Source organism: Microtus oregoni, unplaced genomic scaffold, assembly GCF_018167655.1.
Source record: "Microtus oregoni isolate MIOR12 unplaced genomic scaffold, Mior012 000006F_ref0000085, whole genome shotgun sequence".
NCBI lineage: Eukaryota > Metazoa > Chordata > Mammalia > Rodentia > Cricetidae > Microtus > Microtus oregoni.
The window spans coordinates 899,313-1,187,670 of NW_024543065.1; the positions used below are offsets into that span (position 1 = coordinate 899,313).

Sequence of the window (288,358 nt, forward strand, 5' to 3'; positions counted from 1 at the left end):
CCCATTGTTTGGACCTGGTAGTTGAAGCTACTTTCTTTCTTTGTCCTTCCCTGCCCCAGCTGTGCAAAGACCTCAGGCCACACAGTGTTGTCTAGCTGTTACATGGAATCTATTATTATTCAGAGCTAAACTTCAATTATTTAGTGCAAACTCAATAATGAATTTTGACGTTTTAAAAAAATTGCCTGTTACACTTACAGAATACACAATTCATAGAGATGTCAGCAGGTGACCAGGCTACTTTTCTATTTTTGAAATTGGTGATTAGGAACATACAAGAGCAGAAGAAAGGCAGGGTTTATTCCAAATTAGTGGGATCGTATTTTAGGACACGTTGAATAAAATCTAGAACTGTCAAGTGTTGTAGCTATATTGAAAATCATTAAGTTTCCTACTGATGAGTTCTGGTTAAATTGTTCTATTAGCTCAAACTTAACCAAAATTTGATGTGACACCATGAAATGTTTATTTACTTAAATAAAATTACAGTGGGGTAGCTTTATAGCAAGGGCTCTGTACTGTTAATCCCAACTGGAAAAGAGAGTGCCATATACTTTTCAACTATAACTGTAGCTGCATCTTCATGTCTGTGGACTCCTATTTTACACAGTCCCCATGAGTGCTGAGATCAATGTATCCTGAACCTTTACCACAGGGCAATACAGAGTAGGTTCCTGTGAGCTTTTAGCTATAACATTTTTGCCAACCAATCGGTACCTGACTTGTTTTATAAAGATGCCCTACTAAATATATATATATATATATATATATATATATATATATATATATATATATAATATACATGCAAATGTATATATATTGTTGATTCATAAACAGTGAACTTATGACCAATATTTTACTTTATGACTGAATGAAGCTTTTCTAGCACATGAATTTCTCCCCAAGGCTTTTTAACAACCTTCTCTTCCAATGAGGAGCAGTAGGCAGTACCTGGAGGCCATTGCACACAGAGACTCACCAGCCAAGAGTGCACGAAGAAGAAACCATGGTGGTGAGTGGACTGCAAACAGGTCATTGTTAGGATGTGACATCTGTAACAAGAAGGCAGAGCAGCCTCCCTGAGCTTAGTGGGGGTGGTGTGCACTGGGCAATCCAGAGGTGTCCTCACTCTGTGCATGTCCAGGAGAGACTGGAAAGCTCATGAGTACAGACCTCTGCTGTCTCTAAAGTCTCCTGCATTCCTCCGGCAGAGTGATCCTAAAGGCCCATGAACTGCCTGCCAGGCTCATACCCCTATTAGCTCCACGATGGTGCTGATTTTCTGCATTGCCTACTTTCATTGAGGCTGTTTAGAAAAACACTGATAAGAAAGATAAGAAACAGCTTCTTAGAGTTTGTGGAGCTACTGCCCACCATGGTAGAGAGGGCGTGCGAACAGGAGAGCGAGGTGGTTTGTGGCATCATAGTCTGCAGTCAGAAAACAGAAAAGATGAGAAGTGAGGCCAAGCTCTAAACTTCAAGCCCACCCGCACTTCAGTGACCCACCCCATAATGGTTCTACAATCTTCCAGAATAATGTCATTGGATGGAGACCAAGTGATCAAACTCACATGCCCATATGGGATATGTTACATTCAAGTGACAGTAACAAGTATTTGGATAATTCCAGCTCCGTCCAATGAGTTACTTGCAGATACCCTGAAGTCTTAGTTGAGACAGACCCTAGAGGTCCTGGAGAAGATGTCGGCTGTCCCTTTGGTACCCACAGAATCTATGAGGATAGGATGGAGAGATAGCTCAACACTGGCTGCTCTTCCAGAGGTCTTGGGTTCAATTCCAAGAACCCACATGGCAGTTTCCAACTGTCTGTAACCCCAGCTCCAAGTGATTTGACACTCTCACACATACAAATGTGTAGGCAAAACACCAGTGCACACAAAATAAAAATAAATCATTAAAAATAACATTTTTCTGACACTGTGGAGAGATAGGATTTTTAGAAATTATAGTTTGATGAGAATTTGCTCTGACTAGGACTGATAGGTAATGAAGCATTTTATCTATAAATAAAGTTTTCTTTCTAGCCTTCACATGTCTTAATGTGAAGTTGTCTCTTACTGTGGGATTGTGTCTTTGCCCCCACATTGTAATTACATGTTTGTTTTTAAACATTGTTTCTGCCATCTCAAATGTGCTAACTGTAAAATGGATAACTCCGTGCTATACTAGCAATAAGCACTATGCTGGCGACTTAGTTTTGATGAGAACTATGATACTCTTCTATTATTTAGACTCCAGACAACCTATGCAGAACAATTTTTACTGAGCACCTGCTCAGCAGAAGATAAATAATTGCTTGATAAATGTTGAATGAATGCCAAGAAGAGGCTTTATTAAATACATAAATAGCCATTGAATATTTTTAGGAGTACCTGTGAGCAAACCACCTTTTTTTGCACCGCAGGAAATGGAGAGAAATGTGTTGAATTGTGGGGTGAAGGGGTGAGGGAACTAAAATCTATGGTGCAAATGTGTTTACAAGCAAAAACATGGATTTCAGTGGGAGTAAGGTGTGTATGGCTTCTGGGACTTAGAGGCCCACCATATTTGTCTTAAAGAGCTCGTGTCCCGGGGACCGGGGACATGGCTCAGTGGTAAAGTATGACTACTCAAGCATGAGGCCTGGAGGATGCAACCCCAGCATCAAATAAAGTTGGTGTACATCCATAATCCCAGCACTGTAGGGCAAGCTAAGCAGATTGTCTAGCTAAAACTGGAACTTGAAACACCGAGAGACTTTGCCTCGAAACATACAGTGGAGAGTAACAGAGGAAGACACTGACCTCTGACCTCCACAGACACATGAGCATTCATGGACATGCACACATGCCTATACACACGACGTACAATGTTTAAAAGGGTTCATGCTTCCGAGTAAAACTAGACCACTAAGTATTTCACAACCAGATAGCGTATGGTTTCCAAAACATTTAGAAGAGTCCTAGTCCTTGACCATCTAGGAGAAAATGGTTCTAATAATAACGTGATTGAGATCAGTTGCTAAAGCCTTCAGGCAGCTAAATGAACCTTCCAGTTTTCAGTGTGGAGCTTTCAAAGTAGCTATAGAATCATCACACTGTGTCTTCACTGGGACACATTAAAGAACTGGCTCTTATTCCCATGTTTCTAGACAGCGTCTTTTTTATAAAACAATACATTTATTCATATGGATATTTTTTCCTGCTCAGTTTACTTTGATAAAAAAAAGTATCTCAAAAAAAAAAAAGTATCTCCAGAGAATGAGTAGATCTCAATAAGAAGAACAAACAGGAATCAGGTTGACCTCTTGATGACCTTTATAAAACTGAAGTGTTACAAGTGTTACAGTGGCTCACTGTCTCTGTTTCCTTTCAGCGTTCTAAGACAGTCGATTCTAAGCCTGTTTATGGGTGCTGCATGGTGGTCTCTCAGGTCATCCCATGCCTGATTATTTGGGGGTTTGCTTGTAGGAGCTCTGATCCAGACAGACATAAAGAAGTGACTGGTAATTAAGAATTGAAGGGCTCCTTTCCAGCTTGGGCCCGGCAGAATGGCTCCCGCAAAGAAGGGTGGCGAGAAGAAGAAGGGCCGTTCTGCCATCAACGAGGTGGTGACCCAAGAATACACCATCAACATTCACAAGCGCATTCATGGCGTGGGCTTTAAGAAGCGTGCTCCTAGGGCACTTAAAGAAATCCGGAAATTTGCCATGAAGGAGATGGGGACTCCAGATGTGCGGATTGATATCAGGCTCAATAAAGCCGTCTGGGCCAAAGGAATAAGGAATGTTCCATATCGTATCCGGGTACGTTTGTCCAGAAAACGTAATGAGGATGAGGACTCACCAAACAAACTCTACACATTGGTAACTTACGTGCCTGTTACCACATTCAAAAATCTACAGACAGTCAATGTGGATGAGAACTAACCTACTGAATCTCAAATAAAGTTGGAGAACAGCCAAAAAAAAAAAAAGAATTGAAGGGGGGGGGGCTGGAGAGATGGCTCAGAGATTAAGAGCACTTGCTGCTCTTTCAGAGGTCCTGAGCTCAATTCCCGGCAACCATATGGTGACTCACGGCCATCTGGAATGGGATCAGGTGCTCTCTTCTGTCATGCAGACATGCATGCAGGTGGAACACTATGTATATAATAAATAAATAAAGTAAAAGAAAAAAGAATGGAAAAGTTTTATCAGTCCCACCTAGGACACTAATACTTCTCAAGCTGCCTTCTAGGAAAGACTATTACTTCTAAAGAGTATTTCTAAGTCAGTGATTAAGAGTGTTGGCCTCTCTTTCAAACAACTGAACCATCCATGTCAGGTGACTTACAACTCCAGCTCGAGGGGACCCCAGATGCTTCTGCAAGCTTTTCAGTGAATGTGTGTGTGCGCGCGCACACACACACACACACAATGTAATACAATAAATATTATAAAATACCTAGTTCATCAACAACCAATACATGATTCTATTTGCAATGATCACTAGCAGTCCATGCTGTGTGACTCTTATTCCACAAATGAAATCATTAATTCTATATTAATTCAATTGGTATCAGTCGGGTAAACCAATGTCATGTGTGGGTGTTTCGTAAGAGTTAACTTGCTGTAAGTGTCTCTACTCTCCGCTGCTCTAATTAACTTAGATTATTCACACACGATTTATGAGCCAGAATCTGTTTGTAGATCATGGTTTGAGGAATTCTGGGTTAGGTGACTGTCCCACTTGGATCTGATACAGAGTCTCATACATTATTACCAATGGCTCTCATACCATTGAGCCACCCATTTTGTGTGTGTGTTTGTGTGTGTGTGTGGCATGTAGTCAGGCATAGTGCTAGAGCAGTAACTGAGAACTACATCCTGGTTCATAGGCAGCAGCCAGAGAAAACATGACACTGGGGCTGATGAGGATTTATGAAACCTCAAAACCTATCCCCAGTGACACACTTCCCCCAATAAGGTCACACCTCCTAATCCTTCTAATCCTTTCAAACAATTCCATTCCCTGGTGACTAAGCATTCAAATCTATGAGCCCATGGGGGACCCGTCTTTTTCAAGCCACAAGAGCTTGAAAAAGTCACTTTTCCACCAACTCAGAAGAAGGTGTTTCCTTCTTGACTAAAATTTGCATTTAAGAATCTGTTTTCGCCGGGTGGTGGTGGCGCACACCTTTAATCCCAGCACTCAGGAGGCAGAGGCAGGTGGATCTCTGTGAGTTCAAGACCAGCCTGGTCTACAAAAACTAGTTCCAGAACAGGCTCCAAAGCAACAAAGAGAAACCTTGTCTCAAAAAACAAAACAAAGAATCTGTTTTCAGTCAGGTCCCAATACTTCCTGTCTGTGTGGTCTTGGGCACATGTTTCAGTTCAGGGAATCATTTCTACAAATAGACACTGCTGTGAATTGTAACCCCCACGCCCACCGATACTATGTGACAGTACAGTACTACTCCTGAATTGCGGTGCCTGCACTGCAGGACCATTGGTGAGTCTCAGGCAAGGGCCTGGAGATTTAAAACACACAAAGCCACACAGGCAGAGACATGGGTCATCCTTGAAACAGGAATTCCCCCTTTATTGTGTCCAGGGGCAGCTTATTTAGGGATCCTTAACTGATAGCCATGCCCCGGCCAAACCCACCAGAAACTACTTCCCTGCCATCAGGAATTCATGCTCAGAGCAGTTGCAAGCATACCATGTTGTTTATAAGAAATTTAGGATCTGAGGGTTGACAGCTCCCAACATGGATTAGTTGTGAAATGTCTCTATAAACTCACAAATACGTGCTCCCTAGATGGTTGCACTATTCTGAAAGGTTGTCCAAACTTTAGGGGGCGGAGCCTCAGAAATGACAGTTATCACTTAGCCTAGTGATGGAGGAAGGTCATGGTTAATTAATAAAGAAACTGCTTGGCCCTGATAGGTTAGAACATAGGTGGCTGGAGTAAACAGAATAGAATGCTCGGAGGAAGAGGAAGTGAGGTAAGACGGGACAGACGTGATGAAGCAAGCCACCAGGTCAGACATGCTGAATTTTTCCCGGTAAGACTGGTGCTACACAGATTACTAAATATGGACTAGGCAAGTTGTCAGAATTAGCCATTAAGAGGCTAGAACTAATGGGCCAAGTAGTGTTTTAAATTAATACAATTTGTGTGTTGTTATTTCGGGGCATAAGCTAGCCACGCAGCCGGGAGCCAGGTGGCAGGAATGCAGCCCACAGCTCCTTCAACAGCCTAGTACTTTGCATGTTCTGTCCTGATACATGGTAATTATTCAGACAGCCTTTTGTGGATAAAAGCTATGAATTTTTCCTGATTTAATGTCTTAAAGATGCTTTCTAGTCCACTGGAGACTTTAGTTAAGATGTGCACATTCTCCTCTGTGCCTTGATTATACCCCCTCATTCTTAATCTTTTCTGGCTAGAATTATTTCCCCCTCAAATACTATTTAGCTGTTAAAAATCTAATTCTTCTGGATGTGATTTTTTTTTTCAATTCTGCTATTTCTCGGAGTAAGAGCAATTAGTATTACCAGGGTTTGCTAGTTATGCCAACATTTAAATAAGAATATGCTGTATAGGGGCTGGAGAGATGGCTCAGTAGTTAAGAGCACTGCTTGCTCTTCCAGAGGTCCTGAGTTCAATTCCCAGCACCCACATGGTGGTGGCTCACAACCATCTGTAATGAGATCTGGCGCCCTCTTCTGGGGTGCTGTCATACACGGAGGCAGAATGTTGTATACATAATAAAAAAGAATATGCTGTATCTATTTGCTCCTAATACCGTTCTGAGACATCCTGGGAGGACCCACTTCTACTTGGTCTACAGGTCTTGGTCACCACAAAAGGTTCCAGAGAACTGTCTAGTCTTCAGAGTCAAGGGACTCAGACTCTAGGCTTAACGTTGTAGCATCTGTCCACTGCTAAGAGCCAGAAGCTCCAACATCCCAGGCCCATAGAGAGACCGCAACACTGGCGAGACTGAGCCCACCATATCTAAGCTGTATAACATTAGAAGATCCCCTTACCCTTGCTTCTCTCTGGCTGCTGCTGACACTCCCTGCTGTCAAACACGGAAGGAAGAGAAAGCTGTTAGACACCGGCATTTGCAGGGCTTCCTGTCCACCCACAATTTCTATCTAGGAAGAGCACAAGGACCTTCACCCAGTCAGTGGGTGGCTCTGCCTGCTGCTAACCTTGCCTTGCAAACTGAGTTGGCTTAGTGTGCAATAGACATTTGTAAAGAATGCTGGGTAATGTGTGAGGGCTTACAGCTCCATTTGAAAATCTTTACCCTACTTGTGTCCATGGTGAAACTCGCCTGTATTTTGTGGTCTGCTTGTGTTATCTGGCATAATAACCTTTCAGCCTTAATTTCCTATTGCAACTCTGGCTTTATTTCTATTTGGCTAGTCTGGGTGAGTCCTAGTTTCTGTTTCTTAAAGTTCATCGAGTATGTTGGGGACTATTATTTTCAGGTGTGTGACTTTTGTTTACGATGCATTTGATTAACTGTGAAGCTGTGATTCTTTGCCTGTCTAAAACACCTGATGGGCTAATAAAAAGATGAATGGCCAATAGTGAGGCAGAAGCGAGGATAGGCGGGGCTGACAGGCAGAGAATATAAAAGGAGAAATGAAGAGGAGGAGCAGCAGCAGGAGGAGGAGGAGCAGCGGGAGCAAGAGAACAAGGAGAGGAGGACCTCAGGGGCCAGCCACAGAGTAAGAAAGAAAGATATACAGAAGTAAGATAAAAGCCTAGAGGGAAAAGGTAGACGGGGTAACAGAAGTGAAGAAAAGCTGGCAAGAAACAAGCCAAGGTAAGACAAGGCATTCATAAGTAATAATAAGCCCCCGTGTGTGATTTATTTGGGAGCTGAGTGACAGGCCCCTCAAAAAGCCAAAAGAATGAAACATTACACAGCACAAGATATTTTGCTATGTAATCAGGCTTGCCATTCCTTGGTTTGGTCGTTTGAATGAGAAATTTCCACCATGCCAGTATTTGAATAATTGGTCCCCTGCTGATGGCACTATTTGGGGGTGGTTTAGGAGTTGAGGCCTTGCTGGAAGAGGTATATCACTGGGGGTGGGCTTCGAGGTTAGATAGTTGTTGGGACTAATGAGTCCTGGCCTTCAGGTGCTCTTCCCTCCTAGAACCTTCTAATTGAAGTTACTAGAAGCTGTGCCTAGCTTAGAGGATCAGAGGATGGGATTTTCACCCGTTGGCCATTGACTGCAGTATATTTAAGCCTGCATGTTGCTAATAAAGAGGGGCTTTTGGTACCAGTGTTGGAAGGTCTGTGTCGGTCTGTCTCTGCATGTGTATCTTCAACCTCTAGCTCCTTGCTGGAAGCTCCTGAACTGGATTCTAGGGCATAGAGCGCAGACGGGGGCCGTGGTGTGCGGCAGATAGTCACACCCCATTTCCAGGATGTGAGTGCTTAGCCTCCTGTCACCAGGTCTGCTGGTTGCTATGTTTCCCTATTGTGATGGACTCCTTGCTCTGAAACCATAACCTCAAATGAGCTCGCTCTTGTACAAGTTGCCTTGGTCATAGTATGTATCAGAGCAACAAGAAAGGAACTAAAACACTGAGTGTGTTACCGGGGCCAGTGAATATTTTCCGAGAGAAACCAGACAGTAAATGTAGGATCTGAAGGTTATACGCAGCTAATTGGACTTTGAGTGTTGGGGATACAGGGCCTTGAGCCACAGATCTCTAGAGAAACCAGGAATTTTAAGCATGCAGGATTCTCTTCCCAATGAGAAAGATGTAAAAAAAAAAAAAAAAACAAAACCAAAAACCAAAACCAAAACAAACAAAAAACTGTTCTTTCATCTAGAAAGCTGGGAATTGGAGGTGGTTAATAACCCTTTGCTCTGTGTTATCTGTTGGGATAGGGCATACCCAGATCCTAATACCAGGACCCGATGTGGCTAGTAATCTAAATGGCCCTTACAGCTCTCCCACAATGAGGACCAGAGATTCCTAATAGTCTAAATGATTCTTGTAGTCAGAGGCCACCCTGAGCTCCCACAACCAGGACCAGAGGTGGCTAATAGTTCAAGTGATCTCTATGCTATCTATATGACCGACACAGGACCAGACCCTTCCTTAGGCCTGTAAGCTAGTATAGGCAACCTGTCAGTAGAATCCATCTTGGAAGAAATGACATATGCCCTGAGTTAAGGGTCAATGTAATTACTCTTTCTTGTGCACTGGGGATCATATTACACCAGGAACATTTTCCCCAGATTGCACTGAGTTTTAAGTATGCCGAAAATGACACACCTGGTTTTACACTCTTTAGAAGTCTTGTTCCAGGTGGATGAAGTCAATCTGGGCTGAGTTTTCATTCTCATCTCTTCACGCCATTCACTTCCCTGCCTGACACCTGTGGGCACCCCCTCCTTGGGAGAAAAAGGTAGCCATAGTTGGGAGGAAGAGTGTCTGTGAGCCAATAACACTCCACTTTTAGACTCTGAAATGTGGTGTGCCCGAAAATGTCCTCATGTTTTTCAACTATTCAAAAAAACACCCTTGTGTTGTTGGAGGTACAGAAACAAGTGGCATGTAGGATCTGGCAAGTCCAGCCTTATAGTTTGTATCTGTGTTCCTGCTTTAGTTTGGTGGCATAAAGTATTTCATTCCCTAGATTGCAAGAGCATTTAAAACAAGTCTTAATCGTTTTTTAAATTATTTTCTGTGTATGGATGCTTTTCCTGCATGCATGTCGGTGTATCATCTGTGTGCCTAGTGCTCGCAGAAGTCAGAAGAGGGCATTGAGTCGCCTGTTGTGAGCCATTAGGGCTGGGAATTGAACTCTCGTCCTCTGGAAAAGCTCTTACCTGCTGAGCCATCTCTTCAGGGACTAACAGTGAATGTCATCAAAACACTTTAAAACATGGTAATGTTGGGGCTGGAGGGATGGCTCAGTGGTTAAGAGCATTGCCTGCTCTTCCAAAGGTCCTGAGTTCAATTCCCGGCAACCACATGGTGGCTCACAACCATCTGGAATGAGGTCTGGTGCTTTCTTCTGGACTGCAGACATACACACAGACAGAATATTGTATACATAATAAATAAATAAATATTTTTAAAAAAACATGGTAATGGCCGGGCGGTGGTGGCGCACGCCTTTAATCCCAGCACTTGGGAGGCAGAGGCAGGCGGATCTCTGTGAGTTCGAGACCAGCTTGGTCTACAAGAGCTAGTTCCAGGACAGGCTCCAAAACCACAGAGAAACCCTGTCTCGAAAAACAAAAAAAAAAAAAAAAAAAAAAAAAAAAAAAAAAAACCAAACATGGTAATGCCTGTCTTTAGCCGTCTTTAGAAACTGTAGCTGTTGGGATTATTTGGTCTATGTGTAGCAAGCCCAGTCTAAATGATTGACAATTGTATGGAACGGTGAAATACAGGCTTAGTTACAAACATTGCTGCTCTACTCACTCAGCCGTCAGTGCGCGTTTCTTATTTTCCTGTTCTGTTACTCTCATTTTCAGTAAGGAATGATGCTTGACTCATGGTTACAAGACAGCGGTAGTAGCCCCAGACATCACATGCAGATATGTGACATCCAACAAAGACTTAAGAATGCTTCATGTGCTTTGTGCATTTGTATTGGATTTTATGTGTGCATGCATGTGTGGGGGGGGTGCTTGTATATTTACATGCATTTCAAGGCTGAAGTTTAACATTGGGTGACTTCTTTAATTACTCTGTATATTATTACTATTATTAGAAGTATTAGTATTATTGAGACAGTCTCTTACTGAAACCAGACTTCACCAATTAGAGTAAACTATCTGGCTAACAAGCCCAAGAGAGCCCCTGCTTTCTGCCTCTCCATTGCTGGCAGACTACTGATTACCTGGCTTTTTAATGTGTGTTCTTGGCAATCAAACTGAGGCCCGTATGCTTGCCTGGCAAACATGTTACTGACTGAGGCTTCTCCTCAACTGGGTGGTAAGATCCCTACTGTACTTGTTTATTTCCTTCATTAGAATTTTTTTTTTTTTTTTTTTTTTGGTTTTTCGAGACAGGGTTTCTCTGTGGCTTTGGAGTCTGTCCTGGAACTAGCTCTGTAGACCAGGCTGGTCTTGAACTCACAGAGATCCGCCTGCCTCTGCCTCCCGAGTGCTGGGATTAAAGGCGTGCGCCACCATCACCCGGAGAATTTTTATTACAAGAAATTTCCCAGCTGGGCGTTGGTGGAGCTCACCTTTAATCTCATTACTTGGGAGGCAGAGGCAGGTGGATCTCTAGGAGCTTGAGACCTGCCTGGTCATCAGAGCCAGTTCCAGGACAGGCTTCGATGCTACAGAGAAACCTTGTCTTGAAAAACAAACAAACAAACAAACAAACACAAAACAAAAACAAAAATCCCTAAAAGAAATTCTATTGATTTTCCACCTTTGTAGGTTATATTTGCTTTAGTTTTCTGAGCTAAAACCATTCTTATCAGATTACATTTTAAAAGAAAAGTACCCTATTTTTGCTTACTTTGTTTTCCTACAATCTACAACATTGGCAAATATGGCATAAAAATGTCAAAAAGATAAAAGCTGCACTGTTTTAATCATCTGTGCTCATCAAAGCATTGTCTAGTTTATATTGTAAAAACAGCAAAAGTTGTTTTTAAGAAAGTATATTAGTAAGATTTGAAGAATTATGTAATACACACACACACACACACACACACACACACACCAACACCAAAGCCTACTTTGTTATCTCCATGGCTGTTGGCGATCCACCTCCCAGTTGGGAACACTTACCTCTACTTCTCCATTTGAAAACCATCAAGGCAGATTGCTATGAACCCCAAACTAGCCTACAGTGAGAGCCCCAAACCCATGAGGAGTGTGGGCTGAAGTCCCACCTGAATGAGATCTGGGGGTAAACATCTCCGGCTGCAGAAGCACTCCTTGTCAGGACACAGAGGCCACGCTTCTGGTCACAGTTCTGCCTTTACAGGGCTATTACATCGGACAGTGGCTTAGCTCTAGCTTCAATGTCTGTAAAGCTAGGGTTGTGATTTTGTGGTTTATGAGGTTTCTGTTAGGGGCAAACCTGTTCTATTTAAGTATGTGACCCCAAGTTTTTGAGCTTTATTTTCAATGACGAAAACTACAACAGAGTCAATTATGGTATTCTAGTGCAATACAGTAGCACTACAGGATATGAAAACGACGTAGCATAAAAATAGTAAGACAATGCAAGACTATAGTAACTGTCACTTCTCCATAGCATTGGTGTCCTGGGAGACATTCTGATGGAACCCAGACAAATTCCATTCCTACTCCAGAAACTGAACCAGAGGGCAGATATGAGTGCTATATAGAAAGGAAATAATGCTAGAAAGGGTTATTTTTTAACTAAAATATTTGCAAACCTATATTTCCATTTATATTGAAACACAGACCATGACTCTTTACAATTTACTCTAAAGCTCTAGAGATGTCTTCTGTTGCTTCTAGAACTCTTTCTTGAAATGATCAGAGAAGTAAAGCTAGAAGACTCTGCAAAACTGGTTTAGGAGAACAAATTTCATGTGGCAGCAAAAGCAGTGGCCGTTAGCTGGCCTGGCCTTTTCCCCCTGGCTGCTCAGAACCATCCTTAGTTTAGGAACTCACCTAGTCATTCAGCTGTTCATTTCCCTCTCAACACTGAACTTTTCCACTTCTCTAAGGGGTGTTGTTGACTTAGGGGGTTCAGTTATGTCTAAGAACCTGGGGGTCTCTTGCCTAAGGAACTGGGATGTAGTTCTGTTTCATACTCAGAAAACAGCCTAAGGGTAGGGCGGCAACGAGTCGCAGCTTCTTGGGTCTGGACGGCCTTTTCTCCTGCACGTCTGTAAAGATTGGCAGCGTGTTTTAGAGGGTTTCCGGAAGATTTAACTTTTGCTCCTCCGGTCAGGGTGACTCTTCTTTATTCTGAGGCAGTGTGTCCAGGACCTCTTTCCCAGGCGGGTTCCCCATGGCTTCTTCGTAGGAGGGTGGCAGGCAGGTCACGTGCAGAGTCCCAGAGACTGGCAGTGGGGAGTAGGGGACACTCTGCTCGCTGCCCCAAGGCAGACTGGGCAAGAAGTCGGTCACCTCTCCGGAAGTGGGCTCTGGGAGGTCGATGCTGAACACCTGGCCTTGGACCTGTCGGGCCTGGCAGCGTCGGTACAGGAAGAGCAGCAGGAAGGCCAGGAAAAGCATGATGGTGGCCGGAAGCAGGATGCACAGGAAAGGCTCCACATCCGCCTGGGCGGAACTCACCTGCTGGGTGCCCTGCAGTTAGCAATGAGATGAGACAGAAGAGGAGGGAAGGTGGGTCTCGTGAGTATACCCAGGGACCCCTAGGTGAAATAAAGTGAATGACACACCAAAGTGTATATTCAGAATATCCAAGCACACATTGACATCGAAGTTAAAAATGTTAGAATATCTTTATTTTGGTAAGTCCCACCTATTATTTTCATTGGGAACCCTTATCACTTAAATGCTTACTTTGTTTAAAATTAGGCCAACAGTGTTTTATTGGCACAGATGACTTACATAACGGTTCATCTTTAATTCTGGAACAAAAATCTCACATGGTTATAAGTTCGTACCACATGTAAATAATTAATGAGTTTGGGTTTCATAGCTGCACTTAGAGTTATAATTAATCCCGATTATGTAATATTGGTATGACCAACAGAATTGAAAGTTTATTGATCTATATATTTTTATTTTTGTAGGAGATGTTGAGACAGTCTTGCTATGGTTGGCTTTGAACTTGTAGAGATTCTCTTTGCCTCTGACCCCTGGCTGCTGGGATCATAGGTATACACCACTACCTGTGACTTGAAAGTTTCTGAAATTTTTAAGAAAAAAAGAACTTACACATAATCCAATATGGTGATTCAAATCTGTAATCCCAGCATTGGGGAGGGAAGGGGTGAAGGGAGAGGAGTCCGATGAGCCTACCCTTTGCTGCACAGTGAGTTTGAGATCAGCCCAGGGTACATGAGTGAAAACAAGCAAATCACATGAAAATTCTCATACAACCCAAAGGGTTTTAATTTTACAGTGTTAGCTCACAAGAATAATAATGGTTCCTGATGGGGTAAATAATGTCACGAACTGATGCTTCAATAGCAGAGTTGAAATACAAGCTAAAAATGCTGTTGTAATTGCATGTATACTGTTTTAAGATCAGTTACTAAGGGGCTGGAGAGATGGCTCAGTGGTTAAGAGCACTGCCTGCTCTTCCAATGGTTCTGAGTTCAATTCCCAGCAACCACATGGTGGCTCATAACCATCTGTAGTGAGGTGCCCTCTTCTGGCCTTCAGGCATACACGCAGAGAAAATATTATATACATAATAAATAATTGTTTTAAAAAAAGATCAGTTACTAAGGATGCATTTCAAAGTCTGTGTATTATATAAATAAAACACAATGTAAAAATGCAAATATCTGTGACCATGGGAAAGGAAATATTTTAGAGGTGAAAAGAATGTGATGATGATAAATAATAATAATAATAATAGAGGCTAAAGAGATGGCTCAGAGATTATGAGCACTCACTGCTCTTCCCGAGGTTCCGAGTTCAATTCCCAGTAACCACTTAGAGGCTCACAACCATCTATAATTAGATCTGATGCCCTCTTCTGGTATGCAGGCAAAATGTGCAGACAGAACACTGTACACATAATAAATAAGCAAATCTTTAAGAATAAATAAAGGAAGAAAAAGATAGGAGGAACGAAAGTAAAATGAAAACAAAATAAGGCAATGAGATAGCAAGTTCACTGCATAGGAATAGTGAGCATAGACGCTGCCTCGAGAGTTGTTGCCCTCCTCCTCACTCTTACTGTTGGACTTCTGTATGATTTTGATGGAATTGACAGGACAACTGACTCATCTTGCTTTGTGTGGATAATCTTTCCTTATTCCCTAAAGGCTTTACAATGTGTGTTTTCTGGCTCAGAGTTAGATGTTGGTTCTGTGCTTACACTGCCATATTTTTTTATTCTTGGTAATACATGAATTCGGAACTTTTACCTCAAGGAAACTAGAAAGCCAAACCCTTCATAAGAAACAGAGCAGCTGTGGTCTTTGAGTTTTGACAGCTATCATTTTTGAAATCCCTCTCCTCTGTGACCATGGAGAACACTTACCCTCTCTGGATGTGAGTTTTCTCCTCTTGGTAATGGAAATAATGGTGTCTGATTTTGAGGATTACCAAAAGAACAAAGTGAATTAATGTGTTTAAAGATCTCAGAGAATGGTGAGTCTTTATCTTCATGTTTCAACGGTCTCAAATTTTCTAACAGTAAAATACTAAAGACAGCTGGGTAGTGGTAGCACACACCTTTAATCCTAGTGCTTGGGACACAGATGCGTGAGGATCTCTGTGAATTCAAGGCCAGCCTGGTCTACAAAGTCAGTTCCAGGACAACCAGGGCTACACAGAGAAACTCTGTTTCAAAAAAAATAAATCCTAAGATTAAAAAGAAAACAGAAAAAAACCCTAGAAATTGTGTTAATAAGGCTAGAAAGTAAGGTGAGCATAAAACATAGTACTACTAAATTCATATTTAATGTGTATATGTATATATTCAATAGAAATTAGTAATATATTTTGTGGTTGATTGATATTTTTAAACTAGAGAAGTTTTTGTTTTCTCACATGTAATCTAGTTTAATATCGGAATAATGTACTTAATATCTATTGAGACATTTTATGGACCTTTTGGTTGTAAAAGCATAAAAAGTCATAAAACAATAAAGAATCCATTGACATAACAAATCAAATTTGAGTAAAGAAGAAATTTAACTATAATTTGTTTTCTCTTTCTAGTTTAATCATTAATATGTTAAAGCTACCATCCTTTTTAAAATAATAATCACCCTAAAAAACACAGATCTTTTTTTGCAAAGTATTTTTAAATTTATTTTATATTAATAACAGATGATAATGCTTTCTGGTCTACTATGGTCATCAAATTTTAAATTCTCTATAATACTTGATAAATTTAATATGCACTGGATACAAAGATACTTAACATTCTATTTAAAAGGTTTGTCATAGATGCTGCTGCTTACAATGATGATACCTTTAGTATTATCACTATTAGTTGCAAAAAATGAGAAAGAAAAAATAATACAGCCCTAAATGAAATCATTATTACTGTTAGTTACTTTTGTGCAAATGCTAAATAGTATTAGAAGTGTTCTTGTTTTGCTCTATTATTTATCATTCAGAGTACTGCAACCTCTTGAGACAAAGTACTTTATTTTTCCAGTTAAGAAAAATTTCAGAGCTATAGGTCAAATGCATTATAGCACTTTTAATTTCCTTATTTGATTATTCATGCTGTGATGGCTGAAATTATTATTAATATAGAAAAGTTATTATTCCTTAATATAGAAAAGTTATTATTCCTGCTCAAAGCCTCTAAAATTATTTCCTGTGCTCAAAGTTGTTAATTTCTAATAATTTTCTGATGTCTGTGCTTACTCAAGGGACATTTTAGGAAAATTCTGAGTTCAAGCTATAGCATGGGAAGGATCTATCTTTTTATTCACTAGTATGTATTTTCTATGAATACAGGTTTAGGAGATTTTAAACACCAATCTCTCCAGTTTTCTAGAAAATGAGAAAATAAGTTCATTTCCATTTCTTGTGTGGTCAACCTGCTATCATTTACCCTCTAATTTTATAGCATCTTTGTTCTTAGATTTCTATATTTCTTTTCTTTAATGCTGCTCAAGATTGATACTCCTTGGTGGTTTGCCAGACAACTCGAAGCAGCTGCTGTATTTCTTAGTGAAAGAGAAAACTTCCTCAATCCCCTGCTCTCCTTCCTGAAGATGCTCGGTTTCTGTGAACTGTTAGGCACGGCACTCACTAGGCAACTGGGAAGAACAGCCTAAACCTCTTAGTCTTGTATTTAGCATCTAGACATTGCATGCTGAACAAAGAACACAGCTACAACACATTAATAAAAAGCTCTTGGTTTCTAGCCTCAGGTGTTCTTTGATCTATAATTGATAGAACAAATATTCCGATACATTCATTGTTGCCAACCCCGTCCCCCAGCTCTCACGTATTTCCTACAGATTGCTAATCACAGAACTCAAATTCTTATTATATCAGTTTAATACTCTGCGTGTCCACTAAGTTTTAAAATACAGGCATTGTTGGGTTAAAGAGCTAAGTAACATACTTCAGGGGGAAAAATGGCTGAATCCAGAGATACAGACCTGCAGTTGGGTCTCCAGAAGTGGCAGGCTGGGTTCGCTGGTTAGCCACTCGTACGTCCCCCTGCCAGCATGGCCAAACTTTCTCCAGCTGCTGCCCAGCAGTCCCCTCATGTTCCTTCCACCCGGCTGCCCAGATACCACAATGCTGCTTGCTCTTGGCTTGGATTCAGGGTGGGTGTGTTGGTAAACCTGCCTTCTGATGAGTGGCAAGAGGAAAAATAATCCAAGCCGAGGGACTTCTCTGGACTGGGTTAAAACTCAGTGCTTTTCGGTGGGTTTTGTGGCCTTTCTCACCAGAAGGGTCGCAAAATGTTCTTAGAAATGGCAAAGATTCCAGGTGAGTTCCGTGCATTGCGCCCTTAGAAAGTGTGGATTCATGCTCTCTGTGTATAAAGAGCTGTTCATATTTAGACGTGACTAAGACCCACCTCCTTCCCTGACCATTTTCTTCTCAGAGCCACATCTGATCAAACAAAACCACACAGGCTGAATTATCCTCAATGGTTCCTGGATTCCATCGTACGAAACAGCAAAGAGGTATTTGGTAGAGAATCAAGGACCATTAATAATTCTTTACTGAATTATTTATATGAAAGATGCCTAATGATAAAATTGTACAGAAGCCAGACGGACAATAGCTTAGATTGTTTGGATACGATGTTTGCTGATTTCATTTTTTTAAAATTGAATTACCAGTATCTAAATAGTCTTCCTTCTGGTTTTCTTGTAAACTTTATACAAACACTGATAGCAAGCTTCAGATAAGAGGCTTTCAGATTGATGTTTTCTAGGCTAACTTGGGGATATTTAATCACAAATGTGTGCTAATTAACATTTAAAACATTGTCTTAGCCTGCTTATGCTACTATAACAGAATAAGAGTGGGTAACTCATGATGAATAGAAGGTCAAATGTTATGGATCTGAAGTCAGGAGAGTCCAGTATCAAGGTGCTAGCATTTAGTATGTGGTGAGGAGATGCTTCACGTGTCCTCACATGCTGGATAATAAAAGGTCTGGTTAGTCATGTGATAACCCCTTCATAAGGATGTCAATCCTACTCATGAAGGAAACAGTATCACAGCCTGAAGACCTCTGAGGCCCCCCTCTCGATTCTATCACATTGGTAATACCTAAATTTGGAAGGGGGTACATTCAAGCCACAGCAGATGTGTTTGGGATGAAGTGACCGTCATAGATTGAAATATTTCTTAACTTGGATTTTTTTCTCCTTAATTAGAATTGTCATCTATTGGCCCATGGTGGGCTAAGGCTATGTTTCAGGGAGTTACATACTTAGAAATAGGTACAATTTGGCAGGGAGGACCCATAGTTACTACCAATATCTTTCTAAGACCACTGTCCTGCCTGACAGAACTCAGTCCTTGCCTAACTTCTGTGTGTTGTGAGTGTTTGCTAGGTTTTCCAGTGTTCTGTCAGTATCCTCGGATACAAGTCTTTCCTGCCTTATCCTTTTATTTTATTGTGCAATTAGCTTACTTTGTACCTTTAGTTAAGATGCTGCCTTGTTTGTTAACACATTATACCAGAAGCATCCAGCAACCTGTATCTTGTGTGACACTGTCCCTGGGGAGATGGGAACAAATGAGTACTCACCCCAGATAGGGAACTGATCACAAAGCAAAGTGGCTCTACCACCAAAGTCCAGCATGTGAACCAGTCCATTCCATTGGGTTAGGTACAAGAATAAGAGGGAAGGGTGAGTCATGGGAGCAGAGATGACAATGGTATCACCAGAGTCTACCTCAACATAGGTGACAGATCCTGAAACCTGGCCATCTGAACTGTACTGAACAACCTGTAGGCGACTTAATGGGTTAGAAAGTGTCCTTTGCAGCCAACTTTGGTTGTTCTTTGTCTAAACTTGTTCCAGGCAGGTTAGCTTGTCTGAAAGTGTCTATTAGCGGTCCTTCTTGTTTCTCTATTTTTGCCCCCAAGGGTCTATTGAATCTGGTCAGTTTTAGGGACTTCCTGAAGTCATTGAGTTGTCTACTTCCAGAGCTTGCCTGAAGAATGGAATGTTTTCCATCCCCCTTCGAGCAGTCTCTCTCACCATCCTGTAAACATCCTGTGTCGGAAAGAGCTTCCCTCTTCATCTCCCCTCTAACATCCTGTCTTAACCTAAGGAAGGAGCCAAGACAGAGAACAAAGATCACATGCTTGTGAAGGTGGCGGGTGTGTGTGTGTGTGAGAGAGAGTGTGTGTGATGGTTCTGTGGTGTTGTCTCAGGTCAAGAGGCAGACAATTAGCCAACCTGTGAAAGCCTATTGTGAAGCACAGGGTTTGTCTGCGAGGCAGATCAGATTTCAGTTTGAAGGGCGACCAATCAGTGAGACAGACACACCTGCACAGCCGGAAGTAGATGATGCAGGTATGACAGCCGGGTTCCAGTGACAGACAGGAAGTGTCCCCAAACAGAGAGCCTACTACTCTACTCCAGAATTTTGTTACAGATCATGGATGCATTCTCAATTAGAAAGCTGCAGTTTGATTTCTGACCCTTTATTGGATGTAAAGCAGCTGGTGAATTGCAAAATCCCTAATTGGCCAGAGTTCTGTTTTGGTTGACATCGAATGGAGCTGGTCTGGGAAGGCCCTGTTCTGTGAAATACCCGTCTCCCTTAGTGACATGCTCACTGGGCTCTTATCTTTATAGTCCAGTGAGTCTCTTTTTCTGTCATTGTTTCAGCTGAAGCACCCAACACCACAAAGCTCCTTGCGTACTTTGTTCGATTGGAGAATTCTTATGTTTTTTATCTGTGTAAAACCTAGGATGAGTTTATAAATGTTTTTGTATGTAGCTGTTACATTGCAGGGCAATCTCTGTTTTAAGAAGGGGCAAGTTATTCTTGAAAAGAAAACGAATCCAACTTTCTCCTTCAGGTCAATGTCTTGTTAAAATAAATTCTTGTTTAAAATGAAAAAAAAAATCCTTCTGTCTTAATCTCCCCTTAAAATTGTGTGTCTTAACAAGATTTTGCCAAGATGGAGGTTTTTCTCTTAGAGAAAACCGAAGGAGAACCCTGTATAGCAGGAAACGCTGTGTTAGCATGAGGTATATAATTTTAATTGGGCATGTTAACTAGGTGAGCCAAAGAGGACTTTTGATTGCTAGACTTCAATATTTTGATAGTTGGGCCTTGGTAGTGAATGGAGGTGAAGGGGAGAAACCCAGATGCCCTGGTGCTGAAAATAAAGGCTGGTTGAGGACCCAGCTCTAAGGCTGACATTTATAGCCCTGCCTTTAGGGCTCAGAGAACATGGTGGAAGAGGGGCCAAAAGAGGGTGAGAGTTGGTAGATGGGAAGAAGGGCTGTGGATGTCATCTTCTAAACACTTTAAAGCTTTGTCAAGTATGAACTCGCAGTAGCTGCGCCTACTGACACCAGCCCAACAGAAGTCAGGTCCATCCAACTGTCAGCTGTGGATGGAAAAGGGGGCTCAGGAGACCCCACCACTTACTGCTGAACTATCAGTAGCTGACAGATTCTGGGAGATGGAGTGGTGTAGTATCCAGGTGTGAACCACCAGGCTCTAAGGAATAGTTCCAAACCCACAGTCACACAGATGGCTTAGGTAAGTTCTGTGGGGCCCCAAACAAAGAGTCATGGATATGAGAAAGAGATTCATAGTGTAGAAGGGAGGCTGGCGGTGGTGGGAGGGAAATCAGGTAGGGCAGGGGACAGAGAGGAGCCAGTGGCATTATATACATGTATAAAATTGTCAAGGAGCAAAATTTATTTTTTTATAAAGCAACTTATAAATTTAATTTATAATTTTATAAATGTAATTAAATTAATAAATTTAAAACAATAAAATACATTTCTGCAAAATCAGAACAAGTTGACACATTATTAAGAAAACTCTCAGCAATTCACTCCTAAGGACTGAGGAAATATTTGGTAGGGCATTTAAACACATTTAAAGTAGTCGTAATAACAAAAACTTGAAATACTCAAATGTTTGTAAAATAGCTGGTGAATCAGATGTAAACATGAAGAGATATTTTTTCCTGAAAGCAAAGTCCAGAAAGGTGTAACATACTCATAGCACATCTGAGGGACCTTTGCGGGAATTACATATTTCATATAAAGTCGCTTGTCTCTGCATGCAGGACAAGTAATTGTTGGCAGGGGTGTAACTTAATTAGGAGAGCATGTGCTTAGCATTCAAAAGGCTCTGAGCTCAGTTTTAATCATAGAAAAGAAGGAAGAGGAGAAGAAAACGTAACATTTTCTTTTTGCTAATCGATAGAATTACAGGCATTTTATGAGACTGTGTATGGCTCTTTGTTTGCTGGTCTACATTTTATAATATTTGTATGGCTATGCAAAATACAAATAAGAGAATGATTCCAGCATTGCAGTTCCATATAAAAGCCACTCTGAGGTAATGTTCCATAATTTCCTGCCTATCATTTCTACCCAAATTAGAAGAAGGGGCTATTTCCTCTTCATTCTCGTAGCAGGATGCTTAATCTAATACCGGCATTTGAGTTATTTGAGTCAGCTTCATATTCTTTCTACAATAAATCACAGGATTGTTAGTTGATTTACACAAGGACTCATTGAGGAGACGCATACAACCCTGACCTCTGTTTCGATTCATGATTTGGTGAGCTGTGCTTAGCTGACAGAGCCAAGGGTCTGGATTTGCTGCAGCCTTTTATATGGTTGGATTTCAACTCTGAAATCTATGTGGATTTTAGTTATAAACAGGGTGGTGGTGGGTTTCTATTTTGTTTTCTTAATCTTCATAGCATATGCTTATTGTTAAATTTTTTACACCAAAAGGCAAAACATTTCCTTGTTTTTAAGTATATTTAAAATTTTAATTTTTACAGCTTCATACATGTATATAATTTATTTTGATCAGATCATACACACTTTCCCATTACCTTCTCATCCCTCCCACTCCTACTGAGCCCTCTTCTTCCCAGAAATCCCCCTACTTCAATCTTGGTGTGTATGACCAACTGAGTTTAATTAGTGTTGTTTTCATGAGCATGGGTGGCTAGTTATTTATTGAAGCATGAGCAATTCACTAGTGGCTACATCACTGAAGAAAATGATTCCCCTTCTAAAGCCAGTTGCTTCTCAGGGAACGGTGGGATGAATGAGTTCATTCTCCATCCATTATGGAATGGTAAAGGGCCCAGTCTCATATAGGAAATCAGTGGTTTCATCAGTGCCAGGACCATGTCATGTCTAGGAGATAGTATTGTAGCACCATAAACCTTTTAACCAGCTCACATTTCGCTGCCCAGAATGACGGTGTGTGTGTGTGTGTGTGTGTGTGTGTGTGTGTGTGTGTGTGTCAGTCAGTCAGTGTGTCAGGGTCAGGGTGGAGGGTTTGCTGGACTGAATCCATGATCCACAGCCTAGGCCAGTACTTTACTACTGAACTATCCTGGGCTCAGCTCAGGACATTTATGGCTTGATGTTAATTACAATACTAAGGTTACTATCACATCGGCTCCTTCTTTTATTCTTAGAAAGCATGGAAAGAAAATTATATTTTCCATTTAATTATTTGTCTTCTCAGACTGACATATCTTCCCCACTTTGTTTTTCTTTATTTTTTTTGTGCTCACTATATTTAATTTGCTACAATATTTTACGAACAGCTGAAATTCCAAGATTTCTCTTGTTTTATTAGTTGTGAATCAGTTGGACATAGAGTGTGCTTTCTATATTTCATATAATGCTTTTTGGGCTAACGATGAAGAAAATTTCCTAAGACACTAACAAAGACTATTGAAATGAACCAAACAGAGTGTAAAATGGTAGACATTTCCCCCTATATTAAATTTCTGAGCTAGAAAATACATTTGAATCTTAGTAAACAGATCAACACACTGTCTTAAAATGTGGTTATAGGAATTAAGTACGTTTATATCTGATTAGGGTGACAGAAAAACTAATCAGCAGGCTGCAGGCATTGTTGGAACAGATCACCCTGTCCGAATCAGACCTCCATGGGGATCCAGGAGGTCACCCAGAGGTCACATATCTGGTGTGTTATTGCTGAAGGCTTGCCTTGACAACCTGGAAGGAAACGACAGGTGGACTAAATCCACTGGTGACGTGGACTGAAAGAAGACTAAACCCGATGTTTGTTATTGCCTACAATGGCAATGATGGAAACTACTGATCTGAAGTTTTCTCTGGAAAAGCGTAAGTACTTGTGAGATTGGAGGTTTTCATAGAAAAAGTTCTAGAGGAATGATTAACATACAAGGAAAAATACTCCCACTGTTGGGTAAGAAAAAGTTAATAGTTTAAAGAAACTACCATACTCACAATAGCCAAGATAAGAAATCAGTCTAAGTATCAATTAGTGATAAGTGGATAGAAAAATGGAACACTATATACCGTGAACGAACAGGCAGCCTTAAAAAGAGAGATCATGTCATATGCAACAATATGTGTGAACCAGGAAGCTCTATGTTAAATAAACCAGGTGCTGAATGTCAAATATCACATAATCTCACTTACATGTGACATCTAGAAATGTTGAATCTCCAAAGCAAACCAGAAGGGTGGTGACTAGGTGCTGGAAACCAGGGAGATCAGGAAGTCACCGGTCAGAGGGTACAAATAGACACAAGCCCAAGAACTGTGAGGGACATCATGAAACAGCCCATGATGCAGCTGTACATGCTTGAACATTGCTTGAGTAGATTTCCTGTGTGCACATGACAAACATGTGGGAAGGGCAGATGGAAGTGACCTCACGATTCAGTTCAACCAGCTTTGATGATTCTGTTCACTCTTAATAGTAACCATTTCAAAGATGTAAAACATTCAGAAGTTTCCTTCCAGATTTGATTTTTTTCAGTCTTTCCACTGTTTTTTTTTTATTTATTAAAAATTTCTATCCCTTCTCCTCCTCCCATTTCCCTCCCCCTCCCTCTCCAGTCCTAAGAGAAGTCAGGGTGCCCTGCCCTGTAGGAAGTCCAAGGCCCTACGTCCCCTTCATACAGGTCTAGGAAGGTGAGCATCCAAACAGGCTAGGCTCCCACAAAGCCAGTACATGCAGCAGAATCAAAACCCAGTGCCATTATCCTTGGCTTCTCAGTCAGCCCTCATTGTCAACCACATTCAGAGAGTCCAGTTTGATCACGTGCTCCATCAGTCCCAGTCCAGCTGGCCTTGGTGATCTCCCATTAGATCGGCCCCACCGTCACAGTGGATGGCCACACCCCTCACGGCCCTGACTTCCTTGCTCATGTTCTCCCTTCTTCTGCTCCTCATCTGGACCTTGGGAGCTCAGTCCAGTGCTCCAGTGTGGGTCTCTATCTCCATCCATCGCCAGATGAAGGTTCTAAGGTGATATGCAAGATATTCATCAGTGTGGCTATAGGATAAAGCCAGTTCAGATGCCCTCTCCTCAGCTGCCCAAGGAACAACTGGGTACATCCCCTTGGACACCTGGGAACCCCTCTAGAGCCAAGTCTCTTGCTAACCCTAAAATAGCTCTCTTAATTAAGATATGTGCTTCCCTGCTCCCATATCCACCTTCCTCCATCTCAACCATCCCATTCCTCCAAGCTCTCCCCAGTCCTCCCCTTCTCCCTTCTCTCCCCCTATCTCCCCTTATCCCCACCCCACCCCACCCCCACTCCCATGCTCCCAACTTTTGCTCAGCGATCTTGTCTACTTCCAATATCCAGGAGGATAAATATGTTTTTCTTTGGGTTCATCTTCTTATTTAGCTTCTCTAGGATCACAAGAGATTCTTTCCACTGTTTTATCAGCTTCCTATTTTTTGAGTTTTTATTCCTATGAAGGATTTGAGATTTTATTTTCCTTTTAGAAAAATTAAGGAATAGGATATGAAATATATACATTTATGGTATTCTACAGTATGTGTTTCCAAACATTTGGCATTTATATATTTACAACTGAAACCAAGGAAAATATAGTCTTAAATTAGAATAAAAATCATAAATGTTTCAAATTAAATTAATATTTTAAAAGATTATTTTATTGTATATGTGAGTGTGAGTGTTTTGTTTGCATGTATGTATGTATGTACATCATGTGTAATTAGTCCCATCAGATTCAGAAGAGGGTGATCCCCTATAACTGGAGTTACAGATAATTGTAAGCTACTACGCAGGTGAAACAAAATTCTCTAAACCACTAAGCCATCTCTCCAGCCCCTACATTAAAATTCTTCAATTTAAAACACTGGTGGGCAGATACATTTTTATTAAAAATCTTTGTCTCATTTGTGTATGCATGTTTTCTTTTGAAAAAAAAACTGTTGACATAATATTTGTACATATTTATGAGACATAATGTGATACTTTTGATTCCTGTTACATTGGTCATTTGTCGAGTGCAATAAGCTTAACTGTCACCTTAAATTTCATCATTTCTTCATGATAAGCACATCCTAATTCTTCTATTTTATTTTTGGATATATAATGCATTATAACTAAATGTACTCAGTGTTATACTATAGAACACTAAAGCAGAATGAACACTGTAGCTTTGGATTGACATCCCTACCCTTTATTTCTTTTACTCATGCATATGACTCAGTGGGTTGGATGGAGTGGGGAACATCATTACTTACTTAACATCTAAATTGTCTCATAATACTATCTACTTCCATTATAAAAGAAACTCTGTCAGGCGGTGGTGGAGCACACCTTTAATTCCAGTACTTGGGAGGCAGAGGCAAACGAATCTCTGTGAGTTCGAGGCCAGCCTGGTCTGCAAGAGCTAGTTCCAGGAAGCTAGGACCATTACACAGAGAAACCCTGTCTTGAAACAAAACAAAACAAAACAAAAAAACAAAACTGTAGTGTGAAAGAATTATTCTTATTTTGCAGATTAGGAAATAAAGTCCTGGGAAGGAAATTTCCAAGGTTCTCAGAAGATTATATTACTCAAAAGAGTCAGGTTGGAATGTAACTATACTCTACAGATGATGAAGCCAAGGTGATGGAGACACATCAGATGAATTATGTAATCTTGCCTCTAACTGGTTTCTGATATTGTCATGCAGCATCTTGGGTGGTCCTGAGAAGGCAGAGAGCATGAGAGAAGAGCTACACATAAAGCTTCCTCTACACAACGGGTGGAGATTAATATCTTGTAATTTGTATCATTTAAACACATTAGTAAGAAAGGTAGAGTCACAATGTGTGTGTGAACGTCATTAAAGAAATCAGACTTCATTCTGGAGTCATTTGACCAAGAATGAGAATGAGCCCAAATTTCATTCTCTGGTGTCTTCCATCTTTCTGTAGCTTTTGGTTTCCTGCCTGTCTGTAATCTGTCTGCTGTGTGAGACTGCATCTGGCTGTTGATGTGGGATTCCCCTCTATATGCTGTGAATATCATTGATTAATAAAGTTGCTTTGGGCCTATAGTAGAGCTATAGGGGAATAGAGCTAGGCTGGGAAAACTAAACTGAAAGCTGGGAGGAAGAAAGCAGAGTAAGAGACAAACAATGTAGCCCCGCCTGAGACAGATGCTGCCAGTAGGCCACAAACCTCATGGTGAAATATAAAATAATGGAGATGGGTTAATTCTAGATGTAAGGGCTACCTAGCAATACACTTAAGCAATTGGCCAAACAGTATTGCAAATAATATAGTTTCTGTGTGATTATTTTGGGGCTGAGCAGTCAGGAACCAACAAACGGCCTCCCTCCAACAGTGTGTGTCTTGCCTGTCTGTCTGTGTCTCTAAAACAAGGCTTTCACTGTTTTATTAACAGCACAGAAAGTATATCATGGGGAAGTGTAGCAGGATTAATAAAAACCCAGAGTCAGATATTGGGGTTCAACCTGAAGGTCAGAAAAGCAAAGCAGCCAGCCACTCTTACCCCTACTTCAGCAGGGAGGAATGCTTTATAGAAATCTTTGAGTCTTACAAAGGATTAATTCAATGGTTCCAGTTGACCAAGACTGATCCAAATAGCAAACAGTACTATTAACATTGTTTATCAAGCAATAGCTGTATGCTGTTTTCAGCATCTATGGTGAATAATTATAATATAAGCTCACTTTCAACTTGTTTATTATAAAACCACTCATATAAATATACATGCATTGCTCTTTGGGTCAGAGGTATGGAAAATACATAATATTAAAGCTATTCGTTAACTTAGGTTTTAAATAAGATTATTACATAGGAACTCAAAGGCAAGTAAGTTAAATTGTTATATTGTTTCCCTAAAGGCAGGTTAAACAAACAGGTTCATTACACAGTACGATAGTAGTCTCAAGTAATCTCAAGGAATATTATTAAGTCAGCTCCGAGGTTCAGCAAAAACTTCTTGTTTCTTAGAATGTGTATACTGGCTGGTTTTGTGTGTCAACTTGACACAAGCTAGACTCGTCAGAGAGGAAGGATCCTCAGTTGAGGAAATGCTTCCCTGAGATTCAGCTGTAAGGCATTTTCTTATTTAGTGATCAATGGTAGAGGTCCCAGTTCATAATGGGTAGTGCCATCCCTGGGCTGTTTGTTGGTCCTGGGTTCTATAAGAAGGTGGGTTGAACATGCCATAGGAAGCAAAGCAGTAAGCAGCACCTTTCCATGGCCTCTGTGGTGTAGGAGTTCCTTTTGTTTGTGTGTTGCTTTCATTGGTTAATGAATAAATTTCCTTGGCCTAGTTGATAGGGCAGAACTTCGGTAGGCGGGGAAGACAGAACTGAATGCTGGGAGGAAGAAAGGCAGAGATAGAGACACCACGGAGCTCCCAGAATCAGACATGCTGGATCTTTCCTGGTAAGCCACTGCCAGATGGCGATATGTAGATTAATAGAAATACACTAAATCAAGATGTAAGAGTTAGCCAATAAGATATTAGAGCTAATAGGCCAAGCAGTGATTTAATGAACACAGTTTCTGTGTGGTTATTTTGGGGCTAAGCTAGTTGGGTGGCCAGGATAAACAAGCGGCCCTCTCCCTTGCAGCACCCTGCATCAGTTCCTGCATCCAGATTCCTGCTCTGTTTGAGTTCCTGTCCTGACTTCCTTCAGTGATGAACAGCAATGCAGAAATATAAGCTAAATAAACCCTTTCCTCCCCAACTTGCTTTTTGGGCGTAGTGTTTTATTGCAGCAATAGTAACCCTAAGACTGAATATAAAAGACATTTTCATAATTGTATCACTACAATAATTAAGGCTTAATTAATTAATTAATTAATAATTAAGTAGATATAACATGAATGAAATAAACAAGTAGTGTTACTAAGTGTGGGAAGAACTGGCCATCATTGCACCCCCGGGAATTATAACTAGGTCAGTTCTGGGGGTTCTAAACCTAAAATTAAGGTTTCTGAGGAGGAATTATTCCTTACCTCTGCCTAGTCTCTGACACACCTAGTTAAGTCTGTTTTTGCTTTTTTTTTTCCTGTTTGTTTTTTTAGAGCAGTTTCTGCACTTCCCTTGCATGCTTAACCCTGATCTTTGGGAAATTGAAGAGATTAAATGAGAGAAATGAGAGATTCTTTCTTTGTGTTTAGTAATGCTGGAAATTACCCACCAGAAAGCACTACAGCCACATTTAAAAACTGGGACAGAGAGCGAATGATTCAGAGATGTTAGCTCTGTCTCCAGCCCCAGGGTGACAGTGGCACCTTCAATGCTGCTGCTTTCTGCCCAAGTTTCAGATTGGCTTCCCAGGTCTTGAGAAAGTAGTTCTATTCCTGGTGAGTTCTGCAAGCATCAAAATAAAACAAAGCACCAAGATAAAGAAGACCCTCTTGAGCAAACATTTAAAAAGTAAACAAACAAAAAAACCAAACAATTGAGCAGTATCTCAGGCTGAGCTAAATGGAACCTGGACATTCTGACGAGTATTGGCTGCTGAACAATCTTGTGGGTGATGTGAGCTTTTATGTGTGTCTGAAATATTTACAGCCTTTTCATCTTTTCCAGAAAGGGATTTGTCTGATTTGAAGCTCATTTATGTATCTCGTGTGCTTTCATTCATTTCGCTTTTAAAAGTTTGTCCTTAAATAAGCCCACAAAAGTTGGGAGGAAACAGACAGAAAACTCTGGAGTAATGCTATTCCCTTCAAACACCTTCATTTTAAAGTTTAAGAAACGAAGCTCCAGGGCTTTGCAGGGAGCTGATTTTAAAGACACAGGACTCTTTATTTGAGCAAGCTCCAGTGTGCTTTCCAACAGCTGGACATTCTGTAAGTGAAACATCTGTTGCGGATATCAGGAAATGTGCCTATATGTAATAATCTGTCACAGATATTAGAAAATGTGCCTGTATGTAATATCTTTCACATTTTTAACAATTAACTATTGGAGGCAAATTTATGATTTTTTTAAATGGAACCAAATTTTAGATTTGAGATAGAGGACAATGGCAGTGAGAATATCAAAGGTATAGGGCATTAGCATTATTCCTGGCTAGAAGAGTATGCTGTGTGGTTTCCCAGTGGTCAGGCAGGTGCTTTAGCAATATATTTATGCACCTGGAGTATCACTATTGAAATACTGAGAAGCGTGGCATTCACACTAAGTTCATGGTCCAAATTATCCAGATGAAAGGCTTTGAATTGAAATGTGCATTATTTAACAGTCCTATTTTGAGCTATGCAATTGGGATATTGGTGATTTAATTTGGGGACACTGGATTTAAAATGCTGACTTCAGTCTGTGTTCTTATTTTAAACCTTATTCCTTATAAAAAAAGAAAAAAATCAATGTTTAATATAAAACACAGTATTTTTTTATCCAAAATAACTTTTTCATACAATTTATTTGGATTACAGTTTCCCGTCCCTCATATCCTCTAAGATCCTCCCCTCCCATCCAACTCCACACCAACAAAAACACGGAAATAAACAAGTCAGAATAAAATAAAACAGGAAAAAAATAACAAATGAAAAAAAGCAATGAGAAACACATACGTGCAATCCATAAAAACATGAAATAGAAAATGGTGATAAATAATCAAACTAGTATGGTAAAAAAAAAAGACCAAACAAAGCATTATGAGATAAAAAGAAAAAGTCTCCAAAATACTGTTGAGTTTGCCTTGTGCTGGCATCTGCTTCTGAGTATGGGACCTGCTCTTAAGTGAGGTTGTATACCCAGTGAGACTCCATTGGAGAAAACAAATTCTTCATTTGTGAACTGTTGTCGATTAGAGGTAGCTTCTGGGTTAGGGATGGGAGCTTGTGTTCACTTCCTCTCTCAGTGCTAGAACCCAGTCTGGCTTGGATCTGTGCAGGTCCTGTGCGTGCTGACAGTCTCTGTGAGTTCATATGGGTGTCAGTCCTGTTGTGTCTGGAAGACACAGTTTTCTTGGTATCAGCCATTCCCTCTGGCCCAGACAATCTTTTCACCCTCTTTTCCACATAACCTCCTGAGCCCTGATAGGAGGAGTTGATGAAGAAATCCCATTTAGGACTGAGCGTTCCAAGGTCTCTCACTCTCTGAACATTGTTTAGTTGTGGGTATCTGTATTAGTTCCAGTATCCTCCAGGAAGAAACTTCTCTGATGATGGCTGAGCAAGACACGGATTTATTGGAATAGCCGAATGTCATTAGGAGTCAATTTATCGCTACATCCCTTCAGCAGAATGACAGTATTTGATCCCCCCCCCCCAGGTCTGTGGGTTTATATAGTTGCAGGTTGTTGGCCACCCTAAATTTCAAGCATGGGTTTCATTTCATAGCGCAGGCCTCAAATCCAGTCAGATAGAGGTAGGTGTCTGCCATGACTTTCATGCCACTATTGCATCAGCATCTCATGCAGGGACACCACCATTGTAGACCGAAGGGTTTGCAGCTGGGTTGGTGTGTTGCTTTCTCCTCTGGGAGCATGCAGTACCTCCCAAATCCATGAACACTAATCAGCAGAGGTGAAGGAGGCTCTAGGGAGGCACCCACATGATGTCTCCATGTCAGTGAGATATGTAGGTGTTCTCTTCAGAAATAGGGCTTTACTGTTAGTTTGTGGAGAGAGACAAAGAGCCTCGGCAGTTGCCTGAGTTATCTGGGTGTTTCCATGGATTCCCTTTGGCCAACAACTCAATTAGATATAACTCATTCAATTAAATATAATTAAAAAGTAATTTTTGGTGAATTGATATTAGCATAAGAAATGTTAACAGAGATAAATGTTTCACAATAATAGGAGGTTCAGATTGTAATAGGGAGTGTTACAATGTAATATAGATACTACCTTAATCTTGAAAAATCAAAAAAGAAAAAAAAAAGAAAAAAAGGTAAAAGAAACTTGAGGTAAATTAAACACAAAGTAAGTAGCAGGAAGGAAACTACACAGTATAATAACAAACTCCCAAAAGATAGCAGATGTGGAAGTGTGTCTGTCATCCAGAAATACATTTGGAGCCTGTCCTGGCACTTGCTTTGTAGACCAGGCTAACCTTGAACTCACAGAGATCCGCCTGCCTCTGCCTCCCAAGTGCTAGGATTAAAGGCGTGCGCCACCAATGCCCAGTAAGAACTCCTTTTCTACTATCAAAATTTTCATGATTCCTACCACGTTCAGTTACCCAACCCATATTGACTTGTGATCCACTGATAAGATAAAAAGATAGATTATTGAATCTACTTTTAAAAAGCAACTACTAGTTTTAAATGTTTTATATTTGATTGGACTTTTGTATATTGTATACAAATTTTATATATTGATACAACTTTGAAATTAATTTGTTAGAACATACTATACATATATTTTACTGTACAACTCATTTAACAATGCAGTGCAAATTTCTAGTCCTTGAAAATTATTATTAACAACTGTTTAGGATAATAAGGAAATATGGGTTAGTAATTAGTCACCTATTATAATCAAACTTGTAATCACATTAGGTATGTTTTCAAAGTCAAACAAGTTATCTTCAAACATTTCTATGGCATTTAAGGCTTTTTTTTTTTAAATAACATAGGCCTTTTTTATGATAATGAAGCATGTCTACTCCTTGCAGCACCATTTTACTTCAGAGAAGATAATGAGCATCAAAGAAACTCCATATAAAGTTTACTTTCTTTGTGGCAAAAGTAAGCTAATGGGCAAGAAAATGCCCTTACCTCAACTGATGATGGTATGCAGTCCTATTGGACAAGCAGGGCAAAAAAGAGTCTGTCAAACATTGGTAAGAAAAGAAGGGACAGCCCTTTACAATATTGTGCTTCACAGAAAAGTCTGTTGGACATGCTAGGTCTTCAGGCCAAAGATGGATGCCCCAGCATTGCAGAGGAATGTTGGATGACTGTCCATGTAGCCAGCTGTTTCTGTCATGTCTCACATTTTTGGGGAATCACTTATTTGCTGTGGGACAATGGTCTTGTACCCTGTAAAGATTTGGCACTTGTATTGGTGTAATAAAATGCTGATTGGCCAGTAGCCAGGCAGGAAGTATAGGTGTGGTGGCCATAACAGGAGAATTCTGGGAAGAGGAAAGGCTCAGTCTGCAGTTGTCACCCAGACACAAGATGGAAACAAGATGAGCATGCCTCACTGATAAAAGGTGGGTTGTTTAGTTAATAGTATTTCCTTCTTGGGTCTCTGAGGGAGTTGAAAACCAGACTGTTATAGTTTTCCTTGTTTACCTGATACAGAAAGCAAGTTATGATAGAAAGTAAATTAGGTACAAGTATTTGGACTCACAAAATACAATAGATATGGAGTATTTTCTTTGAATTTTTCAAATGCAAATGGACTAGACATTGTTGATGTATATATTATCTGTACATATTGCATATATATCATTATAGTTATTATATATATAGTTTCTTATATGAGTTATAACTTTCTTTTTTTATTTTAGCCAAAAAGGGGAAATGTAATGGTACTTCATTGTATTTTAATAAAGTTTGCCAAAAGATCAGAGAGTAAAACAGCCCCACTGGTCAGCCTTACAGACCAGGTAGTAGTGGCACACCGTTTTAACCCCAGTAGCCACACTAGTTTGCCCTAGGAACCAGGCAGTAGTGGTGCATGTCTTTAATCCCAGCCCTAGAGAGGAATATAAGATGGGAAAAGACAACTCTCACACACAGTCTCATTCTGAGATTCCTGGGGGCAGGATCACCATTTTGAACTGAAGTAGAGGCCAGTGGTTGGTTGTTTTGACCTTTTCTGACCTTTAGATTGAACACCAATATCTATCTCTGGATTTTTATTAATCGTGCTACAACCCACAATTTATGAAATTATCGCTTTCTTAGTTTGGGTTTCTGTTGCTGGAAAGAAGCACTGGCAAAAGCAACTTGGGGAGGAAAGGATGTATTTCACTTAAACTTTCACACCACTGTTCATCATTGAGTAGAAAGGTATTGACTCAGGGCCCCAAAGACAAAGTGCTCAGCACAAAGGAGATTTATTTGCCCCAGTAGGAGGACAGAGGGCAGGAATAAGGGAAAAAGACAGGAGATAGAAGAAGGAGGAGAAGGGAAAGGAAACCAGAGAAAGGGGATAGGAGTATTTATCCAGGCAGGACAAAGACGTGCTGCCTCTGGATAGAGAGGAGACCGGTGTGGCACACAACAAAATGGCAGTTTATAGAGGTACAATGGGAATTAGGTGAGTCAAAGGGGGATTTTGATTGCTGTATTTCAACACTTTGATAGGTAGACCTTGGTAATCAGCCTTAGGAGGAGTGATTGGCTAAATAAGGGAATAGACCTTGGGAGTTAGCTTCAGAAATGTAATCTAAAAGGCTTTACCAAGGCAGAGGGAATTGGGGAGGAGAGCAAGGCCAGCCAGAGGCACATGTTCACGTGGGCTAGTATCCCTTCATTCCTACCTTTTTGGTTTTTTATTGGGTGACTGACTGTTGGGTAAATGGTCATAGTCCTCTCTAGCTGCTTCCTGCTGACACTAGGGCATTGTTGTTAGGGAACCCGAGGAATGTAGGTTGTTGGTCAATGCCAGGAAGTTGAGGTTGTGTCAGTTGATGTCCAGGTTCTGTGGGACCACCTGAGGCTAGGGATGTGTAAGTCTGTGAGGCTCTGGTAACCTCAGAGTGTCGATTCTGAGGAGACAGCTGGGGCTGACACTGCAGTTGCTGGAACAGTCTGTAGTTGATCTGAGGTTTGTTAGGGCAGATAGAATAGGGACAGAAGTGAAGTTAAGGAGTTTAGATTTTTTTTTTTTATCTGGGATGTCCATTTGAAACTGTTAGGTTCATGGTTGGGACGAGGAGTCCCAAGACCAGGGAAAGGAGGAAAGGATTAGGGAAATGGAGAGAGATCCCGGACATAAGAATAGGTAATAGGCAGAAAAACTGAGGCTGTTAGTTGGCAGAAGTATTTTTCTGGAGTCTGAGAGTTTTGAGAGGAGCTAGGAAAACTTAGATTGACTATATAAGGTTAATTTGGGGTACAACTGTCATCTGAAAGGAGGGTTTGGTTGTGTTGGGAAGAATACAATTTGAGAAGCTTCTTTTACATCAGAATAGTTTTTCCTGGGATATTTAGGTGGGTTCTGAAATTGAGATGTTTTAGGAACATGAATGATTGGGGTGGCTCTTGGCAGTGAGAGGGATGGTCTGTAACAGGTTTTGGGAGTTAATGTGGAAAGATTGAGAGAACTTGGGTTGGTTCCCAAAAGAGGACTTAGAAAGTGAAGAGGATAAGCAGTCAGTAGTGGGGGTGAATGTAAATGGAGACTACTCTTTTGTTCCCAGTTGCCCAGACCCAAATAATCACACAGAAACTATATTAAGTACAACACTGCTTGGCCAACAACCTGGGCATATTTCTAGACAGTGAGGATGAATATTGATAATGGCGTGCTCAGTCTGGTGTGGCTGCCTGACAGGAAGGAGATGGCATCCTATAAAAAGTGTAGACAGAAGTAGCTAAAGGATTCTTGTGTAGGAGAGTGATGGCGGAGGAGACCTTGGAGAGTCTGGAACAGGAGTGTAGAGGATCTGGGGGATGCTGAGGCAAAGAGATGAGTGTGGAGGGACTGGGGGAGGACAGGTAAGGAATGTGATGAGTTTTGGAGAAGAAAAGTTTGGAGGGATGAAACCTGAGATGGCGGGAGAAGTTTATGAGTTGAGGGAGAGACTGGTGGGGGTGAATTGTGAGCGGGATCCCGGAATTATTTTGTTAGATTTAGAGGTGAGCGTGTAGACAGGGATGCCAGCTGTGGATGGCATTATCTTTAACTTTGGAGAGGTAAGTGATGGGGCACAGGTCAGTCTTAGGAAGTGTTTATGTGTTTTGGAAGTGTGAGAATGGAAAGGTGTGTATAGATCTGGGAGACAGAAAACTGGAGTAGAACGGAGACTGATGTTTTAGGTTTGAGAAACTGTTTGTGGATGGGAGGAATGAGGAGGTCTAGGAGCTGCTTGGTAGAGAGCATGTACTAGGCTTGAGTAAACCATAAATGTAGTAAGCTTTTGTCATTACAGAAAATTAGTTTGTTTTGTAGGACTGAGTTTAAGCTGTAGCAGCATCAGGACAGGAAAGGGTTAATAAATTGGGCAAGTGGCCAGGGCCTTGGCTGGGAGGTGTGAGACAAAAATGGCCATAAAGTAATAAAAGTGGAGAATTTGGCTTTAGGAAGGGACTCGGGGAGCAAGAGTGGCCTGGAGGATGGGCGGGGAATTTGGTTTTAGGACAGTAGGGGGACCAGGTTGGACAGGGAGGGGGTGGGGGGAATCTTTGGAGTGGCTGTAGTGAGATGGGAAGGAGGACAGTTGGAGATAGTTTAAGGCAGAGAGAGGGTGGAAAAGTGAACTTTTGTTGAAGGGAAGTTTTGGAAATGTAGGACAGAGTTAAGATATAAGAGATTTGGGGATCATGTGTTTGTTTCAGGACAGGAAAGGGTTAAACCGAGACCGTGGCAGGAGGGAGGCCTGACTGCTCTTAACAGCTTAGTCTGGACCCTGGGAGTCAGTGGTCAGCCGGGATTGGGCAGGTCAAGGTGGAGATGTGGTGTGGGAGGGGCCACAGCAGATGGGAGCGGACAGGTGGATTTGCGTTACAGGTGCTAGGGAGAGTTGGAGAGGCTGACAGGCCGTGTTAGGCCAAGCAGAATGGGCAGGGCAAAGAAAGACCAGGTGATATGGCAGAGGGAATCTGAACCGGACAGCATTCTGGTTTCAGAGCAGAAGGAAAAGCAGGTGTCTGCGCTTAACTGCTGCAAGGGGCAGTGAAGCGACAAGGGGGGCGGTCACTGGGTGGAGTGGGGGGAGTGGCCTGCGGTGGTACCCTGGCCCCGAGGGGCGGGACCTGTGGCTCCTGTGAGGGAGAGGGGTGGAGAGGCCGCCTTAACTGTAGAAGTGGCCAGCTTGCAGGCCATCAGAGGCTCAGGGTGTGGCTTTCCCTTGGTTGCCGCAAGACATTGGCTCTATGGCTGGGTTTGGGGGTAGGGCAGTAAGCTGGGGCAGCAGGAGTTGGGCTGGCTGCTGGCTGGTAGTCTGCTATTGTGTCTGTGAGCTAGGCCTAGGGGTAGAGTGGGGCCGCTTCAGAGTGCCCAGTGTTCCTGCAGAGCTAGGGCAGAAGTTTGGATGACCAGAAAGTGCAAACGAAAAGTTTGGAGCTGTGCTTGAACGGAGGCAGAGAAGCAGACAGAGACAGGCAGGGCTGAGAAGTTGACCAGGACTGGCAGAGGCATGTCTCAGAGAGAGGAGGTAGGAACAGGTCGAGACTTGGGATGTCTCAGAGAGGGAAAGAAGGGGCTATATCTCTGTTTAGGTCCTTATGTCTATAGAATTGTATAGGTTGTCATTTTGTTTGTAGGGAGCATAAGAGCTATTTTTGAGTGTTGGGATGTATCGGTAATTTTGAGTGTGTGTTGGGAGTTTTCATTTGGAATGGAGAGAATGGATCCCTTTTGTTAATGATGACCTAATGATGACCTTGGGCCTGGGTCAAGAGCCTAGGGTGTCCCCTGGTCTTGAAAGCTCTATGGAGACCTCTAAGAGGGAGGAGTCGCCAGTCAAGCTAGGTCACCAAGAGGGGTACCTGACAGTCCAAGGAGAAATCTGGGATCTGTCAGAATTTTCCGAGGCTTAGGAGTGGACACTGGATTCCAGCAGTATGGTGCACCAAAGGAAGTCAGGACAGGGACTCAAGCAAGGCAAGAACTTGGAGGCAGGAGCTCATGAAGAGGCCATGGAGGGGGGCTGCTAACTGGCTTGTTTCTATAACTTAGCCTGCTTTCTTATAGCACCCAGGACCACCAGCCGACACTGAACCAGGCCCTTCCACACTAATGATCAATCCTGAAAATGAACAAGATTAGTAAAAACTATAAAAATTGAAACACAGATGTAACTTGGGTATAATTGTTAGACAAGTGAAAAAATTTTAAGAGTTGCTGGGCGGTGGTGGCGCACGCCTTTAATCCCAGCACTTGGGAGGCAGAGGCAGGCAGAACTCTGTGAGTTCGAGGCCAGCCTGGTCTACAAGAGCTAGTTCCAGGACAGGCACCAAAGCTACAGAGAAACCATGTCTGGAAAAAAAACAAACAAATAAAAAACAAAACAGAAAACAAAACAGAAAAAGAGTTACTTTGTCCTGAGACTCATGGACAGACTGTAAGTTGGTCGTAAAAGGGGCGAGGCTAGAGCCGGGTGGTTGGGCTTGCATTCCACTGATGGGGTTCCCACCTGTGCTAGTTAGTGTTTGTGCCACAAACTTGGGCCACCTGCTAAGCGCAACCCCTGGTTGAGGAATTATCTCCACTAGACTGGTCTGTGGGTATGTATGTGAGGTGTTTTCTTAGTTGCTGATTGTGTAGGCAGGCCCATCCCACGGTGGGCCATGCCATCCCTGGGGAGTTGAGTGGGGGCTGTATAAGAAAGGTAGTTGAGCAAGGCAAGGGGCACAAACTGGCAGGAAGGTCCCCCTCTGCATCTCTATTTGTATTAGGCCCCCCCAATGTGTCTGTCAGCGGAGCGGGAAGTTCCCTAGACTGGAGCCCAGCTGCTGAAGGTGGCTGGCAGCAGAGTGGAAAATCCCCTGGACTGGAGCCAATCACAGAGTCAGCCGTACCCCCGTATGCCCATAACAATAAATTCATGATTTCTTTTTTGCCTTTATAAACCCTGCCTAAGAAAGGTGGGATGCAGGCTCCCACTGCGCTGGTGTGCAAGATGAGGGCCAAATTGCGATTTGCATAATTAAACCTTGCTTTTGCATTTCTGTGAGTCTGTGCCTCTAGCGGTCTTCTTGGGGTCCTTGCCACTTGATCACTACGTCAGCACCTTGGCTTCCCTTCACTATGGTGGCTTCCCGTGATCATGGCGGCTTCCCTTGATCATGGCATGTAACCCAAAAGCTAAAATATACCCTTTTCTCCTCTCATCAGATTTTTATCACAGCAACAGAAAACAAAATAGAGCATCTTCTGCTACAGAGTTATAATGGATATTATATAATATATATAATAATTATATATTAGAACTATCCTAAGGATTATGTAAAATAATCCACATAAGATGCGTCGTACTCACGTAACTCTTAGTTGGTGGGTTGAACCTCTTAAAGGAGAATTAACATGCTGAATGGGGAACTCATAACCCTTGGTTTGCAATTTTGTTTTACTTGCTGTTTTGTCCCAACTCTTTTTTTTTTTTGTCATGGATGTTTGTTATCTAAAGAGAATAAAAATCCCATGGCCCTTTCTTCTCCTCACGACTGTCACAGAGTCCATATGATTTAAATTCTCTCGATTATGGCATGGCGTCTTGCTGCTGAACGTTGGCTAGTATGGGTCTGAAGTTGGGTCTGTGTTGAGGCTCAGGTATTAAGAATGTTTGTATGTTAGACCATAGAGCTTGCTGGGTCATCATCTGCTTGTTTTAATTTTATATGATTTATAAGTTACCTACAAAAAGTAGCTATTCATCAATACAAAATCAAGAAGCTGGGGGTGGGGAATGGGTGCTTCCAAGGAGATAGGACGAAACCATTTTATGAATAGATTTGATAAGTTGAATTTTACATCAGAACTAGTCTTGAATTCTTCTGTTTTCCAGCTGTATATTCCTTAAGAAAGGTGGCCTTCCCTAGGGAAGAGCACACCAATTGGTTGTCCAGTGTCAATTGTCAGCTCTAAAAACATACATACGAGTAACATTATACAGGCCAGACAGGTTATATTTAGGAATATGTATACATATACAGATACATATATGTATTTGGTAACAGTGAAAAGAGTCTATGAATTTGAAGGAGAGACGGGGAGGAGTGTATAAGATGGTTTGGAAGGAAGAAAGGGCAGGGAGAAATGTAATAAAATTACAACCTCAAAAGTTAAAAAGACACACCCAGAAAATAAAATAAGAATTAAAAAAGAAAAAGGAAGCTTCCTAGGTGTGCTTTCCTTGCCATGTGAATCGACTTGAACCACACTGTTGAATTGTTAGTAAGTCGGGTGTGTAATCTAAGACAATATGGGTAGTGTGGCCCCCGTTCCTAATATGTGCTCGCTCTTGGCCTCTCGCTCTGCTTGAGCCTGAATTTAGTTCAGTTTCCCAGACTGGCAAAACACAAATACAAAACCAACGAAACAAGGCTTCCTTAAAAAAACAAAACTCAAATACTAGAGGGGGGAACAATTCCTTTCAAAGTCTCTGGCACCGAATGAGTGGGAGGTGCGTCCTTCTATAAAAATGGAATGGAATTGAAGCCTATGATTAATTGAGATTGGTGGAAACACATTGGATGTTCTTGTATTGACCCTCTTTAAAAGCTGAGGTATAACATTAAATCTTAATTTAGTGAAGTCATCACTAAAGGAAGCCAAGATGATTTGCTCTGAAAACATTACTTCTCTATAGTACTGTCTAATGCAAAGACAGCATTTGGAATTTTAAGATTTGTGCATAGTAGAAATTACCTTTAGTTTTTTTGTGTGAATATTAGATCATTCAAGTTCTATTTTGGCAAAGGCCAGGTTGCCAGGTTGGTTACATCAACAGTGGCATCGTAGGCTGCTTATTTCTGAAGCAAGCGAATTTATTTTGTGCTTTTGTGGACGAGACCAGACTCAGTTCCTGACTGTGGTGCCTTGGTACAGCGCGACGATGACCTTGAGAGTACAGATTTAGAAGATTCAAATTTGTGGGTGATTTTCGATTGAGAGGTTGGAGATGCTGTGCCGGGCAGTGCTTCAGCCTGGCTCTTGTTTCATTTTCCATATTTACAGGAAGGCTTCATGGCACAGAAGAGAGCATGGGTTTGGAGCCAGACAGAATCGTTTGCCTCCGCAGCTTAGTTCTTTGACATCCTGGAATGTTGAAAGGGTGTTGTACAGAACTAACATCCTCTGGTCACACTGACACCATTTTCATGAGTTCTGCTGTGCTTGTTTGCCAAGCAACCACCAAAGTTGGGCATGTTGACTGCTGACTCCCAGAAGGAAGGGCAGGTATGGCCAATGGACTGGGATCAGGCCACTCTTCCAAAGAGTTGTATGCGATTCTTCGCCAATTACATGATGTCCCGGTGAGGGGTCAGAGTATATAGTCTGGGAAGACTTAAGGAGTTGGGGCGCTCCTCATCTGTGCAGCATGGTCATCCATGTGGGGTGCAGACTTTCTAACCTCCCACACCCCTGCCCATAGCCGCTCACCCACTGCTCTCTAAGTCTAATAAGCTCACTGGGTTTTCAGCGTGAACTTGCGTAGAATTGTACCTCACTTTGACCTTAGGAGGAGGAGTAGACACTGCTAACATATTCCCCAGGGAAGAGGTTTTAGCAGTGGAGCCTTTATTTTCTTCACCTGTCAAAGGTGACCTAGAAAATGTAACTTGAATGCTGCTGCTGAGAATGAAAGGGTCTAGGAAAATAAAATTGTTCTGAGCATTGAGATAGGCAGAATATAGATTCGAGGGTTCCTTCCAGCCTGCAGTTCAAGGCTCTATTTATGGCTGGTTAAACTTGAAATACCAGAGACTCTTGTTCCATCTGAGAGAGCTGAAGGAAACAATCACGTCAGTAGCTTGAACATTCACTCTGCCTGCCCCCTCCCCCCCCTTTTAAATTTTATTTTGAAAGATGAAGTCTTGCCATGTAGCTTAGGCTGGCCTTGAACTTGTGATCCTTGTGTTTTGCCTCTGTTGTGCTATTATTGTGGGCATGTGATTCCAGGTTCTGCTTGCTCGTAAGTTCATTCTTAAAATGAAAAAAATAAAAGAGGTAAGAATTAAATGGTCAAGAGTTGATGATCTATCACTGATGTCATAGAGATAATTTACTCAGATTATTTCATATTCTCTTGGTTAATGTTGTGGTGCTAAATCAGGTTGACTACGTATACAACAATTTTTGGTAAAACCATAGACAATATTGGTAAACATTGTAGAATAGACATTAACATAATTGTTATCAGTGAAATTAATTCCAGACATCTAAAGGGTTGTTTTATATTCACTATTAAGGGGTTGACCTGGATAGAAACCTAATGTATTTGAAATATATCCATTTCATTTCTAGGTACTGTCTTCTCTGTTTTTACTTTTTGAAAATGTTTCTGATTTGAGGTCAGTGTTTTAAACTTCCATGAGTTTTAAATTTTTACTTACGGAATCAATCCTGACACAGAAATCCGAGCTTTTCTAGCTAAACAATGTGGATGAGGACTTGGGCACCAACAAGTTTAATTATCAACAACTGTTGATTTTTAAAGATATTAAAATTTGAGAGTGTCTAGGTCATTGAGCAGGGGTGGGAGAACTTTGCAGTAGAGTGAGTTTTGGCATTGATGGGGACTGACATGCTCCAAACTGGTGTGAGTCTGTCATAATCCTTAGGAAGTTTATAGAGCAGAACACTGTAATGTTCTGAGGTTATATACTACTATTATTTACATGGAATTGAAGGTGTCTGTTTGCTGCTTAGCTAAATAAAGGAGAAAATAGATCTCTGGCAAAGAGAAGATGAAAAGTGTCTAAGTTTTCCAGGAAGTAGCGGAATGGAGGCTGAGGCAAGGGGTAAACCAATATGTATGGGTTATCTGTGCCACAGGAGCTCCTGCCTAGTGGGTGGGATCTAGACCCTGCTGCCCAAATGTCCTTGATTGTGCTTACAACAAACATTAGTGACGCTCAGTTGGTTTTCCAAGAAGAATTTCTAGGTGCATTTAATGTGAGAGATCTTTAGTAATAGATAATTTATCCCTTTTGCTTGAAAAAAAATCTTTGCCTAAGCATCATGAGAGTATTATTTTATAACTCACTGTCACTTTAGAAGAGGACATGTGTTCCCTGACTTGATGACTCTGGGGGGAGCAGTTTGAAACAAACCCCGAGACGTTAACTTTAAGCTACTATGCAGCCAATAATATCGTTCCTTTATGATTTACAAGATAGCCTCAATTCTCATGTTTTCAAGTTGAGTTCTGGTGAAGCTTTTGCCTCCCATTGGACAGCTAATGAATTAATTTCCGTGACAGCTGTTCATTCTCTGCTACTTGTGTAATCGGAGCTCCAGGGTGGTAAAGACCATGCTGATTGGAAGGAGACCAGGAAGCCCTAGCAAAGACTCAAACTCTGCACTGGAGTGCTGAGCACTGAACTGCTAGGCATTTGATCCATCCATGTCGCAGTAGAAACTTTCAATCTCTAGTCCTTAAAAAGGACATAGTTAAATGCTTGGGTTTAACTCTGCCATTGCAATCTCGGAGTTTGAATGAGAGCATTCAAACTTGAGAGTGTGTTTCTCTGATAACAAAACATTTTGAGCAATGGGATTAAGTTCAGAGGCCAGACTTGGGGCACAAATGACTTGATACCATAATTAGGAGTCCATCAGTAGACAAACAAGAGGGAAATAAGAGGCTTTCTGAGGCTTGAGCTAGCAGGGATGCCGGTCAATATGTGAAAACCACACTATTGCATTAGGCTTCAATTTTATTTTCACTTAATCTACCTTAAAGTTATATGGGAAATTGATTTTTTTTACAGCAATGTGAAATATTTATGAGAGCTAAATTATAATACAAGATTTGAGCATATGCCAACTATGTGGGGCATCTTAAGTTTCTGCTCTAAAGAAATACATTTAGAGTCACGAATGTGGCATAGTCATTGCTGGGAATTAATAACGGGAAGGTTGGCTATTTGAATTTATCTGTAGAATGATTTATGGGAGAGGTCTGCATTTCGGCTGATGACTCCTGCATGTCCCATGCGGGGAGAATGTAAAGTGTTCTGTTTTGGGTATATTCATGGGTGATGTAATAGTTACTCTTGTTAATATGACTTTAAAAACCACCTAGGAACACATCTCTCCATGATCATCTGTTGAGATATTTCAAGAAAGGCTTATTTGATGAGGAAAGAATCACCTTGGATGTGGGCAGTGTAGTCCTATGTTCTGGGCTTCCAGATTAAAGCAGTCGCACAGAGGGCTGAGTAACAGTCTTCATCCTTGCTTGCTTCCAAACTGTGGATGCAATATGACCAGCCCCCTCCTACCCCCTACCGTCATTTTTTTCCTGCCACGATGGGCAGTATCCCCTTAAATTACGAGCCACAATAAATCCTTCTCAGTTACATCTTTCTGGAAACATCCACCCATAAAAACACAGATATATTTCCATGCAGATTCTAAATCCAATTACATCGACAATGAAGATTGATGATGACAGGTATGAATGCCAACGATATGATATATACATAAACTTCCAATGTAGAACAACTGGCAAGACAGTGAAGCTAGTTCTAAACTAGTCGTTGTCCTATAGAGAACAGACAGCGTTCTCTTGGCATGAGCATGTGTATAGAGCGCTGCCCTTGAGTTTCCATTTTATCTTAAAAGTATCTTTTGGGGTATACTTTGACAGACCCCTTATACTTGAAGTAGCCAAGTGCTGCCAATGCCTTGCATTACCAGGCAGGGACCACACTTGGGCTGGGAATTCTGCTGGCAGGGTCCCAAGGCCATTTCTATTCTTCACAGTAGGACCTTCCTTATCCATTGTCATCACTCTTCCCTGCTGTTTGTGGGATGCTCAGGTATTTTAATTTTTTCTTTGATTAATGGTACTGGTGATGGCACAAGTCACTGGGATACATGGGGTGTAATAGAACAACAGAAGTTTCCATAAATACAGGCTGCGTTTCTGTAGCATTTTGTGTTTGTTTTTTTTTACCTGTTTTCTATGGTGAGCAGCTGATGATAGAAGATGACAACCTAGGCTTATCTTTTTTTTTTTTCTTCAAATGTTTGGTTATGATATAATGAGAAAGACTATAGAGGAAGATTTTTAAAAAATTATGTATATGTATATGTATTATGTATACAATATTCAGTCTGTGTGTATGCCTGCAGGCCAGAAGAGGGCACCAGACCCCATTACAGATGGTTGTGAGCCACCATGTGGTTGCTGGGAATTGAACTTAAGACCTTTGGAAGAGCAGGCAATGGCCTTAATCTCTGAGCCATCTCTCCAGCCCACCTAGGCTTATCTTTGTGTGAGGACACGTCTTGGGACATAGTTCAAAGTTTAAGATCATGAGAAATGGTTACATTTCATTCAATATTAAAATAATAATAGAGATTTGTGTATGAGAAAATAAAGAGAATAATTTGGTTTTTAAACTATAATATCTATGTAAATTTGATAGCTATTATGACTTATGAAAATGTGAATTTGATATCTGTTATAAAAAGAAGAATATATTGAAAAAAATCTTTATTTTAAAGAGAGATAGACAAATCGCCATGTCTTCCTTGCATGGCTCCAGGGATGAACCTTACTGGGCTGGTGAGGGAAAGAAGAAAAAACACAGACTTGACACATGGAGATAAACTCAGTTTGGGTGTACTGGACTCTTTGCTGGAGAACTCTCAGCACTCAGAAGTAAGAGGGTTTATTACATAAGATTGAGCAGGGAGACAGGGTTATTCTATATGGATATACAAGGAGGCCAGGTTTATGGGGTGCAGCTGGATCAAGGGGACAGGTTGAGCTGATTCAGGGGGAACAGTCTTTGGGTCGTAAATATCCTGAGGGAGAAAGCCATGGTGGACATTTTCTGCACCACTCTCAACATCAACACACCGGAGGAAGACTCCTATTCCCTTCTGAGTTTCCCCAGGGGGAGGAGGCTCTGCTACTTTCCTCTGAGGTGATGGAGCGCTTAAGGTGATGTGTGCCTGGGTCAACAGCACACATTCAATCAGGGCTTCACTCAGGCCTTGCTCTGCCCCCTACAGAAACAGTGGTCTATATTTCTACAAATTTCTTTTCTAAGTAGAAGGACTAGGGATTGTAGCCATCTGAGAAGACTGAATGTAAAAGATCCTGTCCCGGAATTATAAAATGCCATAGCTCAGAGTCCTTATAAACACAGGCTATTTATTAAAAAAAAAATCATATCACGTGAAGAAAATTGCTTCCCATATCAGACTTTTGATGCATTTGAATCTTTATTCTACAACACAAGCGACATAAATACAGTATCTTTTAAAATATTTTCTCTTTAGAATTCGCTTTTCACTTCAGATAAAATATACACAAAATACACTTGCAAGCTTGCTTACAGAGACCTGAAAAAAACAGCGAACTAACAGATTATATCAAACGGACAGTTATAGCAACACTTGAAGGAGAGTGGTTTTCAGGACTTTGTAAAGGTAAATGTGGCTAAGTAATAAGTCAAAACAAAAAAAAATGATACTTCCTTGACAAGGCCTTTGGAGTAAACAAAATAATTCAAGGCTCCTGGTGAACTGGCTGCAAGGATGAATTTTCCCTCTTAATAGGTAAAATGGTAAGTCTACTCAATCACTATGGCTATACTTAGCTTCATTTATTCATAATTTTTAATGAAAATAAGCTCATTCTTTGGTATAATACAAAAATGGATAAAAGGAATGCTGCTACCTAGTGGTTGTATCTCACGTGGGGCTAGGAATAGGGGAACTATCTAAAACATAATTTGTTTGTTTATTCCTCTTAGAAAAATCACTGCGGAATAGAAGTCATTTGGCATTTGGTTAGAGGAATAAATATTTGAGTTTTAGCTCTCCATCTTATTCCAACACATACTCACACACAAAATAAAGCAACAACAAAAAAACAAAACAAGAAAGTAACCTTTCCCTCTAGGTACCCTCTCCTACCCTATCAGACCACATGATATTCTAACCACAAGGTCTCACTGGAAGAGAAGCCCAAATACCCAGATCATTCATCTTTGACTAAAAGTAGCTACCTAGCGGGAAACTGATTGTTACCATACTGGACCAGAGGAAAGAGCTGCCCGGGAAATGGTGGCAGAGGGTGAACACAGACCTGAGGTGCTGAGGATAGTCACTGCTAGCTGGTGGTGTCATGGGCTTAAGCCTCCCTAGGTCTAAGAGAAAACCTAGCTTGGCTTTCAGGTTCTCCCTCTTCTGTTTTGGCAACAGTTGATGAAACAGTTTAGAAATAAGTCTTTGTAGAGGCTGAGTTTTAAAATGTAATTGAAATCAGAATTAAAGGAACTAATGTGCATAATTTTAAATTGTTATGGGAAGAAAAGGAAATAATAAAAGAACTCAGTTATGTACAACCACAAAGTCAAAGATGAATTCTTGACACCATTAACATTGTGATGATATGCTTTGACTCATTTTAAATATCTAGAATGATTGCCTTCTATTCAAACAATAGTCTAAATGACATAAATATAAACTTTATTGGGTCAATGAAAATTATATGGAATTAATAGCTTATAAATGGGCAATATTTAGAATACTTAATTACTTTTCTCTTGAATCCTTCTATGCTTCTTTTAAAAATTCATGTTTATTTACTTATTATTTTTGAGATAGAATCTCACTATGTTGTCCAGGCAAGCTTGAGTAGCTGGAATTACATTAATAGATTTTTAATTTACTTGGATGTTTAATTTAATAAAAACACAGATCATCAGTTCTTTCTCTTCCTATTGTATGGTCCTTATGATTTAATCAAAAATGAACTCTAAGGCTAATTAACTGGGCAAGAGAGTTAAAATTTAAACTAAGGGCCCTCAGTATCTGGGTTAACAAAGCACACAGGCTGACTTTCCTCTCTGTCCCATCATGTTGAATAAGAATTAGTTTACCTTGTGCCGATCTCTTTAGAAACACAATATTTACGGAAACATCAAGACCGGCATATCTATTGCTCAAAAGGAACTGTTTCACTTTGAAAATTTCCACCAAGCCATTTCGTAGACTCTTTACAGATAAACATGGAACTAAAATCCTAACCTCCACCACACAGTTAAGGGAAAGACAAGGGTACCACCAGAAGTGTCTTAACGTGTTGAAATGCTGATAAGTTAATGACCCATCCAAGATGTAAAGTAACTGAAAGCAAGCAAACTCCTTAAAAACTAAAACTTCTGTAAGCCAGGAGCCAGGCCATAATGAAGCCATACGTGGAAACATCTCATTAAAATGATATAGGAAGGAATGCAAGTACCACATAAATTTGATTACCTTCAGTACAAGTCAAAGGGTCAACAGGATACAAACAATCATTCATAGAATTAATGTTTCTAAATACAAAGACGGGAAGCTTGGACTTATCTCACTGTTCCGTACAACGCATACATTCATTGTCTTCTAGTGTGTAAGAATCAATTGTTGGTCTAATAAAACTGGGAGCAGGGACTGGAATGTTGTAAGTAATCTAATCCCAACCGGTCAGCCCACGGGTCAGTTCAGTTTAGTGCTCGATAAGGCAGGTGGATCTGAAAGTCAATGATTTCTAGCCTATGGCTCCCAGAGCTGCAGCGTCATCTGGGAGCTTGCTAGAAACGCAGATTGCCAAATGGAGAGAATCGGAAGCAGGACATCTGCGGCTTAACAAACCCGTAGGTGAATTTGCATGCATGTGAAGAGTTTGAGAACCACTGTTCTTCAGGCAAAAGAAACTAGACACCATTGGCTCAGTCACCAGGACAGGAACTCACAGAGGGAAACAGTTCTTAAGGTTGAAGCAACTCGGCTGGATGGGACCTTGACTGTTGGGGTCAGCCAATCCCTTCTCCCTAGAACCTCTCTGCATGGTGATACAATGATTCAGTGAAAGGTTTTGTAAGGTGCTACTGATGTCATAGTGTTTTTTAATTAATAAATGGTATTCTGTTTATACGGAAACTAATCACTGTTCTCAACTTAGTTTCTCCTGAATAACCCTGGGTGTGTATGATTCCCCCCCCTTTTTTTCTGTTTTTCCTAAAGTAATGTGTTTATATTTTGAACATCTAAATGATGTTTCTATTCCAACATGTCAATGAAATTTTTAGGTAACTTTATGTCAATTACAAATACTATAAGATAACCCAGAGCAAGGGGATTTCTTAAAAAACAACCTCTTTCTAGATTCCTCTGCTATGACTTGTGGGGTCATATTTTCCAAGAGAGCATAATTATAAATCAAGCTCTTTACCAGTTTTATAAATCTTTCCCAATATCAAGCTCATATTTTCAGTTAAAAAAAAATGCTCAAAAATGCTTCTTTACTATTCTAAGGCCACGCTAAGTCTTGCTGGGTTCCTGCTCAGTGGTTCCCAAACACGTTTGTGTCCTCAGGTTATTGCAGGACACCAGAGTCTCTGGCTCTTTCCTCACCTATGGAAGTAAGCAGAAATGTTGGGGTGTGGCACATGGTCCCAAAGATGCTGTCCTACCTGGAACTTCAGCCCATCTTGTACAAAATTGTGGTTTCCTCTTCAGCAGATGTGTACAGTTTTAGAGGATTAGTCTGTGTGTCTCCAAGCTTTGATAGTGACCTGTAGGCTGCGCACTGGCCAGAGAAGCTGGCAGAGGGGGCTCCATTGGCTACAGGGCACTTTGTTGATTGAATGATATATAAAAAGGGTTGTGAATTACACATGTCCATGCAGGCTGCCGTGTTTCTTTCATTTACAGTCAGACAGGCATGGCAGTACTGAGCCCACTGCTTCTCACTAACATTACTGAGTCTTTAATGTAACACTCAATGTTTTCTTTAGGGTTAAGGTTTGGATTTTGATATCCTTTATGTTCTCATCATTAAGACATTACTTTTAAGTCTTACTTTTAAAGTCCACATAATACTCCAGATAGAGCTATGAAGCAAATGATTTCATTTTAAGCCTCTGATGAAGGCCTTGCAGTTTTCCTGTTCTCTCATGCTGCGGAGCTTACTCAGTGCTGACCGCTCAGCACGAGAACGTGTGGGCTTTGTGTTCAGGGATACTTCTCTGCAAACACCTTCAACTTTTATTTGTTAACTTGTGTAAATTATGGACCACTCTGGATCTGTGAACTTAACTAGGGAAAGACCCAGTTTTTTTAAAGTGACCCAGTGTGTTACCTCTTTCAACAAAGACCTTCATTCTGTTTAGTTTGGTGGCACTGATAAGAGATCGTTACATTTTTCAGCAACTATTTATGAGTATTTGTCTGCATTTATGTATATGCATACCACGTGTGTGCCTGGTGCCCCCAGCGGCCAGAAGAAGGCATCATATTCCCTGAAACTGGATTTTGAGATAGTTATGAGTCACCACGTGAGGGCTGAGAACCAGACCCGAATCTTTTGCAAGAGCAGCAAGTACTCTTAACCCCTGAGCCATGTTTCCAGTCATAGGTTTCTAATTAAAAAAGGAATTGTTCCTACCTAAGTAGCGCTCTTCTCTATTTGGGGAGATGATGGGTCTGTATTACCTTCCTGTAATTAAGGCTACTGGACAAAGCCGCTCCAATGACTGTGGAATTATTTTTTTTAAACAAGATGCTTGTGTTGATCGTCACACCAGGAAATCTAAGTTAAGAGGACTTTGGAAATTAACATTTGTGGTTTGAGCCAGGGTCTTACACTGTAGCTCTGGCTGTCCTAGAACTCACTCAAGTTGGCCTTAAACTCAGTACAGTTCTCTTGTTCTCTTAGCTTCTCCAGTGCTAGAATTGGAGATGTAAGTCTGGCTTGATTTAAAAATTTCAATCTGAACTGAAATGTCTGTTAGCATCTTCCTGAGTCAAGTGACGGTTAGTGACTAAATTACCTAAAACGGTAAAATTTTGCATTCATGGAGAAAGCTGGGTCTACCATGAAGGGAAGAAGAGAACCGAGTGTGTAAAGAGGCAGCCTAAACATCTTTAAAAGCTGACTGAGAGCTTCGGGAGCTAAGTGAGGCTCTGTGATTAGTTGATGAGCCTTCCGTTATTAAATCTGATACCTTGCTCTAGGCTCTCACGTAGCCCAGGCTGGCTTCAGATTCCCTATGGACCCGAGGATGCCTTTGAATTTCTATCTTACTGCTTCCACCTCCGGAGGGCTGGAATTGTGGGTGTGCCACCATGCCAGGATGACACATGATGCACAGGCACCCTGCCACCTGGTTTATGTGGTTCTGGGTTGCTTGTTTCATGGTGCACAGTTTTCTAAGAAAAGGAGGGGAAGAATGTCTAAGCAATAGAACTTTGACAGTAAATACAAGCAACTAGGAGCAACGTTCTGCTCACCTCAGGACATACAGTGACGATGACTCTTTTAAGCTCAAAAGTCCACCTTGACCTTGATCTTCAGCCTGAGTGACTAAGGAAAAAACACTGGTTCCATCCAGAGACTGAAAGGGTGGAAGAAGAGAGGGGCAAAGACAGAGACTAGACATGGAGAGGGACTTACAGTAGTGAGGGAAGGGGCCGCTGTCCATCCTAATTACCTCTCGCCTGCAGGGCAATGAAACTGAAAAACTACTCATTGATCATGATTTTGCACTGAGTCATATTCCATTTGGAACTGTAAGTAGCTCCCTCTGGCTGGACTCTGAAGACCCAGAGGCCATTTCTGGAGTACAGAGAGCTTTGGAGGTGGTCTAAGAACACGTGGGACTTTGAATGAACTCTCAGAGGATGGTGGGAGGATATGCCAATATTTCCCACATTGCAGGTAAGGACATCTTGGGTATGACATTAGGGCTATCTCAACCTTTTATTTTCAGGCCCTATTCAGGCTGTTAGAGAACATGTCCACAAAAACTAGTCTTGCATGCTTTTGTAACTAGTCTGTGGTAGACCAGAGTCTTACTTCTGGGACATATGTACAAGGAAACTGCCTTTTATACTTCAAGAAAGGTCACATTTTGTGACATGTTGTAATTCTGTAATCTGGTTAACTGAGGTGCTCTTTCTAGTAAAGCGAGGTACTTATAGGCCAAGCAAGAACAGATCCCCCAAAGAATCTACAAAATTAAACAGCTAGAGTATACTGCTTTTGTTGAGAAAGACAAAATGAAGCAAAATCTTTAACTCTTAACTACATTTACAAGGTATATAAAATCTAAAGTTGTAGATAAAATAATTCATTGTTTATTCAAACAAATAAAGAGTTGAGAGATGGGTATACAGCTCAGTGGTGGAGAATATTTGTGTAACTTGCATGGGACCCTGGTTTGATTCCCAGCACTAGAAAAGAGAGAAAGCAAAACATCTCTTCAGGTCAGTTTTTAAACTTGAATTATTACCCAAGTTGAATCATTGTCTCTGAAGGCAGAGATTGTTTTGTGGGACTAGGAAAATGTCCTCTAGATTCTGTGGTCTGTGTGGATGGCATGGAGAATGGGGATTTCTTTTTGACCCCCCAAACAAGCCAGTCCACCTTTCTTTGACCTTGTAGATAGCTATTGAGTTCTCATGGAGGGCAACACGGATGGATATTACTGCTGGATAAAGTTCAAGCCCTGTGAGGTCCTTCAATACCGAAGAGTGAAGTCTCATTTTTAGAGGATGACATATGAATACAGTTTCAGGCACTGGGGAAATGCCACATATGCCTCGGTAACCAATCCTACACCATAGAGTGTGAGTGGGCTTTCCTGAAAAGCTTTATAGTCATTACTATAATGTAAGAAATGTATAAAATATGTGGTAAGGGCTGAGGGGAAGCTCAGTGGTTCCTAAGTATAAGGGATTGAACCTCACTCTTAATTCCTAACCTGCCACAGATATGGTACTATGTTTCAAATAAATTTTCTAATAATACTTAGAAAAAGAAATATTCACTTAAAATATTGGTCTGAATAACATGAGTTAAAAGAGAGTAAATTTGCTAGAGAGAAGTGTTTTATATAGAAAAAAAATAGTTTTCTAAATTCATTGTGTCCCTTCCCGTTCAGTCTAGAGTTTGTGTAACTGACACCATCATCTCCCAACTGTGCTGCAGTGGAAGGTTTACAAAGATCCTGTCACGGTCCCTAGCCCACCCCTTCCAGCTGTATCCCCATCCCACACTTCTTGCCCCTCCCCTGAGAAGTATGCCCACCAGATGGAGGACTCCGAGTTCGTTTCCTCCAAAGGATACTGATATAAAGTGAATTGCATCTTAATAAATCTGAGTGTCATACCTTACAGTCAGATAATTGTGGGGCATAGAAATGTCTGTGCAACAAAAGACTAAGGCACCATTTTTCTTTGTCTGCCTTGGGAGCAGAAGCAAAGACTCATGGGACACAGGGTCGTCAGTATCAAAGTCTCGCGACAGTGCACATCACTGCTGAGCCACAGACTTCAAAATCATGCTAGGAAAGACTTTCCTTCCTTTAGAAACAGAGAAATAAAGGCACAACAGTACCTTACCTGGGGAAGTTATGACTATTAACCTGAAAATCTTAACAACTTAAGAATAATGTTGAAATGGTCCTGAATATATTTTAGAAGTCTTTTTTTTTTTTCTCGATTAGAGCACTGGAAAAAATACACTTTTGCAGTTTTCTTCCCAACTGAATTATAATCATCAGAATGTAAAAATTCTTCTGATTAATTATGTCTCGTGCTAGCTATATGAATATATATATATCAGATTGACTCACCGGCAAATGTTTTCTTAGGACTTACATTGATTTTTGAAAATGATGGATTAAATGGATCAGCCTCGGGCTTCTACAGGAGAGCTCTTAAAAACGACCCATTTGGGTAGACTACAACAAGCAAATGCACTTGGAAATTAAGTTTAGATTTAGAAGTGAATGCAGACTCTCCTGTAACAGTGTGCGAGGCCAGAGATCACCGTGTCCCTTGGATACCACTTTGGCATCCAGACTAGCCCAAGGCTGGCTAATTTTCAGAGAGCTTGGAAAAAGCTTTGTGTTACTAGGTTTCAGAGAACTAGTTTCTCAGAGACCTAGCTTGAATGGGCTGGTGGTAGGGAAAACGCAATCAGCTGGATGGACAGACAGACTCTGACCACAGGGATTTGAGCCCTCTAAACGATGATGTCATAGACGCGGCCCACTCTTCCAAGCCATTCCCTCACAGCCTGCCGAACTCTGATGTCAGTCACATGACAGGTCAGCTGGCTGATACATGGGAACACCGCTGGCTGGAGGGCCGTGAAGGTCTGGTCTGGAAGGATTTGAATCTGATTGAGAACGGTTAGCACCATGTTGGTCCATGCCTATGAGAGAGGATGCAAGAGAGTTACTGGCTGCCTCATGGTTTTGCACAGCGGCGCACTGTTTTTTTTTTTTTTAATTTACTTATTTATTAAGGATTTCTGCCTCCTCCCCGCAACCGCTTCCCATTTCCCTCCCCCTCCCCCGATCAAGTCCCCCTCCCTCATCTGCTCGAAGAGCAATCAGGGTTCCCTGACCTGTGGGAAGCCCAAGGACCGCCCCAAATCAGGAGCAGAAGGAGACAGAGCACAACGGCACACTGTTAAGCTCTGGGAATCTGCACATGGTTTTCTCAGGATTGAGTCCTATATAATAATAATTTAATGTGCCTATAATAAACTGGTTTTCATTTCACATACTGAAGGATGGGAAGAGACTCCTCTGACATGAGGGATGGCTTAGGTTTAGCTTTCACAAACTGTTAAGACTAAAAACGCAGGAGGAAATATCAGCATGGGGTTCAATTAGCTGTCTGCTAAGACCTGGATCACTTGGGATCCTTCTACCTTAATTTAGGAGAGGATTTAAAATCCTTAAAACCCCAACACATTTAAAAACAATTAAGACACAGGATTCACCAAGAAACTTACCAGCAAAAGAATAAACAGCTATCTCATGGTTACTGGATACTTTAAAAACAACATAGCCCAAACCAGGGATGTCCCTCAGCAAAGAGGGCTTGCCCTGCATGCATCGGGCCTTAGGTTCAATCCCTAGTACTGGAGAAACTAGTCTAGCAAACTTAGGCAGACTCGGTCTTATCAAGTTTACTTCTCTGTTGTACATGTTTCAAAGGAGGAGGCATGATTCCTGTAGGGTGTATTTCAAATTATGTACATGCAGAGTTCCTCTGATGCACCTCTAGCAAGACTCTACAGTAAAGGACTTCATCTAGATTCGCCCTAGTTCTTTGTTTCCATATTTTCTTATACTAGATCACTATCAATGAATGCTGTTTCCCCCTCAAACTCCTTTTGACATGCTATATATATGCTCAGGCTGGTTAAAATAATCCATTTTAACACAGCAGCATCCAGTCTGGCTCTTTTCTTTATACACTGTTTCTGAACTACAGAACAGACCCAGAGCCATATTCAAATGACAGGAGAGCTCAATGCCAGCTAAAGCCTATTTGTAAAATCAGCTTTAGCATCTTATTTATACAGGTGGCTTCCTACTTCTAAATTGTGTGTCACAACATAAAAAAAAAATGGTTTTTGAAATGACCTGAGGAGAAAATTTGTTTCTCAGGCAGATGGCACAGCCTAGGTACAGTCATTCTGACTTGGAGGTATGATTTATATCACCTGCTGTGTACCAGATCTCTATCTGTCTAATGTAGCCTGAGCTGCCCACAACACGTAACTCAAATATAGCCAAGAATGACTTTGAACTTATATCTCTGTCTTCACTTCCTCTGTTGGGGGATTGCAGGACTGACCATACCTAGTTCAGGGCGGTGAACGGGAGGTGGAGGGATATAACCCAGGGCTTCCTGCATGCTAGGTAAGCACTCAACCACCTAAACTCCCTCCTTCATTTCCCTTGCTGGTTTCACATCTCTGGGGATGCAGGTTCTGCAAGGGGGACACCTCTGGCATCTGCAGAAAACTGCTAGCTGGACCGCACCTGGATCTGTGCCTCTGCATCTCGCACTGAGACACTCAGGGAGCTCCCGGTGGAGCCCGAGCGGGGTCTCTTCTCCTGCCGCAGCAGCTCTGGGCCTGCGCTGAAGGAATGGCGCATCTGCCCTTGGTCCATGAGATGCTGTGGCCGCTGAAGCAGTGGGGAATCGGGACCCCGGGGCCCCAGGGGCTCGCCCTTCTTATCCACCTTGACTTCCTTGGGGAAGGCAGGCAGGTTGTGCGGCTGCCTCCTCTTCTTGTACTCTGTCATCAGCTTTGAGATGGTCTTGTCAGCAGCCATGGTGCAAATCTTGTTCCCCGCGCTCTCCCACCACTCTTTCTTGCGGCCAGGATCCTTCCTCTCTATCTTGGGGCTGGGGGGTGGTAGCAGCAGCACGTCCCCGCTGCCCACTCTCAGGCTCAGAGGCTCACTTAGGTGTTCTCTGCGATCATCTTCCGAGGGCGTGTTTTTCCCGGAGAAGCCTCCCGTGGACGGTGTGGACGACTCAGACTGGAAGGAGGGGAGGATGAAGAACGGGTCACTCTTGAAGGTGGGTGGCTCCTCCAAGCTGCTCTCCAGGTCCAGATGCATCTGGATGTAGTGGTTACAGAGCTCCATGCACAGCTTGTGCAGCCTCTTGACCAACCACACCCAGTCTGCGTTGCTCACTGGCTGCACACTGAGCGAAGGCAGGCGAGCCCTCCATTGCCTTTTCTCCTTGCCTCGCGGAGGGCTCACCTGTGCGGTCTCCTCAAAGATGTCTTCATCCTCTGACGAGCACTGCTGCGAGGAATCAGAGCTCCTCTCCTCCTCGTCAAAGAGGACCTTCTTCACTTGCTCCGCAGTGATGGTTTCTTGGTTGGTGAGAACGGCACAGACCAGGGCATGAAAGTAAATGTTAAAGCTCATGGCCGACTGTCGGTACAGATTGGCGGCGCCTCCGATGCCTGACACTTTCTTCAGCAGGCACTTCAGGCCGGGGCTTGTGTCAAATTCCCGGGCAGTCCTGTAGGAGTCCAGGAGCAGGTCAAATATCACAGCCAGGTTCTGCATGGAGATGTATCTGAGGAAGCCAGCCAGCTTGGTGTCTGGCACTTGGACCGACGTCTTCTCCTCTCCTGGAGAGGGACCTTTGACAAACTCTTCCAGCAGAACGTCATACAGGTTCTGGAGCAGTACTTGGTGAGAAAGCAAGCTCACCACTATCTCCCTGAAAGATACACTTCAAATGCAAAGACAGGGAATGGTTAGTGGCTTTCTGCCTTCTCCCTTCTTTCACAGCAAGGTAGGCACGACCCACTTCAGAACATGTGACACCCAACTAAGCCCATTGTGTTCCAAAATTATTTTTAATTATGTGTGTGCATGCATGCGGGATATGTGGAGGCCAGAGGACTATTTGTAGGATGCAGTGTCCTCTACTTCCTCCACCATGTGTGTGCAGGGGATCTAGCTTAAGTCATCTTACCCAGTTACAATCACCTTTACTCACTAAGCCATCTTGCCTGCCCTTTAATATCTCTCTTTAAAAGGGGTAAACTTCCCTTTTAATCATAGCTGATAGAATTGCTGGCACTTTTTTAAAATCCAGGAGCTGTTGATGGTAAATTAAGGTACTGAATTATCAAGTCACAGGAAATAAACACAACACCTTCATAAAAAATACATACTATTATAAATCAGGACACCCCTAACCCTTCTAACCTCCTACCCTATTTTCTTACACACATACATATGGAAGTCTTACCGGCTTGTTTTTGCTACCAAGAATTTTCAAGGGTCAAATGCTAATGCTTTAGGCACTGGAAATTTCTATGCTACTGCTATTATGGTGCTACCATTATAAAATTGATGTAGGAGGGTCTGGGTTAATCAAGATGTGAGAGTTAGCCAGTAAGAGGCTAGAGCTAATGGGCCAAGCAGTGTTTAAAAGAATACAGTTTCCATGTAATTATTTCAGGTAAAGCTAGCTGGGCAGTGGGAAGTGGCCCACCACTCTTTCTACATAAAATGAAAAAAATAAATTGATAATGTAGCTCATAAACTTCCACAGCAAGCCTGGGCAAACAGCATCCACTCATGTCAATTCTCTGTCTGCCAGTTTGGCCAGGGGGACCTTGGCAAAAAGCTTGCATGGTCATTTGGTTTCCCTGAGTCAACTTTCCGGTCAGCTCTGTAGACTGAGAGATGAGAGAGCGCTCATCCTCCCTAGACATCACTCAGGGCATCTGGCTGAGCAGTGGGCAGGTAGTGAATGACAGTTCCACACTTCTCTAATCAACAAACAATTCAGATAAGGTAGTTTATATGTAAATGCTCAAATGCTTGGTTTGGCTGCTTTTTGTACCTGGAAAATAATTTCTATTTCAGGCTATCACCACTTTAATTGACCAGTGTGGTTTGTGGTCTCATGTTCCTTCCATTGCTCCTAGAATTTTATGAAAATAGCTTCTATTGTTTTATTGCCTATAGTATCATGCTGCCAACTAATTCCTGTAACTGATACAAGGTCCAGACTTCTTTAAAGACAGGATCTGATGTAGCCCAGGCTGACCTCAAACTTGCTATGTAGATGAGGATGGATGGCCTTAACTTCTGATCTCCTGCTTCCAACTCCTACATGCTGGTACTCTACACAGGAACTACTGAGCCACCCTTAGGACCAGCCACCTTGTTGGTATTTTATTGTTTTAGTCTGCCCCACTATGAAACAGAATTTTAAAATTACTTTTATACTTAACAAAAATGATTGTTTCAGCTAGAAGAACAAAAAAAAATCATCCGTTAATCTAAATACAGGCTTTCATTTCATGTGCTTGTCACTGAGGAAAAACCATGACTCTCATTCAGGATGAAATACACAGTAAGGGGTTGCCACCCTAAATCAGTAACCCTGTCGGACGGCTGAGATGATCTTTGCAGTGTGCACATTGCACACACGTACAACACACTGTATTTTAACTATACAATTCAGCGGTGCTGAGTGCTGTTACTGTGCTGGTATAAACGTCACTGTGTCACTCTAAAACCTTTTCATCATCTCGGGCAGCAACTTCGTACATTAAAGAACTCCCCCTCTCCCTGGCTCCTATGTAGATAGCTTTTTGATTAAAGTCACTCAGTATTAGCAAACCTGAATATCTGTTCCTCTGCAGAAGGTTCTACTTGTCCTTGTTATTAGTAGTCAACTTGATAAAAGTCTAAAATCATCTAATAAAAAAGTTTCTATCTTTTCCAGGTTGGTCTGTGGCTATGTTAGGGGTTGTACTGACTGTCTTAAGTTGTTATGGGAGACTTCAGCTCACTGTGAGCGGCACCATGTCCTAGGCCTGTAGTCTTGGGTAAAAGAAAGTTAAGCATGAGTCTGAGAGAGCCAACAATTTATGGTTGGTGATTCAAGGTCCTGTGCTGACTTCCTTCAGTGATGGACCATGATCTGGAAGTATGAGCCAAAGAAACCCTTTCTCCTTCAAGCTATTTTTGACCAGTGTTTTATGACAGAAACAGGAAGGAAATTAGAACACTACCAATTTGGTCTAAGTCTACAGCTTAAGGACTCGAACTAAGAAGGTAAATCCTTTACAGACCCGCTCAGTTCTCTATCATCTGTACTTTGCAGTACTATCCTAAAAAGAAGGGCAGTATCTTATCTTTTTCATTGTCTTTAACATATAAAGTAGACAGTTATGACCTACTCTTAAAAGCTGATGTTGAGGGAAGCAGGAGCTGGAATTGGGGAAAAGTCCATGGGATACTGTTAAAGTTCTCTTTTTGTGACAGAGTCATGCATATATTTTTCATGTTTCATAATTTGAATACATATATATATATATATATATATATATATCCCATGTATTCTTTTGTATACAACAAATACTAGCTAAAATATTCCATGGGAATTTTACCTAAATGGTTGTAGTATTAAAATGGCTATATTAACAAGCTGTTACTCAAATCACCCAGAGGCTGTGCAGTGGTAACAACTGCCTTTGTTCAAGTTGCTACAGTGAAGTCTCACAGATTGTGCTGTTTTCTAATCAAAGATGTTGATTTTACAGTGTCTGGCAGTTAGAAGTCTGAGAATAGAGTAACAGTATGACTAAACTCTGGTATGAATTTTCTGGTAGCTGTAGCCGGAAACAAGGGAGCATTCCTGTTTCTCTCAAAGGCATTAGTCCCATTCATGAAAGGTTCACACCACATGATTTACCAACTGTAACCTGAGGAGTTAGGATTAAAACCCAAGTTTGGAGGAATGCCAATCCAAGTCCTTTGCACCTACTTGCTCCCCAGAGTGGTGAAGGGCGGAGGTCTCGTGTTCCTCCAGAACTGGGTTTGCTTCTGGCTTTCACACTTGGTGGTTGTATATTTTTGGATATGTAACTTGGCTTTTCTTGTCCTCATGGGTTAAATGGCAAGTGGGATGTTATCTGCTGTACCCTTACCCAATGTTAAACAATTATTGCTATTAATTTCCCAAAGCAAAGCCAGGTAGCTTTGCCTTTGCATCCAACTCCAAGAACAAGGATGTTTCAGGAAAGAAGATAGTATTTAAAATTTCTTCTGGTAAGACATGGAGCTTTTTGCCTCCTGACAGCATAGTTGTATGTATTAGTTATTGAAATGGTCTGAATTACCTGAACTGTGCCAATCTGAAATATGGTAGTTATGTATTTTAAAGTCTTGTTATGATGCCTGGCTAACCTTGAACTCCTTGTCAGAAGCGACTGCCCTGCCTTTTGTTTAAAAATCCAATTAACACTTTAAATAAGATTATTATACATATGATTTTTTGAATTGAGTTGTATCCTATCCAAATGCATATGCCAAACTCCTAATCCCAGTTAGAATAGATCATATTTACAAGAAGGGTCTTTGAGGAGGCAATTAAGTAAAAGTGAAGTCATTTGGGGAGATCTTAGTCTGGTATACACACTCTATGTTAGAGGAAATCTGTACAGAAAAACATAGAGGAATCACCACATGTGGACTCAGAAGACTGCCATCTACAAGCTTAACAAACAAGTCCTGCCCACACCTTGACCTCTGACTTTGAGCCTCCAAAACATACATAGGCGTTGTCAGTCACCGAGCCTGCGGTGGTTCCCTATGGATTAAACAGTATACACTGCATGTGTAAAATGTGGTTAAAAGGCTTGCCATTTTCATGGAAACCTTTGCTAGATGATCCACAATGCTGCTAGTGTTCCTAGCTAGAGCCTGGATTAAGGAGAGGGAGTGGGAAAGAAAGGGTGAGCGTTCTTATATTAAGAGCGTTCTGTGTTTGCAGCGGCTTACCTTTTCTTGGCATGCCCGTTTGGCTTCTCATCAGGAGGCAGTTCAATGATGAGCTGACAGGACTGAGCATGATCGAAGTTGTTTGGAGTCTTTGGTGAGCACTGGGTGTCCAGCATAAACACCTGCAGGAAGAATATATACACAAAGGGATAGTTCAGAAGCCCACAGCTACTAACGCAGCTGACAGCCGGCTAGTGACCCCAGGTAAGTAAGTAGTTTATTCTTTTTTTTTTAAATATTTATTTATTTATTATGTATACAATATTCTGTGTGTATGTCTGAAGGCCAGAAGAGGGCACCGGACCTCATTACAGATGGTTGTGAGCCACCATGTGGTTGCTGGGAATTGAACTCAGGACCTTTGGAAGAGCAGGCAACGCTCTTAACCTCTGAGCCATCTCTCCAGCCCCAAGTAGTTTATTCTTTACCCATGTCTTTACTTATGAAGTGAGATGACAATGGCTTCCACCTGATAGAGCTGATGAAATAAATTGATACATGTATATTACATATGCAGAGCAAATAATAAGCATTGATTACCAACATTAATAATACCATTCTATCACATGTCAGTTCATTACCTCCGGAGTATGACACTAAGCAGTAACAACAAATACAAGGGGATTGGTATTAGTTTGCTTTCTGTTGCTGTGATACACTCCATGACCAAAAGCAACTTGGGGAGGAAGGAGTTAACTTCATCTTACAACTTTCAGGTCATAGTCAGTTCATGAGGGAACTTGGGGCTTGAACTCGAGCAGGAAGGTGGAGGCATGAAGGACTGTTGCTTACTGGCTCTGTTCCATGGCTTACTCGGTCTGCTTTCTTAGACACCCAGGACTGCCAGCCCAAGGGTGGCCCCACATCAGTCATCAATCAGGAAGATGACCCACAGGCTTGGTCAGGCCAGTCTGATGGAGACATGTTTGCAATAGAGGTTTCCTCTTTCCAGATGTCCCTAGCTGCGCCAAGGTGTCAAAAAACTAACCAGGATATAAGCTACCTCTATAAAAGCTCATATATATATATATATATATATATATATATATATATATATGTATATATGCATGTATATATTATACACAACTGAGATATATACATACACTTATATGTATATACACATATGCATGTATATACACATGTATACATGTATATGATGTGTGTACATACAATATGCATGCACACACACATATATATGTCAGTTTTAGAGGGGCTTGTACATGCTAGGCAAGCACTCTGCCACTTTGCTACATCCCTGAAGAAGGACACTTAAAAGAAATCCCACACATCCCTTTATCTCTGGCCTTTATATCCAAGGCAGAAATAAGAAATGAAGACTCAGTCAACCATGGTGACACACACCTTTAATCCCAGCACTCAGGAAACAGAGGCAGGCAGATCTCTGTGAGTTCCAGGCCAGCCAGGGCTATGTCTCAAACAAACAAATGAAGCTAAGACTCTCAGCTCCTTTCTGGACCACTTTCCTACTAGGACTCCTGGTGTGGCTTGCACAGAGGTGGCTGAAAATTCCCAACATCTACCAGACCACTGCTCCAAGGGCTCATTTCTTTGGACTTAAAGACCTTTAGTGTCTCTCTCTCTCTCTCTCTCTCTCTTGGGGGGGAGGTTTCGAGACAGGGTTTCTCTGTGGCTTTGAAACCTGTCCTGGAACTAGCTCTGTAGACCAGGCTGGTCTCGAACTCACAGAGATCCGCCTGCCTCTGCCTCCCAAGTGCTGGGATTAAAGGTGTGCACCACCATCGTCCAGCTAGTAGACTCTCTTTTTAAAGGAAACCTCTTATTTCCCATAACTAGCTATTTTTAACTGTAAATATAGAAGGAAGGTTTGGGACTGAAGGGGAGAAACACGAAGTGGTGAAACACTTCCTTGTTCTTCTCCATTAATTCTGATTTCAGGAGAGGCTTCTCTATTGATGGTCCATCTGTTGCCGAGTTTGAAATAGGATCACCAAGCTGGCTTGTAACTTATCCTACAGCCCAAGCTAGTCTGAATTCAGGGTCCTTCTGCCTTCCAAATGCTGGAATTATAGACATTTGCCCCCTTGCCTAGCTGTCATTTTTATAGTCTACTGCATGCTTGCACACAGCTGAAAATCCCACATTGTAAACATGTGAAAAACAACCAAGTGTGACAGGTTTCTGTTTAGAGAAGCCATCCCTGAGGAGGGCCACCTTGAGCTTTGCTCTAAGCCCAACTTATTGCTGCAGCTGGCCACAGTTGCCGTGCTGTTGAAGGAGCTCTTGGTTGCAGCCTTATTTTTCCTCTGTCCCTTCTCCTGCAGACACAACATGGATGCTTCCTAGGGACCTGCCTCTTTCTTCAGAATGGTCATGTCCCAGGACATTAGGAATGTGCTCAGCAGGCGAGGTGACAAGCTGAATATGGAAGGCTCTTCCTTTCTTGTCTCTTTTGCCAAGCACTGCTAGGCAAAGTCCTTCAGAAGAAACCTGGTTGGGAAACTTGTCAAAAGATTCCCTGGATCTAGCATTAAAAGTGCTTGTGAGCCATCTGACGTGGGGGCTAAGAACCAAACCCGGTGTATATGAAGATGGTTTTAATGGTTGGCTATATTCAATTCAAATGTGCTAAGTCGCTTAAAATATTAAGGACTGTATTCTGTATGGGTGATGAGAGTGTAATGCCTGAACAATCTTTAGTCACCCATATTCAGCAGCATTAGTATTTAGAAAACCCTTCTAAGTAGTCTAAGCAAGGTGTAGTTGAAGTCCAGGCTGTAGGATGGGCTCTGATCTAAGTTCGAAAGAATACAACCTTCAAGGGTTGGTGTAGGGAGAATGAGCTAAAGCCGTTCTGGTGGGAAAATGGTACTGATGGGCTTAGAGCCTTAATGTGTATGTCTCTGAGGGAGTGAGAGGTGCCTGGTGATACAAGACATTCAGGATGGCTCTGAGCATGCAACTCAAGCTTCTGAAGTCCCAAGAACCACACCGTCCATCTCTTACCTGCTGGGCCATGGCCCGGATGCGCCAGTACTCTGCCTCAGCACTTGGGGAGGAGGATGGCGCTGCTACCCGCACCTGGCAGCCTTCCCCACTGAAGCCCTCTGTGCCACTGTGGAAGCAACCTAGCAGGTCCTAGGGAGGAACAGCAAGCATTCATAGGGTTTGACTGTGCTCAGAGTGCCAGGTCCAGTCTCGAATCTGATACTGATAAAAAAAACCAAAAGAACCAACCCAGTGTTTTTTGTTTTTCCCTCATAGTCTGCTACTATGCAACTGTATGAGGAGGCAGACAGAGCTCAGGTGCCCAGTTTGTCTAAGCGTCAGGGGGCTAGGAAAGAGGAAAACATCGCCTCCCTCCTCGTCTTACCTTCACTGGCTTGAGAGTGGCAGAGAAGGCATCCTGCAGGGCGCAGCACGCAAGTCGCCACATTTCCTCAGTGAACACAGGACCCGCGGTCACGAGGACGTACCTGCCAAAAGGCGTATCCCGTGTCCACAAATTCTGCGCCCTCAAGGTTGAGTGGAACACAGGCTTATCCTGTTCTTGTTCTGCAAGACTTCCTGTCTCCTCACTCCTGCCTTCCACCCCTCTGGTCGTGCACTGCCAAGATACTAATATCTAAACCATTTTAGTTTAGACACATCAATGGATTTCCATTGCAAACAGCCCCACATTTAACCTTGGGCTTATATGTAGGGCTGTGTGCCCTTCATTTATTTTCCCATCCTGGCCCTGTTTGTAATCACTCCTCTACAAACCCTAACCACATAAAATAAGACCCAAACTCTTACTATCTCCTTGCACCTGTCGTCTTGTTCTCCCAACTGGAATAATCACCCAGTGAAGACTTACAATTGTGGTCTCAATGAGATGTTCTCAGAAAGTCTCTGGTTTTGAATACAGAATCCCCAGTGAGTGGCTGTTTGGGAAGGCTTAAGATGTGTGGCCTTGTTTAAGGTTTCCCAAGCCTTTTACCATCTCCAGTGTAGGGTACTCTCTGCTTACAGTCTGAGATATGAGCTCTCAGCTACTCTCCTGACACACCCTTGCTCCATTATCATGGACGTGAAGCCTTTGAAACTGTAAGCCCAATTAATCCCTCTCTTCTGTAAATTGCCTTTGTCATAGTGTGTTTTCATTGTAACAATAGAAAAATAATGAAGACGATCACTATGAGTAATAAGCAAGCGTCACCATTATTACCATTCTGAACCCTGCTCTCTTGTTCTTTCTGAGTATTTTTCATTACCTCCTCTGTGGAGGTCAATGTTATCAGTTTTCAGTGACCCTCTCTCTGGTGGTTTTTATTATTTTTCTTTGAGAACGTGCCTTGCTGTGTAGCCTAAGGTGGTTTTGAACTCAAACCTTCTTTTCTCTACCTACTGGGTGCTAGGATTACAAGTGTGTTTGTGTCTAGAGGCTATGCCATCACTCTCAGTATCTACACTAAAGAGATAGAAGGGCCTAGGTATCTAGTAATGTTCTCACAAGAGAATTTTATGTTCTCATTGTATATAGGATCAGTATTCTGCATCCCAAAATGGGGCTTGTTAGGAGCAGGAGTGGGGCATGAGAACAAGATCCTAAAACCTTAGAGAACCCCCCCACAGGGGTTCATAGGACCCAGGAACAGATTGAGGCAAACTCCCTGGTGGTTAGGAGCTGGTAGTGGACCCTAATTCTCAGGTTCCACTCACCATGCTCCACCATCACTTCCGAAGAAAACCTTCCTCTTTTGTCTCCAAGGAAACCACCCATCACTTTCTCTATCTCTACTTTGTCTACCCCCATCTACACAAAGTACTTATAGACTAAATATCAAAAAGGACTATTCGTTATAAATTATTTATAAAAAAGTGATTTGCTACGATAAAGCTAATGCCTTTGGGGAAGCCAAGAGACTCTATTCTCACCTAATGCAGGAACAGCCAACTCTGGAGATAGTTTCGGTGGGCTTGGCCACACATGCCACCAGCAGCTCAAAGAGATCCTTCAGCATGGTGTTGATCATGCTCTCATATCTGATGTCTACAGGAAGGAGTAAAAAGGTTCTTAGGACTCTGGTGTAAAGAGAGAGATCGTGACGGCCATCTCTGGCCGAAGAAGAAAGGCTAAGATATAAAAAGAGAACAAGAATGGCATACCCTCTTCCTAAAACAAACAAAAAACAGCAAAGCAATGTTTATTTTTGGAATCCTCTTCCCCAGGTTTGATATGTTTATAGATATAGCAAGATGAAATGTGGTTCACTTTTTTTTTTTTTTTTTGGTTTTTTGAGACAGGGTTTCTCTGTGGTTTTTGAAGCCTGTCCTGGAACTAGCTTTTGTAGACCAGGTTGTCTTCGAACTCACAGAGATCCGCCTGCCTCTGCCCCCCGAGTGCTGGGATTAAAGGCGTGCACCACTACCACCTGGCTGTAGTTCACTTTTTTGTGTATTGTTTAAAGTTCAGCATATTATTAAGCTATTCAAACAAGACAGAATATAATACATGGCCTGAAAATGAGTTGCTGGAAAAAACTGATTCCCAAAAGGAAAATCTGAACATGCTTTCCTTGGTGCTGGAAACAGAACTAATGTGTAAGTGCTCCTGGAGAACAAAGCAATCTCATTTCAGTTTAGTGACTTCTGAACCTTGTCCATCTGGCTTCCATCTGCACATCATTTGCAGACTGAAGGAGGGAGGGATCCCCACACCAGTCTGTTTGCCAACCCCAGAAATGCATCTGCATGTTCTTCCTAGGACCCTTGTGATGCCACAGAAACAATTTAGTGGTATTGCCCACACCCACCCTGTGTAAGCAAAGCAGCAGTCTGCTCAACAATATCAACCCCTTTAGACACATGTCTAATCTGCATGCTGAAGTCTGTCCCTCCTTTTTCAGCTCTAGACACCCCCCCCCAAAAAAAACTGGTAAATCCCTCCTAGTCCATCAGCTGTGGGGAACCCTCCCTCCTCCATCAGCTGTGGGGAACCGTCAGTGCCACAGGCATTAAGATACTTCCCATAATCCCTGCCCTGATAATGAACTTGCTGGTAACTGGAGCCTTTCCTAAATTCTATTTCTTTAATTTGCCCTCTTTAGATGTAGAAGCACAAGAAACCCCACTTCTGTATACTTTGGCTACGGGGATTTTAAAGATTATGTATTTGAATATGCCTTCCCCTCCTATGCATTGCTATGCTAGACCTGCTACTAGGCATTATATCTTCAACAACAAGCACAGAGCATTCCATTTGATAATTTTATACAGGCTGCATGCATATCAATTTTCCCTCCAATGATATGCTATTAGATTACTGGTTCTAACCACATGGTTATATTTCATTTGTTCCCCAGACAGAGGCGTTTACATTAGTCATTCACTAAGCACTTTGAGATAACGATGCTACATGCAGAAGCAATGACCACAAGGGCTGGCACTGTAGCTACCTGAGTGTAGAAAGCTTTGGATGTGCTCCACCACCAGCTCGCAGGACAGACCAATGGCATGCTTGAAGTTAGCAGATGCCACATCCCAGTAGGAATGGTCCTTGTGGCTCCGCCGTAGCCACAGAGCCATCACAGGAAGGAGAAGGTGAACGACTGCATAGATTCCAAACCCTGGGCCTGAAAAAGGAAGGGAAGGGTCAGAACCATGGCTGCAGGAGGAGTAGGGGTTTCTTGTTATGGCTGGTATCAAAGATCTCTTTCCAAAGAGCTCCCCGATATCTGAGAAAATATGGAAGAACTGACAACTCACTGGGGGTAATAACAGGAACATTTTTTCTTTGTATGATTTTAGCTCTGTAGGTATTGAATATACATACAAATTCAAATATCACAAGGCTAAAATGTCACTTAATCTCTTAGTCCTCAGAATCAGATGCATAAGTACATAGATGCATAAAGAAAGAGTGCCAAAATATATTACATATTTATTTCTATAGGACATAGGTTTGTTTATTAACAGTCTGGGTCTCACTATGTTACCCAGACAGACCTTGAACTCCTGGACATATGTGTTTTCCTGCGTGAGCCTCCTGAATAGCTCTGTGGCTACAGGCAATTTCCCACCATACTGGCTAAGCTTTAAAAACTACTTTTTGATAAATATGAAGAACAAAGTTTATATTATAAACAATCCTTATTTTCACTGACATATACTATTTCCATTATACATAGATGTAATTTATTATCAATTTCAGTACTGACAGACATTTAAGATGTGGAATTTTTTTATTCTGTAGAAATGCTATAAAGAAAATATTTGTGCTTCCTTAAAAACATTAGTAGATTTAAAAAATTTTTATTTTAAAAACAAGATAAAAATAGAGTAGGCTTGGTTCATGCTTCTATTTCTTGGGTGTTTACAACCAGTTTCAGGCCAATGTGGGCTAAACGGTAAGACCCAGCAAGAAAAAAAAAAAACAAAAACAAAAGATACAAAAGATAACGAACATGAAAATTACATAGTCTATAGAGAGTGGAGCAAAAATGTGCCTGCAGATATAATTCTATTTTAACATATTTCCTTTAAGTAGTTTTTGAATGTACATGTATGTATGCGTATTTAGAAAGACTGTAAATAGTTGATTCCACATTTAAAATAATGCTTTATAAATGTCATTCACTCTTATTAACTGCTTCTCACTTAGTGTTCACAATTTTTATTTTAGCATTTAAGAGAGCTCAACAAATAGATATTTTTGGCAGTAAACACCATTCATATGTATCATGTGTTAATTAATACGAGAACTGAAAATGGCACTTACTAATGAGATGTACTGAGGAGCTGTGGCGCATAACTCTTCAATGGGACGCTTTTAGCTTTTAAACATGAGACTAGCTGCAAACTTTGCAATGGGTTTTGAGAAGGTGTTAATAATCAAAAATCTTCATAACAATGGAGAGACATCTTCTCACTGTGAGATTAACTAGTAGTTTCATTAAGGTTCTAATTCTATTAGTAAAAACTGAAATTTCAGAGTTGGGGAGATGTCCTCAGCTATTAACAGCTGAACTCTGGTCCTTTGGATTCCCAGAATCCACAACTGTTCATAACGTCAGTTCCAGGAGATCTGATGCCCTCTTCTGGCCTTTCCAGGCACTGTATGCACATGGTGCACAGACATTTATGCAGGCAAAGCACCCATAAAATAGTAAATAAAAACACCTTACATTTCTATAAAAATTTCTTTGACTGAGGAAACTTTGGAATGAAGAATATGTATGCTAAGTTTTTAAAACTCATATCAAAAGATGCATTTCTAAGGTGGCTTCTTTTCTACACACAGGGGACTATTTCTAGTATTCAGGCATATGTGCTGGCCTGACCTTGGGGTTAAGAGGACCTGCTGTGCATGTTCACTATGCTCCTTTTTAAAAGGGCCCTGCCCACCTCCCATCTCTCTCTTTTTCTGTTTGTTCCTTTCTGCTTCTCTGCCTGTCTCTGTTTATCCCCCTCCTCTCTCTCTCTCTCTCTCTCTCTCTCTCTCTCTTTCTCTTCTGCTGCTCCTGTCCCCAGAGGCCGGTTTCCTCCCTCCCCTTCTTTTTATATTCGTTTATTTAACAAAAACCCCTCCGCATGAACTCTGTTGCACGGTGTCTTTCTGTCTCGTGCCACTTCTAAAATTACAACAACACAGTCCTAGGCACTGTGTGTTATCTCCAACTCTAATCACGTGACAAGAGGCTGATTAGTACAGCGTGTGCTCATGAGTGACAGATCTATTGAGCTCTCCTGTCAGTCCTGGGGCTGCACAGGCTGTAAGATCTAGCCAAGAAAGAAGGCTGAAATCATGGCAAAGCCAGCTGGCTTATGGAGACACTGATGGATGGATGTGGGAGTTCAACAGCATCAAACCACACATCTTTTGTAGAAATTTCCAGGACATACCTGACCCATCACTTCACTGTGGCCATTCAACACATGATTACTGAACACCTACTGTATGTGAAACTTTGTATTAAATATAAGAAACAGTGACAACAGAGGAACATCCAAAGAGATACCCTCTTGGAAATAGTTACATGCACAACAACCCCTCCGCCAGTAGAAACAGATGGAGACACTTACCAGGTGTTTTGGTAACATCTCTCAACAGCTCAAAGAGTAAATCTAAGGTTGGTGGTTGGTGTTGCCGAGGACAGTTGGACACAGCTGCTGTTAGTTGCTCCAACAGGATGATCCAAACTTCTATCAGACCTGGAAAACAAAAAGCGGACCCCTCTGAAACCCAGATATCCATCAGGAAGAATCCTCTCAAGATCTCAGTGAGCACTGTGTATGAATGACAAGTGGCACTGGGGTGACAGTCATCGCTTGGAGTGTTAGCCCTCAGTGCCTATGAGAGGCAGAGATTGGTTAATATGATCTGACAAAGGGAAACACAAGACTCAAAATTCTTCCCTAACTCCCCACTTTAAAAATGGCAACATTATATGTAAATTCGATACTGAAATGACTGTCGGGCTTCTTGACATTCTAACCAAATGATAATAAAAACATAAAATTGTCCATTTAGTTTTATATTTACTGTTTTCTTATTTTTGTTGTGAGATGGGGTCTCTTAGAGCTCAGGCTTGCCTCAAACTTGCTAGTTAGCCAAGGAACCTTGAACTTCTGATTGACATTTCCCACCTCACATATATGCAACATACAAAACATCTAAACAGTTCTGAGAACTGACATATTCTCAGATATTATCATGGATTCCAGTATACATAATTATCCTGACCAGTGAAAAGTACAAGCATTTACAAAAATATCATAAGTATACATAGATTATACAAAGCTAGGCATAATAGTTGATATATCAAAATTTATAGTCAGTCACCTCCCAAGTGCTGGGATTTCAGGCACTTATTTTATATCATATTCATGTGGAGATGGAGACCAAACTCAGGGCATCATGTGTGTGAGGTAACCATGACTGAATAAGCTATATCCTTAGCCTTACTGTCTATTCTTTTAAAAGAACAAAATTAGCCACTTCCATTATTTTTATAACTTTATATAATTTTATAACTTTTTTATAATTTTAGTTTGTGTAATCATTAATACTGTTTCTCAAATTGAAGAGTGTCATTTGCATTCCCAGGTGTGGGCCGGATGAGGTCTTCTGAGCGCACAGGCAGCAGGTGCAGGCAGGCGTGCACACACTGGAAGATCACTTGGAGTTACTAGCTAGGAGGTGGGTTTGTAGGAGATTGCATGCCATCTAATTTGAAACAAAGTCTTTAAAAGCATTCCTTTCCTCAGCCCACAGGCTTCACCGCTCACAGAGTCTCCCTTCCGTAATGGCTTAATTTCCCCTATCTCTAACCAAGTAGTCTTAGGGGGGAAGTAACTGCGTTTCCTTGAAGCTAGTGAAGGCAATTGCTAGCCTATATGAGCATCAGTGCAATTTTGTCCTAATTTGCTAAATTCAAGAAAAAATCAGGGTTTGAATGGGGTCCGCATAACTGCGATGGTTTTACACCGAGGCAGCCATGCCAAAGAAATGGCTTAATGTTGACTTTAGGGAGTCCCTGGATTCTCTGGTTAAACTTATCCTGATAACAATTATATAAAAACATGGAAATGGATGACCACTCTTATGATCTGTAAACTAACTTACTTATTCCCTAAGATTCTGGGATTAAGAACACAACGAACCATCCTAGTCAAGTCAACAAGCTTACCAGTGTCGTCATCAAAATCTGACAGGACCGATTCGATTCCATCTTCGCTGCTGGCCGACTGCTCCTGAAGCCTTCGCGGCAAGCTGGCAAGTCGCCCACTAAGGAATATTGGCTTTAAGGGCATTTTGTAGATCTTGGCCAATAACTAGATAAGAAGACCACACCAAATAGTGCACTTATATATTGGAAATTTCTCGGTGTTAGAGAACAGTAGGATTATAATTCACTATTAAAGGGGACCCAGAACTATAAGGGCCCCTGAAGAATAAACGTTCTTATGATCTGCATTTAAAAGGCAACAAAAACATTTCTGTCAAGAAGCTGATGCAATAATGCTTACTGGCAACAGAACGGTGGCTAATTTTCCAACATCTGAGTTTTTATATTTTTTAAAAACTCTCTCAGGTTGCTGCGAACATGTAAATTGTTTTGTCTGTGGAGGACCCCAGAGAAGAGTCCATAGGAAAATGGGCACCAGATTCTAGCTTCCCCTTCCCATGACCCCACCTCTAAGGAAGCAGAAGAACAAGAGAAACCCGGGAGATGGAGCGGTCTGAGGTCAAGGTGGAAGAGATGAAAGTGTCTCTTGGGTCTCAGCTAAAGACTTTTGCTGATGTCTTATGAACACGCTCTGAGGTAGCTGTGGGGTGTGGAGCTGTGTTCCCCCCCCCCGCCCCTCCCCCCCCCCCCCAGTACCTGAGAACAACGTCTGAGGTAATCCAGAGCCGGCAGGCACAGGTCTGTGGAAGTGGCTCCCACTCCGGGGACACAGTCCCCAATCTCTTTACAGTCCACCTCTCCTAGGGCAGAGTGGGGACAGAGACAAAATTACCCGTGTTCTCCAGTCACGACAGAAGACCCGCTCACTCACATGTGACCCCAATAAATACACATGGAAGGGGTGGGGAGGAAAAACTACAGCAGCTCGTATAATCCCAACATGATTCTGCTCCATGAATGTTCTCCCTAGGAGGAACACTTGGTCTGCTCCGGTCCAGTACCTCTGGTGGCTGAGAGAGCATTTCTGCACACCAGCACATTAACTCACGTCTCTGCTGGATGATGTGACTTCTGGGGCTTTGGCGACAGAGAGTTGTCCCAGAGGCAGACCTTGTAAGGCTGGAATGAGGCTCTTGGCCTCTCTCTCAGGATTTTTATCTGCTGCCAGCATGGGGTACTAAATGAAGAGCCCAGGAAGAGCAAACATATGGGGTTTGGAGTCATAGGCAACTTGACTTAAATTAGTGTATTTTCATATAGTTGTAGAGATGTAACCCATCTCTGGAAAAGATTTTTCTATAGGTTAAAAAAATGAGAATTTTAATTTTTATTTTCAGTGTCTTGAATCTGTTTCTATACTTTTAATAAAATTATTTCACAGCATTGTGATTATTGCTAATTGTCTGCAATTGTAGCAGCAAGCATCCTTCCCTATGGGTAAACAGACATAATTACTAGGCTTTAATTAAAACTCAGAAGCAATGAGGCATGCTGCTACATAAAAGAAATAAATGAATTCACATTTTAGATTAGGGCTGGCAAACTCTTTATAAAGTGCCAGAGAGCAAGTACCCAAGGCCCTGTGGATCATCCTGCCTGGGTTGCAACTTCATTCCTGTTGTTCTAGCACAAAGGTAGAATAAAATTGTTTTCAGGAAAATCCATTAGGGAGTTTGAAAGTTTGCCAGCTCCTGGTTTACAGTCATATATACCTTACAACTGAGAACAGAGGCCAGGGCGAATTTGTGGGGGAAAAAAAAAAAAACCAACAAAACAGCGGGAAATGAACAATAGCGTCATTTCCTATCCTCTCCATTTAGCAGGTATTACCTTTTCTATGTTGTATACCCAAGTAATGTTGGCTCTGGAACCAGGTGGTACACAGGAGGCATGGCTGTACGGGGTGCTCTGTCTTTCCCACTGAACCCCAAGCCTTACACCTTGACTCTACTTCATAGACCACACAACAAAACAGAACCCACCTTTTCAAAATATGTTTCATATGCACATTAATAATTTGGCATCTCTACATTCAGTGCCCAACTTTTCTCTAAGATAAGGTCTTAAATTTTCTAACACTCTGTCAGGAATGTCTGCCTGAGTATTTCATAGACGCTCATTGTGTCTAGCTGTCCAAGGAAGATTCTTTCTTTACCTTTTCTTCTTTGCTATGGACTATGTACTTGTACCCATATGACATGAAAACATGAGTGGAAAATTTCAGAAGAAATTCCTAAATTTTAAATTACATGCTTTGTCAGCGGCAAGATGGATGTGTTCTGCATCCAGGCTGGATACTTTGTAGCCATCTGGGTTACCAAACTGCTTGATGTGATATCCATGTATTGTAGTTGTTTTTTTTTTTTAATTTTTACTATCTTTTATTTTTATGTGTGTGAGTATTTTGCATGAATGTCCCTGTAGAGGGCAACTGTATGTTGTAACAGAACAGGATAAGGATTGCCTACAGCTCAGACTAATAATAAATTCTGTGCCTTTATTTTGTTCTCACTTCAGAAATAAGGGTGACACAAGTGTGACAACTTGTGGCCAGTTTCTTTCACAGAGAAATAATTAGTGTATCAATTATCTATTGAGAAGATATACAAACATCAAGTTTCTATTTTCCTTATTTCCAAGATTCTCATGCTCCACACCCCGGAGCTCTCTGTATAAACCTCTCAGGCGTGCAGATGTCTTCTAAACTTGTGGTTTAAAGACTATACTTTCAGGGATCATTTCGATAGTTTGTTACTAAACTTGTGGTTTAATCCCAAGTCTTCTCTTCATCTCACCCAGATGAATCTGTGCTCTGTAAAACCCAGCTCCTGCCGGTCATGCTGTATACAAGACTTCACCCTATTAAACGTTTCTAACTTCAGCATCTAACCACCTCCATGGTTCCTAAAATACACCAGGACTTCAAGAAGGGGGAAGTTGACTCATCCAAACACACGCTGCAATTCGGAAGGCTAGAGGAGGCATTCCTAAGTCTACTTTCCGACTGCCAACCGTGACCCTGACGGGAACGGTTTCCTACACAAGGTCAATTACTGAAGAGTAAATGGGATATCCTAAGATCAAAAAGGAAGTTGGTATAAAATAATGTAGAGTTTGAGAATGTATTGTATCACAAGATATTTTATAAAGAAAAAAAAAATCAACTTCAACGTGCAGTGAGCCTCCGAGCCCATGTGTCCAGATCCCAGTATGCACGCTTGTCCCTACAAAGTCATGTTGAAAGGGTCTACTGTGACCGTGAGTGTCATTAAAGGAGAGTTCCACTTACCCAGTCCCTTGACGAACTTCATAAGGCACATGATGTAACTGGTGGCTGCGTTAGCAAAGACCTGAATGTTGTCAGTGTTGAGAAAAGCTTCAAACACGTCGAACACGGGAGCCTGGCCTTTTCCTGAGGGAGGAATGGGATAGATTGTAAGGAAGGGAGGTTTTAACCCTTCACGGTGCTTACACTTCCAGAATCTCCTGGGTAGTCTTAGAAGAGTCACTGGAGAAGTGTTTGGATCTTTTGATAGCTAGCCTCTCCTGCTGCTTCACCTAAATGGGAGCTAAGGGGAGATAATGGAGGGTCGAGCTGGAGGAACACAGACCCGGAGCAATGTGTGGTCTACAGTACAGTAAACATGGGGCTTCTGGAATGTTTCAGCACAGGAGACTGCAGAATTTATCTATAGAAGAGCCTCTGGGGAAATATACTCATTCATTCATTCCTGTGCGGAGACACGGAAGGCCCGAGTCTGCTTGCCATAGAAAACCATGCTTGCAGAGTTGTCAATCGGGTGGCTCTTGACTGGCATCCAGGAACTTGATTCTCAGAATATCCCCGGGCAAGTAATCTCATAAGATGCTTCACTATCCTGGGCTGAGCAAAAGTTTTAGTTTATAGTGAACATCTGGGAGTTGGTATATGCCAGGTACAGTGTGTCTATGTGACCAGTTTCAACATAAACGGACTTTATGTTGCTGCTACTTCCACTGCTCAGGGAAGAGTTCCTTCCCTGTGTGATGTTCTATGGGAAGGCAAGGAAACCTATAGGATCCTTCCAATTCTCTGTCTTTTTACCTTATAACCTGGCTGTGCCCTTATTATATTACCATAGTGAAACTTAGTCATGAGCCATGCAATAAATCTTACCACAGCTGCATGCTCTATCCCACAAGTCCTTCTGCTGGGTTTCTGAATGTTAATAAGGCCTTGGGGATCACTGACACAACACCCCTGGACTCCGGGCATACCAATCTATTTCTAGCCCGATCCAAATTCCCTAATTATGATTTCCCTGTTTTATACTTTTCTGTCTTCTTACTTGAAAATAGATACAGGCTTAGTGTACCTTTTCCTAAATGATGGGGACTAGATGTTTTTCAGGATTTGGAGTTTTTCAGAGTTTGAAATAGTTGCTAGAATTTCCTGAGACTCTGAAATCCATTTTTTTTTTTTTGGAATTTGCAGCAGTTCATATTTTCAGATGTTCATGTTGTGACATTTTCCCCCTGTGGTCTCAGGAAGTAACTCTGTATAGCAATACAGAGTGGACCAAAAACCTCTTGGTGTGAGCAGGACCTGATGAGTTCAGAACTCTGGGTAAGCTGGCAACAACCCAACCCCAGGTCTTAGCCTCATGTTCCCACTGACTAAACATGGCTGGCAGAACGGCTCTCCTCCTGTTCTGCTGATGAGCCAAGATTCGGCCTAAGGAATGAAGGTGCCTGCCGTGGCAAGAATCATCCAACTGTTCTTACCCATGGAGTACTCCCCAACCAGGTACTCCTTCACCTCCGACTTGTTCCCACTGTGCACTGTCTCCAGAGCACTGAACAGGGGTCTCCATCCTGACTGGATCTGTGTGGAGCACACCTCAACCAGCTCCCCGATGGAGGTGACCACCTGCACAGGGAAGGCAGAAGTGCTTAATTAGTACAAAGAGAACTTGTAGGAAAGGTGGAGGGCTTCTCTGTCCCCCTCCCCCTCATTTCTTTTATTCATTCATTTATTTATTTATTTATTTGTTTATTTATTATGTATACAATATTCTGTCTGTATGCCTGAAGGCCAGATGAGGGCGCCAGACGTCTTTATAGATGGTTGTGAGCCACCATGTGGTTGCTGGGAATTGAACTCAGGACCTTTGGAAGAGCAGGCAATGCTCTTAACCACTGAGCCATCTCTCCAGCACCTCCCCCTCATTTCTGAGTTAATTTTAGTGAGAGAAAAACACAGCTGAGACAGACTCGCTTGTTTTCCCAGTAACTAATGTTGCCGAGTAAATTTCCCCAAGATCAGCCTTCTGTGAGCTTGCTGGTTTTTGTATTGGGTATGTGCCTCCTTATCGTCATGTACTGTGGACTCAGGGCCTTCCCGCTTCATACTTTTCAAGAAACTCCTACAACTTTGATTCTTATCTTTCTTTTCTTTTAAAGATTTTCTGTGTGAGCGTCTTACCTGTATGTATGTATACCATACGCAGGCCTGGTGTCCATAGAGGAATCAGCAGAGACTTTGTATCCCATAGAACTGGAGTTATGGATAGCTGTGAGACATCATGTGGGTGCTAGGAATCGAACCCGGGTCCTCTGGAAGAGCAGCCAGTGCTCTTAACCACACAGCCAACTCTCCAGCCCTGAGTTTTCCTTTTTATTATTATGCCTTAATTTTATCTTTCAGGGAATGTAAGTGTTTAATTTCGATAAGGTCTGATTCATCATTTTTTCTTTCTAAGGGTCATGTTGCTGGTATTGCTTCCAAGAAAACTCTGCCTCACCATGCTTACAGTTATTGCTCTTGCTCATGTTAAGTCATGACCAGTTTTTAGCGTGGTGTGTGTGTGTGTGTGTGTGTGGTGAGAGGTGAGGGGTGAAGCTTATCTTTCTTACAAATGTCCAAGTAAAACTGGCTGAAAATACCATTGACTTTCTCTGTTGAATTACAAGGGCGTCTTCCTCACAAGTCCATTGGCCAAAATCATGGACTTCTTTCTTTAGAGGTCTTCCATTCTAATATGAACATTAGCAATTGTAATTTCCCTCAAAATACTGATTTAACTACATCCCACACAGGCAGTATGTCATGTGTTCACTCAAGACATTTTTTAAAAGATTCCTTGTCATTTCTTCATTGACTTAAGGATTACTTAGAATTTTGATGTTGAATTTCCAAGTATTTAAACATTTCCCAAATAATTTATTATGAACCCAATCCCATGTTGGCCAGAAAATATACTTTTTATGATTTGAATTTGGTTAAACTTATTGCGACTTGCCTCATAGGTTTGCATAGCAACTATGATGGAGAAAGCTCCACATGCACTTGGAAATGTGCACCTGTCACTCAGACTGGTCCTCAGTGTTGCTCGTTATCTCTACCCAGAGTTGTTGCTGTCTGGTTGTTCTATCAATTGCTTCAAGGGAAGGGTTTTGATATCTCATTATAATTCATTTTATGTCAAAGGAAAATGTATACAGTGTAAATTTACCCCATTTCCAATTGCATATAGCTCAAGCAGATTAATACAGCTTCCACCGCTATCCATCCCCACAAAATTTTTGTCTTTCAAAAATGAGATTCTGTGCCCATTAAACAGTAACTTTCCATTCCTCTCCACGGTGAGCCTTACATTGTCTATTATCTCCAATCCGTTGTTGGGTCTTCATGCTTCTCCAAGGTTGCGTATGTGTAAGTGTCCTGTATGAGGGCCAGAGGTTGATATTGGGCAGCTTCCTCTCTTGCTCTCCACTTAACAGTCTTCCACTGAACCCGGAGCTTGCTGGTTTGACCAGGCTACCCAGCAATCAAGCCCTGGGGGTTCTCCACTTCAACCAAGATGGGGTTACAGTGAGCATCACATGCCTGCTTTTACATAGGTGCTGGAATCTAACTCAGGTCCTCAGGTTTAGACAGCCTGTGCAGTACTGACTGAACTATCTCCACAGAGCCTCCCCCCCCATTTTTATATCTTCCCAATGTACTGAGTTGGTTTTAATAAAATGCCGATGTCTAGTAATAGTAATACTCTTTGCTTGTCTTTTGTCTTTGACCTGACACTAACACAATTCCACAAACTCTGTCAAAGCTAGAATCTGCATGGTTCTACCTCTACACTGTCTTCATCTATCAGCCTCTCCTCCTCCCCACCGCAAGAGAGTAGCCCAGACTGGCTTAGAACATCCTATGAAGCCCATGCTGGCTCTACTCTTGTAATCCCCCTGCCTCCTGGAATTGTAGGCACAGACCACCATTGCTAGCTCTTGATTCTATCTGACGATGTGACTGTGGCCACAATCATTTCCATCGATGGTTTCTTCCTTTCTCTTGGGGACACACTCTTGGTAGAACTGCCAGGCTGTGTTCTGAACCAAGTAAAGAATTTGCTTTCTTCATCCAGCTTCTGAGGGTAATTTCCTCTGCATCTCACCTGTGGTTATTATCTCCCCATTGGTTTTAGCCGCTTCCCCCGCCCCCCACTCCCCAGCAAGTGAGCCAGTACTCATCATGGGTTCAGCTTGCATTTTCCTAGTGATGCTGCTCTTCCTACTCAAAGCTACCATGCATGTGGATCTACTTACATCAGCGCTTTGCTCTGTTTCCCATACTTATTTTACCCTTTGTTCTTCTAGTCTTCTCTTACCACCTTCTTTATGTTAAGCACATGTCATTTTAATATCTGTTTATAACACAGAATATATTTCTCTTTATATATATGCCACTTCATTTTTTTTAATGAGGGGATTATAATTTGTACCTTCAATTTATCACACAACATGTCTAGTTAACACTGACTTTATTTGAGGGGAAAAAGCAGAATTTGGCTTCTATATAGCCTCATTTCTTCTCTTTTCTCTAATGTTACTTATTTTTATATTTATGCTTGGCCTAAGTGAAGCCTAAGATTTATAGCTGTCATTGGCTACTACAACCCGGAGAATGTGATATGATGAACTCCGGCTTCATCTGATGGTACAATCCATACAGCAAAACCACCCCAGGGGCTGTGTGGTCCACCCCTCTCTGGCTGTCACTATGGCGCCATTTAAGTAGGTTTCATTTTCTTGTCAATATGTCATTGCATTTAAAAGGAAATTAAAAAGCTCTAGTCAATATCTGAGTTGATTTCGGGAGAAAGCCTGCTGATTTCTGGACCTACCAATGTGTCACCTGTGAGGTCACCAGGTTTGCTTTCTTCCATTTGTCCCCCATTAGGCAGGTTGAGTATGATCAATAGTGTAGTCTATAAGCTATCGATCAATGCAGCCAGATTCTCGAAGTCTGTGTTTCTATCTCACCAATTGCTAGGGGATCCTGGCTAAATTGTTTAACCTCACTTTGTCACCTGCTTGGGAAGACAGCACACGAAGCAGAGCACAGTGCCTGCTTCTCCCTCCCCAGGATGCCATAGCCCATGTCACACTGACCTGGTCTTGAACGTCTTCATCACACAGCTCCAACTGCATGATCCGCTCAAAGGGCCGGAAGAGCGCTTCGTTGAAATGAAAGTGAGGTGGCTCACTCCAGTCTGTGAGAACCTCAGTCAGGATATCATGGATGAAGGAAACAGCCTTCTGAGACACATGGCGCTCCTTGTGGCAGGCGGCCTGCACAAGACAAGAGAGCGCTGAACGCCAGCAGGAAGCCAGGTGAGGAAAATGTGGCTTCCAAAGGCTTCCCCAGCCTACCTCATTATGTAAAGGTAGAAAGAGCGATTCTGTTTAACACAAAATTCTAAGGGATTTTAGCATACAGATGGTAATACACCGAATTGCATCTGAAATTTAACCAACTGGTTAGATACAACTTCAACGTCAAGCTAAGGGTTCTGCAAGAGGAAGGGTTCTACTCTTTTCCTTTTCTGCAGCATGACAGTTTTCCTCAGCAGTACACAGCACGGTCACCTGCAACCTATGCAACTGCGCATGCCTCATCCTTAGTCATCCCCCTAACATATTACGATCAAGTGTGTCATTTGTCCTCTAGTGAGGTGCATCAATTGCAATGAGAACATGAATTGGTTCACAGAGCCTGGATCTAATGGTCTTTAATGAGTCCATTCCATATTAGCTCTTGACTTTGACCTGGGACCTTCTTTGTCTACTGGCACAACCGAAACCATCCCATAAGTATCAAACTATGATATGGAGTTTGCGCACTGTCTGAGGAAATCCTAAGAAGGCTGTATTGATGAGTGGGGACTGACCGCCAGAGGTCAGCCTAGAGAGAACTCTGATCAGCCTTCACAGGTAAAACTATCATGAACTAGTTGGTGCTAGTCTCTATGTCAGCAACTACGACGGACATATAAGAATGGACAGTTGGGATCAGCCAAGACCGCTGTCTTAATTAGGGCTTCTATTTCCAAGCTAAGACACCAAGACCAAAAGCAACTTGGGGAGGAAAGAATTTCCTTCCTCTTATACTTTGAGGTGACAGTCCATCAGTAAGGGAAGTCAGGACAGGAACTGAAGCAGGGCAGAAGCCTGGAGGCAGGAACCGATGGCAGAGGCCTTGAAGGTGTGCTGCTTGCTGGCTTGCTCCTTAGGGTTTACTCAGACTGTTTTTTTTTAAGCACCCAGAACCACCAGCCCGTGGGAGGTACTACCCACAGTGAGTTAGGTTCTCCCACATTGGTTATCAATCAAGAAAATGCACCACAGGATAGTCCATGGGCCAATCCGAGGGGGACATTTTCATAACTGAGGTTCCTTCTTCCCAAATGATGCTAGCTTGGTTAAGCTGGAATAAAACTAGCCAGCACGCTAGACCAGACCAGAATTAATTTGCTTCAAATTTCTGCTAGAGAGGATCAATGAATGAAATACAAGGATGCTCTTTGAAGCTCCTAGGCTTTCAATGTAGCTAATGATAGCCGAGTATCTAGCTGATGGGACCTTTGGCCTTGGCTAAATTGATATTTTTTACCTTTCTTTACTAGCCAATCTTCAGGTTAGTAAATTAAATTCTGTGATGTATTTTATTGTTTATCTTTACTAAATAAGTGCAACAAGGTGTTTATAAATAGTTACATTGTAAATAGGGCAAAAATGTTCTTTGTTACTTAGCCAGTGGGGTGGTTTGAATGAGAAATGATTCCCATAGACTCAGGTATCTATGTGAATACTTGGTCCCTAGTTGGCACACTAGGGAGGTGGAACCGCCTTGCTGGAGGAAGTGACACTATTAGAAAGCTTTGAGATTTAGTAGCATCATCAGACCTCCAGGTTATTCACAGGGCTTTGCGTTTACATCTGAAGATGTGACCTCTCAACTTCCGGGCTCTGCTTCCCTGTCATTATGGGAGCTTAAGTCCAAATAAACCCTGCTCTCTATAAGCCATTTTGGTCACAGAGTTTTATCACAGTGACAGAATTAGTAACTAACAGATCCAGTTCTCATGTACTGCAATGATTTGGTACAGAGCTACCACAAGACTGATCCTGTAAACTGCTTTACTCTGGGGGGCGGGAAGGTGTTAGTATTCACCTTGTCAGGAAAACCGGAATATATGGTTCCCTGTTGGGGATTGCAGACCCACGGCCCCTTGACTTTCTTTGGCTGCCAGAGTGAACGGAGTGAACAGCTTGTTTTCCTGTGCCTTCAGCTGCTCTGAGCATGAGACCCTCATGAGTTCCTGATGGCAGGGGAGTGAATTCTGGTGGGTTTTACAGCTGAAACTGCCAAGAGCTGGAGCATGGCTATCAGTTAAGGATTCCTATATAAGCTTCCCTGGAGCACAATAAAGTTGGCATTCTTGTTTCGAGGATGACCCGTGTCCCCATGTCTCTGTGTGTGTATGTTTATAAATCTCCAGCCCTTTTCTTGTCTCTCATACCATCCCATAGTGCAGGTACAGTTCCCCCTCCTGAAAATAACATGTCCCTAGTAACTGAGTTGTCAGAGAAGAGAGACAAGAACCAAAGATGTTGCCCCAAAGGGAAGAATTGATTCAGGGTGGTGTGCAAGAATTGTCTGTATTCTGTCAATCATGTTTTAAATAAACACTGATTGGCCAGGCAGGAAGTATAGGCAGGAAAACCAGACAGGAAGTAGAAATGATGCAATGAGAACAGGAGAATTCTGGGAACGAGGAATTTGATTCCTCCCACTCCTGCCTAGACCACTGAAGCAGCAGGATGTGATCTTCCCCACTGAAAAAGGTACTGAGCCACAAGGCTAACATAGATCAGAACTATGGGTTAATATAAGCTATGAGAGCTAATATGCAGCCTGACCTAATGGGCCAATCAGCTTATAGAGATCTCTGTGTGATTTTCTTTGGGGCTTGTGGGCTGTGGGGTACTGGGCAGGACAGAAAACTCCAACAAGCAGGCCCAGTTCATGTTACATCAGGGTTCCACCTTTTCGCTTCAGACTCAACTTAAGATCAGAACATAAGAATCAAGAACCACCTTTGCAAGGAGACTAGTTGAACCATATACTTGGAAGGAAAGGGGCCACATTGAGACCAGCATGGCACTGTCATTCCGGGTGAGCCCTCAGACACCTTGATATATAGCCAGAGAACAATGGAGCTTATGACCAGGTTATGGGAAGGGTCTCATTGCCCCAGGGCCCTCTGAATACAGCCACTCTGCTGGCTCTGTAGCAAGCCTTCCCTGAGCTTACACACAGGTTCTTCCCACCTTCCACGCTCACCTCCACCAGGTGTGGTGCCACAAGGCTCCAGCAGCGCATCACGTGGAGCAGGGGCCGGGCTTTGCTCCTCACGATCCTCAGCATGGCGTCCCCCAGGCGGAAGAGGTGCAGAGCGCTTTTGCGATCCTGTGTGGACTTGACTTCTCCTGCAGGAAGGCAAGATGAGAAAGCCCAGACTCAGGAATAGTTCAAAGGACTCCAGCGCAAGGAAGCTGAGAAATCAAGGCAGTGGTCTTGGATAGCAAGATGGTTTCAGATGGCTCATCAAGGAAGGTGAGAGCTTCCCACTCAAAATCAGAAAGGTGGTTCACTCACTAGGACCAAAACCTATCCCCAATTCAACACTGTGTCTACAGAGAAGGCATGACATAGTGGCCTAAATAGTAACATCGAGGAGTTAGACCCTTTTAGTAACTGCATTGGAATAGGCCAAGGATTTCCCTCTATTCCGCACTGATCTCATGTATAAAATAAGGGGTAAATATAACTATTTCTTAAAGTTCCTTTTATTATTAAATGAATGTGAGGGCCCACATCCAGTGCTTACCATGAAGCCCAGAACACATGGATGGGTGTTTCAAACTGTAACAATTATGACTGTTACTGTCATGTTTCACACATGCCGTTGGCATCCATGACTGGGGTTACTTCATCCTTAGCTACCACCAGTTTCTCCAGGGAAAATTACCTGGCATGGCCAGAGAGTAATCGACTGTGTCTGTCACAGAATGGAAAAGCTGGGACTGAGATGCTTTCTTTAGCTGGTAGAGGAACCCTCCCAAGGCTGTGAGGTTCAACTTATCTGTAGCATCATCGAAGAGCCTGGGTGCAAATAAACATACGTGTTATGTGGGAACAATTTAGCAAGGGTATATGGCAGAATAATTTAGTAATTCAGCTGATGTAATTAACAAAAACTCTGTATAAGCACTGAAAGCAAATGGATGATCATAATTATTATTAATGTGCCAAAGTCTGTACTAGCAATGGGATTTTGATGCAACAAATACCGTAAGGCATCCTTGAAAAAAATAATCGTTGCAGCTTCCATGCCAGCCAGTGGGGGTAAGCGCTCCTACAGTGTTTGGCAAGAATGTGAAAAATGACAAAGTATTGCTTCCAGAGATTCCAGGGCAATGGGGAGAACGGTGAGATGTAAAGATCAGACATCAGGTTCCCATAACCACCGTGAGCAGTGAGGCCATCTACGGCCTACCTGCCAAGCCTGCGGGGATGTCAGTGGTGTGGGATACCATATGCACAAGGTCATTGTCTTGAACAGAAATTGAATCATGAGCCTTTGCAAAGGACTAAAATAAGATATACTAAGCTTTAAGACAGAAAGAGTAAAAGAAATGAGGCATTAAGAGATGTTTTATAATTTTGTAAATTTTATAAATCCAGTTGTTGAGAAAAATGAAGCAAGCTTGAAATTTAACATCAAAGTCAAGGACCTAATTTGAAATGTCAAAGACCTTGAAAAGTCATTTCTTCACACGAATAACTGCAAAGCTCACAGGAAACACAACAAAATATTAGTCTGCCGATAAATGCAAATCAAACCCACAGGTTCATTCTGTACGCTAAGAGGAATGTATGAAATAATTTCATATGTAATGAATATTGCTTTTTTTTTTAAAAAATCACAATGTCTTCCATTACCATCTGGATCAGAGTGTCATGCTTAACTAAGATTCTGTAATTTTGCTGGGTGGTGGTGGCGCACCTTAATCCCAGCACTCGGGAGGCAGAGGCAGGCAGATCTCTGTGAGTTCGAGGCCAGCCTGGTCTACAGAGTGAGTCCCAGGACAGCCAGGGCTGTCACACAGAGAAACCCTGTCTCAAAAAACAAAAACAAGAAAAAACAAAACAAAACAAGATTGTGTAATTTCAGGGCTGAACTGGCTCAGCAGTTCAGAGCATTGGCTGGTTTTTTTCGGAGGACTTAAGTTCAACTGCAGCACATAGTTCCAGGGGATCCAGTGTCCCCCATGTGTATATGCGGTACTCAGGCATACATGTGGGTAAAACATAATATGCGTTTACAAAGATTACAAATGAATTCTGCAGTTTTAATAGATGAGGATGCTGCTCACTTTGTAGAGTGCTTATGCAGCATGCCTGAAGCCTGGGTCCCATCACCAGCACACCATAAACTGAGTGTGGTGTCACAAGTCCAAGGCTATAATCACCCCCACTGAGGATATTAAGGCTAGAGAGAGGTTTAAGGCCATCCTCAGCTACACAGCAAATTTGGGAACAGCCTAAGAGACATGAGATTCTATTTAAAAAAAAAAAAGCCTGCACTTTTATTCCACTTGTGATGTTGTCTGTAAGAGTATTGGAGTGAGACAGAGTCAGAAGCCTTTGCTGGGTCCATCATTCTAAAGTGGAATGGCTGAAAACGAATTAGCTAATGCCACTGACCTATCTTTTCCTCCTCTAAGAAATAAAGCTAACAGCTCTCATGGTTGGGCTGCCTGAAGGGTTGTCTGGTCTGTGTGGAGTGTCCAGGAGAGTGCTCGGCACCTTCACCACTAACTAATGTTAGTTTCTATTATATAATTATTATGGCCTATTCAGTGGAGCCTTTGAGTGGTGAGGATGCATTCTGAGCATGGGAGCTAAATCTCAGCAAATGAAAATCTTCAGCAGAAAAAGCAGAAGGACTCAGAAACTTAGCCGGCTTTAGACTCATCCTTGTCTCATTCTTGCCTCAAGCTTAAGAAACTTAGGAACCACTTTAATCATCCCATGAAGAGGACTAGAGAATTTCCTTTGAGTAAATTGTTCACTCCCAGACAGAAGGTGAGACAGAAAGATAGACCAAACACACACACACACACACACACACACACACACACACACACACACAATGGATGTTGAGGTGAAGAGGTTATCCAACACAAAGATTGCCAGCTACTTATCACCATGTTTTGCACAAATAAATTAAAAAATTCAATAAGCTTTTAAAACTATAGTTATATTAGACATATTCTAACTTTTAAATAGCTTGTTAAAATTTATTTTTGTAGCCAGCATTAACAGATATCTAATTTAATTAAAATTAATTCCCCTTTGATTGTTCTTCCAAGAAATTATATCAATATAGCAGCAAAATCTTTTTTTTATACTTCGAAGATAATTATATTTACAAACTGAGGTCTTATATTGGTATGAAATATCTAATGAAAAACACAGCATACACACAGCACAGGCACACAGCATACATACAGCACACACACAATACACACCTGCACCACATACCTCACATATACCAGCACATACACATGGTACACACAGTAAACACACGGTGCGCACAACTGTGCTCAAGTAAGCACACAGCTCACATTCACACACGTATACCAACAAACATCAGCACAAAAGCACACACACACACAGTACACATACACATATACACACATAGCAAACACCAATACACAGCACGTAAGCACACACAAACTTCACACACAAAACACCACACACACACACACACACACACACACACACACACAGTTTGGTAGTCTATTAAGTGTTCTGAGACTTCAGAGAATACATTTATTACATCGTGTGTGCTAGTCTCATATAATTTCAACAATCACTGTGTTCTCTACCAACACCAAATTGGGCTACATTTTTAAATGTTTTCAGCTATTGATTTCTTAACTAAATGCACATGCTTATTAACAGAAATACTAAGACAATAGATATCCTGCCTGCTTGATTTTGTAGGTCAACATTACTGTGCCCTCCTATGAAAGGGACATAGTCACAAGTGGTGATTTGGGATTCAAGCAGTGACTATATTCTTATACTTTAGAAAAGCCGTCAGATGCTGCCTAATACAGTCACAATGTTGATGTAGTTTTTGAGACTCCCTATGCTTCCAAGGCTGGAACACATGATCCTCCTGCCTCAGCTTCCAGAATGGTGGGGTTTTAGCTGTGTGCTCATGCCTGGCTATGTGTAAGTATATCTTGTAACGAGGACTAGAGATGACTTGGCCTATGGCGAGGTATATATTAGTACCAGTCCCAATTTATGATAACAAACAGACACAAATAATATACAGATATATAAAGATTGCTCTTAAATTTTTAAGCCACGATTTCTTAAAGGAGTAGCCAATTCAAATTGCAATGCTTATAAGAAATTATAATTTAATGCCCAGTAAAAGAATATGAGTCAAAAAAGGGATGGAAACAGTAGTTAAATATTTATGAAGTATTTTCTTTGCTATTTTGTGTTTCTAATTAGGATTCTATTTTGCTTCTGGGTCTCTTAGCCATTTTTTTTTTTTTTTTTTTTTTTTTTTTTTGCTTTATCAAAGAGACCCCAGGAGTGTTACACTCTCCCTGACACCCATGTGCCACTTCCGGGATCCAGAAACACTTCAATAGCCAATTTACTACATAAATAGGAATAAGGGATTATTCTACCAGTCAGAACATGTGCACAGTGTATGAGCCAGTGGGGAGTAAGCCTCGGTGTAACTGTTTCTACAGACACTATCAGGCAGGTCAATGTCAAAGTCAGGACAGGCAGCCAGGGCTCTCTGAGCCCAGCCAGTGAATGCTCAGCCTGGTGCCCTAGCCACTCCCTGTCTGTTCCCTTTATAGGAGGCCTGGGCATAACGACTATATGCTGAGTGGATGGATAAGGCAATGTCACATGTGACTGGGGCTCACAAACATTTCCAACATCAAGGCATGTTGCCAAATAGTTGAGGCAATAGTTGGTTTTTCTTCTTTACCTTAATGTGGCTCTTAGGCATCAATAAGTATCATACTTCCGGGTTCCTGGGTGAAAATTTTTATTATTTTCTTTTGTGCGCACGTGTGTGTAGGCATGTGAGCATGCGCGTTCATATGTGTGTAGGCTCATCTGTGTGCACATGTGCTCAAGCCTGAAGTCGGCGATGGGCATCTTCCTTGATTGCTCCTATTCCACACATTTGCTGCTTCAGGCTCTCTTACTGAACCCAGGGCTTGTTGATTTCTGCCAGCCTAGGTAACTAGCTTGACTTAGGGATCCTGTCCTTACTTCCCAAGTGTTAGGAGTCCAGGGCGCTACCAGGCCTGCCCGGCTTTTTATGTAAGCCCTGGGGGATCTGATCTCCAGTTCTCACCCTTACACACGCAACACTTTGTTTACGGAGCCATTGCCACAGCCCACGGTATGGGATTTTGTAGCAAGAATCACCAAAACATTGAATCTTTACTATTTCCCAAGCCATGTTCTAGGTGCTGCACAAGTTATTACTTAATTCAACCTCATAACTACCCCATAAGAATTATTTTTAAAAAGAACCTCGTTTTACCAGCAAGGAAGCCAGGGCTCAGTGAATTGCCAGACATGGTAGTAAAACAAGAGACCTAAGTGCAGACAGTCCACGGCAGACCTGAAACTCAGGTTTTAGAGTTCATTCGAAAAACGGTGTGTGGTAGGGGGAAGGCAATGCCTTTAGAAGATGGAAAGAGGGCTGGGAGATATCTCAGTTGAAGAAATGGTTGCCTTTGCCATCCCAAGGACCTGAATTCAACTCTTAGGACCCACATGAAAGCAGAGTGTCGTGGGTCATACTTGTAAGTGATCCCAGAATGGAGGAAGCAGACACGAGGGCCTGCTGGTTGGCCAGCCTAGCCTGCTCGATAAGCTCCAGAGAACCTGCTTCATAAATAAATAAGTAAACAAATAAATAGAAAGAAAAGAAAAAGGTGGATGGCGCCTGAAGAACAGGCAAAGTTGTCTGCCACCTCTCTCTCTCTCTCTGAAGCATTTCCAGTATCTGGCTAATACAAGTTCTCCCCAGCTGATTTTGAGACCAGACAAATGAATTTAAGCACAGCCACCAGGCAATCACCAGCTCAGCATCCTCGTGTGGTAGGCTAGCCTCGCATACCTGTCGGCCTGGGTGGAAAGGCTGAGGACCACCTTGGCGGCACTGTTCCCACTCAGACTGCCTCCCCGGAAGTCTGAGGTCCGGCCACGGCTGCACTCCCGAACAAGCTCCTGGATGGAGCGTGGTTGCACCACAGGGGCTGTGCTCAGGGAGGGGCCCTGCTCCAGGGTCTGCTCCTGACACGAGCCCTCACACTCAAGGTCCCCAAGGAGGCCAGAGCTCCCAGAGGTCTTCTGTGGCTGACGGATGGTCAGAGGGGGCTGGGAGGTACCATCGCTGAAGTGGGTGTGCTCCAATGTGCCCACATACTCACATACCCTAGAAAAAAAACCAGACAAACAGGAAATGAATACCATAGCCCAACATTCCAGCTCTCTCCATCCCATAGTGAGGGAAAAGGAAATCCAGCTAGCCCTGGAATTAACCCCAGTTTTTCCCCTTTTCTCTTGGCATATTCGGCACTGCCATTTCCTTACTATGTATGTTTCTATGTAGAGACACAAAACTTGTTTTAAGTTGAACCAATCTTGGCATAGATGAGGGATTCCTCAGATTCTTTCACCTATCACTCTTCTAGGGAAAAGATAGGCAACAGATCCCTATTCTTCACTTCTGTGCTGTCTGTCTTACTGGCTTACTAGACTTCTCATTTGAGAAGTTTCCCTGAGGACCAATCCCGTTCCATGCTCTGATAGGAGCTGAGAAGCACTTCCTATTGACCGGACCCCAGAATGAGCATGCCCATGACAGACAGGCTCTCTCCACACAGTAGAACTCTACCAAGCTATGATGTGTCTTGCTGTGGGACAATGGCCTTGTACCCTGTAAAGATTTGTCACCTGTATTGGTTTAATAAATGCTGATTGGCCAATAGCCAGGCAGGAAGCATAGGCATTCAACCAGAACAGGAGAATTCTGGGAAGAGGAAAAGCTCAGTCTTCAGTCATCATTCAGATGCAGAGGAAGATGAAAATGCCTCACTGATAGAGGTACCAAGCCACGTGGCCAACACAGACAAGAATTATGGGTTAATTTAAGGTGTAAGAATTAGTTAATAAGAAGCCTGAGCTAATAGGCCAAACAGTTTATAATTAATGTAGATTTCTGTGTGTTTATTTGGGACTGAATGGCTGTGGGACCAGGCAGGACAGAAACCTCTGTCACCAGTGTCTGATGCTGATAACTCCATATATCTCATGTTCAAGTAGGGATTGGGACTGGGGAGGGTCCCTAGCGATGGCAACATCAGAATAGACATATGCAAATGCCAACTCCAGGGTGCCTGCTCCTAGCAGGATTTGGGATTAATATGATTTCTAAGACATCCTTTATCCCTGATAATCTAGTTGTCTGAGGGTATCCTGGATAAACCACTCTGGTGTGCTCTAATCTGAGATTTGTGGAACTCACATTGCTTGGGCAACACCCAAGTCTCCTCTTTGGTTTCCTTGTTAGACCGATGCAGAACATCTGGTCATCCACTTCTCTGTCATATCCCTTTCTATTCTGGGCTGCTTCATCCTGGTCCTTTCATGTTCTTCTCAAGTTGGTTGGCTTTACAGTGCTTGGATACTGCACAAGCTCTTCTCTTAGGAACTCAACCAACGCTGTGGCTTGATTAGTGTTGGTGACGTGAAACTGACCTCAGATCTTGCTGACCTCCAGCTGCTCTCCTCCCACGGCTGGTCTGCTTGCAAGACATTTCAGTGTGATGCCTTGGCTGATGCCTGCTTAAGGCACAGCTGAGTGTAACTGAGCTTGTTCTTCTCCTAATGCCAGTGTTTGGAGAGGCCTGGTTCTTATCTTGGACTGCAGAGTTGGAGTCTGGAGTTGTCATTTTGTTTTTTATTTTACAGCTGTTGACTAGGAGCCTCTTCACTTCAATGGCACAAAACTTAAGAGTCAAATTTTTTAGTGGTCTTTTGTACAGATGTACTATTATATTCTTATTTTTCCATGTCTAGTTAAACGAGATGTCTTTAGTGAGTATTGTATGTAATGATGTGTGTATACTTTTTTTTTACATAGAGATGACATTAATGAACACATAACAGTTGTATTATTGACCCCTGATCACTTCTTAGACTCATTCATTGAAACTGCACGGTTGTCTTCCATCTACCACTTAGGAGTTTAGGGCTTTCCTCCTTGGTGTAATATAATAAATCTGAATCCCACAGGAGTGTCAACAGATAAATCACAATTCCCTGAATGCAGTTCCGCAACTCTGTTCTCCAAAAACATACATCCAGCGGTCCTTATATCCTGTCCTGTGTCTCACTTGGCATGTTATCTGACCAGTAAGGGCTCATAATCTGCTGGCAGAGCCCGAAGTCTACGAGACTCTGTCTACCACCCCAGGCTTCCCAAGGCAGGGTCTGTGCCATCAGGGGTGGGGATCCCATCATGCACCTGAACACGTGTGGCCAGCAGTCCGGGTTGTGGCTTCCCATCTCCAGGCCTACGCTGAGGATGGCATCCATGCACAGGACGTGGGCTGTGTGCAGCCACACCCCCTGCACCTTCCCCATCTGCTCCAGTTTCTGCTCCACCTTTAGTTTCACTGTGCCAGAAAGACATTTATTAAGATAGCAGTCTGAGCAAGGGAGACAGAAAGGGAGAAAGACAGGATGGAAATGAAAGAGTGTGTCATCATGCAAGGGCAAAGGGTGACAATATACTTGGCTGGTTGCAAGTGCCTCGTCAACAGGTCCCATGGTTCACATGCAACCTACTGGTTGGACGAGTCCCCATTCACGGGTGACCCCTGCTCTGGGACTCTAAGGTCAGACAGATCCTGAGCTAGGTACAGCTTCTTCCAGCACGCTCATGGGCCTGGGTAAGGCACGGCAGTGTGGGTGAGCTTCGGGTGCTGTGCTGACTCCGGCTACACCGTCTGTTTCTAGCCCCTCGTCCTCCCCTGTGCACTCTGACTCATAACATCAAGGCATTCTTGGCAGTCTGGAAGTCTCTCTGAGCTTAATTAATGTTATTTACGCCTTTCTTACGAAGGTCATCCCCAAAGTATGTCTATGCATTTGGAGCACAAGCATGACTTTTCATGATGTCATTTGTCCCTGAGATCACACTTGTACCTGTGAGCTATAAATGCTCTCTTGAAGGATGATGGCGAGGCAATGACTGAGGGAGGGTGTAAAAACTGACTCAGAAGGTCAGTTATGCTAAATGAGAAGGCCAAATGGCAGTGCATCTTTTTTTTTTTTTTTTTTTGGTTTTTTCGAGGCAGGGTTTCTATGTGGTTTTGGAGCCTGTCCTGGAACTAGCTCTTGTAGACCAGGCTGGTCTCGAACTCACAGAGATCCGCCTGCCTCTGCCTCCCAAGTGCTGGGATTAAAGGCGTGCGCCACCACCGCCCGGCTTGGCAGTGCATCCTTAAAGATAGCCTCCAGTCACCAAATCTGGTGGGATAAACTGGGTGCTAGCTCAGCACTAAGAAGCAGAGAAAACTATCTTCAAGGTACTCAGCCGTTTTCATGTTACAAGGAGAAGGTTGTTTTTAGGAAAACACTATTTACCTCATGAGTATGAAACTGGTTTTATTTTGTGTTTATGATTAGAACATTTTTAGCTCTGTTAGTGTGTTGTGTTTCAGGAGATGTATATGTAAGAATTAAATGTTTACAAATATTTGTAGGTATGAGTGCTTTGCCTGCAGGCATACATGTGCCTATGTGTATGCTGGTTCCCTCAGAGGTCAAAGGGGAACTTGGAGTCATACAGTTGGGTGTGGGTCACCAGGTGGGTGCTGGGAACATAACTTGGATCCTCTGGAAAAGCAGCCAGTGCTCTTAACAGCTAAATCACCTCTCCCCAGCCACAAGAATTTTTTAAATGATTCATTTTATTTGTATGTGTGTCTCTGTGAGTGTATGCACACATGTGTGTGTAGGCATGCATACTTGTGCATGTGCAGAGGCCTGAATTAGGGTGTTGGATACCTAAGTTGTAGGTCTTTGTCTTGTGCGTGGTAATGGGGGTGCTCAGATCTAAGAATGGGGGTGCTTAGATCTGAGAATTCTTGTCCTTATGATCAGCAACCTTAACTGCTGAGCCATCTCTCCAGACCCAGGGATTTATATTTTTGAGGTAAGCTCTTGTTATGCAGTTCAAACTGGCCTCAAATTTTTGATCCTCTCATCTCAGATTCGTGAGTTGGGGCCCACAGAGGTACACTACCACAGGTAGCTAAATGTGAAGATTTTTGTGTGGCTGACAGATACACAATACTGGAATAAACTTTCATTCCTTTTTTTGTTTCATCTTTCCCCAGATCTACATGAACTGCTTTGCTTGTTAACAGGTTTTTAAATTTAAATATTTTAAATTTAAAAGTTTTAAATAAAATTTTAAATGTCAAAATATTACTTGTTTGTGGAACAGTGACCTGAATTGCTTGTCTCTGCTAAAAATACACATTTTCTGTGACTAGCTCTTTTACATATCCACAGATAGCATCAGCATAGTTTAGATCATGCTTTTATTTTTCCTTCAGCCTGCTGCCTGCCTTGTGTCTTTCATTGCCATTAGGGAAGACATCTTCTTTCCCTTGTGTCTAGAAGATCTTCAGCTCCACTGACCCTTTCCCGTGTGCACAAAGCTCAGGTTTTTCTGAATGAAGTTTCTCTGGCCTTCTTATGGGTTCTATTTGATTTTCTTTCTCATAACAATGGCCAGTTTGCCATCCCTACTTTGACCTGGGGGGTCTCTAATGTGCACTAGCAGCCTGATGATGACCCAGGAGATGACTCAGCCAGGTGGGCCCCTGGCACTCTTGTTAGCAATCAACTGTACGTTTCCACTAGTAGCCAGTATGACTTTCTTGTTGAGAAAGAGACACTATCAGCATTAGGTAGGTTCCCTTGCCCTAAACAAACTCAAGTGTATGGCCCAGTGGGGTTCCTGACTAGTGGCAATTGCCTACTGTGCATCACACACAGAGTGAAAACCAGTCTCTGATGGTATATGTGGGTGTGTGCACAGCATGACGGGCATCACACACGGAATGGGGACCAGTCTCCAGTGGTACATGCGGATGTGTGTATAGCATCATGGGCATCACACATGGAATGGGGACCAGACTCCAGTGGTATATGCGGATGTGTGTATAGCATTATGGACATCACACATGGAATGGGGACCAGACTCCAGTGGTATATGCGGATGTGTGTATAGCATTATGGACATCACACACGGAATGGGGACCAGTTTCCAGTGGTATATGCAAATGTGTGTACAGCATCATGGGCATCACACACGGAATGGGGACCAGTCTCCAGTGGTATATGCGGATGTGTGCACAGCTCGACAAAGGCACCAGGAAGATCCTGCCTGAAGTTGTTACCTTGTGCTATGGCATCACTGGGCTCCTGGGCTTCCCTCTCTTCTTTCTCTTCCTGAACACAGGAAGCAGCCGCCATCTGGGCAAGGGCTGAAGCGCAGTTAGCAGCAACCCCTTCAGAAGAAACAAACATCTACCCCTTAGCTGAGTATGTTCTCCAGATAGGTGCCAAAAAGAACCCCTTCTAAAGGATGACTTTCCCAGTGAGTTCTGAAGGGACCTTCCCTCAGGTCAGGGATCCCCACAGGTACCTAGAGCACAACTCAGTCGCGCAGCTTTCCGCAGCCCATCGAGGCTCATACAGATGGCATCTCGCTCCTTCTGGTTCTGCTCTTTGATGCCCTCGGCTCCTAAGATGAAGGCCAGCCCCTTGGAGCTTCCTGCCATTCGACCAGTCAAGGGAGTTGACAGAGTATCAATCAGGTTCTTCCAGCAGCCAACCAAAATATAACGTGCAAATGCCACACCTACAAGAAGGGGCGACCCAGGTTACTCTCCAGAGACAAAAATGAATGACAAAGGGTCTGAGGTTCTCCAGGCCTCAGATGAGCATCTCTGACTTGCATGTCAGACAGGAAATACAATTTATTAGATTGTGTTGGGTTAGATTTCACACTGTGCTCATAAGTAATGAATGTGGCATTACCATCTCAGCAGGGCAATTTTCATTACCTCCCTTCCCCCCTGCAAGACAAAGTCATTATTTAAGCCGCCACGTAACAATTTGATTTCCGGTAACACGTGTAATGTATGTATATTTTAAGCCCAAGGTTGAAGGTCTTACCTGCTACTGTGGAGTCGTCAATTCTCCTACTCTGAGCGAAAGGCGACTCCATTGAAGCTGATGCCATCAACTGGCCACCAATCGCGCTGCTCTCTAAGCCGTCAATATCTGTCAAGAATAAAGTCATCCCTCGGTTTTGGCAGGTCAATCAAAAAATAATGGCCATCATAATATTCATATCTCTTTTGGCAAAAATCCATTGTATCTCTTACGTATGAGCTATAGAGTATCTTTTCTTTTCTTTTTTTAAAATTATTATTTATTCATTATGTATACAGTGTTCTGGCTGCATTTTTGCCTGAACACCAGAAAAGAGCATTAGATCTCATGGTAGATGGCTGTGAGCCACCATGTGGTTGCTGGGGATTGAACTCGGGACCTCTGGAAGAGTAGTCAATGCTCTATACCTCTGAGCCATCTCTCCAGCCCCCTAGAGTATCTTTTCTGAGAAGATTATAAGCGTTGCTTTATTCCCTCAGTCTGTTTGCTTTAGTTGACAAAGCAGTCTTTTGCCTGCAGTTGTATGCTTTATATTTGAAAAAATGAGGCTAACCTCTGCCTCTACCATTGTCACATAGCATTCACTCAAGATGTTTTCATCTGTGGATCCTCTTTTTATTAAAAATCACAGCATTATCACTAATCGTATGTATAGAGTACTGCTTCTCAAGTTCTCGACTAAAAAGAATACACAACCATGCAGGGTTAGTATTTCTTTTCCAGAGCACTTCCACCAGGCTAAGCAGAATAATTCTCTGGTCAAATAATTTTCATTCTAACTCAAAACATACTTGTGACAGTACACTTTATAATTTTCAAATGGTTTCAGTTAATATTTTTTTCATTTGATTGTCCCCAACTACTCAAACCAGGAAGGGAGGGCTCTTATATTTTCCTGTTTTACAGGGGAGGAAATTAAGAACTGGAAGCAAAAAAAAGTATCATTTTTGGATGTTTGGGCTAAGATCCAACTGTAAAGTCGGTAGATCGCCCAAGTCCACGAGGCTGGCAAAGGACAGAACTGGAATTTAGTATCTGTGTTTTCTAATTGAAGACCAGAAACAACACCATGCCCCAGATCAACATGGGTTCTAAAACTACCTTCTTCAAATTTTTGTAAGAATAAATCCCCACATACAAAATAGCTCAACAAAGTCCTTCATATGCTGGCAAGAAGGGACTGTTCTGGGGTTGAAAAGGCTGGGATTCTGCTTATCTCTGAATGAAGAGGCCTTTTAGGCCTGAGGCAGGCACCTCAGTCTCTGGGTACCGATTCCCTCACTATAAAAGAAGCCAACAGCGGGATGCAACATGAATTCGGAGGCAACTGATACAGTCAAATGAAACACAGTGGGGGTATGGGAAAGAGGACTGAATAAACTTCTTCTCAATTTGTAACTTCACCCTTGCTTGAGTAGTATGATTTTCATTTTATATTGGATTCTTACAAAATGTCATCAAGTCTTCTAGGCAACATATCAGAAGGTCATTATGGTGGTTCCAAAGAAATTTACTCCCATAGGGAGCTGCACTATTAGGAGGTGTGGCCTTGTTGGAGGAAGTGTGTCACTGTGAGGGGTTTTGAGGTATTATATGTTCAAACTAAGTGGGACAGTTCACTTCCTGTTGCCTGTGGATCAAGATGTAGAATTCTCAGCACCATATCTGCCTGCAGGCTGCCATGCTTTTCATCATGACAATAATGGGCTAAACCTCGGGAGCTGTAAGCTAGCCCCAATTATTTAAGCGTTATAAGCATTACTGTGGTCATGGCGTCTTTTCACAGAAATAGAAAAGCTAATTGAGACAGTCATAAAAAAATAGAAATTTATATGATTGCTACTATAGAATTAGGCCAGTTTTCTGGAATGAATCAATGACCTAATGGCATTTACCAGAAATGGCCATTTTATCCAGTTTGTAATAGTGCCCATTTACTGGGTACAAAACTAATGAACTCAGCTATTTGAAATTTATTTAAGTATTCATTTCTATGAATGGCTTGCCATGTTCCAAGGAGTGGCCTGTTAGCCGATGGTGAGACTGTTGGTAGGGCTTCTCCTGGTACACAATGGGAATATCAGAAAGTTCCCACACCCCTCTTGCTAGTTCACATTTGGAATCTGCCATAAAGTTTCATGGACTATTAATTATTTACTTTTATTTGTTACCAGTGTTTGCCTGCATGTATTGATATGGACCAAGTGTATGCCATGCATGGTGCCTCTGGAGGTCACAAAAAGGCACTGGCTCCCCTGCAACTGAAAAGATGGCTGTGAGCTGCCACGAGGGTGCTGGGAACAGAACTGAATCCTCTGCCACAGTATTAAGTGCTCTTAGCTGCTGAGCCATTGCTCCAGCTCTCACAGAACCTTATTTTTGTTGCATTGTTTTGAAAAGACTATATATTGCTATCATTACCCTAGAATTAAATAGCTTCCCTATGGGCAGAGCGACTGTGCTTATTCTTATGCTACAGCTGATTAGCAGCCATGATGAATGAATACAGCTAGTCCTTTGACATCTATTGAATGACTCTTCTTTATTAAGCTTTGGGTAAAAGATTCATAGAGATTACATTAGGCAGAAACCTGGTATTTAAGATCCTCAGCTGAATTCGAAGGCACTTACACACTCTATGCAGCTGTCTCTACCCTAATGAAGGGAGTTTGTGGAAACAAATGGAGACTGAGCATTGCTTATAGTAAATTAAAAGAATGTCTCTTACAAATAAGAATGATTGTTTAGTGTGTGTTTGCCTGTGCACATGTTCATGTGTGTGATGTGTGTATGTGTGTGTATGCACATATGTGTGGAGGTCAGAAACTGGTATCAGCTGTCTCCCTGAGTTCCTCTTTAGTTTATTTTTTGAGACAGAGTCTCCCACTGGACTGAAACTACAGTTAGATTGGCTGCCAGAAAATGCCAGGGATCCGCTGTATCTACCTCCCTAGTGCTGGAGTTATAGATCCCCTAACTCTGCCTGATGTTTTATGTAGGTGCTAGGGATCAAACATAGGTCCTTGGGACCATTGTGCCTTCTCTCCAGATCCCATGAATGATTAATTTCACGTGGTATAAATAAAATCATGATTAATAAAGTACAAACTGGTCACTTGTCCTATGATCTTGATCCTCAAGATGTGGGACCTAGACTTGCTTTTATCAAGTTCCATCTTGATTCTAGAAGAAGGATTCCAGATTCAAGAAGTGCCGGGAGTATACCTTCTAGGGAGGGGCCTCATTACTGTCTCTCTACATGGTTCCTAACCAATAACTCCCTGCCTCCGAATTCCTGATTGTGGGTTTTCACCTGTCAATTGACTACTTTGTCACCTTTAAAAAAGGCCCGGTGTCAACCATTGACACCATGACGAACTTTTAATCAATGGATCCAACCTCCCAGCTACACTCTCCAGCTTTTATCCCTTCCTTCCCCTGTGTAGTAAACAGCTGATGAGCTTTGAGAGACAGGAGACACTACACAAAGGCATCTTGTGTAGAGACATGCCCTTCTATGTCTCATGGAAGGACAATTTAGACTGGAAGTCAAGCTAGGAACAGAGAAAGATTTAAAAAAAAGGCTGAAGGTTTAGCGTGTTAGAGCTTCTGATGAACACATCAAGGCTCTGAACATTGTTGGCAAGCCATGGATAAAACAGAAATATCTGCTCTTGCCAAAACTCACCCCACCACCCCTAGATACTAAACACACTATTCTCTGCATGATCAATTGAAATTTCTAGTTGTTAAAGAGGTTGTTAAAATTTTTGACACTGGAGACAGGGATGCCTGGAAAGCCAATGTTTGTCATTAATTTATATTCTGGGACAGCTGGGAAAGGGACACTGACAGGGAATGGGAATGAGGCCAAGTATAAAATCAATTGCTTCATAGTCCAAGCGGCCAAATCCCAGGAGTGCCGAATGATGTGGGATCTCTATTAGCACGTGAGAACTTCCAGGAATAACTCCAGGCCCGTGTCTAGAGAATACAAGTCCATTGATGGGCCGACAGCATTACTCTAACAGCTGAGCGTGTCCAATGGTGATAGTGAGCACAACAGGCTGCCCACCACAAAAGGATAGCAAGTGCGTGCGAACTGCTTTCATGACGCTATCCTGTTACTCAAAGCCTGTTCAAGCATCACGACCTTTCTAAGAGGCCCCAGCACATCAGCTTCCCCACTACGGAGCACCCCATGACCTCGGCGTGAGCCACTGACCAGTGAGCATGGTGATAAGGGGGAGGCTGTTGTCCTCGGGGCTGCCCCAGTAGCCAGCTTCCCCAAGCATGTTTCTGTCGAGCACCTGGTGGTAGAGCTCCTCAATCCAGGCCTGAGAGAAGACCATGAGCACGCCGCTGGTCTGCACCTGTTTCATGAACTCCTTCTGCAGAGAGACCAGGGAAGGGGACCAAAGACACAGCCCTATGAATGAACTGGTTCCCAAACCATGCCCACCCCCCCGCCCTACCCCCTTCACTGAACCAGAGCTTTTCATTGCAGGGAAGAGTAACAGGGAGAAAATCTGGGGTGCAGAAGCCCAAACTTCACACAGCTGTCTTATTAGTGACATGGTCAGATAAGTAGCCTGCAGAAGGACCAGGATGCTGCCTTTTATGGTCATGTTCTTGGTGTGGAGGTTATCACCTGCATGGCTACCTCCATGCTTTCCTCTTCTTGCTGTCCCAGCAGCAGCAGGGATAGAACAAGCTCTGGATGGAGTGTATGTCCCCAAGAGAGACTAGACCTGTTCTCATAGAGTCATCAGTTAACCTTGGGGGTTATATGTCAATCAAGAAAGAAGTAGTTATTGATTCCTTTCTGCAGATCCATGACTTAGACCCACAAATTGACATCATGGAAGTGGCCTTCTTCAGTCAAGGGAGCCGACCACAGTATAGTCAACACTATCCTCACTACCCACCTTACCAAAGGTGCCTTATTAAAGCCATGAATGATCGCTGTGCAAATTTCACATCTGTGCTCTGCCCGCTCCAGACCTGCACTGGCAATGGGTACTGCTGAGCAATGTGGCACAGAACACAATGGCCAGTTTCTTCCTTCAGACCCAACAATTGGCTGTACAGTGGCAGCTGAGATCAGAGCTCACCCGCAGTGGATGGGGGGGACCCATGCCAGAGTTCATGCTCACCATCATGCCTGGTGCCAGGGTTGGCCGCTTCCGGTAGTAGTCACCGTGAGAGAGCTTGAGGTTGAGCAGCAGGGCACAGTGTGCCGCCGTGTACAGGCTGTCAGCGTTCATTAGCATCTGGAAGCTCAGACTGCTCCCTCCATCAAAGCCGGGAGAGTGCATCATGCCTACGGGAAGGGATGAAGGCAGCTGTGGGGCCTCCACAGTGTGCCACAGGACCTGCATCTGCTGAACCAGATAGAGTCCCGTGGCAGAAACTCCATTGTGCAGAAGGCTGCTATATGGTGCTGATTACCAGTCAGGACGCTCACAGGACCAGAGGCACACTACAGTATATGACATCTGTTCTGGAGTCGACCTGCTACAACTGGATCGTGAGCTGTTCATTAGCAGCCATGACTGGGTAAAGCCCTTTGACTCCTCTATTATGTTCTTACCTCTCAAACCTTCCTTGACAACGTAGTATGACTCAGCCTCATCCTCTCTCTCCTTCAGCTATCATCAGTCTGCTTGCTATTTCATCCTGTTCTCGCCTACACCTGCCTTGCAGCCTGCGTGTTATCTGTGACACTCTCTAGAATGCTCTCCGAGACCTCTGGGGAGTTCCTCTTTTGATTTTTTTTTTCAGGTCTCCAGTCAGTGTCTCAGAGACCGTTCCTTTCAGTTCCATAGCTTCCTTCCCAGGCGCAGCCACTGCTTTCTCCCATGTACTTCTTATAGCCTCAATGCTGTTTACCCCACCTGGCATTGTATTAATAGTTTAAAAAGGCGTAGGTCTGTGTGTGTGTGTGTGTGTGTGCGCGCGCGTGTGCGTGCGCACACATGTGTATGCACACACACTCTAGGGACTGAAGCTAGGCTAGGGTCTCACACAAGCCAGATTGATGCTTTGCCTGTTAAGCAATATCTCCAGCCCTTGGAGACAGGTCTCACTATGTTGCTCAGACTGGTGTCATATTTGATCCTCCTGCCTCAGCCTCCCAGGCACTGAGATTGTAGGTAATGGCCACTATGCCAAGCTACACGTTTGTTTTCTGTGAAGGTGTGGCTATTAGATCTGTTAATTAGAGAATCTTTCGCCTACAATAGTGCCTGTCACAGAGCAGGTTCTTATGCCACTGGATGCATGAATGAGAATTCGCATGGCTATTATGAGAGCCAACTGTAGTCATTCATCGAAGGTACCCAGAGCAGCACTTAACCAAAAACAAGAAAGTACGAAGTCAGGCATGGTGCTGCATGTGTGTATCTCAGCACTCAGTGGCTGGGGAAGGAGGCCTACGTCAGCGTGGGTGTCACAATGTGTGTAACGATAATTTTATTTATTTATTTATTTATTGCTTTTTTGAGACAAGGTTTCTCTGTGTTGCTTTGGAGCCTGTCCTGGAACTCGTTCTGTAGTCCAGGCTGGCCTTGAACTCACAGAGATCCGCCTGCCTCTGCCTCCCAAGTGCTAGTGGTCCAAGTGCATGGACCACCACGGCCCTGTGCAACCCCCAGCACCCTTGAGGTGTCTGAGCAATTCTCTGGATGTTCTATTGGGATCTCACCAAGGCCAGCTGGCCTAGGTCTGAAAAAGCATGGGATAAATCCGGACTAGCTGAACATAGTGGACAATGAGGAATACTGAGAATTCAAGAACAATGGCAGTGGGTTTTTGATCCTACTGCACGTACTGGCTTTGTGGGAGCCTAGGCAGTTTGGATGCTCACCTTACGAGACCTGGATAGAGGTGGGCAGTCCGTGGGCTTCCCACAGGTCAGGGAACCCTGATTGCTCTTCGAGCAGATGAGGGAGGGGGACTTGATCGGGGGAGGGGGAGGGAAATGGGAAGCGGTTGTGGGGACGAGGCAGAAATCCTTAATAAATAAATAAATTTAAAAAATAAAAAAAAATTCTCTGCAAGAGAGAGTGTTCCTAAAATCCATTTCTTTCCATGATGAAGCAGAAAGTAGTATTCAGAGTTTGGCATTTAACTGACCAAATTAAGAAGTACATTCAAATTTATGTACAGTGGGGTGGGGAATAATTGGTAAGTGGCCTGATCTTAGACATCACGATTAGACACTTGTTCTACAGCAGTTACTAAGTTGGCTGGGAATATGCTATGGAAAACTAAGCATAGGTTCAAGATGCTGAAAGTGTAAGGGGCTGTGGTTGAATTTACTGATATGGAAAGACATCCACTAGCAGAGGTGTGTGAAGCCCGACGATGCTGCTGGCAGATCTGCTTATGTCTGAAATAATTTGTTGAACTAGTTAGTAGTGTGTGCCGGCTGGTGGCCTAGCGTCTGTGTGCTGGTTAATCTCTGCAACTACCAACAACTGACGCATTTGGGTATAAGACAAAATGAAGACTATTCCATCCGCTTACATAAAAGAACCATTTTCCTGCTATACAGGATGCTTTCTCTGGTGACACCAGGCACAAAGGAAACAGCACACCGCTGTACTTCAATAAATACTGTCTATCGTGTATAACCAATTTCATCTCATACAGTGTTTCATTTGACTATGCTCCAACTTTCAACAAGGAGAATGCCGGTGAGACATCGGTCAATTTGCCTAAACTTAGGCAGGCATTTGATATCATGCCGCTGATGTGAGCCGATCGTACTGCACATGCCCTCCCTGGTAGGTACTCCATGAGAGGTTCTATGCAGTTTTCTGACTGGCCTTCTTGCTGTATTATCAATTTTGCAGTGATAAACCAAGGGAAGTATGCTAGCCGCGATGCTTGTATTTCCCAGGTCCGTCTTGCCATCTGTAACGAAGATATTCTTCACTGTCAGGAACAGGGGGATGGACCAACTGCTTGACTGGTCATCAGTGAAAAACTGGATACTCTGATTTCCAGGCTTGACACTAGTTAGGTTTCGTCAACTTCCCACAAACCTAGAGTTACCTGGGAAGAGGCACCTCGATTGAGAAAATGCCTTCTGTCAGATGCCTGTAGGGAAGTCTGAGAGCATTTTCTTGATCCATGATCAGTATGGGAGGCACAGCCCACTGTGGGTGGTGCCACTCCTTGGCAGATGGTCCCAGGCTCTATAAGAAAGTGTACTGGGAGAGTATGAAGGGCACGCCAGGAAGTAGGACTCCTCCATGGCTTCTGCTCCAGTTTCTGCTTTGGGTTCCTGCCCTGACTTCCCTTCATGGATGACTGTAAGCTATGAGGTATAAGAATTTTTCCTTCTGAGGTTGATTTTAGCCAAGTTTATCAAAACAGTAAAACCCTAGGACAACATGCCTGCTGTGGGCTTGAACTTAGACAACTTAGAATGTTGTCATAGAAAGGGAGGTTCTCACAGGGTCTCAGCCCTCCTTCGGGGTTTATATAATGACCGGTGGCAGGGAAGGAAGTAATCTCCAGTGGTCCAGCTACTGGATTATGGGTAAGGTGTCCATAATCCTGCAAACAAGCTTTGCCCATCCCCTATACACAACCCTAAGGAAAGTCAGTGGGTCACTACCACTCCCTCCACCCCATCCCCACCAACATGAAAAAGAAATAAGGGAGGAGAAAAAAGGAAAAAGAAAGTAAAAGAATATTAGTGGGGAAAGAAAAACAGTGGGAGGGAAACAGATGGCAAAAAGGGTGGATATAATAAAAATTCATTATATACATGTATGAAAATGCCATGTCATAATGAAACCTATTGCTACATATGATTAATATAAGATGATAAAAGCATTACCAAATCAGATTTCTAGCTCACGACTCAGGTTGTCTTTACTGATCAAGTCATCTCCCTGGTTCATTACATAATATTATTTCAAATACAAGACTATACATATAACTTTGCCATTTTGCAGAGACTCAATCATTACCAAAACCAACCACAGTGCCAGACTGTGACCCACACTGCTCTGGCAACTAATATCTGCTGTCTCCCTTGGTATCAAGGACAGTTGGTCAGAGAGTGTCCAGGCTGTGGAGATTGTCCCTGTGTCATAACCCCCCGCCCATAAGTCTTCCAGTCTTTTATTCTCTACCAGAGGAAACCCCAGGGCTCACTAACATGCTTTTGAAGCCAGTGGTTCTCAGCCTGTGCGTTGCGACCCCTTTGGGGTTGCATAGCAGATATTTACACTATGATTTCTAACAGTAGTAAAATTATGAAGTAGTAACAAAAATGATTGTATGGTTAGGGACACCACAGCTTGAGGAACTGTATTCAAGGGTCGTAGCATTAGGAAGGTCGAGAACCACTGCTTTAAGCTCTTCAAACCACAAGCAGGAAGATTATCGCCTACGAAGGCACACAGCTTTAAATGTCCTGGGTGCATACACAGCAAAGGACAGTCTACAAACCTGAGCAGAAAGTGGAGGCAAAGTTTTGAAGGGCGGTGTCCACCTCTTCCACACTGGACAGGGTTAGGAGCCGGGGAAGGAGGCCCTCAAGGGACTGTATAAACAGCCGGGCACTGTGCTGGTCAGCCTCCTGGTTCTTCAGCAGTTTGAGGGACAGAGCGGCAGTTCTCAGGGACCGATGGCCCATGTAGTCCCGAGGGGTCTGTTCTTCATCTGCCAGTGAGCAGTTGTCTGACCCAATGTCCGACACGTCAGACCTACCCGAGTCCTTTTCTGCTGCCATGGAATACTGGTCACAAGAATCAAATTCTGTCCTCGACAGATCTTGGTCATCTACACTGAAGTTGCTCTCACTATACCTAGATCCATAGGACCTTGTCCGACAGTCTACCGACAGGAAATTAGTGATGTCAGGGTAAGGGACTGTGTGGCTTCTCTGAACGACATCAGGCTGGTCTATGGCCTCAGGTTCTAACACTTTGCTCATGGTCTCCTTGCCTTCCTGAATGGCTGGTGACTTGAGTCCATTCTTGTGGTCCTCTGGTGTTGTCTGGCCCAATTCTCCCTCCAAGGTCGTCTGGCCTGTGTCTGTGGTGACACTGATGCTGATGTCTGGGCTCCTCTCATTGCCTGACTCCCATGGCGTGTGCTCTGAAGACAGTACCCGGCGCTGCCAACGGAAGTCAGCCTCGTTAATCTCCATGGAGTCCCGGCTTGACTCAGCTCCGTCTCTCAGCTCTTCAAGGCGCAGAAGCAGCAGCTGTACTTGACTCTCATTCAAGCCCTTGCCCTGGCTTAGCTCATCTAGGGCCCCGAGCAGGGTGCAGACGCAGGACACAGCAGCGTAGCAGGCTTCAATGCCACCTTTGATGCATGCTTCCGTCATGCCGTCCATGATGCTACACAGTGTTCAAGACAGAAAATGGCACCCAGGCATGAAAGATCAAGAAACACCCCTAAACAGGCAAGAGTTATCAGGCTGGTCAACTGCATAGTATTCAAAAGAAATAGTCTAACTTGTATAACATCAAGGGGTCTAGACAATAAAAGCCACAAATATGCTCAGGTAGGGAAAAACACCAGATAAATTTCCCCACCTAAAATCATAGCACTCTTGGCTGACTAGCTTTTCTGGGTACAAGTGAAAATTCCAGAAGGAAATGTGTCATTTTATTCAAGTAAAGACACTGCCAATTTATTTTCAATTATGTTCAGACCTTCAAATAGGGCAGTTGCTGTTGCTAAGAGTCATGAAGACTTTTCCATGTAAACATATTCTTACCATGTGTATGCCAATATGATTATTACAAACCATAGAATATCGAGTTTTTATGGAGGCTACTGCAATAGAAACTGACAGCCCATGCTGTAAATCAAAAAGTTCTTCCCTTAAATAATTTCAGGGGATAAGTTTTGTATGCTTCATGTGTAAATTCAGTTTTAAGCCAATATTGAAATCTGGCAAGATATGAGTAATATAAATTGAGATGTTTTATGTGGTTTGTGGGTAAATAATTAAATATACTCATTTAATGTAGGCTCATCAAAATTTCATCAATTTGTGGTTAAGGTGAAAAGTGTTCAGAGAAGTTGAACACTTCAAGATAGAAAATAACACCCAGGCATGAAAGATTAAGACATTCTTCCAAATATATTCAAGAGTTATTAGTGTGGCCAACTGCACAGTATTCAAAAGAGAAAGTCTAATTTGCATAACATCAAGGGATCTAGACAATTAATGACACAAACACACTCAGTGTTGGAAAAATTCCAAGTAAAGTTCTCCACTTCAAACCACACACCCTCCATCAATATTGACTGTTGGCCAATCTATATGGACCCAAAAGAAAAATGAACATACAGTTTGAGAAGATCCAAGTGAGATTTTCTTTTGGAAATAGATCTTTTTCTTGGCTCTGACTCGGTAGAGCTTGGTCCTGCCAAGTCATACAGACGCTGTGGGCTCCCGAGTATCTTTAGGAAAAAGGAGAAAGAACAGAAACGTCAGTATCACAAAAACCAAAACTCAAAAATCCACCAAGTTTTAAAGTCATGAGATCAAATAACATGTACTTCTTTAGTGAAGGACACAAAATAGGAAAAAAGCTTGAGGATCTTTTCTTAGAGATGCATAGAATCTGAAGAATCTCTGGCTTGAGATTTTATTTTTCAAATTTTGATATATTTGTGCATATGCAATGAGGTATTTTCAGGGTGATACCTGTGGTTGTCATATCATGTTTGAATGAGATATCATCCGTAGTCTTGGGCATTTAAATCCTTGGTCCCAAATAGTGGCACTGTTTAGGTAGTGTTGGAGGGGGCCACTTGTTAGTTTTCGACCTCTCAGCTAGCTTAGCCCAAAAATAATCACACAAAAACTGTATTAGTTAAATTACTGCTTGGCCCATTAGTTCTAGCTTATTATTGGCTAACTCTTACATATGAATTTAACCCATTTCTATTAATCTGTGTATATTCACATGGCAGTGGCTTACCAGCAAAGTTTTGGCATGTCTAACTCTGACAGTGGCTCCATGGCATTGCCCTGACTTCGCCTTCCTTCTCCCATGCTATAGGCCAAGGCACTTTATTCATTAACCAATAAAAGCAACACATAGACAGAACGACCTCCCACACCAAGGTAGGCTTGGAAAAAGTGGTCTTTACAGAGGAAGTATGTCACTGGGGGTGATGTTCAGGTTGCAAAAGTGATATCTCATGCCCCGTACCCCACTTCCTGCCTCCAGTTTGAGATGTCACCTATCAGCTACTCCGACACTGTGACTTCTGTTTACTGCCACAATCCCCCACCATGATGGACTCTTGCCCTCTGAAACTGTAAGTCCAAATAACTTTTTCTTTTGTAAGTTGTCTTGGTCATAGTGTTTTATCACAGCAATAGAAAAGTAACTAATATAGGACCCAAGTTAAACAGCAAATTCACTTCACATACATCTTGTATTCTTAGCCTGAAGATAATGTTACACGATAGTTTTAAAATTTTGGTGTGAGGGTTTTGTATTTTCTACTTGTGGCATTATGGCAGCACTGAAGACATGTCTACACTTCAGGCTAATGATGTCAAATGTTATGTTGTCATAAAATTAACCGAGGCTACAAAATGCTAGTAAGCTACAAAATAAAATGTGGCACACTGTTATAATTGTACTCATCATGCTGTATAATGGCTCCGTAGAACTTCACACTAAGTCACTTAGCCAGCATCTCCCCAGCTTCCATCACCGTAGCCCCTGGGACCACCATTCTATTTCCTGCTTCTATGTGCTCAGGGTTTTTAGAATAAACATATAAATGGGACCAAGTGATACTTTCTGTAACTAGCTTATTTCTCAGTATTATTCATCTATGTTGTTGCCAAGGACAGAATTTCTTTCTTTCTTAAGATAAATCATTATTCCATCAATACTATTTTGACTAGATTTAATTTATATCTTCTATTGGCCCTAGCTACTGCATGCTATCATAGTATAATGGAGATGATACTCCACAAAATGACTGTAGGTCAAAGAGCTCCTGCTCATTAGGCGAGGAGCCACCAATTTCCCAGCTGCCACGTTCATCCAGTGATTTTGTTACAGTTCAACAGTTACCAAAAGACCCAGAATGCAAAGCTATCGTTCATAATCTTGGAGCCTTCCAGAGTACTAATTCCATTGTCTGCTCTTCCAGCCAAGAGATATTTCCAAAAACAATTATTTTTTTAAAGTCTTTTGTTGTTGTTGTTGCTGTTGTTAAAACGCAGATGCCACCACCTTGCCCTATGAGGCAGGGACAGTCCATCTACTCCTCCTCCTTCCCATTTGATGAGTCTGGGTTATAAAAACAGGCCCCTCCCCAGGATACCATGACTTAAGCATGGGCTTAAAAGCCCAGCATGGCTTTTTCTCACACTACTTTCTGTTTTACCCTTACTTTTTCTCCTTTTTGCTATTTCAGATTTATTCTGCTCTGTTTTTCAAAGCATCAGGATTGGTGTAGGGCCCGGGTCTACCCTAGTTCCTGGGGTTCATCTTGAGGACAGTTTCTGGTCAGCTGACAAAGCATTCTGTTTGTTCCTGTGCTCCCTCTGCCCAGTCTGGTGATTAGCTGTAGGGCATTGACTCCATTGTTGGTATGGTAATTTCCCACCTGCCTGGGTGGAGGTCCTTGTGCAGCAGTTAGGTACTTAAGAATTTCCCCAAGTTTGAATAAACAGCATTCAGCTGATCTCCTTATGAATGACCCAGGTCTCTTTGTGTGTTCTTTCAATCTCCAGGCCCTTGCCCAACTCGTACAGTACAGTGGCGCGTGAACTGTACCAAGGGTGTAACACAGAATCGGGTGTTATAGGTTGGAGTTCTGGGATGTTCATTTTAGGTTTTCTACTTTGAATACAATAGTTGAAGATTTAACAAGCCAGTACTCTGCACGGGCTGCCTTCTCATGAGTCTTCACATATAATATTCTTGTCATTGTTCAGTTTTAACTGACTTAAATTTTTACATATTTACAGAAAATGTCATTTAGAGGTTATATTAAGGAATGGCTAACAAAGTTGTGTAGAACTTAGATACTACTGCTATGACCCTTTATTTTCAGAGTGAGGTATACAACTAAGTATGAATGGGAATATTAGTCTGAGATCATTGCATCTTCAGGGGACCTCTTCTGTCTTCTATTTTTGTTGAAGGGGTGAGTGCATCTCTGAGGGATGGGTATTTAGTTTTTCTTCAGTGCTGCTTAAGGGGCTTCATGATGTTCAGCATGTCCTGTAATACCAAATTATACCAGTAGCCCAATGGATAGGACTCTGAAGTCTCAGTTTCTCTTGAAAGCCCACCTTATCCTCTAATTCAACTCAGATAATGTATTTAAATGCCTAAATTTGACATGTATTGTTAATTGCTTCAGAACCTAAAGGAGAAGAGGACAGAGTTGGTTCTGAAAGACCAACAATACTCAAAGACCTTTGTATCTTCCTGTGGTATTGGGAACCAAACCTCAGAGCCCTGTGTATGCTCTGGGTAGGCAAAGACTCTACCACTGAGATACAATTCTAGACACCCCATCCTCTTGCCTACTACCCCATTGCCCAGGGCTAGGGACTGAGTACATGGCCTTGTGTTTGCAAACCAAGTACTGTACCACCAAACCACACCCCCACCTTTTAAAATCTCAAGATGGGCATAAGAGGTACAGCATCAGTGGTTTGGCGTTCTATATCTGGCCAGTATGGACTTAGAAAGAACAGCTAGGGTAGACCAAGGGAAGGAACTTACCTTTTCATACTTATTATCAGGCAGGAGATAGAACCAGAAAAAGAATGCATGATAAGAAACACAATGTCCTGTATGCCTTTGACAATTAGGTACATAGTGTCTATGGCACAGAGACCCAAAGAAATAATGCATAAAAAGGCAAGCAAGCATCCTGGGTACTGAGTGGTTTCCTTTGTGTGCAAAACCCTGTGTATTCTGCGTATTCTGGTATCCAGGTAACCAATTTTCCAATTTGTCATTTTAGTCCTATAAAGCAGAGGCATTATTTTCAGAATGACCTGGCTGGAATTCATCTGCTTCATTTCCCAGGACAGCACCGGTCTCACACACGACTTGGAGGAACCTAATCTAGTTTTGCCTCTGAACAGTGCCCTTGGGAAGCACCTCGGGTTAAATGTGAGAAGGAAAATCCACAAAAGTAATGTGTACAAAATATATGTGAGGGTACAAGGACTTCTTTCAATCCTCCTGTGAAGCAATCAACGTGATGGGCAGAGCATCAATTGTCAATGTTTGGGATGGAGTTAAGAGCAAGACTTGTGTCTAAGAAAACACAACCATAGGATTTTGGTGGCAAAGAGGCAACTGTACTTGGAACGCCCAGGTTCACAGATAAGCCTTGTTTCTCACAAATGTAGGATTTCAGACAAGTGACTAATTGTCCCCAGAGCCCGAACTTCTACCTCTGGAAAACTGGCATAATAGTATTGATCTATGGGAGAGAAGTGTTGGGTAGGTCTCTGTTTGGCCATTGTGGTACAATGATATCACTTACAAAGCTCATGCTTGAGAAATGTTCAACTAAAATTATGAAAAATCATAAAATGTATGTTTTTATTTCATATTTGGGTATCTTGAGAAGTAGGTTACCTGTAGTATGCAGGTTGGACATGTTTGGTCTAGCCTACTTATAAGAAATTAGGGAATGAACAGAAGCAGGAAGGTATTAAGTAGGGCCAGTCAGGTGAGATTAAGTTGCATCTTAAAGAATGATAGGAAATGAGAAAATTGGTAGACGGTTCTAGAAACAGTATAGTAATTCAGATGGTGCAGAAGGCAGCAAGGAGTGATTAGAGAGTTTGGGTCATGGTGAAATTGTCAATGGTGGTCTATAAAAGGAAGTCCAATAATATAACAGAAGAAAAGCGGTTGTGAAAAACATCTGAGCTGTCTGTTTGCAACCTCCATGTGGTTTGTGGTCGTCTTCCTTATGGTAGTAACAAGTATATTATTTAATTTTGCTTGGTATTCTAGACTCATAAAGTACTTAGGCAAACTTCATTGCACTTCGAACATATAAACTTTGAATTTATGGTTTTCTTATCTTTACAGCATTGGAATATTCTAGAGTTAAGAGATTTGCCTGCTGTCATCTGGCATGCGAGGGGCAGGGAAAGGGTCTGACTCTTATCCTCAGGCTTGAGAATGGGTAGCTGACCCAGTGCCAGCCAAGGACCTCCAGGAAGTGTTTGCATTGCATTGTGAGTGGCATGTCTAGAAGTTAGCGATGGATAAGAAGAGCCCCTGTGTTTAGAATTAGGGGATCAGGGGTTTTACTATTACTTATTGTTAGGAATTTGGACAAGTCATTTGGCCTCTCAAGGCTCCAGCTTCTGTGTGGGACAGAAAAATCCCTCTTTCTGGCTTTACATTTCCAAGTAAAATATCTTTTTTTTTTTTTTTTTATGGTGCAGGGAAGCCCTTGACCTGAATGGTGAATTTAGCAGGAAGAACTCAGCCTTCTTGGCCAATAATCCCTTTCCTTCTCTTCTTACCCTGAGGATCTGCCTACAGAGAGGAAGGCTATTCCACCTCCTTAAAGTGTCAGGTTTAATAGAATAGTGGCCTGTCTGAAGAGAGTGCAGGTGGAGAGGCCCCATTGCTTAAATGGTAGTCAAGTAGACTAGTCAAAGTTACACATTCCTCACCAACCAATCAGTGAGAGAATCTGAAAGCTGGGCTTTTGGTGCCACCCTCTGGCATGAGGGAGAGGAAAAGAAGCCACACTATTGGTCACAGTAAAGTCGATGCACAAACCTGTTGAAGCTATAATGACAATGATGTGTCTGGCAATGAGTAGGAAAGAGATAATGACCGGTTTTGTGTGCTCATGTGTTTTCTTGATGGTCTCTTTATCAATTTCTAGAAATATTGGGTCATAACCCCTCATAATGGTAAGATCTTATAAACATATCACCAAGAAGGAATTGAAATTCAATTCTTTGTTCTTTGGTCTTGGCTGGAAAAAACAGATGACAAAAGGACCACCATTATCTGAAAAGCCTATCAGTAAGACCACAATATCGCTGTGATTCTAAGTTGACCTTAGGGCTATCTGATTAGATAGACTAGAGCCTAATGCTGAAATATAAAAGGCCACCAGGACTTGGTCAGATGAGATCCCTCACCTTCATACACTAATAATCTCTGTGTGGATTCCATATGGTAATACCACTGAAGTCCAAGAGAACAACCATCAGAACATCCTGTGTATCTGGTAAGTTTCAATGATTAAGTATGCAAAGATACTCTGATGAAGAAAAAATAGGCTTTAAAAGAAACTGATGTTCAATATTGCTTAAGCTGAATCAACCCATATTTTGTTACTCTGATTTTGGGGACGTTAGCATTCTACATAAATGCAACCAACTCCCCTAGATAGTTTCAGCTGTCAGCTTGACACAGCCTACAGTAACCTGAGGAAACTTCAGTTGAGGAATTGTGTAGATCAACCTGGCCTGCAGGCATGTCTATGGGGCACTGTTTTGATTGCTAACTAATGAGAAGGGCCCCGCCCACTGTGGGTGTTACCATCCCTAGGTATATAGGTCTGCGCTGTATAAAAATACTAGATGAGCTAGCCAGATATCAAGTCAGTAAGCAGTCTTCCTCTGTGGTTTCTGCTTGAGTTCTATCCCTGACTTCCCTCAATGATGGATTATTATCTGTAAGAGTAAGCCAATTAAATAAGCCCTTTCTTCCCAAGGTTGCTTTTGGTCAGAGTGCTTTATTACAGAAACAAAACGGAAAACCAACCAACCAACCAACCAAACAAAAAGCTCCCCCTAGAACACTAACCTTTATGAAGAAGTTCACATAAACAAGAGCACTGATTCTTTTCTTAGTAATTTCTAAGAAGGGGTTTGATGGAGTGAGAATTCTCTTTTGCAGTACCTTTAAAATAACTGCAATTCATCCTCAAAGCCATGAGGCAGCCCACTGGAATGGCTATTATCAGATACAAAGCCTTTCTATTTTGGGATTTTGACATTTGAGAGGACAGAACACATGGAGGAAGAGGAAAAAGGGTTTCTTTTAGCAAGAAACCAGCAAAGCTCTTTTGTGCATGTCTCAAGCATTAGGTCATTCTGTTTCTGACCTGGGCTAGGTTACCTTTCCTTAGGCAGTGGTCCCTTGCTTCTAGGAGGTCACCATATTGTATTTAGTATAGACTCCCAACTTTATGGCACACTATAACAATGAATGCCTGGATTCAAGACATCCTCTTGGCTCAGCCTCCTGAGTAGCTGGAACCACATACACACACCACAGCACCCGGCAAGTCATTTTGGAATCTGATTTTGCCAAGGTGCCAAACATGTATATCTGCACAGAAAAAGAACCCAAACCAAAAGGATGAGCTCTCAGGTGTACATCTATCAGAGTTTTAACAAACACACAGCAAATTTTAACAAACACAGCTAATTTTCAAAGAGATTGAAGCCAATGAATGTCTCTAACATTTCCTTTTTTTAAACCACAACTCCCAAAATATATGCCTACCAACTTCAGAATTGTTTGCTACTGGATTCCATGTGGTGGCAATGACACCCCCAGCATGGGATGACAAACAGTTTAGATGCTCCTACATGTAGGACACTGCACAGAGATTCCTGTGGGCAAACCCATGGCATTCTCCCACATCTCCCTACCTCTTTCATGATCTTGATGGCTTCCACGCGGTGCTGGGGTGGGGGATACAGGAGCATACGGTGGTAGAGGGACTGGAGCACTGGCTTCATGGAATCCACTGACCCCACTAAGCGGACGAGGTCAGCTGCAAGGTAATAGATGGTGCGGGCCACAGGGCCGCTCAGGGTAGGTGCAGTGCAGGAGCAGCCTGAGCCGCGGCCATGGTCAGACACACCAGGAGCGGCTGAGTCCGACTCCACATTGCTGCTGGTGCTGCTGCTGTGAGCAGAGGTGATAGTTTTGTCGTGAATGGGGTTCCCCAGGATCACAATGAGAGCCGGGCAGAGGCTTTTCCTGGAAAGAGGCGGGAGGAAAAATAGGCCTTACTAGAAGCCAAGTGTTAAAATGTGAATGCCACCAGGAAGAAAAATGGTTGCCACAGAAATATCCAGGAAGAGCAGGGGTCCCTACTCTTCCTTCTTTTGCCTATGTTACACCCAGTATACCCAGTCTTCCTCATTTCTCATGTTAAATAAAGTCAAGAGAAGCATCTAAGGACCATTCGCATCTGTGCGCATGTGCGTGTATGTGTGTGCATATGTATGTGTATATATGTGTGTGTGAACCAATAGGGCTCAGAATGCTAAAAAGCTTTCTCATCAAGTTTCATTTTGCTATGAATAACAGAATCGTTTGTCATTTTCAGGGTTAGTTTCAAATTCCACACTGACAACCCTCATTCAGCTTCCTCCCTGTTAGTAAAATGGGATCTCTAGCCTACTGACTGCCTGTGGGGCCTGTCACTTCCCGGAATCTCTAGACATGAGTAGGATCTCTAGCCTACTGACTGCCTGCGGGGCCTGTCACTTCCCGGAATCTCTAGACATGAGTAGGTGATCAGCACTCTTGTGGCATTAAAGACCAGTTCAGGGGTAGAATTTCTTGACCATGTACTGCCTGATATATTTACATGCTTCTTAGAACAGACTGAGAACCCAGAAGTCACTGGGTTCTGTCTCTTGTGATCCCATTGACGTAAATGGCCTAAGAGGGTTGCCAGAAGCTTATGTGTTATATTTAGCCACTAGTTTCTTTAAGGGATTTGGGGTGATGTACATAAATAAAGCAATTCTCCTACCTGGAGGACCCATAAAAATAGATGGAACTATCACTAAGTCATGGGCACTGTGGAATGGGACCGAGACACAGCTACTGGAACCCCTGGCTGGTGTGGGGGCATCAGGGCTTTATTCTCACCAGATGAGGTCAGTGAAGCCCCTGTGCAGGTACATGGAGGAAGAGGAGCTGCTGAGCACGGAGAGAATGCATTCCAGGTACAGAAGCTGCAGCTGCTGGCTGTCACTGCGGAAACACAAAAGGAACACACAAAGACAATTAAAACACAAGGCAAAATGAGAGAGGTGGCGTTGGGGCAGAACCTGGAAAGACTCTAGGCATCCCCACAAGAGGATGTGCGGTCGATGTCGTAAGTCGGTAGATTGCACTCTTCCCTTAGATTGAAGTCCTCATCCCCAGCACCAAAGCAGGTGGCTTTCTCTGGAGCAAAGTTAATGTGACTGTGTCAATGAGGGCCCTAATCCAACGTTAACAGATGTCCTCAGAAAGGAAACCTGTGGACACATAGACAACCCCCCCCCCACCACCACACACACACAGAGGGAAGACTGTAGGAAGAGACACAGGAAAATAATTCTCCACAAGGCAAGTGAGGAAGGAGGTGGTGGAGGTCCTGCAGTGGTCCTGTGGCGGTGCTCGGAAGTCACTACCCTGATCTTGACATGTCAGCCTCCAGAACAGTTAGGAGATGACAGCTCCCCCATGCAAGGCACCCAGTCTTTGGTGTCCCATTATGGCGCCCTAACAAAGTGATCGAGTTATGCTCATTTGGGGAAACTAATAAACTTTATCTTGGAGGAAGGTTTCTGTGCATTTGTAAACAACCGAGTGTGAAATAGGAGGGCCATAGGTTATACCCTTCACACATATCTTTATCGTATCCACATCTTATAATAGTGTAATACATTTTCTACAGTTAGTGTACAAATGGTGACATGTTAGCCAAGCCCCGGATCCACCAGAAATTCTAATTATCTCTGATGACTTAACTTTCTAAGAAACCATTTAAACCATTATGTCCTTTTCTATCTCTCCTGCACCATTTCTCTCCTCTTCCTTTGAGCTGGGTCTTAAAGCCGGGGTCTCACACATGCTAGGCAAGCAATTTAATACTGACGTAACACCTACAAACAACCACATTATCTCACTAGCAAACACTTCACTGCTTCACAACCCACATTTCTTCTTTATTTATTAAGGAAATATTAATATTTTTATGTGCATGATTCTTTTGGCTTCATGTATGTCTGTGTACCATGTGTGTACTTGGTGCCCTTGGAGGCTAGAAGATGGTATGGGATCCCCTGGAACTGGAGTTATAGACAGTTGTTAGCCACCATGTGCAGGGAGCTGAACCTAGGTCCTCAGAATGAGCACTTAACTGCTGAGCCATCTCTCCAGGCCTCAAATATATTTGTTGTTTTTTTCCTTAAGGGTAGTTATCATTACGGGCTGTCTCGATACGCTAATAAAGAAACAGACAACTCTATAGGAAACACATTCTTATGTTCCCAGCTCATGTCTACTCTCAGTGTCACAAAAAAATGCTTAAATTCCAGGATGCAGTGAGTCTCAGGAATGGAAAAAAACTTAGCTTTCAACACATTTACTTGACTTGCAAATCTTCTAAAGAGAAATGATGCAAGAATCTCTTAGGGAGTGAACTATCCATAAAAGGAGAAGTCTGCCAATAATAACACTCAGCTACTCCTATTTTGTCCTAATTTAAATAAATGTCAGGAAAGAAGGCTAATGTTCTCAACAGTTAAGTGGTTCCTTATAGCAAAAGAGGGAGGGGAAAGGCTGCGAGAGCAAACTGGGAGGCACAGAAGCTGGGGAGAGGGAAAAGGAAACTGTCCATCTGCCCTAGAGGCCAGAAGTCCATCCTCCTGCTGAAATGACAAAGACCGTGTCACTGCAAGACAAGGCAGAGTGAGACGGACACCTGGGATGTCTCTACAATAACACCCCAAATCAACTTCAGGCTCTGAAACTGACTGGCAAGCTATGGCTCAGAGGCCGAACCCTGTGAATTTGAAAGTGTCTTTATATTTTGAAGGGCCTATGAGGCCAACTTTTTAAAAAGCCCATGAGGAGACACATTACATGGCCTTTTACAGAAGTTCACCAACCCACAGTCTGAAAGCTCTTTGTCCCCCACACTACATGATTAATATCAACACACTGGGAGAGAATGCTGCCCACATACATACTCTGAGGATGGGGGATAAAGGATGAGCTGCCACAGAAGTCACTATCATTTGGCAGAAGGACAGTAATAGTTACAATTTGATTATAAGAATGGGAAGGACAAGAAATATTAACCCTTTGTAGGCCAATAAAGACTTCCTATTTCTGGCCTCTCCCTCCTCCATGTTTCCACGGCCTATTGCTGCTCTGAAAATAGCACACTGTCCACTGTGGGACAAGACAGAGAAGCACACAGACCAAGCACTGATGCCAAGTGCTGTAGATGAAGCACTCCGTGTAGGTTTCTATGATACTGCAGAACAAAAGCACCCCTCAGAAAGGCCTGGGAGAATGTGATAGGAAACACTGTCTTTGTACAGCCTCGAAGCTCCAGCAGGTATCTGTGGCATTGTGGAGTTGTGAAGGAGAGTGTGGACAAATGCAGAGAGATGGGGAAGCAGTTTGGGCTGGGAGGCTGTCAGGTAAAGCACAGGATATGAGGATCGTGTCTGCAAGAGTGGAGCTAGAAGGCAGGCACAGTGGTGTGTGTCTCCAATCCCAGCACTTGGGTGATGTGGGATTCCCCTCTGTATGCTGTGAATACCGTCGGTTAATAAAGAAGATGTTTTGGGCCTGTGATAGGGTAGAGCAGAGCTAGGTGGGGAAAACTAAACTGAATGCTGGGAGAAAGGAGGCAGAGTCAGTGAGAAGCCATGTAACCCCATTGGAGACAGATGCCGGAACTTTACCTGGTAAGTCACAGCCTCGTGGCGATACACAGATTAATAGAGATGGGCTAAATTAAGATGTAAGAGCTAGCCAATAAGAAGCTAGAGCTAATGGGCCAAGCAGTGATTTGATTAATACATTTTCTGTGTGGTTATTTTGGGAGTCTTGGCAGCCCGGAAACAAATAAGTGGCCTCCTTCCCTAAAATACGTGGGGAGTTAATGCAGGAGAATCAGTTCAAGGTCATTTGTAGCTGTATATAGGGATCAGGGCCAGTCTGGACTACATGAGATTTGATGATGATGATGATGATGATGATGATGATGATGATGATGATAATAATAATAATAATGATGATGATGATGGAGTGGGGATTAGAGAGACAGAGACACCACTGTGTGAAGATGTCTGAAGTTTTACCCAGGCAATGATTTTGAATGATTTTTCTTGAATGGACGGGAGAGGGCTGAACAATAGAGCCACACTGTCCACTAGCCTGTCCCTTTCTGAATGGAGATGGAGGAGGAGTGGATGGAGAGATGGGGAAATGGGAAAAGGGAGGGGACAGGAGGAGAGGAGGAAGGGGAAACTGGTTAGGATGTAAAATAAATGAAAAATGTTAGTTTAGATTAAAAAGGAAAGAAAACTCAATTCTGGAAGGATCATCTTTACTGTGTCTCAGGTTAATTTTTCCGACAACAAACTGGGATAATTTTTAAGATTCAATGTCCCAATGCAAAAATATCTCTTCCTCAAAAGTTTGTCTAGGATTGCACAACGAAAGTAAAGATAGAAAGTAAAGATTCTCAATTTCTGAAGTCATCAGGGATAAGTCTAGGAGGGAAATGGTGAGCTGTCAGGGTTATGGCAAATATTTGCAAAGCCTGCTGGGAAACACTGCAGGCTCCACGCATCAGCCTCATTGACAGGAATGTATCACCAAGGTAACTGGCCCAGGAGTCTCCTTGGAGACAGAACGACAGCTTAAATGTGGGCTGCAGAGTCTGGATATCAGGTTCTTATGGTCTTGCATGAGTCATGCTATGAAATGGAGCTCAGAAAATCTAAGGATTTTCATGCATGCTCTTCGCTTAGAGATCTTTGAACATTTGCACAGTGTGCAAGTCTTTTGGACTTGTATACTTGCAGACAGGCCAACACTTGGATGAATGGAATGAGGATGAGCCAAGAACTTAGCTAAATTTTTCAAGATACATGGAGGTGGGAAGACTGTGTAATTAGGACTATAAGCAACTTTTCTTGGTCTTTTATTAGAGCATTTCATGATTGGCAGATTATGTGCTGTTTGCTTCATTGCTTGCTTGTCGCTAAGATCTTCCCAGGTACACATCCAAGCAGAACAACTCTCTGCAATGGACACTGGGTCATACAGGCTGAGCAACCACCTAGCTAGGGAGGTCACCCCCCAGGAGGATAATCAGCGGTATTTTCAGCATCTCTGTAGTTCTCACAATGTTAGGTTTTAAACATTTTTTTTCTTCCAAATGTTTGCTGTCCTTTGGTACAGATTTGAATTTAATTAGAAAAATAAGAGAAGGAAGCAAGCAATTATGTAAGAGCTGCAGCAGAATGGGAGCAATTGATATAGTCGTTCTGACCTGGCCTAACTGATTCTATGCCTTGGTACAGAGTCCTGTCCGATGTTCTTTGGAGAAGGAGACTGGGACAGAGCGGCAGGAGACATATAGAGGAGGAGTCACATTCTACTCTCTGAGAAATTCTTGAGCTGGAGAGAGAGCATGCAACTCAGATTGTCTAATATAGGACTCTGTTACTACCACATCGGCAAGGCCTGTTTGGCGAGATGTACTGAGTACCTTCAAATATTTCAGAATTCTCCAAAGAGACTGAGTATGTCACAAGCACATGTCTGGATGAGACTAAGCCCTGGGAGGTACCTGGAGTCTGATTTTGAAAATGATGGTAAGGAGAAATCCTGCCCATTGGGGTTTTAGAGGGGAAGAGCTACTGAGAAGACAGATGGAGTGTCTGGTTTAGTAATGAAGAAGAAGGAACTGAGGAGTAGAACCAGAAGAGAGCACATGAACACGAACACTCAAGGAGGAAGGGATGAACACTAGAGAGCTAACAGAGAGGCATTCTGCTACATGATTCATGTAGCACCCTAATCTTAGAAAGCCCACCCCTTCACCTTAGGGTACTGAAATTATTGGCAGAGACCATAAGCAATCAAATTCCAGAGGCAGGATTATGATCAGGGGACATGGATCAAAAACCCAAGACTGCACATCCTCTCCAAACCATGAAGCAGAGTAAAAGCCTGCCTAAGGCTGTCTATGACTCAAGAGAAAAATGTTTTATGGGCCATAGGAACTGCTTTGCCTCTCCCCGGATCATAGAGTTAAGAAGTGTTCCATGGCTGATGGATACTTCTGCCCTTTGGCTTTGAGAAAGAGAGGGAGGGAGGGGGGAAAAGGAAGAAGGGAAGGAGAGAGACAGAGGAGAGAGAGAGAGAGAGAGAGAGAGAGAGAGAGAGAGAGAGAGAGCGCTATGTAGGTTTGTTCTTGTTCTTGGAACTTTCCTAAAAAAACTACAGACCATTTTGTCATTAAAAATTCCAATGTTCCCAACACCATCATAGAGTAGAATTAGTGTCAGCCATTGTCAGAGCACACCAACCAGTTTAGAGCCAAAACACGGCAAATATCTACTACACAACAGTTACAGAGTCATTTATAAGACTACACCCATAATACTACTCTCTTAAAGATAGCAAAGCTAACTGCCTGTAATACTTTCACACCAGGAAAAGCCCTGATGTCCTGGATGAGCCAGACTATATGATCACCTTCCAGGTCTTTGTGGCTCATGTTGGAACCACCAGTGTGCAAAGAATCATAAATTGAGGGACAAGCATTTATAGGACCCAAATGAAGATTTTTTTTTCTATCAATGAACAGTATACAGTTCAATTCTGTCATTTATAGGCCTTCAGGCTCATTCTGATTTATCCTGATGGCTATATTTTAATTATAAATCACCAGGATTACAAAGAAAAGACTTCTGTATAATTTAAAAGCTCGAGTTTTTTTTTCATTATGAAGCTGTTAAAAGGCTTCATTTATTTTTTTTCCAGTAATGACCACAATCTTTCTTAATTTTTTCAAAGTTTCAGTGACCTTTGCGCATTTGCCATCAGTGCCAAGGCCTAGAGAGGGTGGGTGGGGAAGACCCATCTTTGATAGTGGCGACTCCTGCATTGCTGCCAGCCAGATGAGCCTTTCTGATGAACATCAATCAATGTCACCATTGAATGTTAAGAACAGACAAGACCCGTGCATAATAGTGACCAAGCGCATGGACAACCACACTTGAGCCAAGGTTCAGGGCAGTACAGAGGGTGTATCCAGGAAGCCGACCAAATTCCTGGATATGAGGTCCTGCTTGTTGCCCTGGCCACCTGGCTAGCTTAGCCGCAAAATAATCACACAGAAAGTCTGCGGTAATTATAAACTGATTGGCCCATTAGCTCAGACTTCTTATTAGCTCTTATAATGTATATTAATCCATTATTCTTATCTATGTTAGCCACATGGCTCAGTACATTTTTTAGAAGGGCAGGTCACATCCTACTTTTTTGGTGATCTGGGCAGGACTGGGAGGAATGGCTTCCTTCTTCCCAGAATTTTCCTGTTCTCAATGTGCCACCTCTACTTCCTGTCTGTTTTTTCCGCCTATACTTCTTGCCTGGCTACCGACCAATCAGTGCTTATTTAAAATATAACTGACAGATATAGAATTGTTCTCCTGCACCACTGCCTTCTTCTCTAGTGACAACTCAGCCACCAAATGTTTCCTTCACAGACTACGTAGAAATTAAGATGCCGATGCTGGAACTGACCACACATAACTTTTACAAGACTCAATCCTTGAACATAACTTTTACTTTACTGTAAAATCACTTAACTGAAACTCAAATTATATTATGAAATCCTAATCTGCTTTTACTGGGTCCTCCTTAGTTTCCCAGGGAGTACATGCTCCCCCAATGTAACAAGTTAGGAAGTCTAATTTTGTTAGCTGGAGGGTGGGCATCAGTTGACTTTTAAGGAAGTTTGTTCATTTGTTCCTACAGTAATACTGAAATATTTTATATGGCATATATTATTTTACCTGATATACAATAAGTAATATATATTAATAATTGTCTAGAAGGTATAAACTTAGCATGCTTGTATTCTCTACCAAAATCCAAAAGCTAAGGACCATAGTAGGGAATGTCAGAAGAGAAAAGCTTGCATAGTCCAATCTTGTTACTAAGAGAGGACAAAAGTCCCGTCATGTCCCATGAGAAAGGTCATTGGCCGTCACACAGTAGAGCCATGCCCAAGCCAGGACCCACTCTCATGGCCACCAGCTCTGAGTCCCCCACTCTCTCCTCAGGTCTGGGATCAAGGGAATCACTCTTCTTTCTAGGTACTGTTGCCTCATTTTCACTTAAGACAATAATACACTTTAGTAATGGCATTTAATAAGCGGGGATGGACAGATATCTCTGAATGTATTTCTCAGAAATGACAGGTAACTGTCGGTGGGAGGGAACTACTGATGATGGATACCCTATAACGTCAATGATGTGACAGAAGTTGTTTTCAAAGTGAACAGCTGTTGGATATCAGCCGGGATGGAAGGGGACTTACTTTATGGAGGCTTGGAGCTTCTCACACAGGACAGCGAGGACAGAGACAACATCATCACAGAGGGCCTCTACTGTAGCGCCTTCAAAACAGAGGAGGTGCAAGCATTAGACACCGGTGGGTGTCAGAAGTCCCCTCAATGCCCTTTCCACCCTGTGATTTAGATGGGTTTTTAAAGGATTTTAGATATGGGGCCTCTTTTAGGCCACCAGAACAATCATAGAAAAGAGAAGAAGGGACCAAAGCTACTCCTTTAAAATGAAAAACACACAAGACAACCCAGGGGAAAAAAAATAAAAGATCATTTCTCATTATAAGTAAATTACTTCTACAGTTATGCAAAGCTGTATGGTGAATTAAAAACAAGAACAACATAATTCTAGAATAATAACATTACATGTCACTCAGGTTTCTGTAACTCTCTGCTCAATTCTCATTTTAGCAATTAAACCTGGATCCATGGAGAATGAAAAATAGAAAAAAAAGGAAGAAAGACAAGAAGGGAGGAGAGGGAGGGAGAACAAAAAGCCTCCAAATGGGAGGGATATAAGTGCTAATTTCCCTCACACAGTTGGCACAGGAGGCTGTAGGAACAGAAGGAAGACAGCAGCTGGTTAGATAATGCTAAGCAAGGTGAAGCCAAGCAGAGCTCGGACCATCTTTACACCCTCAATTCCATGCATCAAGTAGGTATTCTTACACCCCAATCATTTAAAAAGGTTTAGAAAAAAAAAAAAAACTAAACACAATACCTTGACTCCCGAATTCCTGCGGGACATCTGGGTTTTCAACTATCTAGTGAGGGAGACACATAGAGTTAGTTAGGAGATTCAGGCAAGGAGAGTCCTGATTCTTAGACATTGCAAAGTTCTAGGAAAGCAAAGGGCATCCTGGGTACTCTGGATGTCATACCCAAGCATGCTGGAAGCATTTCACTGCTCACAACCCTAAGGAGAAAAACTGTGAGGGTGTCAGGTTCCAAAATAAACTATTCGAGAGTTCAAACACTTCTTGGGATTTTAAGCCTCATGGTGTACTTTCATTGCTGGGCTAGAACTTGGGCAGTGTCCTACCTGAAGAGGTGAGTTAATCTTTGTGCAGACAATAATTTATTACAAGGTGACAGATACATTTTACCTGGCCCTAACAGATGTAGACACAGTCATAGGAAGAATCATCCTTGCTGGACTTGGGGATATAGTCTCAAAGATGAACACAGCTCAGAGCACCACCTTCCCGTTTGTTGGGGGAGCCTATTTACTTGTGACTGTCACACAGCCTATCTTGGCAGTTGCTAGATATATCCAGAATTCCTAGAGCAGAGATACTGCCTAGGAAAAACAGGAAGTGAAAGGCTTACAGGTAAGACGGCTCATGTTTTCACGGTAGGCCTTACTCAGTGACTGCAGAGACTGGGAAGGAGGTGACTCAGTTTCCTTACCTCTCGACAGCAGGATTTGTTTGATGGGCAGGCATTCTCATGCCAGTTAGCTACCTGACAGATACGTAAATCATCCCATGGTGCTGTAAGTTTTAAGACTCACTACAGGCACACATGTCTACTGCTCTGTATTCAAAATCTGCAAATGCAGCTGTTATCATAGCAGATTTTGTGAGATGTTATATCCGTGTCTCCAAGACTGACATTTAAAGGTAGAGCTATAGGGATAGTCCAGCCACTAGATATTTATATGTGGCAATTTCACTTTGAAAAATCAGCAGCTTATAAGTCAGCAATGAATGTGGTCATCTAAGTAACTCAATAATACAGTGAGATGATGACTCAGCATTTATAGGGATACAAAATCAGAACCGCGATCTGGCCTGGGAGAGGGGCGGGTGCTGCACACCTTATGTGGAAGGTGAACTTTATGCTAATACCTTTGTAGTTTACATTATTTACTGTCTTTCTGCTCTATCCAGGTCTTCCTAATTCTCAGTCGGCCCAGGATATCTTTCCAGTGATGAGTCATGCTATAGAATATATATATATATATTCTTCCCAGGTAATCCTGAGTATCCCCTGGGGGTCGCATAACTTCCTTAGAGCAAACTTTATTATTCTTATAGACACTCCCCTTTAATCGTTTTTGAAAAAATATCTAGTTTTTAGGTAGAAAACCTGACAGTTCCCTCTATTAGACATCACAAATGTTTCCAAGGTTACCATCCAGAGGATTTCATTTTTCTGGGACAGGCAATGCATCTACAAAAGACTACTTAAGAAATACAAAGGAAGTCACAGGGAACAGCAATTGTCCACTTGATTTTGGACCTTGCCTGTGATTGGGGTGAGTCTAGATGGTCAGTGATGAGCAGGACCGGCAGACTGACTGCTCACATGGGTGAGTCTCGACGGTCAGTGATGAGCAGGACCAGCAGGCTGACTGCTCACATAAAACTCAGGATGGAGACATAGAACCTCTGCAGTGTATAGCCAGACCGCCTCAGCTGTGCCTGCTACCATTCTTAAGGAAGCCTAAGCAATAGAAGGCAGAGGCACATGACTTGACACCTAACATAGTTAAATACTATTTAATGGTAGGGACATATTCTGAGAATGTCACTGCTAGGTGATTTTTGTCATTGTGTGACATAAATTATATGCACAAAACCCAAAATGATTTATCTTACCATACTGCTAGGCTATATGGCATGTTCTGTCACAGGTACAAACATTACCTTGCCCAAAACATTATTATGACTGCCCTCTACTTATAATTCCAAAAATAAGAGTAAATGAACATAATTGGGGGTACTTTGAAATATTGCATTTAAGTGTTTTATTTCAAAATCTATTTATTTATTTATTTATTTATTTATTTATTTATTTATTTATTTATTATGTATACAATATTCTGTCTGTAAGCCTGAAGGCCAGAAGAGGGCACCAGACCTCTTTACAGATGGTTGTGAGCCACCATGTGGTTGCTGGGAATTGAACTCAGGACCTTTGGAAGAGCAGGCAATGCTCTTAACCACTGAGCCATCTATCCAGCCCCTTATTTCAAAATCTTAGGTATTATTAATAGTAGAATATTCAATTGTGTCACCAATTAGCAAAGATGCAATATGATATTACTGTACATTTTTTTAGCATCTTAAATTTCTTCTTTTCTCCAAATATGTTTTCCATTTATAGATTCTTTTGAGCCAACATTCCTATACCTAGCATATCTAAAGTCATAGAATAAATGAGATCATTTTTAACTTGGGGTTAGTTAAAGTAACAGATAACTTGGTTTATCAGAAATTTGGACTTTGGGTATAGTAAATACAAAAGGGGAAAAATAACCAGTATTTGTTTCTCCAAATTATTGCTGCCTGCCTGCACCGACTGCCAGAGTAAAAGTAGATAAAGGACACTGGGAGTCAGAGTCCAGGCCTTAACTTTGCTTCCTTCAAGGAGAGCTCATTAATTTTATAGCTCAGTTATATCTCCGCAGGCTTTATTATCTCATCTGTAGAATAAGGAATGCAGAAAGTTGACTATCTGTAGGGTTTCTTTCAAGTCCACGGTTTCCTCGAAAATTAGAAAACAACTGAAGTACAAAAAATGAGAAATATTTGAAATTAAACTGCTGAGAAACCCATCTCTGTCTGCAATATTTCCAACCCCAACTGCGATTTCTTACCCTAAAAAATAACGAGCTCCATCTCAGTGAGCACGTGGTTGCGTTTTATGGGACTTTTAATGAGTTCTTATTACAGAGGCCGATTTTAAGGCCAGAGAAAAACACTTCTTTCAAAGACGTATGTCTTATTGACACTTCAAGAAGAAAACACCCACAAAAAAAAAGGTGCGTTTCGGTCTCCTGGCCGCTCCTGTTAGGCCATCTGTGCAGAAAGCTCTAGTGGGCTCTGAGGTCATGAGATACATGCTGGCTCCGGAAGGTGGGGGACAACCTACTGCTGTCATTTTATCACCACAGGAAATCACATCCAGACTCAGCATGCGACAAGCTGCTGCTTCTTTTCATTTTACAAGTTAACTACCACAATACGTTTTAAATTTTTAAAAAAATTATTTCGCTGTGTATGGATGTTTTACCTGCATGTATATCTGTGTATTACGTGGACCCCTGATGCCTGAGGAGCCAGAAGAAGCCATTGGCTCCCCTGGAACTGGAGTTACAGACAGCTGTCAGCTGCCATGTGGGTGCTGGGAATTGAACCCTGGTCCTCTGGAAGAGCAGCCAGTGTTTCTAACTGCTGAGCCGTCTCTCTAGCCACCTATGTGATATTTTTAATAAAAAAAGATACTTAATAGCAAAAGTTTTAAGAAACAGATTTTTTTTAAAGGAAAAAGGTAAAAACTTAAAACAATGATCAAAATTTTATTTTCATTATATTTTATTACAAAAACTATAAGGAAGAGCGCTCCATACTTTGGGGCTAAATAGGCAAATATATATAGCTAACCTTATATAAACATCCCAATAAAAAGCACTTCCCACTGTGGGAAGTGGCCATGGCAGCCCGGGTGGGCCCAGGGCCTGGGACATATGGCATGTAAGCACATACGTCATCACCCAACCCATGCTAGACATACCATGTGATAAGCTAGCTCACCGTGTTCTCCTGCCTCTGTCGTAACTGTAAAGTCAGGTCGCTCAACATCTGGCTGAGAGTGGCCCGCACAGCAGTGTTGATACTGCGCTGGTGACAGCTGCATGTGTAGGTCTCGATGCACACCTGGGAAAGAGACAGAATAATGCACGCACACCAGACATCCGGTTATCACTGACAGTCCTCGGCATCGGGCAGAGAGAAGACCAGCTTTTTCAATTTTTCAGTAAAAATCCCTTTGGAAATTTGTTTTTATGCATTTGTGAACTCTTTCCCTGATCATTACCACTCTGATAAGCTCATGTTTCCAAGTTTCACAGGCAAATGCACACCTGCAGAGGGGGGGATGTTGTGAACCAAACAATCCTCCCTCTCTCCCTCCCTCCCCCTCTCTTTCTTTTGTATTTCAAGACAGGGTTTCTCTGCAGCTTTGGAGCCTATCCTGGAACTTGCTCTGTAGATCAGGCTGGCCTTGAACTCTCAGAGATCCAACTGCCTCTGCCTCCAGAGTGCTGGGATTAAAGGCGTGTGCCACCACTGCTCTGCAAACCGAACAATTCTAAGGAAAGCTCAGATGGTGGAGAAAGCTCCGTTTGGTTCACAGCAGCATTGGCTGTGGGAAATCTCGGAGCTATAATGGGTTTGATTGTGTGATACCTGTCGCTGTGTTTGGTGAACAATGACAAAGGTAGAACGACCTGTGGGAAGAAGTGTTTTCTGGCCACTGAGCTGCCCCCGCCTGAGGCTTACTGTGATCCAGCTCAGACTATTAGGTGGGAAGCCACAGGCTTGGGTTTTTCTACATACAGGGAGCCTCGTCATGGAGTGTGTCTTCTGAGGAAACGCTGAAAGTCCTGCTCACTGAATTCTTTCACAAGCAGTGCATTCTATTGGGAGGTGGCACTCCAAAGCAAAAGTGACCCACACTCACGAGGTGACACTCAGCCTCATAAGCCACATGCCAACTGAGAGCCGAGAGCCTGGACCACTGTGAGGGAAAGATACACAGTACTACCGTCCTGCCTATTTTCCGTTCTCTGTTCTGATGAGGACGCCTCCTTGGATCTGTGATTCTGAATCTCTAGTTAAAGCTAAAAAGGCTTGTTGGTGACTAGTTATGGAGATATCCCAGATTTGGGGGTGGGGGTAGGATCTCTTACTTGATATTGACTCTGAATGTCACGGCTTTTGAGGGTTCAGAGCTCTGATTCTCAAAGCTGCAAGGACGGGCCTAGCAATGAATGCCTGCTTAAAATGTGCCTCCTTTTCTTTCTCTCCACAAGGCCCTCTATTCTTAAAGAGAGGGAAACAGAAAAACAAAAGGATGGAATACACCGACCAAACCGAATTTCAGTTGAATTGTTCCTAGAAAGTCAGTGTGTGTTTTACTTTGGGCAACAACGCCAGATAGAGAAGTTCGCTGTATTTTCTTTTTGATCTCAGTTTGAAAGGAAAAATCCTGCTAAGTTTGGCATACGCGGAAAAACTATCTTCTTCCTCCATCGTGTTTGTTGTGTTCTGTGTTTGGGGCTTACACTAGTGCATTACACTGACCTAAGAAACTCTGCTTCACTAATTCCCACACCATTCCAACTAGGGACTTCTGCTGAGTCCAGTTTTACTGAGACCCAGCCTTTCCCCTATGAACTGGCCCATTATTCTATGTGTTTTCCAACTACAAACAATGCCACTCAGGACCATCGAATCAGAGGTAAACAGAGATGCGAAAATCCCTGCAGTGAAAGACCAGCCCCCTCGATGTCCTTCTAGTAACAAGTAAGTAAGTAATCCATGAACAGACAGGCCAGAGGAGTCAAACCAGGACCAACAGAGAGATGGGAGCCCAGGGCAGAAAGGAAAAGGAAAGGGCTTCGGGCTGTGAAGAAACCCCAGAGAACATTTCTTCACTTTTGTGGACTGAGCTTGTTCAAGGTGATAGGTCCACATATTGCCAACAGCCATGTAATCCATGGTCACAAAACTTAACTGCATCCCTATTTAACTTCCTCTGTAAAAACAGTATGTCTCAATTATCTAATTAAACACCTACAGAAAGGCCGTCATTTTCTAAGACTGATGGTACCCAGTGAGCATCATAGCAGAGTGGTTAACAGCAGCACGTGCTTGCAATCCAGTCTATGTTTTCTGGAGGACGGGGCTGCAGGGGTGAGGGAGGATATGGGGGAACTGGGGGGTGAGCAGAATTCGGGTGAATGATGTGAAATTTCCAAAGAACAAATAAAGAAATTATATATAAAAAGAAAAAAATAGCAAGCTGCAGAAACTAGGGCAGGAAAATTAACTTTACTCGGCTTGGGGTTCTTTATTTCGCAGGGGTGGAGTAGAGAGTAAAGGAGAAGGAAGATACAGAGCCATGCTCTTAGGGACTTGATGACAGATAGCTTTTATTAATCATTGTTTTGGAAAAGACAGACAGTGGGTAGGAGGAGTAATAAAGAAAAATCCTTAGAAATAAGATTGTTAGCAAACAAGACCTAACAACCATGATTCCGAAAGAGATTTTCCCTGAGATCAACAAGCTTGCTTTGGTGGGGGGTGGGGGTAGGGGGAAAACTAGAAATTCCTAGGATTCAATAAGGCAAAACTATCAAATACATATTTCAAACCAGTTTTAGACAGCTTTTGGCTATGATTCGCCTTTTCTTTTATGGAAGATCTTGACAATTTCTGTGCCCTTGGTCTTTCCCTATATTTAGGGAGTAACTGTCTTTGGAAAACGCAACACGTCTCCTAACCTATGCACAATGCTAAAAGAACCCTTGGTTTAACCTTGACCATCAGGACTGTGCGCCCACGTGGAGGACTGGTAATGACAGTCATGAACCTGAATCGCTAACAATGCTTGCTTATTTTGTAATTGCCCGTTTAACAAATCTGGTCATTTGTTACATGAGTAATTCCTCATGTAACAAAGAAGTGGAGACCTCTTCTGATTAGAGGTTAATGTAGGGAACTCCTGTTCGACACACAGACCAAGATTGCCTTCATATTTACATTCTGAAAGCGTAATGATCCTTTCAGAGTCTGAACAGCACCTCCGGAAAATAGGCTCATTTTTCCTACTTAAGTACACATCTCACTTCCTGATCAACAGGTTTCAGGGTAAGCGACATCCTGAATGATCATCACTGTCTACCACAGAGAGGCCAAAGAAGAGCTGGATTCCTTCCCACCATCCCCAGAGGAGTTTTGCATGCCTTACAGAGTTTGTTTTGTTTTTCTTAAGTTGTTCCCCTAACTATTTTAAAAAGACAATGGTGAGACAACCCCCCCTCCCCCAGCTCCTTCTGCAGGGCTGTCTTTCTTTCGCACGACCCAGCACCCCTCCCCAACCCTCCCCTGCTGTATGCTAGGTCCAGTGCTCAAGTACAGTTTTAAGCTCCTAAACTAAAGCGACCCACCCAGAGCGGTGAGTGCCTGCCAGCCGGGCAGGCCTCAGGGTCCCCTGTAAGGGAGCCGGGCACCTTCAGCTCTGGCGCCAGGCTTCCTGCGCGCTCCTGGATACCCCCCCCCCCCCCCCCCCCCCCCCGCTCCATTCATCCTGTTGGCCCTGGATCATTGGGCTACCGGCGGCCCTGTTTAGTTGCTGAGGAATCCCATCAGGACGGGTGAGTGTGTGCTATCCAGGGGCGGACTGTCCCGGAAGAGAGCACAACCCCCCCTCCCCCAGCTCCTTCTGCAGGGCTGTCTTTCTTTCGCACGACCCAGCATCCCCAGCACCCCTCCCTAACTCTCCCCTGCTGTATGCTAGGTCCAGTGCTCAAGTACAGTTTTAAGCTCCTAAACTAAGGTGACCCACCCAGAGTGGTGAGTGCCTGTCTACCGGGCAGGCCTCAGGGTCCCCTGTAAGGGAGCCGGGCACCTTCAGCTCTGGCGCCAGGCTTCCTGCGCGCTCCTGGATACCACCCCCCCCCCCCCTGCTCCATTCATCCTGTTGGCCCTGGATCATTGGGCTACCGGCGGCACTGCTCTTTGGACTGGAGAGGGAGGGGGAAAGGAGTGAGGGGAGGGGGAGAAGGGTGGGAGGAGGGGGCGTAGGGTGGGAGGAGGGGGAGGGAAATGGGAGGCTGGGAGGAGGTGGAAACTTGTTTTTTTTTTTTTGTTTGTTTTTTCTCCTTTTCTCAATAAAAAAAAAAAAGACAATGGTGAACACTGTACTCTGGTCTACCCTACAACCATTTGTGTGGAATGCTGGTTTTGAGTCTAACTAGAACAACCAGGCTATGAGGTGGAGTGATTGTGATTGGGGGTGGGAGGGAGGGAGGGGGGAGAGGGAGGGAGGGAGAAACTTAGGAGACCCCCTCAGGATGAGGATGGCAAGATCCAACCAAACAGGGAAGCACCTGAGCACACTCATTCACTCTTAGCTTATATACACCAAGACACATAAACGCCCCCCTCCCCCTGTAATGTTTATCCATCTCTACAAATCTGCGATTGAAAGCAGCTTCATGTGTGCTATGCGCTAGCTCTAACTTCTCCTTTGACAGCCATGGACAGTTTCCACATTATCCAGACTTTCAGAAATGTAGCTCAAAGGCTGAATTCTATGATTTCTAAATGCAGAGAAGCATTGCTGCTTCATGGTCTGAACATGTACTCCTACCGGAACAAGCCATGCTGAAAACATTCTTTTCAAGGCATGGAAGGGAAACTCCAGCAGAGTGAAGCTCAGCTCTGGGAGGACGCTGTTTTCAGACGTGAAGGCACACGCCAGACTTTCAAGGAGCCAGGTTTTCTGCTGGACATATTTTGGAACGTGCTGGAAGGCACATGTGACTTTAGTGGAGCACAGATGGGAAAGACGGACCTTGTCAATGACAGCCACAGAATGCGTTTCTCAGGGCAGACAGAATTGGATCAATAAACATTTTATAAATCTCACACTTGGCTTCTTACACAGGACGTTTCAACAGAAAATGCTTTGCAATTATTCTTAGGGAAAAAGCAGACTGAGAAAGGACAAGCCCGGGTGCAGTGGAGTGGGAGCCTGGTTCTGTCGCTCTCATATGTAAAGTCTCAAGCCTGCAGAGTTATGACCCATGGTGTTAGGAGTAAGGGTGGCAGGTCACCAGCAGGGACTCCCCAGAGTCATCGGAGAAGTGGTCATAGTCTCTCTGCTGGAACTCAGATCTAGACACGCACACCCCCGCCCCCCAAGTCAGGGAGAGACCCACTGTGAGCAGCTGGCATACTCACCTCTGCGATCTTCAGCACGGCACTCCCATTCAGGTCAAATGTTGGGGTGTAGGTGATGCACAGCAAAACCTAGACCCCCACAAGAAGTGGAGGAAGAAGGGAGAGAGAGAGTTAAAACATAGGAATATGTTCGAGTGGTGGCTTGGATTAAAATGGCTCCCAGAGGCTCCTGTGTCTGCATGCTTAGTCCCCAGGGGAACTGTGATGAAGGGCTAGAAGTGTGTCCCTTTAGGAGGAGGTGTGTCACTGGGGGTGGGCTTTGAGGTTTCCAAAGCCCACACCAGGCCCTAGTACATTCTCTTGCCCTTCTCCTTTTCCCTTCCTTTCTTCTCTCCTCCCTCTCCCCTCCTCTCTGCCTGCTGTCCATGGATCAAGATGAAGGCTCCCAGATACATTTCCCAAACCTTCTCCATCTTCTGTGCTAGACTGAAATGTCACTGTGATTGCCTATTCTTAACCCTTCCCAATGCCACATGGGTTTAGACATTCTTTTATATTACTTTCTTCTCTCCTATAACTGTCCCCAGGCTCCTCCATGGCATTTTCTTACTTTCTGGTCTCGGATTCTTTTTCTTCCCCAAGATATATAGTTAAATGGTTGATGGCATTCACAAGATCTTCACGAGTCATTACATATTCTTCTTTCTACTAGAAGAGCCATTAACACACTGGTCAGTAAGAGCCTCTGGCATTTAACAATCACTTCTACTTCCTGGGCAGGAATCCAGACTCCCACCTCTCTGTGCCTTCTGACTTTTCTTGCTGGAGAAAAACAGACAGGCAAGTGCCGGAGCCTTCTGCCTGACCCCAAACCCAACAGCTGTGCCCATCGGTAGTGTGGCTGCCAGAGACAACCTTCGGGGACTTCCCTCATCTGGTTCCATTCGTGAAAGAATAGAGAAACCAGAACATATACCTAATACAGGATATGTGCTTAATCAGCACACTAAAACCCAATGGTGCCATTGTGTGGTTAGAAAGACCTGTTTCTCAGCAGGTCAGTCTGAGCTGCTGGCTAAGCCAGCCCCAGAAGGTTGGCTTCTTCTTCAGAGAAAGCAAACCGTATAACTAAAGAAAGAATGGATTTTTATTGCCAACTTGTGTCACCAGATTTATTAATATTAATATTGCCAAGTTCTGTCATCAGATTAGACAAGTTATTTGTGGGCTCTCTCCCCAGTTTTTCTATCCATACAGTGGCTTTATATCCGAGTTGACTCCAGATAAAAGCCAGTTCTGTGTCATTGTGCCTAGAGAAAAGGGGCTATGGGAGTGACTCTTTGACCCCATGGGATGTGGATGTCCTATAACTGCCATATTTTGAAGCTGGGCTTGGTAGTCAAGGAAGGGCAAGGACAATGGGGTCATCTCAGATCTTGCTTGGAGGGAGTTCTGTCTTCTGTACTGCCACAATACACAAGCCTAGTGTGTTGCCTGAAGCCTCTGTCCTTGGCTTTTCCTACATGGCTCCTGTAAGGCTTCTCTCATGGACTCCCTGTGGGTCTCATCTTCCAGGCTTCAACCTGAGTGTCACCACTGTGGAGACCCCATCCCCTCTAATACCCTCCTTCACATGGCTTCTGTCACACCTGGAACACACACCCACATCATTAGTTACTGCCTTATTTCTGCATTTACACTCTCCCCCTAGGCTCTCCTGCTCATTGTGCACTCAGGACACACTCATCAGATGCTTTCTTGCTTTAATATTTTGCCATATGTCACAGTCTCCTTTGCTTCTCTTTCTACACCATGTCTCTGGCTAGGGGAAAGAAGGTTAAGAAGTTGATGGCTGGAGGTAGCAGGGATGGTCTTTGGTCTCTTGTGGGTTTAAGAACAATGGCAATGGATTTTTGATCCTACTGCACGTACTGGCTTTGTGGCAGCCTAGGCAGTTTGGATGCTCACCTTACTAGACCTGGATGGGGGTGGGTGGTCCTTGGACTTCCCACAGGGCAGGGAACCCTGATTGCTCTTTGGGCTGACGAGGGAGGGGGACTAGGTTGGGGGAGGGGGAGGGAAATGGGAGGCGGTGGCGGGGAAGAGACAGAAATCTTTAATAAATAAATAATTTTTTAAAAAAAAAGAATATTGGCAAAAACGCTGGCAACTGGTAGCATTTTATAAGATGCTGAAGGCAGGTATTTGTCTGAGCTATTTAACCACGAACAGTCCTTACAGGACTGCCTATTGGTTCTCTGCTTTCCAGTTCCTCATGCATTCATCTGAGGTGCCAAAAAGTAGGTTTGGAAAGATTTCCCAATCTGACCCAGTTTACAAAAGCAAGAGCTTCATTTAGGCAGCAGAGCTCAGAACTGGGCATCTTTGGGGAGGCAGGGAGGACTATAAATTGCCAGTATTCAATGAAGAAGTCTCGGGAGGGGCTCATAGAAAACTCATTTCTGCACATGATAGGAAATCTTGGCATGAGAAACCTAGCATGTGCAGGGGGAGGCCTCCAGCCAGCGTGCACAGAAAGCCAGGGATCTCCTACCCGACTCCCTCCCTGGCAATGCTGGGGAAGACAGGCTTTGCATACCAGTGTCTAGCTACCAGTATCCACAGACTGAGTTAACTGGAAAAAGGAAAACCAACAAGCTGAAAACAATGAGAGGAAGTACGGCACATTAATAAGGTAGTGTGTTGTGTGGACAACACCCTGGGTCTTAACTGTGGAGCTGATGGTATCCACCATGGCCTCCCGTGACTCGCGAGATAAAGGGCGTGGTATCTGGCCAGGCTGCTGGAGCAAGGAGCAAAAACATGATAAACAGAGTGACCATCCTGCCCCTGGTGCTCAGCAAGTCCTAATCCACCAGAACACAACACAGACAGGGTGTAGGGAACACAGGAGAAGAGCAAATTAATTTAGCATCTGGCTTTCTGCAGATAACGAGCAGGCACAAGTTTGCATTAACGCTCTGAGCACGCCGGCTCCCACGAAAACAAGAGTACTTAAATATCGAGGGCAATTCTGTTAGAGATGCATCCTTCCCAGGGAGAGGGAAGCATAGTGATTACATTAACCCTAAGACAAGAACTTGAGCAGCAGGCAGCATCTAGTGATTGAGCTGACTGGAGCTGCCTCAATAAAGGAGCAAAACAGAGAAAACAAGGGCCAAGTCTTCCATGGAGAGAAAAAGAACATTACCAGGGCTCCTAAAAATCCTGAATCAGTTTTTAAAAATATATTAATTGGATAGCAGATATGTGTAAGCAGTAACCCCTCACCAAAAACGTATCTAGAAACTTGGATTACAAAATGATTATAATTGGGTTGGAAAAGAGACATTTGGGCTGGGGAGACATCTTCACTGTCAAGCGTCTGCCTTCTACACAGAGGGCTGAGTTCAACCCACAGAACCCACACAAAAGCACTGAATGGTGACACACATATATTAACGCAGTGGTGGGGAGGTGGAGACAGGCAGATCCATGAGGGTCACTGACCAGCCAACTAGCTTACCTGCAAAGTCTCAGCCCAGTAAGAAATTGTCCTCTGGCCTCACACTCACGAACACACATGTACACTCACACCTAAACACATATATGAACACCCACCCACCCTTATGCACATACACGGCGGGGGGATAAAGCTGATCGATTACAGTTGAGCATGTATGTTGCTGTTTTTTAAGATACCATTAAATTGGGGGGAAGCGTGCTGGGGAATCCCGGAGGAGTTGGAGGGAGACAGTAGGGGTGGTGTGATCATAGTTCATTGTATATATGCCTGAAATTCTTGACCAATTGAAAAGGGAATCTGGAAATATGGTCACACTGGGAATAGACAGGAGGGCGTGGCTTGATAAAAAGGGGTTGTGTGAAACAATACTGTGCTCTTCTGCATGGGAATATCCTGGACCACTCTCCAAAGGGGTGTGTCACAACTGCGGCTCTCCCTCAGTCACACCCCGCCCTGTGACTGTGATCATGAGTGGGGCTATGAGATCAGAGTCACAGAGTTATCGTGACATGACTGTGCCCTGCAGTTCAGGATATTGTGTGACTTTGTTTGTGCCCTTTGGGCCCTTGTCTTTAAAATTCCCACCCCCCAAAAAAGTGATGGAGGAAGGTCATTGGCTAATAAAGGCACTGCCCTGGCCCATTTTATTGGTTAGAAGATAGGTGGGAGGAGTAAACAGAACAAAATGCTGGGAGGAAGAGGAAGTGAGGTCAGACTCCACAGCTCTGCTCTCCGGAGCAGACGCCTCAGCAGAGACGCCATGCCCTGCTCCCTGGCAGACACACGCGATGAAGGTCCGACCCAGGATGGACATAGGCTAGAATCTTCCTGGTAAGTGCACCTTGGGGTGCCATACACAGATGATTAGAAATGGGCTAAATTAATATGTGAGAATTAGCCTAGAAGAGAATGGGCCAAGCAGTGATTAAAAGAATACAGAGTCCGTGTAATTATTTCGGGGCATAAGCTAGCTGGGCAGGCGGCTGGGGTGTGGGGGACGCAGCCCTGCCGCCACCCCTACTACTTCAAAAAAGATATCCAGATGAATGAATACATTAAAGAAATGCTTAATTAAAAATAGTGCAAGGGGAAAGGACTAGGGAACTCCTAGTGGCTGCCCATGTTTGGAAGCGGATGTCGCTCTACCACTGTGCCCCGCCCATTTTTTTCTGTTCTAGCCAGTGCAGTTGAACTCTCTCAACTCCACATTCCCATACACTTTTTAGGCATTCTATTAGATACTGACAATATAACACACTTTGCAGAACAAGATGAGTTTCCTAGAATGCATAATGTAAAACCTTACTGCTATAATGATCTCAGGAAGAAAACTCAGAAGTCGGATTTATATAGCCTTTTCTCGGGGTGGTTTATATTTACTGCTTTACTCAGTGACCCCCTTCAGGAGCCCTCCCCAGCTGACTAATAACCATGTTAGTAGTAAGATCTCCCTTTATGATAGCCGTCTTGGCTGCAGTACTTGCTGGGCATTGTTGTGGGTTCCGGTCATGCTCAGTGTCTTCTCTGCATTATGAGTGATCAGCCTCACAGAGTCTCAGTGCGACTTAGTCATTATTATAATGTGGATGGGCAGGACCATTAGAGGGCCTGATGGCACACAGGAAAACTCTTCTGAAAAATCTCACTGTGATTGGCTAGAGGGAGTTTATAACCTCCATGTAAGATATACAGATATAGATATATCTTCACACACACACACACACACACACACACACACACACACACACACACCCTTAAATGGAAAATCTGAAATGCTTCCAAGTCAGAAATTCTGAGTGCTGAACTCAAAATAGCTTTGGATTTTAGAGCATTTCAGAGTTTGAATTTTGGAGTAGAGATTCTCAAATATTCCAAAAAACCTGAAAAATTTAGACATTTAAGACACTTTCGACCCAAGCATTTCATATGAAGCGATCTTTATTCTGTAATACTGCAATTCCAGTTGCTCTGGCTAGGCAAAATAAGATGTGGTAAGCCTCCACTAAGGATGCCCAGAACCCTGGCAAGAAATGTCTCCCTCTGTACGCAGAAATCACTGCTATAGCCAGTAGGATCCTCCCTGAGACTTCCTTCCACTCAGCTGTGCCTGTATTGGTTCTTCAATAGTGTATAGACACTATTGTACAATAGTGTATGCAATACTGTATAAAACAGTGTAAAGACTCTTTCCTTTACACTCACCAATGTATATGCTGACATTTTAGGATGTATGAGCTGAAGAAGCCAGTTTGTGAGGATTCCAAATGAATCCTTCTCCACACCATTGCCAGATGTGAGGGAATGACTCTTGAAGTCACGAGGCAGCAACCCTGTATCCACTTGACACATGCTTGTGTGTTGCATTGTTTGGGCTCCCATTCATTCATTCATTCATTCACTCATTCATTCATTCATGCAACAAATCCTGACTGAGATGGACTAGGGGTCTGATTCAGGACTAGGTGCTTGGCAGACACCACTGAACAAAAACATACGATTCCCATTCTCCTAGAGCAAACATCTGGCATGAAAACACCCATAACATAAATGATTTCAATAAGCCATGGAGAACACTGCCTGGAGAAACGCACTGCATTCTACAGAGGTGGATCCAGGCCTCCTACATAAAAGCCAAGTTGTAAAGCTCTGACTCTAAATATAATGTCGGTAACATACATAATTGATCAATTAAATTCAGGGGAGACAGAAAGGGTGCTACCTAAAAAGGTACTAAGAAGTGAGCTAACTTAAGGGAGCCAATATGATCTCAAGGCTCCTGAGAGGTGCGGGGAAACATAAAGATATAGGATACCTTCTTATTTCTATAACTATTAAAAATAAACTTTTGCACAGGTATTTCTTGGAGGGGCTATGGTCTAATTTTTCAAACTATGAAGTGTAATTTATAAATCAAGCTAATAAACTAAATAAGATACTGAGAAAGTGAATGCAGTCCAAGGACGGCCACTCACTCACCTCTCCTCCGGGATGAAGTCTGAATGCCCAGGACATCTCCAAACCCAACTCCGGCTGTGCATCTTAGCATCTCATGTACACTGGGCTGAGCTTTAACAGGAAACAAAAAATCATTGCAGAAAAAAATTTTCTGTAATGAATTTTTGTTGTGTAATGTCTATTTGTGTGTGTATGTGTGTGTGTGTGTGTTTGGTAATGTAACACTTCAGATTGTCTTTTCCTTTAAGTTGGCAACAATAAGAACAGAAAATCCTGTGATATTCCTTAGCCAAGTAGGAGACAGAGTCTTCCCCTTGTTGTCCAGGCATAAGCAACAAAACAGTTTCCATCTTCTGGAGGTTGAGAAATAGTAACATTGTTTGCCTCTAGAGGAAAAAAAAATCTTATATAAACCTATAGAACTTCAGGGAACATTTTCTTTTTTGAAGCTTATAATGTGGTGGCCAAAGCTAACTAACTATCTTTACCGATTTCTATCACAGTTGGTTAGACTCAGTACTGCAGACAATGTGGGCTGAGTAAATCTTAGAGAAAAAGATCGTGTGCATTGTAAGAACATCACAGCGTCCTGGGTGTCTATCCAACAGATGACAGAAGCGCCTCCTTCCCACTGGCTGTCATAACCAAAGTGTCTCCTAGACATGTCCAGATATTTCCTTGCCCCTACACACCTGCCCCAGCTGAGAACCACCGTTTTGGATTATTCACACTCGTGTGAACATAGCCTGTGGCATCTCTAAAACCTTGATCTTGCAGATCTATAATCAGGCCTGGAGGGATAGTTGGGACCCTAACCCTCAACGGTTCAGATCTTGAGTTATAGATAGAAATGGGTGGTTGAGCTGTAATCCCAGTTATGCCATTTTTCTCATGATACTAAAAATTCACTAATCTTAACTTGATGTGACAGGTAATTAGATATTCCCTTCCTGTCTCAACTTGCCCTAGGTTTAAGAAACAGCTATTCCAAGATGTTTATAATTGTTTTTAGTCAATACAAGATTTGAGTAGAGTGCTTGAATATCCAATTTGCAAATTCTTTCAGACTACTATCAGTTTATGGTTATGCTCCGGGTTTATATATGGCCTTTATCGATAGTCAATAAATGGGCCTTAATTACTAGTTCTAGGAAATAATATGTCCTGGAAAATAATAAATATTAATTATAATGAGGTTACTGGTTCACTTCAGCAACTGAACAAAATGCCTCTATTCTGATTTTCCTCCCCCTTCTAAATTTCCCATAACTACTATTTCTAACTAGTAATGTCACAATCCTAGTTTTAGACACTACAGTTCTCTACATTTTAATTCTTAATTTTACTTTCTAAGCATCACAGATCAATAGAGCTGTCTCTCTATCCAAGGGATATTAACTGCAGATCCTCACACAGATGTCCAAGGCTGTGAAATGCTCAACTAGTTTACACGCAGTGGAATAATATCAGCATATAATCCACCCACATCCTCACAAACTTCAAACCAGCTCTAGAGTATGCATGTCTGATTCAACATAAACAATGTATACATATTTGTTACACTATAATGGGTGGGAAATAAGGACAAGAACACAGTCACATTCAGTTTCAACCCCCTGCTTGGATTTCCAACCCGCTGAATATTTTTAATCTATGGTTGGCTGAATGTGCCAACCACAAAGTTTGAATCATGGTAATTGTGAACCTATTTAACTCTTACCTACTCCATGACAAGCTTTTGTTTTTGAACGCTTTGCTTTTAACCCCATATGGTTAATGCATGTTGGTAACAAAAATATCACTTGTTGAGGGTTATGTTAAGAAACATGTAACCCTTGATAACCATGAGTCCAGTCCAATGAAAATCATAAGCTTAGTTCAAACTCTATCAGGCTTTGGGGGATTTTGTTTGTAACTCAGTTGTGTGGCTCTTAAGCATGAAGTTTGTAGATACCAACTCTGTGTTACAATGTGAAAAGGCTGAACATGACTGGGAGTTCAAATGGCTCCCAAAGGTTCAGCGAATCAAGGTCTGGTCACCAGCCCATTGTTCTATAGTGAGACTTTTAGGAGGCAGGGAAGAACAGAGGACCTTAAGTCACCGGAGAAATGTCCTTGGAGGAGATCCTGCCCCATTTCTCTCTTTCTCTAGATACTCTGCTCTCCCATGCAATCACCACTATGACGTTTTGCTTTACAAAAGACTATAGAGAGATCTAAAAAGCATAAGAGCCAGGTAACTATGGTCCTCCTCGGTTGGCTTTCTCAGGTAGTTTGTCACTGTGAAAGAAGGCTGATTGACAAACACTGACAAGAAGACACTGAGCAAACCAGTGCAAGTTGGAAAACAGTGAAATTTAACTTTACTAATATCCACTTACGCGTAAGTATGAACCACATTTGTTTTTCTGAGTCTAGGTTACCATATTCAAGATGAATTTTTCTAGTTCCATCCATTTGCCTGCAAATTTCTTGATGTCATTACTTTTTACTGCTGAGTAGTACTCCATTGTGTAAATGTACCACATTTTCTTTATCCATTCTTTGGTTGAGCAGCATCTAGGTTATTTCCAGGGTCTGGCTATTACAAATAGCACTGCTATGAACACAAGTGAGCAAGTGTTCTTATGGTATAATTGAGCACCCCTTGGGTATATAGAGGCATAGCTGGGTCTTGAGGTAGACTGATTCCCAAGCTTTTGATAAATTGCCAAATTGATTTCTAAAGTAGCCCAACAGCTGAAGAGCATTCCCCTTACTCCACATCCTCTCATACTGTCTCATCTAATAACTAAAACAAAAATCAAAGCTACCAGTGGCTCTGAGCCAAGTGTTATTCCAAGTACTTTTCATTTTTGACTTGTGTGTGTGCATGTATATGTGTGTGAATTCTTCCCCTACAAGAAGAGATTTCTATTCCTTCATTGTGTTTCATCATTGAACCTACTGTTGGCGCTGCAGCTCAAATATTTGGAAGGTTGGTTGACTTCTCTGCCTTTAAGGCCAGGTTAACTTCCAGCCCAGCCACAGAGCCTTCCCAGAAAATCTAAAAGGCGAAAAAAGTCCTTCTGCTCCAGGGACTGTTCAAGTCCAGCTGTAAATCAAATCACTCCAATTTAATGACAGAAATGATCTGATAATACAGGCTATTCAGTTCTAAAATACATATCGAAAATATTCTCAATTTTTGAGCTCATAGTCTCACCTGTAATTCCAAAGTAGTTTGTCCCATCTGTTGTTTATTCTGGCAGGCCACTGAAGAATACCATGTGTTTCTTCTCATCTCTATTAGGTAATAACCCAGTTAAGAGGCAATTATTAAGCACATGCCAGCTGCTGTGCGAGGCGCCAAAGGGAGAAAACACCACCAAGTCTATCATTAGTTTTTATTTACTAACTAGTGGGGTTTCCCCTCCATGCCTGCATCAGGGCTAGCTGGAGATTGTGTACATTGGAGGATTGTAGCTAACCTTGTGCATATCTACATGAATCTTCATCCCTTCTCCTTAAGAAAAGTGCAGTGAAAACAGAACAAGAGGTGGCAGAGGGAAAAAGTCGCCAGCTGCCTCTGGGGACAAACAAGCCAGACTAGATTTTCATGTGATAAGTGTCTTGGCAGACTTCCAGTTATCTTCAAAACTGTGACCTTCTTTGTCAAGAATAGAGCTCTGGTGCATGGCTGTTCAGGGTGAGACTACATTTCCCAGCCTTCTCTATAACTATCTGCTGGCCTATGACCAAGTTCCAGTCCATCTTATGGAAGGAGAAATGTTTTCTTCTTCCTTCTCCTTTCTCCATCTGCATGGCTACTGTACTGGAGGTGTTGGCTAGGACTGGTGAGCCGTTATGGAGCATAAAGCAGAGAGACAATACCAAGAAATGTGGGTTTCTAATAGATGTGGTTCAACCAATACAGTCCTTCACTTACGGGAAGAGTAAAATTCTTCCTCATTTTAGCTGAAGTGAATATTAGCACTTCGGTCTTCTCTTCCCTCCCTTTGGTTCTAGCCATCCTGCTTATCTGGTTCCAGTTCATGCTTTCTAGATCATTTCCATTCTAAATATCACTTCATCCAAAGAACCTTCTTTCTCATCTTTAATACCTTCCCTCTGTCAGGCTCTTTTATAAATTATTCTTCTGATCTCTGGATTATGTTCTTACTGTGTTTACCATGGTTTATGTAGTCTTTTATATTTTATTGACTTCTGTCTTAATCTTTAACTTCCAAAGACTGTTTTTTTTAACATGGCTTTGATTTTATTTTCTTCATACCATACGATCATCTGTGTCCAGCATTCTGCCTGATGAATAAAAAGCAGTAAAATATTTATTGGATAAGTGATTGAGATCATTGAAAGGCATTTCCACTCCTCTAGGAACTCAGAATTCTCAAACATTCGCAGTAAAAATTGAGATATTATGCCTGTACTTGCTTAACTTCAAGTCATAGTGGGAAAGTTTTAAAGCACGAGGTTAAAGTAGTTCCCACATATTGAGATATTACACCTATACTTGTTTAACTTCAAGTCATAGTGGGAAAGTTTCACAGCACTAGGTTAGAGTAGTTCCCACATATTGAGATATTACACCTATACTTGTTTAACTTCAAGTCATAGTGGGAAAGTTTTATAGCACTAGGTTAGAGTAGTTCCCACATATGTTCAGCATCCAGACATGGCGATACTTACAAAAAGAAATTAATAGATAATACACAAACATCATTTCACAAAATGAGTGAATTATTTAAAGGGAAAATTATAGTTAGAGATTTTGCATGTTTGTATCTTATTTTTAACTATTAGCCCAAGACAATTATTACAAAGGGTAAACGAGAAAGGAAGAAAAATGTAGTAAGTATCAAATCAATGTGTATGTCAGGTAGAAAAAAGATTACCTCAATCAACATTAGTCACAGGAAGGAAGGCTATCTAAGAACAAATTATACAGGAGAACCATACACTATTAACTGGGCACTGCTTCTAATGTACGTACAGTATGCTGTGAGCTTGTTAGACTGACCCGAACACCAGCAGTTCAAGAGTTACACACAACTTCAGCCTCCATAACAAACAGTACATTACAAAGTCATACATTTTTCATCAAGCATTGGCTTTTCCCTCAATACTAAAGACAATTATAAATCTTCCAAAGAGCTGTCATGGCTTATCCCAAGAAGGGCTTTCTTTGTCCTTTGATAAAGAAGGCAGACAACTCGGTTATTTCACCCTCAAGCATTGCTAAGGATCATTCTTTCCATAGGGTACAGTAGAAGACCAGTTGCTCAGCATGAAAAATGTCAAGTCACTGGATAAATGTATCATGTATAACTGCTTAGATAAATTTCTCAGTGAAAGACTTTCCATGAAAACATTATTGAGAGCTGGGGCGGACAGTTCAAGGGGCAAATTACAAGACATATGAGCATGAGGACATGTGTTCAATCCCAGAACTCCTGTGAAAAAGTAAACTATGGTGGTATGTTTTTGTAATCCTGGTACTGGTGAGGTGGAAACCAAAGGCCCTAGGGCTTGCTGGCTAACCAGAGTGGCTGCATCAATAAGCCTCTGGTCTCAGTGAGAGAGCCTGTCTCAAAAACCAAGACAGATGATTTCCTGAGGAATGGTACCAGAAGTTGATCTCTGGACTCTAAATGTACATGCACACAATAATTTACATTTACACACACACACACACACACACACACACACAAAATGTTAATGAGAGGGAACTTAAACATGATCCTTCTGGGCTGGGGATGCAGGTCAGTGGTGAGCCCAGTGTGCACAAAGCCCTGGGTTTCACCTTCAGCTCTGCAAAAAAGGAAAATGGAAAGTACAAACAGTCCTTCCATATAGTTGTTTTTCTTCCTTGGATCTCAAATGCTGACCACAGTGTTGGTGCACATTCAGAAGCATGCTTCACCTACTTTCTGACAGCTGACATCCATGTGCACAACCCAAGGTGCAGAGCTGCCAACCAAACTGCATAAGCTCTACGTCCAGGATTTCCCTACCCTTGGACATGCAGGAGGGGTCAGCTAGGCTTCTATCATATAAAAACACTTGATGATAGATGCAAGTCCCTTCCCCTTTTCACCTCTCTCTCTCTCTCTCTCTCTCTCTCTCTCTCTCTCTCACACACACACACACACACACAGATATACACACAGAGAGACACATACTACACACATTAGTTGATTTTTCTTCAATGCCTCCCCACATCATTAGAAAAAACCCAATGTTTATAAAAACTGTATGACATTTTAATGCATTATTGTTGGAGGTTTTACATGACACCTTACTTTGTAGTGCCAGAGTTCGATTGTCCAGCTTACAAAATTCAATTTGAAACTCGTAGTGAGTGAGGGTAAATTATTTCTTCAGGGGATACAGAAAACACAAGACTATCTCGGCCACTCCTAGCTTCCCCTTCAGTAGTTTGAGCCTTAGGCTTTCTGTTCAATGGAACAGTACTGTCTATCATCTGCAGATCTGCCAGGGTAGACTTAGCAGAGAAGGGAACCCACTGTTTAAGAGAACAGATTTCTCCTCGGGCTGAATTATGGTTCAGATACTGGCGCTGTATGACTAGTTGTATGACCTTGGTAAGAATGTAAGGTCCTCGGCAAAGTATCTGACACATAATACATTTTAAATAATCAGCCCCTGCCATTTCTCCTTGGAAAATTATAATCACTGCACTAGAATTCATCTCTATTATATAAGGATGTACATAAAATAACACATCCAATAATAGAACTCTCATCAAATGGCTTTAAAGGTCACATATCATATCCTGTCTTATCACCAAAGCCAGTATGCACTCCCTAGATAGGAGGCTCATTTCTTTCTCTTTGGCTTAGGGAGGCAGAAGGCCACTCGTAATTCCTTCCAGTCTTTGAAAGCTAAGCCAGCTGTATCAGTTAATAACCTCACTAAAGGTTATCCATTACAAAGAAGGACAGACCTAATTACTCCAGTCAGCAAGGCCATTAGTTATGTCCATGGCTCCTTGTAAATTCTGTGTGGCATTTATGGGAATGACGCATACGAGGGGAAAATGTTACCAAAGCAGACACGCATTTAGCTTAAATACTAAATAGCCTCCTGCCATCTCTGAATCCATTTCATAGATAATCTGTCTTTAGAGAAACCTTCTTTCTGATTCTCTATAGCCCTGACACTTTATTTGTTTAAGCTATAAAATTTTTATTTGGATTCCATGGCCATTTCCATAAATCAAATTTGCTTTCTCTCTCCCTAAATAGTAAAACTGCACAGAGCAGCTTCCACGCTAAGAGATTTAACATCATTTCCATCTAATTTGTTAGAAACAAGCATCACTGATTTGTTTTAACCCTTTGACTGAAAGTCTAGAACCTTCTAAGTGAGACAAGCTGCTATCCTTGAAATCCTGGCTTTCGTGATCAGCTAATTTTGTTTGTTCCTTTGAAAACTTCGAAAAAAGAAACCATATTATTTTTCTCTCCAGGAACTTATTATTTTGGTTACTTTTTCTTAGGAGTGTGACCTGGTTCAGTTTCTCATGTTTATAAACACTAACAGCAAGAATGTGAACAAGATCCATGACAGAAACTTAAAAATAATAATAATAAAATCCAATATTGCAGGAAGTTAGCAGGCTTACAGGCCATTGAAAAGAGGCCCCACCTCTCAATTAAGTGAGAAAAGTAAACTGTCCCTCCTTCGGTTTCAAAATGCTGTACCAAATGGGGGCACTATCAAGGATTTCTCAAGTCCCATTAAGGGAAATTTACATTATTCCTGGATAACAAAAAAATGGAATCTGAGTTCTACCTCTGGCCCTGGGTACAGACATAACATTCTGATCCCCTCCCCTCAAAGACAGGGATGTTACTATTTCTCCCTTAAGAATTAATCTGACTGGGCCTGTCAGTCATCTGGCTAGAAGACTGCCCAAAGGAAACCTAAGTAACTGAAGGATGTGCTAAAGGGATGGAGGAATAATTAGCTCCTTACTGAGATAAACCCTTCTAATCCCCAGAAGCCCCTCCCCACTGCAGCTGCCTACTGAGCCGCTATGCAGCACTGTGGCGCCTGCCACAGTTCGAACTCTTCAGAGTTCTAACTCGAAAAAGTGTAGCTTTTCCTTCTCCTTCTTTTAAAATCTTGTTCTTTCGGATACTGGCCAAAAGCCTAAGCAGGCTTTTCCTGAGACTTTGCGTTCTATTCTTTCTCTGAAGCTCCCCCCACACCCCCCGCTTCTGCCACACAGCTGCTGGTTGTCCTTCATCGCTGAACACGCTGGCTTTCCTGGACTCTAAAAGGTAAGGCCTTCAATCTGCCTCCCCCCTCCTTCCTCCCAGCAGCTGCTAGAATTCCCATCTCACCTACCCTGTGGTTTGCATCTCAAACTCTAGGGAAACTGTACCAGGCCTTCTTTGTGAGCCCTCTTCTAAATGCTTTTATCAATGAGGCTAGGAACTCAGAATGGAACCCACATTTTATGGGGATCACCAGAGTGTTTTATAGACATGTACTATGCAGTGTTGGACAGAGATAACAGAAAAGTATCTCTCCTGAGTAGTAAGTCCAGACCAACATTCAAAAAGGTTTACTGTGTCCCATTTTAATTTTTCTGCACCGGGCATGGTGGTGCATGCCTGTAATCCTAGCTTTCGGGAGGGTGAAGCAGGAAGAAACTCATCTGGGGCAAGCCTGGGCTACCTAGTGAGTTCCACATGAGCCAAGGCTAGAGTGGGATTTCCCCCCACTGCAAAACAAAATCCACACAAAACAACAACAACCTCCCCAAATATGTGCCTATAAAATACTCATACAAATATCTTGTTTAAATAATTCCTTATGCGAATGAGTTACATAGAAAATAAAAGATGAAATTATACATTCTTCTGATGTCATGGGAATCTAGTCTTTCCTCCGATGGCCCAACTAATTCTATTATTTTTCCTCAGTGTAATTTTTGGAAGAATAGGTAGGTAAAGGTATTTTGATACAGTAATAATATTAGCTAAATTAGAATTTAATTACCAATTGTTTGCTTGGGTCATTACAGGATAAAGAGGAGTTTCTGGAAATTACTATAAAACTGTTTTGCAATCCCCTGTGCACAGAGAGGAGAGATGACAATTATAATATTCTAATGTAACATGAGATGTCAGAGGCAGCAGACCTGTGGGACTACACTTAGAAGTCCCAAGTGCAAGGTGACCATTTTTGCCTCTCCAGAGTGGCACAGGGCTGGGCCAGGAGGACTGCTCAGTAGTAACAACGCTTGCCACGGAACAATGATGAGCTCAGACCCTCAGCACCCACGTTAAAAGTCTGCTGTGGGCAGCATGCGTTTGTAATCCCGGCGCTTGCAGGGACAGGAGAGGCCTGGTGGTGTAGCCACATTGACCAGCTCCAAGTCCAGTGAGAAACCCTGTCTCAAAACACAACAAGGTGGACGACAACCACTGAAAACATCCGATACTAGCCTCTGGCTTCTACATGTATGTACATACATGAACATGCACACAAAGAATGGCACAGAGGCAACGGAGAAGTAAAACACATCTGGGGTGGTTATTACCTAATTTATATGAGTATATAGCACATAGCTGCCAAATATATCAAAGGATAAGGCAAGCTGCATGTTGCAGAAGCCAAGAGAGTTAAAGAGAAATGAGCCCTGAAAAATTGGCTGGCAGGTTCTGTTTACTATTTCTAAGACTCACTTGAGACACTAGAGAAAAGTACATATTCCTAGACCCACCATGTAAGTGCCCATTCATAAGGAGCAGGAAGCAGAGGCAGCATCAGGAATAATAGCATGTCAAGTTCTTACAAACACTGCCTTATCTTACACTAAGAAGAATCTAATTAGGTCAGTACTAATATTAAAGAAGATGAAGTCCCTGAGTTCGAGGCCATCTTGGTCTACAGAGTGAGTTCCAAGACAGCTAGGGCTACCTTAACTTGAAACCTTGACTTGGAAAAACAAACAAACAAACCAAAGAAGAGAAAGTCACAAACGGACAGAGAGTGCTGAAGAGCTGCCCCAAGATGCTCTGCAATGGGTGGAAGGAGGAGGGCCAAACTAGGCAAATATACTTCCGAGTTCTCTCAGTATTGCTCAGTACTTAAACTCCCAGCCCAGTAAGGTCAAACGAGGGAAATACTGACTGAGAACAATCTCTTCTGGTGGAGAAACTGAAACCCCAAAAGTGAAGTGCTTTTTCTACGACAGATTCTCACAGCACATGTTCAGGGAAAAGCCAACCACTACTTGACACCATCTTTGCTCAAATACTCCTCTATACATGCTCCTCTAGGGAGGAAGAGAGCCGGCTGTATTAAAAGCCATCTTGTTAGCTCGTGATGTGCTTCTGTGGCCACAGTGCTGTTCTGGGGAAAAGTCCACCACTTCCTACCCGGCGTCTGGACACATGCCAACCAGAACAACAGATTCTTTATTTTGGAGATTTTCAGAATAGCGGATGGAAAGAAGAGCTACCATCCCTAAAGGAAGGTGGGAATGGACAAAGAGGAGTTATGACTGATGTGATGTGTAGGTTTGTGGGTCCATGTGTGGGTGCCTCTATGTGTGTGGGGTGTACAGCTGTGCACCTGTGGGAGGCAGAGGCATGAGTATACACTGTTGTACATATGCATCTGGAAGCCAGAAGTTGACTTTTATTTTTCCCACCTTAGCTTTAGAAGAGGTTCTCTTTATGAACCAGAAGTTCAGCACCTGGCTAGGACTGATCAGGAAGCCCACAGGACTCACCTGCCTCTGCCCCACCGCTGGTGTTTGATTAGAGATAAATGCTACCCTACCTGTCTCTGATGTGGGCATGAGGGATCTGAACTTGGATCCTAATGCTTTCACAGCCAGCACTTTCTGTACTGAGCTACCTTCTCAGGTCTGACTGGTAAAATCTGAGGAGGGAAATAAATAGTAATTCTGATAAGTTTCTGGAGGGTGACCTTCCTCCTGCCAAACTGGCCACGCTAAAACCTTAGTCTATAGCAAACACAATTAGGTCTTTGCTCTGGTGTAGCACATACAAGTAGGCATAATACCCAGATGGTCAGGTTGATCCCACGCTGAAACTACACACATTTGATATGCCAGAGCAGGTCAGAGGCCTTATTTATTGAAATTGTACCTTGTAGCTCCTAAACAATCAAGGTGAGCTTCCGAGACCACCCCCAGGATGATAACCATCTATTCCAGATAAGAGGACGGTACCACACAATGACGTAGTCACAACAGAAAGGCAGCTGTTCCCATGTCAAACCAACCTTCATCACCTCCACCTGCAGGTCTTCATTGAGCGAAGGCGTCACTTTCACGGCATTCAGGATCTGATTGAGCAGCTGCTTCTCATCAGAGTCGGTCTCCATGGAGACAAACCTCTCTTCTGACAGCAGCTTCTGTAAAGAGGCACAAGGCAGTGATTGCAGCCTTTTCTGTTATAGCTTATTATGGGGTGATGCTCATTTTTCTTACGCAGGAGTATCTAGCTGGAGGTCATCAGGCAAGAACTCATGCAACGTACCACTGAAAGGAAAAATGCCTAACACTTCAGAAGAATGGGTTCCGGAAAACCTATCTTTCTCATGGTAGGTAATTCGCTCTCCACTTCAGCCAGTAAAAATGCTATGTGCTAGCCATTTCGGTTATTCAGGCAGTCGGGCATAAAGGATGAGTGTGTGAGAAGGAACCCACCCCACAAAACAGGTACTCACAGGCATTCTCCTGCTACGTGTATAAGTTTTGTCACGTGAAAGGAAAAGGTCTTGGAAGCACAAGTTCATTTTTCAGATATTTATGCTTTTATTACCTAATGGGAGCCTCATTTGTCCAGAAATTATCCACAAATCTTAATATATATCCCACTAGAAAAATGAAGAATCTGCTTGCATGAGGACATCAGGGCACAATGCTTATTTCCCCAAAATTTCTTCTATGCTTATGAACCTACGACTCTACTCTCTCACACGTCTCTAGAATTTCACAGATGAGGCATCCAAAAGACATGAAAAATGTGCCCTGGGGAATGAGCAGAGGGCGTTTGGCATGGCCTGACACTAGAGAGGGACACACAGCTTGAGTCACATCCTCAAGTCAGAACGCTGCCAGCACTCACGGTACACTCTACGCCGCCTCCCCGTGAAAAGCCCAGCTCTCACCCACAAGGACTGCGATTAAGTCGTTCTCACTGATTCTGAATTGGTGCAATGGATATTTTTTTTTCCCCACTGAGACTCGGCATAGGACTTTATATGTATTCTGGGCCCAGTTTGTTCTTTTCCATTGTAAGTTAGCTGCAGTAGGAACCCCAGAGGAGTCCAGAGCCGAGGTTCATATTGATGCTGTCTTGCAGTGGGGCAGAAGTTCCACATTTGTGTCTAACGTCACCAGGGAGCAAGGACTCATAAAAGGAGACCGGTCGGCCATTAATCACCAACATGAATACAATTAAGCAAGCTCTAGAAAACATGGAACCCCCCCCCCCCCCCAGCTTTAAATGCCGCAGACTTGGAAAGACAAACACAATGGGAAATCTATACGATGCTAGAGAAAACAGAAAAATGCAGCAGGTCAAAACAACTCCTTATTTATTTCTACAGATGGTCCAATTTCAGAAATCAAAGCCTTTGAAGAACATTAACAATGACACATTAAAATTTCCTATGGCTTTTTTTTGTTGTTGTTGCTGTTGTTGTTAAAATACACATTATTTACTCCCAATCCACTGAGGCTAAAGGAGCTGATTTCTGGCTCATATGGCTTCACCTTATAAAAGCAACGTGTTTAGACAGCCATCACCTTTCTCATTTGGGATCAGAGCCACTCTGCGTGGTGTAAAACACAAATGCTCAGAGAAAGACATGTGTTCAAGTAATCTCACTTTTTGGATTAGACCAAAGAATTTTTTCTTTTCTTCCCACCTTTGTCATAGAAACACAACATATTAATTCATTCATCAATCTAACTGTAGAATTTTAAAAAAGCAAAACAAGTTCAGATTCAGAAAGACAAATACGATGTTTTTCTCTTATTCCCAGGGCTTGTATTTTACAGAGATACATAAAGTCATACATGTGTCTGTAGAAGGAAGATGTATGGGGGAAAGAATGGAAATGGGGGATTAAGAAAGAGGAAACAGAGGGGCTAGGGGAGGAGAAACACAGGGGCTGGGGGGAGAGGGCGAAGAGAGTAGGGTGAATGCTATATATTTTATACATGTATGAAATACCTTTATGATACCTCATTACCAAGCATGGTGAATATATGCCAATCAAAATGCCATGTCATAGTCAGGAAAATGGGTACAACAAAAATCATTTATTCAGTCACTCCTAGAAAAATAAGCATCATGGCTTCTCTCATTTGTGATTAGCAGGTACCATGTAGAAACAAACAAACAAAAGTCATGTATGGCTACCTGGCATGAAAACAGAAGGGAACTGTCTAGAGAAACACAGGGGACTAATGGTGGTGAAGGGAGAACAGGGAAGCTAGGGTATACGGGGAGTCCGCTCAATGTATGATATGTAATTGCATACAAATTTAATAAGAGAAATTGATGAAGAAGATCATATAAAATCTTTTTACTTTACTCTCAATCCCGATTACACCAAATCACAGATGTGGAATGTGGACGAGATCTGAATGGATATAAACTGAGGGCTTAGCTGGGTCCCTGTCAATCAGTGTTTTACTACAGCGGCTCAACCAAGTAATACTGTGTCCAGAGACATTCTGGAGGCAATAAGAAGATCGTGTCCCTTCTGGAGGTATCCTATTAATTCAATCACATTTTCAGACAGCTAGTATTTAAAATGCTAATGATTTGCCCTTTCAATGCCAGTGTGGTCTGTCAGCTTCTGTCACGTGACTGCATGCAGTTAAAGTCATACCTGCATCCCGGCCAAAGCATGTTGGGCCAGCTTCACGTTCTTTGATTCCAACGCCAACTGGAGAGGCAGCAGGCATTTCTCCCTGGCAGACAGAGAAGTGCAACATGTGAGCTTGGCAAAACTGGCAGTCATGCACTGTAGGCCTTAGGATGCACCCCTCCCCCACCCCAACCACCACCACCCCAACCACCACCACCACTACTACCCCAACTCCCCAACCACAAAAAAAAAAAAACTAGAACCCTTCATGAAATTACACATGATTTAAAGAGAAACAAAGCTGTGCAGAAATACTAATACACCAGGAGCCCGCCTTATTAATGTGGCTGCAGGAAGAACAAATACAATTACATGCTTTCTCCTTCCTTGGATTAATGAGTTGCTCATACCCGGTACATCATGGACGGCAACTCTAGGGAGCAGCATTTACATCAATTTCTATGTCCCATGCAGAGCCCTTTCCCTACCTAGGAAGTCATTGTATCACCTCTAGCATTTTTTATCCATATAAATTAAAATCCTATTAAATTTGCCAATTCTTCCCAACTCAAAGAATACCACAGTCATTAATAATTTTAAATTTTCTTCCTGTAGTCTCTATCAAGTCCAGAATACGCATATTCCCATGACATAAATATAACCACATAACAGCAGGTTGGTTAACGAGAGGCATACACAAACAATATGAAAGACAGAGCTATTTGGGTTGCCGAAAGTTTAAAAACAAAAACAAATAAACAAAACAGAATTAAAGTATGTTAGGAATTAGCCAAAAGAGCCACAAAGACAAAGATATTTTGTATTAGAGTTTATTTGCATTCACCTTAAATAATTAAATAGGTCCAGAATTTTAATCAATTAACTCATTATTTGCAATTTTAATCAACCATCATTCCCCCATGGGTTCCAGCGGTACAACAGAACAAATGTCACTTCATTTTTCCTGTCTACCTCGAATACACCAAAGCAGCCCCACTGTTTTTGAAAATCTGTTTGCATTTTCAGCATAAGCCAGAAAGATAAGTGAGTGAGCCACAGGGTTAGAATCTGGGGTGTCATTTGTTGGGGAACAGGGGTTACTGCTATAGAATACAATGGAACAGAAGGTTAATTATAGCCTTGATTTCTTCCTGTCTACCCCACAGCTTTGCAGCCTTCCTGCGGAATCTTCTAGCAGCAGCTCCCTACTGACAAAGTGTCAGAGTCTTTGACACTCCCTGATGGCAGCTGTGCCACAGCTGACAACAGCCCAGCAGGAAGAACACTTGGGGCCTAATCTTTCTCACCTCTCCCCTTGCCAACCCAAGGATCCAACGTCCATTTTTACAGGATAATGGACGGCAGCTCTGCCAGGTTTCGTGAGGTACAACCTTTGGCAGATAAATGAATTGCCCAAATATGTCACTTCCAGATGGGTGGTTGTAACTTTGTTGCTGTTACTGGTTTTATCTGCCCTTCATGCAAAAGCCCTGCTGGTTACAGAAGGAAAAGATGAGGCTTCCAATTTTGTGTCTTTTGTTCATCCATAACCAGTGCATAGTTTGGAAAATTAATTCGGAAGGTAAAAACAGAAGGAGGAGGAGGGGTCTTGGACTGATGGGGTAACAGCAGAAGCAGCCCTGGACTTTACCTGTAAACCCTGAAACAATCAAATCTCCATTAGGATGAATTTTCCATGAAAGAACTTTCATCTCCAACTTCGCATCAAATCCAACAGTAAGGACATAGCTCCAAGAAGCCACTCAGGAAATCCAAAGTCCTCACAGCTAAATGGATGCAGCAGGAGTCACCCACGAGGTAGCCGCAGGCTGACACTGCACACACATTACGTATTCTAGATCAAGGCTAGCGTGAGTGCCACATCCAGCAACCATAGCCATTCAAATTTTTGTAAATGCCCCCTGGGAAGCAATATTATGTTCATACTCAACTAAAAACTCACTACCACCCATCTGCACCCATCCTTCCATCTGCATGTGGTCCCCTAGTCCTTCCTCTATCCCGTGACTGATTTGAGGTAGGTTTCAGACAAATTCCAGGTCTGTATCATGACTCTGAAGCACCTTCCTAGTCTGTTCTCCATGCTGCTCTGAAGGCTGGTAGGGTGGGACTGTTTCAACAAGGTTTGTGCTGAGTTGACAGGTATCAGTGTGAAGGCCATGGGCTATGGATTCATTAAGACCTGAACCAAACTGTAATATTGTTAGTTCTTAGCTTCCCATCCATTGAAAGGGACAGTCTCAAAGCCAATACTGAGCTGGGCACAATGATTTAGACCTCTGCAATCCGAGAACTTGGGAGGTTGAAGCAAGGGTATGGCTGCAAGTTTGAGGCCAGCCAGGTCAGATCTTGTAGTGAGAGAGACGCTTATGCAAAATAAAACAGAATAAAAACCAATCCTGAAGAGCTGAAGTAAGGAGTGGGTCCTGCAGCACACGGAGTAGCAGGATTTTTCAGTACAAAAACAGCTGTGCATTTCACGTGGTCTCTGTTAGAACTGCTCAGCTCTGCCAGACATAGAGGCAGCCGCAGACAACAGGTAAGTCAACGAACACGGCCATGTTGCAATAAGCCTGTACTTATGAAACCAGACAAGGGGCCAGATCAATTCTGCATACTAGCCTGTCCAGTCCTGGCACAGATCATGCCCTAGATCATGGGCTAAGCAAATCAAACCTTCTCATGTATCCAGAACGCTTTTACAGGATATGGGGCTAACTGCCTCAGAAGGGCATCAGCAAAACCAAAGATGGCACCCAAATCTCTTTTAGAAAATAGGCGCTTTGAATGAACATCACTGTAGGCAAAGACTTCACTGGGCATTAAACCAAGGCATTCTGCCCATGTATTGAGTTAACATTTGGTATCTACAGTGTGCCAGGCACCATGTACAGATCTGGGCATGAGCCAACATGGAACAGGACAGAGCAGGTGTGTTTGTTCATTTGTATTCAGAAGGAACTAGAAGAAGAAAAATGTTCTTAGCATGTACTGCTTCTATATTTAGCTTATCTATTACTACAACTTTAAAATAAGCCTTCTTATCCTTGGGTCACACTTGAAAAAGCTTGGGTTCAGGGAAGATCTGCAGCCTGTCTAAATTCACTTAATTCAAATGTATCAAAGAGAATTCAAATCTAAATCTCCCTGATATTCTAAACCAAATCCCGCCTAACCTCCTTTAGGATTAAAAGTGCAGAGGCAGAGGCAGGCGGATTTCTGTGAGTTCGAGACCAGCCTGGTCTACAAGAGCTAGTTCCAGGACAGGCTCCAAAACCACAGAGAAACCCTGTCTCGAAAAACCAAAAAAAAAAAAAAAAGTGCAGAGCAAAGCAAGAACAGTTGTTTCTTAACCATTTGTAGGTCACAGATAGGAAAAAATGTAGTATAAAGGGGCACAGCAGAGGGGAGCTGTGCGCTCAAACCACATTACACACATGAATGAAAATGTCCTTGTGAAACCCAGTACCATGTACAATGAAAACAGGTCAGTTAACAACATTGCACAGGGGCTGGGGAGGTAGGTGACTAAACTGCTTGCCACACAGCCTGAGGCCAGAGTTCAGAAGCCCCATAAAAACTGGGCCCTATGGCAGCCACCCATAACCTGAGCACTTGGGAGATCGAGAGAGAAGATCCCCCAGGACAAACTGACTAGCTAAAGTAACCGAGTGTTCACTCTACTGCTGTAGGAAGCACTCTGTCCAGAGAAATTTGGGGGAAGTAAAGATGATTTAAACTTACAGATTATAGTCCATCACTGAGGGAGGCCAGGGCAGGAGCTCACGTGAGAACTTGAAGCAGAAACCATGGAGGAATGCAAGCCCTCATGAGCTCTCCCCTCCCCACTCCTCCCTCCAAAGAGTTGTTTATTTGTGTGTGTGTGTGTGTGCACGCAGGGGCTTGCAGAGGCTAGAAGAGGGTGTTGGATCCCATGGAACTGGAGTTATAGGTGACTTTGTGGTGCAGGATAATTGTATTCTGTCAATCATGTTTTAAATAAATGCTGATTGGCCAGGTAGGAATTATAGGCTGGTTAACCAGACAGGAAGTAGAGGCGGGGCAATGGGAACAGGAGAATTCTAGGAAGGAGGAAGCCCATTCCTCCCAGTCCTGCCCAGACCATTGAAAAAGCAGGATGTGATCTGCCCCACTGAAAAAGGTACCAAGCCATGTGGCTAACATAGATAAGAATAATGGGTTAATATGAGTTATAAGAGCTAAGACGAAGCCCGAGCTAATGGGCCAATCAGTTTATAACCTAATGTAGATTCTCTGTGTGATTTTCTCTGGGACTAAATGGCTGGGGAACTGGGCAGGACAGAAACTCCAACAAGCAGGACCTCATGTTACAACTCTGTGTTGTCTGATGGGAATGGATTGTTAGATTTCCTACAAAAGCATCAAATGCTCTTAAACTCTCTCCAGCCCCTTAGTCAGCAAATATACATATACAAACACACACACATATACACAAATACATACACATAGGCATATATATACATATATACATACACAGACATATATATGTAAATATACATACATACACAGACATATATATATATATATATATATATATATATATATATATGTACTACCTATAATGGCCTAAGACCTTATACTGGCAACATGACTCAACCAGATGCCATTTAGGAAAAGGGAACTTTCAACTGAGAAAATACCTCCACCAAATTGGCTCCAGGGCATACCTGTGGTACATTTTTTTTTTGATTGATTGATGATGGATGTGGGAGGGGCCAGCTCACTGTGGGCAGTATTACTCCAGGAATAGTGTCCTTGGAACTATAAGAAAGCAGGCTAAGCAAGCCATGAGGAGAAATCCAGTAAGCAGTATTCCTCCATGGCCTCTATCAGTTTCTGCCTCCAGGTTCCTGTCTTGAGTTCCTACCTGACTCCTTTTGATGGTGGATTGTGATGTGCAAGTGTAAGAGAAACAAACCCTTTCCTCCCCAAGTTGCTCATGTTCTTGGCATTTTGTCACAGCGGTAGGATCCATAAGATGGGCCTCCTACATCAACGACCAATCAAGACAATCCCCACAGACATGTCCACAGGTTGATCTGATCTGAGCATTCCCTAATGGATACTTCTCAGGTGACCCTGGGCTGTGTCAGCAGACAGTCAAAGGAATCAAAGGTCATTTGGACACTGAAATTGACAAGCTCTGGATTTACAGAGAGATTCTGTCTTCGCAAATAAAGTGGAGAACAACCGAGGAAGACATTCGACATCAACTTGAGGCCTTCACACGCATGTGGACACAAGCACCTACACACATGTGCCTACATGTATGAAATATACGCATGTACATAAGGAGTTTTTTTTTTTTTTTTTTTTTTTTGGTTTTTCGAGACAGGGTTTCTCTGTAGCTTTGGAGCCTGTCCTGGAACTAGCTCTTGGCTCTTGTAGACCAGGTTGGCTTTGAACTCATAGAGATCCACCTGCCTCTGCCTCCCAAGTGTACAAGTTATTTAAAAATAAACAAGTAACTAAGAGAATCTGTCAAAATACTTTCTTCCAGACAAATTGTATTAGTCACTTCTTGATTGGTTACTTCTGTGATGAAACACCATGACCAAGGCAACTTATAGAAGGAAGTATTTACTTGGGGCTTGCAGTCCTAGAGAGATAAGAGTGTATCGCCACCACTGCAGGGATATATGGATGCAGGTAGTCATGGCAACTGGAACAGTAGCTGAAAGCTGAGGGCTCACATCTGGAACCACAAACAGGAAGTGGAGAGCAAACTAGGGATGTCAGGAGTCTTGTAGACAAGCCACCCTCAGTGACACACTCCCATCAACAAGACCATACCGACTAAGCTCCCACAAACATCAGTAACTGGGGGCCAAGTATTCAAATAACTGAGAATATGGGAGACAGCTCATTCAAACCACCACAGGAGGGAATATATTATTTTCTAGGAGACTCATGTTGCTTTCCCCCTCCCACCAGTACCACAGGGATCCCTAGTCCCTGCTCTGAGGGGAAAGAACTCTGCCCGACATGGTAGAAACTTAAGGGTCTGTGCTGAGTCAAAGGCTGTTTTGATGGCTTGGCTGGGTTTAGGATTCTGTTAAATAGTCTCTGACAAGATTCCACAATGATCCCTGGGCACAGGACATAGGGGGACAATGGACTGTCTTTCCATCTAAGTCCCTCAGCCCCTCTTATCCTACAGCTTCAGAGCAGAGTTTCTGTCTTAGATCCTGGCTTCAGCTGGAAAGGAACACATGCAAGAATCAACAGAACTCATGGGACACATCTGATTGCCTTCCCAGCTCTGTGACATCATTAAAACCCTCCAGCCTTCCTTTTGTAAAGTGACTTTAATGAGAGTGTGTGACAGGCCTGTTAATTGGAGCTCAGGATAAGATTTATAATAAAGATGCGACACTGCACACACTCAGTCCCCTTGCACCTTCAGAGCACAGATAAATCATCTTTGGATCTTTCTAAATGGTGCCTTGTTCGGAAAAAAAGCACAGGAAAACAAACATCCATTTGCATTTAGTGGGCACTGTCTATGCACAGGCATGTGCAAATTCATTCTTGTCTAATGAACTGAAGGCAGCAGGCTTCAGTTTCAGGGCCTGACATGCCATTATTTCTTGAAAAATAATTAGCAGGATGCCATTCTCATACCCGAGACATTATCTCCTGACACAGTGCCTGGTCATGTCAAGGAGACCAAACCGTCTCCTTAACTGCTCTGTCACAGATCACAGACCAGCTTCATTAGGCTTGAAGGTGACAGAGGACAAAGGGAAATTTAAAAAAGAATGGGAGAGAATTACAACTTGATAACAATGACCCGCAAACATGAGCAGAAATGAGAATGTCTCGTAAAATCACAGAGTTTTCAGAGTTTGAGGTGCTTCTTCTTTGATACCCTGGCGGGAAGTATCAATAAGTCACTTTGTATTCATGAGGTCACTCCCCATGACTCTGATCTGAGCCATGTATTAAGTCACCATATGATAATATAGTATCTCTTGTTGAAATCAGTGGCTTTTATGTACAATATGCCATGCTGCACGACGTCATATTTACCTTCATAATTACAACACATAAAAGTTAACTACAAAACCAAAATTCGTATTTTATTGAGTTACGCCCTTTGAAGGTGCAGATATGCTATGCTTTGAACATGGCTTGTTGCCACCAAAACTCACACTGGGGTTCGGTCCCCAGAGCAGCAATGCTGTGAGTGAGGCTGGGTAGGAAGTGTCTGGCCACAGCGGAAGGGCTGTCCTGCAGGGATTGATGCTCTCTCTCAGGACTAAGTTCTTGCTTTCTTGGAACTAGATGAGCTGCAATTAAGAGTGGGGACAGCAACTTCAACTCTGCCTTCTATCTGTTGGTACTGTTTGTCCTTGTCACGTTCCCCAAGATGGAAGCAGCTCATCATCATTACCCAAGGCCATGAAGATGCCAGACGCATGATGCTCAACCTCCTAGCCTCCAGAATAATAAGACCAAGCAAGCATCTTTTAAAAATAAATTACTCTCTCACATGTATTCTGTCATATCAAGAAAAAAATAGTCTAAGACAAGATTTAATTGTGCATTAAAAAAAATTGAAACTAACAGGGCCAAGATTCCAAGACCCCAGGGGAGAACTTCCTATTTTTCTTAAGCTAACCAAACAGTATTAAGCTGCCTCCTAAGTCTTTATCTTTATATTCAAAGATTAGCGCATCTCTCAACCTCATCACAGAACCTTCTTTTCTTGGTGGATGGCGATTAATACAGAGACTCCTGACTGAGCAACGTGTAAAGAACAAGAGACTATGGAGTGCTCAGTTCTAAATGAGGCTCGGGATTACCAAAGAACAGGGGGCATGAAGACTGTAAGAGTCAGAGGCAGTGGACAAACAGCAAACTGTGGTTTTTGAACATGACAGGGCTGCTGCACTTACTCATGGCAGTTGTAAATGCAAGCATAAGACATGCACAAGTGATGTGGGATGCCCCTCTGTATGCCGTGAATATGTTTTATTATCACTGGTTATTAAAGAAGCTGATTCGGCCAATAGCCAGGAAGAGTCATGCCAGGCAGGAAATCCAAGCAGAGATACAGGGAGAAGGGCAGAGTCAGAACAGATGCTAACAGACATTGGGAAAGCAAGATGTGAGGTAACAACCATGAGCCTCATAGAAATGGGTTAATTTAATTGTAAGAGCTAACTAATAATAAGCCTGAGCTATTGGCCAAACATTTATAATTAATATTAAGCCTCTGAGTGGTTGTTCCAAAACTGCAGGTGGGAGAGAAACATCCAGCTACACACAAGATTAAGTCAACCAAGTTTCCAGCTTAGATGGAAGAAGAGATCATGAAGTCCTACTTTTAGCTGAGATGCTTTTGGTAATTTATGCTTGCTGGAAAAGAGGACAGTTGGGTTTTTGCTTTGTTTGTTTCAAGGATACAGCACCTGAGAAACTGCCCATGCTTTGGTAAATGGCCCAACACACATGTATATTCTGGCAGAACTAAGCAGAATTAGTGGGTTTAAATCACAAAGCACCTGAGATTGGGAGGGAAAAGCTGCGGTAGAAATAGGGAAGGAATTGAAAGGGAAAAGAGTTGGTGTAGATTTGATCAAATACAATATACTCATGTCTGAAATTTCCAAACAATTAAAACAAACAAACAAACCAGCACAAATAACCACCACACTGGGGATGGAAACAGGCATAGCCCAGGTCATGTGACTTTATCCTTTGTGAGTGGCATTTCAGGAGACAATGTGTTCTACTCCATGGCGTTATGAGAAGTTACAAGCTGTTTGAAAGCCAGAAACAATTCACTCCTTGGATGTTCCTGCTGAATTCAAGACACAGCCAGCACCGCTCCCAGTAGCCACAATCTTTCCTATTTTGAGTATAGGTTTTTAAGCCTCCTGTTGTGATGCTGCCTTCGTGCTTATGAATACAGACACTTTCATCAGCTTGTACCAATACTGATGGATTTCCACTGAACAAGCTCTGGCTTCAGTCAATCCCACGAAGCCAGTTGGATCTAAATTGGTTTCTTAACAGACTTTCTCTAGAGTACAGTTAAAACATTTCCATTTTATTCCCGGTCTCATTTATATTTTATTGAAATTGTTTTTGTTGGTGTCGATCCTTTCCTTTTATATTTAAAATGAAGATTAGAGTCACCTGTCAGAGCTATGTTAGGTCTTCAGGACACAGCTAGGATCGACATGAAATCCATTTTCTTCCACAGGCTTGCAAGATTTCTTAGCAAGCCTACTGTAGTTATTAAGTTGAGCCTATGAAATTGTCATTTCTCTTAAGTCAGAAAAGGTTGAATATTGGCAACGTCAGATGATTCAATCTGGCACAGAAATCTGAAATAACATGCTTATGCTCATATTTTACCTCAGGATTTAAGGTGGCATTATCTATCTTTTTCTTATAAAATGCTTACACGTACATAAAAAGATCCAAGAACATAAAAGGATTACCTAGCACTGGAAATCGATTTGGCTTCTGCCTAAGAAAGAGCTTTCTTAGCTCAGTGCTGACAATGGGCATTTCTACAGAGAGCTGGCTCCTTTTCTTTTCATAAGCATCTCTGCATCAATCTTGACATAGAAGATACTTTTATAATTGGAGGAGACTGTTTCCTGTCACTAGTTCTGGTCCTTGTAAAATGGTTCCTATAGCATTTCTTTCCCCTGTTCAGTTTAAAAAGGAAATAACACTTACTTTCATAGACATGGAGTATGAAGAATGAACTCTTTCTTCCATTTCTGGAATTTACTAATGTTCTCCATGGCTGCTGTCCTGTCCATTAAAAATACCTCTGTTTACACTGTGGTATGACCAAGATTTATTGGGGATGAGGTCATGACCATCATGGCAAGGAGCACAGTGACTGACTGGCAGGCAGGTAGGCATGGAACTCACTTACTGGAGGAGTAGGTTCATGGTTTATATTCTAATCCATAAGCTTGAGGCAGAAAACTGAGAATGGTGCAGGCTTTTGAAACCTGAAAACCCAATCCCCAGGGGCTCACCTCCTCCACCAAGGCCACACCCCTAAACCTTCCCAAACAGTTCCATCAACCAGGACCAAGCACTGAAATATATGGGGCTTCCAGGGACCATTGTTTCTCAAGCCAGTACAGCAAGAGATAAAGCAAGCCTGTCAATCATCTGAAAAAGATTTCAATGCTAGTTTTTTCCTCTTCACAGTTTGTGTCTATGTTTGAAAACAACTACAAACAAAATAGAAATTAACATAAATACAATATTTTGCTATATTATGAAAGAGTAATAGATTTATCTTATTTAGTCTGAGGTTCTGATCCATTATTCTTTCAATATTTGAAAAGATATGGAGCATGAGTAAAAAAGAAAATTGATAAGGGAGAGTCAATTTTTAATCATTCTGGAAGAAAATTAATGATAAGAGTATAGCTTGGTACTTTCCCTCAAAATCTAGTATTATTAATAATACTATTTCTACTATATAGTATATATACTATATAAATTCTATATAATCAGAGAAGGAAAACTATTTCTCTATCTGGGCAGACAACAGCTGACATGATGTCCACATTAATTCTAAGGATGACTTTCTAGGCTCCATTTTTGACAAATATTGAGCATGAGTCTAATAGAAGGTTTGCACTAAGCAAAGAACAAAAGGAGGGTAGGTGTTTTTCCTGTCTCAGATAGAAACAAGAGCGGGCACACCTTACAAACACCACTGAAGGCAAAATACTTGAGAAGTGTTAACAAGACCATTTAAAGGTTTACTGAGACTTTGGAGATGAACAGGAAGGCCAGAGCCAGCGACCTCCTTGTCTCAGTGGACACAGTCCACGTGTTGGCCACAGACTGGTCTTCTTCTTTGGGTCAGGTAGCTGCCACTTCCAATCAAAGGATATCTGAGTCAAGGAGGAATGACAGAACTGACATGTATTAAAGTCTCCAGTGTGCCAGGTACTGTGCTGAGGGCTTAGTTTGCCATTTAGAGACACCCGTGAGTCAACAAGCAAGGACAAATGTGGCTGGCTGGCACTTGTTGCTATAGCAACAGAGAGGAAGAAAGAAAATTGGCATCTGGACACGAGGTAGGACATGCTCCTGGCCAGTCTGCAGCCTTCACGCTTAGATTGTTTGTTTGCTTTCCAATCTCAATGAGCAGTAGATTAAACACTACACACAGAAAGAGTCTTTGTGAAAAAGTCTCCAGGAACAGCTCTCTGAGTAATGGCCTTGCTTCTATGCCTGCCAACCAGAGCTTGATCCCCAGGACCCACATTGTGAAAGGGAAAAACCAATTCCCTCAATTTTTGTATGACTTCTACATACGCATGATGGTATGTGCATACACACACGATAAATTTGGTTTTAAAGAAACTCCTTCTTTCTACCCAGTCACTCCAACCTTTCAGCTCCTGCCTCAGCTACCACACAGTCATACACTTGGCTTGTACATTTGCTACTGCGAGCTGCTGTAAGATCTGCTGTAAACTGCTCCTCCCTGCCATTAACACTGAACGATTCCCTGGGGAAGCAATGTCTGTGGCGCCATGGAAGGGATCCTGGCTTTATGATTTTCATAAAGACTAAATGTCGGTATGTATATGTATCAAGAGATCAAGAACAGTGACCTACTTTGGCCTGGAACTGCTTCTTCTTGTAACCCTTTCTAAGAAAATGATCACAGAGGAAGCAAAAAACTTTTACTGTGGGATCATTTGCAATGTAAATAAGCGTAAACTGTAGCAAGCCCACAGAAGGGAATAATGGGCACTAACAAAGCATTCTGGAACTTCTATTAACAAAGGCAAATGTCTGGATTTAAAAACAAATGACATGTGTTCAGAGTGGGAGAGGAAGGATGAGAGACGGGGAGGAACTCAAACATCTCCAAACATGTCTTTGTACACTGGGGACTGGTTTCATTATCTACATTTTTAGTTTATTTTTTGAGGCAGGTAGCTTAGGCTGGCCTACAATTTTTACCTTCCTGTCTCAGACTCCCAGGAGCTGAGACAACAGGCATGGACCACCAGGCCTCTTTGTTTCTGCATTTTAAAGATTTCAAGAATTAAATACAGTCATCTTTTAATAACTATGAGGGACTGTTGCAAGATGTTCAAATCCCTGGGATGAAACAGCACGGATTCTTTGTATATGACATATGTATACCATCTGTATAGTAAATCATCTATAGATTAATTTTAATACCTAATGCATTGAGACTATTGTGCTAATGTTTGCTAAAATGTGTTGCTTGGGGGAATAACAATAGGAGGAAAATGTATGTAGAGGTTTCATTCCAGTTGCAATTTAAAAATCATACTTTCAACCCCAGGTTGACTGGGTCCGTAGTTGCAGAACCCATAGATCCAGAGGACCACTTACTGCTTTAGAGCAGGAACAGTGACATCAGCCGTCCCTGCACCTGTGAAGGCTGCTCTCACCACCTTCCCATTGCTTGCTGTTTCCTGGACAACTGAACACCAAGTGCATTTGCAGTCTGGCTCCAGTAGTCTAAGCCCCGCCCCCTGCACTTCGGCTCCCTTCCTCTCTGCTTCATCCCCCATAGCTTTTCTCACACTACCAAAAGCTGGACTGTAGCCCTGGACCAGCTTCCTTGTTCTTCCTCAAACCAAACCAAAACAAAACAAAACCAAAAAACAACAACAAAAAACCCATAAATACACACAACAACAACACAAACCTGATTATTTTTCAAAGGCTTACTGAATCCTGTCTTTTCCTGAATGCCTTCTTGACTTACACTAGGCTAACTCATGAACCCAAAATGTAGCGGTATGTCCAATTTCTAACGTAAAATAACCATATTTAGTATAATCGTGTTCCCTTCAATAATACATCTCCCTACCAACAAGCACGCAGGCTTCGCATGATAATGCTAACAGCATACAACATGCCTGCGGGCATTATTCTTCCTTCCCTGGTGTATGCCATTCATATGCATTTTGTTTGTTAATGACTTTTTTCAGGATGAACACTCCAGCTGGCAATGGCTCTGGCTCAGACTCCAGCAGGACAGCATCCCTCTGCCAGGAATTAGCAAGCTGAAGCAAACCACAGGGAGACTTCCAGCCGCAATCAACAAATCTTAGGCAAGAAGAGAAAAATCACACAGCAGTAGCAATAGCATTTTTTAATGCTGATAACCTTGAGTACGTAATGTAGCTACTTTTGGAAAACATGGCAACTCTATGGTATAATCATCTTTCAGAAAACTCTACACAATCAAGGACAGGTAACTCGAAACATAACAAACCAATCACCTTGAAGAAACAGTGGTTTTGGGCCCTATTCACAACACAATAGCCTATCAAAGCTCACAATACACACACACACACACACACACACACACACACACACACACACACTAAAACTTTTTACAAAGTAAATGTCCTGACAACAAAATGGTAGGCTAAATGAGAAGCATGGCTTCTGTTAAATAGAAATTTCTAGTACTTGTGGGTAGTATTCATATGTTCTACATGCCCTCAGCTTCTTCGAGAAAGCTCATGAAACAGAAGAGGAAGGTGCCCCAGTGGTACAAGCCTATAATGCTGGCTACTTGGTAACTGGAGGCAGGAAAAGTACACGTTCTAGGCTTGCCTGGTCTACAAAGTGAGTTCAAGACCAGACTGAGCAACGTGGAAGAGGCTTCATCTCAAAGCAAAATGAGGATAGGGAGGGGGTTCAGTGGTAGACACCTGCCTAGCATATAAAAGACCCTGGTTCCACCCCAGTTCTACTTAAGGGGGGGGGGGGCAGAGACAGGAGGCTGGGAAGATGGCTCAATTTGTAAGGTGCTTGCTGTGAAAACAGGAATATCTGAGTCCAGATCCCAAGCATCCAGGCAAAAAGCCAGGCACAGTGACAGGTGTGCTTGTACTCCCAGCATGGGGGAGGCAGAGACAGGAGAATCCCTGGAATTTGCTAAATAGGCAGTCAAGCCAACTGGTGAGAGATGCAGCCTCAAAAAATAAGGTGAAGTGATTGTTAGACGCATAATATCAATCTCTAGCGTGTCCACAAATGTGCATACTTGCACACCTGCATGCATGTGTGCACAAACACACAAATACAGTGTGCACATGAATACACACATACACAATAGTAATAGTAAAAGTTTTCAAAAAACACAGGAGGCAGTTCTAATATGTAATATTAGTTATAATATCAAGTGCTTTCTAAAACCAGTCTATGACTAGATCAACATAACTAAATTAAAATTGGTATTCTTAACTAACAATCCAGGCTTGAGAAATAAGATTTTAATAATAAAGACAAAGTCTTTAATAAACATTGATTTCATTTACTATATATCCAGGCATACATGGAATGTTAGATATATAACATACAACCCACAGACTAGGGAGGTGGCAAACCACTGAAAACATACACAGACAAGGTCAAGGCAGTAGGCACCTGTATTTCTCAGTCACTAAAATGGAACCAATCCTGAAAAAAAAAAAATCAAGCATCTTTAGAGATGTGGTGACATTTCTTTGGCCCTGAAACAGAAGGGACACCATAAACCTTGGTCAGCCAAAGGAAGAAGAGGGGAAAGACATGAAGGTATATATGCTCAGGCATAAGTTAATACTCGACTGTGACCAGATGGGGAGGTCCGTGAGAGCAGAGTTTGACAAAGTGGATGTGAGTCAGGGCTTAAGAGTCTCACAGTGATGCCAGGAGGACTGGCTACAGGCCAGGGGAAAATGAGAAGCTAACGGGAGAGCGTTAATCAAGGCAATTATACAACCTCAAGCACTGTCTACAAAGGAGAGCTCCAGTGACAACAGAGAATAGAAACAAGCAGAACATGCTGGGGAAAGACTGGAATGAAAGCAGTCTGGGTAAGGATGATATTCAAACTCTCACCTATTCAATTCTTTATTTTCTTCACCCAGAATAAGGAGAGAGACAGAGACGTCTCTAGGGAGACGGCTTAGGTGGTGAAGTACCTGCTGTGTAAACATGAGGACCTGAGTTCTAGTCCCCGATATCCATGTAAAAGCCAGGTGCAGTGGCTTGCATCTGTAATAACAGTGCTAGAGCAAGGGGGGCACAGACAGGGGGATCCCCAGATTATTAGCCAGTTAGCCTAGCCAAGTTGACAAGCTCTAGGTTTTGTGAGATAGCCCCTCTCAATAAAAAACAGATGGAGAGTCAGCAAGGAAAGCGCTACCATGCTGACTTGTGGCCTCCATCTATGTGTTCTCTCGCTCTTTTCTCTGTCTCTTTCTCTCTAGCACAACATATACATGCACCCATCCTCCCACACAGATGCACATACCCACACAAGTACTTAGCATACATGAAATAAAAAAAAATGTGACTGATATTACTTGCCTGAAGAAGTGTTGTAATGATTAGACAGTTGTATTAACAGATTCTTAACTGGCTGCCCAGGACATCCCAATTTTCACAGTGCTACTCAAATCCCTTACATCACCCATTTATCTTCCTACTTATTTGATCTGACTTGTCCTTCAAGAGGCCTCATGACTACAGATACTACATGTCACAAGCCCTACAAACAGCTGTTCATGTGCAGCTTTCAGGCCTAGAGATAGAGACCCAAACACCTATGGTACCACATGTCCTCTGAAAAAGAGCTGGATCTGAAGCCCAAATGCAGTTTCTAAAAGAAGTGTGCATGGTTCAAGTAGGAGTTCTGAGGTCTCAGGTACTGAGAATGTGAGAGGCAAGTTTTTGGGGACATCTGGTTGGCTCTGAAGAAAGCAAGAATGGAGCTACTGCCATATGACCTCAGGGCAGGCCCCTTGTCACTCATCTCTTAGGGTAGTAATGATAACATTAACACAATGGTCTCATGTGATTGTCTTTCCATTGTTGTAATTGTCTGGTTATTATAGTCTTGTTGTGATCATTTGAAAGCATGAGGAAGGACCTGACCCTGCTAATATGGGCCCTCATTGGATATACAATGTATTCAGTGCTTGTCTAAAGAAATGGAGGGAGGATCGGGACCCACAGATGGCAGAACGGGGCAGAGTGGATCCCCTGTAGAAACAGTTTAGAGAAGCGTGTGCGAAGTATAGCAACTGCATCACTGGGAACTGAGTTCAAGGGGCTCCTTTGGGGCATTCATCTGTCGATAGGTAAACTAGTATGGAATTCAGGAAAACCTTAGACTTATCTGGAAGTGGTAGCTGAAGTTTTGGGTGAGAATTCTAAGAAAAGGTGAAGGTATAGAATAAAAGGATGGGACTCTGAGCAATCTTTCTAGAAAGTGAGTGAACAAAAACAGAACACCAACAAAGAAGTCAAGAGGATTCTGTGATCATCAGGAAGATGCCCGGAAGAGGACTCTGTGATCATCAGGAAGATGCCCGGAAGAGGACTCTGGGATCACCAGGATGACGCCCGGAAAGCTGTCCTTCAAAGTCATGCTCATTTAGTGCTAGTACCCTACTCACTGAGTGCCTACCTTGTGCAGACAGCAGGCTTGGTATACCTTATCTCTTAATTATACTACTTAAAACAGTATGCAGGATTGATAGGTAATTATTTCTGTTACCAATGAGCCAATGGGCTCAGAGCGAGTTAATAACGTAACCTAGCAATCTAACTATGTACCTTAAAACAGCAGGCCCTAATGGATGCATGAGCCTACTGTCAAAAGCTGGAAAAACAGGAACACCTCAGCTCCTGCTCTAGAGGTGGAGGTGTGGAAAGGAAGGAAAGTGATGCACCTATGCATCAGAGCTGGTTGTGACCTAAGAAGTTTCTGCCATGTCATTTCATAGTCATCAGAACTAGGACCTATCAGGTCAATGTCACAGATGAAGATGTGGGTCATGTACCCATGGGCAAAGCTGGTAAGTGGGGGAGTCCAGATTCGAATGTTAAGGACCTTATGGCAGAAGGGTCTTTACCCTTGGCGTAGTAACATTCTCAATGCAACACATGCTAACCTCAGCGACAAAGGTATCCATGATGTTAAAAACAAACACAGGCACTCATAGGAGTTAACCAATATATACTCTGTTAAGTTACCCTACACTGTCCCCAAAAACAACCTCCTATGAGATGAGAGCAATCAAGAATTGCTTCCATCTGAATAGCACACTCCCATGTAAGAGAAGCAGGCACGCAGCGCCAGAGAATAAATCGGTCTCTATCCGTCACTCTTTCATTGATTTTTATCTACAGCCATGAAAGTTTCAGCATCGAGCCATTAAATTTAGCCTCAAACATAAAAGCTAAGTATCAGGATAGTACGAGCTTACAGAAAGGCCAAAGGTACTACCTCAAGCTTTGGCTCTGGTGCTGGGATCAACTGACCCATTCAAGCCTAGCAGCCATTCTTCAAGCATGGGCTCAGTACTTTAAAATCGTTTTCTCAATTTACTCATTCAGCCTCACGAGTGCTGCTCTCATGTGCCCTTCTGCACCCCCAGAGAGCCTCCTGGCAGTGTTACTGTCTCCCCAACACCAGGGTCTGCATAGAATATGGAGGCTTGGAGGTTCATTATACAGGAAAGGGTCATATTACTGTTGGGGAACCACACTACCCTCCTTGGCTTATCATTAGCTAACAATGGATGTCCTTGTGAAAGCCACTGCCAACCACTCAGTGGTCTTAGTTAATACCACAGTGGCATGCTGCACCTAAAAGCTGTGTTAGGAGTCGGGTGTGAAGGGTTATGCACTGGAAACTCAGTCCCCTAGTGAATGGTGTACTTCTTGGAGGTTCTAGAAACTTTAGAAGGTGGAACTTAGTTGGAGGAAGGACATCATTGGGGTTGGGTCTTGCTTTCAGATCTCAAAAAAGGACTTGGGGAAGAAAAATGTCCTCTGCTATACACTTTCCTCACCTTGATGCCCTGCAAAAGCACATGGGGGCAACTATGGACTGAAACTTGAGAAGCTGCAAAGCACATGCATAGTTCCCCATTAAGTTATTCTCTTGGTTACTAGGGTCAGAGTGGCACAACAGAAAATAAATAATAAATAAATAAATAAATAAAACTTTGCCTATAAAGAGGAGGGGCTATCTAGGATTTTTATTCCAGTTTCTGACTAACCATTAAAATCTTAACTGTGATAAGGTCAGTATTTAAATGACTTTTCCCCTCACATTAGCTTGATGGAGTGTTAATAGCCTTTAAAATATTCTCAAAAACATTAACATTAGGAAATGTTTTCCATATATATGTATATACATCCTATATATATATATGTACATATACATGGAAATATATTCCACATACATAAGTGTATATATAAGCTATATATAAGCTATAAAGGATTAGATACTACATATTCCAGCTTTCAATATACAGTCTCTAAAGGACATAATCTAGCTATTATGGGTCATTATTTGTAAGTGATGTGGCATTTTCATTTGGTAGTCAAGGTGTAGGTTTAGATTTGATCAACTTTGGGCAAATAATCATCCCAATACCAGAATCCTCATCTGTACAGTGGGGAATAATAAAACCTTATGCATAGTTCAAGTGACATAACACTGGTGTCATTTTAAGGGTGCCAATCACAGTTCCCAGAATTTTTTCACTTTTTTTTGGGGGGGGTGAGCCTAGCCTTTTACAGTTGAGCCATCTCTTTAGCCTTTGATTTTCTTTTCACTTTATATAATAAGGCTGTCTTTCATTTATACCCTGACAGCAATCCCTTTAAAAAAATAAAACAAAAAATAAGTGTTATATATGTATTCTGTTAATTTCCTTTCCTTTTTTATTTTATTTTTTGACACAGGGTTTCTCTGTGTAACAGCACTAGCTGTCCTGGAACTAGCTCAGTAGACCAGGCTGACCTCGAACTCAAAGAGATTCACCTTCCTCTGCCTCCTGAGTGCTCGTGACACCACCACTTGGCCTAGTCTGTTAATTTCTAAGTAATTTAAAACTAGCAAAGTCCAAACTGAGACTTTTTAACATTTTGAAGTTATGGCTGTGGTCCTCTCTGTCAAAAGTTCTTCTTTCTCCATCCATTGAAATTCTTTCAGCCATCTGTGAGATGGCTAAACCCCACCAAATAATTCATTTTGGCAAGAAACATCAGTGAACAATGATGTAAAATTCATTTCCCCATAATCAGTGACTTTCTGAAGAAATATGTTTGGGGATTCCAAATCTTGGCTATCCTTTTAGACTTCGCCTAATAAATACATTTTAAAGATAGGTGTTGGGTAAGACCCAAAGTCTTGGTCTAGCTCCTTACTAGTTGCCTGTTTTAAACATACCACACACTATACTTCCCTCTGTTGGCTTGTAAAGTCAGATGAAGACCTGCCAGAAAACAGCTGACTCTGGCCCAGCACTATAGAAGTGTTCATTAGAAATTCAGTGTGAAAATTTGGAGATTTTTGCTTTGGGTTGCCTTGGACACAATCACCCCAGAGGTACTGTGTTCCTAGCATGTACCAGGAATATGCTGCTTTGCTACATTTGGAATGATATTCAACACTATGTGCCTGCAGGACTCTGTCTACATCAGACATCTGATGAAGACAAACATACCCAATATTCTGTATTTGTGTGTGCTTGCACAAGTATGTATGGGCGCATGTGTATATATACACAGCTTTCATTCCTCAGAAGCCATCCATTTTGGTTTCTGATAGGGTCTGACACTGGTCTCGAGACTGATGAAGAGGCTAGGCCCTGGGAGTCTGTCTGTCTCTGCCTCCCAGTGCTGAAATTACTGCCATGCCCAGCTTACTACATGGATACTAGGGGTGGAGTTCAGGTCCTCTTGCTTCTGTGGCAAGCACTTCATAGATATTGCTATCTCCTCAAGCCTCAAGAGAATTTATTTATTTTTAACATAATGGAAGAAAGAAAAAAGCAGCAGTAATTAGTGTTCTGTTGGTAAAATAATAAAAGCCCAACAGCTGCTAAAACGAAGACGGAGACAGCTTCCTGATGACAAGCCCCAGTCAGGGCACAGAAATGGAACTGTAAAGACTGGTAGTCTGACCCTGTCAGTGGTGGCTTGAATAAAATGGTCCCCAGCAGGCCCATAGGGAGTGGTACTATTAGGAGGTGTGGCCTTGTTGGAGTAAGTATGATGTTTTTGGAGGGGGCATATCACTAGGGGGTGGGCTTTGATGTCTCTGAAGCTCAAATCAGTTCACCTCCTGCTGCCTAAGGACCAGGCAGAGCTTGTTCTCCAGCTAAGAGTCTTCCTGTGTGTCGCCTGCCATGATGATAATGGACTAAACCTCTCAACTGTAAGCCAGCCCCAATTAAATGTTTTTCTTTAGAAGACTTGCCGTGGCCATGGTGTCTCTTCACAGCAATAAAACCCCAACTAAGATACTCATTATCATAGATGGAAAGGAGGAGCTTGTAAGTTTGCATTGATCTTGATATTCTCACCATTCAGACATGCTAGAGACCACAAAGATCCAACACAATACAGCCACATGCATCAGACATGACCATGGTTGCTTTACATCTAGACAGGGACTTGGTGAGTTAGCAAAAATTCACCCACAAAGGACACCTACAAATTAATGAAAACTGGTTTAGATCTTGAAGTCTGGTGAAGACATTTGCTTGGAGGAAAGATGATGGGAGGCCCTGCTGGTTAAAGGTTGTAGTCCACCATGCCTGGACATCTCTCTCTGAACTCAGTGCAAGAGGGAAGACTCCCCCCTGCCTGCTGTGGGGGTTTCCTACTCTCTGTCTGACCTACTTTAGATGTGACCTTTGACATAGTTTCCTGCAAATGCTCTCTCCTGATGCCACATATGAAACATTGTGCCAGGAGCTTCACAATAGGACCATGCTGCCACACGTAACTAGGCATTATACTTGGAGCTTTCTGATAGGAGCAGGATGCATAATGCAAATTAGGTGATATCCCCTCCCCCTTCCCCGCTGCAGTTCCCATTCTATATATCTATATAGCTCCCTTACTCTGGAGTAAAGCTGAGCTGTAACACTGAAACTGCTTCCTGGAAGGTTATTTCCACCATGTTCACAGGCCATACAAAGCCCTGCTCACTGCTTCTGCTCCTTCTGTCCTGTGGCCTGGTGGTCAATGGACCACAAATAAAAAGAAGGTCCCATAGAAAGAGGAAATTGCCAAAAAATTCCTGAGAGTCATGAAGGGGGCTGTAAACAAAGGTTTCTCTTCTTCCTAAATAAATACTCAGAGGCTTATATTAATTAAAAAAGTTTGGCTGATGGTTCGGGTTTATTATTAACTAGCTCTTAGTTTTAAATTAACCCAATTCTATTATTTTACCACAAGACTCATGGCTTATTTCCTCACATCTTGCTTCTCTCCCGGACTCTGCCTCCTCCCCGCCCTTTATCTTTGCTTGGATTTTCAGCCAGTCTATATTCTGCCTGGCTGTTGGCCAAAATCAGCACCTTCATTAACCAATGGTAACAAAACATATTCACAGTATAAAGAGGGGCATCCCATATCATAGAGGGGTAAATCAAAGCATATAATGTAAATGTTTGAAAATGTCATAATGAAACCCATTGCTCTATGCAATAGACTCTAAAAAATTTATTAGGTATGTGAGGACTTTAAGCATTATAATAAATAATTGGCTATACCTACTGTGTAGGCATCCCTACTTAAGGAAAGGTGGCTCTTTTTCTACAAGGTAGAAGGTGAAAGGTCTCTCCATTCATTTTCTACCCTAATGTCAATGAGAGCAATCCCTAAGTGGACAAAAACACAGTAATTGACTCCACCACCTGTTCCCCCATCGCAGCCAGCTGCATAGATGCCTGGTTACCAGGGCAACTGAACACACAGTTTCCATCAAGTTAAAGTGAGCTGATGCACGGTGTTTTCCTCACTATTGCAGGAAGGTATCCAAAGCACTCTCTGTTCTGGCCTCTCTCAAGGGTATGCCCAGCAGGGTCCAAGTGACCAAAAATCCTGCTGGTGATGAATATGAATATGGTTAAAATGACCTGGGAAAACAATCACACTCAAGTGCTGGGGAGTACTCGTTCAGTGCCACGCTTTATAACCACGCTGGGCAGTGTTTACCTCCCTAGGAACACAGAAGGACCCAATGTTCTGATGCAGGCTGGAATGACTGGATTGTCCCTGATAAACCAGAGAATCTCCTACTGGGTTACCAAGGCAGCTTGACTACCCACCTAGAAGCCAGCATTTTGAGTGAGGAGCCTCCTGATGATGTTTAAGGTGGAAGATCTAAGGAGAGCCAGACCACTGTAAAAAGTGCTGGGGTCTGTTAAAAAGGACTCCAGTCCACCTCTGGGAGATCCATGATGCACTCCTGGCCAATCAGCACAGGGTACAACCTTGGCAGAGGACTTGGCTCTTTACTGGATTTTTAAAGTGAGCGCGAGATATAAAAGAGCTTTGGAAGCAAAGGTGCATGCAGTGATGGGAGCCTACGGAAATGGGGCCTCATTGAGCTGCTGGTCCTGGATCAGACCCTTGTGTTCCCTATGAGTCTTATTGCCCTAGCTGTACAATGAGGATGACTGCCTCTGCTTTCAGAAGTGTGGCTAGCAGGACACCATGACTCAGTGACTTGCCCTTAGTGAGCAGATTCGAACAGCCTAACAAATAACTGGACCGTGGCTTCCCAACAACCCTACTCATCCATTTCCAGACTCCTTTGCAGCTCTGAAAATACCTTTGCTTTCTTGAAAGAACCAGGCCTGTTCAGCTGGGGCTGCCTTTCCATCTTTGATCTTTTTCTTTGTCTACTTTCTGTCTTGTGGATATAAGATATGTTATCTGGAATGTCAGCACATTTTTTTTGTGGCATGAAAAAGGAAATATAATCATAAACCAAGGAATCAGGACCCCAAAAGTGCTGAGCGCCTGCCTGTAGAGTGCCTACCACACTAGGAAAGCAAGCCCCTTTTCATTGGGATCACTATTGGCTGGGCTTTCTACCATTTACAGTGGAAAGAATTTGTAACTTGAGTATGTCAATCAGGCTCTATTTATAGGGAGAATCCAATACTTTAATGTTCACATATATGCTTTCTGTCTCGAGACATTTCCCAAGGACGAACGACAGAGAGATAGAAAGGAGCAGTGGTTCCTGCGATAACACGTCTAAGTGGCTGACAATCAACAAATGCCTGTTGAAGATGCAGAATACAGCATCGCTCACATCTGTACTTGAAGTCATACTGTATTTTAGTTGCAATGTCTCAAGCCAATGATTTTTTTCTAAAAAGCCTCAGATTCTCATTAAAATATAGATACCGGCGCCAGTTATACCCATGTGTGAAGTTAACGAAGCAACACACATGAAGTTACAATTCCCACTAAAGAGTAACATGCTCTGATTAGAGCCTTCAGAATTAGGGGCCAGTCAAACTGTGTTAGAGACTGACCATAAGGAGGTGGATATTAGATTTAAGTGGGAGAGAACACAAGTCAATTGGCTATTCACGTAGGTATGGATATGTGTGTGTGCATGTATGTATGTGCATGTATTCATCTCTATGCCTGGGGATGTGGGACAGGATATCAACATTCCCATCTAAGACCCATACCTTGTGAATGCCAGAGATGGCTCAGTGCTCATCCCTGTTTGAGAAGAGGTACCAAGCATCTACTCTAGAACCAACTCCGTAACCTACAGAGGAAATAAAAATAACTGGAAGCAGCCATCAAGATATTTGGCTGCCATATTCATCCAGGGTTGTCCAACCTTTTATTTTCTATGGGACACCCTGAATAAATTATGTTTTGTCGGATATTTGCATACTATGTGAAGATGTGTTGTTGTTATTGTTGTAATAAAAAGCTGAATTGCCAAAGCTAGGAAGGAGAGAATAGGTGGGACTTCCAGGTGGAAAGAAGTCAGAGCGATGGATCTAGGTGTAGGGGGGCAGAGGATGTTAGGGGGACACAGAACAAATTGAACATATGCAACAGAGGAGAGGTAACCAAGTCACATGGTAGAACATAGATTAATAAGAGCGGGGTAATTAAGTTATAGTTAGAAAAAAGCCTAAACTAAGGCCAAGCTTTCATAATTAGTAATTAGTCTCTGTGCCATTATTTGTGGACTGGTGAACCTAATGAAAAACTACCACTACTACATTTGGGTCACACATTAAAGCAAGGAGTGTCCAGCCTGCTGCCATGGGTTTTGAGAGCTCACATATATATTTTTTATTGTGACATGAAGATGTTGCTGTCCTCTACAAAGTTCATGCTTAATAATCATGAAATTGAGTTGGAAAAAAGCAAAAACTTCTCACGAGACTTCAAGTTTACGGTATTATATTGGGCAAATGCACAGCTTTCTTGACGTGCATTTAGATTACAACAGTGGTTTGGACACCCCGATTCTAGACTGCCATCCCTTCCCATGCATCCCTGACAGTCCTGTGGGTTCCCTGAGAAGAGTGAATCTGGTGAGTAACAGGCATTTTCTTTTAGACCACCAACCAGCTCTCAAATCATGGTATAGAAACTTCTTATGAGTTTTGAATGTTCAGTCTATCTTAGACTCATTTCTGGCTAGCTCATTTAACTTAATCTTTTCTCTTTATCTACTTTTTTGCCTTAGCATTTCTTATTTTTCTTTCCTTCTCTATATCTTATTTTCACTGCTTCTCGTGTCTGCTTCTCCCTTGTTTCTCTTTTTCACCTCCTATTCATTCTCTCTGCCTTCTAGCCCTGCCTATTCTTTCTCTGACTCACTATCGGCCATTCGGCTCTTTTTTAGACCAATCAGGTGCCTTAGACAGGCAAGATGAAACAAAGGCAACACATATTTACATAGAGAAATACACATTCTTACATCATTAAACGAATGCAGCATAACAAAAGTAACACACCTTTACACAGTTGAAGCAACATTATGCAGCATAAACAATTGTAACACACCTTTACCTTTGAAGAGAGATTCCACAACACTGGTGCTTGCAGCTAGAGCCATAGACAAGCCAGACCTGAAGCTTCTTGAAACAGGAGGCAGGGTGGCTCCAGGTTTAGGTAAATTCAGTGTTTCCACGATACAATTACGAACCCAAGTCTTTCCATTTTCCATTCAGTCCACCCTGGAATTCTGGCTTTACCTCTTTGTTGGCTCTTCTCTTTTTATGGCTGTGCTGGAGTTATGACCTCTCCAAGTACTGAGGGACAGCGAGAAATTTCAGAGAGAGAATAAGCATCCTCAGGTATCAGATAGCAATCCTCTGGCATTCTGGAGCAGGGCAGGCTGTGGCAGACCAGCCAATGGCATAGCCTCTTGGGATGCATAAGGCTGATTAACATAAAGCTGCTCCTACTCCCAATGAGGCTGGGGTTAGGGGTGGCTAGATGCTGGGCAGGCAGGCAGGCAGGCAGTATTCTTTTTTTCTCTAAAAGAAGTGAACAGCCCAGAGACTTTACAAATGCCCACAATTACCCATTGTTTCCATTTGCTTTCCATTGCTATGATAAAACACTGAACAAAAGCAACTTGGCAAGGAAATGGCTTGCTTGGCTTAAACATTATAGTCCATTGTTAAAGAAAGTCAAGTAAAGAAACCAATGTAGAGACTATGGAACAAAGTTGGTTGCTGACTTATTTCCTCTTGTTTGCTCAGCCACCTTATGTAGCCCAGGCCTACCTGTCTGGGGATGACACTGCCTATGACAGGGTGGGCCATCTTTCATCAGTCAGCAATCAATAAAATACCTTACATCATAGACACAGGATGGAGGCAACTCTTCAATTGGGATCCTCTCTTCCCAGGTGACAATAGGTTTGTGTGGAGTTGACCACTGATGCTAACTATGACACATGCCTTCAACTGTTAAAAACTGAACCCAGCCATTGCCAGGTACGTGCTGGAGTACTATGGGATGGGGAGACGCACTGTCCTCCTAGTTAACTGTCACCGGAACTACTGACCTCCATCTTGGTTTATCCCAAAGAGCATTTAAGACTTCATGGTCAATTATGTCCGGTCCTGTTAGCTCAATCCCCAAAAGCATGTAAGATTGGCATTGTCAAGTGCACCAAGTCCTGCCAGGTCAGTCCCACTAGTTCAAAAGCCCAGGGACAGTTAGGTCTAGTTATCCTTTAGGAACAGGAAATAATGCTACTTAACATCTCACAATTCTTATCTGCTCCTTTGTTTCTGGTATGCTTGTTTTCTGATCTAAAACCACACATTGGAACTCAGGCTAGAAAAACATTTGATTCCTCTCCAGACTTCTAGGGTACCACAGGCCTGTTTGTCGCGGTGGCATTCACTTATACACATTGTGTGTTCTGTAGAGTCCAGCCTTCCTTGATACAGAGCATGAGAAATGCATTCTTCATGGGGATATTAAAGGAAAATTTCCATAGCTATTGAAGATGGCACACCCAGATTAAAAATGCTTTTTTTTGGGGGTGGGGAAATACTTCTACTAACATATAGTATAATAGGTTTATTATTGTAATTTTTAATAAAATCAATCTTTTAAACATCTGTTTCAGTGTGCAGTATGATAACTAGATGTAATCCAAAACTTCTCTAAAAGCCCCTTGTGGGGCTGGAGAGATGGCTCAGCAGTTAAAGCACTGACTGCTCTTTCAGGACTCAGGTTCAATTCCCAGCACCCACATGGCAGCTTGTAACTGTCTCTAACTCCAGGACCCAACACAAACTTACATGGAGGCAAATCACCAATGCACATAAAATAAAAATGGAAAGAAGAAAGAAGGAAGAGAGAGAGAGAGAGAGAGAGAGAGAGAGAGAGAGAGCGCAAGCCTTGGGACCTCAGCCATTTCAAGTACACAAGGTCTTGAGCACAAAGGACTGAAGAAGTTGCTCAATTGGCCCATGACAGGGACACATTCTTAAAGGGACCCCACAGGCGGGAACGCTTTTCCTTCCATTTATGGGGGAGACACAGAGGGCATAGGGGTTCAGAACAAGGACCTTCCTCCTAACGGTGCTGCTCTGTGGCCTGTCATATCATGTCCCCATCCTGGTCACAGAGTCACTTGCCTACCTTTCAGTTTTAAAGACATCAGTGGGCATAATAATGCGCTTAATATCATACACGGCTGACTTATGCACAGGACCTAGCGTTCTGTCCTGACACGCTCACTCCCCACCCCAGCAAAGGGCGTGTTTCACTCTCATTGTGCTCTCCACATGCAGAACGCTGCGGGTTGGACTCTGAGTCCAGGACACCTGCATCCACCTGTCCCCCCCCCCCCCCCCAAACAGAACTCAACACAATTTCCTCGCTGAGGAGACTGACTTTGACAGAGCTAACAGGCAATCTCGGAAACAATCTTTGACAGAGTTATCCTTCATTCTGCTGCCTGGCGTGCTCACCAGAAACCAGCACTGTGTTTCTTTCTTAATCAAATATCCTGTTGACTTCTAATCACATCCATATTTTTACTGTCTGAAACCCACCAAGGCGTCCGTCTACCTTTTCAGCTAATGTCATGTGAGCTAATTTTCTGTTAGGGTTTAACTGAAAAGTTTAGGCAGTAAACCTGGCAGCTCTCTCCAGCACTCGATGATGGAGCCCCCTGTCCTCAGATCCCACCCTTTGCCCTTCCCATTCCTCTGCATCTCTGCGACAACAGCGCACACTGCACGCAGCTTTTTCCCCACCAGCTGCCTCTGAGATCTGCAGACAAAAACCCTTTTGTGTTTGTAAAGTTTTCTCCCAGCTGTGGTAAATACAGAAAGAAACAAAACAAGATTTACAACAGAAAGCAAGCAACACAGTTGGGAGGGGAAAAATATCTTTTAAACGTAACAACTTCCTCTGGATTTCATTTGATTGAAACGCTAAGCTTGCTTCAGCTCAGAATCTAATGTGTTCTAGAAGCAATTCTTCAGCTATGGTGTGACATAAGCGTGTCTTAAGTTTTCTCTCAATAAATCTGCAAGTTCACTCATCTTCACCCACTGAAAGAGTCCTAAGAATTGCTGCTGCAGACTCACCGCAGGGCCAAGGCAGCGGAAGCTGGGAGAAGTCAGAATTACTTATTTCATTACATAATTACTCAGGCTTTCCCAGTGGGTATTCACATCAATTCCTTGGGGTTTCCTCTGCTTTCCAAAGACGCAAAGTCAATTTAGGTCATTTCCTGGCAACACCATGCATATATACTAATCTTGATTGCTCTAATAATTCATGACTTGCCTCTTGGTCTGAGTTCAGGACACTCTTTCAAACTTTTGTTTTTTTTTAGAAGTTGCACTGAAATTTGTCTTATGCAAGGTGTGCAAATGCACACACCAGAACATTATATTGTGTTCACTACTGGTGGCAAAAGAGCACCTTTTCCAAAGATGTTCAGGAATGATGCTTCACCAAATAATTTTCCATATGAAATTAACTTCTCTAGATATTAGTTCTTCCCTAAGTAGAGAGACGGAAGGATGGGGAGGGAATAGACAAACAGACCTGCATGTTAAACCATGGAGGAAGTGCTACCTTGCAAGAACTTAACAAGGAGACTTTTGGCATCCAGTTGTCCTGGGTCTGCCCTGGGCTGGCTCAGGAGCATCCTTCCTCACTCCAGCTCCAAGGGCTCATCAAGCCATAGAGTTTGGATTGTTTCATGGGCCAGTGAGAGCAGCATTCATAGCATTAAAAGGGTCCTCTAAACCATAACTAAATTTGAAACTTGGAAGCTTCTGTTCTAAGATGCCCAGAACTTAGATGGGAAAATATGGCTCCTGAGCACATCAAGAAGTGTAGATGCTCAAAGAGGCACAGTAAGTCTGGTGTCGAATACATTGAACTTATCCTGAAAAAGATATCAAGGCTTTGTGTAGCTACATGATACCACTGAGACTTGGAGACTGATACACACACATTTCACCTGGATCTAAATAAGTTGTAAAATAAAAACATAAGACATAAAATAGCTAATAAAAATTTCCCGAGGAGTGGAAGGAGCTCCCATAGCAGGAAACAAAGAATAATTCTAGTTTTTGTAACAACTGTCTGCAAAAGACAGTATCCCCCAAACCAGTGAAGATGAAAGATACAAACTTCCCGAGCCACTGACATCCTGGAACTGATAGGTTCAGCATTACACACATCACCTAGAACCAACTTCTACAGTCAGACACAACTCTCAGAGGCACACTCTGAAACTAAAACAAGGATGTTGCTCTAAAAGTACCCATACAATTAATTATTTAAAAAAAAACACACATAGAAAAACTGGCACAGTATACACCGTATCCTATTCAAGTGATAGGGAAAGGGCTAAGAAACAAAATTCATGATTTTTTAGGGGGGGTGGGAGGTATGTCTCCTTCGAAGAAGGCATCCATTCATACAGGAGTGTGAGAAAATCATTACGTCTTTGTCATAAAGGAAGGATGAGTAGCCATGGCTTCCCAACTCATACCTTGGTGACCCCTGATAATACCTGCCAAGTGGGCCTGAGGTTGGCCCACCCTAGCATCTATTCCATCTAGGACCTTTTGGAGCTCATGAAGGGACTGATTCTGTGGAATAATACCTGCAGGATCTCCAGGACTTGGGGTGGCCACAAGATATCCCAGAGGAGTTCCGGTGAGAATCCAGTGATGATGATGTACCAGAAGCCTGAGGCCCTGAGTCAGACCAGTGACTCACTGCAGGGAGCATTTGCTAGTAAAGCTGATAGGACAAAAGGGTCTGCTGTACGACACACTGAGGCCCCCCATGCCGCCAGGATGAATGAAGAGGTGCTGGAGAGGCAGGAGAAAAAGAGAAGCGAAGACATTTTGTCTGTTTTGTTTGGTTGGTTCTTGTTTTTGTTCATTTACTTTGTTTTCTTTGGTGGGCAGTGCTGCAGGGATGAGGGGAGGGTGGGGGGTAGAGATGAGCAGAATTGGGATGCACGATGTGAAATTCTCAAAGAATCAATAAAGAAGTTAAATTTGAAAAAAAGAAAAGCAAAGCAATACCCGCCAAGGCTGACAACGCCTCCATCTTAGCTGGGGTGGAGGCTGCACGTCTTTGCTACATTATGGCTTCCGCAAGTGGAGACTGTGTCACTTAGACAGTGATTTTACATTGGGCTATGAACCAGAAGCCTATATTGAGGCCAATTGCAGTCTTGCTTATCAAAGGGAATAGAATGTGGACACCATTAGGGTCCGGTTTGCCACTGACAGATATGCAGGGAAGAAGCTGCCTAAACATTAGGAAGGGGTCTAGTATTGTCACGAACATTAAGTCAAAGGCGACAGGAATACTCCCTCTTCTAAAGTGGTGGGAAGGAGAAGAAGCTGCCAGATCTGATTTATGAGGCAGGTTTCAGGGTCAGCATGGCTAAAACCACTCTACATGCATGGAGCTTTGTCCTTGATGGAAGTCTTTTTGTGCCCAGCACTGAAATGTTATTTTACTCACTTATTTAAGACAAATTGCTTTGGGGGGTACTAGACTTTTTTCACAACAAGACTTTATTGAAAAGCTTTCCACTGTGCCCCAATGAAGCTGACAATGTCTCCCCAGGTTCCCTTTCAGATTAAGATCAAGAATCCTCGCCAAACAGAAAATTAGCCAGATTTAGAATAATCAACAATTATTAAAGTCCCTATTAAGTACTCCCCACCCCCCCAGATAAAAAGCTAGCCAAACTCAGCAGAGCTTGGCTCAATAAAGCCCAAATACATTTAAATTGGTGTGACACTTCAAAGAGAAGTCAGCTCTATGCGGGGAGAGTAAGGGGGCAGCAAGCAGGAGTCGTCATAGCAATGAGCTTCTACCCAGAAGGGCCTGAAATCCACCTGGAACAGGGCAGGAGCCTTGTAGAAGCACCTGTCGGGCAGTATGCTAATGTTTACTCCTCACTAGCCCAGTTACCCAGCATCCTCTGCTTCCTCTGCTTCACAGTGGGAGGTGACAGAGTCTATGGGCACCTCTCCATTACATAAGGAAGGCAGGGACTAGGGGCTGGAATGGCAGTTCAGTGGATAAAGCACTTCACTGTGCAAGCATGCCTGAAGCCCTGAGTGCAGACCCGCAGAGCTGACAGTCAGCCAGATGTGGTTTCACTCTTCTATAATCTCAGCACCCCAACAGCAAGGGGAGGATGAGGGCCAGAGATATGGGGAGCAGCTACTTTGTTACCCCCAAACAGCAAAACAAGGGACCCTGGCTCAGGCAAAGTGGAAGATGGGAACCAACACCTGAGGAGGCTGTCTTGTGACTTTCACACAATACCCAAATGTAAGAAGGGAAAGAAGGTGGGGAAAGGCAGGAACTCCACTGATAAGACCAGAACTGTTTTCCCACAACAGCTGCGGGAATCTCTGCTGTCATGGCCCTTTCCAGCTGATGCAGACAGATGTTCTCAATCAAAACTAAACACAAAAATTATCACACAATATGCAGTGTTTATAGAACTAAAATTAAATAGGTCAACACAGCCAAAAAGCCTTGAAGTTGGGTGGTGGTGGCACATGCCTTTAACCCCAGCACATAGGAGGCAGAGACAGGAGGATCTCTGAGAGTACAAGGCCAGCCTGGTTTACACAGCTAGTCCCAGGACAGCTAGTGCTGTTACACAGAGAAACTCTGTCTTGAAAAACCAAAACCAAAACAACAAAACACCAAAAAAAAAAAAAAAAAAAAATCAAACAATCCAAGCGCAAATCCTGACACATAATCTTTCTTTCACCTGCAGGAAAGGCCAGTAGGTCCCTAAGTCAAGATAAGGAGGAATGTATGTATGAGTATGTTAGCATGTTAGCTTCAAGATGCATCCAGAACAGGCAGCAACACTAAAGCAGAAGGCTGGAGAAAGTAGGGTGGAAGACACATGAGTACAAATGGCAAAAAACACTACAGAGTTTTTTTGGAAGCAGAACTGGCAAGAGAAAGTAATTAAGTTATTGTTGGCTGCAAAGAATCATGGAAAAGGAAAGCAAAATAGCAGCTGAGCTAATAATGTTGGAGAAATAGCTGCTGCTGTTCCCAGGGCAGCCCTGTGCAGTGCTAACCGGAGGTCTGCTGCCAGGGGTTGCCTTTTAACAAGACAGCTCGAGGATTCCCTCGACAGCCTTATCTCGGCTAGACCAGTATGCTATAAGTTCTTTGACTATAAGGGAAGGGGCACTTTTGGTAGGAGTCAAGAACCTTCGTTCTTTCTTTTAAGTTACAAATACTACACATGGAATTCATGTTGGGAGTTGGGTTAGGTACTTCTGAGTCCTTGCCCTCTTCTACCCACTCATAAATGAAATTAAGACACACGTGCCATAGGTGTCCTGTGTTTCATATACCAATGCTGCTGAGGCCAGAACAAATGGTCTAGAAGTGCTTGGTTTATAACCCAATAGAATCCAAAGAGAAAACGTCAGCGGGCCAAGAATTTCTCTTTGAGACCTACTGAGAATGTCTGAGCATCCTTTGGCATGGGATAAGGATCAGGGTCCTGACAACGACCACTCCCATGCCACCATTCATCTACTATGGAGACACATTCTGTTGATCAGGGCTTTGATCAAGAAGAAGGTAAGTGGTCTAAGTCTACCCTAGCTGGGACCAATGGGTTGGGTATGAGGTTTTCTCAGTTAGTAAGATATTAAAAGGCCTATTACCAGAGCTGAGATTCAACTCTACTGGGGATTTCCCCAGATACTGTAATATCTCAGAATATAGGAAATAAGACACACAGTTCCTGGGCTGAATGATGAGACATTTGGAAAGGCCATTTTCATCCCCCAAAGGTTTATTAAGCACTGAGCTGGGAGACACAAAAATAGCTGAATTCCTGAGCATTGGATCTGGTCACTGATCTCTACATAACTTCTGATGTGGAAGATAAGCTCCAGGGCTGGAGAGATGGCTCAGTGGTTAAGAGCTTTGCCTGCTATTCCAAAGGTCCTGAGTTCAATTCCCAGCAACCACATGGTGGCTCACAGCCATCTTTAATGAGACTTGGTGCCCTCTTCTGGCTTGCACTGTATACATAATATATGAATAAATCTTAAAAAAAAATAAGCTCCATGGTAGAATTATACCAGGAGCACAAGACTCGAAGGAGAGGGGCCATTTCTACAAGGCAGGGTGAAGGTCCCCAGCGATCTTCAAGGTCAACAAAATAAGAAAGAAAGGCTGTAGACAACACACAACAGATGATCTTGATGAAGAAAACAGCCTGAGTATGCCCCACTATTTCAGAGTCCCTCAGGAAGATAAAGTTTAATATCCCATTTAAAATCAATATTAACCCAAAAATATTAAAAAACAAACAAATCCTTTGAAGACAGGATCTAGTTCTGTATCTTGGTTTCACGTCAATCCTGATCTTCAATAAGAGACTCTGCAGAAATATAAGCAAGATGAATCATAAATCTGAAATTCAGTCAGCTCTACCAATGCAATGCATGCAGGCTTGTATGAGAAGTCTTTAAAAGCAGTTTGCCTAAGAGGGGGAAGGTAATATCGCACAGGTCCTGCAATGGCTCAGTATGCTTCTGAGTGTTACTAGTGTTCACAAATGGTCAAAGCCTTACTACTGTTTATTAGAATGGTCATGTATTTAACCCGAGAGCAAGAGTTAAGAAAGGAAGACCAAGAGCACAGTACAGCCAAAGTGTTCCATGCTGGAATGGTTCCCTATGACCCTGTCCAAAACAAGCTTTTAGAGACACCACCTTCAAAAATCAGTCATCAATCAGTCTATCAATAAAAGCAAAACAGCAACAAAAAGGGAACAGCACAGGGCCTGGCAGATGAATCAGTCTACATGGTCAAGAGCTGACTCAGAGCAAATCCACGTTAATGAGTATCTGTCATAGCTCATCGTACCGCTTCCCTAAAAACAACATAGTGCAGTCATCCACACTGCTGGTAATTCCATAGCTCCTCTTGGCTCTAATTATGACTTCTTCCTGTGTTCCAGAAGAGACTCAGAGGCTCACATAACTGTGACTCGAAGGCCTCCTGAAGCCTCCTTATACAAGCATGTACATCTGTAATAAATCCATGCTATATAACAAGGTAGCCATGGTTGTCTTCATTCTTCCCTTCCAGAATAAAAGTCTCTTGATATGTCTCGTTCATGTGGCTGGCTCAGTGCCCTGTGCAACCCATTTGACAGACTTTGCTGTGCAGCTAAAATACAGTACTGCACATTCTGCTGTACACAAAGACAATGGCACAGCTCTGTCACCAGGATAAGTACTTTGAATTATATTCTAAATAATGATGATTTTAGGTAAGAACTCCTGCAGACATAGCCATCCATGGTTCTTCTTCCGGAACCCTTCCCACAAATTCTGTCAACATGTCCTCGGGTATAGAAGATGATCAGCTGGCTATGAAAGGAAGGCAGATACCACTGGAAAAAGGAGGACCAAATGCATGTCCCTAGCACCAAGAAAATGATATTGTCTCTAGCTCATGTGCCGCCACCGCTTAACATGGGACAAAAATACCAGTTACCTTTTATTATCGTTATTATAATTTATTTGTACTGTTGTCATTGTCGTTGTTGTTGTTCATGGTGTGTGTGTGTGTGTGTGTGTGTGTGTATGTGAGTGAGTGTACGTACATGCATGTGCCTCCATACATGGGTGAAGGTAAGAGAACATCTTGGTGAGGTTGGTTCTCTTTTTCCACATGTGGACTTTTTGATCCAATCAGGCCCTCGGACAAGTGTCCTTATCTGCTGAGGCATCTCAGGGGGCCCCCAGTTGCCTGTGGACACAGCAGAGCAGACCCCTACTCTACTGCCATTGGTACCTGCTATCCTCACCCTGGAGGCTGAGCTCCTACCACAGATTTAGACTCACAAAAGCATCATTTTCAGATTGAATAATACTTTGGTTTGTGAAGCAACCTTCTGAACAGTGGTCAAGGTGAATTTTTTGGCTTATATCATCATTAAGAAAAATTTAAGATTTTGTTTTCATTTATTTTAAATTTGAGATTTTTCCAATATAATTTTGATCACAAATGCTATAGTTGTTGCATATTGGAATTATTTAAAATTTCACTTAAAACATACCATCTTTTAGATGTATCTAACAAACTCTAAATAAGAACCACAGCAACCTGAAAATGACTTTAATCCACCAAAACCAAGAGAACTCACCTTTAACAATAAAAAAAATACTGCCATTATTCTCTTTTCCTCCTTAAACTCACATTTCCATTCTACTTTCCCCACTAAATTTTTTCTAAATATAATTTGACTTAATGCTTGAAAGGCTTTTATGAATCTCCACATTATGCTTATTACAACAAAGTATACATAAAATGATGTTTTTTAAAAATGTTCTGGGACTGGAGCTTAAAAGCATTCGATTTGCTTTCAGTCTGAGCTATCATTACTAATGCACACGATTGATCCAAAGAACATTAACAATTATTTATAAAAATGTTAATATTGTTAACAGGGAAAAAGCAATTTCACTGGGAATGCATTTGTGAAGAAGTGGAGAGGATTTGTTGAGTCCTTCAATTAGTCCATTTATCTATGGATGAGTACTACCTACTGCTTATGATAAAGACTGGTTAAGCACCAATTATATGTCTGTGTTATTTTACAGATGTAAACAATAAGAAATCTTGTCTGTGTAGGTCTACATAAAATGAAGGGGATTTTATCAAAAGTTATTTTCATCTATCATCTTATAGCTGGATTAGGTCTCATTCAAGATTATTGAACACCAAGAAGTCAAATTACCCAAGTTGCACAAAGACATGTTTCGGGCTCTAATTATCATTGCCTGTACCCGTGGGCTGGTATTTTCACAGTTCTTTGTGTTGGGATGCTGCCTTCACATCCTAGAACAGCTCAGCAGAGCAGATCCAGGATGGCAACAGCTTTGCCCTTTTCCTTTGTGAAGCAGGCAAGTAACCGTGAGAGGTGAGATGGAAAAGTTGGCATGGCGAAGTCAATGTTGAGCAAATCAGTTTCCAGAAGGGTTCATAAAGGGGTAGAGAAGCAGGAAAAGACCTCCTCAAACTAGCATGCCTTTGTAGTTCTCACAGGGTCATTGGGGCCAGCTCTTTGCTAGTCATGTGTGTTGCTGTCATTCTGCCCGTTTGCAAGCTTTATGGAGCTTTGACTAACATGGAGTCTGTACAACTTGTACGTCTGAAGCAGATATAATAGGAGAGGTAGCAACTTAAACAAGGAAGCATAATGCTTGTTCGGTTTTCTTGAATGGAAATTCTTTTTTTTTAACTTTTATTTTTATTTTATTAATTTATTAAATTATTTATCAAAGATTTCTGCCTCCTCCCCGCCACTGCCTCCCATTTCTCTCCCCCTCCCCCGGTCAAGTCCCCCTCCCTCGTCAGCTCAAAGAGCAATCAGGGTTCCCTGACCTGTGGGAAGTCCAAGGACCACCCACCTCCTTCCAGGTCTAGTAAGGTGAGCATCCAAACTGCCTAGGCTCCCACAAAGCCAGTACGTGCAGTAGGATCAAAAACCCACTGCCATTGTTCTTGAGTTCTCAGTAGTCCTCATTGTCCGCTATGTTCAGCGAGTTCGATTTTATCCCATGCTTTTTCAGACCCGGGCCAGCTGGCCTTGGTGAATTCCTGATAGAATATCCCCATTGTCTCAGTGTGTGGGTGCACCCCTCCCGGTCCTGAGTTCCTTGCTTGTGTTCTCTCTCCAATTGCTCCTGATTTGGAACTTGAGATTTCAGTCCGGTGCTCCAATGTGGGTCTCTGTCTCAGTCTCCTTTCATCGCCTGATGAAGGTTAATATTCAGGAGGATGCCTATATGTTTTTCTTTGGGTTCACCTTCTTATTTAGCTTCTCTAGGATCACGAATTATAGGCTCAATGTCCATTACTTATGGCTAGAAACCAAATATGAGTAAGAACATCCCATGTTCCTCTTTTTGGGTCTGGCTTACCTCACTCAGGATAGTGTTTTCTATTTCTGTCCATTTGTATGCAAAATTCAAGAAGTCCTTGTTTTTTACTGCTGAGTAGTACTCTAATATGTATATATTCCATACTTTCTTCATCCATTCTTCCATTGAAGGGCATCTAGGTTGTTTCCAGGTTCTGGCGATTACAAACAATGCTGCTATGAACATAGCTGAGCAAATACTTTTGTTGTATAATAGGGCATCTTTTGGGTATATTCCCAAGAGAGGTATTGCTGGGTCCAGGGGTAGGTTGATCCCGAATTTCCTGAGAAACCGCCACACTGCTTTCCAAAGTGGTTGCACAAGTTTGCATTCCCACTAGCAATGGATGAATGTACCCCTTTCTCCACAACCTCTCCAACAAAGGCTATCATTGGTGTTATTTTTTTTTATTTTAGCCATTCTGACAGGTGTAAGATGGTATCTTAAAGTTGACTCCTACAGCTGATAAACACTTTTTGGTAATGTGGCAGAATACAAGATCAACTCCAAAAAATCAGTTGCCTTCCTATACACTAAGGATAAGGAAGCAGAGAGGGAAATCAGAGAAGCCTCACCTTTCATGATAGCCACAAATAGCATAAAATATCTTGGGGTAACTCTGACCAAGGAAGTGAAAGATCTATTTGACAAGAACTTTAAGTCTTTGAAGAAGGAAATTGAAGAGGACACCAGAAAATGGAAGGATCTCCCTTGTTCTTGGATTGGGAGGATCAACATAGTAAAAATGGCAATTCTACCAAAAGCAATCTATAGATTCAATGCAATCCCCATCAAAATTCCATCAAAATTCTTCACAGATCTGGAGAAGACAATAATCAACTTTATATGGAAAAACAAAAAAACCCAGGATAGCCAAAACAATCTTATACAATAAAAAGGAACTTCTGGAGGCATTACCATCCCTGACTTTAAACTCTATTACAGAGCTACAGTATTGAAAACAGCTTGGTATTGGCATAAAAACAGAAAAGTCGACCAATGGAATCGAATAGAAGACCCTGACTTTAACCCACAAACCTATGAACACCTGATTTTCGATAAAGGAGCTAAAAGTATACAATGGAAAAAAAGAGAGCATCTTCAACAAATTGTGCCGGCAAAACTGGATGTCAATCTGTAGAAGAATGAAAATAGATCCATATCCATCACCATGCACAAAACTCAAGTCCAAATGGATTAAAGACCTCAATATCAGTCCAAACACACTGAACCTGATAGAAGAGAAAGTGGGAAGTACTCTACAGCACATGGGCACAGGAGACCACTTCCTACGTATAACCCCAGCAGCACAGACACTAAGGGCATCATTGAATAAATGGGACCTCCTGAGACTGAGAAGCTTCTGTAAAGCAAAAGACACTGTCACTAAGACAAAAAGGCAACTCACTGACTGGGAGAAGATCTTCACCAACCCTGCAACTGACAAAGGTCTGATCTCCAAAATATATAAAGAACTCAAGACACTAGACTGTAAAAGGCTAATCAACCCAATTATAAAATGGGGCACTGAGCTGAACAGAGAATTCTCAACAGAAGAAGTTCAAATGGCCAAAAGACACTTAAGATCATGCTCAACTTCCTTAGCGATCAGGGAAATGCAAATCAAGACAACTTGAATGGAAATTCTTAATAAATCCCCTCTTCTGACAATGCAGAAAACACACTCTACAAATGATTGTAAATTTGGTATTTTTCACAATGTCACAGAAAGACCCAGAAATAGTCAAGTGCTTTCATAACAGAAAAACTGCTAAATAAATTCGGTTACAGCTATGTGACTAAAAATGCAATATTTTAATTGAAAGAAAACATTGGAATTAGAAAACGTTTCATATAGTATGAAGTAAAAAACAAGTAGAAAACTAACATGTAATAAAAATATCATATTCATTTGTAAGCTCTAAATGTATGTGCAAAAGATTTAAGAAAATCCATAAAGCTGGCTTTAGTCATTATTGCTATGTGTGTGCTGTGAATACTCTCTATTCTTTCGTTCTTTCCCCTACTTTCTACACAGGACATGCATTGCTTTCAACAGTGAGGAGAAAGAAGGAAAAACATGCATGGGAAGGACAGAAAGGCGGAGAAATCGGATCATGTCTTACAGCTGCTGCAGGTGACTTCAGCATCAGCAAGATGGTGTCCTGCCCGGGCTGGGAGAGAACTTAAGCTCACTCCAGCTGGGGCTGACTGCATTTCCCAGAGAAGAAACTTCTCGCTGTGCTGCACTGGAAGGTTTTGTTTCCTGTCGGCTCTCGTGTTACCTGTAGCTTTGGTCATCCCTCTCCTTGCCCACGTTCTTCCTTCTCGCGCATCTCCTTGGTAGCACTAACGCCATTCACCCCTCACTCCACACACAGATGAAATTGAGTCAGTTCCCATGAAATAGCCCACTTCAGGGACACCAAACCAACCAACAACACAAGATGAAAACTTGCAAACGAGTGGTTCTCAACTCCTACAGGTCCTCATGTTGTGGTGACTCCCAAACATAAAATCATTTATTTACATTGGTACTTCAACACTGTAATTTTGCTACTTTTATGAATGGTAAATGTCTGTGTTTTCTGATGGTCTAGGCGAACCTGTGAAAGGGTTGTCTGACCACCCGCCAAGAGGTCGCAACCCATAGGTTGAGAACCACTGCTATAAACCAAGGTGATCCGGCCTTTAGGAAAACATGGAAGGCGACTTTTGTTCCTGTTGCTGTGTCTCTTACCTCAGCAAGTGTGGAGGGAGTGTCACAATGGTGTCCAGGCCACTTAGGGTTTCTGCAAAAAAATATTGCAGCGTTACAAGCAAATATTTAAAGACTGAGATTAATATCTAAATTCTAAAATCTCTGTACTCTCTGAACTCACTGATAGTTTGTGTGCTCCCTTGGACAATAGAAAATAGTCATATCTTTATTTTAAAATTCTTTCCCATGATGGACCTCAATTCATTATTGGGAAAGAGAAGGTTAAAAAATCAGGTCACATTTTCCCGTTAGCAACGAGGAATGAATAGCTAAATCCCTAACCTAAGCCAGAATGCCAATGCAATGTACCTACCACTGGCCGAGAGGCTCCGTTCTTCCAATCAAAGTAAAAGGTGTTTGGTTGAAACATTTTAATATCTCAATACACGAACTCAAGTTATAAAGACTTTCAGGTTCACAAGGAACCTTATGGGACATGTGGTAATCTATTTAACAGCTTTCCTATTATTGAAACACTTGGCCCTCTCTGGGTTTTCCTTTGATTTTAAGAGAAGCACAGACCTTCCACTTGTTTGTTGAGTGTGCTTTTGACATTATCAGGACATCGTGATTTACTGGGAGTTTCCGTTCAAGGAGGTTGAACAAGAATTAGGCTTCCGTCTTTAAAACAAACCCGTCTCTTCTCCTCTCATGCCTGCTCTAGACTGGCCTGTGCCGGGGACTCCCATGCTAATCACATACGCTTGTGACATGGTAGACTGACCACCTGTTTAGCCACGTCACAGATAAGGGTAGTGATTAGCAACTTCATCCTCAGATCTCATCAATCAAGCCTAATAAAGCTCAATACTTTGTCGCCGTTTGCAGATAAATCATACGACTGCTGACTTTAATTGTACAGACAATAGAAAGCTAATTATTATGCCCTGATCCACAATTGTTCTACTTCAGTCGCTCCAGCCTGTCTCCCGGCGATCAGCTCTACCATGTAGATTCAACCAGCTTTGTCAATTTGAACTATTTCCCTGGGGAAAGGACAGACAGCCCCTCCACCCTCTTAAGAGATCAGAGAGAACATGAAACCAAATATGTCCCTTAGACTCAGGACTAATGGGACCCAGTGGCACAGAATCAGGCCGGTTGTAGACAATGGAGCAAAAATCGTGGATCTGAGGAAAATAACGCATCAGCAAAAACTAGTAAGTAGAGCTGAGTGGGGTCAGCAGTGGCTTGGAGATGAGGCCCAACCGGGAGCGGGGAGGACTGAGGTCAGAGCCCAGGATGGGACAGGATGACAAGAAAATGAAGCCACGAGATGCGGGTTCTAGGGGCAGCTCAAAGGGCCACATGGGTTAGCAGAGCCCAGCAATTAGTGGGACAGGGGACAGCGCTGAGGGCACGTCAGTGCTGTTGGTGAAGGAGAAATGAAAGCGGAAAAACAAGTGTGCTGCGCTCTCCAGAGACGGGCCTGCATCTCCAGCTCGGGACTGAACACTGCCTGATCTACAGATGCTGTGTGAGCCAGAAGAAAGAGAAACGAGAACAGAGAAGTCATTCTGTGGGACAGGGCTTGCCCAGCATGCAAGACCCTGGGTTTGATCCCCAGCACCACCTTTAAAGATAAAAAGAGTAGAGTGAGGGAAAAGGCAACCATGCTGTTGCCATGAGCCGAGACTCCTACTCCATGTAAGTAGGACAGGGTAGAATCCATGTAACTTGTCCAAAGGACACAGAAGCCAAGGCCTGAAATGCACAGAACTGTCTTTCCCCAGTCCTGCCCTGTAGTATATATGCAGAACTGCCTTTCCCCAGTCCTGCCCTGTAGTATATATGCAGAACTGCCTTTCCCCAGTCCTGCCCTGTAGTATATATGCAGAACTGCCTTTCCCCAGTCCTGCCCTGTAGTATATATGCAGAACTGCCTTTCCCCAGTCCTGCCCTGTAGTAGGATAGAGTAGCTCTGCTGGGAGGAATCCCCCAGAAACACATAACAGAGCCGAGAGAATGGCATGACCCGACTCCACACTAGTTTACGGGGTGGAAGAAGTCACCCAGCTCCACGCCTCTGTTTCCTCATCTCCAGATTTTTTTCACCTGGGATTGAGCCCGGGGTCTTCATCCAAGTGAGGTAAGTGTTCTGCCACTGACACACACCCAGTTTCGCTACCTGTAGAGGGAGGAGATGAACATCTGCCCCACAGCCTTCCTAGGACGAGCTAATGGAATCAGTCATTAAAAGCCTGACATTGGTCTTAGAGGTCAGTGACAGCTCCTGTCTCCTTGGCAGATCCCCCTGAATCTCAGGCCGTGTATTGTTTGGAGATCCGGTGGTGAGAATGGAGATTGGTGGAGAATTTGGAGATCATACACTCCAGTTTCCAACTGTGGCAAATGCCAGGGAGGAAAAGACAGGGCATTGGTCCAGAGCACAACAGGAAGCCCTCCTATGGACAGACATCAGGCTCTCTGTGCGAAGTGCTGAGACTGAACATGATGCAGACTAGGTAAGAAGGAGGTGTTCCAAAAAGAGAGCTTAATGGGTTCAAAAGACAGGAAAACTTAGCCCCCTATGGTAGTGCATACCTGTGGTCTCAGACACTGACTCTGTAGGCAGCAAGATTCCTTAGGCCAAGAGTCAGAGACCAGCCTGGGCAGCACACAGAGAACCTAGCTCAAACACAAACATACCAGCAAATAGACCCAATGAAGGCTTCAGCTTTTTAAATGAAGGGCAGCAAGATAGATCAGTAGCAGGACGAAAGCACCTGCCACTAACCCTGGTGACCTGAATGTGATCCCTGGGACCCTACACAAAACAAACGAATAAAATTGTAATCAAAGTTTTGAAAGAGGGAAAAGAAACCCTCCATTGGATCCCAGCCACTGTCACTTCAAGAGGTCACTGGTCTTGTGCCACCTTCTCCAAGTCCCTGCCTCTGGCTCAGTCCCTACCCTGTGTTGGAGAGGCACACCCCAGTCATGGTCTTTTTTCCTTTACTCCAAATGGTTCTTCACCTCATTTTAAATAAAAGCTAACCCTCAATGTGTCTAGGGAAGATCTTTATGAGCTCTCCTACTTCCTCCTGCTGCTGACTTACACTTACACACACACACACACACACACACACACACACACACACACACCTAGCAGCCTTCTCACACTTCCCTAAGTTACAACCTTCCTTTCCAGACAGCCTCCCCTAAACATTCCACTGAGATGGCAACTCCATTTTCCCCCAAAGGGCCTCCTATCTCAGTTACTACTTTATGTTTTCCACAAGTTTTGCCACTATCCGAGTTGGCAGATATGTTTTTGCATATCTGGACCTCTTTGCCCGTCTTACCCCTATGGTAACAGCACTGCAAACAGCACCCAGCTCACTGTTGGTTCTCCCTACATATTTGCTGAGTTAATAAAGTAATGGGGAGTTTGGCATACGTCAGTCACTGAAAGAAGCTCAGTATGGCTGAAGTTCGGGGTGTCCGAGGGAGGGTGCTGCGGATGAGGCAGGTCATATGAGACTCAGCAGAACACGCTGAGGCCTCTGATTCACACTAAGGGTGCTATTCGGTTATTCACCCCGTTCATCTGACATGGAATGAACAGATTAGTATTCTCAGGTGGTACTGCTTGGCCAGTAGCTTTCAGAAAGAGATGTTGAAGTAATTCATGACATTGGGCCTAGAATATGAGGGACCAGGAAGGCAAGAATGGATGTGTCCAACTCCTGTTGACACAGCGTAGCTGAAGAACCGTAATGTCACAGGAAGTGGCTGTGGCAGCAAGGCAAAGCCAGCATCCAGCTGCATCTGGTGTCCCTGATGGAAGTCAAATTAGATTGGAGTGGGGCAGAATGGGGAGACAAAGGTGTGGGCATGATGTGGGATTCTTCTCTATATACTGTAAATACCATTGGTTAATTTAAAAAAAAGCTCTTTTGGGACTAGCAGAGCAAAATAGAGGTAGGTGGGGAAAACTAAACTGAATGCTGGGAGAAAGAAGGCAGAGTCAAGGAGAAGTCATGCAGCCCCGCCAGAGATGGACACATGGCAAAACCTTGCCAGTAAGCCACAGCCATGTGGCAATACACAGATTAATGGAGATGGGTTGATTTAAAATATAAGAGCAAGCAAAAAAAATCCTTAAACTATTGGCCAAACAGTATTATAAATAATATGGTTTCTGTATAATTATTTCGTGGTCTGGGCAGCCGGGAACCAACAAGCGGGCTCCTACAACAAATATATGTTTAAGATATTGGCCAAACAGTATTGTAAATAATATGGTTTCTGTGTGATTATTTTGGGACTGAGCAGTTGGGAACAAGCAAGTGGCCTCACACAGACAGCATGGGCACAGTCCCTATAGACATCCTAATAAGTCTGACATCAGAAAACAACCTGTGGGAGAACCTATAACCAGAAGAGAAAGGGATGGTAGTGAGGTAGATGGCTCTTTGCCTATTGGGATTCCCACCTCTAATTCATTTTCTTTCCCCTTTATATATCCCAAATTTGACATTCCTCCTAAGTCCTCTGTTGTATGTAAAACAGTAAAAGCAATTACAAAATGGGGCACGGCTATTCCCAGGTATAATTCCAGTCACGTCCTTTCCGTTTTCTGGGCCAGCAGTCACAGCCTTGGGAGTTGTCGGTTCTGAAGGAAAACCTGGTTCTTGCAGCACCCACTCGTACTTTCCTATCCAGAGCATATGACTGGCAAATAAAGAGTCAGGATAGCACAGGGCAAGGGGGAATGCACACCTCGTCCTTGCTACCTACTCTACAATGATCAAGAACACTGATGTTTAGAGACAATATCACAAACAAGAAAAGGTTCAACAAGTTTGGTTTTGTTTGTTTGTTTTTTTAATGTACTAAAGGAGCTGGTGAGATGACTCAGTGGGTAAATGCACTCATCACCAAGTCTGCCAGTGTGAGTTCAATTCCCAGAACCCACCCAGTAGGCCTGATGTCTACATGCATGCTCTTGCATCCACCTTCATAGAAATAAATGTTAAAAAGTGAAATAAATTAAAGTCCATTCATATGCTTGAAATATAAATGTGCGTTATGATCCCTTTGTAAAAGGGGTAGCTTTTAAAAATAGCACTATCACTGGGTGGTGAGATAAATACTTTTTACTTTTTGCTTTATACTGTTCTAATGTTTTCCAATATTCTAAAACTAACTTGTAACTCTTATGAATTAAGGGTGGGTGATATTTGAAACCACAGGGGTATAGAAAGAGTTTATTTATGAATTGAAAGCTGTGTCCTCAAACTATCGGTGCAGAAACCACTCAAGTTCCATACACACTGTTTGTGTGCTCACAGAGTCCACGACTCTGCTGACCTTTGTTGCCATTGTTGGCCAGTGTCCACTCTCCTGCTTTTTCAGCAGTACTATCCATTTTGCTCCGAGGAAACCATCTTTCCTTAACCCTGGCATTCAATTGTCTCCATAGTGTAGGCCTAATCCCGTTATCCCACTGTCTTTCCTGGGTAGCGCATTGGTTCAGGCATAATCCCATGACTCATCAGGACACAGAGAGAATCCACAAAACCAAGGGCCACACAGGTGAGCCATATGGTCCAAGCGGGACGGGATCTTGAGATGGCGAGAATGGTATTGCCTCTTCTCTCCTTAGAATAGGGGTTCTCAACCTTTCCAATGCTGCGACCCTGGTAATACAGTTTCACTCTGTGGTGACCCCCAACTATAAAAATGTTTTCATTACTACTTCCTATGCTTTTGTTATGTAAGTATCTGTGTTTTCTTACGGTCCTAAGGGGTTGCGACCCATTCGTTGAGGACCACCGCCTTAGAGGATCTAGGTGCTACTGTTGATGAGAGTGGGGGAGGTCTCAGAAGTAGAGAGCAGAAACTTCTGTCTAGTGTTGCCAGGTTCTTGTTGCTATCAGAGAAAGGATTAGAGATGACACAAAATAAGGAATTGGGGAGAAGATTTTGGCAGAATGAGTAGAGGGTTCTGAGTTACACTCCAATTTTAGGTAGCTGAGCTTATAGGTGAACTTTAAAGAGGGAGTTATTTACAAAGGAGGGGAGAGGGGGTGACTTTCCCACAGAACAGGAACCCCCTCCCCGTTCTGTCCTTATTTGAAGTTTTGAAGTTGAAGCAGACAATTCAGCCAGATGAACAATGTGGAGGAGCCGTCACAGTGAGGGACAGTTAGCAAAGGTCTGGGTTAGCCATGGTGTCTCAGCTGGTTTATCGTGGTTTGAGCAGTCACACAGTGTCCTGTCCTGCTGTAACATAGCTCAAAGATTGCATCAGCTTCTAGAAAGTTTACCTCACAGCGCCCCCCCCCCCCGCAAGCCCTACCTGACTAACCCTACTAGTATAGAGATGCCCGTCCCCCCCCAGAAATGACTGCTGCCCCAACACGGTCTAAAGAAAGACGAGTGTGTGCCCTACTTTAATCTCTGTGGCTATGATAAACACCATAAGCAAAAACCACTCGGAGAGGAAAGGGTTTATTTCAGCCTCCAGGTTACAGACCTTCACTGAAGGAAGTCGGAGCAAGAGCTTGAAGCTGGCACCACAAAGGAAGCTGCCTTTTGGGTTACTGCAGGTTTGCTCAGATTCAGCTACCTTTCTTAGACAGCTCAGGTGCCCCCTGCCTGGGGATGGCACTGCTCACAATGGTCTGGACCTTCCCATATCAATTAGAGATTTAAGAAAATGCCCATGACCATAGTCACAGGCCAATCTGATTGAGGGGCAATTCTTTGGTTGCGGACCTTTCTTCCCAAGGGACTCTAGGTTTATGTCAAATTCATAGCTGAAATTATGTCCAACACTGTGCTCCCCCCAGAATGTCTGAGTAGAGATTATCCCCATCTCCTAAGAGAGCCTAAGTAGGGGATGAAGACAATGCCAGTCTCCCAAGCCGTCTAAGTGAGCGATGACCTCACTCTCCCAAGATGGTCTAAGTTGATGGACACCCAAAGTCCACACAGAGCATATTCACAAAGGTCAAGACCAGGTCCCACAGTTGCTCTTCTAAGGGGCATTTAGTAGATGGGGCAAGTAACTTGCGTGGCGCTGGTCAGCTTTAACTTGTCTCGTCTTTGCACTCAACGTATTTCTCAATTATCCTGCCCTCATAGCCCTACGCATGCCAAGTCTGCAGCAGTAAGTGCTCTAAGAAAGTCTGGAGGGCAGGGCTCGGAGCCAGCCGAGTAAATGAGTCTACTGAGGCAGGCAGTGGAAGCTTCCCGTGTGAGCAAGGCCTTGGAGGATCTGGAAAAGGAATTCCTGACAGAGGGTTCAGGCAAAGAAAAACGCTGCTCTGCATGACATCATCAAGAAAGGGCCACAGCGAATCTACCATCAGGCCACAGAACTCCTGGTGGGGCAACAGAACATGGAATTGGCCTAGACTCGAGTACGTTCTTAGAAATTTTCATGTTAATCTATGTTTTTTTTTTAAAAAAGGAAGCAAACATGAAAACCACGAGGGCTGAGCAGGGACAAATGTTTTCTAGTAAAAACCTCGACTTGGTCGTGGGAAATAGTGAACCGTAGAAAAACAGCAAAAAAAGCTACCTCCTCTGTCTTTGTTTATCCTGGATAGCCCACTCCCCTTCAACAAACTCTTTCCAATTTAAGGAAACCTTCATTCTCTACAGGGGAGCTCCGAAGTGTTTGCTCAAAAAAAAAAAAAAATTAGCAGAAAACAAAACCAAAGAACTCACAGCTTACCTGCTCTTCAGATGAAGCCCACTCCATCTCCCTCCTCCCCCCCCACAGGCAGACCCCATTCCTTGGTCTGTTTCCCAGCTGCTGGTTATTCCCGCATACAAAGGAATGCTCCACGCTCTTCTTTAATGGTCACAGCCTTATCTCTTCTCTTGCTAATTATAGACTAATCAGTGCACGACAAAGGGGACCACATCTATTCTTACAGTCAAGGTGCATGCAGGGCTTTGACCCAGAAAAATCTACCTGTTCTCAGCTCTGGGCTTTCCTAGGAGCTACAAGGGCCTAAATAACAACACTGTGGTTTAAACTCAAGGTGTTGAATATCAAATATCCAGGTTATTAGGAAACACTGGGTTACTCTCCACCTCTGTGTTTATCTCGATCAGTTTCATTCACAGCAAACTAACCATGAATCCTGGGAAGGGCATGTTTCGTGCACAGTCGGGCCCTGCTTTATCATGTCGCCCAGCCATCTGTGACCCTTCATTAGAGAGGCAATTGGGAATCCAGTTTGGAATCACTGCTGAATGACAATGGCTGCGCTGAAGCCTTACTGTGGCTTTAAGAGCCTCGCCACTCTCAGACAGCTAGTCCGTTTTCATTTAACAGTAAACTAAACAGCTGAGCATTAGTTCTACCTACAACACAGACTCCGGGGGTGGGGGGGGCAATAGCCGAGACAATTTAGTAAATATGCAGAGATTAAACAAAGGGTGGTGTTGCTGTGCTTGTCTATACACACTCACACATGCACACACACACACACACACGCGCGCGCGCACACACACACCACATACACAAACATATGGGAATTAAGACCTTCCGTCAGAATAGCATAACCTGAATTCTGCCTTTGGTGAAACACCAACTAACGGCACTTCCGTGTCTTTTTTCAGGTCGCACACAGCACAGAATCATGATAAGCACCAACTGGATTTTATTTCAAGGGAAGAGGTTCTGTTTTTTAAACTGACTGGTTATCACGGGCAGCGTCACAAGCAAGGGGCTGGCAGAGCTGTCCTGGTTCCTTTTCGGCCTTTTCCTTTTTCAAAAGCATCCCTGTTGCCCTAAGCACGGCTCTGGCTGTCGGTTGCAGTTTCAGTCCAACCATTCTCGGCCTCAGCCCTGCCTAATTGATATATCATTTATTTTCTGCTGCTGAAGTCTGCAGCCTACATGATGGGAAATGCTCATTTGCAACCGGGAATGCATTTCAATGTTAGCACGGCTCAACAACCGAAAGCCCACCTGTCTGAGGGGCAGGTCAGGAACAGAACTGCTGTAGCAACACAGTTCCTCCAGACTGCTCCTCCAGGCTGTTATTTTCCATGCACAATCGTCGTAAAATCGAATACTTAGCAAGGTGGCCTCTAACAGGAAAATCAAATTAAACAAGCCTTCCTTCCTGGTTCCACTCAATAATGTTTGAGAAGAGGGTTGTTGCTTTAACTTCCCTCTTCCTTCTAGGCGCCTGGGAACCAGGGCCCTGATTTCCACGCAAGCTGGGGATCCTAACTTGCCTATGGGGAACCCGTGTCCATAGACGCTGGGGACCCGGAATGGGGACGTCTCATGCCAGAGGCAGCGGTTCCAATTTGAGGTTTGGGAGGAGGTAAGGAGACCAGAGCGGAGACATCTGGATGCCTATGCCGAGCCAAGATTTCCATATCCTGCACATTCTCGGAGGCAACTCGTGCAATTGCGCGACAGGCATCCATAACCCATACTCGGTGACAGTCCCTCCCGCCCAGGGGCCGCGTGAAGCCTGGAGCAGGTGTCCCCGCGCACCGCACTCTCTTACCCAAGGCCCAGGTGCAGCTCTCCTTGATGGCTTTGTATTTGCTCCCGGACGCGTCCCTCTGCAGCTTCCTCAGAATCTCTTCCATCTTGGCCTTCCCAGAGCCGGGCCACCGACCAGGAGAGCGCGCGGAGGACGCGCCTAGGCGGCCGCTGCGCTCATCCCCATCGCGCTCCGCGGCCACTGATGAATCACGCTGGTTCCACGCCGCGGACCACGTCAGCCCCGCCGCCACGCCCGTTGCCACGCCCGCCGGGTCAGGTGCACTTCCCCAGCCAGGGGACGCTGGAGGCTGGGATCTCTTATTTCTCGCCCAGGCTGACCTGGGGAACCCGGTTTCGTCCAAAAGTGGGGTCAGCGGCTCATTGCCGGCGGGGCTCCGCCCGAGGGAGCCTCTGATACACTGTGAGAGCGGTGGGCAGAGGATAGGGCGGGGTCTGGTTGCTTGTGCTCATTACCTGCCGGTCAGGCAGCATCCCTGCCTGTGGAGACTGGCTACACCCTGGGGCCCTGGAACCAAAACAGTGACACATTCACTAAATAGTAAACAGCTGGTCCCCTCCCCGTGTCAGGCTGAGGCCACCCAGCAGGGTCTATGCCATATGTCTGCCTGCAGGGAGCTTATATGACAATATATTAGACTCATACATTAAACTCTGATGCAAGTCTCTAATAATTAGGGAATTGGGTGTGAGAATTAAACCAGAAAAGGTTTAGCAGAGGATTAAAATGAATACACTTATATTAGTACATTGAGATTTCTACCAAACCAGCTAAGGCAGAAATTGAAAACAAAAATCAATAGATTTAATTGACAACTTAAAACCTTTCAACAGCTCAGCAGTCAGTCTGAGCGGGACTGCCATGGATGTTAGAAATTAATGGCCCCATATATCAGCGAAGAAACCAGGCCCCAGCTACTTCCCAGGCAACAAGAGTTGTGTGCCACACACCCTGAATCCAAAGATGTTTTTTAAAAACCTTCAGTAACAGCAGGTAAATATAGGAAAATTAGAAATTCAAGGTCATCCTTGGCTATAAAGTCAGCCTGGGACCGCTTGAGGTACATGAGACTGTTAAAAATAAATACTAAATAAAATAAAATTTATCTCTCATACTGGCTGAGCTGTTTCTGTCTGAAGCAAGAAGCACACTGGTACAGTTCCAGATGAGGGCTGTTGGGTTTCCTCAGCTGAGGCTGCCCTCCTCGGGAGCCACGGGAGGTAACCTATAAGGTCAAGTAAGCCGGCGCCTCTGCTATTTGAGTGACTTCAGGTGTTTCCCTAGTGGTAGGAGGCCCCTCTACCCGCTGTTGTAGAAAAGAGACCTGAAGGAAAACAATGGCCTTGTCCTGAGAGCTGTGATGGGAAGTGAGGAAGAGGCTAGAAGCGACTTCAGTTTTTATTAGAACTGTATTTGTGGTGATAGGGGTGGCGCCTGCGGAACGGGTGGTGGTTGGGGGGGGATGTGAGCAGGTTTCACGCAATTTCGAATAAATTGGGCTTTGGGTAGGTGGATAGGAAGATGTCTGGGGAGACGAGGCAAAAGGAGTTGATGGCTGAATAGAGAGGGACCAGCAGAAGGGATGGCATTCACATTTCTTTAGGAAATGAAAAGACGTTGGCCCCATTTTGTAAGGTAAAGATGCTAGGGGAGGAGGGGCTTGGAAGAGGGAATATACAAGCTCAGATTTAACGTGGTCTGATTGAAAAGATACCACATGTCTGTGGGTATTATGGCAGGACTCAGGATAGGATTCTGGGATGGAAGGGAGGATTTAAATACCTTCAGTAGGACCAGTGGGTGTTGTTGGAGCCCAGAGAGGGAGTGGCAGGACCTACGATTAGGGACAGAGGAGTGTGAGGAGGAAGAGGAGCAGGAGCAAAAGGTTTACAAGAAAAGTTAAATGAATATACTTCCTCATACACTGGAATTGCTACAAAATCCGTTAGGAAGAGATGGGGAAAATTCAATAAATTTCTTAATTTAAAACCTCTAAGCCAAAAGTTCCATTCACAAATTAAAATGCAGATTACTGGTTTGAATGAGAATGTCCACTACAGGCACCTGTGTCTGAACACTTGGTCCGGAGTTGGTAGTCTGGGAAGTTATGGGCCCTTGAGAAAATGGAGGTTTCGGGGTGGGGGTAAGGTGGGTGGGGTGGCACCTAGGGGTGTGGGGCTTGTGGGGCTCCCTTTGCTGTTCTCTCTTTCTGTGTTTCCTGTGTGCAGAAGGAAATGTGATTTGCCAGTTTCCTGGTCCAGCCTTTGCCTGTTGCCAGCGCCTCCCAGCCAAGATGGACTCAGGTCCTCTGGAAATGGGAGCCAAAGGAAACCCTTTCTTCCCAGAGTTACTTTTGGCTGTGGAATTTTAATCGCAGCAAGGGGAGAATCACTAATAAGGCATCAAGTTACACCCAGCTGGATTAAAGGAAGAGAGAGACATCTAGCTTTGAATTTTATGTAGATTTTATTTTGTGTCTATTTTAAAGCTTTATTAGTTTTATAATTAAAAACAGAGTGCTTAAGCTACAACCCAAGAACATGATTCTGATGATGCCAGAGGTATAAAATTGAATAGGGTTGGTAAAAGGCCTTACCAAACTGATAAAAAGTGGAGGTGGTACATATTCCCAAAAGCAAAACAGGCAGTTAGTATGAATTTTGTTTATGAAATAAACAAAGTGATGCATAATTCACAAAAAAGTACAACACCATAAACTTTTATATAAATGGCTAATTTTTATTAATCAAACTTTCCATTCTCAAGTCAACATGCAGAGGTAGTGATTTGAATGTGAAATGTCCCCTATAGTCTCCTGTATTTGAACACTCAGTTTCCAGTTGGTAGTGCTATCTGGGAAGGTTATGGCCAAATGCATTGTGAGTGAGAAATAGACCTAACAGGTACCAGGGATGCTGGTGGACAGAGACAGCCCAGTCTCCCCGTGTACTGGGACGCTGGTGGACATAACTTGGTCCGACTTTGCTCACAGGGATAGGGATGTACACAATGCCTTTGATTTCAGACCAACAATCCCCCTCCTGGGAATTCATCCAAAGGGTGTGATAATGTGAACGAATAGAGGCTGGAGAGATAGCTCAGAGGTCAAGAGCATGGACTGCTCTTCCAGAGGTCCTGAGTTCAATTCCCAGAAATCACGTAGTGGCTCCCAACCATATATTATGAGATTTGGTGCCCTCTTCTGGTGTGTAGACAGACAAGCCAGAACACTATTCATAATAAATAAATCTTACAAAGAAAGAAAATGAGTATAAAAGTTTTCTGACAAAGATTTCCATGTGTCCTTTAATTATAAACTAATTTAAAGCTATACACTTGCCCAACAACAAGGACACGGAGAGATAATTCATATTGTATTCATAAAACAGCATACTCCATAATTTGGGTGGCATGAAAACAGGTTTCTAGTTCATAAAGTGAGACAAGCTAACTGTGAGATACTACGCAATTCTGTACGCTACCTGACCTCAATACTTACTAAATATTTAATAAAGAATCCATATAAATTAAAAAATATATACATATATAACAGTGACAATTTTCAGTGTGGCTTATAGGCAAGTTTACTTTTCATTAAACATATTTACTTTTATAACAGAAAAGGAAACCTTTTAAAGATGGTGCAAGACTGTAATAACAGCTTTGGGTGATTGCCCAGGTAGCTAGTTGTCTCTGTGATTTGTTGCATGTTTTGGAAGTTGTTTTCCTGAACTTCCTAATTACCCAGGTAACATTATTTCCCTTCTTGGATCTTCGATGGGGTTGAAGACTATATAAATGTAGTTACTTTTCTCTAATGACTTGGCCAAGTTCTTTATTATACAAGACCTAAGCTAGTTAGAATAGGATATTTGTACTTATTGTATATAATTTCGTAGTAGGTTTAGAACTCTCTTACTTAAACAAAAGGGGGAGGTGTTGCAGAAGGTCCTTCTGCTCCTCCAGCCTATAGCAGCTGAGATACCAGCCCATTGGGGCGTGGTCTCTCTCCCTTTAAAAAAGCGGCCACTTCCCTCTCCTCTCTCTCTTCATTTCCTGCTCCGCTTCCACCTACTAGACTCCCTTCCTGGTTGTGCAGAGGGCTGTTGTCTGGGACGGTGATCTGTAAGTTTTTTCCCCCTTTAAATAAATACCACCCTATTAATCATAATTCCAAACTGGTGTGGCATTGTTTGTGACCTACGCCTTCATCAATAGCCACAGAAAGGACAAGCATAACATTGATGGGATTAAATAGGATCAGAGGAACATGGGGTGGGCAGTGTCTGTTCTGGTGGCTTAAGGACAGATGGAATTATGTATGTAAACAACCACTCAGAGTGGTGACTGTGAAGAAAAATACATATTTTTATGTTTTATCCATAGCTCACAGGATTAAACTTACATTGTATTGCTATCCAGTATACAAAGGTACACATGTAGAAATAGCTTAAAAGTACAGAAACAAAAGGGTTTGAGTTTGGTTTTGTGTCAGGATGGGCTAGTCTTGAACTCATGATCTTCTTGACTGAGCTTCCAAAGTGCTGGAATTGCAGCTATGCATCACCACACCTGGGTAAAGTTTTATTTATGAACAATATTAACTTTTAACTATGGTACAGTTGCTATTAAATATGATTATATTCATTGCAGTTGGCACATGGGCCTGTTCCCGAATTTCTTCCAGGCTGGGAGCATAAGGACACTGTTGCATGATCAACCACGGTGGTTCATTTTAAAACTCTTTGGTCCCAGTTTTTAAGCCTTACTTCTCCACAGCTATAGTTCATACAAACATTGCTATCAAGAGCATCCGCTGAAACTTACACTATTACAAAAGAAATTCTTCTTTTAATCTTAATCTAAACCTGGGTATGGTGATGCTCACATGCTATCTCAGTGCTTGGGAGGCAGAGGCAGGAGGAGCACAAGTTCAAAGCCAACCTGGGCTGCATAGTGAGACCTTGTCTCAGAAAAACAAAACCAAAATCTCCATATGTAGATATATACATATATACACATACATATTTTAAGAAATGATTAAAATTTGGAGTAGATACTTATAATTAATATATGTTTTATTCACTCGAATTTTCTGCATTAAAAATGTTCTCTTCGTGTGATTTAAAACGTTGATGACCTTTGTTCGCGAGCTAACCAGGCAGCACGGAGTTTCGATCTGGGCACCGAGTGAAACATCATTGTGGTGAGTGAGTGCTGCGGCAGCTGGGAACATACCTCAGCCCGCCCACACTTCCAGGCCATCCTACAGGGGCTATACTGCCCAAACCGCCTCTCTATTTCTATCCCATTCAGCTTACATCCAGATCCCCACACCCCCTGTCTCCCTCCCTCTCTCCGTCCTTTGGGGCATAGCGCCTCCCTGCCCAGCCTGCTAGGACGCTGGGACCGAATCCGAACCGGGAGGACAAAGGGGTGGCCGGTAGCTCCTTTGTTCCCATAGCCTGCCCAGCGAGAGTGGGGTGGGCCCTTTGTTCGCGAGCTAACCAAGCAGCGCGGAGTTTCGATCTGGGCACCGAGTGAAACATCATTGTGGAGAAACATCTCTGGGGAGTGACATCACTGGGAAGGTACATCAGTGGGCAAGAAGACCTGATCCTGTAAAAGAAGATCCAAAGGGGAGTATTGGGAGGAAGAGATGGGCAGACGCCAATGCAGGAATTCTCCCAACAATCTGAAAAACAACACGAAACCACCAGAAGCCAGTGACCCCACAACAGGAGGACATGAACACCTTAATCAAGAAGAAGTAGTAAAAACTGACTTCATGAAAGTGATTGACACCCTTAAACAGCATATAAAAAACGCCCTTATGGAAATGGATGAGAAGTATAATAGAAAGTTCGAGGAATTGAGTAAATCAGTGAATGATACCCTAGGAAACCAAGGAAAAACAATCAAGCAGATAAAGGAAACAGTTCATGACTTGAAAACTGAAATGGAGGCAAAGAAGAAAACACAAACAGAGGGCCGGCTGGACATGGAAAATCTAGGTAAACGAATAGAGACTACAGAATCAAGTATAAACAGCAGAATACAAGAGATAGAAGAAAGAATCTCAGATTCTGAGGATAACATAGAGAAAATAAACACTCTGATCAAAGAAAACAGCAAGTCCAACAAACTCTCATCACAAAACATTCAGGAAATATGGGACACAATAAAAAGACCAAACCTAAGAATAATTGGAGTAGAAGAAGGAGAAGAAGTGCAGCTCAACGGTACAGAAAATATACTTAATAAAATTATAGAAGAAAACTTTCCCAACCTGAAGAAAGAGGTACCTATGAAGGTTCAAGAAGCATACAGAACACCAAATAGGCTGGATCAAAAGAAAACATCCCCTCGCCATATAATAATCAAAACACAAAATATACAGAATAAAGAAAGAATATTAAGAGCCGCAAAGGAAAAAGGCCAAGTTACTTATAAAGGTAAACCTATCAGACTTACACCTGACTTCTCTATGGAAACCATGAAAGCCAGAAGGTCCTGGATAGATGTTCTCCAAAAACTAAGAGACCACGGATGCAAGCCCAGACTACTATATCCAGCCAAACTTTCATTCACTATAAATGGAGAAAACAAAATTTTCCAGGATAAAAACAAATTTAAACAATACGTAGCCACAAATCCAGCCTTACAGAAAATAATAGAAGGAAAATCACTAACCAAGGAGTCCAACAATGACCACAATAACTCAGACATCTAGAGACTCTTCACCAGCGCAAATCAAAGAAGGAAAACACACAAACCCTACTACTAAAAAAGTGACCGGAGTTAACAACCACTGGTCATTAATATCACTTAATATCAATGGGCTCAACTCACCTATAAAAAGGCACAGGCTAAGAGATTGGATAAGAAAACAGGATCCAACATTCTGCTGTCTACAAGAAACACACCTCAACCACAAAGACAGGCACCTACTCAGAGTAAAGGGCTGGGAAAAGGCTTATAAAGCAAATGGACCTAAGAAACAAGCAGGTGTGGCCATACTAATTTCTAACAAAGTTGACTTCAAACTTAAATCAATCAGAAGAGATGGAGAGGGACATTTTATACTCATAACAGGAACAATTCATCAGGAAGAAGTCTCAATCCTGAATATCTATGCCCCTAATATAAAAGCACCCACGTACGTAAAAGAAACATTACTAAAACGTTGATGATACATAGTAACCGTGGCGATTATTTAAAAAGAATTTTCTAACAGTTGTACATATTTAGTGTCTTGAAATACGTGCTACGATTTTCCCATGACTATAAATTCAGTTAATTAAAAATGCCAACATTTTTAAAATCTCAGAATGAGTTGTACATGCCAAGCTTTTTGTGAAATACCACTTACAAAATATGAGCCAAAAAAGATTGCTTCTCAAAATACAAAAGTATGGATTCCACTCCTGAATTTTTATAACTTCATACATACTTTTCTCTTAGCAACCAATCCCTTCACTTTCTATATTACATTCATATGTTAATTGCATGGAAATGCTTTGACGCTTTAACAGATACAAAGCCATAGAGGTCTGCATTTATTTCTTGGTTAAATTACATCCTTGGCCAGCGATGCAGGTTAATGTCATAGTTGATCATTCTAGCATCATGTACTTTGTACTGCTCCACCATCCCATAAGAAGCTGTTTGCATTGGTGTGAGCCAGAGATGGGGCCTAGGCACCTTGTGTTCCAGGCCATAGATGGGGAAGATACCATAGAGGAGTCAAGGCCTTCGAAGTCTGACCTGCAGGAATCCCTTTTCCCGCCACAGCTGGTGAAGACAGGGTTATAGGAGCATACCTACTGATATGGTCAGTCTATTGGCGCCTTGCAGTGCCCGGCCACACTTCTGTTGATGTGGTAGAGGGAAAAGTTGGCTGGTGACCAGCAATCTTAGCCACAGCTTCAATTTCAAAACAAAACAATGGTAGAGGTTTCCTTTTAAAAAATTAAGTATTTCCTGAGTAAATTGGGAGCATGGGGACCATGGAGGAAGGTTGGAGGGGGGAGGGGAGAGACAGGGAGGGGAGCAGAGAAAAATGTAGAGCTCAATAAAAATCAATAAAAAATTAAATACTATCACCACCCTTATTTTCAAGTGAAAGACTGGATACAATCCTTAGATTGTCAAAGCCTTTGCAACACATGAAACATAGATTTCAAATAGAATATTGACAGCAGTCAGTGTCATGAAGTTCTCTATGTTTTATTGTCACATTGTCCTCTGAACCTCTTATAATTCTATTGCGACTTTGTAGCTTAATTTATGTTTTTAAAGCAATCGATTTCTCTTGTTTAAACAAGTTAATCCCACAGGGAGGAGAAACAATGGGAGGAGAAAGACCAATGACCCAAATTATGGCCAAAGTAATTAAAGCAAGCAATTAATTAAAGCAAGCTTTTTTAGTCCTGTGCACAGACTGTCTCTCCCTAAAGGCAGGTTCGAGAGATCAGCACTGGGCAGGGGTAAGGGTCTTTACAGCTCAGGAAAGGGGGTTTCCAAATGGATGATTTCCAGGCAAATAGACATAGTTATAGGAGCTAAACATAAGCATAACAAGTTGGTCATAATAACCTCCTGAAACAAAGACATGGTTGCAAGGTGGTCATAACAAGGTATTTATAACAAGGTGGTGATAATAAGGTGTTCATAATAACTTAGGAAATAAAGGCATGGCTGCCATTTCCTAAAACCAGCAGCACAGAACTATTTGTACTCAGTGTTCCCAATCCTTGAGAAACAGAGTTTAATCATAAACAGGAATGGATCTGGTTTGTCTGTACTGTACAATAGCTTGCATGCCTAATATGCCAGCAAGTTGGTTTGCCAGATATACCAGCGGATCAACGGGACAAGATCTGTACACACACACACACACACACACACACACACACACACACACACACACGTAGGTGTCGTCTTTGTTAAAGAAATTCAGATTCTCATTAATTAGGAGAGAGTATTTGGAAGGCATAAACTGACAAAAGCCTCCCATCCAATGTCTGTAAAGAGGCCCCTGTGCATCCCATATCAACTAGGAAAACACAAACAACTCGGCGGAAAAGGGGTAAAAGATGTGGGCAGTTATTTCACCCCCCAAAAAGCACTATGCATGGCTGATAACTTTGACATAGATGAAAGCTTCACCCCTCCAACTCTTTGCTTGAGTTGCAGGCAGCTTCACCAAAGAATCTCTGCCCTAAATTGTAAATCGTTTACTGCTTTATGACCTTAAGAAGAACCCCGGTGAGTCTTAAAGTTCTACAGAGCTTGTAAACTAAGAAATTTTTTATGAATGATCCTAGAGAGCCTCCTTTCTCTCTCTAGCTGAGAATGTTTCAATTTGGAGGAAATAGTTACTTCACAAGGGCCTATTGTTGGCACCTATTGTTCCTCTAGTGGATACTACCTGGTGCTGTAGAGTCGCCAGGAGGCTCATCCCTGGAGATGAGAATACACATGATCATAGCTATAAAAGAAGTAAGTGCTCTTAGCCTCCCTAGTCTACTCCTCTTCTATTCAAATTAGCTGCTACATGTGTCCCCCTACTTTGCCTTTTCTGTGTGTGAGGTGGCATGCTGCAGTTTACAATCCAGAAGGAGACAGGTTCGTTGCTATGAAAGGAGGAACACAGTGTTTACAAACATGTACAAGATGGGTGCCTAGCCAGGCTTCCTGCCAGGTGTGTGTGTGTGTGTGTGGGGGGGGGGGCGTCTAAGCTTTGACCTGAACAATGATGAGAAGAGCCAGGTAACTGGGATCCAGTTTTCTCAGCTTTTCTTGCCACAGTACCATCCTGCATGCCACTTTGTTCTTTTCTGGGTAACGGGGTCCTCCACCCTCCAGGTCTCTTATTCAAATACAATAGACAAACTGTTCACTGTGTTTTAAGCCTTAATAACATTCAGTACTGTTAACTCTAGGCAAACTTCTCTGTCCTGCCAGCCAGCTCCCAAATGATCACACAGAGATATATTATTAGTTATAAATAATCAAATAATCAGCCCATACCTTAGGCTTGTTTCTAACTATCTCTTATAATTTAAGTTAACCAATTTTTATTAACTTGCTTGCTGCCACATATCTTACGGCTTGTTACCTCATCTTGTACACATCTTGCTCCCTCTGCCTCTGGCTGGCTACTCTGCCCTTCTTCCATCCCAACATTCTCTCCCTGTCTGCAAGTCCAGGCAAACCTCTTCCTGCCTAGCTACCGGCCATTTAGCTCTTTATTAAACCAATGAGAGCTAGGCTTCTTCACAGCGCACAAAAAAATCATTCCACAACAATTAACTACTCTTTCCCTGAAGCCATTCTCCTTTCTTGAGTTTTCAAAAACCACTTTGCCTAATTTTCTTCTTATTTTCCTACTGAGCTTAGTTTTCTTTTCTGGAGCCAAAAGGGAAGGCCCATGTGCATTTTGCCACATATCTACTGCCACATGGAGCTTAGCACACAGTGATTATTGGATTAAAATACTCCGGGGATGAGCGAGTGAACAATGATGCTACTCCAGATGTCGGCTCACATCCACATTGTGCTCCTGTTGTCTGGAGTCTAAACCTTCATTTTTCTATTTACTAAAGGCAGTAAGCTATTTAAAATGTTTTGGGAGGTAAAAGAATCATATTTTGTGGGCAAATTCTGAGGAACACATGCTTGATATTTTGGTGCCTGAGGGAAAAGTTCCAAGAACCACACAGCTTGAGCTGATCTCTCTCAGCTCAGGGGTTCTGCCCTGAATCTGGCTTTGGAAGTTATGGAGTTCTTGGAAGGGGAGTTGGAAGCATCCTTACATACTTGCCCTGTGGAACTGGCTCCATCTGAATCACTCAGTTCCCAGGGTTATAGGGCATACCATGGACTCTGGAGACTTTGAAAGAGCTCACCTTTAATTTCGGCACTTGGGAGACAGAGGCAGAGAGATCTCTGTTAGTTCAAGGCCACCCTGGGCTACACAGGATTGAATCTGTCTAAAAGAGAACCAGAGCTCACACAAGTGCTGGAATCATAGGCTTTTGATCCCAACACTAGAGAGGTGGAGACAGGAGTGATATAGATGGGTGGAAAGAGGTGCTCAAGGCAGTCTGAGGTTTGGTGGAGACAGATGCAGTCGGAGGTTTGGTAGAGACGGCTGCTCTCCTTTTTAGGCAACTCCTAATTTGGGCAGTTGTCACCTTTTCAGGGAAGCATCCCTTGTTAAGATCCCAATTAAGCCAGCATGTTGGTCTCTGCTTATGTGTTTGTCTTTCGGATTTGGCATCATGCTGCTTGCCATAATGATAAACTTACATTAGCTTATGATCTTTTGGTTAATGGCTGTATACTAGGGTAAAAACTCATTGAATCAAGAACCAAAGCTGCTTTTATTTGCCATATACAAGAAATGCTTTGAGTAAATTACAGGTGATGAATAAATCAGAGAATCAAAGAACTGCAACATATAACAAAGGCTTTTGCTTTTAGATTATTAAAGTTTAACAAAATCGATGATAGCGTTCTTTTCAAGGCAGTTTTGTGCTTCCCAAGGACACACAAACACACTCATACTCACACACTTTCATCATTAGTACTACTGGCAAAGTAGATAATCAGAGAAATATCCAAAGGTCTTCAATATTAAGCTACCTAGGTGGCTCAGCAGGTAAAGGTGTTTCCAGAAGACCTGAGCTTAGGCCCTGAAACCCACGCAGTATAAGAAGAGAAGATCCTACTGCACGTACTGGCTTTGTGGGAGCCTAGGCAATTTGGATGCTCACCTTACTAGACCTGGATGGAGGTGGGTGGTCCTTGGACTTCCCACAGGGCAGGGAACCCTGATTGCTCTTTGGGCTGACAAGGGAGGGGGACTTGATTGGGGGAGGGGGAGGGAAATGGGAGGTGGTGGCAGGGAAGAGACAGAAATCTTTAATAAATAAATAATTAAATAAAAAAAAAGAAGAGAAGCAACTCCTACCTTCATGCTATGTATATTACTTTTGTATGGTTGTGATAAAACACCATGACCAAGAAAACACTAGGAAGAGCTTATTTGGGCTTATGTTCCCAGAGGGTTAGTGTCAGTAATGACAAGGACAGAATGTCAGCAGGTGGCAGAGATGGAGCTGGAAGCTGAGAACTCAGGGCTCATGTCTAGAACTACAAGCACAAAGCAGACAGAACAAACTATCAATTGTGTGAGACTTTAACTCTCAAAGCCTGCTTCCGGTGACATACTTTCTCCAGAAAGGCCATATCTCCTAAACTACCTAAACAGTTTAGCCAGCTAGGGACCAAATATTCAAATGCCCAAGACCTTGGGAGACATCTCATTCAAACTATCACGTGGTGAGACACACATGCCTACACACACATACACACAGTAAACACAATAAAATTATTTTTAAAAATATTAATGTCGATAGACAGAAAACTGATAAAATCCATTGTTGGTACCATCCCAACACTCAGTTCCATCCGATTTGAGAAACTTTGATCTTTCTATTGTTGACATAGTTCTTTCTATTCTATTTGCCAAGTGAGGACTCACACAGAATTGTATAGTGGGGTTACATTTTGGTAAAAAAAAAAATGCACATTCCATCTCCATGATATAGAATATGCATAAACATAGTTAATAAAAGAGTAATAATATTAATGATTGCATCAGGCTTTTTCTTTTGGGCCACCAACCAATTCCCAAATTATGACACAGAGACTTATTATTAGTTTTGAAGGCTCTACCTTATCTTAGCTCTTATTTTGAGCCTGTTTCTCTTTATCTACCTTTTGTCCTGGGACTTATTTCCTTTTTAACTTTCACTGCTTCTCTGTCTGTCTGGTATCTGCCTGGCTTCTTTTCCCAGGCATCTCCCTGGTTCTCTTTTTCTTCTCTCCTTCTTCTTTTCTCCCTTTGAGCCTAGATTTTTTTCCTCCTATTTATTCTTTCTGCTTTTTAGCCCTGCCTATCCTTCTCTTTGCCTAACTCTTTAGTAGACCAATCAGGTGCCTTAGGCAGGCAAGGTGAAACAAATGCAACACGTCTTTACATAATTAAACAAATGCACCATAAACAAAAGTAACACACCTTTACACAGTAAAAGTAATATTGTGCAGCATAAACAAATGTAAACACACCTTTTCCTAGTTAAATTAATATTCTACAACAAATGATCATCCTTTCTGACTAGTAACATTGTGGATTAATTTTCATCATATTTATCTGAAACACATGTACAGAACCACATCTACAAAGATAATTGACCTCTGACAAAAAAATATCTGAGAGTAACTGGGACAAGAGGATTTGTTCATAGAAACTAAGATATAAAATTGCTTTCCTGAAAGCCTCATTTTGTTTCAGGCAGCTCTAATTGCCAAAATATTCTTTTTATAGAACCAAAACATATCTCCATACAATGTTAATTTTTTAAAGATTTTTTTACGATTTATTTAACTTTATGTGCATTGGTGTGAAGGTGTCAGAGCCCCTGGAACTGGATTTGCAGACAGTTGTGAGCTGCCATGAGGGCGCTGGGAATTGAATCCAGGTCCTCTGGAAGAACAACCAGTGTTCTTAACTCCCGAGCCATCTCTCCAGGCCTATAATGTATTTTTTTCTATTACCCATGACATTATGACATTATTTGTGCCTAGAGCACAAAGGGACTTAATGAAATATGTGTTCTTAAACATCATTACAAAATTTTCAGAAGAGTTACTTTATGATCTAACGAAACGCTTAACTTCTTACATTTTCTTTACTCATTGGGGTTTGTAGAACAAAGCATAGTCAGCCATTCAGGCTCATGCTCTCTGGAAATCAATACCTTTCTTAAAAGGCCTCTAGACATGAGCTGATAAGTAGGGAAGAGACTGGATGTTATACTGTTTTTTTAAATTTCTTGTTACCTAAACTGTACTGTCTTTTAAATGAATCGTGCCACATTCTGAGCCCATAGTAAATCTGGTAGCTTCAATCTCATTTAGAACCTGTAATGCTACTTACCTATGACCCCACTAGGAAGCCCAGGCAGGAAGACTGAGAGATGGAGGCCAACCTGAGCTATACAGGAAGAATCTGTAACAAAAAACAGGAACAAAAATTAAGGGGCTGGAGAGACGGCTCAGTGGGTGAAACATGGGCTGCTCTTCCAGGGACCTGGGTCTAATTCCCAGTACCCAGAAGGCACTTCACTGCCATCTGGAACTCCATTTCCAGGGGATCCAACACCCACTTCAGGCCTTTGCAAACACCTGGCGTGTAAGCGATGCACAGATGTGCAAGCAGGCAAAACAGCCATACACATGAATATATATTTTTAATTTAAAAGCTCATTTGGAAGTGGTTCCATGGAAATTATTCTTAAGTAAAATCTTTCTCATGATGACATGATTAAAAATCTTAATCAGAGCCAGGCATAGTGGTGCATGAGTTTAATCCCAGCACTCAGGAGGCAGAGACTGGTGGATCTCTGTGAGTTCAAGACCAGCCTGGACTACAGGACAATTCCAAGATAGTCAGAGCTACATTAAAAAAAAAAACAAACAAAAACAAAACAAAAACAAAACAAAACAAAAAAAAACCTATCTTAGGGTGGGGGGAATAAAGAAAGAAAAGAAAAAAAAGAAACAAAGCAATATAATAGGTTATAATGTAATAGGAGGCAAAAATATGATAAAATTAAACAACTTAACTGTGTGGTGAGTTGGGTGAATATATCCAGATGATCCTTTGCATATAGTGGGTTACATCTGGACAAATGCATTGTAAATTGAAGTTATCACAAGGTTAAAATGCATTAATTACACCTAGCCAGCCAAGCACCTTGACTGAGAGATATAGGAACCCATAACTGGTGTTCACTGAGAATTGCAGCTGTTTCCTGCGGTGCAGTGTTGAGAGGATTGCACTGCATGTCACATGCCCAGGAAGGGAAGAAACACTAAGTATGATCTGTACTCATGCAAACTGCTCATGTTCCCCACCATAGAGAAAAAAAATGTTAAGCTGAACCCCTGTAAATCTGTAACTATCTGTTTAGTCTGGTAGTCATGACTGCAATCAAAACACAGAATGACTCCGTTTCCAAACACTATCCTCATGCTGACAAAAGGCAGAACCGTCTGCCATCTGAACCCGCTGATTACTGAAGATCTCTAAAGCCTCTTGAACTCGGGTAGGTAGTAAAATTGTTCTGACTTTGTCCTTTGTCTTCGAGACACTTAGCACTTTTAACCACTGAGCCATCTCTCCAGCCCAGGCTTTTGAAATATGCATGTTTATGTCATCCAAGTATGGATTGAAATTCCCTCCTTTCCAGCTGTATTCCACTTGTTTATTAGTCAAGACTGAAGTTGTTGACACCCACAGTACAGGGTTGAATATGAACCAATGTCCTTGGTTTTCTCTTTATCTTAGGAAGAATAGTCTTAGTTTTTTAAATATCAAAAATGATAAAGAAAAGGTTCTTTTGTAGATGGCTTTGAGAGGGTTGAGGAACTTGCTCTCTACTCTTAATATTCTTTCTTTCTAACAGATAAGTGTTATATATTTTCTGATGTGCTTTCTGGAGCTGTCAAGATGATCATGCATCCCTTTCACGGCATTAAAATGGGGAATTAAACTGACTGATTTTTCAAGTGTCGCACCAACCCTCTACTTTAGAGAAAGGTGTTACATGGGTCATGATGTTTGTTATCCTTTGAATATGTAAGTCACATTGACAATATTTTAAGAACTTTCATGGCTCGATACACAAGTGGCAATGGCCTATAGTTTTATATCATGTGCTATTTGGATTTGGTATCATGGCAGTGGTGGCTTTAAGAAGTATTCTCTTCTCTGTTATAGAAAAGCCCTGTAGAGCTGACATTGCTTTACTGTCAGAAGTTTGGTTGCAATCACTATCATCTTTACTTTTAATAAGTATTTTTAATTAGAGATATATTTTTATATATTTGTGTTTTGAAATAGGGTTTCTCTGTGTAGTTATGGCTGTCCTGGAACTCAGTTAGTAAACCAGAGTGGCCTCCAACTCAGAGATCTGCCTGCCTCTGCCTCCCAAGTGCAGGGATTAAAGGTGTGTACCACTGCCGCCCAGCTAGATTTATTTTTTTAAAATAAGAACAGTAATGTTCAGATTATTTCTTCTTTTTCATAGTGACTTTATTGAGATCTGATTTGTATAAGACAACTCCATTTAAAGGGGAAAAAAATCTTCATTTCTGGATCCTGAACACAACTATAGAATTGTCACTGCGATTAATTTGATAGTGGTTTTATCACTTTAACAGGAAACTCCAGGTAGGGTTTCCCACGCCATCCTTCACAGACCCTGAAGCATGATTAATAAAAGCTCAGGGACAGAGATTGGCATTCAACCTGAAGACCAGGAAAGCAAAGCAGCCAGCCACTGGCTCTCACCTTGACCTCAGTCTGAAAATGGTGATTCTGCCTCCAGAAATCTCAGAATGAGACTGAGAGCTGTCTCCTCCCATCTTCTAGTCCTCTCTAGTTCTGGGATTCAGGGTGTGCACTACTACTACCTGGTTTCTATGGCAAACTAGTGTGACTATAGGAATTAAAGATGTATGTTACTGCTGTCTGGTCTGTAAGGCTGACCCGTGGGGCTGTTTTGCTCTCTGATATTCAGACAAGTTTTATTTATTAAAATACAAATGAAATGCCACTACTAACCCCCCAGTCTCTTTGTATTTCAGGAAACCTATGTCCAGGAATCATAAAATAAATGGCTTTTTGTGACTGACTTCTCTCCCTCAGTATAGTGCTTTCAAGATTTATTTATATTGTAGCATGTATGTGCACCTCATTCTTCTTTTAACAGAAAAATAAGCATTGCAAGAATATACCAGGGTTCATTCCTCCATTACCAATTGATGAACCTTCGGATTGTTTTTAACTTGGCCTATTTCTGGTAATATTGTTTTAAACCTTCAGTGTACTGGGTTTTGTGCGAACATGTCTTCCTTTTTCTTGGCTATAAACTTAGTTGTAGTTTAGATCAAATGGTAACTCCTGTTGAATGCTTTGAAAGGGTGCCTGGATATTTTCCAAAGTAGCTGCACCATCTCTCATCCTGCCCATTGGTGTAGAAGGGCTATCATTCCTCCACATATACATCAGCTGCTGCCTTTCTCTGCTTCTGTAATTATAGCCACCTCAATAGGACAGAATGGCATTGCATTGCACTTCTGATTCGCATTATATAAATGACTGGAGCTGCCTAGAATTTCTTCCTGGACTCCTGGCCATTTTTCTATCTTCCTTAGAGAAATATCTGTATAGAGTCTCTGTTGGTTTTTAATGTTTGGTGTTTATCTATTTATTTTTGGGCCATAAGAGTTCTACGTTCTCTATTCTACATTCAAGTTACTAATCAAATAAATGAGTTGAAACTATTTTTTTTCATGCTCTGGCTCTCTCTTCACATTCTCGCTGGTTAAAATTGATTTGGTTCATAAATACATGCTTTTTAATTTCTCTTTGGCATCACAGCCAGTAAATTTTAGCAGAGAGTTTTTTATTAGACATAATCTTGAATAAATTTTGTCATTTTATACATTTGTTCCAAGTTTTATGTGTGCCATTGATTTAAGACACATATCTTCATATGAGTTGTTGAATAAAATATACGCAAAGCGAAGCTTTGTGCGTGTCATAAACATGTTCCTTCAGACTAACGTCTGACAAAAGCTAAGCTACTGATGAACGGAATACTCAGGCGCTGTTAATAATGGGTCTAGCTTTGTGACTTTCATCTAAGAGCCACTTGTCACCTCAGCTCCATGTATATGACGAGGATCGAGTGCATTACTCATTCCTTGATATTTGGCTGAGAGCTTTTCATTATGTGTAGGGTGCATCCTGGATGTTTAGCATAGCCTGCAAGTACCGTTGGTCCAGTCCTTGTTTACTCTTGGGCTACTTATCCCTCTCTCTTTTCTCAGGCCACACTATTGTCCTTCCAGTTCTTTGTATACTTGAGTGTTTTCACATGCAGAAGCTTGCAATAGTTTCCTATCCGAGGCTAACTATCCATCCGTAAAGAAGTCTTACCTCACCAATCTACATCATGTTCTCACACTATTCTCCCAGAGCCCCTCTCTATACCTTCTTTTTGTGGTGATCAAGTACTTCCTTCCACAGCAACTGTCTCCTATGGGGCCCATGCTTTCTGAGGCCAGGATTACACTTGTTTAGTTCTTTGTTATGATTTGACTCTTTAATGCTCAGGCTTTGAATGTTTAGTCTTCAGCTGGGCTTCTCCTTTGGGAAGCTATGAGTGCTTTTGGAGGTTGGCCTTTGGATGTGACTGGTTCACCACTGGATCTGGGCCCATTCTGTCCTTCCTGGTCCATTGCCTGTGAATAATCTTTGGTGTCCCAACTGCTGCCTAATCTTGCCTTCCCTGCCACCGTGGACTGGAACTTCTGAACTCATGAACTAAATGAACTCTTCCTTCACTTGTTTCTGCTGTACTTTGGTCACAGAAATAGTAACTAACATCTTTTCTCTATCACCTCTCCTGGCTAAGCTGAACCTGACATGAAGCAAAAGTTTTGTAAATAGAGCTTGGATGAATCAAAGGATGAATAAATTGTAAGAGAGAAAAACCATGTTGTAAATGGATGCTTCCTGTCCTGACCACCAGTTTCCAGATAATCACTCAGAGGTTTATATTTATGACTATAGTGAGGAGCTGAGGGCTGTGTTCCTGCCACCTAGCTCCCAGCTGCCTGGCTAGCTTATGCCCCAAAATAACAACACACAAATTGTATTAATTTAAACACTGCTTGGCCCATTATATCTAGCCTCTTCTTGGCTAACTCTCTTGACTAACCCATCTTTAGTAATCTGTGTAGCACCAGTCTTACCGGGAAAGATTCAGCATGTCTGACCTGACGGCTTGCTCCATCGCATCTCTGACCTCACTTCCCTTCTTCCCGGCATTCTATTCTGCCTATTCCACCCACCTAAGGGCTGGCCTCTCAAATGGGCCAAGGCAGTTTCTTTATTAACCAAAGAAAGTATCTCCTCCATCAAATGACAAAAGCTTGGCTGATAGCTTAGGCTTGTTACTAGCTAACCCTTACATTTAATTTAACTCATGTTTCTAATTATGCCATGTGGCTCATGGCTTGTCACCTCAGCTTTTCCACATCCTGCTTGCTCAGTGGCTGGCTGGCATCTCTTGTAACTCCCCTCACTCTACCCTTCCCCCTCCCATCACTTTCTCTGCACCAGGCTATCTTGCCTAATCTCTTCTTGCCTTGCTATCAACCAATTTTTTTTTATTAATAATGAGCATATCCCACAGCACCATGCATTCCCAACTTCCTTTTATTACCCTGAAAGAGAAGGAATTTCCACTGCCTTCTCCAGGAAGAAGAAACATGGGTGGACTTTGATGAGTTTCCCTCGAATCCCTTCCTTCTCCCTGTAGCAAGATAATGACTTAAATGTTTGTTATGTTTAGAAAAATGGCCTGTTCTGGCTTAACACCCTGTGGGCTACTATTCCTATTGGAGTCTGCCATTCTGCTGGGCACATATTTTCTTCTGCTCCATGTATTCAAGACTTGTGGGTCCTCAGGTGACCCAGCAATTGCAGGTGTGCTGGGAATGCAACCACTGCAGTTCATGTGCATTCCCTTCGCTGATTAACCTTTATTCTGCTTTTCATCTCCCGCTTCATTTGTTTGCTTTTGCTATGACACAATCCCCGAGATAGGGGAGTTTAAGAAACTCCCTTTGCCTCATAGTTCTTAGTTCTAGCTCTTTGGTCATTGTATCTGAAAGTTTCTTCTTTGTGGTGCACCCATGACTGCTTCCCAGCATAATCTCTTCATAGTGAAAGTGCTGTAGATCCCGAGGGATGAACATCGTCCTTCTCAGGAGTTCTTCTCAACACAAGAACCATGTGGAGTTCTTGGTGAATATCCACCCAGGCTTTCAATTATAACCATGTGACTTGCTTTGCTCAGAAATCATTCTGTTGCCGCTGCTGCATACCACTTGAAAGATACATTTCATTTACCCCTCCCCCCACACACCACCAGCACCTCATGCACTGTAGAAACTATTCTGAAGACATGGAGCTCAGGGAGTTAAACTTTTATTAAGAACTCAACAATTTGGTAGATAAGCAAAGGGTAGGGTTGACAAGAACCTGCTATATTAGTATATGACTTCTCAAGGCAAAGCAATGATTCTTCTAAAAATAGACGGTGCTGAAGCAGGAATGGCATGAATGTTCTGAGCCTGTGGCTTCAGTTAGACCTCCAATCTGCGGTCTACAGTAGGGGCCATTCACCTGCAGTAGGGGTTGCTGTGATTCTGAAATGTGGATCTGTAGAGCTTATACATCTAACTGTCCCTTTCCTCTGAGAACATGAATTTGTACAAAGGAAATGCAGTCGATGTTGTTTCCACTGTCGTTAATGCTACCATTCCTTAATTGCAATGGAGTAGACTGCTGACATTACCGCTGGCTTCTCAATGGCGCCATGGCCCAGCGCCACAGTAGCTTCCGGATGTCTTTAACTCAAGAAACAAATTGTTCTGCCCTGTATGACCAGCTTACTTCATAATTTGTATCTGAATCATGAATAATAATGTCTTCCTAGGGGCATTTTTTTTTAAGTGAAAGAAGCTTGCGGGGATTTGAAATCATTTTTATCTGCTGTATATTCATGAGCTATTCCCTTGTCACTTATAATTAGTGGCCAAAGCAGATGGCACAAGCTAAACATTAGGTAATATAACCACTAAATAGCCCATCACCCCCTGGAAGCAAAATTGTTCTGAATTAGAGACATATCATTTATCAAAGGATTTCCCCCCCCTTGCTTGAATACATTGTAAGAAATTATGACATTAGATAAAAAGATATTTCCCCATCAGGAAGTTTAAAAGATTAGGATGCTACACAAATGTGAGTTAAAGGAACTCATAAATGTTTCAGGAAGCATCGCAGTAGAATTATTACTATAATTTGAGAAAGGCAGGCTCTGCAATAAAGTGAGATTCATGACACTGCCAAAATTATTCTTCAAATTTCTGACATATTTAGATAGTTTCCATGCCAAGTCAAATAATTATGAAATTTAAAAACTGCTTGAAGAATGCTTGAAATTTTATGCTAATCAGGGTTTAGCTATAGAGGCCTGTTCTCTATTAAAATGCTGTTTTGTAACCTCCTTCCAAGCTCTAAAGGTATTTATCCATGATTTCAAAAAGATTCCATAGAAATCCAAGGCAACCAGATCCCAATTACTCAAATTTCCATTTACTCACTCAGTAAATGACTATCGAATGTGGACTCACTGGAAGCACAAACAAGCTCTTATGCCTTCAAAGAACCATCTTCAGAGGGTAAAGACAGTGAACAGTAAACACCATGTGATTGTGGACTGCACAGTGAAGGGTTAACTCAACAGTTTCAAGTTGCTCAAAGCCACTGTTTTTCTGGAGGTTTGGCTCTCACTTCTGAGACCTCAGTGTACATCCTGAAACTGCTTTGATACCCGAAGCTTTAGGTCTGACTATATATCAATTTGACCTCTAGGGGGCATTGGAGACTGAGCAAGTAAAAGTAGCCTCCTGGGCATTGCACCCCCCCCCATGTGGTGACCTTCAATAACCCTGGGCACCATGACTTGGCAACAGCTTGCATATGTTGTCAGGCACTGCTCTGGGAACAAAGCATGTTTTTATGCGACTGTTCTGCAAAGGGCAGCAGGAAGTATGTGCTTGACTGCTCCTGCACCTCTGGGCACCTTTGCCTTTTGTTGGTTTTGATGTGGGCTCCTTTGCTGTAATAGACTACCACTGTGAGTGAGACAGCTTTCCTAAGCCCTGTAAGTCCTTCTAGTAGATCACTGAGTCTGTGTGTTCTTGGAGAGGCTTGATGTACACACTAGCAACAGGATGAGGTATTAGAGTATCAGATCTTGGAGAGCTGTGTCCCTTGATGGTTCATATGTTGAGCAAGTCCCTGCTCCTCAGTGTGGTACTATGGAAATGATGTGTTTTTAGTAGGTGTAGCAGAGAGAAGAGAGACAGAGAGACAGAGACAGACAGAGAGACGGGAGGTCTAGTGAAGCCTTTGGGAGGTGGGATCTGTTGGAAAGATTGTGTTCTTGGCCTCTTCCACTCTTTCTCTTCCCAACCAAGAGGTGAAAGATCCTGCTCCGACATTGCCTTCAAATCATAAACACATTTGTTTAACATCTCATACTTTTTGAAGCCAGATAAGCGTTGTTAACTAATGTAAAAAGTTGGAGTTCTAAGAAAATTCTGTACCTTTATCCTTGTGAAACCCTAAATGAAGACTATTTCAAATAGCAGCCTAAGACTGCTTGAGCTTCAGACTTACAGATCTGCAGACTATTACCTGTATCTGATTGTTAAGTTGCCAAGTTGTGGGGATTTGCTGCATAGCAGTACGAAAGTTGATGTACAAAAGAGTTTCACAGTAGCCTAGAATGGACTATAACAAAAGTTTATTTATTTGAGAATATAATTTGAATTTGTATCAATATACAAAAATCTATACCAATGTAAATTGTCTATAAATAATAGCTCATAAGTGATCTCACTATTACTCACTATTATTATTAGTATGAGTAAGCTCACTCACACTAATCTACCTATTATTCCATCCCATCCATTCCCTTTTTTATTTTCAAGAGAGATCCCTGAGCCTACTTCATTTCCACCCTTAACCCTATACCACTTATAAACAACCCCTAAATAATGTCTCTATCCCTGAGAACACACTTTGTTGGGAGAAGGGATGTTGTTTTCTAGAATCGCTTCCATTGTCATGGGGGAAATATTATTTCTATGGGATCCTGTAAAGCTAAAATAATGGTTAAGTTTCAAGATTACTGTCTGGTATAATTGCAGATAGTCTCTGAGTAGTTAGTAGGGTTTTTCTGAAGTTCTTATTTAAAATTCTGGTGAGAATATTGTAAGAAGGTGCTACATCTCAGCTAGCCAAGTTGGAATCATTTTGAGGAGTTTCTAATCCAGAACTGGTTTTAAAATGGTGCTATCATCTAATGATAACATCTCAAACAGGTGGATTCATGATTGTGGGACCCCATCTTCTTCTTGGAAACTTCAAATATTACTGCAGTAAAATTTATTTTTCATTGCAGAAAACTTAGACATTATTCATATAGACATATATTCAATGAAATGTACCATAAAGTCAAAAATAGGTATGGGAGAAGTAAATATGTAAAAGCAGAGCTTTGATAATGGGAGTCTCTAGATTTTTTTTCTTCCTTCTGTCCCATACGAGGTGGCTCCTGATAAGAGATAGAAACTCTGACTTTTTCTTTTAGCAACATTCTTGGATTTAGAGAAGGATAGCCACTGTTCAACTCCAAAGCCAGCTTTGATTTTTAATAAGTGAAGATTACGATTATAAGCGTGTCAATAAGATCTTACCCTGAACAAGATGTTGGTATCATATTTCTCTTTGTTTGGTGATTCTTTATGGATAGCTATATTTTCTTCTTTAATGATATAGATGTTCAGGGTTTCTTGACTTTTTGAAGATAGCCTCAACTGTTAATTCTCTGGGACTATTTAAATCTTTGTCACAATATAAGGTTTTGTTTAAATAAATTATTTGATCAGGTTTTACCCTAGAAGTAGGCCGTAGCTTGGACAAATCTCCTAGCAATCTTTGAAAGTCATTAAGAGTCCACAATCTCTAATAATTTGCACTTTTTGCATTATAATTTTAGGTAAATCTATTTTATAACCTAGATAATTGATAGAATCTCTTCTTTGTATTTTTTCAGAAGCAATTTGTAATTCCCAACTAGGCAAGACTATCTTTACTTCTTCAAACATTCTTTCTAAAGTATCTACATGTGAATCAAATAGCAAAATGCCATCCATGTAATGATAAAGTATAGATTCAGGAAATTGCTTGCATATTACTTCCAATGGCTGACTTACAAAATATTGGCACAGGGTGAGGCTATTTGACATTCCCTGTGTGAGGTGGGTCCACTGTTAGCTTTTAATAGGCTGAGAATTATTAATAAATAATTATAATTATTTATTATGCACTATGAAGGCATATTTTTCTCTGTCTTTTTTTTGTAAATGTATAGTGAAGAAACTTTTAAATCAATAACTATAAGAGGTCATCCTTTAGGTAATAGGGAAGGCAAAGGAATTCCAGATTGTAGAGGGCTCATTGGTTTAATTACCTTGTTAACAGCTCTTAAATCTGTCACCATTCTCCATTTTCCAGATTTCTTTTTAACAACAAATACAGGAGAATTCCAAGGGCTGGTTGATTCTTCAATATATTGAGCATCTAGTTGCTCCTGTACCAGCTGTTCTAAAGTCTGCAGTTTCTTTTTTGTTAAAGGCCATTATTTAACCCATATAGGTTTCTTAGTTAACCATTTTAAAGATAGGACCATTGGTATCTCTGAAAGTTTGCTAGTTGTTTTGTGCTTATGTACAGCCTGAATGGTTGGTGATTGTTTTTTTTTAATAGTACCTTATAATATCCTTTCCAGAAACATGAGTTAGTTTACGTTCCATTTCTGAGACTACAGGAATGTTTGTCTGGCTATTCCATTGCTGCAACACATCATGACCCCATAGATTTACTGTGATACTAGCCACATATGTCCTCAGCCTTCCTCTCTGTCCTTCTGGCCATATGCATTCAACCCATCTCATGCTCTGTTTTATTTGAGATAGAGTTCCAATTCCTAGAAATTGAACATTTGCCTCCTGAAAAGGTCAATTTTGATGACAAGATTTTGGAGTAATAAAAGTTACATTCCCATCTGTCCAGTAATCCTCCAATTACAATGTATTTATTTGTAGTCTTTGGTCTTTGATCATTTATAGAAGTCTGCCAAAATATTCACTTCCTATTTTCTATTGGAATTCTTTTACTCATCCTCTATGTTTATTCTATCATCCAGAGCAACATGGTTTTTTACAACAGGCACTGGATTTTCTAATTTTCCTGGTGTGGTGTGTCCTCCACAGTGACTGGGAATGATTGGACTACATTTGACCTGGGGGCCTGTGAGAAGCTCCCCAAGGATTTTCCCATGGTAATAGGCTGCCTTGTTTGTCTCTTGTTGATCTACATTCATTGTTCCAATATCAGCCTTTGCTGCATCTTCTATATAATCCAGAAGATTAAGACCTTCTATTTTTGTCATTGCCAAAGGAAGCTATTTCTAGTAATGCCTGCCTACAATCCCTTCTCAGATGTCCTATTTTACCACAGTTAAAACATTTGGTATTTTGATGTCTCTTTCCAAGCCTCAGTATTATAGTCAAATGTGTTAACATTGGCTGTGTACAACATCCATTTATCCAATGGTGCTAATTTGACCTTTAAAGGCTCAAGTATCTTTTTGCATTCTAAGTTGGCATTTTCAAAAACCAGAGATTCAATAAGTACTCATCTAACTTCTGGGTCTGTTACCCCTATTTGTACAGCTTTAGTTAATCTTTGTAAAAATTCACTAAAGGGTTCTCTTGAGCCTTATATAACTTAGTGTATGATACAGTTCTTCTTCCTAGTTCTTGAATTCTGTCCCAAGCATTGAAAGCTGCTGTATAGCATAGGAACAAGATATGTTCATTGTTTGTAGCTTGGCTATCTGTATCAGCATAACAGTCCTCACCAAGAATTTGATCTTGAGAGGCCTCAAATCCATTGACTCTACCTTACTGTTTTTGGGCTTTAGCCTCCTCTCTCCAGTAACACTTCCACTGTAACTGCAGCCCATCTTCTAACACCACTGAGACTAACTGAAGCCAATCATGTGGAGTAGCCCAATTTCTTGAAGCCCATGTCTTTACCATCTCCCTATGGTGAATGCAAATCATATGATACTACTATTTGCTTAATTTCTTTTACATCTTTCATACCTATAGGTTTCCATTTACATTCTGTGTATCCATTTGGGTATTGAGTATTTGCTTGCTTTTCAGCAGTAATAATAGGGTAAGTAGATAAACTCTTTTAAAGTCATCTCTGACTCTGAGTGGTACTGGTAACACTAAATCCTTTGCCTGTGTCTCCTCTTCTTGCTTATCAGTTCTGACAAGTTCCTGAATTGATTTAAATCTTTTTATCACTGTGTTTTCTAAAGTCTAAATCTCTTGACCTGTGAATATCTATAATGATTTCATCAAATCAACTAATTTCTTGGTCCTCATTCTGTACATGTGATTTCAAGGCTTTAATTTTTTCCATTAATGGTATCTTCTCATCGTTAGATATTATTTGGATGGTGTGTAGATTGCCTTCCTGGAGGAATGTTCTATCCACTAGCTTGTCATAACTTTTTAACAGATTTTTATGGTTTATTTCAACAGTATGACTCCTTTCAGATGATCTCTCAGTACCCTTTTGTAATATTTCATAACCCATTGACATGGACTGAATTTTGCCTGTCAAACTAAGGTTGTCATTTTCAATAGCATGAATCATTTCAGATAAAGACTGTATCCTTCCTAAAAGTTTCTCATTCTTAACTCTGTTATAAAACCATTTCTTTAAGGATATAATATGAAGAACAAAGCTAATAGCTGCTATGATCACAAAAATATATGTACCAAGAAGCTCATATAGTTCTTGCAGAATCCCATCCATAGTAGAAACAAAAAAGTTGTTAAATTCCTGGATAATGATATTGTCTGAAATTATCTTTGGGTTGGTTTACAATTTTCAAATTTATTTATTAATCAAATTAACTTACCTCCATTATAATTTTCAAAAAATTGTTGTTGGTGTAATAATCTTCATTGGCCAGCAGGTGTTGCCATTGTGGCATGAAGGCAGGTCCTAGATCAGTACCTGAATTATCTGAGACTTAGAATTACTAACATATTTAGTTTATAACTTAAGAGCAGCACACCCGAATATGGAAAAGGTTTGAATTGGGCAGAATATCAAGGAACCCAGAGTTTTCAGGCAGTCATGAACCACAAGGTTCCTGGCCAGAGCTCGGGACAGACATTTGTGGATCTGAACTAGGAAAGCAATCCTTTGCTGCAGGTGCAGAGTTAGAGGCCCTGCTCCCAGAGTCTGAGCTCAGCCTGATCAGAAAAGGCCTGGCAGAAGTAGGAGAAGCTGCAGAGGAGGTGTGGAAAAAGGCCATGGGCAGCAATGACTCAGCAGCTTAGTAGGTGGGACCAAGCCACACAGGTGTGGGCCAATGGAAAATTGCTAAATCACTGCAGTGGGCCAACAGAGCCAAACCTTGCACCCCTGCCCAGAGGGATATTTTAGCTGCAGAGGGGTAGTTCAGCTGCATGGAGTGGGAAGAGGCTGTGAGGGTCTGGGCAGGACCCAGCAATGGCAGGGACTCAGACCACATGGGCACCCATTTGTTGACATACAAAAGAATTCCACAATAGCCCAGAATGGAGTATAACAAAGGTTTATTTATTTGGAGATGAACTCACAGAAAGAGTAGCAATCCTCTGTCCTCTGTGTGCCCTGGGAACTGGAACTGAATCCAGCTAGGAGGCCCACACATGCTGAGATACTTGTATTGAGAGTTTGAGGCCACCCAGGACTGAGTAGAATATTCCAGTCCACCTAGGCTCTATAGCAAAACTGCATCTCAAGCTACCTAACTAACTAAAGCTATTGATTTTCATGTGCATCCTTCTAACATCTGTCCTCCAAACTGGACTATAGTATAAGCTCAGAGGAAGCAGAAGTGGCATCTTTATTTTTCCTACTTACTACAATTCCAACTAATAAAGAAATTGACTAACTCAGAAAATTTTAAGGAAACACTTTAAAATCTTTCAGCAACTAAGATGTAGATCTTCCTTCTCATAATAAACTAACCATGTGTAATGTATGTGCTTTGTCATGTGAGATTTCAGTGCTTTTCTTTGGCCCAGTGGGACTCTGTCACTAATGAATGACTCTACAGCTGTAAGAAATGATGTATTCATGAACGCATTACACTTCTCAAATAAAAAAAATATCAGCCCTAGTTCGCCAAACAAAAGCATTTCTGTGCACGTATGTGCATGCACAGAAAAATCAGGCAAAAACTCCCAGCTTTCAGTTAAATAGCTTCCATTGCGTCTGTGGAATGATAACAGTGCAATCATGGACAAAAGAGGCTGCATCATACCAGGCTGTCTCCAGCTGAAGAAAGCTGGATAGTTATCAAAAAGACTTACACATACCTTTGAGTTGCATTTAATATTCACTGAGTTCTAAGAGCCCAACCAGCTCTCTCTGCACTCTCTCGTTAAACATTAGTAAGTTAGCAAGCCATCCGATTCCCTCGTCTAATGTCAGCCGAGTACGTGTGGTGAGGGCAGAGTGGATTGAATGTCTTAGCACACAAGATTTTTTTGAATGAGCTTACAAGTTGCTGGTTGCTGTTTTTCCTTAACAGAGAGACCAGCTGTCTCACAGTGTTCATATAGTTTAGGCCTACCCCTGTCTTTTAGCTCTGTCCATATGGCAGGAGAATTTGTTGTCTCAAATTCTGTCCTGTTTGCTGAAATCAATAGATACAGAATCTGGGAGATGACAGTCAAACTACAGAGCATCTCTGGCCTTCATGGGAGAGATTTAAGATCCATCTTGACAGTGAAGCAGGGACCTGTGCAGAGGCCAGGGACAAGAGTCCCTGAAAGGATTCAAGGCAGCCTTATGTGGGCATCAGCTGTAGGTAGAAGACTCGTAAAGAGCGCCATCTCATTCCCCAAATGGTAGAATAAAAAAATCTCAGGGTCAGAGACAGACTGCAAGGTGTGGATTTGTGTCTTAGTTGGGGTTTCTATTGCTGTGAAGAGACACCATGATAACGGCAACTCTTTTAAAGGAGAAACATTTAACTGGGGCTGGCTTACAGTTTCAGAGGTTCAGTCCATTATCTTCATGGTGCTGTGCAGGCAGACACGGTGCTGGAGAAAAGAGTTGAGACTTCTACATCTTGATCCACAGGCAAGAGGAAGCAAACCATGACACTGGGCATGACTTGAGCATATATGAGACTTCAAAGCCTGCCTTCAGAGTGACACTCTTCCTCCAACAAGGTTATACCTATCCCCAACAAGGCCACATCTCCTAATAGTGCCACTTCCTATGGGCCAAACATTTAAACACATGAGTCTATGGGGGCCATATCTTTTCAAACCACCACAATTTGATTATTTAATATCAATTATTTTATTATTGTAAAGTACTGGGAGCTGAACCCATGGCCTTGCACCTACTAGGCAAGCGCACTACCACTGAGCTAATTCTCTAGTTCAAGATGTGAATCTTAAACAAAAAACGTCCCCTAAACACTGGCAGTTCTCAGTTGGGTCAAGGAGAAAATCTCCACAATTTTGTTACAACCCAGCTCTGTCTGGGCTGTCTCCTAATCTTCTTCCCCATCTTTGGAAAACATATTTAAGAAGTGCCTTTTAAAGTTATACATTTAGGTCTTAGCTGAATATTTATTGGAAATTTTCCAGGCTGAAAAGACCCTGAGGTTAAAAAAAAAGAAAAAACCACAGTACTTCTGGAAAAACCATTAGGTATAGTACAATAATAACCTTTATCCTAGAGAGAGGGAGAAGAGGAAATATGCACGCTTGCTTAGAATTGGTTTGAGAAGATAAGCTGAGGCTTAAAATATATCCTGACAACTAGGTTTGCTCTACAAATCTCCAATGTGTTCTCCAATAAATTTAGAATATGCATTAGTAAAAATGGAAGTTAACTTGTGCAGTCTCCGTCAATGTCTGAGCTTGAGGCTCTGTTTGGTCTCTGACTGTGGTATCTAGGAAAAGTCATTTTCTCAACCTGAGTTTTCTTTCTCTATAACACAGGAGCATTAACTAGATCCCTCCCAGAGATGTGGGGGTAAGGAAACTGCTGTGTCGTTAAAATAGAGCCCGGTGGGTGAGCACCGTATGGTGCTAGTTAGAGCCAAGGAGGCCTGAGAACTTCACCTTTATACTGTATAGTTTTTAAAGTTTCTCTTTATCTGTGATTTAACTTCCTGTCTTGCATATATGTCTCGTGGTGGTTTTGGTGTGGTTTGTTCAGTGCCCAGTTAGGTCTGATGACTGCTTGGCACAGTCATATCTGATGGGGATGGCAAAAGTCATAAAAGCCAGCACAACTGTTTGGCAAAAATCTAGCCAAGCTGAGCCACATGATAGCCCCCATGGCACCTTTGGTTTTCATCTCTACCTGTTGCATATTTGGGTGACTTTTAATATTTGTACAATTTGGATTGATGGGGGAATTTCATATGAATAATTTATGCCTACTTCCAGGAGTATTGCTTCTAAGTTCAGGAAAGTCCTGCACATGCTACCCCTACTATTTTTAGGGAGATACCCTTATCTACTTGAAGGTCTTTCTTACACCTTGGAGGTTGTGACCCACATAAATAAGCCCAGAGGTCTTTTTATGAGGCTGTGAGATATTCTTGAAACATCTGTCCCTGTACTTATGCAGAAACAAGATATTCAAAACAAAGTAAACTTAAAAAGGTCAACAAGATCCAGTGGACTAGAGGAGCTGGCCACAGTTCAGATCCCAAGCCTCTTCCCTCTGTACACTCAGGCAATTATGTGGCAATAAAGTTAGATTAGCTGAAGCTACCTCTGCCCTACACAGACTTATACTGATGAGCAAAGTATGGAGTGGAAAGACGATAAAAGAATGACCTCCCTTTCTTAGAAAAGTTTGCACATTCAGAGGCATTGTGATGTCAGATGACCAAGGAAGGAAAGAATGCCAAGATTAGACATATAAATGAATTTTATAAATATATAAAATATAAACATTGTATTATGCCAGAATTAAATAATAACTGCAGCAGCTTGGCCCTGAGGATATTTCTTGGGCACTTTAACCATTAAGAGTTAATAATACACTGCTTGGGACATGGCCATATGCTCAGGCTGGCTTGGAGATTTTGTTTTGCTTTAGTGTCCTTGTAGACACTAGCCTGAGAACAGGCTGTCATAAGCCTCTAGATTATTAAATATTGGGTTATGGGATTAATGAGTGAGAAATTATGAGGTTAATGAATAAGAATTCCCAGCTAGGTCCTTGGGCAGCAGAGGAGAGGGTACCTGAGCTGGCCTTATCCCATAGCCACACTGATGAATATCTTGCATATCACCATAGAACCTTCATCCAGCAATGGATGGAGATAGAGATGGAGACCCACATTGGAGCACTGGACTGAGCTCCCAAGGTCCAGATGAAGAGCAGAAGGAGGGAGAACATGAGCAAAGAAGTCAGGACTGCAAGGTTTGTGTCCACCCACGGAGACCGTGGGACTGATCTAATGGGAGCTCACCAAGGCCAGCTGGACTGGGACTGAACAAACATGTGATCAGACCAGACTCTCTGAATGTGGCTGACAATGAAGGCTGACTGAGAAGCCAAAGATAATGGCACTGGGTTTTGATTCTACTGCATGTACTGGCGTTTTGGGAGCCTAGTCTGTTTGGATGCACACTTTCCTAGACCTGGATGAAGTGGGGAGGGCCTTGGACTTCCCACAGGGCAGGGCACCCTGACTTCTCTTAGGACTGGAGAGGGAGGGGAGAGTGGGGGGAGTGGGAGGGAAATGGGAGGAATGGAGGAGGTGGAAATTTTTAATAAATAAGTATATTAAAAAATAAAAGATAATTGCTTATCAATGATGTCAAAACTTGAGGGAGAATGATTATAAAAATAGCTCTGTTCTGTTATGGTTTATCAATGATGACTAAAAGATAAGCAAGAGAAAATGAAACACATGTCTGAAAACAAAACTGACCTGTTTTGGAACAGCATGAATCTATTCCTACATACTGAATTCTGTGTAAAGAAAGAAGCGCCCTGGCTGCTAGTAACTCAGGCTGCAAGACTCTCCCAACCATCATGGCCTGGAGCGTTCTGTTCCTCACCTACTCCTTACGTCCTCTGCCAGGACCTGCCTACCACCAGGGCTGGCTCCTAGCATTCTGGCCTGTGAGAGATGCAAGTCATCAGAGTAGGAAAAGCCATACCGACATGTGCTTCCTCTCTGTCTCTCATAAAGCAAAACTCAGAAGTGTCCTGCGTCTAATTCCTCTGTCTATGCTCTTGCATCCAACCATCTTCATCCCTGCCCTCATCGGGAGCAACTACTGTTCATGCTTCCTCACACAGAGTGCTCAAAGGCATTCTTTTCTATGCCATTTATTCGCATCTCATCCTCCCTCCCACCCCTTATTTCTATAATTTTCCTCTTTCTCTTATCATTTCCCCCTTTCTTTTTAATTCTTAGTTAAAATTTCTATGGCTTTCACAGTCTAAAATCTGAGGACTCTGGCAGTATCTCCCCTTGTCCTCTGAGCTACTTTACCTAGCTACCTATGATTTTTTTTTCTCACAAAAACTGATCTAATACTTTTCCTTCTGCCACCCATGTGCCTCCCTCCAAACTCATAATCTTATTCACTAAAATCTGAGTATAGTACATTCTATATGTGGTTGCTTATCCTTTCACAGTTACTGAAATCAAAAGGGACAATTATTGTCAATTGTTTGGTACAATGTTTGTGTAGTGGTTATATTTAGAAGCTTTGGTTTTCTTTGGAATCAATATCTAACTCAAGAAATAATACAAGTTTACATCAGGCACCCCAAGCTCCTTAACTGAAAAATTATTTATTTTTTTGAAGGATGTACTCAGCTCTACACATTCAGGTCCCTTTTGAACATAGCAGAGGCTTTAAGTAAAAAATACAGCTGCCTAACCACAAACTAAGCAATAAAGTAACACAAGAGGCATAAATCCCAATGCTATAGCATTAAAAAAATGAAAAACCAAGACAACATATCTTGGTCAAACATTATTAGCTGGACAGTAATGGCATTTCGATGAAGTCCCAAAGAATGTAAAATAATGACCACAAGTATCAAAACGGCATCAAATGGCTAAAGAAAATAAGGAAAGCAATGTATGATCTGCTAGAGGAATTCAACAAAAAGAAAGACTGAAGATAAAAAACAATCTAAAGCGCTAAAAATACAACAGAGTAAGTCAAATTTTAAACGTCTCTGTGAAAAGTATCTGCAATAGAATAGATCAAGACAGAATATCTCAGTTTGAAGACAAGAGGAGAGTATCAGAACAATCCAACAAAGACAAAATAATAAGGTACCAGTGGGAATTATAGGACATATTAAAAAGCCAAACCTACAGATTGTATGAAAAAAGAAGAAATAGAGTTTGGGGAGAAGAGGAAGAATTTTATTCTAAAATCATAGAATTTTTTTTTCAGAAGAATCAGAAAATTTCCCAGAGTTAGGAAAAGAATGCTATTCCATATACAAGAGGCATTTAAGTCATCAACCAAACAAGAGCAGCAAAGGATTTCTCTTCATATCATAATTAAAACACAAAACACACAGAAGAAAGCAAGTATACTGAAAGTCACAAAGGCAAGTCCATCCCGACACCAGATTACTCTACTAACACTTTAAAAGAAGGCAAAGAGTGACATATTTCAAGTCCTGAGTGTTAGTGTTAGCATTACTGACTGAGATGACTATGCTCAGCAAAGCTATCATGACTGAAAGAAAAAAATCAAACATTTCTGGTGATTAAAATAGACATAAGGAATTTATGACCACTAGACCACCTCTTAAAGGAATCCTCAGACTGAAAGGAAAAACAAATCCACTCAAGAGGCCATAGAAAAGACAATAATTAAGCTGTACTAGATAACAGGTAAGCAGGAGGGAAAAAGGAAAGATCAGGCAGTAGCCCCTCCCCCCATGAAGAGATGCTGGCTATGAGATTAAGTAGAAAAGCAAGAAGCATTTATTTGTTGCCTTCAAAGCATGGACCTCACCACAAAAGTCAGACACTATGCTACCTCAGTGCGAAAGGATGGAAAACAAAGCAAAATGACATGGAAACCAGCAGGTGTTGCTGTTCTGCCATTTGACAAGATGGACTTCAAAGCCAGCAAGAAAAGAGAAAGGCCACTGCACTCCGCTTAATGGACCGGTGACAGAATTTTGATCTGCAGTGACCTCAACCCCGTGACCTTGCAATGGTTTGGCTTGCAACTGTCTCAGCTTTCCCGTCTCCGTTTGGCTCATTGAGATATTGATGCTGAGATACTTAAGTCCCCAAAAGCTTTCCACTCCTTTGCTTTTTAATTCCTTGAAGCCATTCTGTAGCCTCTGTGCATATAGGTGTGTGTCTATATTGAATGCATATGTATGTATTGATATACAGTTATATAATCCATGCATAAAACATAAATGTATCAATTATATTTCATGCATGTGTGCAAACATAAACATGCATACATATATACATATTCATTATGATACATAATGCGATCAGAGAATTAACACTAGTGGTTGCTAGTAGAAGGATAGATGTTGTACTAACCTTGACCAGTGTTATCTTGGAAAACAGGGTGATCTGACAGCTCTTTTCACACACCAGTTTCCATCAAGTGTCCTGGATGATTGTGCCGTCTAGTCCGATGTCTGTTTGTCTCCAGCTGGAGTTACTTGGGGAGAGGGAAGCTCAACTGAGAACATGCTTCCCTAAGACTGACCTGTGGACAAGCCGGTAATGCATTTTATTGATTGGTGATTGATATGGGAAGGGTTCAACTCAATGTGGGTGGGGCCACCCCCCGGGCGGGTGGCTCTGGTTGCTATAAGAAAGCCGTAGAGAGAAAGCCAGTAATCAGCACTCCTCCATGGCCTCTGCATCAGGTCCTGCCTCCAGGTTCCTGTATTCCTGCCTCACTTCCCTCGGTGATGGACTTCGATGTGGAACTGTAAGCTGAAACACACCTTTCTTCCTCAAGTTGCTTTTAGTCATGATGCTTGTCATGACAACAGAAACCCTAAGATAATGATGGGCTAAGTACGACATGATTTAATGCCTCAGTCGCTGGTCCCGCTGTTCTTTTGTCCTGATTCTTCATGGCTGTCCTCTGATCCTTACTTTGGGAATAGGATGCTTCCCCCAGGCCACTGTGTCATGGAAGTGTATAATGTCTTTATAGAGAGTCATCGCTAAAACCGCACCGAGGACGGGGATTGTAAATGATTCTAGAACTGTTAAGAATCTGGAGGTCTCTAGAAGAGATGGTTTAACTGAGCTTGCATCGTGACAGAGACAAGAACTTGCGAGTCAGAGATAGAGTGACAGTTTGCATGTCCAGTGTCACCAGTTTCATGTGTCTCAGGCTCGGTCATCAATGTCACAGGGTTCAAAGGTGAGGCCTTATAGTGTGACTGGATCTTGAGTACTCCAACCTCATGGTTAGATGAATCCATTTATAGGCTTGCAATGTCTCAGAAAAGGGTTACTGATATTAAAACCAGCCACACTTGGGTTGTAGATTGCCACGAAGTGGGCAGTTTTATTCCCCAACTTGTGTCCAGCATGAGGTTGTCCTAGAAGCAGCAGGTCTCAGCGTGCAAAACTGCAGCTGAGTCCCCTGCACAGGAGCCAGTCCCTCTGCTGCAGCTGCATGTTGAGTTTTAGTGAATGGAGGAGGATGTGCTCCCAGCCTGAGCTGGAACATCAAGTCCAGGGTGGTCCATTTCTTCAAAGTCTAGAAGGCAGCCTCAGTCTCCCTCCTCTTTCAGACAAGCAGGGCAGCGTGTCTGACTCTGAAGTCCCCAGTCTTCCTCTGATACCTGGTCACGTGGGGAGTAAGACACCGGCCAGAAGCAGGAGCCAAGCGAGAGGCGGACTGGGAAAATGTAGACGTACGTGCTGATTGGCTGGGCTTCTGCATGCACTGAGGTGAAGAAAGGCCAATCAGGAGAAAACCTGTCAACCCCAGAGGAGAGAAAGTCAAAGGCTGCTAAAATAGGGGTGATAGGGTAGTTTTCAGTAGAGCCGCTGTCCATCCCCTCTGTCCCTTCTATGTGGAAGAGGAAGCTGGGAAGGAGTGATGGGGAACTGTGTCCCCAGACTGTACCTGAGGATTTGCCTGCACCCTCATCAGGCAGCTGGAAAAATTTGTTCCTGTTGTTCTAATTGCTGTTATTTCAACTGTATATTTGGCATCAATGGCCCTCCTCTCACCACCTGGAGTTCCCTGAGAGACTCCCAAGTGACCAGACTACTCCCGTAGAGAACCCTCCATGATCGGTTACCTCCCTCCTAGATGGGGGAGTCTAACCAGTAAAGAAGAGCTTCTAGTAAGGATTTCCCACACGCTTCTTCCTGTAGCTGTGCAGACCCACATGCTAACAGCACGGTGACAACAGGACAATGGAGCCCAGTGTCCTGTGCCTGGCAACTTTAGATGCAAGGAGGCACAAGACTGGGATTTTAGTGCCTGCCTTCACCCACCCTGCTCTGCACTGCTCTCCAAGGTGGTTTCTCTGAAACTTGGTTCTTTGTCACTTCCTTCCCCTACCGTTTCCAGATCCAACTACGGAATCCTTCTCCATCATACCTAGGAACACACCTTCCTAACCTATCTTCCCCCATTGTCATTCTCTGGCAGACATCGTTTGGCTCTTTAGAAATTCTAGCTCAACATTTTGGTTCTTCATGAGCAAGATAGTGTTATGTTTCAGATAAGGATCTGGAATATTGTGCTTTTGGTGTTCAAAGAAAGTTCTTGAGCATCTAGGAAGAAGAGGTTTTGGAAAATGGCAGAAAGAAGAGCAAAGTCAGGTGGTGGTGGCCCTCACCATTAATCCCAGCATTCCAGGGGCAGAGGCAGATGGATCTCTGTGCGTGACTGCCCAGTATATAAAGCAAGTTCCAGAACTGAGTGGTTACACAGAAAAATCCTGTCTCAAAAAATATATATAAATAAATAAAATGAATCCAGACAAATAAGTAAGCAGGTAGAAAACAAGACAAAACCCAAGAAGCTCACACTGAATTAGGAGGCACACAAACATCCAGCTGAAGTCCTCTGGGGACAGTCTTTGGGAGAGACACCTTCAGTTCCAATTCGGCTTTTACTTGAATGAAAATTCAAGTAAATTGGTGAGAATTCATATTTCTCATTCCACTGCAGGCTTTTTTAAACATCCTGGGACAAACAATAGACATCAGTTGGAAATGGAAATGGACCTGCTGGTTATTCTCAGAGATGATAGCTTTCCTCTTGGGCTGCTTTGCTTCTATTTTTCCTCTTGGTTATGAGTTGAAGGACCAGCCTATCCTCAAATGCTAAGTCTTCTAAGACACTTTGAGATAAACATGCTTTGTTCTGAAGTTTAAGGGACTACACTACAGAACTTTGCTGGTTAGGTTTTTGTCAGCGTGATCATAGGCTAGGGGCATCTGGAACTTTGCTGGTTAGGTTTTTGTTAGCGTGATCATAAGCTAGGGGCATCTGGAAAGAGGGAAACTCTGCTGAGGAAGTTCTTCCATCAGATAAAGGATTTTTGTTGATTAGGATTGGTGATGGATGGAGATAGAGACAGAGACCCACACTGGAGCACTGGACTGAGCTCCCAAGGTCCCAATGAGGAGCAGAAGGAGGGAGAACATGAGCAAAGAAGTCGGGACCACGAGGGGTGCACCCACCCACTGAGACAGTGGAGCTGATCTATGGGGAGCTCACCAAGGCCAGCTGGACTGTGACTGAAAAGGCATGGGATAAAACTGGACTCTCTGAACATGGCGAACAATGAGGGCTGATGAGAAGCCAAGGACAATGGCACTGGGTTTTGATCCTACGTAATGTGCTGGCTTTGTGGGAGCCTAGCCAGTTTGGATGTTCACCTTCCTAGATATGGACAGAAGGGGGAGGACCTAGGACTTACCACAGGGCAGGGAACCCTGACTGCTCTTTGGACTGGAGAGGGAGGGGGAGAGGAGTGGGGGGAGGGGGAGAAGGGAGGGAGGAGGGGGAGAAGGGTGGGAGGAGGGGGAGGGAAATGGGAGGCTGGGAGGAGGTGGAAACTTGTTTTTTTTTTCCTTTTCTCAATTAAAAAAAGGATTAGATTAAGATATAACAGTCACTGTGGGTGATTTTGCCACTGGACAGGTTGTGTTGGGGGTAGAAGACAGCAAGGTATGATCTTGGGGATCAAGGCAGGAGAACACGTTCTTCCATGGTCTCTGCTTCAATTCCTGCCCACAGGTTCCTTCTCTGAGTTCCAACCTTGGATTCTTTCAATGATGGGATTAAGGATGTGTGTTATTGCTGCCTGGTCTGTAAGACTGCCCAGTGCGGCTGTTACACTTTTCTGATCCTCAGGCAAGCTTTATTTATTGAAATACATATGAAACATCACTACAAACTCATTGCCCCAAAAGAACCTAAAAAGAATGGTCTATACACAAGGACATGAGGAAAGACATAGATGAAAGCAAATAAGGAAACATACCTGGACTGTGCCTTGCACTTCTTGTCATCGTGTGGTGTCCTCTCACTTTTGGGGATACACCTTCCTTGGACGCTTTTTGTGGGGTGTGATATGCAGCAGCATAGTCTGACAATGCATGTCCTAATCCTCTTCTTCCATCTTGCACAGCCCCTGGGCTGCAGGGAGCTTGCAGGTGAAGTCCTGCGCGGTTCCGGGCCACTTAAGGGTGTTTCTGACCTAGAGCTAGTGGAAACCCTGGTGTCCTCTACCTCTGGCGCAATCCTTCTTGGGAAGCAAATTAACGGAGCAGTCATAGAGCGTTTCTGACCTCTGCCCAGAGTGGGTGTCTTCTTGGGCAGGTCAGGAACGTTCTTCTCCCTCCTTTGTCTTAGAGGAGGGTTTTCAGTGGATGAGACTAATATCTGGAGAGAATGTTCACTGGTCCTCCTCCAGGGAAGGGGGACTTGTGACGGGTCTTCTACAGAAGGGAAAGGTGTCATCCCTGGGTTCATTGACTTTGTGTGGACACTACTGTCATTGTCCTGGCAAGCCTGACATCTCAGTAAGTGGGATGCAGCCATTGTTTCATTGAATTTTCTGTGCTTTGAAGAAGAGTGTCAAACCCAATGTTTTCCGTGGCTGCTATAATTTCAGAGTCTGGGCAGGTGGGGTCTCCATTATAGTTAATAGTAACAGTCCTTTCCCCTTTCTGAAGCCATGGGTGACCCATGAGGTCCCTGACAGTTGGCCTCTGCCTTGCATTCACTGTTAATAACAGGCCGATCATGCTCCTTAAGTCCATGGAAAGCTGATAGGAGATGTTATACCTCCCTTGCAGAACTTGTTCCCTAAGTTTTGACAAGGTGGCCCCTGCAAATGGGCCACATAATGTAAGAGGACCCCCAAGGTCCAGATGTCAGCTTTGGAGCCATCATAAGGGATGCCCAGGAAGATTTCCAGGGGGAATGAACTGGAAGGCACCACACAGCCTTTCTAGCTTTTGCCCAGGCCTGAATCTGGCACCCAGGCCAAAGTCAATAATCTTCACCTTTCCGTTCTCATCCACGACGACGTTGTCAGGCTTTAAGTCTCTATGAGTGACGCCTTCATCATGGCAGTAGCCTATGGCACTGAGCCCCTGAACAAATATGCTTCCAGCCTCGTCTTCCTTCAGGCATCCAGCCTTCCTGACGCGCTGAAATAGCTGCTCTCCCTCAGCCACTTCCATAACTAAACAAATGTTCTGTTCTGTTTCGATCACCTGCAGGAGGGAAACAATGTTAGGATGGCAGAGCAGCATCCTCATGATGTCGGCGTCGGACGTTGTCGGCTCCCACAACTTCTCCCGCTTCCCCAAAGCTTTCACGGCGACTGGGGCACCTGTGAGACAATGCTGGGCCAGCACGACTTTGCCAGTGCCACCCCGGCCTAAGGCCTCCAGGATGGTGTACTGCCTGGTGAACACGTCTTCATCAGAGATGCTGGGCACCGTGCTGGGCTCTGAGTACTCGTCCTCACTGTCACTGGACATGGTTGTTAGTGATGTTGCTGCCAAAGAAGAGGGGAGGGGAGGGGAGGGGAAGAGATGTAAAGGAATGCAAGCAGCAATATCGGAGATGTAAAGTAAACACAGAAGACAAAGTGAGACCCCACGAAGAAGTAGCTTTAAACGAGAGCACTGAAGACACACAGACAAAACAAACTCGACACCCAAATCGAGCTCTGACTCCCAATCCAGTGAAGTGGAAGGACCACGACTCAGGGAGGTTCTGGATGCTACTCGGAAAACTTAAACAGGAGCAAGGGGATCGAGACGGAAGTGAATGGAGCAAGAACGAGTGAGAAAACAATATACAAAATAAAATATAATTTTAAAACCAATACCCCAAACCAGCTACCTCTAATACCTATCAAAGAAATTCAAGCAAACCAGAACACGTAAAGAAATGACAACAGAAATCATCAAGTAAGCTGAAGCAATCTAGCAAATATAAATAGCAAACCAGACAAATCAGAAATCTTAGAAACTCAACACTACCGCAAGCCAAAGAGGTGTAAATCCCACAGGTCAAGTACACTACTAATGACCTATGAATAATTTAAAAAGTAAAAGGTACAGAGAACCAAAATAAATGAAATTTTAAAATATAGCGAAAATTTGAGTCAGAAAAAGTTAAAAAAGAAAGTCCCTCGAACACAACCATGGAACACCGGAGAAAAATAAAACCAGAAGAAAAAGAGGAATATAAGCAGAAAAAAAATAAATAAAACTAAAAATAGAAAACCAAGAGTCAAAGAGTGAGCGAGATGCCTCATTCAGTAAAGCATTTGCCTTGCAAGCATGGGGTCCCGAGTTAAAGGAAAAGATTCACTTCCTACCCCAAAAATACAAACAAAAGCCACCACCCACGCTACAGAGGTCTAGTGTCATGAGCTCTAATCCCAGCACATGGGTCACAAAGGCAGATCCCAGAAGCGCCTCGGACAACCAGCCTAGCTTAAGTGGCAAAATACAGGCGAGTGAATGCCTGTGCTCTGGAAACTGAGATTATCAACATACCTTTAGTGAGTCACTGAAGGTGGAGCCCAGGCCTGCAGCAGTAGCTGCACAAAGTAGGCACATAAACCCACACCCATCCACCTAGACACAAGGATGTGTATACACACAACTACCCACAAAACACACCTCCACCCACACCTATATAGTCACACAGTCTCACACACATACACAAGGATATCTATACACACAGCACACACCTACGCTTAACACACACACACACACACACACACACACACACACACACGCAAGTGTGGAACTGCCCGTCAAGTCTGATATGTAGTAGTCAGCCTGGGGAGAGCAACGAGACTTGCTGTCTCACAGTAGAAGAGATGTGGTGTTTCTCTTGGGACAATGCTTAGCCAGGCATGCTGTGTATTTGGGGGGATGGGGTGCTTCCAGAACTTCTATTCATTATTGTATATGAGGCATGTAGGGACACAGCATCTGATACCCAACAGTACACGTGGACAGTTCCCAGGACTATTGTCCGGCTCAGACTGACACCTAGAAGTGTTTCTGGGCAAACAGGAATGATCATCATGGCGTGCAAACTTTCATCATAGGCTGGGAGCTGTAGGAGCGGAGCCTGATGCTGTTTCCTGAGGGGAAGGAGAGGGTTCCTAAATGCGCTGGTACCTTGCAGTGTATGGGGGGGGGGCATGGGTGCTGACCTACAAGGCCTGATACCTCCCCATTTTGAGTCACTGCAGGGGACTGGTGGGCAGTCACTAATGCTGGCACTCTATGAGGGACATGGATGGTGTGGCAGGGGTGGATCTAACCAGGTCTGACATCTAGTACAGGTCAGGTCAGAGGGAGCAGTGGGAACAAATAGTAATATTGTCCATCATAGCCCTTCAAGAGATCAATAGTACTTATGTTGTCCTAAGGGTCCTACCCTGGCACCTCCCTGCTCTGATTCATAATAGCAATTAACACTTTGTAGCAGCTTTTGATCCGGTAGATTGTTTTTGTTTAGGTCCTGAGATGCAGGTGATAAAAAGGCTGTTTGTTGACTAACCATGTCCAGATATTATTAATCACACTTAAGAAATGTAAAATAATACACATATTCTCTATCTTTCCCTTAGATCCTGCAATGGTTTAGTCTTTCCCCTTTTGTAACCTGTAGAGGCCCCTTTAAGAGAAGGCCAGAACCTGCCCACAGCAGTAGCTGTGGTTAGATACAAACTAGCTGATAAGCTTTGCTGTGTATCTTCAAAGAATACCTGTGTCCCCAAGAATCTTCCTTGTAGTTTTTTAATTATTATTCTCAACAAGCTGTTAATGAATGGATATAATATGTATATATGTTTGGGAGTTTGTAATGGCAGGAGAATAAAGAGCGTGATTCACACAGCACGTGTGTGAGTTCATCCTGTTATATCTTAGATTAGATGTCCTAAGTCCCTTTCCCTGTGCTGAGGCAACTGACTTGAACCTTGGCAGGAAGTCGGTAGGGCTGGACTCCGCTGTGTCCTAAAACCAAACTATTGAAAATAGAAGAAACTCTCAAAATTGGGATCTAGAACTAACCATTTCTCTTTGGGGTTCATTTTTCTCAGGCGTTTTGTGACAAAGACAGAAGCTAGCACAGTGACGACATTGAAAAGACCAAACTACACCAGTGCAGACAGATAGGCAGTTGCCAGGCATTGGTGAGAAGGATGCGATCATCAGGGTCCTCCTTGCTTCTGCTCCCAAGTACCAGAGTAATAAAGACACAGTGATTTGTCCTCTCAAGGCTTGTCATGTGTTAGCCGGGGGCATGATAGAAAGCCCAAAGAAATTGACTTATAAAAAGACTTCATATTTATAAATGTTTAAGCATCTTATTGCAGGGTGTGGCTGCTTTAGGCCTGCAGCAGCACAGTATGGCATGCTGGCAGGACCACGTGGTGGAGGGGGTCTGTTCCCCTTGTGACAGCTGTGTCACAGGGCATAAGAGCAGTAATGTCTTAAAGAACACACATCAGTGTGTCCCTGAAGGAACAGAACAAGCTGCATTTTGAGAAAGAACTCCGTAGGAGGGTGAATGCAGCCCAGCAAAGTCATAAACATTACCCCAAAACTGTGCCTGCCCTGGTCAAAGTGACCCACCAGGGTACCCAAACAGCATCTGTTTACATCTGCTTTCTTCAAAAGTCCTTGTAGGTACCTGATAACCACTGTTTTGACTGTTTTGAAATTCCCCTATACCACAACCAGCAAATTTAAAAGTTGTATACTTTTACTCAATCCCAAAACGCAAAGGCTTGTGCCACTCTGCCTGCAGATCCCCCCCCCCCGCCCCCTTTAAAAACCCATTACCCTGAGAGCTCAGAACCGTTCTCCCTGACCCATTGTGGAGGTGTGTTGGATTATGGTCTGGGTTAGCTAACTTGTAATCAATAAACCCCAGTGTGTCGTCATCGGATACCAGCTCTGTGGTGGTCTTGATTGAGAGTCCCATGACTTGGGTATGACATCACCATGTCTAGCATCTCTCAGTGACAGTAGCTTCAGCAGTTGTAGGCCTTGGCGGGGGGGTGGGGGGGGGGGAACCAGACCACAGACTCTTAGCAATACTTTCTTGCTTGTTTAAATCTAGCTTGTAGAACTTTTACGATTAACCAGCTCCTAGTTTAGGCTTCTATTGCTGTGAGAAACCACCATGACTGAAAAGCAACTTGGGTAGGAAAGGTGTTTACTTCATCTCATAACTTTAAGGTCATATTCCATTGCTGAGGGTAGTAAACAGGGCAGGAACTTACTCAGGGCAGGAACCTGGAGGCAGGAGCTGATGCAGAGTCTATGGAGTGGGGCTGCTTACAGACTTGCTCCGCATGGCTTGCTCAGCCTGCTTTCTTAGAGAATCCAGGACCAACAACTCAGGGCCTTGCTGTACACAATGGGCTGGATCCTCCTACTTGTAATTAACCAATTAACTAAGACAAAGCACCATTTGTAGGCTTGCCTGCAGGCCAGTCTTTCAAAATGGAAGTTCCCTCCTCCCAAACAACTCTAGCTTATATCAAGCTGACACAAAGTTAGCCAGCGCATTCTTGGAAACAAATGAATATGTACAAAATTGCTACTTACTTTCCTTTTACTTTTGACACCAGTTTTCCTTTTGTTGCGTTGACTTCATTCTGCTCCTGGGCTTGTGGGCCTCTTGTCTCAGCCTCCTGAGTAGTTGGAATTATAGATATTTACCACATGGCCAAGCTTGTTTTTGCATAAATTTAAAATTTGAATTTTCACATTATAAAATCAAATTGGTACACAAGCACGGAAAAGTCAGAAAAAATTAAAACCTACATAAAAAATGTTCTTAATTTTTGAGTCAGCCTTTGCTAATAAAAACTCATTTTTCTCATTTGCAAAAATGTATAAACACTATTTTGAGTTAAGACCTCACTGTTTTGGCTACGAAGATATGGAATTAATGATATTGCTTTGTCTTTCTGCCCGAGGCTCCACAGTACCTGGGGTTATGGGCACAGGTTGGGGTGTTGAGCTAAAAAACATAATTTACTATTTGCAACCCTTTTATTGCAGAATATTAATAATTTTGCATAGTTGCTAGAGGGTGTCCTTCCTGGTGTCAAACACGGAAGCAAAGAGATGAGAACAAGAACCTGGTTCTAATTGACTCTGTCAACCTGGACCGGACTTTGAGGAGTCTGATGCAAGACTATTCATCGCCAGCATATTTAAAACACAGTGCGACTCAAGAAAAGGTTTTCAGGCAACAATCAGTCCAATTTTGGGTGCACAACACAGCTTAAGATGTGACTACATAGAAACTCTTTTACAAAGTACATGTAACCGTGAAGGTGGGGTCTGTACTAGCTAAAAGGTCTAGAATTTTGTGTCATCTCTGACCGGGAGCATAGAGGTCAGCAGGCTGTAAAAAACATGTGGCATTTCCCCTAAGGATGGGTAAAGTGGTCCAGGGATGGGAGAGTCCGGGATAACCATTTTGGAAAATTTTAGTGAGGTCTGTCTCTATAGCAAAGGTAGGTGGGGTCTGCCTTCACGGATGGCATAAAGGTCACCAGGTCATTAAGAAAATCCTCCCCTAGCCTTCTGGGTATTTTATCTTCTCCACTGGAAAGAGACCCCCTGTGAGTGTAGAATTCCTGGTTTCCCTAGTGATCTGTGGGTGCCAGGACCTTTGTGCCCCCCAATAGTGGCTTAATTTTGTGTATGTGTGTCCACATGTATGTGTGAGTGCATGTGTTTATGGATGGCTGAGTGTGTGCACACCTGTAGAGTCCAGAGGTCCACACCAGTGGCATGGACCTCTTCCTCAATCACTTCTGACCTTATTTTTTGAGACAAAGTCTTAGTTTCTTTGAGAGTTATCCCTACCTAGAAGAAAATATTTTGCTCAGTTTGGGTCCTCTTGGTTGCACAAGCACTTTTCAGCTGGCCATGTGCCCAGCCCTTACATGTTCCTAGCCTAAATAAAGACCATTCTCCAATGTCATGCCTATCTTTCAAAAGACAACAGCTATAAATAGGCATTATTTCCACACCGTCTCCTATATATTCTGAGAGACAACGATCACTGTGCTGACAGGAAAAAGGGTACGTTCAAGAAGATTTTGGAAACACGATTATCGTTTTAGAGAATGATGAGAAATTTGTGGAAATCTGACAAGAGAAAAGACAACATTTGATTATGCTGTAAGTGGAAAGATGCTTTCTATACGGAAGAGGAACTTTCTCTTGCTTTTCACTGATGCGAGTTCAAACCATGTGTAGATCTAGACATGTGTGGATAGAACAGGGAAACAGGTAACAGATCATCCAGTGACGACCACTACTCAGTATGTTTATAGGATGTTGAGTTAACGTATGTGGAACCCATGGTTTCCAGCCACATCGACACATAATTCATCTGTTGTAAACGCCAACATAAAGCAATAACAATCTATTTAAATTATTTTAGCTGAAACTAGGAGGTACGTATCAGAGCAAGTGTACCTAGGCAAGGTGCTGTGTGCATCCCCGGTATCAAAAAAAAAAAAAACCCACAAAAATTGTTTCCAGACTCCTTGTATCCAGATGTTAGACCAGTGTACCCGCAATCTTAACATTTTAGCACTACATTTTAAGTAGACAGAATCTTCAAAAGATGGACGATACAGTCGAGCAGTTGTTGGCTCACTGAAAGAGTGAAATAAAAAAAATGGCTACAATCTATTAATTGTACCAGATTTCTTTTAAACTCTCTTGTCCTGTGGCATGTTAGCACTCAGGATGCTGAAGCAGGAGGGCACTATGATTGAAGGCCAGCCTGATCTCTTTTCTAAGTAAATTCTACGCCAAGGCTGGGGAGGAGATGCTGAGGAAAAGCTGTCTTTGATATTGCTTTGGGGGTGTTTATGTTATCACTGCAAGGTTTCTAAAGTCCAGTCCCCGACTGTGGCACTGTCGTCTGCTACCGATGAGAAAATGCCTTCTGAGCTTTAATAGAAAAGACCACATTTGGAAGCACAGCTGGTACAACACATGGAAAACGCGCTCTAACGCTGTATTACAAGATTTCGCCAGCAGAGGGCATAGTTGGACATTAGTAATCACGCCCTGCTAGGCGGCATTAAACCAGCACCCACGCGGCTGTCACAACAAAACACCAGTTACCTGATCCTCACTAAATTCACTGGTTTAGTGAAAAACTCAGTAGGGCTGGGGTCACTGGGAAGTGGCCGATTTCCAATGAACCGCACAATGCCGGTCCATACAGGCACCTCATACTGTGAATAGGGCTCCCCAGGTGGAAGGGGCTTGCCTCCAGGTACTGAGCTAGGGGGTTGGTGGGCTGGACTGGGGGCGGGACTTGGAGGAGTGGGGCGTGGCCACAAGATGAGTTGGGGTTGCACTGGGGAGGCTTAACTGACGTTCTCAGCCAGTGCTGGGTCTGTTGACTTCCACAGACCAGCCTGTGTGGGGTCCTTTCGTCACATGCCACAGGAGCACGTGCCCTTCTCACCAACGGTTCCACTGGTTTTTGCCAACGGCACAGCTCAGGCAAGCACAGACGCCTCTGCCTCCTACTGCAGGGAGCAAGCACAGGAGCACCCCCAACCTGCCTAGGTGGCCAGGACAAGTGTGAAGCAGCGCATGGAAACTCTTGCCTTCACAGTGGGTCCATGCAGAGCCAGTGATGTCGTGCAGGGCGGGGCTGATGTTGAAAGTTCATAGAACAGGTGAATGTTTTCACTGTTAAACTGGTCCACACAGGCCGTTCACAGAAATGCTTGTGGGCCTTGGGCTATGCTTAGCTTGGGCAGTGGGTGGTTGATTGTTAGTAAATTGGTTATTTAAAGAGTTTAGCGCTTAGTCTGTACAATGTGAAAAGCATGTCCAACTTAATAGTATGCTGAGAAAAATGTTGTAGAAAGTAAATTCGCCTTTTTTGTATGTCATGCAGTAGTCTTGGCAGGCAGAAGGGTCGTTTGGGTATTTTTTTTTAATTGTATGATTGGGCTGCTTATATGAAAACAACTCACAAGGTGTTTTATTTGCAAGACAGAAACCAGTTAAGTAGGCAAAGTTAGCAAATGTTTGAGTCATTCATATAATTATAGCTCATAGAAAAACATGCTGTTGTAGTAGGGCATAAAATACCGACTCTTGTGACAGGTGCTTCTAACTGTGGACAATCCATCTTATAATAAGCACATATATAAATACATACGTACACTTGTGTCCACACATGTATTGTGAGGATTCGTTCCTGCGTATTCATAACTGTACTGACAGACATCCCTAGTCTCTAGCTCTAAATGAAGTCAAGCAGCCACTCCCTCCTGTGAACAGGTGAATCCGGGATGAGAGAAAATTCCAGGTTAGTTCTTTGCACTTCTCCATTGAGGGCAGGGTGACCTATGTACCCTCAGGTCAGCCAGTGAGTAGTCAGGAAAGGTTTGAGGAGTTAGGGGCAAGTCCCTGGAGGACCGAGACCACAGGAGTACCCTGAGAAAGACAGTGAGTGTACAGACTTACACACATAAATCACCTCCCGCTTGCAAACTATGTGTATCTGTTTATTTATTCATTTATTTGATGCTATTGTTGACAGTAGGAAGCTGGTTGATTGTAGAGGACGGAGGTCCATAAGAATAGCAGTGCACAGCAACGGGGTGTGGCAACACCAGCTACAACATTCGTTGTCTGATCTGGTAAGTTATTTAAGTGACGTATTGCTGTGATTTTGGTCACTGTTTGATGGAGATACCTGCTCCCATCTCAAAAGGTTGCCGTGAGGATGCCGTGGCTGCACTTTGCTCAGGGTGATGGCTTGTCTGTTCTGCTGCTTCTTCAGAATGATTTTTGCTTGGGTTTTGCTCAGGGAGGGTCCTTTTTTGCTACCAGTGTCCTTGCTCCTTACAGTGTGGATTTCCAGTCGTAACTCTCCATTCCATGCAGGGGGAGCAGGAAGACTTTGTTCTGTAGCACGCAGGATCCCCTTGTTAGTATGACTAGCTGCTGTTAGTACGACTCAGGGGGCTGCCATGACATGTTTTCATCCTATTTGTGCTTTGAGAATTTCCAAAAATATTTCATTTTTTAAAAAATATTTTTATTTATTTATTATGTATACAATATTCTTTCTGTGTGTATGCCTGCAGGTCAGAAGAGGGCACCAGACCTCATTACAGATGGTTGTGAGCCACCATGTGGTTGCCGGGAATTGAACTCAGGGCCTTTGGAAGAGCAGGCAATGCTCTTACCCTCTGAGCCATCTCTCCAGCCCCCGAAAATATTTCTTGACATTTTGATTTGCTTGAATTTGGTGGCAAGATGTAAATTTTACTTTGAAAACTGGTAAGCAGTGGTCGCTTTATAAACATGTAATGCAGGCTTTATCCAGTGTGCCAAGGGCATCTGCCCTTAAAGAAGCGAAGGGAGAAAATGTGTGCAGGAAAGTCAATGCCTCTAAAGAGATCTCCAGCAGAATAGGCTTTCATGCTTGCATTGCAGTGAGGCTGTTGGATGGGAGGAAGGTCCTTCAGTATAGTAATTTATATGATCTTTAAATTGGCGTTATACTTGTGATTACAGAAAAAGATGCTCAGTTAATTTTTTGTTTGTTTTTCAAGACAGGGTTTCTCTGTATAGCTTTGGTGCCTGTCCTGGAACTAGCCCTTATAGACCGGGCTGATCTTGAACTCACAGAGATCTGCCTGCCTCTGCCTCCTGAGTGCTGGGATTAAAGGCTTATGCCACCACCACCCAGCTTCAGTTAAATATTTTTGTTGGGATTTTTAGTATTCAGATGTGACTGGCATGGGCTTATGGTACCAGACATGAATTATGAACATATTTATACCTCGTAGTGAAAGGACTATTCTTAGATGATTATGATTCTTGTTGTTTACATTGCAATTGTTTACAATGCAGAGGCCCAGTTAAACATGGCATATTGTTACAGTAAAATTTAAAAGTTAAAAGAAAAAGAACCATACCTTCCCTTCCAGCAAGAACAATACCTTCCCTTCCAGCAGTGAGAGGCATTTGTAGTTTAGTGGTCAGCACAGCCAACTTCTGCTCCATTAGTGAGAAAAGTGGCTCCCACCATCCGCCCTCCATTGTACTTAATGTCCACAGTGCAATATTCAGGCTGTTGTAGTACACCGTCCTTCAACAAAACAGCCCCCATCTTCATCACAGGAGCTGCGCTGACTCTCAGTGTCTGTCCGAACTGGACTTGTTGAGTCTTGATGTTCCCTCATGGAAGGATGGGGTGCTGGGTCATCAGATGCTCACTGGAGTTTCCAACCACTCCTGAGTCATTTCTGCCCTTGCTGCTTCTGACCTTGTAGGCTGGATTCTGAGAACGTCCTAGAGTATTAGTCTGGGAAGTCGTATTGGAAAGGACTTGCTCTGTGTAGTATTGAGCCCTCAATGCTCAATATTGGGTGGAGACTTGTCACTGTGTGGCTGCTTCAGGGCCACCCAGACTCTTGCCAATATTCCCTTACCCATCCTCTGTAAGTAAGCCCAATAAATTGGTTCCTCAGTGTGAACTATAGTGGAATCCTGCTTTGGTTTGTCACTGGGTCCTTGTAAGAAGGGATAGACTTTACTTATGGCTCCTAGGAAAGATGTTGCTTAAGGCTCCCTCCTCCACCCTCCTCCCTCCTTTTTATTTCTTCCTTCCCCCTTCTTCCTCCTCCACTCTGCCTCTCAACCTGTGGTTTAAAAGTTTTAATTGCTGCAATTTGTGACAAACCCATGAAATGTCACAGTCCTTCAAACCTAATCCACTTGTGAAAGTTTGCTGTGGGCATTGTAAAGGCCGCATGCATGAATTATGTTGTCTAAACATATAGCGCAGTTGGCAGCCCACCCCACCTCCCTGTAGGGGCAACGTCGGAACTATGGAGGCACTAGGTGCTAACAAGTTAGACTTGGGCCACTGGTCTTAATCTAGCTGAAGGTGATTAGTAAGAGTGAAAAGCCAAACATGGAGATTTCATCCAATGTGGCCATATTGGGAAGAAGAACAAATGAAGTCACACCCTTGCCAACTCCAAGTTTCTTCTCAGGATCCCGTCAGGAGCTTTAGGTATTCATAGAAGGGAAGAGGTAAGCAGAAATGCACAGTGCTGGTCAAGGCGAGGTCCCGCCTACCACTGAGGCATCATTGCCTTGGCTCCACCCTTTCCTGAAGGTGTTCGGATAAATTAAAGCAGTCCTTCCCACACAGTCTGTGGTGAGACCAGGTATCTATGGTGAATGTTCTATATATTTTTTGAGCCCAGCATGACTTTTGTGCCCTGGAAGAAAGCAACTTGTAGCCAGTAGAAATTGCTGAGCATATATATATATATATATATATATATATATATATATATATATATATATTTGAGCTGTGTGTGCCCAGTTTCACCCTCATGCTCTGAAGTTTTCTTGGCTTTGAGGAAATATGTCACTTGCCTTTTGTAACACTGTCACACGGGATAGCTACAGTGCCTGAGAAAGGAAATCTGCCAAGCTTCTCAAAGGACAGCCTCTGACCCGGGAATTGTCATTTCCTCTCAGACTGTCCTAGAGTTATCTGAAGCCTTCCACCCTTGTTTAATTTGTCCTAGCAGTGTGGGTGTGAGATCCATGCTGTAGTCAAATTCTTCAACTTGGATTCTTAGATAACAGCGACATATGTTGTCATATGTAGAGTGCACATAGTTCTGTATTTTCATGTCCCATCTGTGCATCATGAGTGGGTGATTCATTTATAGTGTTTCCTTGTCCCCTTTCTTTCTAAAGTTAGGAATTTAGTATCTCACTTAACAAGAAGTCTGACAAAGGACAGTTGCTAGATTATTCTCTGTGTTAGCATAAAGGAAGCAGAGTTTTCCATCTCCAGCGTGTGGACTTCTCTGCCTGTGACAGAGCAGTATCTGGAAGCTGAAAGTGAATCTTTCCCCTTGCTGTCCTCTTAGTGAGCATATGTTGTCATATGTTTATGCCATTAATGTCATTGAAAAGTATACAATTGAGTACGATGAGAATGTGTGGAATCACATCCAGTTCAAAGTCCTTCACAACTCCTTAAAGTGAACCCTGGTTCCACTCATAATCACTATTCATCTTTCTTTCCTCCAGAGGCTTGACCATTTTAAAATTGTGACTCTTCATTTTATTTGTGACTTTAGAAAACTCCTTATGGTTTTTGTTCTTGCTTTTTGTTTTTTAAGACAGGGTTTCTCTGTGTAGCCCTGTCTGGCCAGAAATTCCCTTTGCAGACCAGGCTGGCCTCAAACTCCCAGCAATCCACCTCCTTGTGCCTCCTAAGTGCTGGGTTTAAAAGCGTGTGCCACCACACCTGGCTCTTTTATATGTTCTTAAAGTCCCTTATTGGACGTGTCTCTTCCAAATAGGTTTCTCACCTAATCTGTGCCTTGTGCTTTTATCCTATTAACAGTGTGCTCCCACCAGAACTAGCGCGAAGGTGCTGTCACTGCAGGAAAGAGCACAGTCAAGCTGGAACCCAGTTGGAAGCTTCCTCCCTGCTGGCTAGCTTTCCCAGAGCTGGAATGTGCTTTGCAGGCTCTGGGACAGAAAAATCGTAAACAAGCTTAACTCAGCTCTGGACCCTATGTGCTACTGACTGACCTGCTGAGCCATATGCCACCGGAGCAATAGTTTCATGACCATTAAGGGAATAGCCAGCTGCTTTTGACTGGACTTGAGGCTAGTTCTCCTTAAGGAGATTCACAGCTGGTACTAAAAACTGTTCAATAGACTAGGGAGCCTCTAGGCCCTATTGTGGAAGATTCTCCTGTTGTTTTGCTAAGTGGACATGGTGTGACTAGCAAATCTCCTTCTTAAGTTTTATGTCTGTGTCAATCCCTTGATGCTCCTCTCAGGTTTCGTCACAGAATCTATTTTTTTTTCCAATTAGTGGTAATTGCAGAGACTCATAACTGGTCAAAGTGTTAAGAATTGGTGAAGACTCAAAACTAAATGGGACATGACGTCATCCCAAGGGTCAGGGAACAAGGCGGGAGAGGAAATGGAAAGAAGAGACAGTAGAGGTGGTGGGGCTTTATGGACCCCTGTCTTCAGGCAGCGTCATGCTCCACACTTATGAGCCCGGAGCAGCACCTGCACAAGTCCGGGCGCCTCAACATAGCGACGTGGTGTTTCTACCTGGTTCATGATCAGAGAGGCTTCTGGCTGAGGAATTATTGCTAATGGCAGAGACTCATGTCTGGTCAAGGTGCTAAGAGCAAGTGCTCACCCATTACCCTCCGTCTGAGGCTCAGAATATTGCAGAAGATGGCGAGGAAAGATTGTGAGAGCCAGACAATGGGGAGGAAGGCTGTGAAAGAGTGTCTTCAAGGGAATGGAGTGAGCATTGTTCTCATGAACCCCAAGCAGTTGCAGTTGCATGAGAGGACCTCCACAAGACTGAGCCCCTAAACTTCCATTCCCCACCAGAGCTCTATGTGAAGTGCCCGTTGCTGAAACCTCCAATGTTGTGGTTTTAGGATGCAGAGAAATGAAGGCGAAATTGAGCTGGAAGCTTTTTGGTGACTGGTGAGCTTGATTGTGCCAGAATATGCTATGAAGGCTCCGAGGGGAAGAAGTCATATGAAGCTCCTGACCCTCTAATGACCTGCCAAGCAATATGCCCATCACTGGAGTAAAAGGGGGTAACCTATTATTCTGGATGATTGATATATGATGCCAAAAATGTATCTATGCCTGTTGTGTGATAGACTGTTCCAGGGGAGACACAGTATGCAAATGCTTATTAACCCCAGGAAGGGAAGCCACAACAGACTACTGCTTTTGAATGGAGTTTAGTCCAGCTGCCCGGGAACTTCATACCTGGTCCAGTAAAGCTTTTCAGTAGCTACTAGGGACCCTGGGGAGGGAAGAGCCTACTATTGTCATCGATGGGATTGGAGGGGGGGGGGTCATGGAGTCTTGTCCTGCCTAGGGGCACTACCCGTCATGATAGGCTACTGGGGGAAGGAATGCACTGTCTTTAGTGTGGTACCACATACCACTGTCAACTCAGTCATGATCCAGTGGGTACCTTCACATCCCTGCTCATGTGAGCATCCCTCCTTAAATCCAGCAAGTCATAAAACAAGAGCAAAATGTTCTAATAGTGGAGGAGGGTTGGTTGGCAGTGGTAGAAAGAGGACAAGGGAGGATCGGGGAATAAGGCTGATCCCAAATATTTATATACATTATACAACTTTCCCAGAGTAAACCCATTCAAAAGAATACTTGGCATGCCAGTGTTCTCTCAAGGATGAGTTCTGGGCTCAATAGACCCAGTCCCTCTGAGAGGATTTGGATGTGGCTAGAGATTGCTGTTTGGTCTCCATGAAGCCTCCTGGCCTCATGAAGACTCGCCCTTCCTTGAGGATCTATTGGCAGTTAATGGGGACTGTGGAGGAGTGGAGAGATACTACTTTTAGTAATAAAATAACTGCTTTATTGCCCATGCTCCTTTAAGCAACCCTGATTGAATTCATTAGATCAAACACACAAAAGACAACTAAGTGGGTAGAAGTCTGGTTGGGTAGAGGAAGGGCATTAATGAGAATAGGAGGGGGCCCCAAAAGGGTAATAGGGGCTAAATATGATAAAATATATATGTGTGTATGAAATGTCATAATGAAACCTATTATTTTGTATAGTTAATATATACCCAAACAAGGTCATTTACTATTACATGATAGACATTTCCTAGGGAGATGAAACACACACATGTTTACCCCAGAAAGTGAACTCATAGCAGATCCAAGTAGGGGTTGCACACAAATTCAGCTTGATGATCCAGTGACTTTTGTTGAGGTTGCTTAAAGAGGTGGGATCACTTTAATGAATCACTTTGAAAAGCAACTGTGGGGCTGAAGAGATGTCTCAGAGGTCAAGAGCAGTGGCTGCCTCTCTAGGGGATTTGGGTTCAATTCCCGGCTCCTGGGCAAGCTCACGGCCTCTGCAACTCCAGCTCAGGGCATTAGGTGCCCTCTTTGGGCCTCCATAGACGTCAGCCATGCATGTGGTATGAGGGAATTCATCAGGCAAGAGACTCACGCACATAAGGGTAAAACAGAGTGCTGCATCTCTGTAAAGCCGGCTGCAACCCAGGAAAGCTGCGAGCTGGAGCTTCTGTAGGTTTACCAGCAACTCACAGTCCCGGGATCTCCTCTCAGCCTCCTGCTCTGGGGTTTTTCCCACACCAGTGGTGGTTTATGCCTTTTGGCCAACCAGGGAGAGTCATCCCAGAAACTTGCAAGTTTCTTCCTTTTTGGACTTGTGATCTTTTGTTTACCTCCTGAATGAACCTTCCTTTCCTACAGGGAATGTTTTAATAAAGAGGAAATGGCCATACATCATTTGCAGAGCAGGAATTTGCCCTATCCACTTGATCTTAGGAGGCAGACTGAGAAGCTAGATTTTGAATAAATTCCCACATTGTAGTGGCGTCTTTCAAGGGCCATGACTTTTGTATTGCATCTCCAAAGCTCATAATGAAATCACATGACCAACTTCTACCTTCTAGATTGCAGTTATTCATCTTAGTTTTTGGTCCACGATCTATTGCGAGTTGCTTGTGTTTATTATGATAAATGCACCCAACTTAAAGTTACATGACACCATTTATCTGTACAGTTGTACAGTCCCGAAGGCCTGTCATCTCCACAGTGTTTTCAGTATCCATAATCAGTGTACCCACTTAACACTAACTGTCTAGCCCTGCTCTTCATTGTCCTTTTGTCTCTGTTGGTGTGATGATCTAGGTATATTGCACAAATGCAATCATATAGATTTTGCCCCTTTGCCACGGCTTTATTGTTCGTAGCTTAATTTCCTCAAGGTTCTTGCATATGGTACTGAAGGAATGGGGTCAGGGGAACTTGGACAAACTTGTCCTGATCTGGAAAACAGGGACTGGCCATTTTAAGAGAGGTTCCTCATTGTTCTGGGTTTTTCTTTATCTTGAACTTTGCAGTTCTTACAAATTGCTAAGATCTATCAGGCTGGGGACCAGCATGGGAGAGGGGGAGGAGACCAGCAAAGGAAGGGCCCTGGAAGCTTCTAAGAAGTCTCAGTCTTTAGTTCCCTTGATGGGAGTTACTTGTCCAAATAAAGTGTGTCGTTTCTGTTCTTTCTTTGTGACTTTTGCCTATTGGATGCATAAGTCTACAGCCTTCATACTCTCTCCACACATCACCTCACTCTCCTGTGGCTCTTCTTTCTTGAATTTACAATTCTTTTTCCTTCCCACAGAATGAGCTCAGTGGTACCCTAGATGGCCACCCTTCCCCCATGAAACCTCAAGCAGTTCTACACATCATTGTTTCCTTCCTTTGTAAGTCTGAATAATATTCTGTGGTAGAGCTAGATCACATTTCTCCAATCTTCTGTCTTACTTTGGGGCTGTTATGAATAATGTTGTGTCTGTGTTCATTTAATAATCTGTTCTTGACTCTACATTTTTCTGAGACAGTCTCAGAAGTAGAATTGCTGGATTGTAGGGTATATCTGGGTTGTTTTGTTTTGTTTTGTTTTGTTTGTTTTTTTTTTTTTTTGACAATTTATGTAGCTCAGGCTGGCCGTGAACTTGTGATTGAAGAAGAGTCAGGAGAACTTAGACCAACAAGAAAAACAGAAGCAGGCTCCTTTAATAGGTGCTTCTTTCTTCCGGGGTTGTACCCTACACACCCCACACCCAGCTAGAACATTGTACCTGTTACAAATTGCAAATGGCTGGCAGAGACAGGATGGATGGGGAGAAGGGGAAAGAGTCAGGTGTTGGCAGAGCCTGGAGATCCTATAAAATGTCCAGGAGACCCAGTGTCTCCTGGTGGGCCCCCAGTTCTGGTGGGACCTTCTCCACCCCCATGACTGCAACTGTCTGCTCTAATAACCTTTATGGTTTTCATTCTCTTCTGTCTCCGGCTATGCTTTTCTACTCCACTTTCTCAGCACTTAGCACCCCGTTGCTTCTTTCTGATTGAATTTTGATCTCCTGCTCTTCCCAGACATCCAGTCTTTTCTTTGCCCCATGGGAATGAACCCAGTGGATCCCTTCAACAAACAGCCCTCCTCCCCAAACACACATAACATGATTGACCTGCTACAGTTTCCAGAGTGCTGGGATTTCAGGTCTTGTTGAAGGGCTGGTCTGTGCCATTGGTGTGGGTTTCTTCTCTTTTGTCTATGCCTATATTTGAAGGTTTCACCTTTTCAGGGTGCCCCCTAGTTTCTTCATTTTTTTCCTGGGTATTTTAGAAAATTCATGCTCTTGACTGCAATGTCCAATTGCCCCACTTTATCTTCGACTCCTGATGTTCCATTTTCTATTTGTTCATTCAACCTGAAAGGCTGTCTCATGCATTTTCTATGTGGGTTACTGAGTTGTTCAGTGCTATTCTCATTTAAGCTTTGAATTATAATCATTAGTTTTCTTTACTGATTTTAGGTTTTACATTCTTGGTTGTCTTTCTCATTTCATTCAGCCTTATGTTGTGTTTTCTTGGACAGTTCTCAGGCATTTATTTCCCCTAACTACGCAGAGACACTTCTTTGTGCCTCCTTTGGGCTCCTTGAATTCATTTATGAAGTTGATGACTGTTATTTTAAGTTCTGCGTCCTGGCGTTCATCTAGGTAATTCTCACTAGAGAACATTTCAATAGGACTGGCTGATTCCAGGGGCCTGGGCCTATTTTCTTGACCTTTGAGTCTTTGGACTTCTTTCATTGCTTAGGTATCTGGCGTGGAAACAACAGACTGGACTGGTAAACAAAATGTGCCAGCAGGCCTAAACCTGAAGGTTGGGAAAGATTCAACGGGGCCTATTAGACTGGACCAGGGGGTGTGGTTGTGAGGCCCCTGGCTGGGTCTGGGGACTGCAAAGGGTCAGGCAGGATAGGGTTAAGAAGAGTCACTAAGCTTGGTGGGAGCACAGGATACTTGAACCAAGATCAGCTTGGAACGTGAATGGATATGAAGTATTCTTAAGACACTTTTCTTTTTCTTCTACTGAGAGTTGAAATCCTAATGTTGGATTCATATGTAAATGTATTTTACTTTTAATCATGTAAGAATTGTTTAGAGAGACCACCTGCCCATCAGTCACCTTACACAGAGGGCTGCCTAGCACCTTGTGGAATCGAATCTAGAGTTCCAGGTAGCTCTCCCAGGAGCTACCTGCCTATTTGGCATTCTGCCTACCATATTACCTGACACTGTTTAGCCAACCTTCAGACTCCAGGCAGGGCCTTTTGGAACCATTCCAACCACCTACCAGACATCTGACTGAGGTGCCTGGCACCATGTGGGGTCTCACCCAGGATTCCAGGCAGGTTCCACAGACCCATTCAACCCACCCATCAGTAACCTTCCCACTTAGCTACTAGGTACCACCTAGAGACAGACCTCGAACTCCTGGCAGGGCCTCCAGATCCACTCGACTAGCTGCCTATTGGTCAGTCATCCTCCCCACCAAGCTGCCTGTCTCAGCGTGGAGTCTGTCCCAGAATTCCAGGCAGGTCCCCCAGACCTATCCCACCTGCTCACCCAGCAGTCACCCCCTGTGCACCCTGCCACCTAGAACCCAGGAGGTGATTTTCTCCCCATAGACATCTCTGCTAGCAGATTGTTTGTGCTGACATTTAAAGAAAGTTCATATTTTCTTCAGAATGTGTGCTGAGAGAATTTGAATTCTTGCCCTATTGTGTGTTGGAAGGCATGAAATTGATTTCTGTCAGTTTGGTGGAAGAGGGCCCTCTCTGGTCCTCTATGTTGATGGGTACTTTCTGTGCCCATGAGTTTTACTCTGTCCTATGTTTATAGGTGTTGGATTACTTAGCTTCATGAAATACCGAGGGGGTGTAAGAAGGGTATAGCTCTTTAAGACAGGGAGTTCATTTAAGGTAGAAGCTTATTTTGAATTTTGGAGCTGAGTGAATGGGGAGTTGCTCAGAAGAGCTGTTGCGACCTAGATAAGCAATTTCCTTGCAGAAGGCACTAGCTTGGGCTGCCAGTGTTTTGGCTCGGGAGCATTAGTGGTCCATATTCCCTGGATGGATGGGCTTAGGAGCTGATACTGGAGTGTCCATTCTGAGAAGCCATGGATGCTACCCTGCCTTTGCAGGAATCCCTATGGGCATTGGTGAGGCAGTGGTAGGTCACCTCTAGCCTTGCTCTAAATGCTTTGCCTGTGTTTCATCAGAAAATAATCTTGTCGCAAGCCTGAGTCCCTGACAGTGTGGTTAACTAGTTTCTTTTGTAAATAAAACCTAGGTTTATGACTACAAGGGGCTTTTGTTCATAAATAAGAAATGTTATTACATTAGTGTATCATTTACTTTCTGTTGCTGTCATAAAAACCATGACCAAGGCAAGGAAGTAGTTTTCTTTTTTAGGTGGGGGCTCACAGTTCCAGAGAGTTAGGGTCCATAACTTGGGGAGACAGCACAGCTGCAGGTGGCAGACATGGCTGTTGGAACTAGAAACTGGGAGCTGAGAGCTCACATCTCTGCCCACAGAAATGGAAAGGGCTTATGGTTTTGAAACCTCAAAGCCTGTCTCCAGTGACGAACCTGCTCCAACAAGGCCACATTTGCTAGACCATTCAAACATCACCATTAGCTGGGGACCAATTATTCAAACATCTAAGTTTGTTGGGGAGGGCACATTCTTATTTAAACCACCACAATTTGTGGTTTTGGATCAGCACCCCTTCCCAAATTCTCAAGATTCCTAAAGGCTGTACTTGGGCAGCCCAACTGTCTGCTAGTCTTCTACCTCTTTTCCAAATCTGCCTGTGGATGATATCCCCTTACCTTTAATCTGGAAAGGGAAGGAAATTTAGCTGGTGCTATGTGGTGAGAGGCTTTGGTTTTTTCCCCTATTGTTGTTTGCTTTTCTGTACCTGTCACCAGTGCTGTCCTGTGGCAGCTTCTTAGGAGGCTCATTGCTTCATAAGACTTAACTCCTCCAGAACTGTCTGCCACGCCTCCAGCTCTCAGAGTCTAGAACTTGGATCTAGGTTAGGTACAAGGTGTTTTTGCCCTGATGAGAAGCAGGAGGCTAGAAGTACCAGGGGCCCGATGAAAGTGCCGGGACTTCCTAAATGGTCTCTCAAGGCTCAGCTTGTTTCAGGATAGCACTGGCAGATGAATGGGATCAGGTGCCATGCCATGCTAATTTTACGCCTGGTGAAGGAAGGCCATTTGTGAGTGGCTGGGGACTTTCCATTTTGTGGCTTCTGGACACAGAGGTCCCTTCTATTGGTGAGCTCTGGGCTTGTACAGTACTTGCACTGCTTGTACAGTAGGGTGAGACATCACAGTGAAGGGGTGTTGGGCAGTCTCAATTCTCAATGGAAGAATAGAGAGACCACTGGCCACTGTAGAAAGGCATAGGTGAGATGCATCCAGGAAGCGCCAGGATTCTTCTTTTTTCCTAACTGGAATAGTGGCAAATTACCTCCAGGTCAAGGAGCCAGAGGTGTGCTCCACAGAGGACACATGTCCAGGAGCTGGGGATGACCTCAGGAAAATAGACATTGCATTCCAAGTACCTTGAGATGGACATCCCAGCCTCTTGTTCATAAATGCTGACCTCTATGGATTTGGGACCTGTGCCCTTAACACAGAAGTCTGTCTCTGGCCCCTTAGGCACGCATGGTCACTTCCCACCCAACTCCATCTTTGCCTCTAGGATACTTGTTTCTTTCGATTACTGTATTTGTATCTCGTGCATAGATTTCCCACTGAATTGGGAACTATAGACTGCAGAGGTCTTATCTCTCTATTTGGAGAACTCTGGTGTCTTGTTCCCACTCCAGGTCAAAAGGGGAACTTAGAGACTTTGATGAATGAATACATTCATTTACATATATGCAGGCAAAACACTTCTAGACATAAAATTAAGAGAATAGCATCGGCATGCATTCTGCCCAAGGTTAACTGTGTAGAAGATCAATTGTGGGTGCTATTTTATGTTCTAAAAGTTTTAACAAAAATGGAATACTTAGGGTTATATATAATGTATTTGCAAACAGTCATATGCTTAGTAATCAAATGAGTTTTACTGGTGTACTAATATCTGTGAATGTTTTTAGAATATATGTGATGTCTCATTCTGATGATACCATTTCCAGTGGGTCTGAGAAAAGGAGTTCATTAATACTGAGTTGGACAACGGCAAGTAGCTGTTCAGAATTTCTAGACGAGACTATAGTGGACTGGCTGAGTTCCAAGCTAGCCTGAACTCTTACTAGTATAAATCCGGTGCTGTCTTGTGTTAGCTATGTGACTTGTAGATCACTTAGCATGCTAGAGCCTCAACTTCCACCTTTTGTATTAGATAGTGCTTGTCTCAGTTGAAATCACTTTCTCCTATAGGATCATCAGGATCATGGTTTGGTAAAGGTGCTTAACCACTGAGCCTGGTGACCCGAATCTAATCTGGTGAGCCCACACTATGGAAGTAGAGAAGCAACTTCCACAAGTTGTCCTCGCACCTCCACGTGCGTGCCACAGCCACACACGAACACCCTCTTTCTCACACACAATAATGTTCTTATGGAAAGTAAATATCTAAAGAATAAGAAACTGGAAGACAGCCTAACCATGGCAGTACCCACTTGTGATTCTAGCTGGAGGGAAGCTGGGCAATGGTAATGATAAATTTCATTTTAGGCTGGGTTAAGTGCTCTGTCTCAAACAAAATAAACTCAAGCTGTAAGGTACTCAGAGTAATAGTGCCCCCAAACAGCAAGAAAAGACAATAGCTTGAGAGAGGGAGAATTTCATGTTTATAAAGCACATTCGGGATGTGATTGCCAACGAGGAGTCACTAAGACTTTTAGATAGTGCAGTCCAGTCATTTTTGGCAGTGTCATAAAACACCGGGTTTCAGTGAATAGTTCACAGCTGACTGGTTCCCTCTACTGGAAATCAAAGGATTGTCGGGCAATTGATAAACATGAGTTACATCTGAGCTAACTTTTGTTTTTATACTTGGGAGATAATCATTATATAAAAGTCTTTCATATATATCTATATATATATGTTAGTGAGCTTTAATATAATTATCATAGGAAAAATGTTTTGGGGTGCTGGGGAGATGACTCATCAGTGAAGTGCTCCTGCCCAAGCAATAGGGTCTTAGTTTGGATCCTAACATATGAAGTGAGAAGGACAGCACCTGTCAGTGCATGTGCTGAACACTAGAGCTGGGGGGAGGGGATCCTTGTCTACCCATCCCTTGACAAGCTTCCAAGTTCAACGAGAAACCCTATCTCAAAATGCAGAGTGAAGAGATTGAGGATGACACCCAATGTCAACCTCCACAGATGCCTGACCACACATGTGTGTACACACATACATGTGTGTGCGCTAGCATACACATATGCTTACAATGATGAATGCATCTGTTCATTAAATGCATAGAAAATTTTGGTCTGCCCCTTAGATTTGTTATGGTTATAGAATGAATAACTGTTGAAAGCATAAATATTAGTATTGAGAAGACATTTTCAGGAAGTATGCTACTTTTCCTTAATGAAAGTTACAGTGATAGCAGGCCCCTCCCTCTCCCGAGTCTCGCTTGCCTGTAAGTGTTACACATTGCCCTTACTGAAAATGTACTTTCATATTCTACATACAGACAAATAGATTGAGGCGCAAGGAAGCTCAGTGCCTTTCCAAAGATTATGCAGTCAATGACAAGGAATAGTCATACATCTCTGTGTTCAGTTACTTTCTCTTGACATGATAAAACCTGTGACCACAAGCAACTTGTTTATGTAAGCATACAAACTATAATCCACCCATGATAGCAAGTCAGGGCAGGGACACAAGCAGAGACCAGGGAGAATTGTCTTTTGACTTGTTTTCCATGGTTTCCTCAGTTTACTTTCTTATATCAACATGTACAGGGTTGCTGAGGTGCCCCTAGCATCTGCCACGCAATGGGATTCTGAGATACATCCAACAAAACAGTGAGAACTTGTCTTAAACTCAGGGGTCTCTGAGTGTGTGTTCCCTCAGAAGGCTCTATTGTTAAAATCATCACTCCCGTTCTATCGCAATGTGAAATTCCTTTGTTTTTCTGTGGAGACCATCAGGCTTGTGGATGGAGATGGACTTTTCTCATTCCCCTGGGTTTGTCTCCAGCATTTCTCTTTCGTTGGATGGGGAAATTCTGGTGATGTCTCACTTCTTGTTTTTGTCCGTGTTTCCGTTCTTTTCTGAATAATCCCTAGGTTGTCAAGCTGCTTACTGACTATGGTGCTTAGCACCGAGCCTAATGCATGAGGATGATGTCAGCAGTGACAGGGGATGCCTGCGAACAGTGACAGGGGATGCCTGCGGGCAGTGACGGGGGGATGCCTGCGGGCAGTGACAGGGGGATGCCTGCGGGCAGTGACAGGGGGATGCCTGCGGGCAGTGACAGGGGATGCCTGTGGTCAGTGATGGGGGGATGCCTGTGGTCAGTGACGGGGGATGCCTGCGGGCAGTGACGGGGGATGCCTGTGGTCAGTGACGGGGGATGCCTGTGGTCAGTGACGGGGGATGCCTGCGGGCAGTGACAGGGGATGCCTGCGGGCAGTGACAGGGGGATGCCTGCGGGCAGTGACAGGGGATGCCTGTGGTCAGTGATGGGGGGATGCCTGCGGGCAGTGACGGGGGGATGCCTGCGGTCAGTGACGGGGGATGCCTGCGGTCAGTGACGGGGGATGCCTGCGGGCAGTGACAGGGGGATGCCTGCGGGCAGTGACAGGGGATGCCTGTGGTCAGTGACGGGGGGATGCCTGCGGGCAGTGACGGGGGGATGCCTGCGGTCAGTGACGGGGGATGCCTGCGGGCAGTGACGGGGGATGCCTGTGGTCAGTGACGGGGGATGCCTGCAGGCAGTGACAGGGGGATGCCTGCGGGCAGTGACAGGGGGATGCCTGCGGGCAGTGACAGGGGGATGCCTGCGGGCAGTGACAGGGGATGCCTGCGGTCAGTGACGGGGGGATGCCTGCGGTCAGTGACGGGGGATGCCTGCGGTCAGTGACGGGGGGATGCCTGCGGGCAGTGACGGGGGGATGCCTGTGGTCAGTGACGGGGGGATGCCTGTGGGCAGTGACGGGGGGATGCCTGCGGGCAGTGACAGGGGATGCCTGTGGTCAGTGACGGGGGATGCCTGCGGGCAGTGACAGGGGGATGCCTGCGGGCAGTGACATAAGGGTGCATGTCAACAGTAAAGAGAGGTCTTTGCCTCCCTCAGACCACAGATGACGTGTCTAGCAGTAGAGACTCTGTCTTCCCACATGTCTTATCAAGCCAACTGAAACCCTCACGATGTGTTCACTGTTTGAGTCCTGTTGTTCATCATATTTCTCTTGTCATAAAATTTCACTTTTCTTTGGTACATGCCATCATTGCAATCATTATCATTTTGGCCTGCCCGGCTTTTAAAATCAATCTTGGCTGCTCTGAGCTACTACAGAAGCTCTGCATCGCCGTTTCTTATTCTGTTGCGGTGGTCTTCGGGAGATTCATGAATTGCTAGCACTGAGGCCATTGTAAGAAGTGGAAATGTTTCTCGGTTTAGCTCTTGACAATATTAACAGTGCTCCTGTGTGGGGACATAAATCAAATCCCCAGGAAACAAGAGTGAGCTTCTCTGAGGGCCACTCAGTTCTGTTGTACCCCACAAGCAGACAGAAGGGCTGTCTGGTGACTTTGAACACTGGTATATCAAAATGGCTACCGGGGTTTTAGTTTGTTTTGTTTATCTTTTCAGGGGATGACATCTTACTAAAACCAACTCATCCTGTGCCTGTCAAATCATAGAGATTCAGCTTTATCTATTTGATTAGTACTAGTGTTTATTTTTCCAGGAAAAGGAGAAAGAAAGGGAAGTGTCGGTGTGTGTTACAAAATGATGAGAAAATACAGGAAAGGAAGGAAGTATCCAGATGGATATTATCAACCATAAAATAAACATAAGTGATGGGGTTGCTGAAGCCCAAGGGGACTCCGTCTCCTCCTTTCCAGGAAAGAGAAACGTTGAAGAAGGCGACAAACCTGTGAATATGTTCCCACCCTCACGGTCCTCCCCACAAACTCAAGATTTCTCACAAAGCTTTGGTTTCTGGCAGGAACATGAAGCCACATTTGTCTTGTCTCCTTCTGATTCAACAATCTTCTTGTCACTTGGCATAAGCTTCTTAACCTTGCATCAAAGGTTTTAAGTGGCTTGACTATCCCCATTTCTCAGATCCTACATTCTACGTGGAAGACCCTGATTGCTTCTCTCTACTTAGGGAGGACAGATTGAGTCAAGCTGATGTGGAGATCTTGGAAGATGATACTCCTTTTAAATGATGTTTTAAAATGTTGGCAAAGCATTTCAAGTGCCCGGTAATGCGCAATCTGTCCTTATTGCATCAGGATTCAGTCAACGATCATTGTTTGCTATAATGTCGTAAATATTAAATAAAACCACTAGATAAACAGTGGTTTATGACAGAGTTAGGCAATTTATGCACGTCCCTATGACCTTTCAAAGTATGCAGTTTTCTTCTTTATAGCAGTCTAGTTTCTACAGGCTGTTAGGACACTATCCCCAGAGCAATTTTAGGTACTTAGAAGCTGGCCCTTCTCCATTCTGGGAAATCCCATGGATATAACCACTTAAAATTCTGCTTTACAAAGTTTCAAGATGGGGCAGGCCTAGGGGTTCAGGCCTGTAATACTAGATGTGGGGAAGCCTGAGACAGGAGCATTGCCATTTTAAGGCCTGTAAGAGCTACAGAGTGAGTTCAAGGCTGACCTCAGCCATTTACTAAGACCCTTTATAAAGATGAAAAGTAGGCTAGAGTATGGCTCAGTGTTGTAGCACTTCTTCAGGATGTATGAAGCTCTGAGTTCAGTCTTCAGCACTACACATGTGCGTGCACGCGCTCACGCTCTCAATATTCTCTTGTCAGAGTGACTGTTCCGTCAGCAGTTGTAGTGAATCACTCACTTGTGAAGATTCTCCACTTACATCTACATATAGCATATGCATGTGTATTTTTACTACGAAATAAATATTTACTAACTTGGGGGAAGCTGGGTATCTTCAGTGTTGTTTCTGTCCAAATGTGTGCTCAGCAGCACAGGGCCCCAGCGCATTCTTCTGTAAAACTGACAATTCTTGATCCTCAGCATCAAGTATGCTACCCTTCCATTATCTTTAATGACTACTAAAGATGGTTTCCTGCGTGAGTCCTTGTTGTTAGGGAGACTGGATCCTTTCACATGGTTATTGATGTCTAATGATACAGGTTTGTGTCGTTTTATTTTCAATAGTTGTTAGGTAAGTTGCTTCTTTAAATATGTTTGCAAATGGATCTTACTGGGTCAATTCCTTTGTTGTGACAAATGACTGTCTTCATTTGTCTTTGGCTTTGTTTCACAAGAAGGTGATTCCACCATGGAAGGCTTCCCCAATAGGTTGAGTATTCTATGGCTGGGTCATACTCCATCCACTGGAGGAACCAACTTCAGCATTCTAAGTTTCAAGCTCTTAAGTATGTCCGCATTGGTGGTTGTAACCATTTTCAATGGATGGTCAAAATTCTTGTTCTGAAGTTTAGAATTTCAAAGTATCTGAAACCTGCTTAATGCCCTCCAGAAGAGAAGACCGGCCTACCTCTAATCAACCATGCCCATGTAGGCTTCTGTGAAATTGGCAAGGACCGGGTCAGCAGAGCCACTCAGACCGTGGGAGAAGCAGGGTCTTGGTACACAGGAAGGCACAAGTTCGGCGAATGACCGACAGACACAACACACAAGAGAGTGGTTGGATTCTGCTGTGATTTTACTGAATTCATGTTTTCATTATATAGTATTCAAACAAAGAACAAATCAGAAGGTCATGTATCATTGGTTGGCACAGTGTGAAAGCCTTGTTTAGTCACATCAGCAATTTTTTTGAGAAAAGCATAATATCAGGAACAGGTGTTAGACATAAGACATCCTTTGAAGAGGAAATCTTGTCCTTGGGAAAGTAAATCTCAGACAAGTGGTTTCATCTAATCTAAGAATAGAAAGTTTCTGTCTCATTATTGCTATCATGGCCCTTCCTCTTTCTAACCCTTTCTTTATTTCATCTAGTGACCAAATATGCCTGACAGCTCTCTGCATTTGCTGAAATATACTTTTTTGTACCTTCTTATGCAGCAGACACTATGGGGGGGGGGTGGGATCTAGCAAACCTATCCATAAAGTTCAAAGTATACTATAACAGTCTTTGTCCATCAACTTTAACCCATCTATTCCCTTGCTCGTTCTGCTGTAGTCTTATACATTCCCATACTGTGTTTCTTTATCCTGGAGCTGTTCCTGAAGTGATGATCCTTGTCTTGTAGATATAAAGACTATCATTATTATAAAAGAGATTGTGCGAAGGCCGTATCCCAGCTAATCAAGAAACCCGTCTATGCCTCAAGGGCGGCCAATACCAGGCCATCTGCCATTGACCTCCAGGAAGCCTAGTCCCATAGGACATGTAGCTCCTGTCCGGCACAATGCCATATGTCATGCCACACTGACCACACTGGAGTTGGTGTGGCATGAAATGTTCTTTTACTCCATTCCAGTGGAACAAGCATCTGGTGTGGATTTCCTGTCTCCCCAGCACTATTTCTTGAATGGTCTCATTTTCCTTTGCCAGAGCCCAGTGAAGCAGATAGGCCTGTTACTACCACCTGTCCAATAGGAGGATTGGAGTTAGGTAGCTTGCCCAGTGTTGCACAGCTAAGAAGTAGCAGAGGCAGGGGTCTCTTCTGCTGAATCTGCATTCTTACACAGTTCTGTCTAGGGGGCTTGCAAACTCAGTGTCCATCCCACATAGCAATAGTGTGACTATGTGTGATTTCATTTGGGGCTGGCTAGTTTCATGTCAACTTGACAGAAGCTAGAGTCCACTCCAGAAGAGGGAACTTCAATTGAGAAAATGCCCTCCATCAGATTGGCCTGTGAGCAAGCCCACACTCTTGGTGATAATCACTGTGGGAAGGCCTAGTGTAAGGATTTTTCGAAAGTCATTTTGGCTATTGGGAGCCATGGAATACCACAAAGTCACACCACACAACAGACCTCATTGTAAGAGACTGAGGGAAAGAACAGAATTAGTAGGGAGGTATCCTAAGATAGGAAACATGGTTTGGTCATTAAAGCTGAGTCATGGGGGCAGGGATTTCCAAGACTTGACCAAGCCAGGAACAGGATAACTTTCCTTTAGCCTATATCTTGGGGTCAAGTCATTGCCAGGGTGGGTTTTTTTCCTGGCCCTTTTACCACACCCCTGGGTGTGTGGTCTTGGGTGCTATAAGAAAGCAGGCTGAGCAAATTATGGGAGAAAGCCAGTAAGCAGCACTCCTCCATGGCCTCTGCCTCAATTCTTGCATCTAGGTTCCTGCCTTGAGTTCCTGCCCCAACTTCCCTGGATAATGAATTACAAATTGTAAGGTGATATGGACTCTTTCATTTTCCAGTTGCTTTTGGTAGTGGTATTTTATCACAAAAGTGGATGAAAGTTACCCTTTTAGGATGAAATTATCCAAAAGAAAGGTGTTTATTTAACATAAAACAACAATATGACTTATAGAGTCATAAGACTAATGTACAAATCACCGGACAATTATCAGCAGATAAATGCTCACAACCAAATGGTACCTGCCTGGGGCTGAATAGAGATGGGCCTGCTCCTTGTTCATCTGACTTCATAAACTGATGGAAAAACAGAATAGGCCAGTGTAGATGGGTTTCATAGACTTCTCTTCCGTGAGAGGCTGCTGAAACCCCTTTTCCGTAGTAGTTCACTTTCTGCCTTTCGTTTCCATTGATCACATAAGCTGCAGTATTCTTAAGAATAAAATAATAGACATGCCTTCCTTCCTGAGGATCTGAACAGAGAACTTCAGTCACTGTTTAGGTCTTGTTCAGGAAAGAGTTAAACACACTCCACAACAAAGCAGTTAGCTTGGGAGTGGACCGAGCGTAAGTGATGAAGTCAGTGGTAGCATGTCATGGTGATTCATGCTTGGGATCCCAACAGGGAGACTGTGTCAGGAGAGTCAAGGCCAACCTAGGCTACACAGTGAGTTTCACACCAGACTGGGTTACACTGGGAGACCACTTTCTCAACAAACTAAATGCCAAGTTAAAAGTATTCAAAAGCAGGCAAGATGACTCCGTGAGTAAAGGCGTCTGCTGCCGAGTGTCATGACACAAAGTTGTAGATACTTCAGGACTGGTGGTATCCAGAGGCTGGACTGTTGTGCGGAGACATGGGTGCTGAGTGCCGTTGTCCCTCTTCCCTATTTTAGTCTTGTCCCGTGGTCACTTGCCTTTTTATTTGAATTTTTATTTTTAGTTCTGGGATTAGACCCGAGATCATGCTTGAAAACTCTTTCTGTCCTCTCCTCGCTATTCACCCTGTTGAGCGAGACTTACTTCCCTTCACAATTGGCTTGTTTACAGTGGTCTGTTCTGCTAATGACTTTGTTTGTGACCCACTGAACACTCATGAACATTTTGTTCAGCTGGGAGTGGTGGTACCTCAGAGCAGAAAGAGGCAGAGGCAGTCAGATCTCTGTGATTTCAAAACCATCTGGTCGAATTGCAGGCCAGCCACATATAGGCTGTGTAACAAGATCTTGTCTTGTCATTTTTGTTGTTGTTGTTAAAAAGGACTTGTTTGAGTCCTGTTTAGTCTGTGTAGTTTTCTTGCTATTTATGTCTGTTGATCTGATTTGGTGGTAGACATAACTTAAGTTTTATGAAGTTTCTCTTACAGTTTCATCCATGTGTACAATGTGTTCTCCCTTCCATTCCATCCATCACCTTTATCTCCTCCACTTATCAATCCTCACTCCTTAGCATTCTCCTTCTCACATCCATATCTTTTTGTTGTTTTGCAAAATTCTGAATTCAACCAAAGCCATCTGTGTGACCATAGTTTAAAGCTAAATGCTGGAGCCTGATGACTGGGTAAGTGCCTTCTCTGTCTATGACCGATGGTGCAGGGACCATTTCTTAAATGGTTCAAAAATTAAACTGTAAGGAAACCTATAATTCTAAAATGTTAGGAAATAGATAAGAAACAACAACAGAAAAAGGTCAAAAGCAAAAACTGAAAAGTATTTGGACCAGTAGATGGCAGTAGAACATTGATTTTTCAGTTAAATATTGCAAGACACAAAACTAGCCAAATATTAACAAACAACAACAACAACTAATGGTCACCAGTGTGGTTTAGATGTCTTTCCAGGCATGGTGGTGCCTGCCTGAAATCTTAACACTTGGACGTCTAGGCCGAGAGAATTGATGTCAGAGTGAAACTAGTCTGGGCTCCATAATTATTAGACGTCTCAGAACAGTGAAGACAGATAGCTCAAAATCCTCAGTACTTTAGTTAGTGGTGATATGTTGACATTGGTAGTAAGACCCGGCAGTAATTCTGATGAATAAATGCACTCTATCAATGGAAGTTGTTAATGATGGGGAACTGGGTAGGACAGCATGAGTATCCTTTCTGCTATCTGCAATTTAAAAAACAAAACACATTGAAACTGTTGCCCAAATAGTTTGATCTATCTGTCTGTCTATCTATCTATCTATCTATCTATCTATCTATCTATCTATCATCTATCTATCTTTTTCTTTTGAGACAGGGTCTCACTAAATAAGCCTGCCTGTCCTGGAGCTTCAGTATGTAGACCAGGCTAAGGTGAAACTTATAGAGATCTGCCTGCATTTTGAAATTATTTGTTATTTGGAAAATCACTCTTGTCATAGACTAAGTAGAGAACTATTCTCAATCGCTCAATCATTCTCCTCTTGAAAACTTACATCTGGAAATCTTTCCAAATGAGGCTGTAGATACGCCAAGTTGAAAAGATGCAAAGTTTTTGTTTAAACATGAAGAGAGATACAAGTTCAGGTGTCTCCTGTAGCTCTATGTTCTTTATACAGTTATGAAATCAGGACAAAGTGTCATAGATCAGTCACTCCCAGGTAACTATAGAAACAAGTCCAAGAAAATCCCTGCCCTTTTATTCAACATTTTTCTCTTTAGGGGTTGTTCTTTGTGGGCATTGCATCATGGCTGTGGATGCTGTCGATCACAAGCCCATGTAGAGTCACACGACTGTGGAATCACAAAAGCTTGGCCCACAAAGAGGGAAGATTGAGCATGCATTGAGCTAAAATTAATTTAACATCAAATGCGGAGTGAGTCTGGGCGATTCTGGCAGAACTCAGCAGTGTTGCTGGGCATCTGAGCTGCAGTCTTGGTTCTGAACACAGGACATGAGCACTGCACGCTGTCACTCAGCACAGTGCCAGCTAAGACTGCCTGAAGCCCCTGGCTGCAGACTGAAGTCCACCGCACACTATCAACCACTATGCTTTGACTATATACTTTTCAAAGGTTAAGAGCCAGCTCAGCTGGTAATGTGCTTGCTCATTCATGCAGCCCTGAATTTAGTTCCCAGAGCCCATGTAAAAACCCACTGCAGTTATACATTGTAATCCCAGTGCTGGGGACACAGGGATCCTTACTCCCTCTAGCCTATAGTCTAGCCTACTGCTGAGTCTCAAGTGATTTCAGGTCACTGGGAAAACTTGTCTCAAATGTCAGGGGGAAAAGTTTGGATGGTGCTTTAGGAGTAACAGCCAAGGCTGACTCCTGGCTTCTGCCCACATATACACACATACCCACACACTCAGACACACACACATACCTACACACTCAGAGACACACACATAAACACACACAGAGGCAGACATACACATAGATACACATACATACAGACACACACACAGAGGCAGACATACACATAGATACACATACATACAGACACACACACAGACACATACACATAGATACACAAACATACAGACACATACACACAGACAGACATACACATAGATACACTTACACAGACACACACAGACATACACATAGATACACATGAATACAGACAGATACACACACAGAAGCACACATAGATACACATACATAAAAACATACACACAGACAAACACATAGATACACATATGTATTGACATAGACAACACAGACAGACATACACATACAGCCACACACATGCAGACACACACATACAGACACACACAGACACATGGATAGACAAACACACAAACATACAGACACACACACAGACACACACATACAGCCACACACATGCAGACACACAAACATACACACACATACACACAATAAGACACACACACAGAAACATGGATAGACAAACACACAAACACACAGAGACACATGGATAGACAAACACACAAACATACAGACACACACAGAAACACACACAATTGCATAAAGTTGTGCACACACAAACACAAATAAAATTGCTATGTTCCAACTACTTTCCTACACATCTCTTTCACATGTTTGCCTTTAAATTTCTCACAATCTACTGTTATATAGAGACGCGTGCCCACTCGACTAACACTGTACAGTTAAGTAAACTACCTACTTTCTTCATGTCTTCTCTCTTAAAATAGTTAATGCAGCCAACATGCATAAATGTGTTAGCCATCACTTGAGCATGGGCCACGTGCCAATAGCCACACACCCAAAAGAAAATCGATTCTCCCTTTCTAGCTGGCACCAATGGTCAATAGTGCTTCCACAAGGGGTGAGGCCTCACAAATCCCTCCTCCATCCGTGCTAGAAGGTTGACAGGCTTGATCTTACACAAGTCATGTGCTGGTAAGCACACTGGCTACAGGTTCATGTCGTGTTCAGGAGACAGCATGCCACTTTCAAGATCATTCCCGAGCCTTTGGGGTGGGGTGGGGGATGGATAGAGATGTGTTGTAATATGAGCAGCGGGGTTGCGTTTCCAGCACCCCCGCTGCCTGGCTAGCTTAGGCCCCGAAATAATTACATGGAAACTGTATTCTTTTAAACACTGCCTGGCCTCTTATTGGCTAGCTCTTACATATCGATCTAACCCATTTCTAATATCCCTGTAACACCATGAGGTGTCTTACCAGGGAAGACACCTGCGTCTGTGTCCAGTAGGAGAATCATGGCGACTCCCTGACTCAGCTTCTTTCTCCCAACATTCTGTTCTGTTTACTCCGCCTACCTAAGGGTTGGCCTATCAAATGGGTCTAGGCAGTTTCTTTATTAATAAGAAATCACTCCCACATCAGAGATGCCCAGTTTAGGGCTCAGAATTAGGGAACTTAGGCTCAGATCTTTGACTGTTTATAAGTCTCTGCCTTAACCATTGCCTGCAGGGAAAAATAAAAGATGCTCTACATAAGGTCGAGCACTGTATTGCTCTATGAACGTAACACAAATGTTTAGAAGACAGTTTGACCACATGCTTGTTTAGATAGATAATAGTATTTTTCCTCCAGGTTGTCTATGATCTCACTAGCCAGGACTATTGATGAGGTTTATGTCTAGACATGATATTGCCTGTTTTCTGTGATTCCCATTCTGGGAATGGAATGCTTACCCTGGGTCACTGTACCTTGGACATGAGTACATATATTTTATAGAAAGTAGCCACAGAGTTCACACTGAGTCTCAGAGGAGCCAATGGAGAAGGACTTTCAAGCAAACCTGAGAGTGCAAACACTATGAAGTCCTTTGAAGAGGCCTAAGTGTATTGTGCATTATGAGAACACAGGAGCCCATGGGAGCCAGAGCAGAAAGGGGAACTTAGAGCTTCAGTGGCCTCGTGCTCATGTTTTGAAGACTTGGTTCCTAGTGCAGTATTGAGCAGACACGGGGCCTTCAAGGTCAATTGAGTCTTGGAGACCCCCACCTAATGACTGGATGAATCTATGTATGGATTTGTGGCTTGAGAATTCTCCAGAAAGAAGCATTTGAACAAGAGCCAGCCCCTCTTGGCTTACTGGCTACTGTGAGGGAGACAGCTTTACCCCAACAGCTATGCCCAGCATGCCACAGGAAGCAGCCAGATATGGTCTGAAACCCCAAACAGCTTGATACATCACACCCTGTTCTAAGTGGACAAACTCAGGCATGTCTCAGTGATGCAAGCTGGCTAGTACACCTTCCTCATTCACATCCTGTCCCCTCTGTGTACGGGAGGAGCTTCTTTGGGGCACGGGTCCCATGAAGACAGCAGTCTGTTTAACTGCAATGGTCATGAAGAGTACCCTGATCTGGAACGTGCTTGTGAGCTGGAACTCCCCAAAGGCATTGCAGACAGGATGGTTGCTGTGTTCTTTTTTGCAGATAGGGAAAAAAATCAAAGGGATTGGTGAGCTTTTGAGTAGTATGGGTTTGGCAGACAACGAATGACCCAAGGTCATTGTTCGGTAGGTAAGTTTTGCTGGTGCTCAAGATGCGCCTTTAGCAGCAGGACCCTTCCTGTCATATGGAGCTGCTTCCCTTTTCTGTCTTGCCACATAACCTCCCATTCAAGACATCTAGCTCTTTGATTGGCATCCCTTGAACATCCACTGAAACAGCCATATCTGTGGGTAGGCTTTAGAAGGACTCCTGGACATGGATCCGAGATGGAGAATGTCCTCAGAAGAGTCACCTTCTTACGGAATGTAGTGAAGGAGTCAGCTTCACCAGCTACTCTTGGCAATGCTGGAGAACGTGCTCACGCCACTCCGTGACTCGCAGTCCAGAACTGTCTACTGAACTCTGTCAGGCTCCCCTCTGGCTGATAGTGCCACTGTTTCCAGTGGTCATTACTACATGGTCTGTCAGGGTCTGAAAGCCACACAGATCTGCATTTATTTCCTGCAGGTAGCTCAGAGTCTGGAACATTCAGAAGCATTTTGAATGACTTGGTACTGTTGGAGGAACCCAGATAGGCCTCCCCATGTCCTTGAATTTTTGCCTTTTCAGTTAACTTCCAACACGACATGGAAGAACTCACCACCAAAATGGTGACTGGTTTCCAGAAAGGAAGTGGAAGAGAATTTCTGTGGCCATCTTTCCCATTCAGAAGCATGTGAGAAACACATATCTAAAGTAAAAAGTGTGCTATCTTATATCTCCTACCACTGTAAAGCACAGAGAAGAATAGACTGGGGGCCATGTGCAAGAAGAAGCAGTTTGCAATGACCAGAGGTGATCCTGGCTCCAGTAACTTTGAGCTTTGGCTCACAACCTTAGTTGGTCAGTTCTTTGGTTGAGTACCAAAGTGCAGCTCGCTCTAATGAGTCTGCTGACCCAAGTCCCCACTTAATGGGGTGCTTAGTCCTTCCCATAGAGTAAGCTGAATAGGATCTTTGTTAATGCGAATCCCAGTTGACAGGAGATCCTGTGCATTGCGATCCATACCGACTAGGTTGCCCAGTGATTAGACTACTCTTTGGAGTCGCCCAGTGCTTGTTCTGTCTCATTGACAGGGATCAGTTTTGTCTGGGGTCCTCATTGATTGAAGTCCCCACTTCCTTACTGGAGTTCTCTGGGGTTGGAGGCTTCACTGACTTTAGTAACATTGGAATTCCTACTAATTAGAATCATACTCATAGGAATCCCTGTTGAATGAGAAGGCTGATGTTTCTTACCTTTTGCTTTTTTGTCTTGCTATCCCTCCAAGAATGAAGCGAGGGGACCGTGAAGAGTCAATAAACAAAGGGAAATTTATTTGCAACATAGGTGCTATGATTCAAACAGAAAACTAGAAATTCAACCCAGAAAGCAGAGACTAAGACCCTAGCAGGCAGTAGGGTGCCTATGAAGAGAGGTTGGAAAAGTTAAAGCTGTAAGCTCCAGGAAGCTACCCAAGAGAAGTCTTTGGAGACCAAGTCTCAGAAGCAGGAGGTCTCAGAGGGCAGAAGAGCAGGCCAGTCTGTCCCTGCCATAGTGAGTCAGTCCCTCAGCGTGTGCTGGCATCCTCTCAGAGGCTGAGGCAAGAGCCTGGCTCCTGTGAGGTATTTGGAAGGAGCCTACAGTTTTCCTCTGTCTTCTTCCATTAGTGATCCTGAGTGTGACTTTGTCATCTCCACACTTTTTTCAGAGGCAGGGAGCCAGAGGCAGGAGCCAAAAGAAATCTGTAAAGGCGAAACTGAGATAGATACAGTTTGAGAATCTCCTTGCCCTGTCTATACATTGGGGGTAAGGAATAGGGGCCAAACGGGAAAAGACCTGTCAAACTCAGAGAAGGGGCAGCAAAAAACATAAAATTACCAAAATTGAGATGGGGGTCGGGGTGGTGGTGGTGGTGGTGCTGGTGCCGGTGCTTCAATCAGGTCTGCTGCTCTGTCTCCTCTCCATCCGCACTGCAGAGGAAACTGGAAAAGAAGGGGGCAAGGACATTGTGGTCCAATAGCAACAGGGGGTTTTCACCTGGGTTCAGTTCCTCGAGTTATTTTTTTCAAGTCTACAGCTGCTGATTCAACTTGAGTCTCTGTATCTCTTTCTCTCCTTTCAACCCGAATCCCCTGGGGCTGGAGTTCTGGATGGCTAGAATATTCCCTGGATAAGCTCCATCATTTGCTAATGCCCTCCTTACTAGAAAGGTCATTTGTCCTGGAATGAGAAACACACAGTAGTCTGGGTTTCCCACATGTGTGCCTCAGGGTCATGGAGCTCAGTGCACTGTGGCTGGCCGCTTTAAATGCAAGAACACTCAAGTCAGGGATTCGAGTGACTGTGACCACCTTGCTTAGCACCGCTCTCAAACTGGGTCCTCCTGTCTGAACTTGTTGACCTTTATCTTCCCTCCCCATCACTTCTTTTTCCCATCGCATAGACCACCCTCCTTCCTGGGACCTCATCATCCTTCGTCTCCATCCTCATCCTCATCCTCTGTAACATCTTTCTGCTCTTTACTCCGGTTTCACGAGCAGAATGGCTCTGCACATTATGGTCTGTGATACCTGCGCTTCTGGTTTTACAGGATCTTTTTATTATGTAGTAGTAGGCAATAATAAATTTTAAAAAAGGCAGTAAATGGTGGAAGAAACAGCAGGTATAAGAAAATACCTCAAATTGAGGGGATTTACAAACATTCTAGAGATGACTGGGGGTGCTCAATTGTGAGAATAAATAAAATGTAACAAAATTAGGGGTCTGAAATCACCTGGGGAGCCCTACGAGGTAGCTAGCTTTGAGCTCTTTGTGAATGAGGAACTTCTGGCTTCCCATTCCCACTGCAGGCATTTTCCTATCAAGGGATAAACCACGGTAACAGCTGTTACAGATTGCCATCTCGATGTTCTCAGAGACAGTTTTTACTATTGGATTGGACTGTTTTGCTTTTCCCTTCCTTGCTTGTTCCAGAATGTAAGGGGACAATCAACCCCCAGACCAGGGATCTGGGAGGACGCTTTGACAAATATGGTTGGGGTTCAAATGTGTGTGTTGGGAGTTGGGTCAAATTCCACTTCCGGATCTAGTCTTTCGGTGACCATAAACAGCACATGCAATGTATTGATAAATGAGTAGTGGGATTTATCTTGTGAGGTGCCAAATGCGTTGGTAGGTATGACTTAGCCATTGCTTGATGTCTGGATCTAGCCTCCAAATGTGCTTTGCCCTCTGAATGTACAAATTTTACTCCCAATAGACAAGGGCACGAGCAAAAGCGGAGATAAAGCCCAATGTCAAAATGTACCTGGCTCACTTCATTCAATTGTTCTCAATGTCAAAATGTACCTGGCTCACTTCATTCAATTGTTCTCGTAAATCTCCCCTTGCCCACTCACTTCTTGGGAGACATGCTCATCTGACAAGTCTGACAAGGATGCGGATTTGTGGAGGTAACATACACCAGCACAGTCTTAATAGGCATACCCCAGTACTCTTCCTCCCTCCCTTCCAGCCCACGGGCTGGCCTGAACTGGATGCTGATGTTCAGTTTGTTCTCTGCCTTCTCTGATAAACTGCGGGAAAAATCTGGTTTCTTCCATATGCCCCCCCCCCGCCCACATTTTCTTAGTGAATGAATTCACGGTTCCATCATAGAGCCTTGGTGGGCTCTAGTCCAAATGGCTGTCCTCTCATGCAGAACAGGGCATTTGTCTCCCCTGTTTGCTTTTCTTGGTCTTTATAATCATTATCAGTTCATACTGTGCATCTCCAAAGGAAGGTTTACTGGTCCTTCTCCTGGGGGGCAGAGGGAAAGTGGCAGGGTCTTCAGTAGAAGGGAAAGGAAAGATGCCACCCCTAGGTTCCTAGGCTTTCCTTGGTTTTAATAGCCATTGTCGTGATGTCTGGCCCCTAATTAGGTGGTACCCGGCCACGGTTTCTTTAAGATGTTGTGTATTAAAGGCTCTTTTATGTCTTGGGTATCAAACCCGTTATCTTTCATGGCTGCCACAATGTCAGAGTCAGGGCAGTTTGTGTCTTCATTGCAATTAATTGTTAACATCTTTTTGCTTTCGTAGCCATGGGTAACCCATGAGATTTTGTACAATTGGCCTCTTCTTTTACTGTTAGCCTCTGAGTATGTTACTAATAATGGACTAATAATGCATGCTCCTTAACACTTTAGGAAGCTTACAGGGGGCACAATTTTGCACTTGACAAAGTTGTTTCCTTAGCTCTGACAAGGTGGTCCCTGCAAAAACAGGACAGGCACCTGTTGCCATATTAATAAAATAGGACCTCCGAAGTCAGATGTCTACTTGGAGGTCATTGTAAGGAAATTCCAGAAAGACGTCTGTGGGGAAGGAACAAACTTTTCATGTTGCTTCAGTCTTTTTAACCTTTGCGAAGGCTGGAATTTAAATTATTTTTACCCTGCTGCTCCCTTTCCATTAGGACAGTATCAGGACCAAGGCGTCTCTGTAGGCTAAATCTTCATCAGGGGCAATAGCCTAGAGCAGTTAGCTACTGTTGGAGAGTTGTGTGGCCTCTTCAGGGCGCTGGTCTCCTGAATGGATTAAGTAGCTGTTTTCCTTCAGTCGCTTCCATGCGTGAGAAAGTGCTCTGTTGGGTTTTGATTCCTTAGAGGAACAGAACAACGGTAGGGATCAGACAGTCCTTACAAGGACCACACCTGCATTCACTCGTTTGAACCGCTTCTCCTGTTGCGCGACAACTTGCTCAGCGTCTGGTTCACCTGGGAGGTGATGGTAGGCCAGCTTGACCTTAGCGGTGCTGCCTTAGCCTCCGCTCCTTAGGATAAAATTGTCCCTTCATCATGTGTGACAGGCACAGTATCGGGCCCTGCTCTTGTCCCCTACTGTCCCTACTCATTGTAGGTGGGAATGCTACTACAAAAAGAAAAAGAAAGCAAAAGAAGAAATGAAGTATGAGAGCACAAGAAATGAAAAAAAAATTAAAAGAAAAGAAAAAAAGGCAAATACTAAATACCACATAAACGACTAAAAACTACAAAGCCAGTGCGTGCAGTAGGATCAGAAACCCATTGCCATTGTTCTTGAGTTCTCAGTAGTCCTCATTGTCCGCTATGTTCAGAGAGTCCGGTTTTATCCCAGGCTTTTCGAGACCCAGGCCAGCTGGTCTTGGTGAGTTCCCAGTAGAACATCCCCATTGTCTCAGTGTGTGGGTGCACCCCTCGCGGTCCGCACTGGCTTTGTGGGAGCCTAGGCGGTTTGGATGCTCAACTTACTAGACCTGGATGGAGGTGGGGGTTCCTTGGACTTCCCACAGGACAGGGAACCCTGATTGCTTTTTGGGCTGAAGGGGGGGGACTTAATTAGGGGAGGGGGAGGGAAATGGGAGGCAGTGGCGGGGAAGAGACAGAAATCTTTAATAAATAAATAAGTTAATAAAAAAAAGACTAAAAACTAGAAAACCAAAACAACCCAGACCATTAAAATGAGAAATCAAAAAATCAGCTCACAGTTGAGTGAGGTAGAAGGATCATAGTTCAGAATGGCTGAGTGTGGAGTGAAACCATGAAAGGGAAATAAAGAAATGAGAAAAGATGGGAATAAAAGAACTGTCACACCCCAAAATAAATATCAAATCATTACAAGTAAAAACTCAAACTGAAACTCCAAAGCAAACATCACATGTTTGCCAAATGAAAGAACACCCAGAAAACCACAAAAAGTTAAACCAGAAAGAAAAATTCAATAAATAATTCAATAAATAAAACCAGAAAATCTCAAATTCAACCCAACCGGACAAAACCAAAGAAAATCAAAACCTGGCTAAAAGCCAAATAGCTGTTACCCAGACCCAGAACATTCCCAGAGGCAAATGAATTTGTTACGGGGGCGGGGGGGGGACTGGAAGTAAAATTAATACCAAGGTATAATGAAAACTAGAACAAAGAAAACCAACAGAGACTAAAAAAAGTAAAAAAAAAAAAAAAAAAAACAAAAAGAAAAAAAACTAGGACTCAATTAGACAAATAAGTAGGAGCAGATGAAAACACAAATAAGTAAAGCAGGCCAAGGAAAAGCTGATCTAGAGCCTGGGAAGATGGCTCGGTCCACAGAGGATGCTTGTTGCAAGCCTGAGGTGGTGGGTGATAGACAGTACCAATCTCAGTAAGATGAGCCAACAGATATGCACCGCTGGGTCTCCTAGGCTGGCCAGCCTAATCTACGTGCAAACTCTAGGTCATTGAGAGACTTGACTTCAACAAAGGCCATACCTGTAGTCAGTCAGTTGGGCTGAACTGTCGCCTCCAGCAGCAAGCTTCCTTTGAGTTCAAATGGGGAAATGCTTGAAATCCCAATGGGGCAGCTATGCATGATCTAGGAAGGAAAGTCCTTTCTCTGTACAGTAAAGATTCCCCAGGTGTTGGCAGCCCTGAGGGACCTTCACTATTCTCCTGAAACCTACATGGCTCCTGGAGGCCTGTCTTGCTCTGACTTCTGGAGAGGTGTGAATGTTCTGCCTCAAAGGATTGTCAACACAGTGACTTGATCTGACAGGAGTGGGGCGGGGGAGGGGACTGGTAGTAGCACCAGGACCTTTCCCAGGTGTATGAACTGGCTTTTTGGAGTCTATTCCTTATGATGGGATACCTTGCTTAGCCTTGATACGGGGAGAGGGACTTGATTCTGCCTCAGTTTTGTATGCCAGAGTTCGTTGACTCACCAATGAAGGCCATATCCCCTCTGAGGAATGGTGGGGTAGGAGATAGGAAGGGGGGACTGGAGTTGGTATGTAAAATGAAAATTTTTTTTAGTTAAAAAGTTGTCCCCATGTGTGTGGCAGGGTGGTGGTAGCAGGAATAGGATTTCCCTTAGCTGGACTGTGGGACAGATGACAATTCTGACATTGCAAATACTCCATCCATGCCTATTCCTTCCTAGGCTTCTCAGAGGCCCTGTTGTGTGTAAAGAGCTCTCTGGTGGCATTGAAGGGGACACTGGGCATTCACCTTCGAGCAAATGTGCTGGACAGGCTTACACTTCTTTCAGGCTGATAGTAAGTCAGAGGAAGTTATGAGTACTTATACTCGTGTGTTAACTCTGGAGAAGCCAGCTCTCTGGAAATTTAGGAAGGCAAGATCTAGAAAGTGTTCCGATGTATCTTCTTTTGTCTGCGGAAGGGTGGTCATCACCAATGGCTCCCCTAGGTCCTGTTCTTACTTTTGGGGGCTCTTGGGTGCATGGGCTTTAAAAAGCACCTGGTATATATATTTATGTATTTATTCTACACAGGGATCCAATCTGGACTTAGTGAGTAGAAAGTCTCCTCTGCTGTGAGCAGACCCTGGCCTGGGCTGAAAGTTAGATGGGCTGGATTCTTCCTGGGTAAAGCTTGATAGGTGCTTTCAGATTGCTGTGATATCTAAGTACTTCTGCCTTTCTGCCTACTATTTTGAATACATGTGTATGCGCCCAGAACCAAATAATTGGGCGCATCAGGGCTAGCAAAAAGTCCCGTAAACTGTCCAACAGCTGTGCCATAGTTCCTGCTACCCTGATGATCTTTGGGACTATGACCACATTTCTTCTCAATTAGATAGCCCTGCCTGGCCAGGAATGATTTTTAGTCCCTTCTCACTAAGGATGCGTGTTCTCTGTCTGTATAAAGACTGTCTTATGCTTTCTATAAGGTTTACTTGGGAGCTTATTGAGCACAATGGGTAGTTTAACAGTATGTGCACATGTCGTTTGAATTTATAAAGTATGCACTTGAGATCGACCTTTCCTTTATTAAAGCACTATTACATAGCACTATATCTTCTAAACGGAAGAATTGCCATGGCTCTGGTGTGCCAGATTTCAAAAGATCATCCCAGCTCGGCTTGTTGACTATTGATCTGTGGATGTTATTATGTCTCAGAAAATGCCTGATTATTTTTCCAGGATGGAAAAGAAAGCTGGAAAGCTTAAGCAAGTGATAGGGATCTGAGCAAGTTATATAAGGTATGTCAAAGTTAAGAATTTGGCACATTGATGTCTAGGCTCTGTTTAAATCAATGGAGTTATGCTCTAGGTTTAACCCTTACAGAACAAATATGTTTATTTAACCAAAATTTAAGTGTTTGGCTGTATCTGTCACTCTGTGTGTTTTACTGCCATTCTTGAAGGCCATACTAATGTGGTCAGAAGGATTAAAAGGGAGGATCTATTCCCCCTTGCTCTCCAAGGTCAAGTACAGGCACAAGCATCTCACCAGATGTTCTTTGACTGTGGAATCACCTTTTCTTTTGTTCAGAAAGACTGTGGAGATTCCACCCGCTGAAGTGGAACCAGTGTCCAATCTACAAAGAAGAGGGTCAAAGCAGAGGAAAAATGCCCTCTATGTTTCCAAGCAAAACCATGGCTAAGCCTCTGAATTATCCTCACATGGAATGAACACAGTTCTGAGGTTTCTCTTAAACCCAAGTCACCCTCAAGGACCATATCCTCAAGTGGCCTTGACAATAAAAAAAAAAGAAATAAGTAAATGTAGTTATGTCCACTTGCATGGTCTTAAACTCCCAACAGGAAATATAACCAAAGAATAAAATGATTGACTCATATGTTTCTTTAACAGTTTAAGAAAGCACACTCCCGGGCTGAGAGATGGCTCAGAGGTTAAGAGCACTGCCTGCTCTTCCAAAGGTCCTGAGTTCAATTCCCAGCAACCACATGGTGGCTCACAACCATCTGTAATGAGATCTGGTGCCCTCTTCTGGCCTGTAGGCATACACGCAGACAGAATACTGTATACTTAATAAATAAATAAATATTTAAAAAAAAGAAAGAAAGCACACTCCCTAGACATTAAGTTTAAAACCATATGAGATGTTGTTTAGACAGCTATTTCTCATTGGCAATTTTCTTCTTGATAACAAAAAATGTTGCCCAGATATCAGATGTCATGACCTTGGCCCAATCCCACACTGCTGTGTCTACCTGCAGTCGAGAGAGACAAGTCCACTATTGTTTTAATGATCCTTTGATTTCCGAGTTACATCTCTTTTCTCTCTCCTTCTTTAGAAGCCATGTGAAAGAGACCGCACTGTGATTCTGGTCACTCCAACAGTTATCAAGGTATCTGGAAACAGATCCTGGGTTCATCATGCTCCATCTCAGCCTTGGATCAGTTGCTACTATGTGGGACTTTTTCTGAAAATGCTCACCTACGTTGGTCTGTACTGTGGTGGCCCTTTAGATGCAGCCATATTGCCTGCCAAAACAAGACTAGCTCCAGGAGTCTGCCTACCTCACGGGTCATTCCCTCTCTCTTGGACTGACAGCCCCCTGTACTACGCCCCCTCACAGCATGAAGCAGCTAGAGCGATCATCACCCCCTTTCCTGACAGCAATTGGTGCCAGTCTCTGAGGGCGGGAATAAAGGAAAGTTAGATGGTCATAGGTAGGCTAGGAATGGAAGAGCAGGCTTCCTGAGATGGCGGCTGCTTACTCCCAGAAGTCACTGTGAGGAGCAATGGCAAGAAGACGTGGGAGCTGAAATGAGGGGGAAGCGGAAGGACATAGGGACCCTAGATAGCACCCATCAGATCCCTCGAGAGGATGTCTAGCCCTTGGTCTCTCCCATTCTGAAGGAATAAAGCTGCTGCTTTCACTTTCTCCATGGCTTAGTCTTTTGTCTTCTCTAACGTTCAATTTGTTTGTTCATGCAAGGGAACAGCTCAGTCATCCACTAAACATCATCAACCTCCTTATGCAAATCATGCATGCGGTTCCACAATGCCTCACGTGAAACTCATAGAAGTGGATTACCTTAGGTCTGGAGGGACATAGCATTCATTAACTTTCTCTCAAATTGCAATACTAGCATGTCTAAATCACTCAACTTATTAACCACTGTTACACACACACGAGAGAGAAAGAGAGGAGAGAGAGCAAGAGAGAGAGAGAGAGAGATAGGGAGACAGACAGGCAGACAGAAAGAATATGAATGAACGAATGAATGCAGATGATGAGAGAAACTTAGTATTCAGAATGTGAAAAATTACATAATAAATATATTAACATCAAAGGAGGTATGTTTATAGTCCACGTAATGTCAGGAGTGACTCTGTAAGACAAAAGAAGTGTATATAATGACTATACTATCTGATCAACAAATATGTCCTCAAGAGGAAACCTGATTTATCACAATGCTTTGCTGCAGTGAGAATGCCTTTTCTGGGGAGTCACGAACAGCACTTCCCCCTTACAAGTGACAAACTCAAACAAGAGTCCACCATAGTTCACACTGAGGAACCAATATGTTGGGTTTACTTACAAAGGATGGGTGAGGGGATGTTAGCAGGAGGCTGGGTGACCCTGAAGCTGTCACACTGACATGTCTTCACCCAACATTGAGCATTGAGGGCTTCCACATACCGCACAGAGTGAGCCCTTTCCAATACAACATCCCAGACTAATACTCTTGGACGTTCTGAGAATCCAGCCTACAAGTTCAGGAGCAGCAAGGGCAGAAATGACTCAGGAGTGGTTGGAAACTCCAGTGAGCGTCTGATGACCCAGCACCCCATCCTTCCATGAGGGAACATCAAGACTCAACAAGTCCAGTTCGGACAGACACTGAGAGTCAGCGCAGCTCCTGTGATGAAGATGGGGGCTGCTTTGTTGAAGGACGGTGTACTACAACAGCCTGAATATTGCACTGTGGACATTAAGTACAATGGAGGGCGGATGGTGGGAGCCACTTTTCTCACTAATGGAGCAGAAGGTGGCTGTGCTGACCACTAAATTTTGAACGCCTCTCACTGCTGGAAGGGAAGGAACAAATTAAGGGAAATAAGCTCAAAAAAACCCATGTGATAATGTGCAAGAACTGGAGACAACATGTAGCGCTTGCACTCCAGGACAGTTCATGAGCAGAACAAGGAGCTGGAGACTGAAACACATAGACACACAGAGACACGGGTCATCCTTGAAACAAAGAGTGCCAACTTTATTGTGCTCCAGGGAAGCTTATATAGGGACCCTTAACTGATAGCCTTGCCCCAGCTCTTGGGATTTTCAGCTGTAAACCCACCAGGTCTCGTGCTCAGAGCAGCTGCAGGCACAGGAAAACAAGTTGTTTTCCTCTGTTCTCTCAGGCAGGCAAAGGGTCACAGAAAGACAGGGTCTGAGAGTCTGCAGCCCTAACAAACATGGATTGACCTTTAGACTAATAGAAATGATCACAAAAAAGAAATATTTATAAATAGGTATTCTATACCACACATGCATTTTCTTGCTTGGTCGGCTGTGAGAGCCTAAGCAAAATAGCTATAAGCAAGTATAGCGTAACATCTTGGTTTCAAATATTCTCTCACAAAAAGGACCAGGGTTCCTTGAAGAAATAACTTCTCGGGCTGGAGAGATGGCTCAGTAGTTAAGAGCATTGCCTGCTCTTCCAAAGGTCCTGAGTTTAATTCCCAGCAACCACATGGTGGCTCACAACCATCTGTAAAGAGGTCTGGCGCCCTCTTCTGGCCTTCAGGCATACACACAGAATATTGTATACATAATAAATGAATAAATATTTTTTTTAAAAAAAAAGAAATAACTTCTCTGGGGGCAAGGAATGTGCAGAAGGAGCCTAGGACACATTGTATCACAGTGCTATACTACAACTGGGTGGAGCGAGGGAGAGAGAAATATCCACATCAAACCCTCTGAATAACCAAAGCCTGAACACTTTGTGGAAGGCAATAAACCAGGGTTGGATAATGATCAAAAAACATAAATTCTACTGGATATTCATATTGATAAAATGGTTATTTAGCAGGGGCGAATTTGTACAGAAGAACTGAAAAAAATCTATGGAGACCCTCAGGCCCAAGGACGAGGATGCGTAATTTCTTATTTGAAACACCTGCGGCAGAGTTCCTTCCAGTGTTCACTCCAGAAGGGGTGGGAGAAGAGTAGGTTGTCACGTGAGTACAGCTAATATCACAGTGAGTGCAGCACCTACAGGATGCGATGGAAATGGACCCTCCCCTCTGCAGCCTTCCTCCTCAGTTTCGGCCTCAGCATGAGAAAACATTCTGCAAAACACCCGACCAGTCAGCACCTGCTGAAGTTGTCGGTGTCCTCATGAGCAAGGACAGCCTCAGAGATCTGAAAGTGAGAGGTAGGCTAATGGGCAGGGTAAGCTACCGAAAGGGTTGAAAGGCCACTTGGGAAGTGGTGGACTGCAGGGAGTTGGTGTGGGCTCACGGGTCAGGGTAAGTGTGGCACATTAGACACTTAGAATGGGGTCGTGGGTAAGAGGCATGGAAGACGCTGCGTTTATCATCTCTAAAGGCCAGAAGTGATTCTAAAATGAAATTCTTCAAAAATGGAGGAAGGCAAAGGGAAGTGAGTGTTAGCAAACATTAGAATAGGGCTTAAGGAAATAAAGGCACAGATTGAGCCCAGCCTGCTGGCTGTTTTTGGGGATTAGGATTGACTGATATTCAACAGTGCCATTCTTTTACAGACTGTCTGTGGTTGTTTGTGGCTACATTGATGGGGCAGTTCCACCAGAGACCATGCGGCCGCAAAAGTTAAAATGTTGATTATCAAATTCCTTACAGATCTAATCTACATGGGAAGTAGAAAAAGATAAGATCTCCGAAGTAAATTAGGAGCATGGGGAACATGGGAGAGGGTAGAAGGGGTGGGGGAAGAAGGGAGAGGACTGGAGAAAAAGTGTATAGCTCAATACAAACAAAAAAAATGAAAAAAAAAGGTTGCTTATGGATGAGGATGAACAACAGAAGTGAACATCAAAACATGGGCTCCAAAGGGGAGCTCCTGTTAGCAATAACACAGCCTGGGGACTTCATGTATGACTGCTCTGGGCAGAGGCAGGTTCTTTCCTGCCACTTCCCAGCAGCTTCTTTCTCATTCAGTCCTCACATTCCTCCTACACTGCACACTGCTTCTCCAAGTCAGGACCTAGCGGCATTTCCCTAAATGCCCCTGAGTTCAGGAGGAAACAGGTAGAAAGGCAGTAAAAGTAGTTCTTACACTGCCAAAGGTGCTGTGAACACATCCCCAGGCCGTTCCTGTT

The 288,358-nt window shown here is 42.9% G+C and overlaps 3 protein-coding genes and 2 pseudogenes across 5 annotated transcripts; 2 read left to right on the forward strand and 3 right to left on the reverse strand.

Annotated features, from left to right (window-relative positions):
• The first annotated feature begins 3,544 nt into the window (after positions 1-3,544).
• On the forward strand, positions 3,545-3,975 carry LOC121450007 (60S ribosomal protein L31-like). The gene has a single exon (XM_041654668.1). It carries the CDS (start codon positions 3,551-3,553, stop codon positions 3,926-3,928), a length of 378 nt encoding a protein of 125 aa, XP_041510602.1. The 5' UTR covers positions 3,545-3,550; the 3' UTR covers positions 3,929-3,975.
• Positions 3,976-12,926: 8,951 nt separating this feature from the next.
• On the reverse strand, positions 12,927-17,382 carry Smim28 (small integral membrane protein 28). The gene is made up of 2 exons (XM_041653540.1): positions 17,255-17,382; positions 12,927-13,289 (listed from the first exon to the last, which is right to left on the reverse strand). Exons 1-2 carry the CDS (start codon positions 17,363-17,365, stop codon positions 12,927-12,929), a joined length of 474 nt encoding a protein of 157 aa, XP_041509474.1. The 5' UTR covers positions 17,366-17,382.
• Positions 17,383-45,606: 28,224 nt separating this feature from the next.
• Positions 45,607-201,683, reverse strand: Arfgef3 (ARFGEF family member 3). 3 transcript variants are annotated; one of them, XM_041653286.1, is made up of 34 exons: positions 201,527-201,683; positions 192,015-192,066; positions 152,427-152,508; positions 149,802-149,933; positions 132,089-132,157; positions 126,872-126,994; positions 123,052-123,094; positions 122,303-122,381; positions 114,823-114,927; positions 113,586-113,919; positions 106,233-106,345; positions 104,372-105,270; positions 100,057-100,223; positions 99,126-99,291; positions 94,901-95,008; positions 94,368-94,583; positions 94,120-94,230; positions 91,170-91,320; positions 88,758-89,075; positions 83,544-83,677; positions 82,856-83,001; positions 79,621-79,800; positions 75,955-76,099; positions 74,480-74,602; positions 71,887-71,987; positions 71,191-71,335; positions 69,584-69,712; positions 66,958-67,134; positions 65,438-65,552; positions 63,891-63,993; positions 63,524-63,655; positions 60,539-60,660; positions 55,244-56,462; positions 45,607-53,616 (listed from the first exon to the last, which is right to left on the reverse strand). In XM_041653286.1, the coding sequence occupies exons 1-34, from the start codon at positions 201,609-201,611 to the stop codon at positions 53,425-53,427; spliced, it is 6,516 nt and encodes a 2,171-aa protein (XP_041509220.1). In that variant the 5' UTR covers positions 201,612-201,683; the 3' UTR covers positions 45,607-53,424. The 3 variants fall into 3 exon arrangements, with proteins under 3 accessions (XP_041509220.1, XP_041509219.1, XP_041509221.1); XM_041653285.1 differs by having other exon boundaries at positions 71,887-71,990; XM_041653287.1 differs by lacking the exon at positions 201,527-201,683 and adding an exon at positions 177,330-177,571 and having other exon boundaries at positions 71,887-71,990.
• Positions 73,907-73,990, forward strand: LOC121450237 (annotated as a pseudogene).
• Positions 201,684-239,966: 38,283 nt separating the features above from the next.
• Positions 239,967-241,434, reverse strand: LOC121449129 (annotated as a pseudogene).
• Between the last annotated feature and the right edge of the window lie 46,924 nt (positions 241,435-288,358).

Excerpts from the sequence above, each read along its gene's own strand:
- LOC121450007 (XM_041654668.1), top strand. The coding sequence starts at position 3,551 with ATGGCTCCCGCAAAGAAGGGTGGCGAGAAGAAGAAGGGCCGTTCTGCC.
- Smim28 (XM_041653540.1), bottom strand. The coding sequence starts at position 17,365 with ATGAGGGGACTGCTGGGCAGCAGCTGGAGAAAGTTTGGCCATGCTGGC. Across the intron at positions 13,290-17,254 it reads TTCTGGAGACCCAACTGCAG|GGCACCCAGCAGGTGAGTTC; the intron begins GTCTGTATCTCT and ends TGCTAACTGCAG.
- Arfgef3 (XM_041653285.1), bottom strand. The coding sequence starts at position 201,611 with ATGGAAGAGATTCTGAGGAAGCTGCAGAGGGACGCGTCCGGGAGCAAA. Across the intron at positions 95,009-99,125 it reads CCTTATCACCATGCTCACTG|ATATTGACGGCTTAGAGAGC; the intron begins GTCAGTGGCTCA and ends TATTCTTGACAG. Across the intron at positions 91,321-94,119 it reads CAGTGATGCCATAGCACAAG|TGAAACTAAAGGTGGAGCAG; the intron begins GTAACAACTTCA and ends TTTCTGGCACAG.